Raw genomic sequence first — 288358 nt, forward strand, 5'->3', positions numbered from 1 at the left:
TTTGCGAATTCAAGCCTGAAAACAACAAAAATCAACGAGAAATCGTCGATTTGCATCGAAAAATGCGGTTTTCTGTAAGAATTTTGATGATTTCGTGCAGAATTCTGCGGTTTTCTTGCAATTCAGCCGTTGAATCTTAGTAAAAAGTCATGATTTTGTAGATTTCGTGCTCTTCTTTGCGAATTCAAGCCAGAAAACAACGAAAATCGGCGAGAAATCGTCGTTTTGCATCGAAATATGCGGTTTTCTGTAAGAATTTTGATGATTTTGTGCAGAATTCTGCTGTTTTCTTGCAATTCAGCCGTTGAATCTTGGTAAAAAGTCATGATTTTGTAGATTTCGTGCTCTTCTTTGCGAATTCAAGCCAGAAAACCACGAAAATCGGCGAGAAATCGTCGTTTTGCATCGAAATATGCGGTTTTCTCTAAGAATTTTGATGATTTCGTGCAGAATTCTGCTGTTTTCTTGCAATTCAGCCGATTGGTAAAAAGTCATGATTTTGTAGATTTCGTGCTTTTCTTTGCGAATTCAAGCCAGAAAACCACGAAAATCGGCGAGAAATCGTCGTTTTGCATCGAAATATGCGGTTTTCTCTAAGAATTTTGATGATTTCGTGCAGAATTCTGCTGTTTTCTTGCAATTCAGCCGTTGAATCTTGGTAAAAAGTGATGATTTTGTAGATTTCATGCTCTTCTTTGCGAATTCAAGCCAGAAAACAACGAAAATCGGCGAGAAATCGTCGTTTTGCATCGAAATATGCGGTTTTCTGTAAGAATTTTGATGATTTCGTGCAGAATTCTGCTGTTTTCTAGCAATTCAGCCGTTGAATCTTGGTAAAAAGTCATGATTTTGTAGATTTCGTGCTCTTCTTTGCGAATTCAAGCCAGAAAACAACGAAAATCGGCGAGAAATAATCGTTTTGCATCGAAATATGTGGTTTTCTGTAAGAATTTTGACGATTTCGTGCAGAATTCTGCTGTTTTCTTGCAATTCAGCCGTTGAATCTTGGTAAAAAGTCATGATTTTGTAGATTTCGTGCTCTTCTTTGCGAATTCAAGCCAGAAAACAACGAAAATCGGCGAGAAATAATCGTTTTGCATCGAAATATGCGGTTTTCTGTAAGAATTTTGACGATTTCGTGCAGAATTCTGCTGTTTTCTTGCAATTCAGCCGTTGAATCTTGGTAAAAAGTCATGATTTTGTAGATTTCGTGCTCTTCTTTGCGAATTCAAGCCAGAAAACAACGAAAATTGGCGAGAAATTGTCGTTTTGCATCGAAATATGCGGTTTTCTCTAAGAATTTTGACGATTTCGTGCAGAATTCTGCTGTTTACTTGCAATTCAGCCGTTGAATCTTGGTAAAAAGTGATGATTTTGTAGATTTTGTGCTCTTCTTTGCGAATTCAAGCCAGAAAACAACGAAAATCGGCGAGAAATCGTTGTTTTGCATCGAAATATGCGGTTTTCTGTAAAAGTTTTGATGATTTCGTGCAGAATTCTGCTGTTTTCTTGCAATTCAGCCGTTGAATCTTGGTAAAAAATCATGATTTTGTAGATTTCGTGTTCTTCTTTGCGAATTCAAGCCAGAAAAAAAACGAAAATCGGCGAGAAATCGTCGATTTGCATCGAAAAATGCGGTTTTCTGTAAGAATTTTGATGATTTCGTGCAGAATTCTGCGGTTTTCTTGCAATTCAGCCGTTGAATCTTAGTAAAAAGTCATGATTTTGTAGATTTCGTGCTCTTCTTTGCGAATTCAAGCCAGAAAACAACGAAAATCGGCGAGAAATCGTCGTTTTGCATCGAAATATGCGGTTTTCTGTAAGAATTTTGATGATTTTGTGCAGAATTCTGCTGTTTTCTTGCAATTCAGCCGTTGAATCTTGGTAAAAAGTCATGATTTTGTAGATTTCGTGCTCTTATTTGCGAATTCAAGCCAGAAAACCACGAAAATCGGCGAGAAATCGTCGTTTTGCATCGAAATATGCGGTTTTCTCTAAGAATTTTGATGATTTCGTGCAGAATTCTGCTGTTTTCTTGCAATTCAGCCGTTGAATCTTGGGAAAATGTGATGATTTTGTAGATTTCGTGCTCTTCTTTGCGAATTCGAGCCAGAAAACAACGAAAATCGGCGAGAAATCGTCGTTTTGCATCGAAATATGCGGTTTTCTGTAAGAATTTTGATGATTTCGTGCAGAATTCTGCTGTTTTCTTGCAATTCAGCCGTTGAATCTTGGTAAAAAGTCATGATTTTGTAGATTTCGTGCTCTTCTTTGCGAATTCTAGCCAGAAAACAACGAAAATCGGCGAGAAATCGTCGTTTGGCATCGAAATATGCGGTTTTCTGTAAGAATTTTGATGATTTCGTGCAGAATTCTGCTGTTTTCTTGCAATTCAGCCGTAGAATCTTGGTAAAAAGTGATGATTTTGTAGATTTCGTGCTCTTCTTTGCGAATTCAAGCCAGAAAACAACGAAAATCGGCGAGAAATCGTTGTTTTGCATCGAAATATGCGGTTTTCTGTAAGAATTTTGATGATTTCGTGCAGAATTCTGCTGTTTTCTTGCAATTCAGCCGTTGAATCTTGGTAAAAAGTCATGATTTTGTAGATTTCGTGCTCTTCTTTGCGAATTCAAGCCAGAAAACAACGAAAATCGGCGAGAAATCGTCGTTTTGCATCGAAAAATGCGGTTTTCTGTAAGAATTTTGATGATTTCGTGCAGAAAGTCATTATTTTGTAGATTTCGTGCTTTTCTTTGCGAATTTAAGCCAGAAAATCACGAAAATCGGCGAGAAATCGTCGTTTTGCATCGAAATATACGGTTTTCTCTAAGAATTTTGATGATTTTGTGCAGAATTCTGCTGTTTTCTTGCAATTCAGCCGTTGAATCTTGGTAAAAAGTGATGATTTTGTAGATTTCGTGCTCTTCTTTGCGAATTCAAGCCAGAAAACAACGAAAATCGGCGAGAAATCGTCGTTTTGCATCGAAATATGCGGTTTTCTCTGAGAATTTTGACAATTTCGTGCAAAATTCCGCTGTTTTCTTGCAATTCAGCCGTTGAATCTTGGTAAAAAGTCATGATTTTGTAGATTTTGTGCTCTTCTTTGCGAATTCAAGATAGAAAACAACGAAAATCAGCGAGAAATCGTCGTTTTGCATCGAAATATACGGTTTTCTCTAAGAATATTGATGATTTCGGGCAGAATTCTGCTGTTTTCTAGCAATTCAGCCGTTGAATCTTGGTAAAAAGTCATGATTTTGTAGATTTCGTGCTCTTCTTTGCGAATTCATGCCAGAAAACAACGAAAATTGGCGAGAAATCGTCGTTTAGCATCGAAATATGCGGTTTTCTGTAAGAATTTTGATGATTTCGTGCAGAATTCTGCTGTTTTCTTGCAATTCAGCCTTTGAATCTTGGTAAAAAGTCATGATTTTGTAGATCTCGTGCTCTTCTTTGCGAATTCAAGCCAGAAAACAACGAAAATCGGCGAGAAATCGTCGTTTTGCATCGAAATATGCGGTTTTCTGTAAGAATTTTGATGATTTCGTGCAGAATTCTGCTGTTTTCTTGCAATTCAGCCGTTGAATCTTGGTAAAAAGTCATGATTTTGTAGATTTCGTGCTCTTCTTTGCGAATTCAAGCCAGAAAACAACGAAAATCGGCGAGAAATCGTCGTTTTGCATCGAAATATGCGGTTTTCTCTAAGAATTTTGACGATTTCGTGCAGAATTCTGCTGTTTACTTGCAATTCAGCCGCTGAATCTTGGTAAAAAGTCATGATTTTGTAGATTTCGTGCTCTTCTTTGCGAATTCAAGATAGAAAACAACGAAAATCAGCGAAAAATCGTCGTTTTGCATCGAAATATGCGGTTTTCTCTAAGAATTTTGATGATTTCGTGCAGAATTCTGCTGTTTTCTTGCAATTCAGCCGTTGAATCTTGGCAAAAAGTCATGATTTTGTAGATTTCGTGCTCTTCTTTGCAAATTCATGCCAGAAAACAACGAAAATCGGCGAGAAATCGTCGTTTTGCATCGAAATATGCGGTTTTCTGTAAGAATTTTGATGATTTCGTGCAGAATTCTGCTGTTTTCTTGCAATTCAGCCGTTGAATCTTGGTAAATAGTCATGATTTTGTAGATCTCGAGCTCTTCTTTGCGAATTCAAGCGAGAAAACAACGAAAATCGGAGAGAAATCGTCGTTTTGCATCGAAATATGCGGTTTTCTGTAAGAATTTTGATGATTTCGTGCAGAATTCTGCTGTTTTCTTGCAATTCAGCCGTTGAATCTAGGTAAAAGGTCATGATTTTATAGATTTCGTGCTCTTCTTGGCAAATTCAAGATAGAAAACAACGAAAATCGGCGAGATATCGTTGTTTTGCATCGAAATATGCGGTTTTCTGTAAGAATTTTGATGGTATCGTGCAGAATTCTGCTGTTTTCTTGCAATTCAGCCGTTGAATCTAGGTAAAAAGTCATGATTTTGTAGATTTCGTGCTCTTCTTGGCGAATTCAAGATAGAAAACAACGAAAATCGGCGAGAAATCGTTGTTTTGCATCGAAATATGCAGTTTTCTCTAAGAATTTTGATGATTTCGTGCAGAATTCTGCTGTTTTCTTGCAATTCAGCTGTTGAATCTTGGTAAAAAGTCATGATTTTGTAGATTTCGTGCTCTTCTTTGCGAATTCAAGCGAGAAAACAACGAAAATCGGCGAGAAATCGTCGTTTTGCATCGAAATATGCGGTTTTCTGTAAGAATTTTGATGATTTCGTGCAGAATTCTGCTGTTTTCTTGCAATTCAGCCGTTGAATCTAGGTAAAAAGTCATGATTTTATAGATTTCGTGCTCTTCTTGGCAAATTCAAGATAGAAAACAACGAAAATCGGCGAGAAATCGTTGTTTTGCATCGAAATATGCGGTTTTCTGTAAGAATTTTGATGATTTCGTGCAGAATTCTGCTGTTTTCTTGCAATTCAGCCGTTGAATCTAGGTAAAAAGTCATGATTTTGTAGATTTCGTGCTCTTCTTGGCGAATTCAAGATAGAAAACAACGAAAATCGGCGAGAAATCGTTGTTTTGCATCGAAATATGCAGTTTTCTCTAAGAATTTTGATGATTTCGTGCAGAATTCTGCTGTTTTCTTGCAATTCAGCCGTTGAATCTTGGTAAAAAGTCATGATTTTGTAGATTTCGTGCTCTTCTTTGCGAATTCAAGCCAGAAAACAACGAAAATCGGCGAGAAATCGTCGTTTTGCATCGAAATATGCGGTTTTCTGTAAGAATTTTGATGATTTCGTGCAGAAAGTCATTATTTTGTAGATTTCGTGCTCTTCTTTGCGAATTCAAGCCAGAAAAACGAAAATCGGCGAGAAATCGTCGTTTGGCATCGAAATATGCGGTTTTCTGTAAGAATTTTGATGATTTCGTGCAGAATTCTGCTGTTTTCTTGCAATTCAGCCGTAGAATCTTGGTAAAAAGTGATGATTTTGTAGATTTCGTGCTCTTCTTTGCGAATTCAAGCCAGAAAACAACGAAAATCGGCAAGAAATCGTTGTTTTGCATCGAAATATGCGGTTTTCTGTAAGAATTTTGATGATTTCGTGCAGAATTCTGCTGTTTTCTTGCAATTCAGCCGTTGAATCTTGGTAAAAAGTCATGATTTTGTAGATTTCGTGCTCTTCTTTGCGAATTCAAGCCAGAAAACAACGAAAATCGGCGAGAAATCGTCGTTTTGCATCGAAAAATGCGGTTTTCTGTAAGAATTTTGATGATTTCGTGCAGAAAGTCATTATTTTGTAGATTTCGTGCTCTTCTTTGCGAATTTAAGCCAGAAAATCACAAAAATCGGCGAGAAATCGTCGTTTTGCATCGAAATATACGGTTTTCTCTAAGAATTTTGATGATTTTGTGCAGAATTCTGCTGTTTTCTTGCAATTCAGCCGTTGAATCTTGGTAAAAAGTGATGATTTTGTAGATTTCGTGCTCTTCTCTGCGAATTCAAGCCAGAAAACAACGAAAATCGGCGAGAAATCGTCGTTTTGCATCGAAATATGCGGTTTTCTCTGAGAATTTTGACAATTTCGTGCAGAATTCTGCTGTTTTCTTGCAATTCAGCCGTTGAATCTTGGTAAAAAGTCATGATTTTGTAGATTCTGTGCTCTTCTTTGCGAATTCAAGATAGAAAACAACGAAAATCAGCGAGAAATCGTCGTTTTGCATCGAAATATGCGGTTTTCTCTAAGAATATTGATGATTTCGGGCAGAATTCTGCTGTTTTCTTGCAATTCAGCCGTTGAATCTTGGTAAAAAGTCATGATTTTGTAGATTTCGTGCTCTTCTTTGCAAATTCAAGCCAGAAAACCACGAAAATCGGCGAGAAATCGTCGTTTTGCATCGAAATATGCGGTTTTCTCTAAGAATTTTGATGATTTCGTGCAGAATTCTGCTGTTTTCTTGCAATTCAGCCGTTGAATCTTGGTAAAATGTGATGATTTTGTAGATTTCGTGCTCTTCTTTGCGAATTCAAGCCAGAAAACAACAAAAATCGGCGAGAAATCGTCGTTTTGCATCGAAATATGCGGTTTTCTGTAAGAATTTTGATGATTTCGTGCAGAATTCTGCTGTTTTCTTGCAATTCAGCCGTTGAATCTTGGTAAAAAGTCATGATTTTGTAGATTTCGTGCTCTTCTTTGCAAATTCATGCCAGAAAACAACGAAAATCGGCGAGAAATCGTCGTTTTGCATCGAAATATGCGGTTTTCTGTAAGAATTTTGATGATTTCGTGCACAATTCTGCTGTTTTCTTGCAATTCAGCCGTTGAATCTTGGTAAAAAGTCATGATTTTGTAGATCTCGTGCTCTTCTTTGCGAATTCAAGCAACAAAACAACGAAAATCGGCGAGAAATCGTCGTTTTGCATCGAAATATGCGGTTTTCTGTAAGAATTCTGATGATTTCGTTCAGAATTCTGCTGTTTTCTTGCAATTCAGCCGTTGAATCTAGGTAAAAAGTCATGATTTTATAGATTTCGTGCTCTTCTTGGCGAATTCAAGATAGAAAACCACGAAAATCGGCGAAAAATCGTCGTTTTGCATCGAAATATGCGGTTTTCTCTAAGAATTTTGATGATTTCGTGCAGAATTCTGCTGTTTTCTTGCAATTCAGCCGTTGAATCTTGGGAAAATGTGATGATTTTGTAGATTTCGTGCTCTTCTTTGCGAATTCGAGCCAGAAAACAACGAAAATCGGCGAGAAATCGTCGTTTTGCATCGAAATATGCGGTTTTCTGTAAGAATTTTGATGATTTCGTGCAGAATTCTGCTGTTTTCTTGCAATTCAGCCGTTGAATCTTGGTAAAAAGTCATGATTTTGTAGATTTCGTGCTCTTCTTTGCGAATTCTAGCCAGAAAACAACGAAAATCGGCGAGAAATCGTCGTTTGGCATCGAAATATGCGGTTTTCTGTAAGAATTTTGATGATTTCGTGCAGAATTCTGCTGTTTTCTTGCAATTCAGCCGTAGAATCTTGGTAAAAAGTGATGATTTTGTAGATTTCGTGCTCTTCTTTGCGAATTCAAGCCAGAAAACAACGAAAATCGGCGAGAAATCGTTGTTTTGCATCGAAATATGCGGTTTTCTGTAAGAATTTTGATGATTTCGTGCAGAATTCTGCTGTTTTCTTGCAATTCAGCCGTTGAATCTTGGTAAAAAGTCATGATTTTGTAGATTTCGTGCTCTTCTTTGCGAATTCAAGCCAGAAAACAACGAAAATCGGCGAGAAATCGTCGTTTTGCATCGAAAAATGCGGTTTTCTGTAAGAATTTTGATGATTTCGTGCAGAAAGTCATTATTTTGTAGATTTCGTGCTTTTCTTTGCGAATTTAAGCCAGAAAATCACGAAAATCGGCGAGAAATCGTCGTTTTGCATCGAAATATACGGTTTTCTCTAAGAATTTTGATGATTTTGTGCAGAATTCTGCTGTTTTCTTGCAATTCAGCCGTTGAATCTTGGTAAAAAGTGATGATTTTGTAGATTTCGTGCTCTTCTTTGCGAATTCAAGCCAGAAAACAACGAAAATCGGCGAGAAATCGTCGTTTTGCATCGAAATATGCGGTTTTCTCTGAGAATTTTGACAATTTCGTGCAAAATTCCGCTGTTTTCTTGCAATTCAGCCGTTGAATCTTGGTAAAAAGTCATGATTTTGTAGATTTTGTGCTCTTCTTTGCGAATTCAAGATAGAAAACAACGAAAATCAGCGAGAAATCGTCGTTTTGCATCGAAATATACGGTTTTCTCTAAGAATATTGATGATTTCGGGCAGAATTCTGCTGTTTTCTAGCAATTCAGCCGTTGAATCTTGGTAAAAAGTCATGATTTTGTAGATTTCGTGCTCTTCTTTGCGAATTCATGCCAGAAAACAACGAAAATTGGCGAGAAATCGTCGTTTAGCATCGAAATATGCGGTTTTCTCTAAGAATATTGATGATTTCGGGCAGAATTCTGCTGTTTTCTAGCAATTCAGCCGTTGAATCTTGGTAAAAAGTCATGATTTTGTAGATCTCGTGCTCTTCTTTGCGAATTCAAGCCAGAAAACAACGAAAATCGGCGAGAAATCGTCGTTTTGCATCGAAATATGCGGTTTTCTGTAAGAATTTTGATGATTTCGTGCAGAATTCTGCTGTTTTCTTGCAATTCAGCCGTTGAATCTTGGTAAAAAGTCATGATTTTGTAGATTTCGTGCTCTTCTTTGCGAATTCAAGCCAGAAAACAACGAAAATCGGCGAGAAATCGTCGTTTTGCATCGAAATATGCGGTTTTCTCTAAGAATTTTGACGATTTCGTGCAGAATTCTGCTGTTTACTTGCAATTCAGCCGCTGAATCTTGGTAAAAAGTCATGATTTTGTAGATTTCGTGCTCTTCTTTGCGAATTCAAGATAGAAAACAACGAAAATCAGCGAAAAATCGTCGTTTTGCATCGAAATATGCGGTTTTCTCTAAGAATTTTGATGATTTCGTGCAGAATTCTGCTGTTTTCTTGCAATTCAGCCGTTGAATCTTGGCAAAAAGTCATGATTTTGTAGATTTCGTGCTCTTCTTTGCAAATTCATGCCAGAAAACAACGAAAATCGGCGAGAAATCGTCGTTTTGCATCGAAATATGCGGTTTTCTGTAAGAATTTTGATGATTTCGTGCAGAATTCTGCTGTTTTCTTGCAATTCAGCCGTTGAATCTTGGTAAATAGTCATGATTTTGTAGATCTCGAGCTCTTCTTTGCGAATTCAAGCGAGAAAACAACGAAAATCGGAGAGAAATCGTCGTTTTGCATCGAAATATGCGGTTTTCTGTAAGAATTTTGATGATTTCGTGCAGAATTCTGCTGTTTTCTTGCAATTCAGCCGTTGAATCTAGGTAAAAGGTCATGATTTTATAGATTTCGTGCTCTTCTTGGCAAATTCAAGATAGAAAACAACGAAAATCGGCGAGATATCGTTGTTTTGCATCGAAATATGCGGTTTTCTGTAAGAATTTTGATGGTATCGTGCAGAATTCTGCTGTTTTCTTGCAATTCAGCCGTTGAATCTAGGTAAAAAGTCATGATTTTGTAGATTTCGTGCTCTTCTTGGCGAATTCAAGATAGAAAACAACGAAAATCGGCGAGAAATCGTTGTTTTGCATCGAAATATGCAGTTTTCTCTAAGAATTTTGATGATTTCGTGCAGAATTCTGCTGTTTTCTTGCAATTCAGCTGTTGAATCTTGGTAAAAAGTCATGATTTTGTAGATTTCGTGCTCTTCTTTGCGAATTCAAGCGAGAAAACAACGAAAATCGGCGAGAAATCGTCGTTTTGCATCGAAATATGCGGTTTTCTGTAAGAATTTTGATGATTTCGTGCAGAATTCTGCTGTTTTCTTGCAATTCAGCCGTTGAATCTAGGTAAAAAGTCATGATTTTATAGATTTCGTGCTCTTCTTGGCAAATTCAAGATAGAAAACAACGAAAATCGGCGAGAAATCGTTGTTTTGCATCGAAATATGCGGTTTTCTGTAAGAATTTTGATGATTTCGTGCAGAATTCTGCTGTTTTCTTGCAATTCAGCCGTTGAATCTAGGTAAAAAGTCATGATTTTGTAGATTTCGTGCTCTTCTTGGCGAATTCAAGATAGAAAACAACGAAAATCGGCGAGAAATCGTTGTTTTGCATCGAAATATGCAGTTTTCTCTAAGAATTTTGATGATTTCGTGCAGAATTCTGCTGTTTTCTTGCAATTCAGCCGTTGAATCTTGGTAAAAAGTCATGATTTTGTAGATTTCGTGCTCTTCTTTGCGAATTCAAGCCAGAAAACAACGAAAATCGGCGAGAAATCGTCGTTTTGCATCGAAATATGCGGTTTTCTGTAAGAATTTTGATGATTTCGTGCAGAAAGTCATTATTTTGTAGATTTCGTGCTCTTCTTTGCGAATTCAAGCCAGAAAAACGAAAATCGGCGAGAAATCGTCGTTTGGCATCGAAATATGCGGTTTTCTGTAAGAATTTTGATGATTTCGTGCAGAATTCTGCTGTTTTCTTGCAATTCAGCCGTAGAATCTTGGTAAAAAGTGATGATTTTGTAGATTTCGTGCTCTTCTTTGCGAATTCAAGCCAGAAAACAACGAAAATCGGCAAGAAATCGTTGTTTTGCATCGAAATATGCGGTTTTCTGTAAGAATTTTGATGATTTCGTGCAGAATTCTGCTGTTTTCTTGCAATTCAGCCGTTGAATCTTGGTAAAAAGTCATGATTTTGTAGATTTCGTGCTCTTCTTTGCGAATTCAAGCCAGAAAACAACGAAAATCGGCGAGAAATCGTCGTTTTGCATCGAAAAATGCGGTTTTCTGTAAGAATTTTGATGATTTCGTGCAGAAAGTCATTATTTTGTAGATTTCGTGCTCTTCTTTGCGAATTTAAGCCAGAAAATCACAAAAATCGGCGAGAAATCGTCGTTTTGCATCGAAATATACGGTTTTCTCTAAGAATTTTGATGATTTTGTGCAGAATTCTGCTGTTTTCTTGCAATTCAGCCGTTGAATCTTGGTAAAAAGTGATGATTTTGTAGATTTCGTGCTCTTCTCTGCGAATTCAAGCCAGAAAACAACGAAAATCGGCGAGAAATCGTCGTTTTGCATCGAAATATGCGGTTTTCTCTGAGAATTTTGACAATTTCGTGCAGAATTCTGCTGTTTTCTTGCAATTCAGCCGTTGAATCTTGGTAAAAAGTCATGATTTTGTAGATTCTGTGCTCTTCTTTGCGAATTCAAGATAGAAAACAACGAAAATCAGCGAGAAATCGTCGTTTTGCATCGAAATATGCGGTTTTCTCTAAGAATATTGATGATTTCGGGCAGAATTCTGCTGTTTTCTTGCAATTCAGCCGTTGAATCTTGGTAAAAAGTCATGATTTTGTAGATTTCGTGCTCTTCTTTGCAAATTCAAGCCAGAAAACCACGAAAATCGGCGAGAAATCGTCGTTTTGCATCGAAATATGCGGTTTTCTCTAAGAATTTTGATGATTTCGTGCAGAATTCTGCTGTTTTCTTGCAATTCAGCCGTTGAATCTTGGTAAAATGTGATGATTTTGTAGATTTCGTGCTCTTCTTTGCGAATTCAAGCCAGAAAACAACAAAAATCGGCGAGAAATCGTCGTTTTGCATCGAAATATGCGGTTTTCTGTAAGAATTTTGATGATTTCGTGCAGAATTCTGCTGTTTTCTTGCAATTCAGCCGTTGAATCTTGGTAAAAAGTCATGATTTTGTAGATTTCGTGCTCTTCTTTGCAAATTCATGCCAGAAAACAACGAAAATCGGCGAGAAATCGTCGTTTTGCATCGAAATATGCGGTTTTCTGTAAGAATTTTGATGATTTCGTGCACAATTCTGCTGTTTTCTTGCAATTCAGCCGTTGAATCTTGGTAAAAAGTCATGATTTTGTAGATCTCGTGCTCTTCTTTGCGAATTCAAGCAACAAAACAACGAAAATCGGCGAGAAATCGTCGTTTTGCATCGAAATATGCGGTTTTCTGTAAGAATTCTGATGATTTCGTTCAGAATTCTGCTGTTTTCTTGCAATTCAGCCGTTGAATCTAGGTAAAAAGTCATGATTTTATAGATTTCGTGCTCTTCTTGGCGAATTCAAGATAGAAAACCACGAAAATCGGCGAAAAATCGTCGTTTTGCATCGAAATATGCGGTTTTCTCTAAGAATTTTGATGATTTCGTGCAGAATTCTGCTGTTTTCTTGCAATTCAGCCGTTGAATCTTGGGAAAATGTGATGATTTTGTAGATTTCGTGCTCTTCTTTGCGAATTCGAGCCAGAAAACAACGAAAATCGGCGAGAAATCGTCGTTTTGCATCGAAATATGCGGTTTTCTGTAAGAATTTTGATGATTTCGTGCAGAATTCTGCTGTTTTCTTGCAATTCAGCCGTTGAATCTTGGTAAAAAGTCATGATTTTGTAGATTTCGTGCTCTTCTTTGCGAATTCTAGCCAGAAAACAACGAAAATCGGCGAGAAATCGTCGTTTGGCATCGAAATATGCGGTTTTCTGTAAGAATTTTGATGATTTCGTGCAGAATTCTGCTGTTTTCTTGCAATTCAGCCGTAGAATCTTGGTAAAAAGTGATGATTTTGTAGATTTCGTGCTCTTCTTTGCGAATTCAAGCCAGAAAACAACGAAAATCGGCGAGAAATCGTTGTTTTGCATCGAAATATGCGGTTTTCTGTAAGAATTTTGATGATTTCGTGCAGAATTCTGCTGTTTTCTTGCAATTCAGCCGTTGAATCTTGGTAAAAAGTCATGATTTTGTAGATTTCGTGCTCTTCTTTGCGAATTCAAGCCAGAAAACAACGAAAATCGGCGAGAAATCGTCGTTTTGCATCGAAAAATGCGGTTTTCTGTAAGAATTTTGATGATTTCGTGCAGAAAGTCATTATTTTGTAGATTTCGTGCTTTCTTTGCGAATTTAAGCCAGAAAATCACGAAAATCGGCGAGAAATCGTCGTTTTGCATCGAAATATACGGTTTTCTCTAAGAATTTTGATGATTTTGTGCAGAATTCTGCTGTTTTCTTGCAATTCAGCCGTTGAATCTTGGTAAAAAGTGATGATTTTGTAGATTTCGTGCTCTTCTTTGCGAATTCAAGCCAGAAAACAACGAAAATCGGCGAGAAATCGTCGTTTTGCATCGAAATATGCGGTTTTCTCTGAGAATTTTGACAATTTCGTGCAAAATTCCGCTGTTTTCTTGCAATTCAGCCGTTGAATCTTGGTAAAAAGTCATGATTTTGTAGATTTTGTGCTCTTCTTTGCGAATTCAAGATAGAAAACAACGAAAATCAGCGAGAAATCGTCGTTTTGCATCGAAATATACGGTTTTCTCTAAGAATATTGATGATTTCGGGCAGAATTCTGCTGTTTTCTAGCAATTCAGCCGTTGAATCTTGGTAAAAAGTCATGATTTTGTAGATTTCGTGCTCTTCTTTGCGAATTCATGCCAGAAAACAACGAAAATTGGCGAGAAATCGTCGTTTAGCATCGAAATATGCGGTTTTCTGTAAGAATTTTGATGATTTCGTGCAGAATTCTGCTGTTTTCTTGCAATTCAGCCTTTGAATCTTGGTAAAAAGTCATGATTTTGTAGATCTCGTGCTCTTCTTTGCGAATTCAAGCCAGAAAACAACGAAAATCGGCGAGAAATCGTCGTTTTGCATCGAAATATGCGGTTTTCTGTAAGAATTTTGATGATTTCGTGCAGAATTCTGCTGTTTTCTTGCAATTCAGCCGTTGAATCTTGGTAAAAAGTCATGATTTTGTAGATTTCGTGCTCTTCTTTGCGAATTCAAGCCAGAAAACAACGAAAATCGGCGAGAAATCGTCGTTTTGCATCGAAATATGCGGTTTTCTCTAAGAATTTTGACGATTTCGTGCAGAATTCTGCTGTTTACTTGCAATTCAGCCGCTGAATCTTGGTAAAAAGTCATGATTTTGTAGATTTCGTGCTCTTCTTTGCGAATTCAAGATAGAAAACAACGAAAATCAGCGAAAAATCGTCGTTTTGCATCGAAATATGCGGTTTTCTCTAAGAATTTTGATGATTTCGTGCAGAATTCTGCTGTTTTCTTGCAATTCAGCCGTTGAATCTTGGTAAAAAGTCATGATTTTGTAGATTTCGTGCTCTTCTTTGCAAATTCATGCCAGAAAACAACGAAAATCGGCGAGAAATCGTCGTTTTGCATCGAAATATGCGGTTTTCTGTAAGAATTTTGATGATTTCGTGCAGAATTCTGCTGTTTTCTTGCAATTCAGCCGTTGAATCTTGGTAAACAGTCATGATTTTGTAGATCTCGTGCTCTTCTTTGCGAATTCAAGCGAGAAAACAACGAAAATCGGAGAGAAATCGTCGTTTTGCATCGAAATATGCGGTTTTCTGTAAGAATTTTGATGATTTCGTGCAGAATTCTGCTGTTTTCTTGCAATTCAGCCGTTGAATCTAGGTAAAAGGTCATGATTTTATAGATTTCGTGCTCTTCTTGGCAAATTCAAGATAGAAAACAACGAAAATCGGCGAGATATCGTTGTTTTGCATCGAAATATGCGGTTTTCTGTAAGAATTTTGATGGTATCGTGCAGAATTCTGCTGTTTTCTTGCAATTCAGCCGTTGAATCTAGGTAAAAAGTCATGATTTTGTAGATTTCGTGCTCTTCTTGGCGAATTCAAGATAGAAAACAACGAAAATCGGCGAGAAATCGTTGTTTTGCATCGAAATATGCAGTTTTCTCTAAGAATTTTGATGATTTCGTGCAGAATTCTGCTGTTTTCTTGCAATTCAGCTGTTGAATCTTGGTAAAAAGTCATGATTTTGTAGATTTCGTGCTCTTCTTTGCGAATTTAAGCGAGAAAACAACGAAAATCGGCGAGAAATCGTCGTTTTGTATCGAAATATGCGGTTTTCTGTAAGAATTTTGATGATTTCGTGCAGAATTCTGCTGTTTTCTTGCAATTCAGCCGTTGAATCTAGGTAAAAAGTCATGATTTTATAGATTTCGTGCTCTTCTTGGCAAATTCAAGATAGAAAACAACGAAAATCGGCGAGAAATCGTTGTTTTGCATCGAAATATGCGGTTTTCTGTAAGAATTTTGATGATTTCGTGCAGAATTCTGCTGTTTTCTTGCAATTCAGCCGTTGAATCTAGGTAAAAAGTCATGATTTTGTAGATTTCGTGCTCTTCTTGGCGAATTCAAGATAGAAAACAACGAAAATCGGCGAGAAATCGTTGTTTTGCATCGAAATATGCAGTTTTCTCTAAGAATTTTGATGATTTCGTGCAGAATTCTGCTGTTTTCTTGCAATTCAGCCGTTGAATCTTGGTAAAAAGTCATGATTTTGTAGATTTCGTGCTCTTCTTTGCGAATTCAAGCCAGAAAACAACGAAAATCGGCGAGAAATCGTCGTTTTGCATCGAAATATGCGGTTTTCTGTAAGAATTTTGATGATTTCGTGCAGAAAGTCATTATTTTGTAGATTTCGTGCTCTTCTTTGCGAATTCAAGCCAGAAAACAACGAAAATCGGCGAGAAATCGTCGTTTGGCATCGAAATATGCGGTTTTCTGTAAGAATTTTGATGATTTCGTGCAGAATTCTGCTGTTTTCTTGCAATTCAGCCGTAGAATCTTGGTAAAAAGTGATGATTTTGTAGATTTCGTGCTCTTCTTTGCGAATTCAAGCCAGAAAACAACGAAAATCGGCAAGAAATCGTTGTTTTGCATCGAAATATGCGGTTTTCTGTAAGAATTTTGATGATTTCGTGCAGAATTCTGCTGTTTTCTTGCAATTCAGCCGTTGAATCTTGGTAAAAAGTCATGATTTTGTAGATTTCGTGCTCTTCTTTGCGAATTCAAGCCAGAAAACAACGAAAATCGGCGAGAAATCGTCGTTTTGCATCGAAAAATGCGGTTTTCTGTAAGAATTTTGATGATTTCGTGCAGAAAGTCATTATTTTGTAGATTTCGTGCTCTTCTTTGCGAATTTAAGCCAGAAAATCACAAAAATCGGCGAGAAATCGTCGTTTTGCATCGAAATATACGGTTTTCTCTAAGAATTTTGATGATTTTGTGCAGAATTCTGCTGTTTTCTTGCAATTCAGCCGTTGAATCTTGGTAAAAAGTGATGATTTTGTAGATTTCGTGCTCTTCTTTGCGAATTCAAGCCAGAAAACAACGAAAATCGGCGAGAAATCGTCGTTTTGCATCGAAATATGCGGTTTTCTCTGAGAATTTTGACAATTTCGTGCAGAATTCTGCTGTTTTCTTGCAATTCAGCCGTTGAATCTTGGTAAAAAGTCATGATTTTGTAGATTCTGTGCTCTTCTTTGCGAATTCAAGATAGAAAACAACGAAAATCAGCGAGAAATCGTCGTTTTGCATCGAAATATGCGGTTTTCTCTAAGAATATTGATGATTTCGGGCAGAATTCTGCTGTTTTCTTGCAATTCAGCCGTTGAATCTTGGTAAAAAGTCATGATTTTGTAGATTTCGTGCTCTTCTTTGCGAATTCATGCCAGAAAATAACGAAAATTGGCGAGAAATCGTCGTTTAGCATCGAAATATGCGGTTTTCTGTAAGAATTTTGATGATTTCGTGCAGAATTCTGCTGTTTTCTTGCAATTCAGCCTTTGAATCTTGGTAAAAAGTCATGATTTTGTAGATCTCGTGCTCTTCTTTGCGAATTCAAGCCAGAAAACAACGAAAATCGGCGAGAAATCGTCGTTTTGCATCGAAATATGCGGTTTTCTGTAAGAATTTTGATGATTTCGTGTAGAATTCTGCTGTTTTCTTGCAATTCAGCCGTTGAATCTTGGTAAAAGTCAGGATTTTGTAGATTTCGTGCTCTTCTTAGCGAATTCAAGATAGAAAACAACGAAAATCAGCGAAAAATCGTCGTTTTGCATCGAAATATGCGGTTTTCTCTAAGAATTTTGATGATTTCGTGCAGAATTCTGCTGTTTTCTTGCAATTCAGCCGTTGAATCTTGGTAAATAGTCATGATTTTGTAGATCTCGTGCTCTTCTTTGCGAATTCAAGCGAGAAAACAACGAAAATCGGAGAGAAATCGTCGTTTTGCATCGAAATATGCGTAAGAATTTTGATGATTTCGTGCAGAATTCTGCTGTTTTCTTGCAATTCAGCCGTTGAATCTAGGTAAAAGATAATGATTTTATAGATTTCGTGCTCTTCTTGGCGAATTCAAGATAGAAAACAACGAAAATCGGCGAGATATCGTTGTTTTGCATCGAAATATGCGGTTTTCTGTAAGAATTTTGATGGTATCGTGCAGAATTCTGCTGTTTTCTTGCAATTCAGCCGTTGAATCTAGGTAAAAAGTCATGATTTTGTAGATTTCGTGCTCTTCTTGGCGAATTCAAGATAGAAAACAACGAAAATCGGCGAGAAATCGTTGTTTTGCATCGAAATATGCAGTTTTCTCTAAGAATTTTGATGATTTCGTGCAGAATTCTGCTGTTTTCTTGCAATTCAGCCGTTGAATCTTGGTAAAAAGTCATGATTTTGTAGATTTCGTGCTCTTCTTTGCGAATTCAAGCCAGAAAACAACGAAAATCGGCGAGAAATCGTCGTTTTGCATCGAAATATGCGGTTTTCTGTAAGAATTTTGATGATTTCGTGCAGAAAGTCATTATTTTGTAGATTTCGTGCTCTTCTTTGCGAATTCAAGCCAGAAAACAACGAAAATCGGCGAGAAATCGTCGTTTGGCATCGAAATATGCGGTTTTCTGTAAGAATTTTGATGATTTCGTGCAGAATTCTGCTGTTTTCTTGCAATTCAGCCGTAGAATCTTGGTAAAAAGTGATGATTTTGTAGATTTCGTGCTCTTCTTTGCGAATTCAAGCCAGAAAACAACGAAAATCGGCAAGAAATCGTTGTTTTGCATCGAAATATGCGGTTTTCTGTAAGAATTTTGATGATTTCGTGCAGAATTCTGCTGTTTTCTTGCAATTCAGCCGTAGAATCTTGGTAAAAAGTGATGATTTTGTAGATTTCGTGCTCTTCTTTGCGAATTCAAGCCAGAAAACAACGAAAATCGGCGAGAAATCGTCGTTTTGCATCGAAAAATGCGGTTTTCTGTAAGAATTTTGATGATTTCGTGCAGAAAGTCATTATTTTGTAGATTTCGTGCTCTTCTTTGCGAATTTAAGCCAGAAAATCACAAAAATCGGCGAGAAATCGTCGTTTTGCATCGAAATATACGGTTTTCTCTAAGAATTTTGATGATTTTGTGCAGAATTCTGCTGTTTTCTTGCAATTCAGCCGTTGAATCTTGGTAAAAAGTGATGATTTTGTAGATTTCGTGCTCTTCTTTGCGAATTCAAGCCAGAAAACAACGAAAATCGGCGAGAAATCGTCGTTTTGCATCGAAATATGCGGTTTTCTCTGAGAATTTTGACAATTTCGTGCAGAATTCTGCTGTTTTCTTGCAATTCAGCCGTTGAATCTTGGTAAAAAGTCATGATTTTGTAGATTTTGTGCTCTTCTTTGCGAATTCAAGATAGAAAACAACGAAAATCAGCGAGAAATCGTCGTTTTGCATCGAAATATGCGGTTTTCTCTAAGAATATTGATGATTTCGGGCAGAATTCTGCTGTTTTCTTGCAATTCAGCCGTTGAATCTTGGTAAAAAGTCATGATTTTGTAGATTTCGTGCTCTTCTTTGCGAATTCATGCCAGAAAACAACGAAAATTGGCGAGAAATCGTCGTTTAGCATCGAAATATGCGGTTTTCTGTAAGAATTTTGATGATTTCGTGCAGAATTCTGCTGTTTTCTTGCAATTCAGCCTTTGAATCTTGGTAAAAAGTCATGATTTTGTAGATCTCGTGCTCTTCTTTGCGAATTCAAGCCAGAAAACAACGAAAATCGGCGAGAAATCGTCGTTTTGCATCGAAATATGCGGTTTTCTGTAAGAATTTTGATGATTTCGTGTAGAATTCTGCTGTTTTCTTGCAATTCAGCCGTTGAATCTTGGTAAAAAGTCATGATTTTGTAGATTTCGTGCTCTTCTTAGCGAATTCAAGATAGAAAACAACGAAAATCAGCGAAAAATCGTCGTTTTGCATCGAAATATGCGGTTTTCTCTAAGAATTTTGATGATTTCGTGCAGAATTCTGCTGTTTTCTTGCAATTCAGCCGTTGAATCTTGGTAAAAAGTCATGATTTTGTAGATTTCGTGCTCTTCTTTGCAAATTCATGCCAGAAAACAACGAAAATCGGCGAGAAATCGTCGTTTTGCATCGAAATATGCGGTTTTCTGTAAGAATTTTGATGATTTCGTGCAGAATTCTGCTGTTTTCTTGCAATTCAGCCGTTGAATCTTGGTAAATAGTCATGATTTTGTAGATCTCGTGCTCTTCTTTGCGAATTCAAGCGAGAAAACAACGAAAATCGGCGAGAAATCGTCGTTTTGCATCAAAATATGCGGTTTTCTGTAAGAATTTTGATGATTTCGTGCAGAATTCTGCTGTTTTCTTGCAATTCAGCCGTTGAATCTAGGTAAAAGGTCATGATTTTATAGATTTCGTGCTCTTCTTGGCGAATTCAAGATAGAAAACAACGAAAATCGGCGAGATATCGTTGTTTTGCATCGAAATATGCGGTTTTCTGTAAGAATTTTGATGGTATCGTGCTGAATTCTGCTGTTTTCTTGCAATTCAGCCGTTGAATCTAGGTAAAAAGTCATGATTTTGTAGATTTCGTGCTCTTCTTGGCGAATTCAAGATAGAAAACAACGAAAATCGGCGAGAAATCGTTGTTTTGCATCGAAATATGCAGTTTTCTCTAAGAATTTTGATGATTTCGTGCAGAATTCTGCTGTTTTCTTGCAATTCAGCCGTTGAATCTTGGTAAAAAGTCATGATTTTGTAGATTTCGTGCTCTTCTTTGCGAATTCAAGCCAGAAAACAACGAAAATCGGCGAGAAATCGTCGTTTTGCATCGAAATATGCGGTTTTCTGTAAGAATTTTGATGATTTTGTGCAGAATTCTGCTGTTTTCTTGCAATTCAGCCGTTGAATCTTGGTAAAAAGTCATGATTTTGTAGATTTCGTGCTCTTCTTTGCAAATTCAAGCCAGAAAACCACGAAAATCGGCGAGAAATTGTCGTTTTGCATCGAAATATGCGGTTTTCTCTAAGAATTTTGATGATTTCGTGCAGAATTCTGCTGTTTTCTTGCAATTCAGCCGTTGAATCTTGGTAAAAAGTCATGATTTTGTAGATTTCGTGCTCTTCTTTGCGAATTCAAGCCAGAAAACCACGAAAATCGGCGAGAAATCGTCGTTTTGCATCGAAATATGCGGTTTTCTCTAAGAATTTTGATGATTTCGTGCAGAATTCTGCTGTTTTCTTGCAATTCAGCCGTTGAATCTTGGTAAAAAGTGATGATTTTGTAGATTTCGTGCTCTTCTTTGCGAATTCAAGCCAAAAAACAACGAAAATCGGCGAGAAATCGTCGTTTTGCATCGAAATATGCGGTTTTCTGTAAGAATTTTGATGATTTCGTGCAGAATTCTGCTGTTTTCTTGCAATTCAGCCGTTGAATCTTGGTAAAAAGTCATGATTTTGTAGATTTCCTGCTCTTCTTTGCGAATTCAAACCAGAAAACAACGAAAATCGGCGAGAAATAATCGTTTTGCATCGAAATATGCGGTTTTCTGTAAGAATTTTGACGATTTCGTGCAGAATTCTGCTGTTTTCTTGCAATTCAGCCGTTGAATCTTGGTAAAAAGTTATGATTTTGTAGATTTCGTGCTCTTCTTTGCAAATTCAAGCCAGAAAACAACGAAAATCGGCGAGAAATAATCGTTTTGCATCGAAATATGCGATTTTCTGTAAGAATTTTGACGATTTCGTGCAGAATTCTGCTGTTTTCTTGCAATTCAGCCGTTGAATCTTGGTAAAAAGTCATGATTTTGTAGATTTCGTGCTCTTCTTTGCGAATTCAAGCCAGAAAACAACGAAAATCGGCGAGAAATTGTCGTTTTGCATCGAAACATGCGGTTTTCTCTAAGAATTTTGACGATTTCGTGCAGAATTCTGCTGTTTACTTGCAATTCAGCCGTTGAATCTTGGTAAAAAGTGATGATTTTGTAGATTTTGTGCTTTTCTTTGCGAATTCAAGCCAGAAAACCACGAAAATCGGCGAGAAATTGTCGTTTTGCATCGAAATATGCGGTTTTCTCTAAGAATTTTGATGATTTCGTGCAGAATTCTGCTGTTTTCTTGCAATTCAGCCGTTGAATCTTGGTAAAAAGTCATGATTTTGTAGATTTCGTGCTCTTCTTTGCGAATTCAAGCCAGAAAACCACGAAAATCGGCGAGAAATCGTCGTTTTGCATCGAAATATGCGGTTTTCTCTAAGAATTTTGATGATTTCGTGCAGAATTCTGCTGTTTTCTTGCAATTCAGCCGTTGAATCTTGGTAAAAAGTGATGATTTTGTAGATTTCGTGCTCTTCTTTGCGAATTCAAGCCAAAAAACAACGAAAATCGGCGAGAAATCGTCGTTTTGCATCGAAATATGCGGTTTTCTGTAAGAATTTTGATGATTTCGTGCAGAATTCTGCTGTTTTCTTGCAATTCAGCCGTTGAATCTTGGTAAAAAGTCATGATTTTGTAGATTTCGTGCTCTTCTTTGCGAATTCAAACCAGAAAACAACGAAAATCGGCGAGAAATAATCGTTTTGCATCGAAATATGCGGTTTTCTGTAAGAATTTTGACGATTTCGTGCAGAATTCTGCTGTTTTCTTGCAATTCAGCCGTTGAATCTTGGTAAAAAGTCATGATTTTGTAGATTTCGTGCTCTTCTTTGCAAATTCAAGCCAGAAAACAACGAAAATCGGCGAGAAATAATCGTTTTGCATCGAAATATGCGATTTTCTGTAAGAATTTTGACGATTTCGTGCAGAATTCTGCTGTTTTCTTGCAATTCAGCCGTTGAATCTTGGTAAAAAGTCATGATTTTGTAGATTTCGTGCTCTTCTTTGCGAATTCAAGCCAGAAAACAACGAAAATCGGCGAGAAATTGTCGTTTTGCATCGAAACATGCGGTTTTCTCTAAGAATTTTGACGATTTCGTGCAGAATTCTGCTGTTTACTTGCAATTCAGCCGTTGAATCTTGGTAAAAAGTGATGATTTTGTAGATTTTGTGCTTTTCTTTGCGAATTCAAGCCAGAAAACAACGAAAATCGGCGAGAAATCGTTGTTTTGCATCGAAATATGCGGTTTTCTGTAAGAGTTTTGATGATTTCGTGCAGAATTCTGTTGTTTTCTTGCAATTCAGCCGTTGAATCTTGGTAAAAAGTCATGATTTTGTAGATTTCGTGCTCTTCTTTGCGAATTCAAGCCAGAAAACAACGAAAATCGGCGAGAAATCGTCGATTTGCATTGAAAAATGCGGTTTTCTGTAAGAATTTTGATGATTTCGTGCAGAATTCTGCGGTTTTCTTGCAATTCAGCCGTTGAATCTTAGTAAAAAGTCATGATTTTGTAGATTTCGTGCTCTTCTTTGCGAGTTCAAGCCAGAAAACAACGAAAATCGGCGAGAAATCGTCGTTTTGCATCGAAATATGCGGTTTTCTGTAAGAATTTTGATGATTTTGTGCAGAATTCTGCTGTTTTCTTGCAATTCAGCCGTTGAATCTTGGTAAAAAGTCATGATTTTGTAGATTTCGTGCTCTTCTTTGCAAATTCAAGCCAGAAAACCACGAAAATCGGCGAGAAATTGTCGTTTTGCATCGAAATATGCGGTTTTCTCTAAGAATTTTGATGATTTCGTGCAAAATTCTGCTGTTTTCTTGCAATTCGGCCGTTGAATCTTGGTAAAAAGTCATGATTTTGTAGATTTCGTGCTCTTCTTTGCGAATTCAAGCCAGAAAACAACGAAAATCGGCGAGAAATCGTCGATTTGCATCGAAAAATGCGGTTTTCTGTAAGAATTTTGATGATTTCGTGCAGAATTCTGCGGTTTTCTTGCAATTCAGCCGTTGAATCTTAGTAAAAAATCATGATTTTGTAGATTTCGTGCTCTTCTTTGCGAATTCAAGCCAGAAAACAACGAAAATCGGCGAGAAATCGTCGTTTTGCATCAAAATATGCGGTTTTCTGTAAGAATTTTGATGATTTCGTGCAGAATTCTGCTGTTTTCTTGCAATTCAGCCGTTGAATCTTGGTAAAAAGTCATGATTTTGTAGATTTCGTGCTCTTCTTTGCAAATTCAAGCCAGAAAACCACGAAAATCGGCGAGAAATCGTCGTTTTGCATCGAAATATGCGGTTTTCTCTAAGAATATTGATGATTTCGGGCAGAATTCTGCTGTTTTCTTGCAATTCAGCCGTTGAATCTTGGTAAAAAGTCATGATTTTGTAGATTTCGTGCTCTTCTTTGCGAATTCAAGCGAGAAAACAACGAAAATCGGCGAGAAATCGTCGTTTTGCATCGAAATATGCGGTTTTCTGTAAGAATTTTGATGATTTCGTGTAGAATTCTGCTGTTTTCTTGCAATTCAGCCGTTGAATCTTGGTAAAAAGTCATGATTTTGTAGATTTCGTGCTCTTCTTTGCGAATTCAAGCCAGAAAACAACGAAAATCGGCGAGAAATCGTCGTTTTGCATCGAAATATGCGGTTATCTCTAAGAATTTTGACGATTTCGTGCGGAATTCTGCTGTTTACTTGCAATTCAGCCGTTGAATCTTGGTAAAAAGTCATGATTTTGTAGATTTCGTGCTCTTCTTTGCGAATTCAAGATAGAAAACAACGAAAATCAGCGAAAAATCGTCGTTTTGCATCGAAATATGCGGTTTTCTCTAAGAATTTTGATGATTTCGTGCAGAATTCTGCTGTTTTCTTGCAATTCAGCCGTTGAATCTTGGTAAAAAGTCATGATTTTGTAGATTTCGTGCTCTTCTTTGCAAATTCATGACAGAAAACAACGAAAATCGGCGAGAAATCGTCGTTTTGCATCGAAATATGCGGTTTTCTGTAAGAATTTTGATGATTTCGTGCAAAATTCTGCTGTTTTCTTGCAATTCGGCCGTTGAATCTTGGTAAAAAGTCATGATTTTGTAGATTTCGTGCTCTTCTTTGCGAATTCAAGCCAGAAAACAACGAAAATCGGCGAGAAATCGTCGATTTGCATCGAAAAATGCGGTTTTCTGTAAGAATTTTGATGATTTCGTGCAGAATTCTGCGGTTTTCTTGCAATTCAGCCGTTGAATCTTAGTAAAAAATCATGATTTTGTAGATTTCGTGCTCTTCTTTGCGAATTCAAGCCAGAAAACAACGAAAATCGGCGAGAAATCGTCGTTTTGCATCAAAATATGCGGTTTTCTGTAAGAATTTTGATGATTTCGTGCAGAATTCTGCTGTTTTCTTGCAATTCAGCCGTTGAATCTTGGTAAAAAGTCATGATTTTGTAGATTTCGTGCTCTTCTTTGCAAATTCAAGCCAGAAAACCACGAAAATCGGCGAGAAATCGTCGTTTTGCATCGAAATATGCGGTTTTCTCTAAGAATATTGATGATTTCGGGCAGAATTCTGCTGTTTTCTTGCAATTCAGCCGTTGAATCTTGGTAAAAAGTCATGATTTTGTAGATTTCGTGCTCTTCTTTGCGAATTCAAGCGAGAAAACAACGAAAATCGGCGAGAAATCGTCGTTTTGCATCGAAATATGCGGTTTTCTGTAAGAATTTTGATGATTTCGTGTAGAATTCTGCTGTTTTCTTGCAATTCAGCCGTTGAATCTTGGTAAAAAGTCATGATTTTGTAGATTTCGTGCTCTTCTTTGCGAATTCAAGCCAGAAAACAACGAAAATCGGCGAGAAATCGTCGTTTTGCATCGAAATATGCGGTTATCTCTAAGAATTTTGACGATTTCGTGCGGAATTCTGCTGTTTACTTGCAATTCAGCCGTTGAATCTTGGTAAAAAGTCATGATTTTGTAGATTTCGTGCTCTTCTTTGCGAATTCAAGATAGAAAACAACGAAAATCAGCGAAAAATCGTCGTTTTGCATCGAAATATGCGGTTTTCTCTAAGAATTTTGATGATTTCGTGCAGAATTCTGCTGTTTTCTTGCAATTCAGCCGTTGAATCTTGGTAAAAAGTCATGATTTTGTAGATTTCGTGCTCTTCTTTGCAAATTCATGACAGAAAACAACGAAAATCGGCGAGAAATCGTCGTTTTGCATCGAAATATGCGGTTTTCTGTAAGAATTTTGATGATTTCGTGCAGAATTCTGCTGTTTTCTTGCAATTCAGCCGTTGAATCTTGGTAAATAGTCATGATTTTGTAGATCTCGTGCTCTTCTATGCGAATTCAAGCGAGAAAACAACGAAAATCGGCGAGAAATCGTCGTTTTGCATCGAAATATGCGGTTTTCTGTAAGAATTTTGATGATTTCGTGCAGAATTCTGCTGTTTTCTTGCAATTCAGCCGTTGAATCTAGGTAAAAGGTCATGATTTTATAGATTTCGTGCTCTTCTTGGCAAATTCAAGATAGAAAACAACGAAAATCGGCGAGATATCGTTGTTTTGCATCGTAATATGCGGTTTTCTGTAAGAATTTTGATGGTATCGTGCTGAATTCTGCTGTTTTCTTGCAATTCAGCCGTTGAATCTAGGTAAAAAGTCATGATTTTGTAGATTTCGTGCTCTTCTTGGCGAATTCAAGATAGAAAACAACGAAAATCGGCGAGAAATCGTTGTTTTGCATCGAAATATGCAGTTTTCTCTAAGAATTTTGATGATTTCGTGCAGAATTCTGCTGTTTTCTTGCAATTCAGCCGTTGAATCTTGGTAAAAAGTCATGATTTTGTAGATTTCGTGCTCTTCTTTGCGAATTCAAGCGAGAAAACAACGAAAATCGGCGAGAAATCGTCGTTTTGCATCGAAATATGCGGTTTTCTGTAAGAATTTTGATGATTTCGTGCAGAATTCTGCTGTTTTCTTGCAATTCAGCCGTTGAATCTAGGTAAAAAGTCATGATTTTATAGATTTCGTGCTCTTCTTGGCGAATTCAAGATAGAAAACAACGAAAATCGGCGAGAAATCGTTGTTTTGCATCGAAATATGCGGTTTTCTGTAAGAATTTTGATGATTTCGTGCAGAATTCTGCTGTTTTCTTGCAATTCAGCCGTTGAATCTAGGTAAAAAGTCATGATTTTGTAGATTTCGTGCTCTTCTTGGCGAATTCAAGATAGAAAACAACGAAAATCGGCGAGAAATCGTTGTTTTGCATCGAAATATGCAGTTTCCTCTAAGAATTTTGATGATTTCGTGCAGAATTCAGCTGTTTTCTTGCAATTCAGCCGTTGAATCTTGGTAAAAAGTCATGATTTTGTAGATTTCGTGCTCTTCTTTGCGAATTCAAGCCAGAAAACAACGAAAATCGGCGAGAAATCGTCGTTTTGCATCGAAATATGCGGTTTTCTGTAAGAATTTTGAAGATTTCGTGCAGAATTCTGCAGTTTTCTTGCAATTCAGCCGTAGAATCTTGGTAAAAAGTGATGATTTTGTAGATTTTGTGCTCTTCTTTGCGAATTCAAGCCAGAAAACAACGAAAATCGGCGAGAAATCGTTGTTTTGCATCGAAATATGCGGTTTTCTGTAAGAATTGTGATAATTTCGTGCAGAATTCTGCTGTTTTCTTGCAATTCAGCCGTTGAATCTTGGTAAAAAGTCATGATTTTGTAGATTTCGTGCTCTTTTTTGCGAATTCAAGCCAGAAAACAACGAAAATCGGCGAGAAATCGTCGTTTTGCATCGAAATATGCGGTTTTCTGTAAGAATTTTGATGATTTTGTGCAGAATTCTGCTGTTTTCTTGCAATTCAGCCGTTGAATCTTGGTAAAAAGTCATGATTTTGTAGATTTCGTGCTCTTCTTTGCAAATTCAAGCCAGAAAACCACGAAAATCGGCGAGAAATTGTCGTTTTGCATCGAAATATGCGGTTTTCTCTAAGAATTTTGATGATTTCGTGCAGAATTCTGCTGTTTTCTTGCAATTCAGCCGTTGAATCTTGGTAAAAAGTCATGATTTTGTAGATTTCGTGCTCTTCTTTGCGAATTCAAGCCAGAAAACCACGAAAATCGGCGAGAAATCGTCGTTTTGCATCGAAATATGCGGTTTTCTCTAAGAATTTTGATGATTTCGTGCAGAATTCTGCTGTTTTCTTGCAATTCAGCCGTTGAATCTTGGTAAAAAGTGATGATTTTGTAGATTTCGTGCTCTTCTTTGCGAATTCAAGCCAGAAAACAACGAAAATCGGCGAGAAATCGTCGTTTTGCATCGAAATATGCGGTTTTCTGTAAGAATTTTGATGATTTCGTGCAGAATTCTGCTGTTTTCTTGCAATTCAGCCGTTGAATCTTGGTAAAAAGTCATGATTTTGTAGATTTCGTGCTCTTCTTTGCGAATTCAAACCAGAAAACAACGAAAATCGGCGAGAAATAATCGTTTTGCATCGAAATATGCGGTTTTCTGTAAGAATTTTGACGATTTCGTGCAGAATTCTGCTGTTTTCTTGCAATTCAGCCTTTGAATCTTGGTAAAAAGTCATGATTTTGTAGATTTCGTGCTCTTCTTTGCAAATTCAAGCCAGAAAACAACGAAAATCGGCGAGAAATAATCGTTTTGCATCGAAATATGCGGTTTTCTGTAAGAATTTTGACGATTTCGTGCAGAATTCTGCTGTTTTCTTGCAATTCAGCCGTTGAATCTTGGTAAAAAGTCATGATTTTGTAGATTTCGTGCTCTTCTTTGCGAATTCAAGCCAGAAAACAACGAAAATCGGCGAGAAATTGTCGTTTTGCATCGAAATATGCGGTTTTCTCTAAGAATTTTGACGATTTCGTGCAGAATTCTGCTGTTTACTTGCAATTCAGCCGTTGAATCTTGGTAAAAAGTGATGATTTTGTAGATTTTGTGCTCTTCTTTGCAAATTCAAGCCAGAAAACAACGAAAATCGGCGAGAAATCGTTGTTTTGCATCGAAATATGCGGTTTTCTGTAAGAATTTTGATGATTTCGTGCAGAATTCTGCGGTTTTCTTGCAATTCAGCCGTTGAATCTTAGTAAAAAGTCATGATTTTGTAGATTTCGTGCTCTTCTTTGCGAGTTCAAGCCAGAAAACAACGAAAATCGGCGAGATATCGTCGTTTTGCATCGAAATATGCGGTTTTCTGTCAGAATTTTGATGATTTTGTGCAGAATTCTGCTGTTTTCTTGCAATTCAGCCGTTGAATCTTGGTAAAAAGTCATGATTTTGTAGATTTCGTGCTCTTCTTTGCGAATTCAAGCCAGAAAACAACGAAAATCGGCGAGAAATCGTCGATTTGCATCGAAAAATGCGGTTTTCTGTAAGAATTTTGATGATTTCGTGCAGAATTCTGCGGTTTTCTTGCAATTCAGCCGTTGAATCTTAGTAAAAAATCATGATTTTGTAGATTTCGTGCTCTTCTTTGCGAATTCAAGCCAGAAAACAACGAAAATCGGCGAGAAATCGTCGTTTTGCATCGAAATATGCGGTTTTCTGTAAGAATTTTGATGATTTCGTGCAGAATTCTGCTGTTTTCTTGCAATTCAGCCGTTGAATCTTGGTAAAAAGTCATGATTTTGTAGATTTCGTGCTCTTCTTTGCAAATTCAAGCCAGAAAACCACGAAAATCGGCGAGAAATCGTCGTTTTGCATCGAAATTTGCGGTTTTCTCTAAGAATATTGATGATTTCGGGCAGAATTCTGCTGTTTTCTTGCAATTCAGCCGTTGAATTTTGGTAAAAAGTCATGATTTTGTAGATTTCGTGCTCTTCTTTGCGAATTCATGCCAGAAAACAACGAAAATTGGCGAGAAATCGTCGTTTTGCATCGAAATATGCGGTTTTCTGTAAGAATTTTGATGATTTCGTGCAGAATTCTGCTGTTTTCTTGCAATTCAGCCTTTGAATCTTGGTAAAAAGTCATGATTTTGTAGATTTTGTGCTCTTCTTTGCGAATTCAAGCCAGAAAACAACGAAAATCGGCGAGAAATCGTCGTTTTGCATCGAAATATGCGGTTTTCTCTAAGAATTTTGACGATTTCGTGCAGAATTCTGCTGTTTACTTGCAATTCAGCCGTTGAATCTTGGTAAAAAGTCATGATTTTGTAGATTTCGTGCTCTTCTTTGCGAATTCAAGATAGAAAACAACGAAAATCAGCGAAAAATTGTCGTTTTGCATCGAAATATGCGGTTTTCTCTAAGAATTTTGATGATTTCGTGCAGAATTCTGCTGTTTTCTTGCAATTCAGCCGTTGAATCTTGGTAAAAAGTCATGATTTTGTAGATTTCGTCCTCTTCTTTGCAAATTCATGCCAGAAAACAACGAAAATCGGCGAGAAATCGTCGTTTTGCATCGAAATATGCGGTTTTCTGTAAGAATTTTGATGATTTCGTGCAGAATTCTGCTGTTTTCTTGCAATTCAGCCGTTGAATCTTAATAAATAGTCATGATTTTGTAGATCTCGTGCTCTTCTTTGCGAATTCAAGCGAGAAAACAACGAAAATCGGCGAGAAATCGTCGTTTTGCATCGAAATATGCGGTTTTCTGTAAGAATTTTGATGATTTCGTGCAGAATTCTGCTGTTTTCTTGCAATTCAGCCGTTGAATCTAGGTAAAAGGTCATGATTTTATAGATTTCGTGCTCTTCTTTGCGAATTCAAACCAGAAAACAACGAAAATCGGCGAGAAATCGACGTTTTGCATCGAAATATGCGGTTTTCTCTAAGAATTTTGATGATTTCGTGCAGAATTCTGCTGTTTTCTTGCAATTCAGCCGTTGAATCTTGGTAAAAAGTGATGATTGTGTAGATTTCGTGCTCTTCTTTGCGAATTCAAGCCAGAAAACACCGAAAATCGGCGAGAAATCGTCGTTTTGCATCGAAATATGCGGTTTTCTGTAAGAATTTTGATGATTTCGTGCAGAATTCTGCTGTTTTCTTGCAATTCAGCCGTTGAATCTTGGTAAAAAGTCATGATTTTGTAGATTTCGTGCTCTTCTTTGCGAATTCAAACCAGAAAACAACGAAAATCGGCGAGAAATAATCGTTTTGCATCGAAATATGCGGTTTTCTGTAAGAATTTTGACGATTTCGTGCAGAATTCTGCTGTTTTCTTGCAATTCAGCCGTTGAATCTTGGTAAAAAGTCATGATTTTGTAAATTTCGTGCTCTTCTTTGCAAATTCAAGCCAGAAAACAACGAAAATCGGCGAGAAATAATCGTTTTGCATCGAAATATGCGGTTTTCTGTAAGAATTTTGACGATTTCGTGCAGAATTCTGCTGTTTTCTTGCAATTCAGCCGTTGAATCTTGGTAAAAAGTCATGATTTTGTAGATTTCGTGCTCTTCTTTGCGAATTCAAGCCAGAAAACAACGAAAATCGGCGAGAAATTGTCGTTTTGCATCGAAATATGCGGTTTTCTCTAAGAATTTTGACGATTTCGTGCAGAATTCTGCTGTTTACTTGCAATTCAGCCGTTGAATCTTGGTAAAAAGTGATGATTTTGTAGATTTTGTGCTCTTCTTTGCGAATTCAAGCCAGAAAACAACGAAAATCGGCGAGAAATCGTTGTTTTGCATCGAAATATGCGGTTTTCTGTAAGAGTTTTGATGATTTCGTGCAAAATTCTGCTGTTTTCTTGCAATTCAGCCGTTGAATCTTGGTAAAAAGTCATGATTTTGTAGATTTCGTGCTCTTCTTTGCGAATTCAAGCCAGAAAACAACGAAAATCGGCGAGAAATCGTCGATTTGCATCGAAAAATGCGGTTTTCTGTAAGAATTTTGATGATTTCGTGCAGAATTCTGCGGTTTTCTTGCAATTCAGCCATTGAATCTTAGTAAAAAGTCATGATTTTGTAGATTTCGTGCTCTTCTTTGCGAGTTCAAGCCAGAAAACAACGAAAATCGGCGAGAAATCGTCGTTTTGCATCGAAATATGCGGTTTTCTGTAAGAATTTTGATGATTTTGTGCAGAATTCTGCTGTTTTCTTGCAATTCAGCCGTTGAATCTTGGCAGAAAGTCATGATTTTGTAGATTTCGTGCTCTTCTTTGCGAATTCAAGCCAGAAAACCACGAAAATCGGCGAGAAATCGTCGTTTTGCATCGAAATATGCGGTTTTCTCTAAGAATTTTGATGATTTTGTGCAGAATTCTGCGGTTTTCTTGCAATTCAGCCGTTGAATCTTAGTAAAAAATCATGATTTTGTAGATTTCGTGCTTTTCTTTGCGAATTCAAGCCAGAAAACAACGAAAATCGGCGAGAAATCGTCGTTTTGCATCGAAATATGCGGTTTTCTGTAAGAATTTTGATGATTTCGTGCAGAATTCTGCTGTTTTCTTGCAATTCAGCCGTTGAATCTTGGTAAAAAGTCATGATTTTGTAGATTTCGTGCTCTTCTTTGCAAATTCAAGCCAGAAAACCACGAAAATCGGCGAGAAATCGTCGTTTTGCATCGAAATATGCGGTTTTCTCTAAGAATATTGATGATTTCGGGCAGAATTCTGCTGTTTTCTTGCAATTCAGCCGTTGAATCTTGGTAAAAAGTCATGATTTTGTAGATTTCGTGCTCTTCTTTGCGAATTCATGCCAGAAAACAACGAAAATTGGCGAGAAATCGTCGTTTTGCATCGAAATATGCGGTTTTCTGTAAGAATTTTGATGATTTCGTGCAGAATTCTGCTGTTTTCTTGCAATTCAGCCTTTGAATCTTGGTAAAAAGTCATGATTTTGTAGATTTCGTGCTCTTCTTTGCGAATTCAAGCCAGAAAACAACGAAAATAGGCGAGAAATCGTCGTTTTGCATCGAAATATGCGGTTTTCTCTAAGAATTTTGACGATTTCGTGCAGAATTCTGCTGTTTACTTGCAATTCAGCCGTTGAATCTTGGTAAAAAGTCATGATTTTGTAGATTTCGTGCTCTTCTTTGCGAATTCAAGATAGAAAACAACGAAAATCAGCGAAAAATCGTCGTTTTGCATCGAAATATGCGGTTTTCTCTAAGAATTTTGATGATTTCGTGCAGAATTCTGCTGTTTTCTTGCAATTCAGCCGTTGAATCTTGGTAAAAAGTCATGATTTTGTAGATTTCGTCCTCTTCTTTGCAAATTCATGCCAGAAAACAACGAAAATCGGCGAGAAATCGTCGTTTTGCATCGAAATATGCGGTTTTCTGTAAGAATTTTGATGATTTCGTGCAGAATTCTGCTGTTTTCTTGCAATTCAGCCGTTGAATCTTGGTAAATAGTCATGATTTTGTAGATCTCGTGCTCTTCTTTGCGAATTCAAGCGAGAAAACAACGAAAATCGGCGAGAAATCGTCGTTTTGCATCGAAATATGCGGTTTTCTGTAAGAATTTTGATGATTTCGTGCAGAATTCTGCTGTTTTCTTGCAATTCAGCCGTTGAATCTAGATAAAAGGTCATGATTTTATAGATTTCGTGCTCTTCTTGGCGAATTCAAGATAGAAAACAACGAAAATCGGCGAGATATCGTTGTTTTGCATCGAAATATGCGGTTTTCTGTAAGAATTTTGATGGTATCGTGCAGAATTCTGCTGTTTTCTTGCAATTCAGCCGTTGAATCTAGGTAAAAAGTCATGATTTTGTAGATTTCGTGCTCTTCTTGGCGAATTCAAGATAGAAAACAACGAAAATCGGCGAGAAATCGTTATTTTGCATCGAAATATGCAGTTTTCTCTAAGAATTTTGATGATTTCGTGCAGAATTCTGCTGTTTTCTTGCAATTCAGCCGTTGAATCTTGGTAAAAAGTCATGATTTTGTAGATTTCGTGCTCTTCTTTGCGAATTCAAGCGAGAAAACAACGAAAATCGGCGAGAAATCGTCGTTTTGCATCGAAATATGCGGTTTTCTGTAAGAATTTTGATGATATCGTGCAGAATTCTGCTGTTTTCTTGCAATTCAGCCGTTGAATCTAGGTAAAAAGTCATGATTTTATAGATTTCGTGCTCTTCTTGGCGAATTCAAGATAGAAAACAACGAAAATCGGCGAGAAATCGTTGTTTTGCATCGAAATATGCGGTTTTCTGTAAGAATTTTGATGATTTCGTGCAGAATTCTGCTGTTTTCTTGCAATTCAGCCGTTGAATCTAGATAAAAAGTCATGATCTTGTAGATTTCGTGCTCTTCTTGGCGAATTCAAGATAGAAAACAACGAAAATCGGCGAGAAATCGTTGTTTTGCATCGAAATATGCAGTTTTCTCCAAGAATTTTGATGATTTCGTGCAGAATTCTGCTGTTTTCTTGCAATTCAGCCGTTGAATCTAGGTAAAAAGTCATGATTTTATAGATTTCGTGCTCTTCTTGGCGAATTCAAGATAGAAAACAACGAAAATCGGCGAGAAATCGTTGTTTTGCATCGAAATATGCGGTTTTCTGTAAGAATTTTGAAGATTTCGTGCAGAATTCTGCGGTTTTCTTGCAATTCAGCCGTTGAATCTTAGTAAAAAGTCATGATTTTGTAGATTTCGTGCTCTTTTTTGCGAATTCAAGCCAGAAAACAACGAAAATCGGCGAGAAATCGTCGTTTTGCATCGAAATATGCGGTTTTCTGTAAGAATTTTGATGATTTTGTGCAGAATTCTGCTGTTTTCTTGCAATTCAGCCGTTGAATCTTGGTAAAAAGTCATGATTTTGTAGATTTTGTGCTCTTCTTTGCGAATTCAAGCCAGAAAACTACGAAAATCGGCGAGAAATCGTCGTTTTGCATCGAAATATGCGGTTTTCTCTAAGAATTTTGATGATTTAGTGCAGAATTCTGCTGTTTTCTTGCAATTCAGCCGTTGAATCTTGGTAAAAAGTCATGATTTTGTAGATTTCGTGCTCTTCTTTGCGAATTCAAGCCAGAAAACCACGAAAATCGGCGAGAAATCGTCGTTTTGCATCGAAATATGCGGTTTTCTCTAAGAATTTTGATGATTTCGTGCAGAATTCTGCTGTTTTCTTGCAATTCAGCCGTTGAATCTTGGTAAAAAGTGATGATTTTGTAGATTTCGTGCTCTTCTTTGCGAATTCAAGCCAGAAAACAACGAAAATCGGCGAGAAATCGTCGATTTGCATCGAAATATGCGGTTTTCTGTAAGAATTTTGATGATTTCGTGCAGAATTCTGCTGTTTTCTTGCAATTCAGCCGTTGAATCTTGGTAAAAAGTCATGATTTTGTAGATTTCGTGCTCTTCTTTGCGAATTCAAGCCAGAAAACAACGAAAATCGGCGAGAAATAATCGTTTTGCATCGAAATATGCGGTTTTCTGTAAGAATTTTGACGATTTCGTGCAGAATTCTGCTGTTTTCTTGCAATTCAGCCGTTGAATCTTGGTAAAAAGTCATGATTTTGTAGATTTCGTGCTCTTCTTTGCGAATTCAAGCCAGAAAACGACGAAAATCGGCGAGAAATAATCGTTTTGCATCGAAATATGCGGTTTTCTGTAAGAATTTTGACGATTTCGTGCAGAATTCTGCTGTTTTCTTGCAATTCAGCCGTTGAATCTTGGTAAAAAGTCATGATTTTGTAGATTTCGTGCTCTTCTTTGCGAATTCAAGCCAGAAAACAACGAAAATCGGCGAGAAATTGTCGTTTTGCATCGAAATATGCGGTTTTCTCTAAGAATTTTGACGATTTCGTGCAGAATTCTGCTGTTTACTTGCAATTCAGCCGTTGAATCTTGGTAAAAAGTGATGATTTTGTAGATTTTGTGCTCTTCTTTGCGAATTCAAGCCAGAAAACAACGAAAATCGGCGAGAAATCGTCGTTTTGCATCGAAATATGCGGTTTTCTGTAAGAATTTTGAAGATTTCGTGCAGAATTCTGCGGTTTTCTTGCAATTCAGCCGTTGAATCTTAGTAAAAGTCATGATTTTGTAGATTTCGTGCTCTTTTTTGCGAATTCAAGCCAGAAAACAACGAAAATCGGCGAGAAATCGTCGTTTTGCATCGAAATATGCGGTTTTCTGTAAGAATTTTGATGATTTTGTGCAGAATTCTGCTGTTTTCTTGCAATTCAGCCGTTGAATCTTGGTAAAAAGTCATGATTTTGTAGATTTTGTGCTCTTCTTTGCGAATTCAAGCCAGAAAACCACGAAAATCGGCGAGAAATCGTCGTTTTGCATCGAAATATGCGGTTTTCTCTAAGAATTTTGATGATTTAGTGCAGAATTCTGCTGTTTTCTTGCAATTCAGCCGTTGAATCTTGGTAAAAAGTCATGATTTTGTAGATTTCGTGCTCTTCTTTGCGAATTCAAGCCAGAAAACCACGAAAATCGGCGAGAAATCGTCGTTTTGCATCGAAATATGCGGATTTCTCTAAGAATTTTGATGATTTCGTGCAGAATTCTGCTGTTTTCTTGCAATTCAGCCGTTGAATCTTGGTAAAAAGTGATGATTTTGTAGATTTCGTGCTCTTCTTTGCGAATTCAAGCCAGAAAACAACGAAAATCGGCGAGAAATCGTCGTTTTGCATCGAAATATGCGGTTTTCTGTAAGAATTTTGATGATTTCGTGCAGAATTCTGCTGTTTTCTTGCAATTCAGCCGTTGAATCTTGGTAAAAAGTCATAATTTTGTAGATTTCGTGCTCTTCTTTGCGAATTCAAGCCAGAAAACAACGAAAATCGGCGAGAAATAATCGTTTTGCATCGAAATATGCGGTTTTCTGTAAGAATTTTGACGATTTCGTGCAGAATTCTGCTGTTTTCTTGCAATTCAGCCGTTGAATCTTGGTAAAAAGTCATGATTTTGTAGATTTCGTGCTCTTCTTTGCAAATTCAAGCCAGAAAACAACGAAAATCGGCGAGAAATAATCGTTTTGCATCGAAATATGCGGTTTTCTGTAAGAATTTTGACGATTTCGTGCAGAATTCTGCTGTTTTCTTGCAATTCAGCCGTTGAATCTTGGTAAAAAGTCATGATTTTGTAGATTTCGTGCTCTTCTTTGCGAATTCAAGCCAGAAAACAACGAAAATCGGCGAGAAATTGTCGTTTTGCATCGAAATATGCGGTTTTCTCTAAGAATTTTGACGATTTCGTGCAGAATTCTGCTGTTTACTTGCAATTCAGCCGTTGAATCTTGGTAAAAAGTGATGATTTTGTAGATTTTGTGCTCTTCTTTGCGAATTCAAGCCAGAAAACAACGAAAATCGGCGAGAAATCGTTGTTTTGCATCGAAATATGCGGTTTTCTGTAAGAGTTTTGATGATTTCGTGCAGAATTCTGCTGTTTTCTTGCAATTCAGCCGTTGAATCTTGGTAAAAAGTCATGATTTTGTAGATTTCGTGCTCTTCTTTGCGAATTCAAGCCAGAAAACAACGAAAATCGGCGAGAAATCGTCGATTTGCATCGAAAAATGCGGTTTTCTGTAAGAATTTTGATGATTTCGTGCAGAATTCTGCTGTTTTCTTGCAATTCAGCCGTTGAATCTTGGTAAAAAGTCATGATTTTGTAGATTTCGTCCTCTTCTTTGCAAATTTATGCCAGAAAACAACGAAAATCGGCGAGAAATCGTCGTTTTGCATCGAAATATGCGGTTTTCTGTAAGAATTTTGATGATTTCGTGCAGAATTCTGCTGTTTTCTTGCAATTCAGCCGTTGAATCTTGGTAAATAGTCATGATTTTGTAGATCTCGTGCTCTTCTTTGCGAATTCAAGCGAGAAAACAACGAAAATCGGCGAGAAGTCGTCGTTTTGCATCGAAATATGCGGTTTTCTGTAAGAATTTTGAAGATTTCGTGCAGAATTCTGCTGTTTTCTTGCAATTCAGCCGTTGAATCTAGGTAAATGGTCATGATTTTATAGATTTCGTGCTCTTCTTGGCGAATTCAAGATAGAAAACAACGAAAATCGGCGAGAAATCGTCGTTTTGCATCGAAATATGCAGTTTTCTCTAAGAATTTTGATGATTTCGTGCAGAATTCTGCTGTTTTCTTGCAATTCAGCCGTTGAATCTTGGTAAAAAGTCATGATTTTGTAGATTTCGTGCTCTTCTTTGCGAATTCAAGCGAGAAAACAACGAAAATCGGCGAGAAATCGTCGTTTTGCATCGAAATATGCGGTTTTCTGTAAGAATTTCGATGATATCGTGCAGAATTCTGCTGTTTTCTTGCAATTCAGCCGTTGAATCTAGGTAAAAAGTCATGATTTTATAGATTTCTTGCTCTTCTTGGCGAATTCAAGATAGAAAACAACGAAAATCGGCGAGAAATCGTTGTTTTGCATCGAAATATGCGGTTTTCTGTAAGAATTTTGATGATTTCGTGCAGAATTCTGCTGTTTTCTTGCAATTCAGCCGTTGAATCTAGGTAAAAAGTCATGATTTTGTAGATTTCGTGCTCTTCTTGGCGAATTCAAGATAGAAAACAACGAAAATCGGCGAGAAATCGTTGTTTTGCATCGAAATATGCAGTTTTCTCTAAGAATTTTGATGATTTCGTGCAGAATTCTGCTGTTTTCTTGCAATTCAGCCGTTGAATCTAGGTAAAAAGTCATGATTTTGTAGATTTCGTGCTCTTCTTGGCGAATTCAAGATAGAAAACAACGAAAATCGGCGAGAAATCGTCGTTTTGCATCGAAATATGCGGTTTTCTGTAAGAATTTTGATGATTTTGTGCAGAATTCTGCTGTTTTCTTGCAATTCAGCCGTTGAATCTTGGTAAAAAGTTATGATTTTGTAGATTTTGTGCTCTTCTTTGCGAATTCAAGCCAGAAAACCACGAAAATCGGCGAGAAATCGTCGTTTTGCATCGAAATATGCGGTTTTCTCTAAGAATTTTGATGATTTAGTGCAGAATTCTGCTGTTTTCTTGCAATTCAGCCGTTGAATCTAGGTAAAAAGTCATGATTTTGTAGATTTCGTGCTTTTCTTGGCGAATTCAAGATAGAAAACAACGAAAATCGGCGAGAAATCGTTGTTTTGCATCGAAATATGCGGTTTTCTGTAAGAATTTTGATGATTTCGTGCAGAATTCTGCTGTTTTCTTGCAATTCAGCCGTTGAATCTAGGTAAAAAGTCATGATTTTGTAGATTTCGTGCTCTTCTTGGCGAATTCAAGATAGAAAACAACGAAAATCGGCGAGAAATCGTCGTTTTGCATCGAAATATGCGGTTTTCTGTAAGAATTTTGAAGATTTCGTGCAGAATTCTGCAGTTTTCTTGCAATTCAGCCGTAGAATCTTGGTAAAAAGTGATGATTTTGTAGATTTTGTGCTCTTCTTTGCGAATTCAAGCCAGAAAACAACGAAAATCGGCGAGAAATCGTTGTTTTGCATCGAAAAATGCGGTTTTCTGTAAGAATTTTGATGATTTCGTGCAGAATTCTGCGGTTTTCTTGCAATTCAGCCGTTGAATCTTAGTAAAAAGTCATGATTTTGTAGATTTCGTGCTCTTTTTTGCGAATTCAAGCCAGAAAACAACGAAAATCGGCGAGAAATCGTCGTTTTGCATCGAAATATGCGGTTTTCTGTAAGAATTTTGATGATTTTGTGCAGAATTCTGCTGTTTTCTTGCAATTCAGCCGTTGAATCTTGGTAAAAAGTTATGATTTTGTAGATTTTGTGCTCTTCTTTGCGAATTCAAGCCAGAAAACCACGAAAATCGGCGAGAAATCGTCGTTTTGCATCGAAATATGCGGTTTTCTCTAAGAATTTTGATGATTTAGTGCAGAATTCTGCTGTTTTCTTGCAATTCAGCCGTTGAATCTTGGTAAAAAGTCATGATTTTATAGATTTCGTGCTCTTCTTTGCGAATTTAAGCCAGAAAACCACGAAAATCGGCGAGAAATCGTCGTTTTGCATCGAAATATGCGGTTTTCTCTAAGAATTTTGATGATTTCGTGCAGAATTCTGCTGTTTTCTTGCAATTCAGCCGTTGAATCTTGGTAAAAAGTGATGATTTTGTAGATTTCGTGCTCTTCTTTGCGAATTCAAGCCAGAAAACAACGAAAATCGGCGAGAAATCGTCGTTTTGCATCGAAATATGCGGTTTTCTGTAAGAATTTTGATGATTTCGTGCAGAATTCTGCTGTTTTCTTGCAATTCAGCCGTTGAATCTTGGTAAAAAGTCATGATTTTGTAGATTTCGTGCTCTTCTTTGCGAATTCAAGCCAGAAAACAACGAAAATCGGCGAGAAATAATCGTTTTGCATCGAAATATGCGGTTTTCTGTAAGAATTTTGACGATTTCGTGCAGAATTCTGCTGTTTTCTTGCAATTCAGCCGTTGAATCTTGGTAAAAAGTCATGATTTTGTAGATTTCGTGCTCTTCTTTGCGAATTCAAGCCAGAAAACAACGAAAATCGGCGAGAAATAGTCGTTTTGCATCGAAATATGCGGTTTTCTGTAAGAATTTTGACGATTTCGTGCAGAATTCTGCTGTTTTCTTGCAATTCAGCCGTTGAATCTTGGTAAAAAGTCATGATTTTGTAGATTTCGTGCTCTTCTTTGCAAATTCAAGCCAGAAAACAACGAAAATCGGCGAGAAATTGTCGTTTTGCATCGAAATATGCGGTTTTCTCTAAAAATTTTGACGATTTCGTGCAGAATTCTGCTGTTTACTTGCAATTCAGCCGTTGAATCTTGGTAAAAAGTGATGATTTTGTAGATTTTGTGCTCTTCTTTGCGAATTCAAGCCAGAAAACAACGAAAATCGGCGAGAAATCGTTGTTTTGCATCGAAATATGCGGTTTTCTGTAAGAGTTTTGATGATTTCGTGCAGAATTCTGCTGTTTTCTTGCAATTCAGCCGTTGAATCTTGGTAAAAGGTCATGATTTTGTAGATTTCGTGCTCTTCTTTGCGAATTCAAGCCAAAAAACAACGAAAATCGGCGAGAAATCGTCGATTTGCATCGAAAAATGCGGTTTTCTGTGAGAATTTTGATGATTTCGTGCAGAATTCTGCGGTTTTCATGCAATTCAGCCGTTGAATCTTAGTAAAAAGTCATGATTTTGTAGATTTCGTGCTCTTCTTTGCGAATTCAAGCCAGAAAACAACGAAAATCGGCGAGAAATCGTCGTTTTGCATCAAAATATGCGGTTTTCTGTAAGAATTTTGATGATTTTGTGCAGAATTCTGCTGTTTTCTTGCAATTCAGCCATTGAATCTTGGTAAAAAGTCATGATTTTGTAAATTTCGTGCTCTTCTTTGCGAATTCAAGCCAGAAAACCACGAAAATCGGCGAGAAATCGTCGTTTTGCATCGAAATATGAGGTTTTCTCTAAGAATTTTGATGATTTCGTGCAGAATTCTGCTGTTTTCTTTCAATTCAGCCGTTGAATCTTGGTAAAAAGTCATGATTTTGTAGATCTCGTGCTCTTCTTTGCGAATTCAAGCAACAAAACAACGAAAATCGGCGAGAAATCGTCGTTTTGCATCGAAATATGCGGTTTTCTGTAAGAATTCTGATGATTTCGTGCAGAATTCTGCTGTTTTCTTGCAATTCAGCCGTTGAATCTAGGTAAAAAGTCATGATTTTATAGATTTCGTGCTCTTCTTGGCAAATTCAAGATAGAAAACAACGAAAATCGGCGAGAAATCGTTGTTTTGCATCGAAATATGCAGTTTTCTGTAAGAATTTTGATGATTTCGTGCAGAATTCGGCTGTTTTCTTGCAAATTCAGCCGTTGAATCTAGGTAAAAAGTCATGGTTTTGTAGATTTCGTGCTCTTCTTGGCGAATTCAAGATAGAAAACAACGAAAATCGGCGAGAAATCGTTGTTTTGCATCGAAATATGCATTTTTCTCTAAGAATTTTGATGATTTCGTGCAGAATTCTGCTGTTTTCTTGCAATTCAGCCGTTGAATCTTGGTAAAAAGTCATGATTTTGTAGATTTCGTGCTCTTCTTTGCGAATTCAAGCCAGAAAACAACGAAAATCGGCGAGAAATCGTCGTTTTGCATCGAAATATGCGGTTTTCTGTAAGAATTTTGATGATTTCGTGCAGAATTCTGCTGTTTTCTTGCAATTCAGCCGTAGAATCTTGGTAAAAAGTGATGATTTTGTAGATTTCGTGCTTTTCTTTGCGAATTCAAGCCAGAAAACAACGAAAATCGGCGAGATATCGTTGTTTTGCATCGAAATATGCGGTTTTCTGTAAGAATTTTGATGATTTCGTGCAGAATTCTGCTGTTTTCTTGCAATTCAGCCGTTGAATCTTGGTAAAAAGTCATGATTTTGTAGATTTCGTGCTCTTCTTTGCGAATTCAAGCCAGAAAACAACGAAAATCGGCGAGAAATCGTCGATTTGCATCGAAAAATGCGGTTTTCTGTAAGAATTTTGATGATTTTGTGCAGAATTCTGCGGTTTTCTTGCAATTCAGCCGTTGAATCTTAGTAAAAAGTCATGATTTTGTAGATTTCGTGCTCTTCTTTGCGAATTCAAGCCAGAAAACAACGAAAATCGGCGAGAAATCGTCGTTTTGCATCGAAATATGCGGTTTTCTGTAAGAATTTTGATGATTTCGTGCAGAATTCTGCTGTTTTCTTGCAATTCAGCCGTTGAATCTTGGTAAAAAGTCATGATTTTGTAGATTTCGTGCTCTTCTTTGCAAATTCATGCCAGAAAACAACGAAAATCGGCGAGAAATCGTCGTTTTGCATCGAAATATGCGGTTTTCTGTAAGAATTTTGATGATTTCGTGCACAATTCTGCTGTTTTCTTGCAATTCAGCCGTTGAATCTTGGTAAAAAGTCATGATTTTGTAGATCTCGTGCTCTTCTTTGCGAATTCAAGCAAGAAAACAACGAAAATCGGCGAGAAATCGTCGTTTTGCATCGAAATATGCGGTTTTCTGTAAGAATTCTGATGATTTCGTGCAGAATTCTGCTGTTTTCTTGCAATTCAGCCGTTGAATCTAGGTAAAAAGTCATGATTTTATAGATTTCGTGCTCTTCTTGGCGAATTCAAGATAGAAAACAACGAAAATCGGCGAGAAATCGTTGTTTTGCATCGAAATATGCGGTTTTCTGTAAGAATTTTGATGATTTCGTGCAGAATTCTGCTGTTTTCTTGCAATTCAGCTGTTTAATCTAGGTAAAAAGTCATGGTTTTGTAGATTTCGTGCTCTTCTTTGCGAATTCAAGCCAGAAAACAACGAAAATCGGCGAGAAATAATCGTTTTGCATCGAAATATGCGGTTTTCCGTAAGAATTTTGATGATTTTGTGCAGAATTCTGCTGTTTTCTTGCAATTCAGCCGTTGAATCTTGGTAAAAAGTCATGATTTTGTAGATTTCGTGCTCTTCTTTGCGAATTCAAGCCAGAAAACCACGAAAATCGGCGAGAAATCGTCGTTTTGCATCGAAATATGCGGTTTTCTGTAAGAATTTTGACGATTTCGTGCAGAATTCTGCTGTTTTCTTGCAATTCAGCCGTTGAATCTTGGTAAAAAGTCATGATTTTGTAGATTTCGTGCTCTTCTTTGCGAATTCAAGCCAGAAAACAACGAAAATCGGCGAGAAATAATCGTTTTGCATCGAAATATGCGGTTTTCTGTAAGAATTTTGACGATTTCGTGCAGAATTCTGCTGTTTTCTTGCAATTCAGCCGTTGAATCTTGGTAAAAAGTCATGATTTTGTAGATTTCGTGCTCTTCTTTGCAAATTCAAGCCAGAAAACAACGAAAATCGGCGAGAAATTGTCGTTTTGCATCGAAATATGCGGTTTTCTCTAAAAATTTTGACGATTTCGTGCAGAATTCTGCTGTTTACTTGCAATTCAGCCGTTGAATCTTGGTAAAAAGTGATGATTTTGTAGATTTTGTGCTCTTCTTTGCGAATTCAAGCCAGAAAACAACGAAATCGGCGAGAAATCGTTGTTTTGCATCGAAATATGCGGTTTTCTGTAAGAGTTTTGATGATTTCGTGCAGAATTCTGCTGTTTTCTTGCAATTCAGCCGTTGAATCTTGGTAAAAGGTCATGATTTTGTAGATTTCGTGCTCTTCTTTGCGAATTCAAGCCAAAAAACAACGAAAATCGGCGAGAAATCGTCGATTTGCATCGAAAAATGCGGTTTTCTGTGAGAATTTTGATGATTTCGTGCAGAATTCTGCGGTTTTCATGCAATTCAGCCGTTGAATCTTAGTAAAAAGTCATGATTTTGTAGATTTCGTGCTCTTCTTTGCGAATTCAAGCCAGAAAACAACGAAAATCGGCGAGAAATCGTCGTTTTGCATCAAAATATGCGGTTTTCTGTAAGAATTTTGATGATTTTGTGCAGAATTCTGCTGTTTTCTTGCAATTCAGCCGTTGAATCTTGGTAAAAAGTCATGATTTTGTAAATTTCGTGCTCTTCTTTGCGAATTCAAGCCAGAAAACCACGAAAATCGGCGAGAAATCGGCGTTTTGCATCGAAATATGCGGTTTTCTCTAAGAATTTTGATGATTTCGTGCAGAATTCTGCTGTTTTCTTTCAATTCAGCCGTTGAATCTTGGTAAAAAGTCATGATTTTGTAGATTTCGTGCTCTTCTTTGCGAATTCAAGCCAGAAAACAACGAAAATCGGCGAGAAATCGTCGATTTGCATCGAAAAATGCGGTTTTCTGTAAGAATTTTGATGATTTCGTGCAGAATTCTGCGGTTTTCTTGCAATTCAGCCGTTGAATCTTGGTAAAAAGTCATGATTTTGTAGATCTCGTGCTCTTCTTTGCGAATTCAAGCAACAAAACAACGAAAATCGGCGAGAAATCGTCGTTTTGCATCGAAATATGCGGTTTTCTGTAAGAATTCTGATGATTTCGTGCAGAATTCGGCTGTTTTCTTGCAAATTCAGCCGTTGAATCTAGGTAAAAAGTCATGGTTTTGTAGATTTCGTGCTCTTCTTGGCGAATTCAAGATAGAAAACAACGAAAATCGGCGAGAAATCGTTGTTTTGCATCGAAATATGCATTTTTCTCTAAGAATTTTGATGATTTCGTGCAGAATTCTGCTGTTTTCTTGCAATTCAGCCGTTGAATCTTGGTAAAAAGTCATGATTTTGTAGATTTCGTGCTCTTCTTTGCGAATTCAAGCCAGAAAACAACGAAAATCGGCGAGAAATCGTCGTTTTGCATCGAAATATGCGGTTTTCTGTAAGAATTTTGATGATTTCGTGCAGAATTCTGCTGTTTTCTTGCAATTCAGCCGTAGAATCTTGGTAAAAAGTGATGATTTTGTAGATTTCGTGCTTTTCTTTGCGAATTCAAGCCAGAAAACAACGAAAATCGGCGAGATATCGTTGTTTTGCATCGAAATATGCGGTTTTCTGTAAGAATTTTGATGATTTCGTGCAGAATTCTGCTGTTTTCTTGCAATTCAGCCGTTGAATCTTGGTAAAAAGTCATGATTTTGTAGATTTCGTGCTCTTCTTTGCGAATTCAAGCCAGAAAACAACGAAAATCGGCGAGAAATCGTCGATTTGCATCGAAAAATGCGGTTTTCTGTAAGAATTTTGATGATTTTGTGCAGAATTCTGCGGTTTTCTTGCAATTCAGCCGTTGAATCTTAGTAAAAAGTCATGATTTTGTAGATTTCGTGCTCTTCTTTGCGAATTCAAGCCAGAAAACAACGAAAATCGGCGAGAAATCGTCGTTTTGCATCGAAATATGCGGTTTTCTGTAAGAATTTTGATGATTTCGTGCAGAATTCTGCTGTTTTCTTGCAATTCAGCCGTTGAATCTTGGTAAAAAGTCATGATTTTGTAGATTTCGTGCTCTTCTTTGCAAATTCATGCCAGAAAACAACGAAAATCGGCGAGAAATCGTCGTTTTGCATCGAAATATGCGGTTTTCTGTAAGAATTTTGATGATTTCGTGCACAATTCTGCTGTTTTCTTGCAATTCAGCCGTTGAATCTTGGTAAAAAGTCATGATTTTGTAGATCTCGTGCTCTTCTTTGCGAATTCAAGCAAGAAAACAACGAAAATCGGCGAGAAATCGTCGTTTTGCATCGAAATATGCGGTTTTCTGTAAGAATTCTGATGATTTCGTGCAGAATTCTGCTGTTTTCTTGCAATTCAGCCGTTGAATCTAGGTAAAAAGTCATGATTTTATAGATTTCGTGCTCTTCTTGGCGAATTCAAGATAGAAAACAACGAAAATCGGCGAGAAATCGTTGTTTTGCATCGAAATATGCGGTTTTCTGTAAGAATTTTGATGATTTCGTGCAGAATTCTGCTGTTTTCTTGCAATTCAGCTGTTGAATCTAGGTAAAAAGTCATGGTTTTGTAGATTTCGTGCTCTTCTTTGCGAATTCAAGCCAGAAAACAACGAAAATCGGCGAGAAATAATCGTTTTGCATCGAAATATGCGGTTTTCCGTAAGAATTTTGATGATTTTGTGCAGAATTCTGCTGTTTTCTTGCAATTCAGCCGTTGAATCTTGGTAAAAAGTCATGATTTTGTAGATTTCGTGCTCTTCTTTGCGAATTCAAGCCAGAAAACCACGAAAATCGGCGAGAAATCGTCGTTTTGCATCGAAATATGCGGTTTTCTCTAAGAATTTTGATGATTTCGTGCAGAATTCTGCTGTTTTCTTGCAATTCAGCCGTTGAATCTTGGTAAAAAGTCATGATTTTGTAGATTTCGTGCTCTTCTTTGCGAATTCAAGCCAGAAAACAACGAAAATCGGCGAGAAATAATCGTTTTGCATCGAAATATGCGGTTTTCTGTAAGAATTGTGATGATTTTGTGCAGAATTCTGCTGTTTTCTTGCAATTCAGCCGTTGAATCTTGGTAAAAAGTCATGATTTTGTAGATTTCGTGCTCTTCTTTGCGAATTCAAGCCAGAATACAACGAAAATCGGCGAGAAATCGTCGTTTCGCATCGAAATATGCGGTTTTCTGTAAGAATTTTGATGATTTCGTGCAGAAGTCTGCTGTTTTCTTGCAATTCAGCCGTAGAATCTTGGTAAAAAGTGATGATTTTGTAGATTTCGTGCTCTTCTTTGCGAATTCAAGCCAGAAAACAACGAAAATCGGCGAGAAATCGTTGTTTTGCATCGAAATATGCGGTTTTCTGAAAGAATTTTGATCATTTCGTGCAGAATTCTGCGGTTTTCTTGCAATTCAGCTGTTGAATCTTGGTAAAAAGTGATGATTTTGTAGATTTTGTGCTCTTCTTTGCGAATTCAAGCCAGAAAACAACGAAAATCGGCGAGAAATCGTCGTTTTGCATCGAAATATGCGGTTTTCTGTAAGAATTTTGATGATTTCGTGCAGAATTCTGCTGTTTTCTTGCAATTCAGCTGTAGAATCTTGGTAAAAAGTGATGATTTTGTAGATTTCGTGCTCTTCTTTGCAAATTCAAGCCAGAACACAACGAAAATCGGCGAGAAATCGTCGTTTTGCATCGAAATATGCGGTTTTCTGTAAGAATTTTGATGATTTCGTGCAGAATTCTGCTGTTTTCTTGCAATTCAGCCGTTGAATCTTGGTAAAAAGTCATGATTTTGTAGATTTCGTGCTCTTCTTTGCGAATTCAAGCCAGAAAACAACGAAAATCGGCGAGAAATAATCGTTTTGCATCGAAATATGCGGTTTTCTGTAAGAATTGTGATGATTTTGTGCAGAATTCTGCTGTTTTCTTGCAATTCAGCCGTTGAATCTTGGTAAAAAGTCATGATTTTGTAGATTTCGTGCTCTTCTTTGCGAATTCAAGCCAGAAAACAACGAAAATCGGCGAGAAATCGTTGTTTTGCATCGAAATATGCGGTTTTCTGAAAAAATTTTGATCATTTCGTGCAGAATTCTGCGGTTTTCTTGCAATTCAGCTGTTGAATCTTGGTAAAAAGTGATGATTTTGTAGATTTTGTGCTCTTCTTTGCGAATTCAAGCCAGAAAACAACGAAAATCGGCGAGAAATCGTCGTTTTGCATCGAAATATGCGGTTTTCTGTAAGAATTTTGATGATTTCGTGCAGAATTCTGCTGTTTTCTTGCAATTCAGCTGTAGAATCTTGGTAAAAAGTGATGATTTTGTAGATTTCGTGCTCTTCTTTGCAAATTCAAGCCAGAACACAACGAAAATCGGCGAGAAATCGTCGTTTTGCATCGAAATATGCGGTTTTCTGTAAGAATTTTGATGATTTCGTGCAGAATTCTGCTGTTTTCTTGCAATTCAGCCGTAGAATCTTGGTAAAAAGTGATGATTTTGTAGATTTCGTGCTCTTCTTTGCGAATTCAAGCAAGAAAACAACAAAAATCGGCGAGAAATCGTCGTTTTGCATCGAAATATGCGGTTTTCTGTAAGAATTCTGATGATTTCGTGCAGAATTCTGCTGTTTTCTTGCAATTCAGCCGTAGAATCTTGGTAAAAAGTGATGATTTTGTAGATTTCGTGCTCTTCTTTGCGAATTCAAGCCAGAAAACAACGAAAATCGGCGAGAAATCGTTGTTTTGCATCGAAATATGCGGTTTTCTGTAAGAATTTTGATGATTTCGTGCACAATTCTGCTGTTTTCTTGCAATTCAGCCGTTGAATCTTGGTAAAAAGTCATGATTTTGTAGATTTTGTGCTCTTCTTTGCGAATTCAAGCCAGAAAACAACGAAAATCGGCGAGAAATCGTCGTTTTGCATCGAAATATGCGGTTTTCTGTAAGAATTTTGATGATTTCGTGCAGAATTCTGCTGTTTTCTTGCAATTCAGCTGTAGAATCTTGGTAAAAAGTGATGATTTTGTAGATTTCGTGCTCTTCTTTGCAAATTCAAGCCAGAACACAACGAAAATCGGCGAGAAATCGTCGTTTTGCATCGAAATATGCGGTTTTCTGTAAGAATTTTGATGATTTCGTGCAGAATTCTGCTGTTTTCTTGCAATTCAGCCGTAGAATCTTGGTAAAAAGTGATGATTTTGTAGATTTCGTGCTCTTCTTTGCGAATTCAAGCAAGAAAACAACAAAAATCGGCGAGAAATCGTCGTTTTGCATCGAAATATGCGGTTTTCTGTAAGAATTCTGATGATTTCGTGCAGAATTCTGCTGTTTTCTTGCAATTCAGCCGTAGAATCTTGGTAAAAAGTGATGATTTTGTAGATTTCGTGCTCTTCTTTGCGAATTCAAGCCAGAAAACAACGAAAATCGGCGAGAAATCGTTGTTTTGCATCGAAATATGCGGTTTTCTGTAAGAATTTTGATGATTTCGTGCACAATTCTGCTGTTTTCTTGCAATTCAGCCGTTGAATCTTGGTAAAAAGTCATGATTTTGTAGATCTCGTGCTCTTCTTTGCGAATTCAAGCAAGAAAACAACAAAAATCGGCGAGAAATCGTCGTTTTGCATCGAAAAATGCGGTTTTCTGTAAGAATTTTGATGATTTCGTGCAGAATTCTGCGGTTTTCTTGCAATTCAGCCGTTGAATCTTAGTAAAAATCATGATTTTGTAGATTTCGTGCTCTTCTTTGCGAATTCAAGATAGAAAACAACGAAAATCGGCGAGAAATCGTTGTTTTGCATCGAAATATGCGGTTTTCTGTAAGAATTTTGATGATTTCGTGCAGAATTCGGCTGTTTTCTTGCAATTCAGCCGTTGAATCTAGGTAAAAAGTCATGGTTTTGTAGATTTCGTGCTCTTCTTGGCGAATTCAAGATAGAAAACAACGAAAATCGGCGAGAAATCGTTGTTTTGCAACGAAATATGCATTTTTCTCTAAGAATTTTGATGATTTCGTGCAGAATTCTGCTGTTTTCTTGCAATTCAGCTGTTGAATCTTGGTAAAAAGTCATGATTTTGTAGATTTCGTGCTCTTCTTTGCGAATTCAAGCCAGAAAACAACGAAAATCGGCGAGAAATCGTCGTTTTGCATCGAAATATGCGGTTTTCTGTAAGAATTTTGATGATTTCGTGCAGAATTCTGCTGTTTTCTTGCAATTCAGCCGTAGAATCTTGGTAAAAAGTGATGATTTTGTAGATTTCGTGCTTTTCTTTGCGAATTCAAGCCAGAAAACAACGAAAATCGGCGAGATATCGTTGTTTTGCATCGAAATATGCGGTGTTCTGTAAGAATTTTGATGATTTCGTGCAGAATTCTGCTGTTTTCTTGCAATTCAGCCGTTGAATCTTGGTAAAAAGTCATGATTTTGTAGATTTCGTGCTCTTCTTTGCGAATTCAAGCCAGAAAACAACGAAAATCGGCGAGAAATCGTCGATTTGCATCGAAAAATGCGGTTTTCTGTAAGAATTTTGATGATTTTGTGCAGAATTCTGCGGTTTTCTTGCAATTCAGCCGTTGAATCTTAGTAAAAAGTCATGATATTGTAGATTTCGTGCTCTTCTTTGCGAATTCAAGCCAGAAAACAACGAAAATCGGCGAGAAATCGTCGTTTTGCATCGAAATTTGCGGTTTTCTGTAAGAATTTTGATGATTTCGTGCAGAATTCTGCTGTTTTCTTGCAATTCAGCCGTTGAATCTTGGTAAAAAGTCATGATTTTGTAGATTTCGTGCTCTTCTTTGCAAATTCATGCCAGAAAACAACGAAAATCGGCGAGAAATCGTCGTTTTGCATCGAAATATGCGGTTTTCTGTAAGAATTTTGATGATTTCGTGCACAATTCTGCTGTTTTCTTGCAATTCAGCCGTTGAATCTTGGTAAAAAGTCATGATTTTGTAGATCTCGTGCTCTTCTTTGCGAATTCAAGCAAGAAAACAACGAAAATCGGCGAGAAATCGTCGTTTTGCATCGAAATATGCGGTTTTCTGTAAGAATTCTGATGATTTCGTGCAGAATTCTGCTGTTTTCTTGCAATTCAGCCGTTGAATCTAGGTAAAAAGTCATGATTTTATAGATTTCGTGCTCTTCTTGGCGAATTCAAGATAGAAAACAACGAAAATCGGCGAGAAATCGTTGTTTTGCATCGAAATATGCGGTTTTCTGTAAGAATTTTGATGATTTCGTGCAGAATTCTGCTGTTTTCTTGCAATTCAGCTGTTGAATCTAGGTAAAAAGTCATGGTTTTGTAGATTTCGTGCTCTTCTTTGCGAATTCAAGCCAGAAAACAACGAAAATCGGCGAGAAATAATCGTTTTGCATCGAAATATGCGGTTTTCCGTAAGAATTTTGATGATTTTGTGCAGAATTCTGCTGTTTTCTTGCAATTCAGCCGTTGAATCTTGGTAAAAAGTCATGATTTTGTAGATTTCGTGCTCTTCTTTGCGAATTCAAGCCAGAAAACCACGAAAATCGGCGAGAAATCGTCGTTTTGCATCGAAATATGCGGTTTTCTCTAAGAATTTTGATAATTTCGTGCAGAATTCTGCTGTTTTCTTGCAATTCAGCCGTTGAATCTTGGTAAAAAGTCATGATTTTGTAGATTTCGTGCTCTTCTTTGCGAATTCAAGCCAGAAAACAACGAAAATCGGCGAGAAATAATCGTTTTGCATCGAACTATGCGGTTTTCTGTAAGAATTGTGATGATTTTGTGCAGAATTCTGCTGTTTTCTTGCAATTCAGCCGTTGAATCTTGGTAAAAAGTCATGATTTTGTAGATTTTGTGCTCTTCTTTGCGAATTCAAGCCAGAAAACCACGAAAATCGGCGAGAAATCGTCGTTTTGCATCGAAATATGCGGTTTTCTCTAAGAATTTTGACGATTTCGTGCAGAATTCTGCTGTTTTCTTGCAATTCAGCCGTTGAATCTTGGTAAAAAGTCATGATTTTGTAGATTTCGTGCTCTTCTTGGCGAATTCAAGATAGAAAACAACGAAAATCGGCGAGAAATCGTTGTTTTGCATCGAAATATGCAGTTTTCTCTAAGAATTTTGATGATTTCGTGCAGAATTCTGCTGTTTTCTTGCAATTCAGCCGTTGAATCTTGGTAAAAAGTCATGATTTTGTAGATTTTGTGCTCTTCTTTGCGAATTCAAGCCAGAAAACAACGAAAATCGGCGAGAAATCGTCGTTTCGCATCGAAATATGCGGTTTTCTGTAAGAATTTTGATGATTTCGTGCAGAAGTCTGCTGTTTTCTTGCAATTCAGCCGTAGAATCTTGGTAAAAAGTGATGATTTTGTAGATTTCGTGCTCTTCTTTGCGAATTCAAGCCAGAATACAACGAAAATCGGCGAGAAATCGTTGTTTTGCATCGAAATATGCGGTTTTCTGTAAGAATTTTGATGATTTCGTGCAGAATTTTGCTGTTTTCTTGCAATTCAGCCGTAGAATCTTGGTAAAAAGTGATGATTTTGTAGATTTCGTGCTCTTCTTTGCGAATTCAAGCCAGAAAACAACGAAAATCGGCGAGAAATCGTTGTTTTGCATCGAAATATGCGGTTTTCTGAAAGAATTTTGATCATTTCGTGCAGAATTCTGCGGTTTTCTTGCAATTCAGCTGTTGAATCTTGGTAAAAAGTGATGATTTTGTAGATTTCGTGCTCTTCTTTGCGAATTCAAGCCAGAAAACAACGAAAATCGGCGAGAAATCGTCGTTTTGCATCGAAATATGCGGTTTTCTGTAAGAATTTTGATGATTTCGTGCAAAATTCTGCTGTTTTCTTGCAATTCAGCTGTAGAATCTTGGTAAAAAGTGATGATTTTGTAGATTTCGTGCTCTTCTTTGCAAATTCAAGCCAGAACACAACAAAAATCGGCGAGAAATCGTCGTTTTGCATCGAAATATGCGGTTTTCTGTAAGAATTTTGATGATTTCGTGCAGAATTCTGCTGTTTTCTTGCAATTCAGCCGTAGAATCTTGGTAAAAAGTGATGATTTTGTAGATTTCGTGCTCTTCTTTGCGAATTCAAGCCAGAAAACAACGAAAATCGGCGAGAAATCGTTGTTTTGCATCGAAATATGCGGTTTTCTGTAAGAATTTTGATGATTTCGTGCAGAATTCTGCTGTTTTCTTGCAATTCAGCCGTTGAATCTTGGTAAAAAGTTATGATTTTGTAGATTTCGTGCTCTTCTTTGCGAATTCAAGCCAGAAAACAACGAAAATCGGCGAGAAATCGTCGTTTTGCATCGAAAAATGCTGTTTTCTGTAAGAATTTTGATGATTTCGTGCAGAATTCTGCTGTTTTCTTGCAATTCAGCCGTTGAATCTTGGTAAAAAGTCATGATTTTGTAGATTCCGTGCTCTTCTTTGCGAATTCAAGATAGAAAACAACGAAAATCGGCGAGAAATCGTCGTTTTGCATCGAAATATGCGGTTTTCTGTAAGAATTTTGATGATTTCGTGCAGAATTCTGCTGTTTTCTTGCAATTCAACTGTTGAATCTTGGTAAAAAGTCATGATTTTGTAGATTTCGTGCTCTTCTTTGCGAATTCAAGCGAGAAAACAACGAAAATCGGCGAGAAATCGTCGTTTTGCATCGAAATATGCGGTTTTCTGTAAGAATTTTGATGATTTCATGCAGAATTCTGCTGTTTTCTTGCAATTCAGCCGTTGAATCTAGGTAAAAAGTCATGATTTTATAGATTTCGTGCTCTTCTTGGCGAGTTCAAGATAGAAAACAACGAAAATCGGCGAGAAATCGTTGTTTTGCATCGAAATATGCGGTTTTCTGTAAGAATTTTGATGATTTCGTGCAGAATTCTGCTGTTTTCTTGCAATTCAGCCGTTGAATCTAGGTAAAAAGTCATGATTTTGTAGATTTCGTGCTCTTCTTGGCGAATTCAAGATAGAAAACAACGAAAATCGGCGAGAAATCGTTGTTTTGCATCGAAATATGCAGTTTCCTCTAAGAATTTTGATGATTTCGTGCAGAATTCTGCTGTTTTCTTGCAATTCAGCCGTTGAATCTCGGTAAAAAGTCATGATTTTGTAGATTTCGTGCTCTTCTTTGCGAATTCAAGCCAGAAAACAACGAAAATCGGCGAGAAATCGTCGTTTTGCATCGAAATATGCGGTTTTTTGTAAGAATTTTGATGATTTCGTGCAGAATTCTGCAGTTTTCTTGCAATTCAGCCGTAGAATCTTGGTAAAAAGTGATGATTTTGTAGATTTTGTGCTCTTCTTTGCGAATTCAAGCCAGAAAACAACGAAAATCGGCGAGAAATCGTTGTTTTGCATCGAAATATGCGGTTTTCTGTAAGAATTTTGATGATTTCGTGCAGAATTCTGCTGTTTTCTTGCAATTCAGCCGTTGAATCTTGGTAAAAAGTCATGATTTTGTAGATTTCGTGCTCTTCTTTGCGAATTCAAGCCAGAAAACAACGAAAATCAGCGAGAAATCGTCGATTTGCATCGAAAAATGCGGTTTTCTGTAAGAATTTTGATGATTTCGTGCAGAATTCTGCGGTTTTCTTGCAATTCAGCCGTTGAATCTTAGTAAAAAGTCATGATTTTGTAGATTTCGTGCTCTTCTTTGCGAATTCAAGCCAGAAAACAACGAAAATCGGCGAGAAATCGTCGTTTTGCATCGAAATATGCGGTTTTCTGTAAGAATTTTGATGATTTTGTGCAGAATTCTGCTGTTTTCTTGCAATTCAGCCGTTGAATCTTGGTAAAAAGTCATGATTTTGTAGATTTCGTGCTCTTCTTTGCGAATTCAAGCCAGAAAACCACGAAAATCGGCGAGAAATCGTCGTTTTGCATCGAAATATGCGGTTTTCTCTAAGAATTTTGATGATTTCGTGCAGAATTCTGCTGTTTTCTTGCAATTCAGCTGTTGAATCTTGGTAAAAAGTCATGATTTTGTAGATTTCGTGCTCTTCTTTGCGAATTCAAGCCAGAAAACCACGAAAATCGGCGAGAAATCGTCGTTTTGCATCGAAATATGCGGTTTTCTCTAAGAATTTTGATGATTTCGTGCAGAAATCTGCTGTTTTCTTGCAATTCAGCCGTTGAATCTTGGTAAAAAGTGATGATTTTGTAGATTTCGTGCTCTTCTTTGCGAATTCAAGCCAGAAAACAACGAAAATCGGCGAGAAATCGTCGTTTTGCATCGAAATATGCGGTTTTCTGTAAGAATTTTGATGATTTCGTGCCGAATTCTGCTGTTTTCTTGCAATTCAGCCGTTGAATCTTGGTAAAAAGTCATGATTTTGTAGATTTCGTGCTCTTCTTTGCGAATTCAAGCCAGAAAACAACGAAAATCGGCGAGAAATAATCGTTTTGCATCGAAATATGCGGTTTTCTGTAAGAATTTTGACGATTTCGTGCAGAATTCTGCTGTTTTCTTGCAATTCAGCCGTTGAATCTTGGTAAAAAGTCATGATTTTGTAGATTTCGTGCTCTTCTTTGCGAATTCAAGCCAGAAAACAACGAAAATCGGCGAGAAATAATCGTTTTGCATCGAAATATGCGGTTTTCTGTAAGAATTTTGACGATTTCGTGCAGAATTCTGCTGTTTTCTTGCAATTCAGCCGTTGAATCTTGGTAAAAAGTCATGATTTTGTAGATTTCGTGCTCTTCTTTGCGAATTCAAGCCAGAAAACAACGAAAATCGGCGAGAAATCGTCGTTTTGCATCGAAATATGCGGTTTTCTCCAAGAATTTTGACGATTTCGTGCAGAATTCTGCTGTTTACTTGCAATTCAGCCGTTGAATCTTGGTAAAAAGTGATGATTTTGTAGATTTTGTGCTCTTCTTTGCGAATTCAAGCCAGAAAACAACGAAAATCGGCGAGAAATCGTTGTTTTGCATCGAAATATGCGGTTTTCTGTAAGAATTTTGATGATTTCGTGCAGATTTCTGCTGTTTTCTTGCAATTCAGCTGTTGAATCTTGGTAAAAAGTCATGATTTTGTAGATTTCGTGCTCTTCTTTGCGAATTCAAGCCAGAAAACAACGAAAATCGGCGAGAAATCGTCGTTTTGCATCGAAATATGCGGTTTTCTGTAAGAATTTTGATGATTTCGTGCAGAATTCTGCTGTTTTCTTGCAATTCAACTGTTGAATCTTGGTAAAAAGTCATGATTTTGTAGATTTCGTGCTCTTCTTTGCGAATTCAAGCGAGAAAACAACGAAAATCGGCGAGAAATCGTCGTTTTGCATCGAAATATGCGGTTTTCTGTAAGAATTTTGATGATTTCATGCAGAATTCTGCTGTTTTCTTGCAATTCAGCCGTTGAATCTAGGTAAAAAGTCATGATTTTATAGATTTCGTGCTCTTCTTGGCGAGTTCAAGATAGAAAACAACGAAAATCGGCGAGAAATCGTTGTTTTGCATCGAAATATGCGGTTTTCTGTAAGAATTGTGATGATTTCGTGCAGAATTCTGCTGTTTTCTTGCAATTCAGCCGTTGAATCTAGGTAAAAAGTCATGATTTTGTAGATTTCGTGCTCTTCTTGGCGAATTCAAGATAGAAAACAACGAAAATCGGCGAGAAATCGTTGTTTTGCATCGAAATATGCAGTTTCCTCTAAGAATTTTGATGATTTCGTGCAGAATTCTGCTGTTTTCTTGCAATTCAGCCGTTGAATCTCGGTAAAAAGTCATGATTTTGTAGATTTCGTGCTCTTCTTTGCGAATTCAAGCCAGAAAACAACGAAAATCGGCGAGAAATCGTCGTTTTGCATCGAAATATGCGGTTTTTTGTAAGAATTTTGATGATTTCGTGCAGAATTCTGCAGTTTTCTTGCAATTCAGCCGTAGAATCTTGGTAAAAAGTGATGATTTTGTAGATTTTGTGCTCTTCTTTGCGAATTCAAGCCAGAAAACAACGAAAATCGGCGAGAAATCGTTGTTTTGCATCGAAATATGCGGTTTTCTGTAAGAATTTTGATGATTTCGTGCAGAATTCTGCTGTTTTCTTGCAATTCAGCCGTTGAATCTTGGTAAAAAGTCATGATTTTGTAGATTTCGTGCTCTTCTTTGCGAATTCAAGCCAGAAAACAACGAAAATCAGCGAGAAATCGTCGATTTGCATCGAAAAATGCGGTTTTCTGTAAGAATTTTGATGATTTCGTGCAGAATTCTGCGGTTTTCTTGCAATTCAGCCGTTGAATCTTAGTAAAAAGTCATGATTTTGTAGATTTCGTGCTCTTCTTTGCGAATTCAAGCCAGAAAACAACGAAAATCGGCGAGAAATCGTCGTTTTGCATCGAAATATGCGGTTTTCTGTAAGAATTTTGATGATTTTGTGCAGAATTCTGCTGTTTTCTTGCAATTCAGCCGTTGAATCTTGGTAAAAAGTCATGATTTTGTAGATTTCGTGCTCTTCTTTGCGAATTCAAGCCAGAAAACCACGAAAATCGGCGAGAAATCGTCGTTTTGCATCGAAATATGCGGTTTTCTCTAAGAATTTTGATGATTTCGTGCAGAATTCTGCTGTTTTCTTGCAATTCAGCTGTTGAATCTTGGTAAAAAGTCATGATTTTGTAGATTTCGTGCTCTTCTTTGCGAATTCAAGCCAGAAAACCACGAAAATCGGCGAGAAATCGTCGTTTTGCATCGAAATATGCGGTTTTCTCTAAGAATTTTGATGATTTCGTGCAGAAATCTGCTGTTTTCTTGCAATTCAGCCGTTGAATCTTGGTAAAAAGTGATGATTTTGTAGATTTCGTGCTCTTCTTTGCGAATTCAAGCCAGAAAACAACGAAAATCGGCGAGAAATCGTCGTTTTGCATCGAAATATGCGGTTTTCTGTAAGAATTTTGATGATTTCGTGCCGAATTCTGCTGTTTTCTTGCAATTCAGCCGTTGAATCTTGGTAAAAAGTCATGATTTTGTAGATTTCGTGCTCTTCTTTGCGAATTCAAGCCAGAAAACAACGAAAATCGGCGAGAAATAATCGTTTTGCATCGAAATATGCGGTTTTCTGTAAGAATTTTGACGATTTCGTGCAGAATTCTGCTGTTTTCTTGCAATTCAGCCGTTGAATCTTGGTAAAAAGTCATGATTTTGTAGATTTCGTGCTCTTCTTTGCGAATTCAAGCCAGAAAACAACGAAAATCGGCGAGAAATAATCGTTTTGCATCGAAATATGCGGTTTTCTGTAAGAATTTTGACGATTTCGTGCAGAATTCTGCTGTTTTCTTGCAATTCAGCCGTTGAATCTTGGTAAAAAGTCATGATTTTGTAGATTTCGTGCTCTTCTTTGCGAATTCAAGCCAGAAAACAACGAAAATCGGCGAGAAATCGTCGTTTTGCATCGAAATATGCGGTTTTCTCCAAGAATTTTGACGATTTCGTGCAGAATTCTGCTGTTTACTTGCAATTCAGCCGTTGAATCTTGGTAAAAAGTGATGATTTTGTAGATTTTGTGCTCTTCTTTGCGAATTCAAGCCAGAAAACAACGAAAATCGGCGAGAAATCGTTGTTTTGCATCGAAATATGCGGTTTTCTGTAAGAATTTTGATGATTTCGTGCAGAATTCTGCTGTTTTCTTGCAATTCAACTGTTGAATCTTGGTAAAAAGTCATGATTTTGTAGATTTCGTGCTCTTCTTTGCGAATTCAAGCCAGAAAACAACGAAAATCGGCGAGAAATCGTCGTTTTGCATCGAAATATGCGGTTTTCTGTAAGAATTTTGATGATTTCGTGCCGAATTCTGCTGTTTTCTTGCAATTCAGCCGTTGAATCTTGGTAAAAAGTCATGATTTTGTAGATTTCGTGCTCTTCTTTGCGAATTCAAGCCAGAAAACAACGAAAATCGGCGAGAAATAATCGTTTTGCATCGAAATATGCGGTTTTCTGTAAGAATTTTGACGATTTCGTGCAGAATTCTGCTGTTTTCTTGCAATTCAGCCGTTGAATCTTGGTAAAAAGTCATGATTTTGTAGATTTCGTGCTCTTCTTTGCGAATTCAAGCCAGAAAACAACGAAAATCGGCGAGAAATAATCGTTTTGCATCGAAATATGCGGTTTTCTGTAAGAATTTTGACGATTTCGTGCAGAATTCTGCTGTTTTCTTGCAATTCAGCCGTTGAATCTTGGTAAAAAGTCATGATTTTGTAGATTTCGTGCTCTTCTTTGCGAATTCAAGCCAGAAAACAACGAAAATCGGCGAGAAATCGTCGTTTTGCATCGAAATATGCGGTTTTCTCCAAGAATTTTGACGATTTCGTGCAGAATTCTGCTGTTTACTTGCAATTCAGCCGTTGAATCTTGGTAAAAAGTGATGATTTTGTAGATTTTGTGCTCTTCTTTGCGAATTCAAGCCAGAAAACAACGAAAATCGGCGAGAAATCGTTGTTTTGCATCGAAATATGCGGTTTTCTGTAAGAATTTTGATGATTTCGTGCAGATTTCTGCTGTTTTCTTGCAATTCAGCTGTTGAATCTTGGTAAAAAGTCATGATTTTGTAGATTTCGTGCTCTTCTTTGCGAATTCAAGCCAGAAAACAACGAAAATCGGCGAGAAATCGTCGTTTTGCATCGAAATATGCGGTTTTCTGTAAGAATTTTGATGATTTCGTGCAGAATTCTGCTGTTTTCTTGCAATTCAACTGTTGAATCTTGGTAAAAAGTCATGATTTTGTAGATTTCGTGCTCTTCTTTGCGAATTCAAGCGAGAAAACAACGAAAATCGGCGAGAAATCGTCGTTTTGCATCGAAATATGCGGTTTTCTGTAAGAATTTTGATGATTTCATGCAGAATTCTGCTGTTTTCTTGCAATTCAGCCGTTGAATCTAGGTAAAAAGTCATGATTTTATAGATTTCGTGCTCTTCTTGGCGAGTTCAAGATAGAAAACAACGAAAATCGGCGAGAAATCGTTGTTTTGCATCGAAATATGCGGTTTTCTGTAAGAATTTTGATGATTTCGTGCAGAATTCTGCTGTTTTCTTGCAATTCAGCCGTTGAATCTAGGTAAAAAGTCATGATTTTGTAGATTTCGTGCTCTTCTTGGCGAATTCAAGATAGAAAACAACGAAAATCGGCGAGAAATCGTTGTTTTGCATCGAAATATGCAGTTTCCTCTAAGAATTTTGATGATTTCGTGCAGAATTCTGCTGTTTTCTTGCAATTCAGCCGTTGAATCTCGGTAAAAAGTCATGATTTTGTAGATTTCGTGCTCTTCTTTGCGAATTCAAGCCAGAAAACAACGAAAATCGGCGAGAAATCGTCGTTTTGCATCGAAATATGCGGTTTTTTGTAAGAATTTTGATGATTTCGTGCAGAATTCTGCAGTTTTCTTGCAATTCAGCCGTAGAATCTTGGTAAAAAGTGATGATTTTGTAGATTTTGTGCTCTTCTTTGCGAATTCAAGCCAGAAAACAACGAAAATCGGCGAGAAATCGTTGTTTTGCATCGAAATATGCGGTTTTCTGTAAGAATTTTGATGATTTCGTGCAGAATTCTGCTGTTTTCTTGCAATTCAGCCGTTGAATCTTGGTAAAAAGTCATGATTTTGTAGATTTCGTGCTCTTCTTTGCGAATTCAAGCCAGAAAACAACGAAAATCAGCGAGAAATCGTCGATTTGCATCGAAAAATGCGGTTTTCTGTAAGAATTTTGATGATTTCGTGCAGAATTCTGCGGTTTTCTTGCAATTCAGCCGTTGAATCTTAGTAAAAAGTCATGATTTTGTAGATTTCGTGCTCTTCTTTGCGAATTCAAGCCAGAAAACAACGAAAATCGGCGAGAAATCGTCGTTTTGCATCGAAATATGCGGTTTTCTGTAAGAATTTTGATGATTTTGTGCAGAATTCTGCTGTTTTCTTGCAATTCAGCCGTTGAATCTTGGTAAAAAGTCATGATTTTGTAGATTTCGTGCTCTTCTTTGCGAATTCAAGCCAGAAAACCACGAAAATCGGCGAGAAATCGTCGTTTTGCATCGAAATATGCGGTTTTCTCTAAGAATTTTGATGATTTCGTGCAGAATTCTGCTGTTTTCTTGCAATTCAGCTGTTGAATCTTGGTAAAAAGTCATGATTTTGTAGATTTCGTGCTCTTCTTTGCGAATTCAAGCCAGAAAACCACGAAAATCGGCGAGAAATCGTCGTTTTGCATCGAAATATGCGGTTTTCTCTAAGAATTTTGATGATTTCGTGCAGAAATCTGCTGTTTTCTTGCAATTCAGCCGTTGAATCTTGGTAAAAAGTGATGATTTTGTAGATTTCGTGCTCTTCTTTGCGAATTCAAGCCAGAAAACAACGAAAATCGGCGAGAAATCGTCGTTTTGCATCGAAATATGCGGTTTTCTGTAAGAATTTTGATGATTTCGTGCCGAATTCTGCTGTTTTCTTGCAATTCAGCCGTTGAATCTTGGTAAAAAGTCATGATTTTGTAGATTTCGTGCTCTTCTTTGCGAATTCAAGCCAGAAAACAACGAAAATCGGCGAGAAATAATCGTTTTGCATCGAAATATGCGGTTTTCTGTAAGAATTTTGACGATTTCGTGCAGAATTCTGCTGTTTTCTTGCAATTCAGCCGTTGAATCTTGGTAAAAAGTCATGATTTTGTAGATTTCGTGCTCTTCTTTGCGAATTCAAGCCAGAAAACAACGAAAATCGGCGAGAAATAATCGTTTTGCATCGAAATATGCGGTTTTCTGTAAGAATTTTGACGATTTCGTGCAGAATTCTGCTGTTTTCTTGCAATTCAGCCGTTGAATCTTGGTAAAAAGTCATGATTTTGTAGATTTCGTGCTCTTCTTTGCGAATTCAAGCCAGAAAACAACGAAAATCGGCGAGAAATCGTCGTTTTGCATCGAAATATGCGGTTTTCTCCAAGAATTTTGACGATTTCGTGCAGAATTCTGCTGTTTACTTGCAATTCAGCCGTTGAATCTTGGTAAAAAGTGATGATTTTGTAGATTTTGTGCTCTTCTTTGCGAATTCAAGCCAGAAAACAACGAAAATCGGCGAGAAATCGTTGTTTTGCATCGAAATATGCGGTTTTCTGTAAGAATTTTGATGATTTCGTGCAGATTTCAGCTGTTTTCTTGCAATTCAGCTGTCGAATCTTGGTAAAAAGTCATGATTTTGTAGATTTTGTGCTCTTCTTTGCGAATTCAAGCCAGAAAACAACGAAAATCGGCGAGAAATCGTCGATTTGCATCGAAAAATGCGGTTTTCTGTAAGAATTTTGATGATTTTGTGCAGAATTCTGCTGTTTTCTTGCAATTCAGCCGTTGAATCTTGGTAAAAAGTCATGATTTTGTAGATTTCGTGCTCTTCTTTGCGAATTCAAGCCAGAAAACCACGAAAATCGGCGAGAAATCGTCGTTTTGCATCGAAATATGCGGTTTTCTCTAAGAATTTTGATGATTTCGTGCAGAATTCTGCTGTTTTCTTGCAATTCAGCCGTTGAATCTTGGTAAAAAGTCATGATTTTGTAGATTTCGTGCTCTTCTTTGCGAATTCAAGCCAGAAAACAACGAAAATCGGCGAGAAATCGTCGATTTGCATCGAAAAATGCGGTTTTCTGTAAGAATTTTGATGATTTCGTGCAGAATTCTGCTGTTTTCTTGCAATTCAGCCGTTGAATCTTGGTAAAAAGTCATGATTTTGTAGATTTCGTGCTCTTCTTTGCAAATTCATGCCAGAAAACAACGAAAATCGGCGAGAAATCGTCGTTTTGCATCGAAATATGCGGTTTTCTGTAAGAATTTTGATGATTTCGTGCACAATTCTGCTGTTTTCTTGCAATTCAGCTGTTGAATCTTGGTAAAAAGTCATGATTTTGTAGATCTCGTGCTCTTCTTTGCGAATTCAAGCAAGAAAACAACGAAAGTCGGCGAGAAATCGTCGTTTTGCATCGAAATATGCGGTTTTCTGTAAGAATTCTGATGATTTCGTGCAGAATTCTGCTGGTTTCTTGCAATTCAGCCGTTGAATCTAGGTAAAAAGTCATGATTTTATAGATTTCGTGCTCTTCTTGGCGAATTCAAGATAGAAAACAACGAAAATCGGCGAGAAATCGTTGTTTTGCATCGAAATATGCGGTTTTCTGTAAGAATTTTGATGATTTCGTGCAGAATTCGGCTGTTTTCTTGCAATTCAGCCGTTGAATCTAGGTAAAAAGTCATGGTTTTGTAGATTTCGTGCTCTTCTTGGCGAATTCAAAATAGAAAACAACGAAAATCGGCGAGAAATCGTTGTTTTGCATCGAAATATGCAGTTTTCTCTAAGAATTTTGATGATTTCGTGCAGAATTCTGCTGTTTTCTTGCAATTCAGCCGTTGAATCTAGGTAAAAAGTCATGATTTTGTAGATTTTGTGCTCTTCTTTGCGAATTCAAGCCAGAAAACAACGAAAATCGGCGAGAAATCGTTGTTTTGCATCGAAATATGCGGTTTTTTGTAAGAATTTTGATGATTTCGTGCAGAATTCTGCTGTTTTCTTGCAATTCAGCCGTAGAATCTTGGTAAAAAGTGATGATTTTGTAGATTTCGTGCTTTTCTTTGCGAATTCAAGCCAGAAAACAACGAAAATCGGCGAGAAATCGTTGTTTTGCATCGAAATATGCGGTTTTCTGTAAGAATTTTGATGATTTCGTGCAGAATTCTGCTGTTTTCTTGCAATTCAGCCGTTGAATCTTGGTAAAAAGTCATGATTTTGTAGATTTCGTGCTCTTCTTTGCGAATTCAAGCCAGAAAACAACGAAAATCGGCGAGAAATCGTCGATTTGCATCGAAAAATGCGGTTTTCTGTAAGAATTTTGATGATTTCGTGCAGAATTCTGCGGTTTTCTTGCAATTCAGCTGTTGAATCTTGGTAAAAAGTCATGATTTTGTAGATTTCGTGCTCTTCTTTGCAAATTCATGCCAGAAAACAACGAAAATCGGCGAGAAATCGTCGTTTTGCATCGAAATATGCGGTTTTCTGTAAGAATTTTGATGATTTCGTGCACAATTCTGCTGTTTTCTTGCAATTTAGCCGTTGAATCTTGGTAAAAAGTCATGATTTTGTAGATCTCGTGCTCTTCTTTGCGAATTCAAGCAAGAAAACAACGAAAATCGGCGAGAAATCGTCGTTTTGCATCGAAATATGCGGTTTTCTGTAAGAATTCTGAAGATTTCGTGCAGAATTCTGCTGTTTTCTTGCAATTCAGCCGTTGAATCTAGGTAAAAAGTCATGGTTTTGTAGATTTCGTGCTCTTCTTGGCGAATTCAAGATAGAAAACAACGAAAATCGGCGAGAAATCGTTGTTTTGCATCGAAATATGCAGTTTTCTCTAAAAATTTTGATGATTTCGTGCAGAATTCTGCTGTTTTCTTGCAATTCAGCCGTTGAATCTTGGTAAAAAGTCATGATTTTGTAGATTTCGTGCTCTTCTTTGCGAATTCAAGCCAGAAAACAACGAAAATCGGCGAGAAATCGTCGTTTTGCATCGAAATATGCGGTTTTCTGTAAGAATTTTGATGATTTTGTGCAGAATTCTGCTGTTTTCTTGCAATTCAGCCGTTGAATCTTGGTAAAAAGTCATGATTTTGTAGATTTCGTGCTCTTCTTTGCGAATTCAAGCCAGAAAACCACGAAAATCGGCGAGAAATCGTCGTTTTGCATCGAAATATGCGGTTTTCTCTAAGAATTTTGATGATTTCGTGCAGAATTCTGCTGTTTTCTTGCAATTCAGCCGTTGAATCTTGGTAAAAAGTCATGATTTTGTAGATTTCGTGCTCTTCTTTGCGAATTCAAGCCAGAAAACCACGAAAATCGGCGAGAAATCGTCGTTTTGCATCGAAATATGCGGTTTTCTCTAAGAATTTTGATGATTTCGTGCAGAATTCTGCTGTTTTCTTGCAATTCAGCCGTTGAATCTTGGTAAAAAGTGATGATTTTGTAGATTTCGTGCTCTTCTTTGCGAATTCAAGCCAGAAAACAACAAAAATCGGCGAGAAATCGTCGTTTTGCATCGAAATATGCGGTTTTCTGTAAGAATTTTGATGATTTCGTGCCGAATTCTGCTGTTTTCTTGCAATTCAGCCATTGAATCTTGGTAAAAAGTCATGATTTTGTAGATTTCGTGCTCTTCTTTGCGAATTCAAGCCAGAAAACAACGAAAATCGGCGAGAAATAATCGTTTTGCATCGAAATATGCGGTTTTCTGTAAGAATTTTGACGATTTCGTGCAGAATTCTGCTGTTTTCTTGCAATTCAGCCGTTGAATCTTGGTAAAAAGTCATGATTTTGTAGATTTCGTGCTCTTCTTTGCGAATTCAAGCCAGAAAACAACGAAAATCGGCGAGAAATAATCGTTTTGCATCGAAATATGCGGTTTTCTGTAAGAATTTTGACGATTTCGTGCAGAATTCTGCTGTTTTCTTGCAATTCAGCCGTTGAATCTTGGTAAAAAGTCATGATTTTGTAGATTTCGTGCTCTTCTTTGCGAATTCAAGCCAGAAAACAACGAAAATCGGCGAGAAATCGTCGTTTTGCATCGAAATATGCGGTTTTCTCCAAGAATTTTGACGATTTCGTGCAGAATTCTGCTGTTTACTTGCAATTCAGCCGTTGAATCTTGGTAAAAAGTGATGATTTTGTAGATTTTGTGCTCTTCTTTGCGAATTCAAGCCAGAAAACAACGAAAATCGGCGAGAAATCGTTGTTTTGCATCGAAATATGCGGTTTTCTGTAAGAATTTTGATGATTTCGTGCAGATTTCTGCTGTTTTCTTGCAATTCAGCTGTTGAATCTTGGTAAAAAGTCATGATTTTGTAGATTTCGTGCTCTTCTTTGCGAATTCAAGCCAGAAAACAACGAAAATCGGCGAGAAATCGTCGATTTGCATCGAAAAATGCGGTTTTCTGTAAGAATTTTGATGATTTTGTGCAGAATTCTGCTGTTTTCTTGCAATTCAGCCGTTGAATCTTGGTAAAAAGTCATGATTTTGTAGATTTCGTGCTCTTCTTTGCGAATTCAAGCCAGAAAAACACGAAAATCGGCGAGAAATCGTCGTTTTGCATCGAAATATGCGGTTTTCTCTAAGAATTTTGATGATTTCGTGCAGAATTCTGCTGTTTTCTTGCAATTCAGCCGTTGAATCTTGGTATAAAGTCATGATTTTGTAGATTTCGTGCTCTTCTTTGCGAATTCAAGCCAGAAAACAACGAAAATCGGCGAGAAATCGTCGATTTGCATCGAAAAATGCGGTTTTCTGTAAGAATTTTGATGATTTCGTGCAGAATTCTGCGGTTTTCTTGCAATTCAGCCGTTGAATCTTAGTAAAAAATCATGATTTTGTAGATTTCGTGCTCTTCTTTGCGAATTCAAGCCAGAAAACAACGAAAATCGGCGAGAAATCGTCGTTTTGCATCGAAATATGCGGTTTTCTGTAAGAATTTTGATGATTTCGTGCAGAATTCTGCTGTTTTCTTGCAATTCAGCCGTTGAATCTTGGTAAAAAGTCATGATTTTGTAGATTTCGTGCTCTTCTTTGCAAATTCATGCCAGAAAACAACGAAAATCGGCGAGAAATCGTCGTTTTGCATCGAAATATGCGGTTTTCTGTAAGAATTTTGATGATTTCGTGCACAATTCTGCTGTTTTCTTGCAATTCAGCTGTTGAATCTTGGTAAAAAGTCATGATTTTGTAGATCTCGTGCTCTTCTTTGCGAATTCAAGCAAGAAAACAACGAAAGTCGGCGAGAAATCGTCGTTTTGCATCGAAATATGCGGTTTTCTGTAAGAATTCTGATGATTTCATGCAGAATTCTGCTGGTTTCTTGCAATTCAGCCGTTGAATCTAGGTAAAAAGTCATGATTTTATAGATTTCGTGCTCTTCTTGGCGAATTCAAGATAGAAAACAACGAAAATCGGCGAGAAATCGTTGTTTTGCATCGAAATATGCGGTTTTCTGTAAGAATTTTGATGATTTCGTGCAGAATTCGGCTGTTTTCTTGCAATTCAGCCGTTGAATCTAGGTAAAAAGTCATGGTTTTGTAGATTTCGTGCTCTTCTTGGCGAATTCAAAATAGAAAACAACGAAAATCGGCGAGAAATCGTTGTTTTGCATCGAAATATGCAGTTTTCTCTAAGAATTTTGATGATTTCGTGCAGAATTCTGCTGTTTTCTTGCAATTCAGCCGTTGAATCTAGGTAAAAAGTCATGATTTTGTAAATTTCGTGCTCTTCTTTGCGAATTCAAGCCAGAAAACAACGAAAATCGGCGAGAAATCGTCGTTTTGCATCGAAATATGCGGTTTTCTGTAAGAATTTTGATGATTTCGTGCAGAATTCTGCTGTTTTCTTGCAATTCAGCCGTAGAATCTTGGTAAAAAGTGATGATTTTGTAGATTTCGTGCTTTTCTTTGCGAATTCAAGCCAGAAAACAACGAAAATCGGCGAGAAATCGTTGTTTTGCATCGAAATATGCGGTTTTCTGTAAGAATTTTGATGATTTCGTGCAGAATTCTGCTGTTTTCTTGCAATTCAGCCGTTGAATCTTGGTAAAAAGTCATGATTTTGTAGATTTCGTGCTCTTCTTTGCGAATTCAAGCCAGAAAACAACGAAAATCGGCGAGAAATCGTCGATTTGCATCGAAAAATGCGGTTTTCTGTAAGAATTTTGATGATTTCGTGCAGAATTCTGCGGTTTTCTTGTAATTCAGCCGTTGAATCTTAGTAAAAAGTCATGATTTTGTAGATTTCGTGCTCTTCTTTGCGAATTCAAGCCAGAAAACAACGAAAATCGGCGAGAAATCGTCGTTTTGCATCGAATTATGCGGTTTTCTGTTAGAATTTTGATGATTTCGTGCAGAATTCTCCTGTTTTCTTTCAATTCAGCCGTTGAATCTTGGTAAAAAGTCATGATTTTGTAGATTTCGTGCTCTTCTTTGCAAATTCATGCCAGAAAACAACGAAAATCGGCGAGAAATCGTCGTTTTGCATCGAAATATGCGGTTTTCTGTAAGAATTTTGATGATTTCGTGCACAATTCTGCTGTTTTCTTGCAATTTAGCCGTTGAATCTTGGTAAAAAGTCATGATTTTGTAGATCTCGTGCTCTTCTTTGCGAATTCAAGCAAGAAAACAACGAAAATCGGCAAGAAATCGTCGTTTTGCATCGAAATATGCAGTTTTCTCTAAAAATTTTGATGATTTCGTGCAGAATTCTGCTGTTTTCTTGCAATTCAGCCGTTGAATTTTGGTAAAAAGTCATGATTTTGTAGATTTCGTGCTCTTCTTTGCGGATTCAAGCCAGAAAACAACGAAAATCGGCGAGAAATCGTCGTTTTGCATCGAAATGTGCGGTTTTCTGTAAGAATTTTGATGATTTCGTGCAGAATTTTGCTGTTTTCTTGCAATTCAGCCGTAGAATCTTGGTAAAAAGTGATGATTTTGTAGATTTCGTGCTTTTCTTTGCGAATTCAAGCCAGAAAACAACGAAAATCGGCGAGAAATCGTTGTTTTGCATCGAAATATGCGGTTTTCTGTAAGAATTTTGATGATTTCGTGCAGAATTCTGCTGTTTTCTTGCAATTCAGCCGTTGAATCTTGGTAAAAAGTCATGATTTTGTAGATTTCGTGTTCTTCTTTGCGAATTCAAACCAGAAAACAACGAAAATCGGCGAGAAATCGTCGATTTGCATCGAAAAATGCGGTTTTCTGTAAGAATTTTGATGATTTCGTGCAGAATTCTGCGGTTTTCTTGCAATTCAGCCGTTGAATCTTAGTAAAAAGTCATGATTTTGTAGATTTCGTGCTCTTCTTTGCGAATTCAAGCCAGAAAACAACGAAAATAGGCGAGAAATCGTCGTTTTGCATCGAAATATGCGGTTTTCTGTAAGAATTTTGATGATTTCGTGCAGAATTCTGCTGTTTTCTTGCAATTCAGCTGTTGAATCTTGGTAAAAAGTCATGATTTTGTAGATTTCGTGCTCTTCTTTGCGAATTCAAGCCAGAAGACAACGAAAATCTTCGAGAAATAATCGTTTTGCATCGAAATATGCGGTTTTCTGTAAGAATTTTGATGATTTTGTGCAGAATTCTGCTGTTTTCTTGCAATTCAGCCGTTGAATCTTGGTAAAAAGTCATGATTTTGTAGATTTCGTGCTCTTCTTTGCGAATTCAAGCCAGAAAACCACGAAAATCGGCAAGAAATCGTCGTTTTGCATCGAAATATGCGGTTTTCTCTAAGAATTTTGATGATTTCGTGCAGAATTCTGCTGTTTTCTTGCAATTCAGCCGTTGAATCTTGGTAAAAAGTGATGATTTTGTAGATTTCGTGCTCTTCTTTGCGAATTCAAGCCAGAAAACAACGAAAATCGGCGAGAAATCGTCGTTTTGCATCCAAATATGCGGTTTTCTCTAAGAATTTTGACAATTTCGTGCAGAATTCTGCTGTTTTCTTGCAATTCAGCCGTTGAATCTTGGTAAAAAGTCATGATTTTGTAGATTTCGTGCTCTTCTTGGCGAATTCAAGATAGAAAACAACGAAAATCGGCGAGAAATCGTTGTTTTGCATCGAAATATGCAGTTTTCTCTAAGAATTTTGCTGATTTCGTGCAGAATTCTGCTGTTTTCTTGCAATTCAGCCGTTGAATTTTGGTAAAAAGTCATGATTTTGTAGATTTCGTGCTCTTCTTTGCGAATTCAAGCCAGAAAACCACGAAAATCGGCGAGAAATCGTCGTTTTGCATCGAAATATGCGGTTTTCTCTAAGAATTTTGATGATTTCGTGCAGAATTCTGCTGTTTTCTTGCAATTCAGCTGTTGAATCTTGGTAAAAAGTAATGATTTTGTTGATTTCGTGCTCTTCTTTGCGAATTCAAGCCAGAAAACAACGACAATCGGCGAGAAATCGTCGTTTTGCATCGAAATATGCGGTTTTCTCTAAGAATTTTGACGATTTCGTGCAGAATTCTGCTGTTTTCTTGCAATTCAGCCGTTGAATCTTGGTAAAAAGTCATGATTTTGTAGATTTCGTGCTCTTCTTGGCGAATTCAAGATAGAAAACAACGAAAATCGGCGAGAAATCGTTGTTTCGCATCGAAATATGCAGTTTTCTCTAAGAATTTTGATGATTTCGTGCAGAATTTTGCTGTTTTCTTGCAATTCAGCCGTTGAATCTTGGTAAAAAGTCATGATTTTGTAGATTTCGTGCTCTTCTTTGCGAATTCAAGCCAGAAAACAACGAAAATCGGCGAGAAATCGTCGATTTGCATCGAAAAATGCGGTTTTCTGTAAGAATTTTGATGATTTCGTGCAGAATTCTGCGGTTTTCTTGCAATTCAGCCGTTGAATCTTAGTAAAAAGTCATGATTTTGTAGATTTCGTGCTCTTCTTTGCGAATTCAAGCCAGAAAACAACGAAAATAGGCGAGAAATCGTCGTTTTGCATCGAAATATGCGGTTTTCTGTAAGAATTTTGATGATTTCGTGCAGAATTCTGCTGTTTTCTTGCAATTCAGCCGTTGAATCTTGGTAAAAAGTCATAATTTTGTAGATTTCGTGCTCTTCTTTGCAAATTCAAGCCAGAAGACAACGAAAATCTTCGAGAAATAATCGTTTTGCATCGAAATATGCGGTTTTCTGTAAGAATTTTGATGATTTTGTGCAGAATTCTGCTGTTTTCTTGCAATTCAGCCGTTGAATCTTGGTAAAATGTCATGATTTTGTAGATTTCGTGCTCTTCTTTGCGAATTCAAGCCAGAAAACCACGAAAATCGGCGAGAAATCGTCGTTTTGCATCGAAATATGCGGTTTTCTCTAAGAATTTTGATGATTTCGTGCAGAATTCTGCTGTTTTCTTGCAATTCAGCCGTTGAATCTTGGTAAAAAGTAATGATTTTGTTGATTTCGTGCTCTTCTTTGCGAATTCAAGCCAGAAAACAACGACAATCGGCGAGAAATCGTTGTTTCGCATCGAAATATGCAGTTTTCTCTAAGAATTTTGATGATTTCGTGCAGAATTTTGCTGTTTTCTTGCAATTCAGCCGTTGAATCTTGGTAAAAAGTCATGATTTTGTAGATTTCGTGCTCCTCTTTGCGAATTCAAGCCAGAAAACAACGAAAATCGGCGAGAAATCGTCGATTTGCATCGAAAAATGCGGTTTTCTGTAAGAATTTTGATGATTTCGTGCAGAATTCTGCTGTTTTCTTGCAATTCAGCCGTTGAATCTTGGTAAAAAGTCATGATTTTGTAGATTTCGTGCTCTTCTTTGCGAATTCAAGCCAGAAGACAACGAAAATCTTCGAGAAATAATCGTTTTGCATCGAAATATGCGGATTTCTGTAAGAATTTTGATGATTTTGAGCAGAATTCTGCTGTTTTCTTGCAATTCAGCCGTTGAATCTTGGTAAAAAGTCATGATTTTGTAGATTTCGTGCTCTTCTTTGCGAATTCAAGCCAGAAAACCACGAAAATCGGCGAGAACTCGTCGTTTTGCATCGAAATAAGCGGTTTTCTCTAAGAATTTTGATGATTTCGTGCAGAATTCTGCTGTTTTCTTGCAATTCAGCGGTTGAATCTTGGTAAAAAGTGATGATTTTGTAGATTTCGTGCTCTTCTTTGCGAATTCAAGCCAGAAAACAACAAAAATCGGCGAGAAATCGTCGTTTTGCATCGAAATATGCGGTTTTCTCTAAGAATTTTGACAATTTCGTGCAGGATTCTGCTGTTTTCTTGCAATTCAGCCGTTGAATCTTGGTAAAAAGTCATGATTTTGTAGATTTCGTGCTCTTCTTGGCGAATTCAAGATAGAAAACATCGAAAATCTGCGAGAAATCGTTGTTTTGCATCGAAATATGCAGTTTTCTCTAAGAATTTTGCTGATTTCGTGCAGAATTCTGCTGTTTTCTTGCAATTCAGCCGTTGAATCTTGGTAAAAAGTCATGATTTTGTAGATTTCGTGCTCTTCTTTGCGAATTCAAGCCAGAAAACAACGAAAATCGGCGAGAAATAATCGTTTTGCATCGAAATATGCGGTTTTCTGTAAGAATTTTGATGATTTCGTGCAGAATTCTGCTGTTTTCTTGCAATTCAGCCGTTGAATCTGGGTAAAATGTCATGATTTTGTAGATTTCGTGCTCTTCTTTGCGAATTCAAGCCAGAAAACCACGAAAATCGGCGAGAAATCGTCGTTTTGCATCGAAATATGCGGTTTTCTCTAAGAATTTTGATGATTTCGTGCAGAATTCTGCTGTTTTCTTGCAATTCAGCCGTTGAATCTTGGTAAAAAGTAATGATTTTGTTGATTTCGTGCTCTTCTTTGCGAATTCAAGCCAGAAAACAACGAAAATCGGCGAAAAATCGTCGTTTTGCATCGAAATATGCGGTTTTCTCTAAGAATTTTGACGATTTCGTGCAGAATTCTGCTGTTTTCTTGCAATTCTGCCGTTGAATCTTGGTAAAAAGTCATGATTTTGTAGATTTCGTGCTCTTCTTGGCGAATTCAAGATAGAAAACAACGAAAATCGGCGAGAAATCGTTGTTTCGCATCGAAATATGCAGTTTTCTCTAAGAATTTTGATGATTTCGTGCATAATTTTGCTGTTTTCTTGCAATTCAGCCGTTGAATCTTGGTAAAAAGTCATGATTTTGTAGATTTCGTGCTCTTCTTTGCGAACTCAAGCCAGAAAACAACGAAAATCGGCGAGAAATCGTCGTTTGGCATCGAAATATGCGGTTTTCTGTAAGAATTTTGATGATTTCGTGCAGAATTCTGCTGTTTTCTTGCAATTCAGCTGTAGAATCTTGGTAAAAAGTGATGATTTTGTAAATTTCGTGCTCTTCTTTGCGAATTCAAGCCAGAAAACAACGAAAATCGGCGAGAAATCGTTGTTTTGCATCGAAATATGCGGTTTTCTGTAAAAATTTTGATGATTTCGTGCAGAATTCTGCTGTTTTCTTGCAATTCAGCCGTTGAATCTTGGTAAAAAGTCATGATTTTGTAGATTTCGTGCTCTTCTTGGCGAATTCAAGATAGAAAACAACGAAAATCGGCGAGAAATCGTTGTTTCGCATCGAAATATGCAGTTTTCTCTAAGAATTTTGATGATTTCGTGCAGAATTTTGCTGTTTTCTTGCAATTCAGCCGTTGAATCTTGGTAAAAAGTCATGATTTTGTAGATTTCGTGCTCTTCTTTGCGAATTCAAGCCAGAAAACAACGAAAATCGGCGAGAAATCGTCGTTTGGCATCAAAATATGCGGTTTTCTGTAAGAATTTTGATGATTTCGTGCAGAATTCTGCTGTTTTCTTGCAATTCAGCCGTAGAATCTTGGTAAAAAGTGATGATTTTGTAGATTTCGTGCTCTTCTTTGCGAATTCAAGCCAGAAAACAACGAAAATCGGCGAGAAATCGTTGTTTTGCATCGAAATATGCGGTTTTCTGTAAGAATTTTGATGATTTCGTGCAGAATTCTGCTGTTTTCTTGCAATTCAGCCGTTGAATCTTGGTAAAAAGTCATGATTTTGTAGATTTCGTGCTCTTCTTTGCGAATTCAAGCCAGAAAACAACGAAAATCGGCGAGAAATCGTCGTTTTGCATCGAAAAATGCGGTTTTCTGTAAGAATTTTGATGATTTCGTGCAGAAAGTCATGATTTTGTAGATTTCGTGCTCTTCTTTGCGAATTTAAGCCAGAAAATCACGAAAATCGGCGAGAAATCGTCGTTTTGCATCGAAATATACGGTTTTCTCTAAGAATTTTGATGATTTTGTGCAGAATTCTGCTGTTTTCTTGCAATTCAGCCGTTGAATCTTGGTAAAAAGTGATGATTTTGAAGATTTCGTGCTCTTCTTTGCGAATTCAAGCCAGAAAACAACAAAAATCGGCGAGAAATCGTCGTTTTGCATCGAAATATGCGGTTTTCTCTAAGAATTTTGACAATTTCGTGCAGAATTCTGCTGTTTTCTTGCAATTCAGCTGTTGAATCTTGGTAAAAAGTCATGATTTTGTAGATTTTGTGCTCTTCTTTGCGAATTCAAGTTAGAAAACAACGAAAATCAGCGAGAAATCGTCGTTTTGCATCGAAATATGCGGTTTTCTCTAAGAATATTGATGATTTCGTGCAGAATTCTGCTGTTTTCTTGCAATTCAGCCGTTGAATCTTGGTAAAAAGTCATGATTTTGTAGATTTCGTGCTCTTCTTTGCGAATTCATGCCAGAAAACAACGAAAATTGGCGAGAAATCGTCGTTTTGCATCGAAATATGCGGTTTTCTGTAAGAATTTTGATGATTTCGTGCAGAATTCTGCTGTTTTCTTGCAATTCAGCCTTTGAATCTTGGTAAAAAGTCATGATTTTGTAGATCTCGTGCTCTTCTTTGCGAATTCAAGCCAGAAAACAACGAAAATCGGCGAGAAATCGTCGTTTTGCATCGAAATATGCGGTTTTCTGTAAGAATTTTGATGATTTCGTGCAGAATTCTGCTGTTTTCTTGCAATTCAGCCGTTGAATCTTGGTAAAAAGTCATGATTTTGTAGATTTCGTGCTCTTCTTTGCGAATTCAAGCCAGAAAACAACGAAAATCGGCGAGAAATCGTCGTTTTGCATCGAAATATGCGGTTTTCTCTAAGAATTTTGACGATTTCGTGCAGAATTCTGCTGTTTACTTGCAATTCAGCCGTTGAATCTTGGTAAAAAGTCATGATTTTGTAGATTTCGTGCTCTTGTTTGCGAATTCAAGATAGAAAACAACGAAAATCAGCGAGAAATCGTCGTTTTGCATCGAAATATGCGGTTTTCTCAAAGAATTTTGATGATTTCGTGCAGAATTCTGCTGTTTTCTTGCAATTCAGCCGTTGAATCTTGGTAAAAAGTCATGATTTTGTAGATTTCGTGCTCTTCTTGGCGAATTCAAGATAGAAAACAACGAAAATCGGCGAGAAATCGTTGTTTTGCATCGAAATACGCAGTTTTCTCTAAGAATTTTGCTGATTTCGTGCAGAATTCTGCTGTTTTCTTGCAATTCAGCCGTTGAATCTTGGTAAAAAGTCATGATTTTGTAGATTTCGTGCTCTTCTTTGCGAATTCAAGCCAGAAAACAACGAAAATCGGCGAGAAATAATCGTTTTGCATCGAAATATGCGGTTTTCTGTAAGAATTTTGATGATTTCGTGCAGAATTCTGCTGTTTTCTTGCAATTCAGCCGTTGAATCTTGGTAAAAAGTAATGATTTTGTTGATTTTGTGCTCTTCTTTGCGAATTCAAGCCAGAAAACAACGAAAATCGGCGAAAAATCGTCGTTTTGCATCGAAATATGCGATTTTCTCTAAGAATTTTGACGATTTCGTGCAGAATTCTGCTGTTTTCTTGCAATTCAGCCGTTGAATCTTGGTAAAAAGTCATGATTTTGTAGATTTCGTGCTCTTCTTGGCGAATTCAAGATAGAAAACAACGAAAATCGGCGAGAAATCGTTGTTTCGCATCGAAATATGCAGTTTTCTCTAAGAATTTTGATGATTTCGTGCAGAATTTTGCTGTTTTCTTGCAATTCAGCCGTTGAATCTTGGTAAAAAGTCATGATTTTGTAGATTTTGTGCTCTTCTTTGCGAATTCAAGCCAGAAAACAACGAAAATCGGCGAGAAATCGTCGTTTGGCATCGAAATATGCGGTTTTCTGTAAGAATTTTGATGATTTCGTGCAGAATTCTGCTGTTTTCTAGCAATTCAACCGTAGAATCTTGGTAAAAAGTGATGATTTTGTAGATTTCGTGCTCTTCTTTGCGAATTCAAGCCAGAAAACAACGAAAATCGGCGAGAAATCGTTGTTTTGCATCGAAATATGCGGTTTTCTGTAAGAATTTTGATGATTTCGTGCAGAATTCTGCTGTTTTCTTGCAATTCAGCCGTTGAATCTTGGTAAAAAGTCATGATTTTGTAGATTTCGTGCTCTTCTTTGCGAATTCAAGCCAGAAAACAACGAAAATCGGCGAGAAATCGTCGTTTTGCATCGAAAAATGCGGTTTTCTGTAAGAATTTTGATGATTTCGTGCAGAAAGTCATGATTTTATAGATTTCGTGCTCTTCTTTGCGAATTTAAGCCAGAAAATCACGAAAATCGGCGAGAAATCGTCGTTTTGCATCGAAAAATACGGTTTTCTCTAAGAATTTTTATGATTTTGTGCAGAATTCTGCTGTTTTCTTGCAATTCAGCCGTTGAATCTTGGTAAAAAGTGATGATTTTGTAGATTTCGTGCTCTTCTTTGCGAATTCAAGCCAGAAAACAACGAAAATCGGCGAGAAATCGTCGTTTTGCATCGAAATACGCGGTTTTCTCTAAGAATTTTGACAATTTCGTGCAGAATTCTGCTGTTTTCTTGCAATTCAGCCGTTGAATCTTGGTAAAAAGTCATGATTTTGTAGATTTTGTGCTCTTCTTTGCGAATTCAAGATAGAAAACAACGAAAATCAGCGAGAAATAGTCGTTTTGCATCGAAATATGCGGTTTTCTCTAAGAATATTGATGATTTCGTGCAGAATTCTGCTGTTTTCTTGCAATTCAGCCGTTGAATCTTAGTAAAAAGTCATGATTTTGTAGATTTCGTGCTCTTCTTTGCGAATTCATGCCAGAAAACAACGAAAATTGGCGAGAAATCGTCGTTTTGCATCGAAATATGCGGTTTTCTGTAAGAATTTTGATGATTTCGTGCAGAATTCTGCTGTTTTCTTGCAATTCAGCCTTTGAATCTTGGTAAAAAGTCATGATTTTGTAGATCTCGTGCTCTTCTTTGCGAATTCAAGCCAGAAAACAACGAAAATCGGCGAGAAATCGTCGTTTTGCATCGAAATATGCGGTTTTCTGTAAGAATTTTGATGATTTCGTGCAGAATTCTGCTGTTTTCTTGCAATTCAGCCGTTGAATCTTGGTAAAAAGTCATGATTTTGTAGATTTCGTGCTCTTCTTTGCGAATTCAAGCCAGAAAACAACGAAAATCGGCGAGAAATCGTCGTTTTGCATCGAAATATGCGGTTTTCTGTAAGAATTTTGATGATTTCGTGCAGAAGTCTGCTGTTTTCTTGCAATTCAGCCGTAGAATCTTGGTAAAAAGTAATGATTTTGTAGAATTTGTGCTCTTCTTTGCGAATTCAAACCAGAAAACAACGAAAATCGGCGAGAAATCGTTGTTTTGCATCGAAATATGCGGTTTTCTGTAAGAATTTTGATGATTTCGTGCAGAAGTCTGCTGTTTTCTTGCAATTCAGCCGTTGAATCTTGGTAAAAAGTCATGATTTTGTAGATTTCGTGCTCATCTTTGCGAATTCATGCCAGAAAACAACGAAAATTGGCGAGAAATCGTCGTTTTGCATCGAAATATGCGGTTTTCTGTAAGAATTTTGATGATTTCGTGCAGAATTCTGCTGTTTTCTTGCAATTCAGCCTTTGAATCTTGGTAAAAAGTCATGATTTTGTAGATTTCGTGCTCATCTTTGCGAATTCATGCCAGAAAACAACGAAAATTGGCGAGAAATCGTTGTTTTGCATCGAAATATGCGGTTTTCTGTAAGAATTTTGATGATTTCGTGCAGAAGTCTGCTGTTTTCTTGCAATTCAGCCGTTGAATCTTGGTAAAAAGTCATGATTTTGTAGATTTCGTGCTCTTCTTTGCGAATTCAAGCCAGAAAAGAACGAAAATCGGCGAGAAATCGTCGTTTTGCATCGAAATATGCGGTTTTCTGTAAGAATTTTGATGATTTCGTGCAGAATTCTGCTGTTTTCTTGCAATTCAGCCGTTGAATCTTGGTAAAAAGTCATGATTTTGTAGATTTCGTGCTCTTCTTTGCAAATTCAAGCCAGAAAACAACGAAAATCGGCGAGAAATCGTCGTTTTGCATCGAAATATGCGGTTTTCTCTAAGAATTTTGATGATTTCGTGCAGAATTCTGCTGTTTTCTTGCAATTCAGCCGTTGAATCTTGGTAAAAAGTAATGATTTTGTTGATTTCGTGCTCTTCTTTGCGAATTCAAGCCAGAAAACAACGAAAATCGGCGAGAAATCGTCGTTTTGCATCGAAATATGCGGTTTTCTCTAAGAATATTGATGATTTCGTGCAGAATTCTGCTGTTTTCTTGCAATTCAGCTGTTAAATCTTGGTATAAAGTCGAGATTTTGTAGATTTCGTGCTCTTCTTTGCGAATTCATGCCAGAAAACCACGAAAATTGGCGAGAAATCGTCGTTTTGCATCGAAATATGCGGTTTTCTCTAAGAATTTTGATGATTTCGTGCAGAATTCTGCTGTTTTCTTGCAATTCAGCTGTTGAATCTTGGTAAAAAGTAATGATTTTGTTGATTTCGTGCTCTTCTTTGCGAATTCAAGCCAGAAAACAACGAAAATCGGCGAGAAATCGTTGTTTTGCATCGAAATATGCGGTTTTCTGTAAGAATTTTGATGATTTCGTGCAGAATTCTGCTGTTTTCTTGCAATTCAGCCGTTGAATCTTGGTAAAAAGTCATGATTTTGTAGATTTCGTGCTCTTCTTTGCGAATTCAAGCCAGAAAAGAACGAAAATCTGCCAGAAATCGTCGTTTTGCATCGAAAAATGCGGTTTTCTGTAAGAATTTTGATGATTTCGTGCAGAAAGTCATGATTTTGTAGATTTCGGGCTCTTCTTTGCGAATTCAAGCCAGAAAACAACGAAAATCGGCGAGAAATCGTTGTTTTGCATCGAAATATGCGGTTTTCTGTAAGAATTTTGATGATTTCGTGCAGAATTCTGCTGTTTTCTTGCAATTCAGCCGTTGAATCTTGGTAAAAAGTCATGATTTTGTAGATTTCGTGCTCTTCTTTGCGAATTCAAGCCAGAAAACAACGAAAATCTGCCAGAAATCGTCGTTTTGCATCGAAAAATGCGGTTTTCTGTAAGAATTTTGATGATTTCGTGCAGAAAGTCATGATTTTGTAGATTTCGTGCTCTTCTTTGCGAATTCAAGCCAGAAAACCACGAAAATCGGCGAGAAATCGTCGTTTTGCATCGAAATATGCGGTTTTCTCTAAGAATTTTGATGATTTCGTGCAGAATTCTGCTGTTTTCTTGCAATTCAGCCGTTGAATCTTGGTAAAAAGTGATGATTTTGTAGATTTCGTGCTCTTTGCGAATTCAAGCCAGAAAACAACGAAAATCGGCGAGAGATCGTCGTTTTGCATCAAAATATGCGGTTTTCTCTAAGAATTTTGACAATTTCGTGCAGAATTCTGCTGTTTTCTTGCAATTCAGCCGTTGAATCTTGATAAAAAGTCATGATCTTGTAGATTTTGTGCTCTTTTTTGCGAATTCAAGATAGAAAACAACGAAAATCAGCGAGAAATCGTCGTTTTGCATCGAAATATGCGGTTTTCTCTAAGAATATTGATGATTTCGTGCAGAATTCTGCTGCTTTCTTGCAATTCAGCCGTTGAATCTTGGTAAAAAGTCAAGATTTTGTAGATTTCGTGCTCTTCTTTGCGAATTCATGCCAGAAAACCACGAAAATTGGCGAGAAATCGTCGTTTTGCATCGAAATATGCGGTTTTCTCTAAGAATTTTGATGATTTCGTGCAGAATTCTGCTGTTTTCTTGCAATTCAGCCGTTGAATCTTGGTAAAAAGTAATGATTTTGTTGATTTCGTGCTCTTCTTTGCGAATTCAAGCCAGAAAACAACGAAAATCGGCGAGAAATCGTCGTTTTGCATCGAAATATGCGGTTTTCTCTAAGAATTTTGACGATTTCGTGCAGAATTCTGCTGTTTTCTTGCAATTCAGCCGTTGAATCTTGGTAAAAAGTCATGATTTTGTAGATTTCGTGCTCTTCTTGGCGAATTCAAGATAGAAAACAACGAAAATCGGCGAGAAATCGTTGTTTCGCATCGAAATATGTAGTTTTCTCTAAGAATTTTGATGATTTCGTGCAGAATTTTGCTGTTTTCTTGCAATTCAGCCGTTGAATCTTGGTAAAAAGTCATGATTTTGTAGATTTCGTGCTCTTCTTTGCGAATTCAAGCCAGAAAACAACGAAAATCGGCGAGAAATCGTCGTTTGGCATCGAAATATGCGGTGTTCTGTAAGAATTTTGATGATTTCGTGCAGAATTCTGCTGTTTTCTTGCAATTCAGCCGTAGAATCTTGGTAAAAAGTGATGATTTTGTAGATTTCGTGCTCTTCTTTGCGAATTCAAGCCAGAAAACAACGAAAATCGGCGAGAAATCGTTGTTTTGCATCGAAATATGCGGTTTTCTGTAAGAATTTTGATGATTTCGTGCAGAATTCTGCTGTTTTCTTGCAATTCAGCCGTTGAATCTTGGTAAAAAGTCATGATTTTGTAGATTTCGTGCTCTTCTTTGCGAATTCAAGCCAGAAAACAACGAAAATCGGCGAGAAATCGTCGTTTTGCATCGAAAAATGCGGTTTTCTGTAAAAATTTTGATGATTTCGTGCAGAAAGTCATTATTTTGTAGATTTCGTGCTCTTCTTTGCGAATTCAAGCCAGAAAACAACGAAAATCGGCGAGAAATCGTTGTTTTGCATCGAAATATGCGGTTTTCTGTAAGAATTTTGATGATTTCGTGCAGAATTCTGCTGTTTTCTTGCAATTCAGCCGTTGAATCTTGGTAAAAAGTCATGATTTTGTAGATTTCGTGCTCTTCTTTGCAAATTCAAGCCAGAAAACAACGAAAATCTGCCAGAAATCGTCGTTTTGCATCGAAAAATGCGGTTTTCTGTAAAAATTTTGATGATTTCGTGCAGAATTCTGCTGTTTTCTTGCAATTCAGCCGTTGAATCTTGGTAAAAAGTCATGATTTAGTAGATTTCGTGCTCTTTTTTGCGAATTCAAGCCAGAAAACCACGAAAATCGGCGAGAAATCGTCGTTTTGCATCGAAATATGCGGTTTTCTCTAAGAATTTTGATGATTTCGTGCAGAATTCTGCTGTTTTCTTGCAATTCAGCCGTTGAATTTTGGTAAAAAGTGATGATTTTGTAGATTTCGTGCTCTTCTTTGCGAATTCAAGCCAGAAAACAACGAAAATCGGCGAGAGATCGTCGTTTTGCATCGAAATATGCGGTTTTCTCTAAGAATTTTGAAAATTTCGTGCAGAATTCTGCTGTTTTCTTGCAATTCAGCCGTTGAATCTTGATAAAAAGTCATGATTTTGTAGATTTTGTGCTCTTCTTTGCGAATTCAAGATAGAAAACAACGAAAATCAGCGAGAAATCGTCGTTTTGCATCGAAATATGCGGTTTTCTCTAAGAATATTGATGATTTCGTGCAGAATTCTGCTGTTTTCTTGCAATTCAGCCGTTGAATCTTGGTAAAAAGTCAAGATTTTGTAGATTTCGTGCTCTTCTTTGCGAATTCATGCCAGAAAACCACGAAAATTGGCGAGAAATCGTCGTTTTGCATCGAAATATGCGGTTTTCTCTAAGAATTTTGATGATTTCGTGCAGAATTCTGCTGTTTTCTTGCAATTCAGCCGTTGAATCTTGGTAAAAAGTAATGATTTTGTTGATTTCGTGCTCTTCTTTGCGAATTCAAGCCAGAAAACAACGAAAATCGGCGAGAAATCGTCGTTTTGCATCGAAATATGCGGTTTTCTCTAAGAATTTTGACGATTTCGTGCAGAATTCTGCTGTTTTCTTGCAATTCAGCTGTTGAATCTTGGTAAAAAGTCATGATTTTGTAGATTTCGTGCTCTTCTTGGCGAATTCAAGATAGAAAACAACGAAAATCGGCGAGAAATCGTTGTTTCGCATCGAAATATGCAGTTTTCTCTAAGAATTTTGATGATTTCGTGCAGAATTTTGCTGTTTTCTTGCAATTCAGCCGTTGAATCTTGGTAAAAAGTCATGATTTTGTAGATTTCGTGCTCTTCTTTGCGAATTCAAGCCAGAAAACAACGAAAATCGGCGAGAAATCGTCGTTTGGCATCGAAATATGCGGTTTTTTGTAAGAATTTTGATGATTTCGTGCAGAATTCTGCTGTTTTCTTGCAATTCAGCCGTAGAATCTTGGTAAAAAGTGATGATTTTGTAGATTTCGTGCTTTTCTTTGCGAATTCAAGCCAGAAAACAACGAAAATCGGCGAGAAATCGTTGTTTTGCATCGAAAAATGCGGTTTTCTGTAAGAATTTTGATGATTTCGTGCAGAATTCTGCTGTTTTCTTGCAATTCAACCGTTGAATCTTGGTAAAAAGTCATGATTTTGTAGATTTCGTGCTCTTCTTTGCGAATTCAAGCCAGAAAACAACGAAAATCGGCGAGAAATCGTCGTTTTGCATCGAAAAATGCGGTTTTCTGTAAGAATTTTGATGATTTCGTGCAGAAAGTCATTATTTTGTAGATTTCGTGCTCTTCTTTGCGAATTTAAGCCAGAAAACAACGAAAATCGGCGAGAAATCGTCGTTTTGCATCGAAATATGCGGTTTTCTCTGAGAATTTTGACAATTTCGTGCAGAATTCTGCTGTTTTCTTGCAATTCAGCCGTTGAATCTTGGTAAAAAGTCATGATTTTGTAGATTTTGTGCTATTCTTTGCGAATTCAAGATAGAAAACAACGAAAATCAGCGAGAAATCGTCGTTTTGCATTGAAATATGCGGTTTTCTCTAAGAATATTGATGATTTCGGGCAGAATTCTGCTGTTTTCTTGCAATTCAGCCGTTGAATCTTTGTAAAAAGTCATGATTTTGTAGATTTCGTGCTCTTCTTTGCGAATTCAAGCCAGAAAACAACGAAAATCGGCGAGAAATCGTCGTTTTGCATCGAAAAATGCGGTTTTCTGTAAGAATTTTGATGATTTCGTGCAGAAAGTCATTATTTTGTAGATTTCGTGCTCTTCTTTGCGAATTTAAGCCAGAAAACAACGAAAATCGGCGAAAAATCGTCGTTTTGCATCGAAATATGCGGTTTTCTCTGAGAATTTTGACAATTTCGTGCAGAATTCTGCTGTTTTCTTGCAATTCAGCCGTTGAATCTTGGTAAAAAGTCATGATTTTGTAGATTTTGTGCTATTCTTTGCGAATTCAAGATAGAAAACAACGAAAATCAGCGAGAAATCGTCGTTTTGCATTGAAATATGCGGTTTTCTCTAAGAATTTTGAAAATTTCGTGCAGAATTCTGCTGTTTTCTTGCAATTCAGCCGTTGAATCTTGATAAAAAGTCATGATTTTGTAGATTTTGTGCTCTTCTTTGCGAATTCAAGATAGAAAACAACGAAAATCAGCGAGAAATCGTCGTTTTGCATCGAAATATGCGGTTTTCTCTAAGAATATTGATGATTTCGTGCAGAATTCTGCTGTTTTCTTGCAATTCAGCCGTTGAATCTTGGTAAAAAGTCAAGATTTTGTAGATTTCGTGCTCTTCTTTGCGAATTCATGCCAGAAAACCACGAAAATTGGCGAGAAATCGTCGTTTTGCATCGAAATATGCGGTTTTCTCTAAGAATTTTGATGATTTCGTGCAGAATTCTGCTGTTTTCTTGCAATTCAGCCGTTGAATCTTGGTAAAAAGTAATGATTTTGTTGATTTCGTGCTCTTCTTTGCGAATTCAAGCCAGAAAACAACGAAAATCGGCGAGAAATCGTCGTTTTGCATCGAAATATGCGGTTTTCTCTAAGAATTTTGACGATTTCGTGCAGAATTCTGCTGTTTTCTTGCAATTCAGCTGTTGAATCTTGGTAAAAAGTCATGATTTTGTAGATTTCGTGCTCTTCTTGGCGAATTCAAGATAGAAAACAACGAAAATCGGCGAGAAATCGTTGTTTCGCATCGAAATATGCAGTTTTCTCTAAGAATTTTGATGATTTCGTGCAGAATTTTGCTGTTTTCTTGCAATTCAGCCGTTGAATCTTGGTAAAAAGTCATGATTTTGTAGATTTCGTGCTCTTCTTTGCGAATTCAAGCCAGAAAACAACGAAAATCGGCGAGAAATCGTCGTTTGGCATCGAAATATGCGGTTTTTTGTAAGAATTTTGATGATTTCGTGCAGAATTCTGCTGTTTTCTTGCAATTCAGCCGTAGAATCTTGGTAAAAAGTGATGATTTTGTAGATTTCGTGCTTTTCTTTGCGAATTCAAGCCAGAAAACAACGAAAATCGGCGAGAAATCGTTGTTTTGCATCGAAAAATGCGGTTTTCTGTAAGAATTTTGATGATTTCGTGCAGAATTCTGCTGTTTTCTTGCAATTCAACCGTTGAATCTTGGTAAAAAGTCATGATTTTGTAGATTTCGTGCTCTTCTTTGCGAATTCAAGCCAGAAAACAACGAAAATCGGCGAGAAATCGTCGTTTTGCATCGAAAAATGCGGTTTTCTGTAAGAATTTTGATGATTTCGTGCAGAAAGTCATTATTTTGTAGATTTCGTGCTCTTCTTTGCGAATTTAAGCCAGAAAACAACGAAAATCGGCGAGAAATCGTCGTTTTGCATCGAAATATGCGGTTTTCTCTGAGAATTTTGACAATTTCGTGCAGAATTCTGCTGTTTTCTTGCAATTCAGCCGTTGAATCTTGGTAAAAAGTCATGATTTTGTAGATTTTGTGCTATTCTTTGCGAATTCAAGATAGAAAACAACGAAAATCAGCGAGAAATCGTCGTTTTGCATTGAAATATGCGGTTTTCTCTAAGAATATTGATGATTTCGGGCAGAATTCTGCTGTTTTCTTGCAATTCAGCCGTTGAATCTTTGTAAAAAGTCATGATTTTGTAGATTTCGTGCTCTTCTTTGCGAATTCATGCCAGAAAACAACGAAAATTGGCGAGAAATCGTCGTTTTGCATCGAAATATGCGGTTTTCTGTGAGAATTTTGATGATTTCGTGCAGAATTCTGCTGTTTTCTTGCAATTCAGCCTTTGAATCTTGGTAAAAAGTCATGATTTTGTAGATCTCGTGCTTTTCTTTGCGAATTCAAGCCAGAAAACAACGAAAATCGGCGAGAAATCGTCGTTTTGCATCGAAATATGCGGTTTTCTGTAAGAATTTTGATGATTTCGTGCAGAATTCTGCTGTTTTCTTGCAATTCAGCCGTTGAATCTTGGTAAAAAGTCATGATTTTGTAGATTTCGTGCTCTTCTTTGCAAATTCAAGCCAGAAAACAACGAAAATCGGCGAGAAATCGTCGTTTTGCATCGAAATATGCGGTTTTCTCTAAGAATTTTGACGATTTCGTGCAGAATTCTGCTGTTTACTTGCAATTCAGCCGTTGAATCTTGGTAAAAAGTCATGATTTTGTAGATTTCGTGCTCTTCTTTGCGAATTCAAGATAGAAAACAACGAAAATCAGCGAGAAATCGTCGTTTTGCATCGAAATATGCGGTTTTCTCTAAGAATTTTGATGATTTCGTGCAGAATTCTGCTGTTTTCTTGCAATTCAGCCGTTGAATCTTGGTAAAAAGTCATGATTTTGTAGATTTCGTGCTCTTCTTTGCAAATTCATGCCAGAAAACAACGAAAATCGGCGAGAAATCGTCGTTTTGCATCGAAATATGCGGTTTTCTGTAAGAATTTTGATGATTTCGTGCAGAATTCTGCTGTTTTCTTGCAATTCAGCCGTTGAATCTTGGTAAAAAGTCATGATTTTGTAGATCTCGTGCTCTTCTTTGCGAATTCAAGCGAGAAAACAACGAAAATCGGCGAGAAATCGTCGTTTTGCATCGAAAAATGCGGTTTTCTGTAAGAATTTTGATGATTTCGTGCAGAATTCTGCTGTTTTCTTGCAATTCAGCCGTTGAATCTAGGTAAAAGGTCATGATTTTATAGATTTCGTGCTCTTCTTGGCAAATTCAAGATAGAAAACAACGAAAATCGGCGAGATATCGTTGTTTTGCATCGAAATATGCGGTTTTCTGTAAGAATTTTGATGGTTTCGTGCAGAATTCTGCTGTTTTCTTGCAATTCAGCCGTTGAATCTAGGTAAAAAGTCATGATTTTGTAGATTTCGTGCTCTTCTTGGCGAATTCAAGATAGAAAACAACGAAAATCGGCGAGAAATCGTTGTTTTGCATCGAAATATGCAGTTTTCTCTAAGAATTTTGATGATTTCGTGCAGAATTCTGCTGTTTTCTTGCAATTCAGCCGTTGAATCTTGGTAAAAAGTCATGATTTTGTAGATTTCGTGCTCTTCTTTGCGAATTCAAGCCAGAAAACAACGAAAATCGGCGAGAAATCGTCGTTTTGCATCGAAATATGCGGTTTTCTGTAAGAATTTTGATGATTTCGTGCAGAATTCTGCTGTTTTCTTGCAATTCAGCCGTAGAATCTTGGTAAAAAGTGATGATTTTGTAGATTTCGTGCTATTCTTTGCGAATTCAAGCCAGAAAACAACGAAAATTGGCGAGAAATCGTTGTTTTGCATCGAAATATGCGGTTTTCTGTAAGAATTTTGATGATTTCGTGCAGAATTCTGCTGTTTTCTTGCAATTCAGCCGTTGAATCTTGGTAAAAAGTCATTATTTTGTAGATTTCGTGCTCTTCTTTGCGAATTCAAGCCAGAAAACAACGAAAATCGGCGAGAAATCGTCGATTTGCATCGAAAAATGCGGTTTTCTGTAAGAATTTTGATGATTTCGTGCAGAATTCTGCGGTTTTCTTGCAATTCAGCCGTTGAATCTTAGTAAAAAGTCATGATTTTGTAGATTTCGTGCTCTTCTTTGCGAATTCAAGCCAGAAAACAACGAAAATCGGCGAGAAATCGTCGTTTTGCATCGAAATATGCGGTTTTCTGTAAGAATTTTGATGATTTCGTGCAGAATTCTGCTGTTTTCTTGCAATTCAGCCGTTGAATCTTGGTAAAAAGTCATGATTTTGTAGATTTCGTGCTCTTCTTTGCGAATTCAAGCCAGAAAACAACGAAAATCGGCGAGAAATAATCGTTTTGCATCGAAATATGCGGTTTTCTGTAAGAATTTTGATGATTTTGTGCAGAATTCTGCTGTTTTCTTGCAATTCAGCCGTTGAATCTTGGTAAAAAGTCATGATTTTGTAGATTTTGTGCTCTTCTTTGCGAATTCAAGCCAGAAAACCACGAAAATCGGCGAGAAATCGTTTTGCATCAAAATATGCGGTTTTCTCTAAGAATTTTGATGATTTCGTGCAGAATTCTGCTGTTTTCTTGCAATTCAGCCGTTGAATCTTGGCAAAAAGTGATGATTTTGTAGATTTTGTGCTCTTCTTTGCGAATTCAAGCCAGAAAACAACGAAAATCGGCGAGAAATCGTCGTTTTGCATCGAAATATGCGGTTTTCTCTAAGAATTTTGACGATTTCGTGCAGAATTCTGCTGTTTTCTTGCAATTCAGCCGTTGAATCTTGGTAAAAAGTCATGATTTTGTAGATTTCGTGCTCTTCTTTGCGAATTCAAGCCAGAAAACAACGAAAATCGGCGAGAAATCGTCGTTTTGCATCGAAATATGCGGTTTTCTGTAAGAATTTTGATGATTTCGTGCAGAATTCTGCTGTTTTCTTGCAATTCAGCCGTTGAATCTTGGTAAAAAGTCATGATTTTGTAGATTTCGTGCTCCTCTTTGCGAATTCAAGCCAGAAAACAACGAAAATCGGCGAGAAATAATCGTTTTGCATCGAAATATGCGGTTTTCTCTAAGAATTTTGATGATTTCGTGCAGAATTCTGCTGTTTTCTTGCAATTCAGCCGTTGAATCTTGGTAAAAAGTCATGATTTTGTAGATTTCGTGCTCTTCTTTGCGAATTCAAGCCAGAAAACAACGAAAATCGGCGAGAAATCGTCGATTTGCATCGAAAAATGCGGTTTTCTATAAGAAATTTGATGATTTCGTGCAGAATTCTGCGGTTTTCTTGCAATTCAGCCGTTGAATCTTAGTAAAAAGTCATGATTTTGTAGATTTCGTGCTCTTCTTTGCGAATTCAAGCCAGAAAACAACGAAAATCGGCGAGAAATCGTCGTTTTGCATCGAAATATGCGGTTTTCTGTAAGAATTTTGATGATTTCGTGCAGAATTCTGCTGTTTTCTTGCAATTCAGCCGTTGAATCTTGGTAAAAAGTCATGATTTTGTAGATTTCGTGCTCTTCTTTGCGAATTCAAGCCAGAAAACAACGAAAATCGGCGAGAAATAATCGTTTTGCATCGAAATATGCGGTTTTCTGTAAGAATTTTGATGATTTTGTGCAGAATTCTGCTGTTTTCTTGCAATTCAGCCGTTGAATCTTGGTAAAAAGTCATGATTTTGTAGATTTCGTGCTCTTCTTTGCAAATTCAAGCCAGAAAACCACGAAAATCGGCGAGAAATCGTCGTTTTGCATCGAAATATGCGGTTTTCTCTAAGAATTTTGATGATTTCGTGCAGAATTCTGCTGTTTTCTTGCAATTCAGCCGTTGAATCTTGGCAAAAAGTGATGATTTTGTAGATTTCGTGCTCTTCTTTGCGAATTCAAGCCAGAAAACAACGAAAATCGGCGAGAAATCGTCGTTTTGCATCGAAATATGCGGTTTTCTCTAAGAATTTTGACGATTTCGTGCAGAATTCTGCTGTTTTCTTGCAATTCAGCCGTTGAATCTTGGTAAAAAGTCATGATTTTGTAGATTTCGTGCTCTTCTTTGCGAATTCAAGCCAGAAAACAACGAAAATCGGCGAAAAATCGTCGTTTTGCATCGAAATATGCGGTTTTCTGTAAGAATTTTGATGATTTCGTGCAGAATTCTGCTGTTTTCTTGCAATTCAGCCGTTGAATCTTGGTAAAAAGTAATGATTTTGTTGATTTCGTGCTCTTCTTTGCGAATTCAAGCCAGAAAACAACGAAAATCGGCGAGAAATCGTCGTTTTGCATCGAAATATGCGGTTTTCTCTAAGAATTTTGACGATTTCGTGCAGAATTCTGCTGTTTTCTTGCAATTCAGCCGTTGAATCTTGGTAAAAAGTCATGATTTTGCAGATTTCGTGCTCTTCTTGGCAAATTCAAGATAGAAAACAACGAAAATCGGCGAGAAATCGTTGTTTTGCATCGAAATATGCAGTTTTCTCTAAGAATTTTGATGATTTCGTGCAGAATTCTGCTGTTTTCTTGCAATTCAGCCGTTGAATCTTAGTAAAAAGTGATGATTTTGTAGATTTCGTGCTCTTCTTTGCAAATTCAAGCCAGAAAACAACGAAAATCGGCGAGAGATCGTCGTTTTGCATCGAAATATGCGGTTTTCTCTAAGAATTTTGACAATTTCGTGCAGAATTCTGCTGTTTTCTTGCAATTCAACCGTTGAATCTTGATAAAAAGTCATGATTTTGTAGATTTTGTGCTTTTCTTTACGAATTCAAGATAGAAAACAACGAAAATCAGCGAGAAATCGTCGTTTTGCATCGAAATATGCGGTTTTCTCTAAGAATATTGATGATTTCGTGCAGAATTCTGCTGTTTTCTTGCAATTCAGCCGTAGAATCTTGGTAAAAAGTGATGATTTTGTTGATTTCGTGCTCTTCTTTGCGAATTCAAGCCAGAAAACAACGAAAATCGGCGAGAAATCGTTGTTTTGCATCGAAATATGCGTTTTTCTGTAAGAATTTTGATGATTTCGTGCAGAATTCTGCTGTTTTCTTGCAATTCAGCCGTTGAATCTTGGTAAAAAGTCATGATTTTGTAGATTTCGTGCTCTTCTTTGCGAATTCAAGCCAGAAAACAACGAAAATCGGCGAGAAATCGTCGTTTTGCATCGAAAAATGCGGTTTTCTGTAAGAATTTTGATGATTTCGTGCAGAAAGTCATGATTTTGTAGATTTCGTGCTCTTCTTTGCGAATTCAAGCCAGAAAACCACGAAAATCGGCGAGAAATCGTCGTTTTGCATCGAAATATGCGGTTTTCTCTAAGAATTTTGATGATTTCGTGCAGAATTCTGCTGTTTTCTTGCAATTCAACCGTTGAATCTTGGTAAAAAGTCATGATTTTGTAGATTTCGTGCTCTTCTTTGCGAATTCAAGCCAGAAAACCACGAAAATCGGCGAGAAATCGTCGTTTTGCATCGAAATATGCGGTTTTCTCTAAGAATTTTGATGATTTCGTGCAGAATTCTGCTGTTTTCTTGCAATTCAGCCGTTGAATCTTAGTAAAAAGTGATGATTTTGTAGATTTCGTGCTCTTCTTTGCAAATTCAAGCCAGAAAACAACGAAAATCGGCGAGAAATCGTTGTTTCGCATCGAAATATGCGGTTTTCTCTAAGAATTTTGATGATTTCGTGCAGAATTCTACTGTTTTCTTGCAATTCAGCCGTTGAATCTTGGTAAAAAGTCATGATTTTGTAGATTTCGTGCTCTTCTTTGCGAATTCAAGCCAGAAAACAACGAAAATCGGCGAGAAATCGTCGTTTTGCATCGAAATATGCGGTTTTCTCTAAGAATTTTGACGATTTCGTGCAGAATTCTGCTGTTTTCTTGCAATTCAGCCGTTGAATCTTGGTAAAAAGTCATGATTTTGTAGATTTCGTGCTCTTCTTGGCGAATTCAAGATAGAAAACAACGAAAATCGGCGAGAAATCGTTGTTTTGCATCGAAATATGCAGTTTTCTCTAAGAATTTTGATGATTTCGTGCAGAATTCTGCTGTTTTCTTGCAATTCAGCCGTTGAATCTTGGTAAAAAGTGATGATTTTGTAGATTTCGTGCTCTTCTTTGCAAATTCAAGCCAGAAAACAACGAAAATCGGCGAGAAATCGTCGTTTTGCATCGAAATATGCGGTTTTCTCTAAGAATTTTGACAATTTCGTGCAGAATTCTGCTGTTTTCTTGCAATTCAACCGTTGAATCTTGATAAAAAGTCATGATTTTGTAGATTTTGTGCTTTTCTTTACGAATTCAAGATAGAAAACAACGAAAATCAGCGAGAAATCGTCGTTTTGCATCGAAATATGCGGTTTTCTCTAAGAATATTGATGATTTCGTGCAGAATTCTGCTGTTTTCTTGCAATTCAGCCGTTGAATCTTGGTAAAAAGTCAAGATTTTGTAGATTTCGTGCTCTTCTTTGCGAATTCATGCCAGAAAACAACGAAAATTCGCGAGAAATTGTCGTTTTGCATCGAAATATGCGGTTTTCTGTAAGAATTTTGATGATTTCGTGCAGAATTCTGCTGTTTTCTTGCAATTCAGCCGTTGAATATTGGTAAAATGTCATGATTTTGTAGATTTCGTGCTCTTCTTTGCGAATTCAAGCCAGAAAACCACGAGAATCGGCGAGAAATCGTCGTTTTGCATCGAAATATGCGGTTTTCTCTAAGAATATTGATGATTTCGTGCAGAATTCTGCTGTTTTCTTGCAATTCAGCCGTTGAATCTTGGTAAAAAGTCATGATTTTGTAGATTTCGTGCTCTTCTTGGCGAATTCAAGAGAGAAAACAACGAAAATCGGCGAGAAATCGTTGTTTTGCATCGAAATATGCAGTTTTCTCTAAGAATTTTGATGATTTCGTGCAGAATTTTGCTGTTTTCTTGCAATTCAGCCGTTGAATCTTGGTAAAAAGTCATGATTTTGTAGATTTCGTGCTCTTCTTTGCGAATTCAAGCCAGAAAACAACGAAAATCGGCGAGAAATCGTCGTTTTGCATCGAAATATGCGGTTTTCTGTAAGAATTTTGATGATTTTGTGCAGAATTCTGCTGTTTTCTTGCAATTGAGCCGTAGAATCTTGGTAAAAAGTGATGATTTTGTTGATTTCGTGCTCTTCTTTGCGAATTCAAGCCAGAAAACAACGAAAATCGGCGAGAAATCGTTGTTTTGCATCGAAATATGCGTTTTTCTGTAAGAATTTTGATGATTTCGTGCAGAATTCTGCTGTTTTCTTGCAATTCAGCCGTTGAATCTTGGTAAAAAGTCATGATTTTGTAGATTTCGTGCTCTTCTTTGCGAATTCAAGCCAGAAAACAACGAAAATCGGCGAGAAATCGTCGTTTTGCATCGAAAAATGCGGTTTTCTGTAAGAATTTTGATGATTTCGTGCAGAAAGTCATGATTTTGTAGATTTCGTGCTCTTCTTTGCGAATTCAAGCCAGAAAACCACGAAAATCGGCGAGAAATCGTCGTTTTGCATCGAAATATGCGGTTTTCTCTAAGAATTTTGATGATTTCGTGCAGAATTCTGCTGTTTTCTTGCAATTCAGCCGTTGAATCTTAGTAAAAAGTGATGATTTTGTAGATTTCGTGCTCTTCTTTGCGAATTCAAGCCAGAAAACAACGAAAATCGGCGAGAAATCGTTGTTTCGCATCGAAATATGCGGTTTTCTCTAAGAATTTTGATGATTTCGTGCAGAATTCTACTGTTTTCTTGCAATTCAGCCGTTGAATCTTGGTAAAAAGTCATGATTTTGTAGATTTCGTGCTCTTCTTTGCGAATTCAAGCCAGAAAACAACGAAAATCGGCGAGAAATCGTCGTTTTGCATCGAAATATGCGGTTTTCTCTAAGAATTTTAATGATTTCGTGCAGAATTCTGCTGTTTTCTTGCAATTCAGCCGTTGAATCTTGGTAAAAAGTCATGATTTTGTAGATTTCGTGCTCTTCTTTGCGAATTCAAGCCAGAAAACAACGAAAATCGGCGAGAAATCGTCGTTTTGCATCGAAATATGCGGTTTTCTGTAAGAATTTTGATGATTTCGTGCAGAATTCTGCTGTTTTCTTGCAATTCAGCCGTTGAATCTTGGTAAAAAGTCATGATTTTGTAGATTCCGTGCTTTTCTTTGCGAATTCAAGATAGAAAACAACGAAAATCAGCGAGAAATCGTCGTTTTGCATCGAAATATGCGGTTTTCTCTAAGAATTTTGATGATTTCGTGCAGAATTCTGCTGTTTTCTTGCAATTCAGCCGTTGAATCTTGGTAAAAAGTCATGATTTTGTAGATCTCGTGCTCTTCTTTGCGAATTCAAGCGAGAAAACAACGAAAATCGGCGAGAAATCGTCGTTTTGCATCGAAAAATGCGGTTTTCTGTAAGAATTTTGATGATTTCGTGCAGAATTCTGCTGTTTTCTTGCAATTCAGCCGTTGAATCTAGGTAAAAGGTCATGATTTTATAGATTTCGTGCTCTTCTTGGCAAATTCAAGATAGAAAACAACGAAAATCGGCGAGATATCGTTGTTTTGCATCGAAATATGCGGTTTTCTGTAAGAATTTTGATGGTTTCGTGCAGAATTCTGCTGTTTTCTTGCAATTCAGCCGTTGAATCTAGGTAAAAAGTCATGATTTTGTAGATTTCGTGCTCTTCTTGGCGAATTCAAGATAGAAAACAACGAAAATCGGCGAGAAATCGTTGTTTTGCATCGAAATATGCAGTTTTCTCTAAGAATTTTGATGATTTCGTGCAGAATTCTGCTGTTTTCTTGCAATTCAGCCGTTGAATCTTGGTAAAAAGTCATGATTTTGTAGATTTCGTGCTCTTCTTTGCGAATTCAAGCCAGAAAACAACGAAAATCGGCGAGAAATCGTCGTTTTGCATCGAAATATGCGGTTTTCTGTAAGAATTTTGATGATTTCGTGCAGAATTCTGCTGTTTTCTTGCAATTCAGCCGTAGAATCTTGGTAAAAAGTGATGATTTTGTAGATTTCGTGCTATTCTTTGCGAATTCAAGCCAGAAAACAACGAAAATTGGCGAGAAATCGTTGTTTTGCATCGAAATATGCGGTTTTCTGTAAGAATTTTGATGATTTCGTGCAGAATTCTGCTGTTTTCTTGCAATTCAGCCGTTGAATCTTGGTAAAAAGTCATTATTTTGTAGATTTCGTGCTCTTCTTTGCGAATTCAAGCCAGAAAACAACGAAAATCGGCGAGAAATCGTCGATTTGCATCGAAAAATGCGGTTTTCTGTAAGAATTTTGATGATTTCGTGCAGAATTCTGCTGTTTTCTTGCAATTCAGCCGTTGAATCTTGGTAAAAAGTCATGATTTTGTAGATTTCGTGCTCTTCTTTGCGAATTCAAGCCAGAAAACAACGAAAATCGGCGAGAAATCGTCGTTTTGCATCGAAATATGCGGTTTTCTGTAAGAATTTTGATGATTTCGTGCAGAATTCTGCTGTTTTCTTGCAATTCAGCCGTTGAATCTTGGTAAAAAGTCATGATTTTGTAGATTTCGTGCTCCTCTTTGCGAATTCAAGCCATAAAACAACGAAAATCGGCGAGAAATAATCGTTTTGCATCGAAATATGCGGTTTTCTCTAAGAATTTTGATGATTTCGTGCAGAATTCTGCTGTTTTCTTGCAATTCAGCCGTTGAATCTTGGTAAAAAGTCATGATTTTGTAGATTTCGTGCTCTTCTTTGCGAATTCAAGCCAGAAAACAACGAAAATCGGCGAGAAATCGTCGATTTGCATCGAAAAATGCGGTTTTCTGTAAGAAATTTGATGATTTCGTGCAGAATTCTGCGGTTTTCTTGCAATTCAGCCGTTGAATCTTAGTAAAAAGTCATGATTTTGTAGATTTCGTGCTCTTCTTTGCGAATTCAAGCCAGAAAACAACGAAAATCGGCGAGAAATCGTCGTTTTGCATCGAAATATGCGGTTTTCTGTAAGAATTTTGATGATTTCGTGCAGAATTCTGCTGTTTTCTTGCAATTCAGCCGTTGAATCTTGGTAAAAAGTCATGATTTTGTAGATTTCGTGCTCTTCTTTGCGAATTCAAGCCAGAAAACAACGAAAATCGGCGAGAAATAATCGTTTTGCATCGAAATATGCGGTTTTCTGTAAGAATTTTGATGATTTTGTGCAGAATTCTGCTGTTTTCTTGCAATTCAGCCGTTGAATCTTGGTAAAAAGTCATGATTTTGTAGATTTCGTGCTCTTCTTTGCAAATTCAAGCCAGAAAACCACGAAAATCGGCGAGAAATCGTCGTTTTGCATCGAAATATGCGGTTTTCTCTAAGAATTTTGATGATTTCGTGCAGAATTCTGCTGTTTTCTTGCAATTCAGCCGTTGAATCTTGGCAAAAAGTGATGATTTTGTAGATTTCGTGCTCTTCTTTGCGAATTCAAGCCAGAAAACAACGAAAATCGGCGAGAAATTGTCGTTTTGCATCGAAATATGCGGTTTTCTCTAAGAATTTTGACGATTTCGTGCAGAATTCTGCTGTTTTCTTGCAATTCAGCCGTAGAATCTTGGTAAAAAGTGATGATTTTGTAGATTTCGTGCTCTTCTTGGCGAATTCAAGATAGAAAACAACGAAAATCGGCGAGAAATCGTTGTTTTGCATCGAAATATGCAGTTTTCTCTAAGAATTTTGATGATTTCGTGCAGAATTCTGCTGTTTTCTTGCAATTCAGCCGTTGAATCTTGGTAAAAAGTCATGATTTTGTAGATTTCGTGCTCTTCTTTGCGAATTCAAGCCAGAAAACAACGAAAATCGGCGAGAAATCGTCGTTTTGCATCGAAATATGCGGTTTTCTGTAAGAATTTTGATGATTTCGTGCAGAATTCTGCTGTTTTCTTGCAATTCAGCCGTAGAATCTTGGTAAAAAGTGATGATTTTGTAGATTTCGTGCTATTCTTTGCGAATTCAAGCCAGAAAACAACGAAAATTGGCGAGAAATCGTTGTTTTGCATCGAAATATGCGGTTTTCTGTAAGAATTTTGATGATTTCGTGCAGAATTCTGCTGTTTTCTTGCAATTCAGCCGTTGAATCTTGGTAAAAAGTCATTATTTTGTAGATTTCGTGCTCTTCTTTGCGAATTCAAGCCAGAAAACAACGAAAATCGGCGAGAAATCGTCGATTTGCATCGAAAAATGCGGTTTTCTGTAAGAATTTTGATGATTTCGTGCAGAATTCTGCTGTTTTCTTGCAATTCAGCCGTTGAATCTTGGTAAAAAGTCATGATTTTGTAGATTTCGTGCTCTTCTTTGCGAATTCAAGCCAGAAAACAACGAAAATCGGCGAGAAATCGTCGTTTTGCATCGAAATATGCGGTTTTCTGTAAGAATTTTGATGATTTCGTGCAGAATTCTGCTGTTTTCTTGCAATTCAGCCGTTGAATCTTGGTAAAAAGTCATGATTTTGTAGATTTCGTGCTCCTCTTTGCGAATTCAAGCCATAAAACAACGAAAATCGGCGAGAAATAATCGTTTTGCATCGAAATATGCGGTTTTCTCTAAGAATTTTGATGATTTCGTGCAGAATTCTGCTGTTTTCTTGCAATTCAGCCGTTGAATCTTGGTAAAAAGTCATGATTTTGTAGATTTCGTGCTCTTCTTTGCGAATTCAAGCCAGAAAACAACGAAAATCGGCGAGAAATCGTCGATTTGCATCGAAAAATGCGGTTTTCTGTAAGAAATTTGATGATTTCGTGCAGAATTCTGCGGTTTTCTTGCAATTCAGCCGTTGAATCTTAGTAAAAAGTCATGATTTTGTAGATTTCGTGCTCTTCTTTGCGAATTCAAGCCAGAAAACAACGAAAATCGGCGAGAAATCGTCGTTTTGCATCGAAATATGCGGTTTTCTGTAAGAATTTTGATGATTTCGTGCAGAATTCTGCTGTTTTCTTGCAATTCAGCCGTTGAATCTTGGTAAAAAGTCATGATTTTGTAGATTTCGTGCTCTTCTTTGCGAATTCAAGCCAGAAAACAACGAAAATCGGCGAGAAATAATCGTTTTGCATCGAAATATGCGGTTTTCTGTAAGAATTTTGATGATTTTGTGCAGAATTCTGCTGTTTTCTTGCAATTCAGCCGTTGAATCTTGGTAAAAAGTCATGATTTTGTAGATTTCGTGCTCTTCTTTGCAAATTCAAGCCAGAAAACCACGAAAATCGGCGAGAAATCGTCGTTTTGCATCGAAATATGCGGTTTTCTCTAAGAATTTTGATGATTTCGTGCAGAATTCTGCTGTTTTCTTGCAATTCAGCCGTTGAATCTTGGCAAAAAGTGATGATTTTGTAGATTTCGTGCTCTTCTTTGCGAATTCAAGCCAGAAAACAACGAAAATCGGCGAGAAATCGTCGTTTTGCATCGAAATATGCGGTTTTCTCTAAGAATTTTGACGATTTCGTGCAGAATTCTGCTGTTTTCTTGCAATTCAGCCGTTGAATCTTGGTAAAAAGTCATGATTTTGTAGATTTCGTGCTCTTCTTTGCGAATTCAAGCCAGAAAACAACGAAAATCGGCGAAAAATCGTCGTTTTGCATCGAAATATGCGGTTTTCTGTAAGAATTTTGATGATTTCGTGCAGAATTCTGCTGTTTTCTTGCAATTCAACCGTTGAATCTTGGTAAAAAGTCATGATTTTGTAGATTTTGTGCTCCTCTTTGCGAATTCAAGCCAGAAAACAACGAAAATCGGCGAGAAATAATCGTTTTGCATCGAAATATGCGGTTTTCTCTAAGAATTTTGATGATTTCGTGCAGAATTCTGCTGTTTTCCTGCAATTCAGCCGTTGAATCTTGGTAAAAAGTAATGATTTTGTTGATTTCGTGCTCTTCTTTGCGAATTCAAGCCAGAAAACAACGAAAATCGGCGAGAAATCGTCGTTTTGCATCGAAATATGCGGTTTTCTCTAAGAATTTTGACGATTTCGTGCAGAATTCTGCTGTTTTCTTGCAATTCAGCCGTTGAATCTTGGTAAAAAGTCATGATTTTGCAGATTTCGTGCTCTTCTTGGCGAATTCAAGATAGAAAACAACGAAAATCGGCGAGAAATCGTTGTTTTGCATCGAAATATGCAGTTTTCTCTAAGAATTTTGATGATTTCGTGCAGAATTCTGCTGTTTTCTTGCAATTCAGCCGTTGAATCTTAGTAAAAAGTGATGATTTTGTAGATTTCGTGCTCTTCTTTGCAAATTCAAGCCAAAAAACAACGAAAATCGGCGAGAGATCGTCGTTTTGCATCGAAATATGCGGTTTTCTCTAAGAATTTTGACAATTTCGTGCAGAATTCTGCTGTTTTCTTGCAATTCAACCGTTGAATCTTGATAAAAAGTCATGATTTTGTAGATTTTGTGCTTTTCTTTACGAATTCAAGATAGAAAACAACGAAAATCAGCGAGAAATCGTCGTTTTGCATCGAAATATGCGGTTTTCTCTAAGAATATTGATGATTTCGTGCAGAATTCTGCTGTTTTCTTGCAATTCAGCCGTTGAATCTTGGTAAAAAGTCAAGATTTTGTAGATTTCGTGCTCTTCTTTGCGAATTCATGCCAGAAAACAACGAAAATTGGCGAGAAATTGTCGTTTTGCATCGAAATATGCGGTTTTCTGTAAGAATTTTGATGATTTCGTGCAGAATTCTGCTGTTTTCTTGCAATTCAGCCGTTGAATATTGGTAAAATGTCATGATTTTGTAGATTTCGTGCTCTTCTTTGCGAATTCAAGCCAGAAAACCACGAGAATCGGCGAGAAATCGTCGTTTTGCATCGAAATATGCGGTTTTCTCTAAGAATATTGATGATTTCGTGCAGAATTCTGCTGTTTTCTTGCAATTCAGCCGTTGAATCTTGGTAAAAAGTCATGATTTTGTAGATTTCGTGCTCTTCTTGGCGAATTCAAGAGAGAAAACAACGAAAATCGGCGAGAAATCGTTGTTTTGCATCGAAATATGCAGTTTTCTCTAAGAATTTTGATGATTTCGTGCAGAATTTTGCTGTTTTCTTGCAATTCAGCCGTTGAATCTTGGTAAAAAGTCATGATTTTGTAGATTTCGTGCTCTTCTTTGCGAATTCAAGCCAGAAAACAACGAAAATCGGCGAGAAATCGTCGTTTTGCATCGAAATATGCGGTTTTCTGTAAGAATTTTGATGATTTCGTGCAGAATTCTGCTGTTTTCTTGCAATTCAGCCGTAGAATCTTGGTAAAAAGTGATGATTTTGTTGATTTCGTGCTCTTCTTTGCGAATTCAAGCCAGAAAACAACGAAAATCGGCGAGAAATCGTTGTTTTGCATCGAAATATGCGTTTTTCTGTAAGAATTTTGATGATTTCGTGCAGAATTCTGCTGTTTTCTTGCAATTCAGCCGTTGAATCTTGGTAAAAAGTCATGATTTTGTAGATTTCGTGCTCTTCTTTGCGAATTCAAGCCAGAAAACAACGAAAATCGGCGAGAAATCGTCGTTTTGCATCGAAAAATGCGGTTTTCTGTAAGAATTTTGATGATTTCGTGCAGAAAGTCATGATTTTGTAGATTTCGTGCTCTTCTTTGCGAATTCAAGCCAGAAAACCACGAAAATCGGCGAGAAATCGTCGTTTTGCATCGAAATATGCGGTTTTCTCTAAGAATTTTGATGATTTCGTGCAGAATTCTGCTGTTTTCTTGCAATTCAACCGTTGAATCTTGGTAAAAAGTCATGATTTTGTAGATTTCGTGCTCTTCTTTGCGAATTCAAGCCAGAAAACCACGAAAATCGGCGAGAAATCGTCGTTTTGCATCGAAATATGCGGTTTTCTCTAAGAATTTTGATGATTTCGTGCAGAATTCTGCTGTTTTCTTGCAATTCAGCCGTTGAATCTTAGTAAAAAGTGATGATTTTGTAGATTTCGTGCTCTTCTTTGCGAATTCAAGCCAGAAAACAACGAAAATCGGCGAGAAATCGTTGTTTCGCATCGAAATATGCGGTTTTCTCTAAGAATTTTGATGATTTCGTGCAGAATTCTACTGTTTTCTTGCAATTCAGCCGTTGAATCTTGGTAAAAAGTCATGATTTTGTAGATTTCGTGCTCTTCTTTGCGAATTCAAGCCAGAAAACAACGAAAATCGGCGAGAAATCGTCGTTTTGCATCGAAATATGCGGTTTTCTCTAAGAATTTTGACGATTTCGTGCAGAATTCTGCTGTTTTCTTGCAATTCAGCCGTTGAATCTTGGTAAAAAGTCATGATTTTGTAGATTTCGTGCTCTTCTTGGCGAATTCAAGATAGAAAACAACGAAAATCGGCGAGAAATCGTTGTTTTGCATCGAAATATGCAGTTTTCTCTAAGAATTTTGATGATTTCGTGCAGAATTCTGCTGTTTTCTTGCAATTCAGCCGTTGAATCTTGGTAAAAAGTGATGATTTTGTAGATTTCGTGCTCTTCTTTGCAAATTCAAGCCAGAAAACAACGAAAATCGGCGAGAGATCGTCGTTTTGCATCGAAATATGCGGTTTTCTCTAAGAATTTTGACAATTTCGTGCTGAATTCTGCTGTTTTCTTGCAATTCAACCGTTGAATCTTGATAAAAAGTCATGATTTTGTAGATTTTGTGCTTTTCTTTACGAATTCAAGATAGAAAACAACGAAAATCAGCGAGAAATCGTCGTTTTGCATCGAAATATGCGGTTTTCTCTAAGAATATTGATGATTTCGTGCAGAATTCTGCTGTTTTCTTGCAATTCAGCCGTTGAATCTTGGTAAAAAGTCAAGATTTTGTAGATTTCGTGCTCTTCTTTGCGAATTCATGCCAGAAAACAACGAAAATTCGCGAGAAATTGTCGTTTTGCATCGAAATATGCGGTTTTCTGTAAGAATTTTGATGATTTCGTGCAGAATTCTGCTGTTTTCTTGCAATTCAGCCGTTGAATATTGGTAAAATGTCATGATTTTGTAGATTTCGTGCTCTTCTTTGCGAATTCAAGCCAGAAAACCACGAGAATCGGCGAGAAATCGTCGTTTTGCATCGAAATATGCGGTTTTCTCTAAGAATATTGATGATTTCGTGCAGAATTCTGCTGTTTTCTTGCAATTCAGCCGTTGAATCTTGGTAAAAAGTCATGATTTTGTAGATTTCGTGCTCTTCTTGGCGAATTCAAGAGAGAAAACAACGAAAATCGGCGAGAAATCGTTGTTTTGCATCGAAATATGCAGTTTTCTCTAAGAATTTTGATGATTTCGTGCAGAATTTTGCTGTTTTCTTGCAATTCAGCCGTTGAATCTTGGTAAAAAGTCATGATTTTGTAGATTTCGTGCTCTTCTTTGCGAATTCAAGCCAGAAAACAACGAAAATCGGCGAGAAATCGTCGTTTTGCATCGAAATATGCGGTTTTCTGTAAGAATTTTGATGATTTCGTGCAGAATTCTGCTGTTTTCTTGCAATTCAGCCGTAGAATCTTGGTAAAAAGTGATGATTTTGTTGATTTCGTGCTCTTCTTTGCGAATTCAAGCCAGAAAACAACGAAAATCGGCGAGAAATCGTTGTTTTGCATCGAAATATGCGTTTTTCTGTAAGAATTTTGATGATTTCGTGCAGAATTCTGCTGTTTTCTTGCAATTCAGCCGTTGAATCTTGGTAAAAAGTCATGATTTTGTAGATTTCGTGCTCTTCTTTGCGAATTCAAGCCAGAAAACAACGAAAATCGGCGAGAAATCGTCGTTTTGCATCGAAAAATGCGGTTTTCTGTAAGAATTTTGATGATTTCGTGCAGAAAGTCATGATTTTGTAGATTTCGTGCTCTTCTTTGCGAATTCAAGCCAGAAAACCACGAAAATCGGCGAGAAATCGTCGTTTTGCATCGAAATATGCGGTTTTCTCTAAGAATTTTGATGATTTCGTGCAGAATTCTGCTGTTTTCTTGCAATTCAGCCGTTGAATCTTAGTAAAAAGTGATGATTTTGTAGATTTCGTGCTCTTCTTTGCGAATTCAAGCCAGAAAACAACGAAAATCGGCGAGAAATCGTTGTTTCGCATCGAAATATGCGGTTTTCTCTAAGAATTTTGATGATTTCGTGCAGAATTCTACTGTTTTCTTGCAATTCAGCCGTTGAATCTTGGTAAAAAGTCATGATTTTGTAGATTTCGTGCTCTTCTTTGCGAATTCAAGCCAGAAAACAACGAAAATCGGCGAGAAATCGTCGTTTTGCATCGAAATATGCGGTTTTCTCTAAGAATTTTGATGATTTCGTGCAGAATTCTGCTGTTTTCTTGCAATTCAGCCGTTGAATCTTGGTAAAAAGTCATGATTTTGTAGATTTCGTGCTCTTCTTTGCGAATTCAAGCCAGAAAACAACGAAAATCGGCGAGAAATCGTCGTTTTGCATCGAAAAACGCGGTTTTCTGTAAGAATTTTGATGATTTCGTGCAGAATTCTGCTGTTTTCTTGCAATTCAGCCGTTGAATCTTGGTAAAAAGTCATGGTTTTGTAGATTTCGTGCTCTTCTTGGCGAATTCAAGATAGAAAACAACGAAAATCGGCGAGAAATCGTTGTTTTGCATCGAAATATGCAGTTTTCTCTAAGAATGTTGATGATTTCGTGCAGAATTTTGCTGTTTTCTTGCAATTCAGCCGTTGAATCTTGGTAAAAAGTCATGATTTTGTAGATTTCGTGCTCTTCTTTGCGAATTCAAGCCAGAAAACAACGAAAATCGGCGAGAAATCGTCGTTTTGCATCGAAATATGCGGTTTTCTGTAAGAATTTTGATGATTTCGTGCAGAATTCTGCTGTTTTCTTGCAATTCAGCCGTAGAATCTTGGTAAAAAGTGATGATTTTGTAGATTTCGTGCTCTTCTTTGCGAATTCAAGCCAGAAAACAACGAAAATCGGCGAGAAATCGTTGTTTTGCATCGAAATATGCGTTTTTCTGTAAAAATTTTGATGATTTCGTGCAGAATTCTGCTGTTTTCTTGCAATTCAGCCGTTGAATCTTGGTAAAAAGTCATGATTTTGTAGATTTCGTGCTCTTCTTTGCGACTTCAAGCCAGAAAACAACGAAAATCGGCGAGAAATCGTCGTTTTGCATCGAAAAATGCGGTTTTCTGTAAGAATTTTGATGATTTCGTGCAGAAAGTCATGATTTTGTAGATTTCGTGCTCTTCTTTGCGAATTCAAGCCAGAAAACCACGAAAATCGGCGAGAAATCGTCGTTTTGCATCGAAATATGCGGATTTCTCTAAGAATTTTGATGATTTCGTGCAGAATTCTGCTGTTTTCTTGCAATTCAGCCGTTGAATCTTGGTAAAAAGTGATGATTTTGTAGATTTCGTGCTCTTCTTTGCGAATTCAAGCCAGAAAACAACGAAAATCGGCGAGAAATCGTCGTTTTGCATCGAAATATGCGGTTTTCTCTCAGAATTTTGACAATTTCGTGCAGAATTCTGCTGTTTTCTTGCAATTCAGCCGTTGAATATTGGTAAAAAGTCATGATTTTGTAGATTCCGTGCTTTTCTTTGCGAATTCAAGATAGAAAAGAACGAAAATCAGCGAGAAATCGTCGTTTTGCATCGAAATATGCGGTTTTCTCTAAGAACTTTGATGATTTCGTGCAAAATTCTGCTGTTTTCTTGCAATTCAGCCGTTGAATCTTGGTAAAAAGTCATGATTTTGTAGATTTCGTGCTCTTCTTGGCGAATTCAAGATAGAAAACAACGAAAATCGGCGAGAAATCGTTGTTTTGCATCGAAATATGCAGTTTTCTCTAAGAATGTTGATGATTTCGTGCAGAATTTTGCTGTTTTCTTGCAATTCAGCCGTTGAATCTTGGTAAAAAGTCATGATTTTGTAGATTTCGTGCTCTTCTTTGCGAATTCAAGCCAGAAAACAACGAAAATCGGCGAGAAATCGTCGTTTTGCATCGAAATATGCGGTTTTCTGTAAGAATTTTGATGATTTCGTGCAGAATTTTGCTGTTTTCTTGCAATTCAGCCGTAGAATCTTGGTAAAAAGTGATGATTTTGTAGATTTCGTGCTCTTCTTTGCGAATTCAAGCCAGAAAACAACGAAAATCGGCGAGAAATCGTTGTTTTGCATCGAAATATGCGTTTTTCTGTAAAAATTTTGATGATTTCGTGCAGAATTCTGCTGTTTTCTTGCAATTCAGCCGTTGAATCTTGGTAAAAAGTCATGATTTTGTAGATTTCGTGCTCTTCTTTGCGAATTCAAGCCAGAAAACAACGAAAATCGGCGAGAAATCGTCGTTTTGCATCAAAAAATGCGGTTTTCTGTAAGAATTTTGATGATTTCGTGCAGAAAGTCATGATTTTGTAGATTTCGTGCTCTTCTTTGCGAATTCAAGCCAGAAAACCACGAAAATCGGCGAGAAATCGTCGTTTTGCATCGAAATATGCGGTTTTCTCTAAGAATATTGATGATTTTGTGCAGATTTCTGCTGTTTTCTTGCAATTCAGCCGTTGAATCTTGGTAAAAAGTCATGATTTTGTAGATTTCGTGCTCTTCTTTGCGAATTCATGCCAGAAAACAACGAAAATTGGCGAGAAATCGTCGTTTTGCATCGAAATATGCGGTTTTCTGTAAGAATTTTGATGATTTCGTGCAGAATTCTGCTGTTTTCTTGCAATTCAGCCGTTGGTTCTTGGTAAAAAGTCATGATTTTGTAGATCTCGTGCTCTTCTTTGCGAATTCAAGCCAAAAAACAACGAAAATCGGCGAGAAATCGTCGTTTTGCATCGAAATATGCGGTTTTCTGTAAGAATTTTGATGATTTTGTAATCATGACTTTTTACCAAGATTCAACGGCTGAATTGCAAGAAAACAGCAGAATTCTGCACGAAATCATCAAAATTCTTAGAGAAAACCGCATATCTCGATGCAAAACAACGATTTCTCGCCGATTTTTGTTGTTTTCTGGCTTGAATTTGCAAAGAAGAGCACAAAATCTACAAGATCATCACTTTTTACCAAGATTCTACGGCTGAATTGCAAGAAAACAGCAGAATTCTGCACGAAATCATCAAAATTCTTACAGAAAACCGCATATTTCGATGGAAAACGACGATTTCTCGCCGATTTTCGTTGTTTTCTGGCTTGAATTCGCAAAGAAGAGCACGAAATCTACAAAATCATGATTTTTTACCAAGATTCAACGGCTGAATTGCAAGAAAACAGCAGAATTCTGCACGAAATCATCAAAATTCTTAGAGAAAACTGCATATTTCGATGCAAAACAACGATTTCTCGCCGATTTTTGTTGTTTTCTATCTTGAATTCGCCAAGAAGAGCACGAAATCTACAAAATCATGACTTTTTACATAGATTCAACGGCTGAATTGCAAGAAAACAGCAGAATTCTGCACGAAATCATCAAAATTCTTACAGAAAACCGCATATTTCGATGCAAAACAACGATTTCTCGCCGATTTTCGTTGTTTTCTATCTTGAATTCGACAAGAAGAGCACGAAATCTACAAAATCATGACTTTTTACCTAGATTCAACGGCTGAATGGCAAGAAAACAGCAGAATTCTTCACGAAATCATCAAAATTCTTACAGAAAACCGCATATTTCAATGCAAAACGACGATTTCTCGCCGATTTTCGTTGTTTTCTGGCTTGAATTCGCAAAGAAGAGAACGAAATCTACAAAATCATGACTTTTTACCAAGATTCAACGGCTGAACTGCAAGAAAACAGCAGAATTTTGCACGAAATCATCAAAATTCTTAGAGAAAACCGCATATTTCGATGCAAAACGACGATTTCTCGCCGATTTTCGTTGTTTTCTGGCTTGAATTCGCGAAGAAGAGCACGAAATCTACAAAATCATCACTTTTTACCAAGATTCAACGGCTGAATTGCAAGAAAACAGCAGAATTCTGCACGAAATCATCAAAGTTCTTAGAGAAAACCGCATATTTCGATGCAAAACGACGATTTCTCGCTGATTTTCGTTGTTTTCTATCTTGAATTCGCAAAGAAAAGCACGGAATCTACAAAATCATGACTTTTTACCAAGATTCAACGGCTGAATTGCAAGAAAACAGCAGAATTCTGCACGAAATCATCAAAATTCTTACAGAAAACCGCATATTTCGATGCAAAACGACGATTTCTCGCCGATTTTCGTTGTTTTCTGGCTTGAATTCGCAAAGAAGAGCACGAAATCTACAAAATCATGACTTTTTACCAAGATTCAACGGCTGAATTGCAAGAAAACAGCAGAATTCTGCACGAAATCATCAAAATTCTTAGAGAAAACCGCATATTTCGATGCAAAACGACGATTTCTCGCCGATTTTCGTTGTTTTCTGGCTTGAATTCGCAAAGAAGAGCACGAAATCTAAAAAATCATGACTTTTTACCAAGATTCAACGGCTGAATTGCAAGAAAACAGCAGAATTCTGCACGAAATCATCAAAATTCTTAGAGAAAACTGCATATTTCGATGCAAAACATCGATTTCTCGCCGATTTTCGTTGTTTTCTATCTTGAATTCGCCAAGAAGAGCACGAAATCTACAAAATCATGACTTTTTACCTAGATTCAACGGCTGAATTGCAAGAAAACAGCAGAATTCTGCACGAAATCATCAAAATTCTTACAGAAAACCGCATATTTCGATGCAAAACGACGATTTCTCGCCGATTTTCGTTGTTTTCTGGCATGAATTCGCAAAGAAGAGCACGAAATCTACAAAATCATGACTTTTTACCAAGATTCAACGGCTGAATTGCAAGAAAACAGCAGAATTCTGCACGAAATCATCAAAATTCTTAGAGAAAACCGCATATTTCGATGCAAAACGACGATTTCTCGCTGATTTTCGTTGTTTTCTATCTTGAATTCGCAAAGAAGAGCACGAAATCTACAAAATCATGACTTTTTACCAAGATTCAACGGCTGAATTGCAAGAAAACAGCAGAATTCTTCACGAAATCATCAAAATTCTTACAGAAAACCGCATATTTCAATGCAAAACGACGATTTCTCGCCGATTTTCGTTGTTTTCTGGCTTGAATTCGCAAAGAAGAGAACGAAATCTACAAAATCATGACTTTTTACCAAGATTCAACGGCTGAACTGCAAGAAAACAGCAGAATTCTGCACGAAATCATCAAAATTCTTACAGAAAACCGCATATTTCGATGCAAAACGACGATTTCTCGCCGATTTTCGTTGTTTTCTGGCTTTAATTCGCAAAGAAGAGCACGAAATCTACAAAATCATGACTTTTTATCAAGATTCAACGGCTGAATGCAAGAAAACAGCAGAATTCTGCACGAAATCATCAAAATTCTTACAGAAAACCGCATATTTCGATGCAAAACATCGATTTCTCGCCGATTTTCGTTGTTTTCTGGCTTGAATTCGCAAAGAAGACCACGAAATCTACAAAATCATCACATTTTACCAAGATTCTACGGCTGAATTGCAAGAAAACAGCAGAATTCTGCACGAAATCATCAAAATTCTTACAGAAAACCGCATATTTCGATGCAAAACGACCATTTCGCGCCGATTTTGTTGTTTTCTGGCTTGAATTCGCAAAGAAGAGCACGAAATCTACAAAATCATGACTTTTTACCAAGATTCAACGGCTGAATTGCAAGAAAACAGCAGAATTCTGCACGAAATCATCAAAATTCTTACAGAAAACCGCATATTTCGATGCAAAACGACGATTTCTCGCCGATTTTCGTTGTTTTCTGGCTTGAATTTGCAAAGAAGAGCACGAAATCTACAAAATCATGATTTTTTACCAAGATTCAACGGCTGAATTGCAAGAAAACAGCAGAATTCTGCACGAAATCATCAAAATTCTTAGAGAAAACTGCATATTTCGATGCAAAACAACGATTTCTCGCCGATTTTCGTTGTTTTCTATCTTGAATTCGCCAAGAAGAGCACGAAATCTACAAAATCATGACTTTATACCTAGATTCAACGGCTGAATTGCAAGAAAACAGCAGAATTCTGCACGAAATCATCAAAATTCTTAAAGAAAACCGCATATTTCGATGCAAAACGACGATTTCTCGCTGATTTTCGTTGTTTTCTATCTTGAATTCGCAAAGAAGAGCACGAAATCTACAAAATCATGACTTTTTACCAAGATTCAACGGCTGAATTGCAAGAAAACAGCAGATTTCTGCACGAAATCATCAAAATTCTTAGAGAAAACCGCATATTTCGATGCAAAACGACGATTTCTCGCCGATTTTCGTTGTTTTCTGGCTTGAAATCGCAAAGAAGAGCACGAAATCTACAAAATCATCACTTTTTACCAAGATTCAACGGCTGAATTGCAAGGAAACAGCAGAATTCTGCACGAAATCATCAAAATTCTTAGAGAAAACCGCATATTTCGATGCAAAACGACGATTTCTCGCTGATTTTCGATGTTTTCTATCTTGAATTCGCAAAGAAGAGCACGGAATCTACAAAATCATGACTTTTTACCAAGATTCAACAGCTGAATTGCAAGAAAACAGCAGAATTCTGCACGAAATCATCAAAATTCTTATAGAAAACCGCATATTTCGATGCAAAACGAAGATTTCTCGCCGATTTTCGTTGTTTTCTGGCTTGAATTTGCAAAGAAGAGCACGAAATCTACAAAATCATGACTTTTTACCAAGATTCAACGGCTGAATTGCAAGAAAACAGCAGAATTCTGCACGAAATCATCAAAATTCTTACAGAAAACCGCATTTTTCGATGCAAAACGACGATTTCTCGCCGATTTTCGTTGTTTTCTGGCTTGAATTCGCAAAGAAGAGCACGAAATCTACAAAATCATGACTTTTTATCAAGATTCAACAGCTGAATTGCAAGAAAACAGCAGAATTCTGCACGAAATCATCAAAATTCTTACAGAAAACCGCATATTTCGATGCAAAACATCGATTTCTCGCCGATTTTCGTTGTTTTCTGGCTTGAATTCGCAAAGAAGAGCACGAAATCTACAAAATCATCACATTTTACCAAGATTCTACGGCTGAATTGCAAGAAAACAGCAGAATTCTGCACGAAATCATCAAAATTCTTACAGAAAACCGCATATTTCGATGCAAAACGACCATTTCGCGCCGATTTTGTTGTTTTCTGGCTTGAATTCGCAAAGAAGAGCACGAAATCTACAAAGTCATGACTTTTTACCAAGATTCAACGGCTGAATTGCAAGAAAACAGCAGAATTCTGCACGAAATCATCAAAATTCTTACAGAAAACCGCATATTTCGATGCAAAACGACGATTTCTCGCCGATTTTCGTTGTTTTCTGGCTTGAATTCGCAAAGAAGAGCACGAAATTTACAAAATCATGACTTTTTACCAAGATTCAACGGCTGAATTGCAAGAAAACAGCAGAATTCTGCACGAAATCTACAAAATTCTTACAGAAAACCGCATTTTTCGATGCAAAACGACGATTTCTCGCCGATTTTCGTTGTTTTCTGGCTTGAATTCGCAAAGAAGAGCACGAAATCTACAAAATCATCACTTTTTACCAAGATTCTTCGGCTGAATTGCAAGAAAACAGCAGAATTCTGCACGAAATCATCAAAATTCTTACAGAAAACCGCATATTTTGATGCTAAACGACGATTTTTCGCCGATTTTCGTTGTTTTCTGGCTTAAATTCGCAAAGAAGAGCACGAAATCTACAAAATCATGACTTTTTACCTAGATTCAACGGCTGAATTGCAAGAAAACAGCAGAATTCTGCACGAAATCATCAAAATTCTTAGAGAAAACCGCATATTTTGATGCAAAACGACGATTTCTCGCTGTTTTTCGTTGTTTTCTATCTTGAATTTGCAAAGAAGAGCACGAAATCTACAAAATCATGACTTTTTACCAAGATTCAACGGCTCAATTGCAAGAAAACAGCAGAATTCTGCACGAAATCGTCAAAATTCTTAGTGAAAACCGCATATTTCGATGCAAAACGACGATTTCTCGCCGATTTTCGTTGTTTTCTGGCTTGAATTCGCAAAGAAGAGCACGAAATCTACAAAATCATCACTTTTTACCAAGATTCAAAGGCTGAATTGCAAGAAAACAGCAGAATTCTGCACGAAATCATCAAAATTCTTAGAGAAAACCGCATATTTCGATGCAAAACGACGATTTCTCGCCGATTTTCGTGGTTTTCTGGCTTGAATTTGCAAAGAAGAGCACAAAATCTACAAAATCATGACTTTTTACCAAGATTCAACGGCTGAATTGCAAGAAAACAGCAGAATTCTGCACGAAATCATCAAAATTCTTACAGAAAACCGCATATTTCGATGCAAAACGATTATTTCTCGCCGATTTTCGTTGTTTTCTGGCATGAATTCGCAAAGAAGAGCACGAAATCTACAAAATCATGACTTTTTACCAAGATTCAACGGCTGAATTACAAGAAGACAGCAGAATTCTGCACGAAATCATCAAAATTCTTACAGAAAACCTCATATTTCGATGCAAAACGACGATTTCTCGCCGATTTTCGTTGTTTTCTGGCATGAATTTGCAAAGAAGGGCACAAAATCTACAAAATCATGACTTTTTACCAAGATTCAACGGCTGAATTGCAAGAAAACAGCAGAATTCTGCACGAAATCATCAAAATTCTTAGAGAAAACCGCATATTTCGATGCAAAACGACGATTTCTCGCTGATTTTCGTTGTTTTCTATCTTGAATTCGCAAAGAAGAGCACGAAATCTACAAAATCATGACTTTTTACCATGATTCAACGGCTGAATTGCAAGAAAACAGCAGAATTCTGCACGAAATCATCAAAATTCTTAGAGAAAACAGCATATTTCGATGCAAAACGACGATTTCTCGCTGATTTTCGATGTTTTCTATCTTGAATTCGCAAAGAAGAGCACGGAATCTACAAAATCATGACTTTTTACCAAGATTCAACGGCTGAATTGCAAGAAAACAGCAGAATTCTGCACGAAATCATCAAAATTCTTATAGAAAACCGCATATTTCGATGCAAAACGAAGATTTCTCGCCGATTTTCGTTGTTTTTTGGCTTGAATTTGCAAAGAAGAGCACGAAATCTACAAAATCATGACTTTTTACCAAGATTCAACGGCTGAATTGCAAGAAAACAGCAGAATTCTGCACAAAATCATCAAAATTCTTACAGAAAACCGCATATTTCGATGTAAAACGACGATTTCTCGCCGATTTTCGTGGTTTTTTGGCTTGAATTTGCAAAGAAGAGCACGAAATCTACAAAATCATGACTTTTTACCAAGATTCAACGGCTGAATTGCAAGAAAACAGCAGAATTCTGCACGAAATCATCAAAATTCTTACAGAAAACCGCATATTTCGATGCAAAACGATTATTTCTCGCCGATTTTCGTTGTTTTCTGGCATGAATTCGCAAAGAAGAGCACGAAATCTACAAAATCATGACTTTTTACCACGATTCAACGGCTGAATTGCAAGAAAACAGCAGAAGTCTGCACGAAATCATCAAAATTCTTACAGAAAACCGCATATTTCGATGCAAAACAACGATTTCTCGCCGATTTTCGTTGTTGTCTATCTTGAATTCGCCAAGAAGAGCACGAAATCTACAAAATCATGACTTTTTACCTAGATTCAACGGCTGAATTGCAAGAAAACAGCAGAATTCTGCACGAAATCATCAAAATTCTTACAGAAAACCGCATATTTCGATGCAAAACGATTTCTCGCCGATTTTCGTTGTTTTCTGGCTTGAATTCGTAAAGAAGGGCACGAAATCTACAAAATCATGACTTTTTACCATGATTCAACGGCTGAATTGCAAGAAAACAGCAGAATTCTGCACGAAATCATCAAAATTCTTAGAGAAAACAGCATATTTCGATGCAAAACGACGATTTCTCGCTGATTTTCGATGTTTTCTATCTTGAATTCGCAAAGAAGAGCACGGAATCTACAAAATCATGACTTTTTACCAAGATTCAACGGCTGAATTGCAAGAAAACAGCAGAATTCTGCACGAAATCATCAAAATTCTTATAGAAAACCGCATATTTCGATGCAAAACGAAGATTTCTCGCCGATTTTCGTTGTTTTTTGGCTTGAATTTGCAAAGAAGAGCACAAAATCTACAAAATCATGACTTTTTACCAAGATTCAACGGCTGAATTGCAAGAAAACAGCAGAATTCTGCACAAAATCATCAAAATTCTTACAGAAAACCGCATATTTCGATGTAAAACGACGATTTCTCGCCGATTTTCGTGGTTTTCTGGCTTGAATTTGCAAAGAAGAGCACGAATTCTACAAAATCATGACTTTTTACCAAGATTCAACGGCTGAATTGCAAGAAAACAGCAGAATTCTGCACGAAATCATCAAAATTCTTACAGAAAACCGCATATTTCGATGCAAAACGATTATTTCTCGCCGATTTTCGTTGTTTTCTGGCATGAATTCGCAAAGAAGAGCACGAAATCTACAAAATCATGACTTTTTACCACGATTCAACGGCTGAATTGCAAGAAAACAGCAGAAGTCTGCACGAAATCATCAAAATTCTTACAGAAAACCGCATATTTCGATGCAAAACAACGATTTCTCGCCGATTTTCGTTGTTGTCTATCTTGAATTCGCCAAGAAGAGCACGAAATCTACAAAATCATGACTTTTTACCTAGATTCAACGGCTGAATTGCAAGAAAACACCAGAATTCTGCACGAAATCATCAAAATTCTTACAGAAAACCGCATATTTCGATGCAAAACGATTTCTCGCCGATTTTCGTTGTTTTCTGGCTTGAATTCGCAAAGAAGGGCACGAAATCTACAAAATCATGACTTTTTACCAAGATTCAACGGCTGAATTACAAGAAAACAGCAGAATTCTGCACGAAATCATCAAAATTCTTACAGAAAACCGCATATTTCGATGCAAAACGACGATTTCTCGCCGATTTTCGTTGTTTTCTGGCATGAATTTGCAAAGAAGAGCACGAAATCTACAAAATCATGACTTTTTACCAAGATTCAACGGCTGAATTGCAAGAAAACAGCAGAATTCTGCACGAAATCATCAAAATTCTTAGAGAAAACCGCATATTTCGATGCAAAACGACGATTTCTCGCTGATTTTCGTTGTTTTCTATCTTGAATTTGCAAAGAAGAGCACGAAATCTACAAAATCATGACTTTTTACCAAGATTCAACGGCTGAATTGCAAGAAAACAGCAGATTTCTGCACGAAATCATCAAAATTCTTAGAGAAAACCGCATATTTCGATGCAAAACGACGATTTCTCGCCGATTTTCGTTGTTTTCTGGCTTGAATTCGCAAAGAAGAGCACGAAATCTACAAAATCATCACTTTTTACCAAGATTCAACGGCTGAATTGCAAGAAAACAGCAGAATTCTGCACGAAATCATCAAAATTCTTAGAGAAAACCGCATATTTCGATGCAAAACGACGATTTCTCGCTGATTTTTGATGTTTTCTATCTTGAATTCGCAAAGAAGAGCACGGAATCTACAAAATCATGACTTTTTACCAAGATTCAACGGCTGAATTGCAAGAAAACAGCAGAATTCTGCACGAAATCATCAAAATTCTTATAGAAAACCGCATATTTCGATGCAAAACGAAGATTTCTCGCCGATTTTCGTTGTTTTCTGGCTTGAATTTGCAAAGAAGAGCACGAAATCTACAAAATCATGACTTTTTACCAAGATTCAACGGCTGAATTGCAAGAAAACAGCAGAATTCCGCACGAAATCATCAAAATTCTTACAGAAAACCGCATATTTCGATGCAAAACGACGATTTCTCGCCGATTTTCGTGGTTTTCTGGCTTGAATTTGCAAAGAAGAGCACGAAATCTACAAAATCATGACTTTTTACCAAGATTCAACGGCTGAATTGCAAGAAAACAGCAGAATTCTGCACGAAATCATCAAAATGCTTACAGAAAACCGCATATTTCGATGCAAAACGATTATTTCTCGCCGATTTTCGTTGTTTTCTGGCATGAATTCGCAAAGAAGAGCACGAAATCTACAAAATCATGACTTTTTACCACGATTCAACGGCTGAATTGCAAGAAAACAGCAGAATTCTGCACGAAATCATCAAAATTCTTACAGAAAACCGCATATTTCGATGCAAAACAACGATTTCTCGCCGATTTTCGTTGTTTTCTATCTTGAATTCGCCAAGAAGAGCACGAAATCTACAAAATCATGACTTTTGACCTAGATTCAACGGCTGAATTGCAAGAAAACAGCAGAATTCTGCACGAAATCATCAAAATTCTTACAGAAAACCGCATATTTCGATGCAAAACGATTTCTCGCCGATTTTCGTTGTTTTCTGGCTTGAGTTCGCAAAGAAGGGCACGAAATCTACAAAATCATGACTTTTTACCAAGATTCAACGGCTGAATTACAAGAAAACAGCAAAATTCTGCACGAAATCATCAAAATTCTTACAGAAAACCGCATATTTCGATGCAAAACGACGATTTCTCGCCGATTTTCGTTGTTTTCTGGCATGAATTTGCAAAGAAGAGCACGAAATCTACAAAATCATGACTTTTTACCAAGATTCAACGGCTGAATTGCAAGAAAACAGCAGAATTCTGCACGAAATCATCAAAATTCTTAGAGAAAACCGCATATTTCGATGCAAAACGACGATTTCTCGCTGATTTTCGTTGTTTTCTATCTTGAATTCGCAAAGAAGAGCACGAAATCTACAAAATCATGACTTTTTACCAAGATTCAACGGCTGAATTGCAAGGAAACAGCAGATTTCTGCACAAAATCATTAAAATTCTTAGAGAAAACCGCATATTTCGATGCAAAACGACGATTTCTCGCCGATTTTCGTTGTTTTCTGGCTTGAATTCGCAAAGAAGAGCACGAAATCTACAAAATCATCACTTTTTACCAAGATTCAACGGCTGAATTGCAAGAAAACAGCAGAATTCTGCACGAAATCATCAAAATTCTTAGAGAAAACCGCATATTTCGATGCAAAACGACGATTTCTCGCTGATTTTCGATGTTTTCTATCTTGAATTCGCAAAGAAGAGCACGGAATCTACAAAATCATGACTTTTTACCAAGATTCAACGGCTGAATTGCAAGAAAACAGCAGAATTCTGCACGAAATCATCAAAATTCTTATAGAAAACCGCATATTTCCATGCAAAACGAAGATTTCTCGCCGATTTTCGTTGTTTTCTGGCTTGAATTTGCAAAGAAGAGCACGAAATCTACAAAATCATGATTTTTACCAAGATTCAACGGCTGAATTGCAAGAAAACAGCAGAATTCTGCACGAAATCATCAAAATTCTTACAGAAAACCGCATTTTTCGATGCAAAACGACGACTTCTCGCCGATTTTCGTTGTCTTCTGGCTTGAATTCGCAAAGAAGAGCACGAAATCTACAAAATCATGACTTTTTATCAAGATTCAACGGCTGAATTGCAAGAAAACAGCAGAATTCTGCACGAAATCATCAAAATTCTTACAGAAAACCGCATATTTCGATGCAAAACAACGATTTCTCGCCGATTTTCGTTGTTTTCTGGCTTGAATTCGCAAAGAAGAGCACGAAATCTACAAAATCATCACATTTTACCAAGATTCTACGGCTGAATTGCAAGAAAACAGCAGAATTCTGCACGAAATCATCAAAATTCTTACAGAAAACCGCATATTTCGATGCAAAACGACGATTTCGCGCCGATTTTCGTTGTTTTCTGGCTTGAATTCGCAAAGAAGAGCACGAAATCTACAAAATCATGACTTTTTACCAAGATTCAACGGCTGAATTGCAAGAAAACAGCAGAATTCTGCACGAAATCATCAAAATTCTTAGAGAAAACCGCATATTTCGATGCAAAACGACGACTTCTCGCCGATTTTTGTGGTTTTCTGGCTTAAATTCGCAAAGAAGAGCACGAAATCTACAAAATCATGATTTTTTACCAAGATTCTACGGCTGAATTGCAAGAAAACAGCAGAATTCTGCACGAAATCATCAAAATTCTTACAGAAATCCGCATATTTCGATGCAAAACAACGATTTCTCGCCGATTTTTGTTGTTTTCTATCTTGAATTCGCCAAGAAGAGCACGAAATATACAAAATCATGACTTTTTACCTAGATTCAACGGCTGAATTGCAAGAAAACAGCAGAATTCTGCACGAAATCATCAAAATTCTTACAGAAAACCGCATATTTCGATGCAAAACGACGATTTCTCGCCGATTTTCGTTGTTTTCTGGCTTGAATTCGCAAAGAAGAGCACGAAATCTACAAAATCATGACTTTTTACCAAGATTCAACGGCTGAATTGCAAGAAAACAGCAGAATTCTGCACGAAATCATCAAAATTCTTACAGAAAACCGCATATTTCGTTGCAAAACGACGATTTCTCGCCGATTTTCGTTGTTTTCTGGCATGAATTTGCAAAGAAGAGCACGAAATCTACAAAATCATGACTTTTTACCAAGATTCAACGGCTGAATTGCAAGAAAACAGCAGAATTCTGCACGAAATCATCAAAATTCTTAGAGAAAACCGCATATTTCGATGCAAAACGACGATTTCTCGCTGATTTTCGTTGTTTTCTATCTTGAATTCGCAAAGGAGAGCACGAAATCTACAAAATCATGACTTTTTACCAAGATTCAACGGCTGAATTGCAAGAAAACAGCAGAATTCTGCACGAAATCATCAAAATTCTTACAGAAAACCGCATATTTCGATGCAAAACAACGATTTCTCGCCGATTTTCGTTGTTTTCTATCTTGAATTCGCCAAAAAGAGCACGAAATATACAAAATCATGACTTTTTACCTAGATTCAACGGCTGAATTGCAAGAAAACAGCAGAATTCTGCACGAAATCATCAAAATTCTTAGAGAAAACCGCATATTTCGATGCAAAACGACGATTTCTCGCCGATTTTCGTTGTTTTCTGGCTTGAATTCGCAAAGAAGAGCACGAAATCTACAAAATCATGACTTTTTACCAAGATTCAACGGCTGAATTGCAAGAAAACAACAGAATTCTGCACGAAATCATCAAAATTCTTACAGAAAACCGCATATTTCGTTGCAAAACGACGATTTCTCGCCGATTTTCGTTGTTTTCTGGCATGAATTTGCAAAGAAGAGCACGAAATCTACAAAATCATGACTTTTTACCAAGATTCAACGGCTGAATTGCAAGAAAACAGCAGAATTCTGCACGAAATCATCAAAATTCTTAGAGAAAACCGCATATTTCGATGCAAAACGACGATTTCTCGCTGATTTTCGTTGATTTCTATCTTGAATTCGCAAAGGAGAGCACGAAATCTACAAAATCATGACTTTTTACCAAGATTCAACGGCTGAATTGCAAGAAAACAGCAGAATTCTGCACGAAATCATCAAAATTCTTACAGAAAACCGCATATTTCGATGCAAAACGACGATTTCTCGCCGATTTTCGTTGTTTTCTGGCTTGAATTCGCAAAGAAGAGCACGAAATCTACAAAATCATGACTTTTTACCAAGATTCAACGGCTGAATTGCAAGAAAACAGCAGAATTCTGCACGAAATCATCAAAATTCTTAGAGAAAACCGCATATTTCGATGCAAAACGACGATTTCTCGCTGATTTTCGTTGTTTTCTATCTTGAATTCGCAAAGAAGAGCACAAAATCTACAAAATCATGACTTTTTACCAAGATTCAACGGCTGAATTGCAAGAAAACAGCAGAATTCTGCACGAAATCATCAAAATTCTTACAGAAAACCGCATATTTCGTTGCAAAACGACGATTTCTCGCCGATTTTCGTTGTTTTCTGGCATGAATTTGCAAAGAAGAGCACGAAATCTACAAAATCATGACTTTTTACCAAGATTCAACGGCTGAATTGCAAGAAAACAGCAGAATTCTGCACGAAATCATCAAAATTCTTAGAGAAAACCGCATATTTCGATGCAAAACGACGATTTCTCGCTGATTTTCGTTGTTTTCTATCTTGAATTCGCAAAGGAGAGCACGAAATCTACAAAATCATGACTTTTTACCAAGATTCAACGGCTGAATTGCAAGAAAACAGCAGAATTCTGCACGAAATCATCAAAATTCTTACAGAAAACCGCATATTTCGATGCAAAACAACGATTTCTCGCCGATTTTCGTTGTTTTCTATCTTGAATTCGCCAAGAAGAGCACGAAATATACAAAATCATGACTTTTTACCTAGATTCAACGGCTGAATTGCAAGAAAACAGCAGAATTCTGCACGAAATCATCAAAATTCTTAGAGAAAACCGCATATTTCGAAGCAAAACGACGATGTCTCGCCGATTTTCGTTGTTTTCTGGCATGAATTCGCAAAGAAGAGCACGAAATCTACAAAATCATGACTTTTTACCAAAATTCAACGGCTGAATTGCAAGAAAACAGCAGAATTCTGCACGAAATCATCAAAATTCTTAGAGAAAACCGCATATTTCGATGCAAAACGACGATTTCTCGCTGATTTTCGTTGTTTTCTATCTTGAATTCGCAAAGAAGAGCACAAAATCTACAAAATCATGACTTTTTACCAAGATTCAACTGCTGAATTGCAAGAAAACAGCAGAATTCTGCACGAAATCGTCAAATTTCTTAGAGAAAACCGCATATTTCGATGCAAAACGACGATTTCTCGCCGATTTTCGTTGTTTTCTGGCTTGAATTCGCAAAGAAGAGCACGAAATCAACAAAATCATCACTTTTTACCAAGATTCAACGGCTGAATTGCAAGAAAACAGCAGAATTCTGCACGAAATCATCAAAATTCTTAGAGAAAACTGCATATTTCGATGCAAAACAACGATTTCTCGCCGATTTTCGTTGTTTTCTATTTTGAATTCGCCAAGAAGAGCACGAAATCTACAAAATCATAACTTTTTACCTAGATTCAACGGCTGAATTGCAAGAAAACAGCAGAATTCTGCACGAAATCATCAAAATTCTTACAGAAAACCGCATATTTCGATGCAAAACAACGATTTCTAGCCGATTTTCGTTGTTTTCTATCTTGAATTCGCCAAGAAGAGCACGAAATCTACAAAATCATGACTTTTTACCTAGATTCAACGGCTGAATTGCAAGAAAACAGCAGAATTCTGCACGAAATCATCAAAATTCTTACAGAAAACCGCATATTTCGATGCAAAACGACGATTTCTCGCCGATTTTCGTTGTTTTCTGGCTTGAATTCGCAAAGAAGAGCACGAAATCTACAAAATCATGACTTTTTACCAAGATTCAACGGCTGAATTGCAAGAAAACAGCAGAATTCTGCACGAAATCATCAAAATTCTTAGAGAAAACCGCATATTTCGATGCAAAACGACGATTTCTCGCTGATTTTCGTTGTTTTCTATCTTGAATTCGCAAAGAAGAGCACAAAATCTACAAAATCATGACTTTTTACCAAGATTCAACGGCTGAATTGCAAGAAAACAGCAGAATTCTGCACGAAATCATCAAAATTCTTACAGAAAACCGCATATTTCGTTGCAAAACGACGATTTCTCGCCGATTTTCGTTGTTTTCTGGCATGAATTTGCAAAGAAGAGCACGAAATCTACAAAATCATGACTTTTTACCAAGATTCAACGGCTGAATTGCAAGAAAACAGCAGAATTCTGCACGAAATCATCAAAATTCTTAGAGAAAACCGCATATTTCGATGCAAAACGACGATTTCTCGCTGATTTTCGTTGTTTTCTATCTTGAATTCGCAAAGGAGAGCACGAAATCTACAAAATCATGACTTTTTACCAAGATTCAACGGCTGAATTGCAAGAAAACAGCAGAATTCTGCACGAAATCATCAAAATTCTTACAGAAAACCGCATATTTCGATGCAAAACAACGATTTCTCGCCGATTTTCGTTGTTTTCTATCTTGAATTCGCCAAGAAGAGCACGAAATATACAAAATCATGACTTTTTACCTAGATTCAACGGCTGAATTGCAAGAAAACAGCAGAATTCTGCACGAAATCATCAAAATTCTTAGAGAAAACCGCATATTTCGATGCAAAACGACGATTTCTCGCCGATTTTCGTTGTTTTCTGGCTTGAATTCGCAAAGAAGAGCACGAAATCTACAAAATCATGACTTTTTACCAAGATTCAACGGCTGAATTGCAAGAAAACAGCAGAATTCTGCACGAAATCATCAAAATTCTTACAGAAAACCGCATATTTCGTTGCAAAACGACGATTTCTCGCCGATTTTCGTTGTTTTCTGGCATGAATTTGCAAAGAAGAGCACGAAATCTACAAAATCATGACTTTTTACCAAGATTCAACGGCTGAATTGCAAGAAAACAGCAGAATTCTGCACGAAATCATCAAAATTCTTAGAGAAAACCGCATATTTCGATGCAAAACGACGATTTCTCGCTGATTTTCGTTGATTTCTATCTTGAATTCGCAAAGGAGAGCACGAAATCTACAAAATCATGACTTTTTACCAAGATTCAACGGCTGAATTGCAAGAAAACAGCAGAATTCTGCACGAAATCGTCAAAATTCTTAGAGAAAACCGCATATTTCGATGCAAAACGACGATTTCTTGCCGATTTTCGTTGTTTTCTGGCTTGAATTCGCAAAGAAGAGCACGAAATCTACAAAATCATCACTTTTTACCAAGATTCAACGGCTGAATTTCAAGAAAACAGCAGAATTCTGCACGAAATCATAAAAATTCTTAGAGAAAACCGCATATTTCGATGCAAAACGTCGATTTCTCGCCGATTTTCGTTGTTTTCTGGCTTGAATTCGCAAAGAAGAGCACGAAATCTACAAGATCATGACTTTTTACCAAGATTCAACGGCTGAATTGCAAGAAAACAGCAGAACTCTGCACGAAATCGTCAAAATTCTTAGAGAAAACCGCATATTTCGATGCAAAACGACGATTTCTCGCCGATTTTCGTTGTTTTCTGGCTTGAATTCGCAAAGAAGAGCACGAAATCTACAAAATTATCACTGTTTACCAAGATTCAACGGCTGAATTGCAAGAAAACAGCAGAATTCTGCACGAAATCATCAAAATTCTTAGAGAAAACCGCATATTTCGATGCAAAACGACGATTTCTCGCCGATTTTCGTGGTTTTCTGGCTTGAATTCGCAAAGAAGAGCACGAAATCTACAAAATCATGACTTTTTACCAAAATTCAACTCCTGAATTGCTAGAAAACAGCAGAATTCTGCACGAAATCATCAAAATTCTTACAGAAAACCGCATATTTCGATGCAAAACGACGATTTCTCGCCGATTTTCGTTGTTTTCTGGCTTGAATTCGCAAAGAAGAGCACGAAATCTACAAAATCATGACTATTTACCAAGATTCAACGGCTGAATTGCAAGAAAACAGCAGAATTCTGCACGAAATCATCAAAATTCTTACAGAAAACCGCATATTTCGATGCAAAACGACGATTTCTCGCCGATTTTCGTTGTTTTCTGGCTTGAATTCGCAAAGAAGAGCACGAAATCTACAAAATCATGACTTTTTACCAAGATTCAACGGCTGAATTGCAAGAAAACAGCTGAATTCTGCACGAAATCATCAAAATTCTTACAGAAAACCGCATATTTCGATGCAAAACGACGATTTCTCGCCGATTTTCGTTGTTTTCTGGCATGAATTCGCAAAGAAGAGCACGAAATCTACAAAATCATTACTTTTTACCAAGATTCGACGGCTGAATTGCAAGAAAACAGCAGAATTCTGCACGAAATCGTCAAAATTCTTAGAGAAAACCGCATATTTCGATGCAAAACGACGATTTCTCGCTGATTTTCGTTGTTTTCTGGCTTGAATTCGCAAAGAAGAGCACGAAATCTACAAAATCATGACTTTTTACCAAGATTCAACGGCTGAATTGCAAGAAAACAGCAGAATTCTGCACGAAATCATCAAAATTCTTACAGAAAACCGCATATTTCGATGCAAAACGACGATTTCTCGCCGATTTTCGTTGTTTTCTGGCTTGAATTCGCAAAGAAGAGCACGAAATCTACAAAATCATGACTTTTTACCAAGATTCAACGGCTGAATCGCAAGAAAACAGCAGAATTCTGCACGAAATCATCAAAATTCTTACAGAAAACCGCATTTTTCGATGCAAAACGTCGATTTCTCGCCGATTTTCGTTGTTTTCTGGCTTGAATTCGCAAAGAAGAGCACGAAATCTACAAAATCATGACTTTTTACCAAGATTCAACGGCTGAATTGCAAGAAAACAGCAGAATTCTGCACGAAATCATCAAAATTCTTACAGAAAACCGCATATTTCGATGCAAAGCAACGATTTCTCGCCGATTTTCGTTGTTTTCTGGCTTGAATTCGCAAAGAAGAGCACGAAATCTACAAAATCATCACTTTTTACCAAGATTCTACGGCTGAATTGCAAGAAAACAGCAGAATTCTGCACGAAATCATCAAAATTCTTACAGAAAACCGCATATTTCGATAGAAAACGACGATTTTTCGCCGATTTTCGTTGTTTTCTGGCTTGAATTCGCAAAGAAGAGCACGAAATCTACAAAATCATGACTTTTTACCAAGATTCAACGGCGGAATTGCAAGAAAACAGCAGAATTCTGCACGAAATCATCAAAATTCTTACAGAAAACCGCATATTTCGATACAAAACAACGATTTCTCGCCGATTTTCGTTGTTTTCTGGCTTGAATTCGCAAAGAAGAGCACGAAAACTACAAAATCATCACATTTTACCAAGATTCTACAGCTGAATTGCAAGAAAACAGCAGAATTCTGCACGAAATCATCAAAATTCTTACAGAAAACCGCATATTTCGATGCAAAACGACGATTTCTCGCCTATTTTCGTTGTTTTCTGGCTTGAATTCGCAAAGAAGAGCACGAAATCTACAAAATCATGACTTTTTACCAAGATTCAACGGCTGAATTGTAAGAAAACAGCAGAATTCTGCACGAAATCATCAAAATTCTTAGAGAAAACTGCATATTTCGATGCAAATCAACGATTTCTCGCCGATTTTCGTTGTTTTCTATCTTGAATTCGCCAAGAAGAGCACGAAATCTACAAAATCATGACTTTTTACCAAGATTCAACGGCTGAATTGCAAGAAAACAGCAGAATTCTGCACGAAATCGTCAAAATTCTTAGAGAAAACCGCATATTTCGATGCAAAACGACGATTTCTCGCCGATTTTCGTTGTTTTCTGGCTTGAATTCGCAAAGAAGAGCACGAAATCAACAAAATCATCACTTTTTACCAAGATTCAACGGCTGAATTGCAAGAAAACAGCAGAATTCTGCACGAAATCATCAAAATTTTTACAGAAAACCGCATATTTCGATGCAAAACGACGATTTCTCGCCGATTTTCGTTGTTTTCTGGCTTGAATTCGCAAAGAAGAGCACGAAATCTACAAAATCATGACTTTTTACCAAGATTCAACATCTGAGTTGCAAGAAAACCGCAGAATTCTGCACGAAATCATCAAAATTCTTACAGAAAACCGCATATTTCGATGCAAAACGACGATTTCTCGCCGATTTTCGTTGTTTTCTGGCTTGAATTCGCAAAGAAGAGCACGAAATCTACAAAATCATGACTTTTACCAAGATTCAACGGCTGAATCGCAAGAAAACAGCAGAATTCTGCACGAAATCATCAAAATTCTTACAGAAAACCGCATTTTTCGATGCAAAACAACGATTTCTCGCCGATTTTCGTTGTTTTCTGGCTTGAATTCGCAAAGAAGAGCACGAAATTTACAAAATCATCACTTTTTACCAAGATTCTACGGCTGAATTGCAAGAAAACAGCAGAATTCTGCACGAAATCATCAAAATTCTTACAGAAAACCGCATATTTCGATGCAAAACGACGATTTCTCGCCGATTTTCGTTGTTTTCTGGCTTGAATTCGCAAAGAAGAGCACGAAATCTACAAAATCATGACTTTTTACCAAGATTCAACGGCGGAATTGCAAGAAAACAGCAGAATTCTGCACGAAATCATCAAAATTTTTACAGAAAACCGCATCTTTCGATACAAAACAACGATTTCTCGCCGATTTTCGTTGTTTTCTGGCTTGAATTCGCAAAGAAGAGCACGAAATCTACAAAATCATCACTTTTTACCAAGATTCTACAGCTGAATTGCAAGAAAACAGCAGAATTCTGCACGAAATCATCAAAATTCTTACAGAAAACCGCATATTTCGATGCAAAACGACGATTTCTCGCCTATTTTCGTTGTTTTCTGGCTTGAATTCGCAAAGAAGAGCACGAAATCTACAAAATCATGACTTTTTACCAAGATTCAACGGCTGAATTGCAAGAAAACAGCAGAATTCTGCACGAAATCATCAAAATTCTTAGAGAAAACTGCATATTTCGATGCAAAACAACGATTTCTCGCCGATTTTCGTTGTTTTCTATCTTGAATTCGCCAAGAAGAGCACGAAATCTACAAAATCATGACTTTTTACCAAGATTCAACGGCTGAATCGCAAGAAAACAGCAGAATTCTGCACGAAATCATCAAAATTCTTACAGAAAACCGCATTTTTCGATGCAAAACGTCGATTTCTCGCCGATTTTCGTTGTTTTCTGGCTTGAATTCGCAAAGAAGAGCACGAAATCTACAAAATCATGACTTTTTATCAAGATTCAACGGCTGAATTGCAAGAAAACAGCAGAATTCTGCACGAAATCATCAAAATTCTTACAGAAAACCGCATATTTCGATGCAAAACAAAGATTTCTCGCCGATTTTCGTTGTTTTCTGGCTTGAATTCGCAAAGAAGAGCACGAAATCTACAAAATCATCACTTTTTACCAAGATTCTACGGCTGAATTGCAAGAAAACAGCAGAATTCTGCACGAAATCATCAAAATTCTTACAGAAAACCGCATATTTCGATGCAAAACGACGATTTCTCGCCGATTTTCGTTGTTTTCTGGCTGGAATTCGCAAAGAAGAGCACAAAATCTACAAAATCATGACTTTTTACCAAGATTCAACGGCGGAATTGCAAGAAAACAGCAGAATTCTGCACGAAATCATCAAAATTCTTACAGAAAACCGCATATTTCGATACAAAACAACGATTTCTCGCCGATTTTCGTTGTTTTCTGGCTTGAATTCGCAAAGAAGAGCACGAAATCTACAAAATCATCACTTTTTACCAAGATTCTACGGCTGAATTGCAAGAAAACAGCAGAATTCTGCACGAAATCATCAAAATTCTTACAGAAAACCGCATATTTCGATGCAAAACGACGATTTCTCGCCTATTCTCGTTGTTTTCTGGCTTGAATTCGCAAAGAAGAGCACGAAATCTACAAAATCATGACTTTTTACCAAGATTCAACGGCTGAATTGCAAGAAAACAGCAGAATTCTGCACGAAATCATCAAAATTCTTAGAGAAAACTGCATATTTCGATGCAAAACAACGATTTCTCGCCGATTTTCGTTGTTTTCTATTTTGAATTCGCCAAGAAGAGCACGAAATCTACAAATTCATGACTTTTTACCAAGATTCAACATCCGAATTGCAAGAAAACCGCAGAATTCTGCACGAAATCATCAGAATTCTTACAGAAAACCGCATATTTCGATGCAAAACGACGATTTCTCGCCGATTTTCGTTGTTTTCTGGCATGAATTTGCAAAGAAGAGCACGAAATCTACAAAATCATGACTTTTTACCAAGATTCAACGGCTGAATTGCAAGAAAACAGCAGAATTCTGCACGAAATCATCAAAATTTTTAGAGAAAACCGCATATTTCGATGCAAAACGACGATTTCTCGCTGATTTTCGTTGTTTTCTATCTTGAATTCGCAAAGAAGAGCACGAAATATACAAAATCATGACTTTTTACCAAGATTCAACGGCTGAATTGCAAGTAAACAGCAGAATTCTGCACGAAATCGTCAAAATTCTTAGAGAAAACCGCATATTTCGATGCAAAACGACGATTTCTCGCCGATTTTCGTTGTTTTCTGGCTTTAATTCGCAAAGAAGAGCACGAAATCTACAAAATCATCACTTTTTACCAAGATTCAACGGTTGAATTGCAAGAAAACAGCAGAATTCTGCACGAAATCATCAAAATTCTTAGAGAAAACCGCATATTTCGATGCAAAACGACGATTTCTCGCCGATTTTCGTTGTTTTCTGGCTTGAATTCGCAAATAAGAGCACGAAATCTACAAAATCATCACTTTTTACCAAGATTCAACGGCTGAATTGCAAGAAAACAGCAGAATTCTGCACGAAATCATCAAAATTCTTAGAGAAAACCGCATATTTCGATGCAAAACGACGATTTCTCGCTGATTTTCGTTGTTTTCTATCTTGAATTCGCAAAGAAGAGCACGGAATCTACAAAATCATGACTTTTTACCAAGATTCAACGGCTGAATTGCAATAAAACAGCAGAATTCTGCACGAAATCATCAAAATTCTTACAGAAAACCGCATATTTCGATGCAAAACGACGATTTCTCGCCGATTTTCGTTGTTTTCTGGCTTGAATTCGCAAAGAAGAGCACGAAATCTACAAAATCATGACTTTTTACCAAGATTCAACGGCTGAATTGCAAGAAAACAGCAGAAATCTGCACGAAATCATCAAAATTCTTAGAGAAAACTGCATATTTCGATGCAAAACAACGATTTCTCGCCGATTTTCGTTGTTTTCTATCTTGAATTCGCAAAGAAGAGCACGAAATCTACAAAATCATGACTTTTTACCAAGATTCTACGGCTGAATTGCAAGAAAACAGCAGAATTCTGCACGAAATCATCAAAATTCTTACAGAAAACCGCATATTTCGATGCAAAACGACGATTTCTCGCCTATTTTCGTTGTTTTCTGGCTTGAATTCGCAAAAAAGAGCACGAAATCTACAAAATCATGACTTTTTACCAAGATTCAACGGCTGAATTGTAAGAAAACAGCAGAATTCTGCACGAAATCATCAAAATTCTTAGAGAAAACTGCATATTTCGATGCAAAACAACGATTTCTCGCCGATTTTCGTTGTTTTCTATCTTGAATTCGCCAAGAAGAGCACGAAATCTACAAAATCATGACTTTTTACCAAGATTCAACGGCTGAATTGCAAGAAAACAGCAGAATTCTGCACGAAATCGTCAAAATTCTTAGAGAAAACCGCATATTTCGATGCAAAACGACGATTTCTCGCCGATTTTCGTTGTTTTCTGGCTTGAATTCGCAAAGAAGAGCACGAAATCAACAAAATCATCACTTTTTACCAAGATTCAACGGCGGAATTGCAAGAAAACAGCAGAATTCTGCACGAAATCATCAAAATTTTTACAAAAAACCGCATATTTCGATACAAAACAACGATTTCTCGCCGATTTTCGTTGTTTTCTGGCTTGAATTCGCAAAGAAGAGCACGAAATCTACAAAATCATGACTTTTTACCAAGATTCAACGGCTGAATTGCAAGAAAACAGCAGAATTCTGCACGAAATCATCAAAATTCTTAGAGAAAACTGCATATTTCGATGCAAAACAACGATTTCTCGCCGATTTTCGTTGTTTTCTATCTTGAATTCGCCAAGAAGAGCACGAAATCTACAAAATCATGACTTTTTACCAAGATTCAACGGCTGAATCGCAAGAAAACAGCAGAATTCTGCACGAAATCATCAAAATTCTTACAGAAAACCGCATTTTTCGATGCAAAACGTCGATTCCTCGCCGATTTTCGTTGTTTTCTGGCTTGAATTCGCAAAGAAGAGCACGAAATCTACAAAATCATGACTTTTTATCAAGATTCAACGGCTGAATTGCAAGAAAACAGCAGAATTCTGCACGAAATCATCAAAATTCTTACAGAAAACCGCATATTTCGATGCAAAACAAAGATTTCTCGCCGATTTTCGTTGTTTTCTGGCTTGAATTTGCAAAGAAGAGCACGAAATCTACAAAATCATCACTTTTTACCAAGATTCTACGGCTGAATTGCAAGAAAACAGCAGAATTCTGCACGAAATCATCAAAATTCTTACAGAAAACCGCATATTTCGATGCAAAACGACGATTTCTCGCCGATTTTCGTTGTTTTCTGGCTGGAATTCGCAAAGAAGAGCACAAAATCTACAAAATCATGACTTTTTACCAAGATTCAACGGCGGAATTGCAAGAAAACAGCAGAATTCTGCACGAAATCATCAAAATTCTTACAGAAAACCGCATATTTCGATACAAAACAACGATTTCTCGCCGATTTTCGTTGTTTTCTGGCTTGAATTCGCAAAGAAGAGCACGAAATCTACAAAATCATCACTTTTTACCAAGATTCTACGGCTGAATTGCAAGAAAACAGCAGAATTCTGCACGAAATCATCAAAATTCTTACTGAAAACTGCATATTTCGATGCAAAACGACGATTTCTCGCCTATTTTCGTTGTTTTCTGGCTTGAATTCGCAAAGAAGAGCACGAAATCTACAAAATCATGACTTTTTACCAAGATTCAACGGCTGAATTGCAAGAAAACAGCAGAATTCTGCACGAAATCATCAAAATTCTTAGAGAAAACTGCATATTTCGATGCAAAACAACGATTTCTCGCCGATTTTCGTTGTTTTCTATCTTGAATTCGCCAAGAAGAGCACGAAATCTACAAAATCATGACCTTTTACCAAGATTCAACGGCTGAATTGCAAGAAAACAGCAGAATTCTGCACGAAATCGTCAAAATTCTTAGAGAAAACCGCATATTTCGATGCAAAACGACGATTTCTCGCCGATTTTCGTTGTTTTCTGGCTTGAATTCGCAAAGAAGAGCACGAAATCAACAAAATCATCACTTTTTACCAAGATTCAACGGCTGAATTGCAAGAAAACAGCAGAATTCTGCACGAAATCATCAAAATTCTTAGAGAAAACCGCATATTTCGATGCAAAACGACGATTTCTCGCCGATTTTCGTGGTTTTCTGGCTTGAGTTCGCAAAGAAGAGCACGAAATCTACAAAATCATGACTTTTTATTAAGATTCAACGGCTGAATTGCAAGAAAACAGCAGAATTCTGCACGAAATCATCAAAATTTTTACAGAAAACCGCATATTTCGATGCAAAACGACGATTTCTCGCCGATTTTCGTTGTTTTTTGGCTTGAATTCGCAAAGAAGAGCACGAAATCTACAAAATCATGACTTTTTACCAAGATTCAACATCTGAATTGCAAGAAAACCGCAGAATTCTGCACGAAATCATCAAAATTCTTACAGAAAACCGCATATTTCGATGCAAAACGACGATTTCTCGCCGATTTTCGTTGTTTTCTGGCTTGAATTCGCAAAGAAGAGCACGAAATCTACAAAATCATGACTTTTTACCAAGATTCAACGGCTGAATCGCAAGAAATCAGCAGAATTCTGCACGAAATCATCAAAATCCTTACAGAAAACCGCATTTTTCGATGCAAAACAACGATTTCTCGCCGATTTTCGTTGTTTTCTGGCTTGAATTCGCAAAGAAGAGCACGAAATCTACAAAATCATCACTTTTTACCAAGATTCTACGGCTGAATTGCAAGAAAACAGCAGAATTCTGCACGAAATCATCAAAATTCTTACAGAAAACCGCATATTTCGATGCAAAACGACGATTTCTCGCCGATTTTCGTTGTTTTCTGGCTTGAATTCGCAAAGAAGAGCACGAAATCTACAAAATCATGACTTTTTACCAAGATTCAACGGCGGAATTGCAAGAAAACAGCAGAATTCTGCACGAAATCATCAAAATTCTTACAGAAAACCGCATATTTCGATACAAAACAACGATTTCTCGCCGATTTTCGTTGTTTTCTGGCTTGAATTCGCAAAGAAGAGCACGAAATCAACAAAATCATCACTTTTTACCAAGATTCAACGGCTGAATTGCAAGAAAACAGCAGAATTCTGCACGAAATCATCAAAATTCTTAGAGAAAACCGCATATTTCGATGCAAAACGACGATTTCTCGCCGATTTTCGTGGTTTTCTGGCTTGAGTTCGCAAAGAAGAGCACGAAATCTACAAAATCATGACTTTTTATTAAGATTCAACGGCTGAATTGCAAGAAAACAGCAGAATTCTGCACGAAATCATCAAAATTTTTACAGAAAACCGCATAATTCGATGCAAAACGACGATTTCTCGCCGATTTTCGTTGTTTTCTGGCTTGAATTCGCAAAGAAGAGCACGAAATCTACAAATTCATGACTTTTTACCAAGATTCAACATCTGAATTGCAAGAAAACCGCAGAATTCTGCACGAAATCATCAAAATTCTTACAGAAAACCGCATATTTCGATGCAAAACGACGATTTCTCGCCGATTTTCGTTGTTTTCTGGCATGAATTTGCAAAGAAGAGCACGAAATCTACAAAATCATGACTTTTTACCAAGATTCAACGGCTGAATTGCAAGAAAACAGCAGAATTCTGCACGAAATCATCAAAATTCTTAGAGAAAACCGCATATGATTTCTCGCTGATTTTCGTTGTTTTCTATCTTGAATTCGCAAATAAGAGCACGAAATCTACAAAATCATCACTTTTTACCAAGATTCAACGGTTGAATTGCAAGAAAACAGCAGAATTCTGCACGAAATCATCAAAATTCTTAGAGAAAACCGCATATTTCGATGCAAAACGACGATTTTTCGCCGATTTTCGTTGTTTTCTGGCATGAATTTGCAAAGAAGAGCACGAAATCTACAAAATCATGACTTTTTACCAAGATTCAACGGCTGAATTGCAAGAAAACAGCAGAATTCTGCACGAAATCATCAAAATTCTTAGAGAAAACCGCATATTTCGATGCAAAACGACGTTTTCTCGCTGATTTTCGTTGTTTTCTATCTTGAATTCGCAAAGAAGAGCACGAAATCTACAAAATCATCACTTTTTACCAAGATTCAACGGCTGAATTGCAAGAAAACAGCAGAATTCTGCACGAAATCATCAAAATTCTTAGAGAAAACCGCATATTTCGATGCAAAACGACGATTTCTCGCTGATTTTCGTTGTTTTCTATCTTGAATTTGCAAAGAAGAGCACGGAATCTACAAAATCATGACTTTTTACCAAGATTCAACGGCTGAATTGCAAGAAAACAGCAGAATTCTGCACGAAATCATCAAAATTCTTACAGAAAACCGCATATTTCGATGCAAAACGACGATTTCTCGCCGATTTTCGTTGTTTTCTGGCTTGAATTCGCAAAGAAGAGCACGAAATCAACAAAATCATCACTTTTTACCAAGATTCAACGGCTGAATTGCAAGAAAACAGCAGAAGTCTGCACGAAATCATCAAAATTCTTAGAGAAAACCGCATATTTCGATGCAAAACGACGATTTCTCGCCGATTTTCGTGGTTTTCTGGCTTGAGTTCGCAAAGAAGAGCACGAAATCTACAAAATCATGACTTTTTATTAAGATTCAACGGCTGAATTGCAAGAAAACAGCAGAATTCTGCACGAAATCATCAAAATTTTTACAGAAAACCGCATAATTCTATGCAAAACGACGATTTCTCGCCGATTTTCGTTGTTTTCTGGCTTGAATTCGCAAAGAAGAGCACGAAATCTACAAATTCATGACTTTTTACCAAGATTCAACATCTGAATTGCAAGAAAACCGCAGAATTCTGCACGAAATCATCAAAATTCTTACAGAAAACCGCATATTTCGATGCAAAACGACGATTTCTCGCCGATTTTCGTTGTTTTCTGGCATGAATTTGCAAAGAAGAGCACGAAATCTACAAAATCATGACTTTTTACCAAGATTCAACGGCTGAATTGCAAGAAAACAGCAGAATTCTGCACGAAATCATCAAAATTCTTAGAGAAAACCGCATATGATTTCTCGCTGATTTTCGTTGTTTTCTATCTTGAATTCGCAAAGAAGAGCACGAAATCTACAAAATCATCACTGTTTACCAAGATTCAACGGTTGAATTGCAAGAAAACAGCAGAATTCTGCACGAAATCATCAAAATTTTTAGAGAAAACCGCATATTTCGATGCAAAACGACGATTTCTCGCCGATTTTCGTTGTTTTCTGGCATGAATTTGCAAAGAAGAGCACGAAATCTACAAAATCATGACTTTTTACCAAGATTCAACGGCTGAATTGTAAGAAAACAGCAGAATTCTGCACGAAATCATCAAAATTCTTAGAGAAAACCGCATATTTCGATGCAAAACGACGTTTTCTCGCTGATTTTCGTTGTTTTCTATCTTGAATTCGCAAAGAAGAGCACGAAATCTACAAAATCATCACTTTTTACCAAGATTCAACGGCTGAATTGCAAGAAAACAGCAGAATTCTGCACGAAATCATCAAAATTCTTAGAGAAAACCGCATATTTCGATGCAAAACGACGATTTCTCGCCGATTTTCGTTGTTTTCTGGCTTGAATTCGCAAAGAAGAGCACGAAATCTACAAAATCATCACTTTTTACCAAGATTCAACGGCTGAATTGCAAGAAAACAGCAGAATTCTGCACGAAATCATCAAAATTCTTAGAGAAAACCGCATATTTCGATGCAAAACGACGATTTCTCGCTGATTTTCGTTGTTTTCTATCTTGAATTCGCAAAGAAGAGCACGGAATCTACAAAATCATGACTTTTTACCAAGATTCAACGGCTGAATTGCAATAAAACAGCAGAATTCTGCACGAAATCATCAAAATTCTTACAGAAAACCGCATATTTCGATGCAAAACGACGATTTCTCGCCGATTTTCGTTGTTTTCTGGCTTGAATTCGCAAAGAAGAGCACGAAATCTACAAAATCATGACTTTTTACCAAGATTCAACGGCTGAATTGCAAGAAAACAGCAGAACTCTGCACGAAATCATCAAAATTCTTAGAGAAAACTGCATATTTCGATGCAAAACAACGATTTCTCGCCGATTTTCGTTGTTTTCTATCTTGAATTCGCCAAGAAGAGCACGAAATCTACAAAATCATGACTTTTTACCTAGATTCAACAGCTGAATTGCAAGAAAACAGCAGAATTCTGCACAAAATCGTCAAAATTCTTAGAGAAAACCGCATATTTCGATGCAAAACGACGATTTCTCGCCGATTTTCGTTGTTTTCTGGCTTGAATTCGCAAAGAAGAGCACGAAATCTACAAAATTATCACTTTTTACCAAGATTCAACGGCTGAATTGCAAGAAAACAGCAGAATTCTGCACGAAATCATCAAAATTCTTAGAGAGAACCGCATATTTCGATGCAAAACGACGATTTCTCGCCGATTTTTGTTGTTTTCTGGCTTGAATTCGCGCAAAGAAGAGCACGAAATCTACAAAATCATGACTTTTTACCAAGATTTAACGGCTGAATTGCAAGAAAACAGCAGAATTCTGCACGAAATCATCAAAATTCTTAGAGAAAACCGCATATTTCGATGCAAAACGACGATTTCTCGCTGATTTTCGTTGTTTTCTATCTTGAATTCGCAAAGAAGAGCACGGAATCTACAAAATCATGACTTTTTACCAAGATTCAACGGCTGAATTGCAAGAAAACAGCAGAATTCTGCACGAAATCATCAAAATTCTTACAGAAAACCGCATATTTTGATGCAAAACGACGATTTCTCGCCGATTTTCGTTGTTTTCTGACTTGAATTCGCAAAGAAGAGCACGAAATCTACAAAATCATGACTTTTTACCAAGACTCAACGGCTGAATTGCTAGAAAACAGCAGAATTCTGCACGAAATCATCAAAATTCTTAGAGAAAACCGCATATTTCGATGCAAAACGACGATTTCTCGCCGATTTTCGTTGTTTTCTGGCTTGAATTCGCGCAAAGAAGAGCACGAAATCTACAAAATCATGACTTTTTACCTAGATTCAACAGCTGAATTGCAAGAAAACAGCAGAATTCTGCACGAAATCGTCAAAATTCTTAGAGAAAACCGCATATTTCGATGCAAAACGACGATTTCTCGCCGATTTTCGTTGTTTTCTGGCTTGAATTCGCAAAGAAGAGCACGAAATCTACAAAACTATCACTTTTTACCAAGATTCAACGGCTGAATTGGAAGAAAACAGCAGAATTCTGCACGAAATCATCAAAATTCTTAGAGAAAACCGCATATTTCGATGCAAAACGACGATTTCTCGCCGATTTTCGTTGTTTTCTGGCTTGAATTCGCGCAAAGAAGAGCACGAAATCTACAAAATCATGACTTTTTACCAAGATTCAACGGCTGAATTGCAAGAAAACAGCAGAATTCTGCACGAAATCATCAAAATTCTTAGAGAAAACTGCATATTTCGATGCAAATCAACGATTTCTCGCCGATTTTCGTTGTTTTCTATCTTGAATTCGCCAAGAAGAGCACCAAATCTACAAAATCATGACTTTTTACCAAGATTCAACGGCTGAATTGCAAGAAAACAGCAGAACTCTGCACGAAATCATCAAAATTCTTAGAGAAAACCGCATATTTCGATGCAAAACGACGATTTCTCGCCGATTTTCGTTGTTTTCTGGCTTGAATTCGCAAAGAAGAGCACGAAATCTACAAAATTATCACTTTTTACCAAGATTCAACGGCTGAATTGCAAGAAAACAGCAGAATTCTGCACGAAATCATCAAAATTCTTAGAGAAAACCGCATATTTCGATGCAAAACGACGATTTCTCGCCGATTTTCGTTGTTTTCTGGCTTGAATTCGCGCAAAGAAGAGCACGAAATCTACAAAATCATGACTTTTTACCAAGATTCAACGGCTGAATTGCAAGAAAACAGCAGAATTCTGCACGAAATCATCAAAATTCTTAGAGAAAACTGCATATTTCGATGCAAATCAACGATTTCTCGCTGATTTTCGTTGTTTTCTATCTTGAATTCGCCAAGAAGAGCACCAAATCTACAAAATCATGACTTTTTACCTAGATTCAACGGCTGAATTGCAAGAAAACAGCAGAATTCTGCACGAAATCATCAAAATTCTTAGAGAAAACCGCATATTTCGATGCAAAACGACGATTTCTCGCTGATTTTCGTTGTTTTCTATCTTGAATTCGCAAAGAAGAGCACGGAATCTACAAAATCATGACTTTTTACCAAGATTCAACGGCTGAATTGCAAGAAAACAGCAGAATTCTGCACGAAATCATCAAAATTCTTACAGAAAACCGCATATTTTGATGCAAAACGACGATTTCTCGCCGATTTTCGTTGTTTTCTGGCTTGAATTCGCAAAGAAGAGCACGAAATCTACAAAATCATGACTTTTTACCAAGACTCAACGGCTGAATTGCAAGAAAACAGCAGAATTCTGCACGAAATCATCAAAATTCTTACAGAAAACCGCATTTTTCGATGCAAAACGACGATTTCTCGCCGATTTTCGTTGTTTTCTGGCTTGAATTTGCAAAGAAGAGCACGAAATCTACAAAATCATGACTTTTTACCAAGATTCAACGGCTGAATTGCAAGAAAACAGCAGAATTCTGCACGAAATCATCAAAATTCTTACAGAAAACCGCATATTTCGATGCAAAACGACGATTTCTCGCCGATTTTCGTTGTTTTCTGGCTTGAATTTGCAAAGAAGAGCACGAAATCTACAAAATCATGACTTTTTACCAAGATTCAACGGCTGAATTGCAAGAAAACAGCAGAACTCTGCACGAAATCATCAAAATTCTTACAGAAAACCGCATATTTCGATGCAAAACGACGATTTCTCGCCGATTTTCGTTGTTTTCTATCTTGAATTCGCAAAGAAGAGCACGAAATATACAAAATCATAACTTTTTACCAAGATTCAACGGCTGAATTGCAAGTAAACAGCAGAATTCTGCACGAAATCGTCAAAATTCTTAGAGAAAACCGCATATTTCGATGCAAAACGACGATTTCTCGCCGATTTTCGTTGTTTTCTGGCTTTAATTCGCAAAGATGAGCACGAAATCTACAAAATCATCACTTTTTACCAAGATTCAACGGTTGAATTGCAAGAAAACAGCAGAATTCTGCACGAAATCATCAAAATTCTTAGAGAAAACCGCATATTTCGATGCAAAACGACGATTTCTCGCCGATTTTCGTTGTTTTCTGGCTTGAATTCGCAAAGAAGAGCACGAAATCTACAAAATCATCACTTTTTACCAAGATTCAACGGCTGAATTGCAAGAAAACAGCAGAATTCTGCACGAAATCATCAAAATTCTTAGAGAAAACCGCATATTTCGATGCAAAACGACGATTTCTCGCTGATTTTCGTTGTTTTCTATCTTGAATTCGCAAAGAAGAGCACGGAATCTACAAAATCATGACTTTTTACCAAGATTCAACGGCTGAATTGCAATAAAACAGCAGAATTCTGCACGAAATCATCAAAATTCTTACAGAAAACCGCATATTTCGATGCAAAACGACGATTTCTCGCCGATTTTCGTTGTTTTCTAGCTTGAATTCGCAAAGAAGAGCACGAAATCTACAAAATTATCACTTTTTACCAAGATTCAACGGCTGAATTGCAAGAAAACAGCAGAATTCTGCACGAAATCATCAAAATTCTTAGAGAAAACCGCATATTTCGATGCAAAACGACGATTTCTCGCCGATTTTCGTTGTTTTCTGGCTTGAATTCGCGCAAAGAAGAGCACGAAATCTACAAAATCATGACTTTTTACCAAGATTTAACGGCTGAATTGCAAGAAAACAGCAGAATTCTGCACGAAATCATCAAAATTCTTAGAGAAAACTGCATATTTCGATGCAAAACAACGATTTCTCGCCGATTTTCGTTGTTTTCTATCTTGAATTCGCCAAGAAGAGCACCAAATCTACAAAATCATGACTTTTTACCTAGATTCAACGGCTGAATTGCAAGAAAACAGCAGAATTCTGCACGAAATCATCAAAATTCTTAGAGAAAACCGCATATTTCGATGCAAAACGACGATTTCTCGCTGATTTTCGTTGTTTTCTATCTTGAATTCGCAAAGAAGAGCACGGAATCTACAAAATCATGACTTTTTACCAAGATTCAACGGCTGAATTGCAAGAAAACAGCAGAATTCTGCACGAAATCATCAAAATTCTTACAGAAAACCGCATATTTTGATGCAAAACGACGATTTCTCGCCGATTTTCGTTGTTTTCTGGCTTGAATTCGCAAAGAAGAGCACGAAATCTACAAAATCATGACTTTTTACCAAGACTCAACGGCTGAATTGCAAGAAAACAGCAGAATTCTGCACGAAATCATCAAAATTCTTACAGAAAACCGCATTTTTCGATGCAAAACGACGATTTTTCGCCGATTTTCGTTGTTTTCTGGCATGAATTTGCAAAGAAGAGCACGAAATCTACAAAATCATGACTTTTTACCAAGATTCATCGGCTGAATTGCAAGAAAACAGCAGAATTCTGCACGAAATCATCAAAATTCTTAGAGAAAACCGCATATTTCGATGCAAAACGACGATTTCTCGCTGATTTTCGTTGTTTTCTATCTTGAATTCGCAAAGACGAGCACGAAATATACAAAATCATGACTTTTTACCAAGATTCAACGGCTGAATTGCAAGTAAACAGCAGAATTCTGCACGAAATCGTCAAAATTCTTAGAGAAAACCGCATATTTCGATGCAAAACGACGATTTCTCGCCGATTTTCGTTGTTTTCTGGCTTTAATTCGCAAAGAAGAGCACGAAATCTACAAAATCATCACTTTTTACCAAGATTCAACGGTTGAATTGCAAGAAAACAGCAGAATTCTGCACGAAATCATCAAAATTCTTAGAGAAAACCGCATATTTCGATGCAAAACGACGATTTCTCGCCGATTTTCGTTGTTTTCTGGCTTGAATTTGCAAAGAAGAGCACGAAATCTACAAAATCATCACTTTTTACCAAGATTCAATGGCTGAATTGCAAGAAAACAGCAGAATTCTGCACGAAATCATCAAAATTCTTAGAGAAAACCGCATATTTCGATGCAAAACGACGATTTTTCGCCGATTTTCGTTGTTTTCTGGCTTGAATTTGCAAAGAAGAGCACGAAATCTACAAAATCATGACTTTTTACCAAGATTCAACGGCTGAATTGCAAGAAAACAGCAGAACTCTGCACGAAATCATCAAAATTCTTACAGAAAACCGCATATTTCGATGCAAAACGACGATTTCTCGCCGATTTTCGTTATTTTCTGGCATGAATTTGCAAAGAAGAGCACGAAATCTACAAAATCAAGACTTTTTACCAAGATTCAACGGCTGAATTGCAAGAAAACAGCAGAATTCTGCACGAAATCATCAAAATTCTTACAGAAAACCGCATATTTCGATGCAAAACGACGATTTCTCGCCGATTTTCGTTGTTTTCTGGCATGAATTTGCAAAGAAGAGCACGAAATCTACAAAATCATGACTTTTTACCAAGATTCAACGGCTGAATTGCAAGAAAACAGCAGAATTCTGCACGAAATCATCAAAATTCTTAGAGAAAACCGCATATTTCGATGCAAAACGACGTTTTCTCGCTAATTTTCGTTGTTTTCTATCTTGAATTCGCAAAGAAGAGCACGAAATCTACAAAATCATCATTTTTTACCAAGATTCAACGGCTGAATTGCAAGAAAACAGCAGAATTCTGCACGAAATCATCAAAATTCTTAGAGAAAACCGCATATTTCGATGCAAAACGACGATTTCTCGCCGATTTTCGTGGTTTTATGGCTTGAGTTCGCAAAGAAGAGCACGAAATCTACAAAATCATGACTTTTTATTAAGATTCAACGGCTGAATTGCAAGAAAACAGCAGAATTCTGCACGAAATCATCAAAATTTTTACAGAAAACCGCATAATTCGATGCAAAACGACGATTTCTCGCCGATTTTCATTGTTTTCTGGCTTGAATTCGCAAAGAAGAGCACGAAATCTACAAAATCATGACTTTTTACCAAGATTCAACATCTGAATTGCAAGAAAACCGCAGAATTCTGCACGAAATCATCAAAATTCTTACAGAAAACCGCATATTTCGATGCAAAACGACGATTCTCGCCGATTTTCGTTGTTTTCTGGCATGAATTTGCAAAGAAGAGCACGAAATCTACAAAATCATGACTTTTTACCAAGATTCAACGGCTGAATTGCAAGAAAACAGCAGAATTCTGCACGAAATCATCAAAATTCTTAGAGAAAACCGCATATTTCGATGCAAAACGACGATTTCTCGCTGATTTTCGTTGTTTTCTATCTTGAATTCGCAAAGAAGAGCACGAAATATACAAAATCATAACTTTTTACCAAGATTCAACGGCTGAATTGCAAGTAAACAGCAGAATTCTGCACGAAATCGTCAAAATTCTTAGAGAAAACCGCATATTTCGATGCAAAACGACGATTTCTCGCCGATTTTCGTTGTTTTCTGGCTTTAATTCGCAAAGATGAGCACGAAATCTACAAAATCATCACTTTTTACCAAGATTCAACGGTTGAATTGCAAGAAAACAGCAGAATTCTGCACGAAATCATCAAAATTCTTAGAGAAAACCGCATATTTCGATGCAAAACGACGATTTCTCGCCGATTTTCGTTGTTTTCTGGCTTGAATTCGCAAAGAAGAGCACGAAATCTACAAAATCATCACTTTTTACCAAGATTCAACGGCTGAATTGCAAGAAAACAGCAGAATTCTGCACGAAATCATCAAAATTCTTAGAGAAAACCGCATATTTCGATGCAAAACGACGATTTCTCGCTGATTTTCGTTGTTTTCTATCTTGAATTCGCAAAGAAGAGCACGGAATCTACAAAATCATGACTTTTTACCAAGATTCAACGGCTGAATTGCAATAAAACAGCAGAATTCTGCACGAAATCATCAAAATTCTTACAGAAAACCGCATATTTCGATGCAAAACGACGATTTCTCGCCGATTTTCGTTGTTTTCTGTCTTGAATTCGCAAAGAAGAGCACGAAATCTACAAAATCATGACTTTTTACCAAGATTCAACGGCTGAAGTGCAAGAAAACAGCAGAACTCTGCACGAAATCATCAAAATTCTTAGAGAAAACTGCATATTTCGATGCAAAACAACGATTTCTCGCCGATTTTCGTTGTTTTCTATCTTGAATTCGCCAAGAAGAGCACGAAATCTACAAAATCATGATTTTTTACCTAGATTCAACAGCTGAATTGCAAGAAAACAGCAGAATTCTGCACGAAATCGTCAAAATTCTTAGAGAAAACCGCATATTTCGATGCAAAACGACGATTTCTCGCCGATTTTCGTTGTTTTCTGGCTTGAATTCGCAAAGAAGAGCACGAAATCTACAAAATTATCACTTTTTACCAAGATTCAACGGCTGAATTGTAAGAAAACAGCAGAATTCTGCACGAAATCATCAAAATTCTTAGAGAAAACCGCATATTTCGATGCAAAACGACGATTTCTCGCCGATTTTCGTTGTTTTCTGGCTTGAATTCGCGCAAAGAAGAGCACGAAATCTACAAAATCATGACTTTTTACCAAGATTTAACGGCTGAATTGCAAGAAAACAGCAGAATTCTGCACGAAATCATCAAAATTCTTAGAGAAAACTGCATATTTCGATGCAAAACAACGATTTCTCGCCGATTTTCGTTGTTTTCTATCTTGAATTCGCCAAGAAGAGCACCAAATCTACAAAATCATGACTTTTTACCTAGATTCAACGGCTGAATTGCAAGAAAACAGCAGAATTCTGCACGAAATCATCAAAATTCTTAGAGAAAACCGCATATTTCGATGCAAAACGACGATTTCTCGCTGATTTTCGTTGTTTTCTATCTTGAATTCGCAAAGAAGAGCACGGAATCTACAAAATCATGACTTTTTACCAAGATTCAACGGCTGAATTGCAAGAAAACAGCAGAATTCTGCACGAAATCATCAAAATTCTTACAGAAAACCGCATATTTTGATGCAAAACGACGATTTCTCGCCGATTTTCGTTGTTTTCTGGCTTGAATTCGCAAAGAAGAGCACGAAATCTACAAAATCATGACTTTTTACCAAGACTCAACGGCTGAATTGCAAGAAAACAGCAGAATTCTGCACGAAATCATCAAAATTCTTACAGAAAACCGCATTTTTCGATGCAAAACGACGATTTTTCGCCGATTTTCGTTGTTTTCTGGCATGAATTTGCAAAGAAGAGCACGAAATCTACAAAATCATGACTTTTTACCAAGATTCATCGGCTGAATTGCAAGAAAACAGCAGAATTCTGCACGAAATCATCAAAATTCTTAGAGAAAACCGCATATTTCGATGCAAAACGACGATTTCTCGCTGATTTTCGTTGTTTTCTATCTTGAATTCGCAAAGACGAGCACGAAATATACAAAATCATGACTTTTTACCAAGATTCAACGGCTGAATTGCAAGTAAACAGCAGAATTCTGCACGAAATCGTCAAAATTCTTAGAGAAAACCGCATATTTCGATGCAAAACGACGATTTCTCGCCGATTTTCGTTGTTTTCTGGCTTTAATTCGCAAAGAAGAGCACGAAATCTACAAAATCATCACTTTTTACCAAGATTCAACGGTTGAAATTCTTAGAGAAAACCGCATATTTCGATGCAAAACGACGATTTCTCGCCGATTTTCGTTGTTTTCTGGCTTGAATTCGCAAAGAAGAGCACGAAATCTACAAAATCATCACTTTTTACCAAGATTCAATGGCTGAATTGCAAGAAAACAGCAGAATTCTGCACGAAATCATCAAAATTCTTAGCGAAAACCGCATATTTCGATGCAAAACGACGATTTCTCGCTGATTTTCGTTGTTTTCTATCTTGAATTCGCAAAGAAGAGCACGGAATCTACAAAATCATGACTTTTTACCAAGATTCAACGGCTGAATTGCAAGAAAACAGCAGAATTCTGCACGAAATCATCAAAATTCTTACAGAAAACCGCATATTTCGATGCAAAACGACGATTTCTCGCCGATTTTCGTTGTTTTCTGGCTTGAATTCGCAAAGAAGAGCACGAAATCTACAAAATCATCATTTTTTACCAAGATTCAACGGCTGAATTGCAAGAAAACAGCAGAATTCTGCACGAAATCATCAAAATTCTTAGAGAAAACCGCATATTTCGATGCAAAACGACGATTTCTCGCCGATTTTCGTGGTTTTATGGCTTGAGTTCGCAAAGAAGAGCACGAAATCTACAAAATCATGACTTTTTATTAAGATTCAACGGCTGAATTGCAAGAAAACAGCAGAATTCTGCACGAAATCATCAAAATTTTTACAGAAAACCGCATAATTCGATGCAAAACGACGATTTCTCGCCGATTTTCATTGTTTTCTGGCTTGAATTCGCAAAGAAGAGCACGAAATCTACAAAATCATGACTTTTTACCAAGATTCAACATCTGAATTGCAAGAAAACCGCAGAATTCTGCACGAAATCATCAAAATTCTTACAGAAAACCGCATATTTCGATGCAAAACGACGATTTCTCGCCGATTTTCGTTGTTTTCTGGCATGAATTTGCAAAGAAGAGCACGAAATCTACAAAATCATGACTTTTTACCAAGATTCAACGGCTGAATTGCAAGAAAACAGCAGAATTCTGCACGAAATCATCAAAATTCTTAGAGAAAACCGCATATTTCGATGCAAAACGACGATTTCTCGCTGATTTTCGTTGTTTTCTATCTTGAATTCGCAAAGAAGAGCACGAAATATACAAAATCATAACTTTTTACCAAGATTCAACGGCTGAATTGCAAGTAAACAGCAGAATTCTGCACGAAATCGTCAAAATTCTTAGAGAAAACCGCATATTTCGATGCAAAACGACGATTTCTCGCCGATTTTCGTTGTTTTCTGGCTTTAATTCGCAAAGATGAGCACGAAATCTACAAAATCATTACTTTTTACCAAGATTCAACGGTTGAATTGCAAGAAAACAGCAGAATTCTGCACGAAATCATCAAAATTCTTAGAGAAAACCGCATATTTCGATGCAAAACGACGATTTCTCGCCGATTTTCGTTGTTTTCTGGCTTGAATTCGCAAAGAAGAGCACGAAATCTACAAAATCATCACTTTTTACCAAGATTCAACGGCTGAATTGCAAGAAAACAGCAGAATTCTGCACGAAATCATCAAAATTCTTAGAGAAAACCGCATATTTCGATGCAAAACGACGATTTCTCGCTGATTTTCGTTGTTTTCTATCTTGAATTCGCAAAGAAGAGCACGGAATCTACAAAATCATGACTTTTTACCAAGATTCAACGGCTGAATTGCAATAAAACAGCAGAATTCTGCACGAAATCATCAAAATTCTTACAGAAAACCGCATATTTCGATGCAAAACGACGATTTCTCGCCGATTTTCGTTGTTTTCTGTCTTGAATTCGCAAAGAAGAGCACGAAATCTACAAAATCATGACTTTTTACCAAGATTCAACGGCTGAATTGCAAGAAAACAGCAGAATTCTGCACGAAATCATCAAAATTCTTAGAGAAAACTGCATATTTCGATGCAAAACAACGATTTCTCGCCGATTTTCGTTGTTTTCTATCTTGAATTCGCCAAGAAGAGCACGAAATCTACAAAATCATGATTTTTTACCTAGATTCAACAGCTGAATTGCAAGAAAACAGCAGAATTCTGCACGAAATCGTCAAAATTCTTAGAGAAAACCGCATATTTCGATGCAAAACGACGATTTCTCGCCGATTTTCGTTGTTTTCTGGCTTGAATTCGCAAAGAAGAGCACGAAATCTACAAAATTATCACTTTTTACCAAGATTCAACGGCTGAATTGCAAGAAAACAGCAGAATTCTGCACGAAATCATCAAAATTCTTAGAGAAAACCGCATATTTCGATGCAAAACGACGATTTCTCGCCGATTTTCGTTGTTTTCTGGCTTGAATTCGCGCAAAGAAGAGCACGAAATCTACAAAATCATGACTTTTTACCAAGATTTAACGGCTGAATTGCAAGAAAACAGCAGAATTCTGCACGAAATCATCAAAATTCTTAGAGAAAACTGCATATTTCGATGCAAAACAACGATTTCTCGCCGATTTTCGTTGTTTTCTATCTTGAATTCGCCAAGAAGAGCACCAAATCTACAAAATCATGACTTTTTACCTAGATTCAACGGCTGAATTGCAAGAAAACAGCAGAATTCTGCACGAAATCATCAAAATTCTTAGAGAAAACCGCATATTTCGATGCAAAACGACGATTTCTCGCTGATTTTCGTTGTTTTCTATCTTGAATTCGCAAAGAAGAGCACGGAATCTACAAAATCATGACTTTTTACCAAGATTCAACGGCTGAATTGCAAGAAAACAGCAGAATTCTGCACGAAATCATCAAAATTCTTACAGAAAACCGCATATTTTGATGCAAAACGACGATTTCTCGCCGATTTTCGTTGTTTTCTGGCTTGAATTCGCAAAGAAGAGCACGAAATCTACAAAATCATGACTTTTTACCAAGACTCAACGGCTGAATTGCAAGAAAACAGCAGAATTCTGCACGAAATCATCAAAATTCTTACAGAAAACCGCATTTTTCGATGCAAAACGACGATTTTTCGCCGATTTTCGTTGTTTTCTGGCATGAATTTGCAAAGAAGAGCACGAAATCTACAAAATCATGACTTTTTACCAAGATTCATCGGCTGAATTGCAAGAAAACAGCAGAATTCTGCACGAAATCATCAAAATTCTTAGAGAAAACCGCATATTTCGATGCAAAACGACGATTTCTCGCTGATTTTCGTTGTTTTCTATCTTGAATTCGCAAAGACGAGCACGAAATATACAAAATCATGACTTTTTACCAAGATTCAACGGCTGAATTGCAAGTAAACAGCAGAATTCTGCACGAAATCGTCAAAATTCTTAGAGAAAACCGCATATTTCGATGCAAAACGACGATTTCTCGCCGATTTTCGTTGTTTTCTGGCTTTAATTCGCAAAGAAGAGCACGAAATCTACAAAATCATCACTTTTTACCAAGATTCAACGGTTGAAATTCTTAGAGAAAACCGCATATTTCGATGCAAAACGACGATTTCTCGCCGATTTTCGTTGTTTTCTGGCTTGAATTCGCAAAGAAGAGCACGAAATCTACAAAATCATCACTTTTTACCAAGATTCAATGGCTGAATTGCAAGAAAACAGCAGAATTCTGCACGAAATCATCAAAATTCTTAGCGAAAACCGCATATTTCGATGCAAAACGACGATTTCTCGCTGATTTTCGTTGTTTTCTATCTTGAATTCGCAAAGAAGAGCACGGAATCTACAAAATCATGACTTTTTACCAAGATTCAACGGCTGAATTGCAATAAAACAGCAGAATTCTGCACGAAATCATCAAAATTCTTACAGAAAACCGCATATTTCGATGCAAAACGACGATTTCTCGCCGATTTTCGTTGTTTTCTGGCTTGAATTCGCAAAGAAGAGCACGAAATCTACAAAATCATGACTTTTTACCAAGATTCAACGGCTGAATTGCAAGAAAACAGCAGAACTCTGCACGAAATCATCAAAATTCTTAGAGAAAACCGCATATTTCGATGCAAAACGACGATTTCTCGCCGATTTTCGTTGTTTTCTGGCTTGAATTCGCGCAAAGAAGAGCACAAAATCTACAAAATCATGACTTTTTACCTAGATTCAACGGCTAAATTGCAAGAAAACAGCAGAATTCTGCACGAAATCATCAAAATTCTTAGAGAAAACCGCATATTTCGATGCAAAACGACGATTTCTCGCTGATTTTCGTTGTTTTCTATCTTGAATTCGCAAAGAAGAGCACGGAATCTACAAAATCATGACTTTTTACCAAGATTCAACGGCTGAATTGCAAGAAAACAGCAGAATTCTGCACGAAATCATCAAAATTCTTACAGAAAACCGCATATTTTGATGCAAAACGACGATTTCTCGCCGATTTTCGTTGTTTTCTGGCTTGAATTCGCAAAGAAGAGCACGAAATCTACAAAATCATGACTTTTTACCAAGACTCAACGGCTGAATTGCTGAATTGCAAGAAAACAGCAGAATTCTGCACGAAATCATCAAAATTCTTACAGAAAACCGCATTTTTCGATGCAAAACGACGATTTCTCGCCGATTTTCGTTGTTTTCTGGCTTGAATTTGCAAAGAAGAGCACGAAATCTACAAAATCATGACTTTTTACCAAGATTCAACGGCTGAATTGCAAGAAAACAGCAGAATTCTGCACGAAATCATCAAAATTCTTACTGAAAACCGCATATTTCGATGCAAAACGACGATTTCTCGCCGATTTTCGTTGTTTTCTGGCTTGAATTTGCAAAGAAGAGCACGAAATCTACAAAATCATGACTTTTTACCAAGATTCAACGGCTGAATTGCAAGAAAACAGCAGAACTCTGCACGAAATCATCAAAATTCTTACAGAAAACCGCATATTTCGATGCAAAACGACGATTTCTCGCCGATTTTCGTTGTTTTCTGGCATGAATTTGCAAAGAAGAGCACGAAATTTACAAAATCAAGACTTTTTACCAAGATTCAACGGCTGAACTGCAAGAAAACAGCAGAATTCTGCACGAAATCATCAAAATTCTTACAGAAAACCGCATATTTCGATGCAAAACGACGATTTCTCGCCGATTTTCGTTGTTTTCTGGCATGAATTTGCAAAGAAGAGCACGAAATCTACAAAATCATGACTTTTTACCAAGATTCAACGGCTGAATTGCAAGAAAACAGCAGAATTCTGCACGATATCATCAAAATTCTTAGAGAAAACCGCATATTTCGATGCAAAACGACGTTTTCTCGCTGATTTTCGTTGTTTTCTATCTTGAATTCGCAAAGAAGAGCACGAAATCTACAAAATCATGACTTTTTACCAAGATTCAACGGCTGAATTGCAAGAAAACAGCAGAATTCTGCACAAAATCATCAAAATTCTTAGAGAAAACTGCATATTTCGATGCAAAACAACGATTTCTCGCCGATTTTCGTTGTTTTCTATCTTGAATTCGCCAAGAAGAGCACGAAATCTACAAAATCATGACTTTTTACCTAGATTCAACGGCTGAATTGCAAGAAAACAGCAGAATTCTGCACGAAATCATCAAAATTCTTACAGAAAACCGCATATTTCGATGCAAAACAACGATTTCTCGCCGATTTTCGTTGTTTTCTGGCTTGAATTTGCAAAGAAGAGCACGAAATCTACAAAATCATGACTTTTTACCAAGATTCAACGGCTGAATTGCAAGAAAACAGCAGAACTCTGCACGAAATCATCAAAATTCTTACAGAAAACCGCATATTTCGATGCAAAACGACGATTTCTCGCCGATTTTCGTTGTTTTCTGGCATGAATTTGCAAAGAAGAGCACGAAATTTACAAAATCAAGACTTTTTACCAAGATTCAACGGCTGAACTGCAAGAAAACAGCAGAATTCTGCACGAAATCATCAAAATTCTTACAGAAAACCGCATATTTCGATGCAAAACGACGATTTCTCGCCGATTTTCGTTGTTTTCTGGCATGAATTTGCAAAGAAGAGCACGAAATCTACAAAATCATGACTTTTTACCAAGATTCAACGGCTGAATTGCAAGAAAACAGCAGAATTCTGCACGATATCATCAAAATTCTTAGAGAAAACCGCATATTTCGATGCAAAACGACGTTTTCTCGCTGATTTTCGTTGTTTTCTATCTTGAATTCGCAAAGAAGAGCACGAAATCTACAAAATCATGACTTTTTACCAAGATTCAACGGCTGAATTGCAAGAAAACAGCAGAATTCTGCACAAAATCATCAAAATTCTTAGAGAAAACTGCATATTTCGATGCAAAACAACGATTTCTCGCCGATTTTCGTTGTTTTCTATCTTGAATTCGCCAAGAAGAGCACGAAATCTACAAAATCATGACTTTTTACCTAGATTCAACGGCTGAATTGCAAGAAAACAGCAGAATTCTGCACGAAATCATCAAAATTCTTACAGAAAACCGCATATTTCGATGCAAAACAACGATTTCTCGCCGATTTTCGTTGTTTTCTGGCTTGAATTTGCAAAGAAGAGCACGAAATCTACAAAATCATGACTTTTTACCAAGATTCAACAGCTGAATTGCAAGAAAACAGCAGAATTCTGCACGAAATCATCAAAATTCTTAGAGAAAACCGCATATTTCGATGCAAAACGACGTTTTCTCGCTGATTTTCGTTGTTTTCTATCTTGAATTCGCAAAGAAGAGCACGAAATCTACAAAATCATGACTTTTTACCAAGATTCAACGGCTGAATTGCAAGAAAACAGCAGAATTCTGCACAAAATCATCAAAATTCTTAGAGAAAACTGCATATTTCGATGCAAAACAACGATTTCTCGCCGATTTTCGTTGTTTTCTATCTTGAATTCGCCAAGAAGAGCACGAAATCTACAAAATCATGACTTTTTACCTAGATTCAACGGCTGAATTGCAAGAAAACAGCAGAATTCTGCACGAAATCATCAAAATTCATACAGAAAACCGCATATTTCGATGCAAAACAACGATTTCTCGCCGATTTTCGTTGTTTTCTATCTTGAATTCGCCAAGAAGAGCACGAAATCTACAAAATCATGACTTTTTACCTAGACTCAACGGCTGAATTGCAAGAAAACAGCAGAATTCTGCACGAAATCATCAAAATTCTTACAGAAAACCGCATATTTCGATGCAAAACGACGATTTCTCGGCGATTTTCGTTGTTTTCTGGCTTGAATTCGCAAAGAAGAGCACGAAATCTACAAAATCATGACTTTTTACCAAGATTCAACGGCTGAATTGCAAGAAAACAGCAGAATTCTGCACGAAATCATCAAAATTCTTAGAGAAAACCGCATATTTCGATGCAAAACGACGATTTCTCGCTGATTTTCGTTGTTTTCTATCTTGAATTCGCAAAGAAGAGCACGGAATCTACAAAATCATGACTTTTTACCAAGATTCAACGGCTGAATTGCAAGAAAACAGCAGAATTTTGCACGAAATCATCAAAATTCTTACAGAAAACCGCATATTTCGATGCAAAACGACGATTTCTCGCCGATTTTCGTTGTTTTCTGGCTTGAATTTGCAAAGAAGAGCACGAAATCTACAAAATCATGACTTTTTACCAAGATTCAACGGCTGAATTGCAAGAAAACAGCAGAATTCTGCACGAAATCATCAAAATTCTTAGAGAAAACCGCATATTTCGATGCAAAACGACGATTTCTCGCCGATTTTCGTTGTTTTCTATCTTGAATTCGCCAAGAAGAGCACGAAATCTACAAAATCATGACTTTTTACCTAGATTCAACGGCTGAATTGCAAGAAAACAGCAGAATTCTGCACGAAATCATCAAAATTCTTACAGAAAACCGCATATTTCGATGCAAAACGACGATTTCTCGGCGATTTTCGTTGTTTTCTGGCTTGAATTCGCAAAGAAGAGCACGAAATCTACAAAATCATGACTTTTTATCAAGATTCAACGGCTGAATTGCAAGAAAACAGCAGAATTCTGCACGAAATCATCAAAATTCTTAGAGAAAACCGCATATTTCGATGCAAAACGACGATTTCTCGCTGATTTTCGTTGTTTTCTATCTTGAATTCGCAAAGAAGAGCACGGAATCTACAAAATCATGACTTTTTACCAAGATTCAACGGCTGAATTGCAAGAAAACAGCAGAATTCTGCACGAAATCATCAAAATTCTTACAGAAAACCGCATATTTCGATGCAAAACGACGATTTCTCGCCGATTTTCGTTGTTTTCTGGCTTGAATTTGCAAAGAAGAGCACGAAATCTACAAAATCATGACTTTTTACCAAGATTCAACGGCTAAATTGCAAGAAAACAGCAGAATTCTGCACGAAATCATCAAAATTCTTAGAGAAAACCGCATATTTCGATGCAAAACGACGATTTCTCGCCGATTTTCGTTGTTTTCTGGCTTGAATTCGCAAAGAAGAGCACGAAATCTACAAAATCGTGACTTTTTACCAAGATTCAACGACTGAATTGCAAGAAAACAGCAGAATTCTGCACGAAATCATCAAAATTCTTACAGAAAACCGCATTTTTCGATGCAAAACGACGATTTCTCGCCGATTTTCGTTGTTTTCTGGCTTGAATTCGCAAAGAAGAGCACGAAATCTACAAAATCATGACTTTTTACCAAGATTCAACGGCTGAATTGCAAGAAAACAGCAAAATTCTGCACGAAATCATCAAAATTCTTACAGAAAACCGCATATTTCGATGCAAAACAACGATTTCTCGCCGATTTTCGTTGTTTTCTGGCTTGAATTCGCAAAGAAGAGCACGAAATCTACAAAATCATCACTTTTTACCAAGATTCTACGGCTGAATTCCAAGAAAACAGCAGAATTCTGCACGAAATCATCAAAATTCTTAGAGAAAAACCGCATATTTTGATGCAAAACGACGATTTTTCGCCGATTTTCGTTGTTTTCTATCTTGAATTCGTCAAGAAGAGCACGAAATCTACAAAATCATGACTTTTTACCTAGATTCAACGGCTGAATTGCAAGAAAACAGCAGAATTCTGCACGAAATCATCAAAATTCTTACAGAAAACCGCATATTACGATGCAAAACGACGATTTCTCGGCGATTTTCGTTGTTTTCTGGCTTGAATTCGCAAAGAAGAGCACGAAATCTACAAAATCATGACTTTTTACCAAGATTCAACGGCTGAATTGCAAGAAAACAGCAGAATTCTGCACGAAATCATCAAAATTCTTACAGAAAACCGCATTTTTCGATGCAAAACGACGATTTCTCGCCGATTTTCGTTGTTTTCTGGCTTGAATTCGCAAAGAAGAGCACGAAATCTACAAAATCATGACTTTTTACCAAGATTCAACGGCTGAATTGCAAGAAAACAGCAGAATTCTGCACGAAATCATCAAAATTCTTACAGAAAACCGCATATTTCGATGCAAAACAACGATTTCTCGCCGATTTTCGTTGTTTTCTGGCTTGAATTCGCAAAGAAGAGCACGAAATCTACAAAATCATCACTTTTTACTAAGATTCTACGGCTGAATTCCAAGAAAACAGCAGAATTCTGCACGAAATCATCAAAATTCTTACAGAAAACCGCATATTTCGATGCAAAACGACGATTTCTCGCCGATTTTCGTTGTTTTCTGGCTTGAATTCGCAAAGAAGAGCACGAAATCTACAAAATCATGACTTTTTACCAAGATTCAACGGCTGAATTGCAAGAAAACAGCAGAATTCTGCACGAAATCATCAAAATTCTTAGAGAAAACTGCATATTTCGAGGCAAAACAACGATTTCTCGCCGATTTTCGTTGTTTTCTATCTTGAATTCGCCAAGAAGAGCACGAAATCTACAAAATCATGACTTTTTACCTAGATTCAACGGCTGAATTGCAAGAAAACAGCAGAATTCTGCACGAAATCGTCAAAATTTTTAGAGAGAACCGCATATTTCGATGCAAAACGACGATTTCTCGCCGATTTTCGTTGTTTTCTGGCTTGAATTCGCAAAGAAGAGCACGAAATCTACAAAATCATCACTTTTTACCAAGATTCAACGGCTGAATTGCAAGAGAACAGCAGAATTCTGCACGAAATCATCAAAATTCTTACAGAAAACCGCATATTTCGATGCAAAACGACGATTTCTCGCCGATCTTCGTTGTTTTCTGGCATGAATTTGCAAAGAAGACCACGAAATCTACAAAATCATGACTTTTTACCAAGATTCAACGGCTGAATTGCAAGAAAACAGCAGAATTCTGCACGAAATCATCAAAATTCTTAGAGAAAACCGCATATTTCGATGCAAAACGACGATTTCTCGCTGATTTTCGTTGTTTTCTATCTTGAATTCGCAAAGAAGAGCACGAAATCTACAAAATCATGACTTTTTACCAAGATTCAACGGCTGAATTGCAAGAAAACAGCAGAATTCTGCACGAAAACGTCAAAATTCTTAGAGAAAACCGCATATTTCGATGCAAAACGACGATTTCTCGCCGATTTTCGTTGTTTTCTGGCTTGAATTCGCAAAGAAGAGCACGAAATCTACAAAATCATCACTTTTTACCAAGATTCAACGGCTGAATTGCAAGAAAACAGCAAAATTCTGCACGAAATCATCAAAATTCTTAGAGAAAACCGCATATTTTGATGCAAAACGACGATTTCTCGCCGATTTTCGTTGTTTTCTGGCTTGAATTCGCAAAAGAGCACGAAATCTACAAAATCATCACTTTTTACCAAGATTCAACGGCTGAATTGCAAGAAAACAGCAGAATTCTGCACGAAATTATCAAAATTCTTAGAGAAAACTGCATATTTCGATGCAAAACAACGATTTCTCGCCGATTTTCGTTGTTTTCTATCTTGAATTCGCCAAGAAGAGCACGAAATCTACAAAATCATGACTTTTTACCTAGATTCAACGGCTGAATTGCAATAAAACAGCAGAATTCTGCACGAAATCATCAAAATTCTTACAGAAAACCGCATATTTCGATGCAAAACAACGATTTCTCGCCGATTTTCGTTGTTTTCTATCTTGAATTCGCCAAGAAGAGCACGAAATCTACAAAATCATGACTTTTTACCTAGATTCAACGGCTGAATTGCAGGAAAACAGCAGAATTCTCCACGAAATCATCAAAATTCTTACAGAAAACCGCATATTTCGATGCAAAACGACGATTTTTCGCCGATTTTCGTTGTTTTCTGGCTTGAATTCGCAAAGAAGAGCACGAAATCTACAAAATCATGACTTTTTATCAAGATTCAACGGCTGAATTGCAAGAAAACAGCAGAATTCTGCACGAAATCATCAAAATTCTTACAGAAAACCGCATATTTCGATGCAAAACGACGATTTTTCGCCGATTTTCGTTGTTTTCTGGCATGAATTTGCAAAGAAGAGCACGAAATCCACAAAATCATGACTTTTTACCAAGATTCAACGGCTGAATTGCAAGAAAACAGCAGAATTCTGAACGAAATCATCAAAATTCTTAGAGAAAACCGCATATTTCGATGCAAAACGACGATTTCTCGCTGATTTTCGTTGTTTTCTATATTGAATTCGCAAAGAAGAGCACAAAATCTACAAAATCATGACTTTTTACCAAGATTCAACGGCTGAATTGCAAGAAAACGGCAAAATTCTGCACGAAATCGTCAAAATTCTTAGAGAAAACCGCATATTTCGATGCAAAACGACGATTTCTCGCCGATTTTCGATGTTTTCTGGCTTGAATTCGCAAAGAAGAGCACGAAATCTACAAAATCATGACTTTTTACCAAGATTCAACGGCTGAATTGCAAGAAAACTGCAGAATTCTGCACGAAATCGTCAAAATTCTTAGAGAAAACCGCATATTTCGATGCAAAACGACGATTTCTCGCCGATTTTCGTTGTTTTCTGGTTTGAATTCGCAAAGAAGAGCACGAAATCTACAAAATCATCACTTTTTACCAAGATTCAACGGCTGAATTGCAAGAAAACAGCAGAATTCTGCACGAAATCATCAAAATTCTTAGAGAAAACCGCATATTTCGATGCAAAACGACGATTTCTCGCCGATTTTCGTTGTTTTCTGGCTTGAATTCGCAAAAGAGCACGAAATCTACAAAATCATCACTTTTTACCAAGATTCAACGGCTGAATTGCAAGAAAACAGCAGAATTCTGCACGAAATCATCAAAATTCTTAGAGAAAACTGCATATTTCGATGCAAAACAACGATTTCTCGCCGATTTTCGTTGTTTTCTATCTTGAATTCGCCAAGAAGAGCACGAAATCTACAAAATCATGACTTTTTACCTAGATTCAACGGCTAAATTGCAAGAAAACAGCAGAATTCTGCACGAAATCATCAAAATTCTTACAGAAAACCGCATATTTCGATGCAAAACAACGATTTCTCGCCGATTTTCGTTGTTTTCTATCTTGAATTCGCCAAGAAGAGCACGAAATCTACAAAATCATGACTTTTTACCTAGATTCAACGGCTGAATTGCAGGAAAACAGCAGAATTCTCCACGAAATCATCAAAATTCTTACAGAAAACCGCATTTTTCGATGCAAAACGACGATTTCTCGCCGATTTTCGTTGTTTTCTGGCTTGAATTCGCAAAGAAGAGCACGAAATCTACAAAATCATGACTTTTTACCAAGATTCAACGGCTGAATTGCAAGAAAACTGCAGAATTCTGCACGAAATCGTCAAAATTCTTAGAGAAAACCGCATATTTCGATGCAAAACGACGATTTCTCGCCGATTTTTGTTGTTTTCTGGCTTGAATTCGCAAAGAAGAGCACGAAATCTACAAAATCATCACTTTTTACCAAGATTCAACGGCTGAATTGCAAGAAAACAGCAGAATTCTGCACGAAATCATCAAAATTCTTAGAGAAAACCGCATATTTCGATGCAAAACAACGATTTCTCGCCGATTTTCGTTGTTTTCTATCTTGAATTCGCCAAGAAGAGCACGAAATCTACAAAATCATGACTTTTTACCTAGATTCAACGGCTAAATTGCAAGAAAACAGCAGAATTCTGCACGAAATCATCAAAATTCTTACAGAAAACCGCATATTTCGATGCAAAACAACGATTTCTCGCCGATTTTCGTTGTTTTCTATCTTGAATTCGCCAAGAAGAGCACGAAATCTACAAAATCATGACTTTTTACCTAGATTCAACGGCTGAATTGCAGGAAAACAGCAGAATTCTCCACGAAATCATCAAAATTCTTACAGAAAACCGCATTTTTCGATGCAAAACGACGATTTCTCGCCGATTTTCGTTGTTTTCTGGCTTGAATTCGCAAAGAAGAGCACGAAATCTACAAAATCATGACTTTTTACTAAGATTCAACGGCTGAATTGCAAGAAAACAGCAGAATTCTGCACGAAATCATCAAAATTCGTACAGAAAACCGCATATTTCGATGCTAAACGACGATTTCTCGCCGATTTTCGTTGTTTTCTGGCATGAATTTGCAAAGAAGAGCACGAAATCCACAAAATCATCACTTTTTCCCAAGATTCAACGGCTGAATTGCAAGAAAACAGCAGAATTCTGCACGAAATCATCAAAATTCTTAGAGAAAACCGCATATTTCGATGCAAAACGACGATTTCTCGCCGATTTTCGTTGTTTTCTGGCTTGAATTCGCAAAGAAGAGCACAAAATCTACAAAATCATCACTTTTTACCAAGATTCAACGGCTGAATTGCAAGAAAACAGCAGAATTCTGCACGAAATCATCAAAATTCTTAGAGAAAACTGCATATTTCGATGCAAAACAACGATTTCTCGCCGATTTTCGTTGTTTTCTATCTTGAATTCGCCAAGAAGAGCACGAAATCTACAAAATTATGACTTTTTACCAAGATTCAACGGCTGAATTGCAAGAAAACAGCAAAATTCTGCACGAAATCATCAAAATTCTTACAGAAAACCGCATATTTCGATGCAAAACAACGATTTCTCGCCGATTTTCGTTGTTTTCTGGCTTGAATTCGCAAAGAAGAGCACGAAATCTACAAAATCATCACTTTTTACCAAGATTCAACGGCTGAATTGCAAGAAAACAGCAGAATTCTGCACGAAATCATCAAAATTCTTAAAGAAAACCGCATATTTCGATGCAAAACGACGATTTCTCGCCGATTTTCGTTGTTTTCTGGCTTGAATTCGCAAAGAAGAGCACGAAATCTACAAAATCATGACTTTTTACCAAGATTCAACGGCTGAATTGCAAGAAAACAGCAGAATTCTGCACGAAATCATCAAAATTCTTAGAGAAAACTGCATATTTCGATGCAAAACAACGATTTCTCGCCGATTTTCGTTGTTTTCTATCTTGAATTCGCCAAGAAGAGCACGAAATCTACAAAATCATGACTTTTTACATAGATTCAACGGCTGAATTGCAAGAAAACAGCAGAATTCTGCACGAAATCATCAAAATTCTTACAGAAAACCGCATATTTCGATGCAAAACAACGATTTCTCGCCGATTTTCGTTGTTTTCTATCTTGAATTCGCCAAGAAGAGCACGAAATCTACAAAATCATGACTTTTTACCTAGATTTAACGGCTGAATTGCAAGAAAACAGCAGAATTCTGCACGAAATTATCAAAATTCTTACAGAAAACCGGATATTTCGATGCAAAACGACGATTTCTCGCCGATTTTCGTTGTTTTCTGGCTTGAATTCGCAAAGAAGAGCACGAAATCTACAAAATCATGACTTTTTACCAAGATTCATGGCTGAATTGCAAGAAAACAGCAGAATTCTGCACGAAATCATCAAAATTCTTACAGAAAACCGCATATTTCGATGCAAAACGACGATTTCTCGCCGATCTTCGTTGTTTTCTGGCATGAATTTGCAAAGAAGAGCACGAAATCTACAAAATCATGACTTTTTACCAAGATTCAACGGCTGAATTGCAAGAAAACAGCAGAATTCTGCACGAAATCATCAAAATTCTTAGAGAAAACCGCATATTTCGATGCAAAACGACGATTTCTCGCTGATTTTCGTTGTTTTCTATCTTGAATTCGCAAAGAAGAGCACGAAATCTACAAAGTCATGACTTTTTACCAAGATTCAACGGCTGAATTGCAAGAAAACAGCAGAATTCTGCACGAAATCGTCAAAATTCTTAGAGAAAACCGCATATTTCGATGCAAAACGACGATTTCTCGCCGATTTTTGTTTTCTGGCTTGAATTCGCAAAGAAGAGCACGAAATCTACAAAATCATCAGTTTTTACCAAGATTCAACGGCTGAATTGCAAGAAAACAGCGGAATTCTGCACGAAATCATCAAAATTCCTAGAGAAAACCGCATATTTCGATGCAAAACGACGATTTCTCGCCGATTTTCGTTGTTTTCTGGCTTGAATTCGCAAAAGAGCACGAAATCTACAAAATCATCACTTTTTACCAAGATTCAACGGCTGAATCGCAAGAAAACAGCAGAATTCTGCACGAAATCATCAAAATTCTTAGAGAAAACTGCATATTTCGATGCAAAACAACGATTTCTCGCCGATTTTCTTTGTTTTCTATCTTGAATTCGCCAAGAAGAGCACGAAATCTACAAAATCATGACTTTTTACCTAGATTCAACGGCTGAATTGCAAGAAAACAGCAGAATTCTGCACGAAATCATCAAAATTCTTACAGAAAACCGCATATTTCGATGCAAAACAACGATTTCTCGCCGATTTTCGATGTTTTCTATCTTGAATTCGCCAAGAAGAGCACGAAATCTACAAAATCATGACTTTTTACCTAGATTCAACGGCTGAATTGCAGGAAAACAGCAGAATTCTCCACGAAATTATCAAAATTCTTACAGAAAACCGCATATTTCGATGCAAAACGACGATTTTTCGCCGATTTTCGTTGTTTTCTGGCTTGAATTCGCAAAGAAGAGCACGAAATCTACAAAATCATGACTTTTTACCAAGATTCAACGGCTGAATTGCAAGAAAACAGCAGAATTCTGCACGAAATCATCAAAATTCTTAAAGAAAACCGCATATTTCGATGCAAAACGACGATTTCTCGCCGATTTTCGTTGTTTTCTGGCTTGAATTCGCAAAGAAGAGCACGAAATCTACAAAATCATGACTTTTTACCAAGATTCAACGGCTGAATTGCAAGAAAACAGCAAAATTCTGCACGAAATCATCAAAATTCTTACAGAAAACCGCATATTTCGATGCAAAACAACGATTTCTCGCCGATTTTCGTTGTTTTCTGGCTTGAATTCGCAAAGAAGAGCACGAAATCTACAAAATCATCACTTTTTACCAAGATTCAACGGCTGAATTGCAAGAAAACAGCAGAATTCTGCACGAAATCATCAAAATTCTTAAAGAAAACCGCATATTTCGATGCAAAACGACGATTTCTCGCCGATTTTCGTTGTTTTCTGGCTTGAATTCGCAAAGAAGAGCACGAAATCTACAAAATCATGACTTTTTACCAAGATTCAACGGCTGAATTGCAAGAAAACAGCAGAATTCTGCACGAAATCATCAAAATTCTTAGAGAAAACTGCATATTTCGATGCAAAACAACGATTTCTCGCCGATTTTCGTTGTTTTCTATCTTGAATTCGCCAAGAAGAGCACGAAATCTACAAAATCATGACTTTTTACATAGATTCAACGGCTGAATTGCAAGAAAACAGCAGAATTCTGCACGAAATCATCAAAATTCTTACAGAAAACCGCATATTTCGATGCAAAACAACGATTTCTCGCCGATTTTCGTTGTTTTCTATCTTGAATTCGCCAAGAAGAGCACGAAATCTACAAAATCATGACTTTTTACCTAGATTTAACGGCTGAATTGCAAGAAAACAGCAGAATTCTGCACGAAATTATCAAAATTCTTACAGAAAACCGGATATTTCGATGCAAAACGACGATTTCTCGCCGATTTTCGTTATTTTCTGGCTTGAATTCGCAAAGAAGAGCACGAAATCTACAAAATCATGACTTTTTACCAAGATTCATGGCTGAATTGCAAGAAAACAGCAGAATTCTGCACGAAATCATCAAAATTCTTACAGAAAACCGCATATTTCGATGCAAAACGACGATTTCTCGCCGATCTTCGTTGTTTTCTGGCATGAATTTGCAAAGAAGAGCACGAAATCTACAAAATCATGACTTTTTACCAAGATTCAACGGCTGAATTGCAAGAAAACAGCAGAATTCTGCACGAAATCATCAAAATTCTTAGAGAAAACCGCATATTTCGATGCAAAACGACGATTTCTCGCTGATTTTCGTTGTTTTCTATCTTGAATTCGCAAAGAAGAGCACGAAATCTACAAAGTCATGACTTTTTACCAAGATTCAACGGCTGAATTGCAAGAAAACAGCAGAATTCTGCACGAAATCGTCAAAATTCTTAGAGAAAACCGCATATTTCGATGCAAAACGACGATTTCTCGACGATTTTTGTTTTCTGGCTTGAATTCGCAAAGAAGAGCACGAAATCTACAAAATCATCAGTTTTTACCAAGATTCAACGGCTGAATTGCAAGAAAACAGCGGAATTCTGCACGAAATCATCAAAATTCCTAGAGAAAACCGCATATTTCGATGCAAAACGACGATTTCTCGCCGATTTTCGTTGTTTTCTGGCTTGAATTCGCAAAAGAGCACGAAATCTACAAAATCATCACTTTTTACCAAGATTCAACGGCTGAATCGCAAGAAAACAGCAGAATTCTGCACGAAATCATCAAAATTCTTAGAGAAAACTGCATATTTCGATGCAAAACAACGATTTCTCGCCGATTTTCTTTGTTTTCTATCTTGAATTCGCCAAGAAGAGCACGAAATCTACAAAATCATGACTTTTTACCTAGATTCAACGGCTGAATTGCAAGAAAACAGCAGAATTCTGCACGAAATCATCAAAATTCTTACAGAAAACCGCATATTTCGATGCAAAACAACGATTTCTCGCCGATTTTCGATGTTTTTTATCTTGAATTCGCCAAGAAGAGCACGAAATCTACAAAATCATGACTTTTTACCTAGATTCAACGGCTGAATTGCAGGAAAACAGCAGAATTCTCCACGAAATTATCAAAATTCTTACAGAAAACCGCATATTTCGATGCAAAACGACGATTTTTCGCCGATTTTCGTTGTTTTCTGGCTTGAATTCGCAAAGAAGAGCACGAAATCTACAAAATCATGACTTTTTACCAAGATTCAACGGCTGAATTGCAAGAAAACAGCAGAATTCTGCACGAAATCATCAAAATTCTTAAAGAAAACCGCATATTTCGATGCAAAACGACGATTTCTCGCCGATTTTCGTTGTTTTCTGGCTTGAATTCGCAAAGAAGAGCACGAAATCTACAAAATCATGACTTTTTACCAAGATTCAACGGCTGAATTGCAAGAAAACATTAGAATTCTGCACGAAATCATCAAAATTCTTAGAGAAAACTGCATATTTCGATGCAAAACAACGATTTCTCGCCGATTTTCGTTGTTTTCTATCTTGAATTTGCAAAGAAGAGCACGAAATCTACAAAGTCATGACTTTTTACCAAGATTCAACGGCTGAATTGCAAGAAAACAGCAGAATTCTGCACGAAATCATCAAAATTCTTAGAGAAAACTGCATATTTCGATGCAAAACAACGATTTCTCGCCGATTTTCGTTGTTTTCTATCTTGAATTCGCCAAGAAGAGCACGAAATCTACAAAATCATGACTTTTTACCAAGATTAAACGGCTGAATTGCAAGAAAACAGCAGAATTCTGCACGAAATCATCAAAATTCTTACAGAAAACCGCATATTTCGATGCAAAACAACGATTTCTCGCCGATTTTCGTTGTTTTCTGGCTTGAATTCGCAAAGAAGAGCACGAAATCTACAAAATCATCACTTTTTACCAAGATTCTACGGCTGAATTGCAAGAAAACAGCAGAATTCTGCACGAAATCATCAAAATTCTTAAAGAAAATTGCATATTTCGATGCAAAACGACGATTTCTCGTCGATTTTTGTTGTTTTCTGGCTTGAATTCGCAAAGAAGAGCACGAAATCTACAAAATCATGACTTTTTACCAAGATTCAACGGCTGAATTGCAAGAAAACAGCAGAATTCTGCACGAAATCATCAAAATTCTTAGAGAAAACTGCATATTTCGATGCAAAACAACAATTTCTCGCCGATTTTCGTTGTTTTCTATCTTGAATTCGCCAAGAAGAGCACGAAATCTACAAAATCATGACTTTTTACATAGATTCAACTGCTGAATTGCAAGAAAACAGCAGAATTCTGCACGAAATCATCAAAATTCTTACAGAAAACCGCATATTTCGATGCAAAACAACGATTTCTCGCCGATTTTTGTTGTTTTCTATCTTGAATTCGCCAAGAAGAACACGAAATCTACAAAATTATGACTTTTTACCTAGATTTAACGGCTGAATTGCAAGAAAACAGCAGAATTCTGCACGAAATCATCAAAATTCTTACTGAAAACCGGATATTTCGATGCAAAACGACGATTTCTCGCCGATTTTCGTTGTTTTCTGGCTTGAATTCGCAAAGAAGAGCACGAAATCTACAAAATCATGACTGTTTTCCAAGATTCATGGCTGAATTGCAAGAAAACAGCAGAATTCTGCACGAAATCATCAAAATTCTTACAGAAAACCGCATATTTCGATGCAAAACGACGATTTCTCGCCGATCTTCGTTGTTTTCTGGCATGAATTTGCAAAGAAGAGCACGAAATCTACAAAATCATGACTTTTTACCAAGATTCAACGGCTGAATTGCAAGAAAACAGCAGAATTCTGCACGAAATCATCAAAATTCTTAGAGAAAACCGCATATTTCGATGCAAAACGACGATTTCTCGCTGATTTTCGTTGTTTTCTATCTTGAATTCGCAAAGAAGAGCACGAAATCTACAAAGTCATGACTTTTTACCAAGATTCAACGGCTGAATTGCAAGAAAACAGCAGAATTCTGCACGAAATCGTCAAATTTCTTAGAGAAAACCGCATATTTCGATGCAAAACGACGATTTCTCGCCGATTTTTGTTTTCTGGCTTGAATTCGCAAAGAAGAGCACGAAATCTACAAAATCATCACTTTTTACCAAGATTCAACGGCTGAATCGCAAGAAAACAGCAGAATTCTGCACGAAATCATCAAAATTCTTAGAGAAAACTGCATATTTCGATGCAAAACAACGATTTCTCGCCGATTTTCGTTGTTTTCTATCTTGAATTCGCCAAGAAGAGCACGAAATCTACAAAATCATGACTTTTTACCTAGATTCAACGGCTGAATTGCAAGAAACCAGCAGAATTCTGCACGAAATCATCAAAATTCTTACAGAAAACCGCATATTTCGATGCAAAACAACGATTTCTCGCCGATTTTCGTTGTTTTCTATCTTGAATTCGCCAAGAAGAGCACAAAATCTACAAAATCATGACTTTTTACCTAGATTCAACGGCTGAATTGCAGGAAAACAGCAGAATTCTCCACGAAATCATCAAAATTCTTACAGAAAACCGCATATTTCGATGCAAAACGACGATTTTTCGCCGATTTTCGTTGTTTTCTGGCTTGAATTCGCAAAGAAGAGCACGAAATCTACAAAATCATGACTTTTTACCAAGATTCAACGGCTGAATTGCAAGAAAACAGCAGAATTCTGCACGAAATCATCAAAATTCTTACAGAAAACCGCATATTTCGATGCAAAACGACGATTTCTCGCCGATTTTCGTTGTTTTCTGGCATGAATTTGCAAAGAAGAGCACAAAATCCACAAAATCATGACTTTTTACCAAGATTCAACGGCTGAATTGCAAGAAAACAGCAGAATTCTGCACGAAATCATTAAAATTCTTACAGAAAACCGCATATTTCGATGCAAAACGACGATTTCTCGCCGATTTTCGTTGTTTTCTGGCATGAATTTGCAAAGAAGAGCACAAAATCCACAAAATCATGACTTTTTACCAAGATTCAACGGCTGAATTGCAAGAAAACAGCAGAATTCTGCACGAAATCATCAAAATTCTTAGAGAAAACCGCATATTTCGATGCAAAACAACGATTTCTCGCCGATTTTCGTTGTTTTCTATCTTGAATTCGCCAAGAAGAGCACGAAATCTACAAAATCATGACTTTTTACCTAGATTCAACGGCTGAATTGCAGGAAAACAGCAGAATTCTCCACGAAATCATCAAAATTCTTACAGAAAACCGCATATTTCGATGCAAAACGACGATTTTTCGCCGATTTTCGTTGTTTTCTGGCTTGAATTCGCAAAGAAGAGCACGAAATCTACAAAATCATGATTTTTTACCAAGATTCAACGGCTGAATTGCAAGAAAACAGCAGAATTCTGCACGAAATCATCAAAATTCTTACAGAAAACCGCATATTTCGATGCAAAACGACGATTTCTCGCCGATTTTCGTTGTTTTCTGGCATGAATTTGCAAAGAAGAGCACGAAATCCACAAAATCATGACTTTTTACCAAGATTCAACGGATGAATTGCAAGAAAACAGCAGAATTCTGCACGAAATCATCAAAATTCTTAGAGAAAACCGCATATTTCGATGCAAAACGACGATTTCTCGCTGATTTTCGTTGTTTTCTATCTTGAATTCGCAAAGAAGAGCACAAAATCTACAAAATCATGACTTTTTACCAAGATTCAACGGCTGAATTGCAAGAAAACAGCAGAATTCTGCACGAAATCGTCAAAATTCTTAGAGAAAACCGCATATTTCGATGCAAAACGACGATTTCTCGCCGATTTTCGATGTTTTCTGGCTTGAATTCGCAAAGAAGAGCACGAAATCTACAAAATCATGACTTTTTACCTAGATTCAACGGCTGAATTGCAAGAAAACAGCAGAATTCTGCACGAAATCATCAAAATTCTTAGAGAAAACCGCATATTTCGATGCAAAACGACGATTTCTCGCCGATTTTCGTTGTTTTCTGGCTTGAATTCGCAAAAGAGCACAAAATCTACAAAGTCATCACTTTTTACCAAGATTCAACGGCTGAATTGCAAGAAAACAGCAGAATTCTGCACGAAATCATCAAAATTCTTAGAGAAAACTGCATATTTCGATGCAAAACAACGATTTCTCGCCGATTTTCGTTGTTTTCTATCTTGAATTCGCCAAGAAGAGCACGAAATCTACAAAATCATGACTTTTTACCAAGATTCAACAGCTGAATTGCAAGAAAACAGCAGAATTCTGCACGAAATCATCAAAATTCTTACAGAAAACCGCATATTTCGATGCAAAACAACGATTTCTCGCCGATTTTCGTTGTTTTCTGGCTTGAATTCGCAAAGAAGAGCACGAAATCTACAAAATCATCACTTTTTACCAAGATTCTACGGCTGAATTGCAAGAAAACAGCAGAATTCTGCACGAAATCATCAAAATTCTTAAAGAAAACCGCATATTTCGATGCAAAACGACGATTTCTCGCCGATTTTCGTTGTTTTCTGGCTTGAATTCGCAAAGAAGAGCACGAAATCTACAAAATCATGACTTTTTACCAAGATTCAACGGCTGAATTGCAAGAAAACAGCAGAATTCTGCAAGAAATCATCAAAATTCTTAGAGAAAACTGCATATTTCGATGCAAAACAACGATTTCTCGCCGATTTTCGTTGTTTTCTATCTTAAATTCGCCAAGAAGAGCACGAAATCTACAAAATCATGACTTTTTACATAGATTCAACTGCTGAATTGCAAGAAAACAGCAGAATTCTGCACGAAATCATCAAAATTCTTACAGAAAACCGCATATTTCGATGCAAAACAACGATTTCTCGCCGATTTTCGTTGTTTTCTATCTTGAATTCGCCAAGAAGAGCACGAAATCTACAAAATTATGACTTTTTACCTAGATTTAACGGCTGAATTGCAAGAAAACAGCAGAATTCTGCACGAAATCATCAAAATTCTTACAGAAAACCGGATATTTCGATGCAAAACGACGATTTCTCGCCGATTTTCGTTGTTTTCTGGCTTGAATTCGCAAAGAAAAGCACGAAATCTACAAAATCATGATTGTTTACCAAGATTCATGGCTGAATTGCAAGAAAACAGCAGAATTCTGCACGAAATCATCAAAATTCTTACAGAAAACCGCATATTTCGATGCAAAACGACGATTTCTCGCCGATCTTCGTTGTTTTCTGGCATGAATTTGCAAAGAAGAGCACGAAATCTACAAAATCATGACTTTTTACCAAGATTCAACGGCTGAATTGCAAGAAAACAGCAGAATTCTGCACGAAATCATCAAAATTCTTAGAGAAAACCGCATATTTCGATGCAAAACGACGATTTCTCGCTGATTTTCGTTGTTTTCTATCTTGAATTCGCAAAGAAGAGCACGAAATCTACAAAGTCATGACTTTTTACCAAGATTCAACGGCTGAATTGCAAGAAAACAGCAGAATTCTGCACGAAATCGTCAAAATTCTTAGAGAAAACCGCAGATTTCGATGCAAAACGACGATTTCTCGCCGATTTTTGTTTTCTGGCTTAAATTCGCAAAGAAGAGCACGAAATCTACAAAATCATCAGTTTTTACCAAGATTCAACGGCTGAATTGCAAGAAAACAGCAGAATTCTGCACGAAATCATCAAAATTCTTACAGAAAACCGCATATTTCGATGCAAAACGACGATTTCTCGCCGATTTTCGTTGTTTTCTGGCATGAATTTGCAAAGAAAAGCACAAAATCCACAAAATCATGACTTTTTACCTAGATTCAACGGCTGAATTGCAGGAAAACAGCAGAATTCTCCACGAAATCATCAAAATTCTTACAGAAAACCGCATATTTCGATGCAAAACGACGATTTTTCGCCGATTTTCGTTGTTTTCTGGCTTGAATTCGCAAAGAAGAGCACGAAATCTACAAAATCATGACTTTTTATCAAGATTCAACGGCTGAATTGCAAGAAAACAGCAGAATTCTGCACGAAATCATCAAAATTCTTACAGAAAACCGCATATTTCGATGCAAAACAACGATTTCTCGCCGATTTTCGTTGTTTTCTATCTTGAATTCGCCAAGAAGAGCACGAAATCTACAAAATCATGACTTTTTACCTAGATTCAACGGCTGAATTGCAAGAAAACAGCAGAATTCTGCACGAAATCATCAAAATTCTTACAGAAAACCGCATATTTCGATGCAAAACAACGATTTCTCGCCGATTTTCGTTGTTTTCTATCTTGAATTCGCCAAGAAGAGCACGAAATCTACAAAATCATGACTTTTTACCTAGATTCAACGGCTGAATTGCAGGAAAACAGCAGAATTCTCCACGAAATCATCAAAATTCTTACAGAAAACCGCATATTTCGATGCAAAACGACGATTTTTCGCCGATTTTCGTTGTTTTCTGGCTTGAATTCGCAAAGAAGAGCACGAAATCTACAAAATCATGACTTTTTACCAAGATCCAACAGCTGAATTGCAAGAAAACAGCAGAATTCTGCACGAAATCATCAAAATTCTTACAGAAAACCGCATATTTCGATGCAAAACGACGATTTCTCGCCGATTTTCGTTGTTTTCTGGCATGAATTTGCAAAGAAGAGCACAAAATCCACAAAATCATGACTTTTTACCAAGATTCAAGGCTGAATTGCAAGAAAACAGCAGAATTCTGCACGAAATCATCAAAATTCTTACAGAAAACCGCATATTTCGATGCAAAACGACGATTTCTCGCCGATTTTCGTTGTTTTCTGGCATGAATTTGCAAAGAAGAGCACAAAATCCACAAAATCATGACTTTTTACCAAGATTCAACGGCTGAATTGCAAGAAAACAGCAGAATTCTGCACGAAATCATCAAAATTCTTAGAGAAAACCGCATATTTCGATGCAAAACAACGATTTCTCGCCGATTTTCGTTGTTTTCTATCTTGAATTCGCCAAGAAGAGCACGAAATCTACAAAATCATGACTTTTTACCTAGATTCAACGGCTGAATTGCAGGAAAACAGCAGAATTCTCCACGAAATCATCAAAATTCTTACAGAAAACCGCATATTTCGATGCAAAACGACGATTTTTCGCCGATTTTCGTTGTTTTCTGGCTTGAATTCGCAAAGAAGAGCACGAAATCTACAAAATCATGATTTTTTACCAAGATTCAACGGCTGAATTGCAAGAAAACAGCAGAATTCTGCACGAAATCATCAAAATTCTTACAGAAAACCGCATATTTCGATGCAAAACGACGATTTCTCGCCGATTTTCGTTGTTTTCTGGCATGAATTTGCAAAGAAGAGCACGAAATCCACAAAATCATGACTTTTTACCAAGATTCAACGGATGAATTGCAAGAAAACAGCAGAATTCTGCACGAAATCATCAAAATTCTTAGAGAAAACCGCATATTTCGATGCAAAACGACGATTTCTCGCTGATTTTCGTTGTTTTCTATCTTGAATTCGCAACGAAGAGCACAAAATCTACAAAATCATGACTTTTTACCAAGATTCAACGGTTGAATTGCAAGAAAACAGCAGAATTCTGCACGAAATCGTCAAAATTCTTAGAGAAAACCGCATATTTCGATGCAAAACGACGATTTCTCGCCGATTTTCGATGTTTTTTGGCTTGAATTCGCAAAGAAGAGCACGAAATCTACAAAATCATGACTTTTTACCTAGATTCAACGGCTGAATTGCAAGAAAACAGCAGAATTCTGCACGAAATCATCAAAATTCTTAGAGAAAACCGCATATTTCGATGCAAAACGACGATTTCTCGCCGATTTTCGTTGTTTTCTGGCTTGAATTCGCAAAAGAGCACAAAATCTACAAAATCATCACTTTTCACCAAGATTCAACGGCTGAATTGCAAGAAAACAGCAGAATTCTGCACGAAATCATCAAAATTCTTAGAGAAAACTGCATATTTCGATGCAAAACAACGATTTCTCGCCGATTTTCGTTGTTTTCTATCTTGAATTCGCCAAGAAGAGCACGAAATCTACAAAATCATGACTTTTTACCAAGATTCAACGGCTGAATTGCAAGAAAACAGCAGAATTCTGCACGAAATCATCAAAATTCTTACAGAAAACCGCATATTTCGATGCAAAACAACGATTTCTCGCGGATTTTCGTTGTTTTCTGGCTTGAATTCGCAAAGAAGAGCACGAAATCTACAAAATCATCACTTTTTACCAAGATTCTACGGCTGAATTGCAAGAAAACAGCAGAATTCTGCACGAAATCATCAAAATTCTTAAAGAAAACCGCATATTTCGATGCAAAACGACGATTTCTCGCCGATTTTCGTTGTTTTCTGGCTTGAATTTGCAAAGAAGAGCACGAAATTTACAAAATCATGACTTTTTACCAAGATTCAACGGCTGAATTGCAAAAAAACAGCAGAATTCTGCACGAAATCATCAAAATTCTTAGAGAAAACTGCATATTTCGATGCAAAACAACGATTTCTCGCCGATTTTCGTTGTTTTCTATCTTGAATTCGCCAAGAAGAGCACGAAATCTACAAAATCATGACTTTTTACATAGATTCAACTGCTGAATTGCAAGAAAACAGCAGAATTCTGCACGAAATCATCAAAATTCTTACAGAAAACCGCATATTTCGATGCAAAACAACGATTTCTCGCCGATTTTCGTTGTTTTCTATCTTGAATTCGCCAAGAAGAGCACGAAATCTACAAAATTATGACTTTTTACCTAGATTTAACGGCTGAATTGCAAGAAAACAGCAGAATTCTGCACGAAATCATCAAAATTCTTACAGAAAACCGGATATTTCGATGCAAAACGACGATTTTTCGCCGATTTTCGTTGTTTTCTGGCTTGAATTCGCAAAGAAAAGCACGAAATCTACAAAATCATGACTGTTTACCAAGATTCATGGCTGAATTGCAAGAAAACAGCAGAATTCTGCACGAAATCATCAAAATTCTTACAGAAAACCGCATATTTCGATGCAAAACGACGATTTCTCGCCGATCTTCGTTGTTTTCTGGCATGAATTTGCAAAGAAGAGCACGAAATCTACAAAATCATGACTTTTTACCAAGATTCAACGGCTGAATTGCAAGAAAACAGCAGAATTCTGCACGAAATCATCAAAATTCTTAGAGAAAACCGCATATTTCGATGCAAAACGACGATTTCTCGCTGATTTTCGTTGTTTTCTATCTTGAATTCGCAAAGAAGAGCACGAAATCTACAAAGTCATGACTTTTTACCAAGATTCAACGGCTGAATTGCAAGAAAACAGCAGAATTCTGCACGAAATCGTCAAAATTCTTAGAGAAAACCGCAGATTTCGATGCAAAACGACGATTTCTCGCCGATTTTTGTTTTCTGGCTTGAATTCGCAAAGAAGAGCACGAAATCTACAAAATCATCAGTTTTTACCAAAATTCAACGGCTGAATTGCAAAAAAACAGCGGAATTCTGCACGAAATCATCAAAATTCTTAGAGAAAACCGCATATTTCGATGCAAAACGACGATTTCTCGCCGATTTTCGTTGTTTTCTGGCTTGAATTCGCAAAAGAGCACGAAATCTACAAAATCATCACTTTTTACCAAGATTCAACGGCTGAATCGCAAGAAAACAGCAGAATTCTGCACGAAATCATCAAAATTCTTAGAGAAAACTGCATATTTCGATGCAAAACAACGATTTCTCGCCGATTTTCGTTGTTTTCTATCTTGAATTCGCCAAGAAGAGCACGAAATCTACAAAATCATGACTTTTTACCTAAATTCAACGGCTGAATTGCAAGAAAACAGCAGAATTCTGCACTAAATCATCAAAATTCTTACAGAAAACCGCATATTTCGATGCAAAACAACGATTTCTCGCCGATTTTCGTTGTTTTCTATCTTGAATTCGCCAAGAAGAGCACAAAATCTACAAAATCATGACTTTTTACCTAGATTCAACGGCTGAATTGCAAGAAAACAGCAGAATTCTGCACGAAATCATCAAAATTCTTACAGAAAACCGCATATTTCGATGCAAAACAACGATTTCTCGCCGATTTTCTTTGTTTTCTATCTTGAATTCGCCAAGAAGAGCACGAAATCTACAAAATTATGACTTTTTACCTAGATTCAACGGCTGAATTGCAGGAAAACAGCAGAATTCTTCACGAAATCATCAAAATTCTTACAGAAAACCGCATATTTCGATGCAAAACGACGATTTTTCGCCGATTTTCGTTGTTTTCTGGCTTGAATTCGCAAAGAAGAGCACGAAATCTACAAAATCATGACTTTTTACCAAGATTCAACGGCTGAATTGCAAGAAAACAGCAGAATTCTGCACGAAATCATCAAAATTCTTACAGAAAACCGCATATTTCGATGCAAAACGACGATTTCTCGCCGATTTTCGTTGTTTTCTGGCATGAATTTGCAAAGAAGAGCACAAAATCCAAAAAATCATGACTTTTTACCAAGATTCAACGGCTGAATTGCAAGAAAACAGCAGAATTCTGCACGAAATCATCAAAATTCTTAGAGAAAACCGCATATTTCGATGCAAAACGACGATTTCTCGCTGATTTTCGTTGTTTTCTATCTTAAATTCGCAAAGAAGAGCACAAAATCTACAAAATCATGACTTTTTACCAAGATTCAACGGCTGAATTGCAAGAAAACAGCGGAATTCTGCACGAAATCATCAAAATTCTTAGAGAAAACCGCATATTTCGATGCAAAACGACGATTTCTCGCCGATTTTCGTTGTTTTCTGGCTTGAATTCGCAAAAGAGCACGAAATCTACAAAATCATCACTTTTTACCAAGATTCAACGGCTGAATCGCAAGAAAACAGCAGAATTCTGCACGAAATCATCAAAATTCTTAGAGAAAACTGCATATTTCGATGCAAAACAACGATTTCTCGCCGATTTTCGTTGTTTTCTATCTTGAATTCGCCAAGAAGAGCACGAAATCTACAAAATCATGACTTTTTACCTAGATTCAACGGCTGAATTGCAAGAAAACAGCAGAATTCTGCACTAAATCATCAAAATTCTTACAGAAAACCGCATATTTCGATGCAAAACAACGATTTCTCGCCGATTTTCGTTGTTTTCTATCTTGAATTCGCCAAGAAGAGCACGAAATCTACAAAATCATGACTTTTTACCTAGATTCAACGGCTGAATTGCAAGAAAACAGCAGAATTCTGCACGAAATCATCAAAATTCTTACAGAAAACCGCATATTTCGATGCAAAACAACGATTTCTCGCCGATTTTCGTTGTTTTCTATCTTGAATTCGCCAAGAAGAGCACGAAATCTACAAAATTATGACTTTTTACCTAGATTCAACGGCTGAATTGCAGGAAAACAGCAGAATTCTTCACGAAATCATCAAAATTCTTACAGAAAACCGCATATTTCGATGCAAAACGACGATTTTTCGCCGATTTTCGTTGTTTTCTGGCTTGAATTCGCAAAGAAGAGCACGAAATCTACAAAATCATGACTTTTTACCAAGATTCAACGGCTGAATTGCAAGAAAACAGCAGAATTCTGCACGAAATCATCAAAATTCTTACAGAAAACCGCATATTTCGATGCAAAACGACGATTTCTCGCCGATTTTCGTTGTTTTCTGGCATGAATTTGCAAAGAAGAGCACAAAATCCACAAAATCATGACTTTTTACCAAGATTCAACGGCTGAATTGCAAGAAAACAGCAGAATTCTGCACGAAATCATCAAAATTCTTAGAGAAAACCGCATATTTCGATGCAAAACGACGATTTCTCGCTGATTTTCGTTGTTTTCTATCTTAAATTCGCAAAGAAGAGCACAAAATCTACAAAATCATGACTTTTTACCAAGATTCAACGGCTGAATTGCAAGAAAACAGCAGAATTCTGCACGAAATCGTCAAAATTCTTAGAGAAAACCGCATATTTCGATGCAAAACGACGATTTCTCGCCGATTTTCGATGTTTTCTGGCTTGAATTCGCAAAGAAGAGCAGGATATCTACAAAATCATGACTTTTTACCAAGATTCAACGGCTGAATTGCAAGAAAACAGCAGAATTCTGCACGAAATCGTCAAAATTCTTAGAGAAAACCGCATATTTCGATGCAAAACGACGATTTCTCGCCGATTTTCGTTGTTTTCTGGCTTGAATTCGCAAAGAAGAGCACGAAGTCTACAAAATCATCACTTTTTACCAAGATTCAACGGCTGAATTGCAAGAAAACAGCAGAATTCTGCACGAAATCATCAAAATTCTTAGAGAAAACCGCATATTTCGATGCAAAACGACGATTTCTCGCCCATTTTCGTTGTTTTCTGGCTTGAGTTCGCAAAAGAGCACGAAATCTACAAAATCATCACTTTTTACCAAGATTCAACGGCTGAATTGCAAGAAAACAGCAGAATTTTGTACGAAATCATCAAAATTCTTAGAGACAACTGCATATTTCGATGCAAAACAACGATTTCTCGCCGATTTTCGTTGTTTTCTATCTTGAATTCGCCAAGAAGAACACGAAATCTACAAAATCATGACTTTTTACCTAGATTCAACGGCCGAATTGCAAGAAAACAGCAGAATTCTGCACGAAATCATCAAGATTCTTACAGAAAACCGCATATTTCGATGCAAAACAACGATTTCTCGCCGATTTTCGTTGTTTTCTATCTTGAATTCGCCAAGAAGAGCACGAAATCTACAAAATCATGACTTTTTATTTAGATTCAACGGCTGAATTGCAGGAAAACAGCAGAATTCTGCACGAAATCATCAAAATTCTTACAGAAAACCGCATATTTCGATGCAAAACAACGATTTCTCGCCGATTTTCGTTGTTTTCTATCTTGAATTCGCCAAGAAGAGCACGAAATCTACAAAATTATGACTTTTTACCTAGATTTAACGGCTGAATTGCAAGAAAACAGCAGAATTCTGCACGAAATCATCAAAATTCTTACAGAAAACCGGATATTTCGATGCAAAACGACGATTTTTCGCCGATTTTCGTTGTTTTCTGGCTTGAATTCGCAAAGAAAAGCACGAAATCTACAAAGTCATGACTTTTTACCAAGATTCAACGGCTGAATTGCAAGAAAACAGCAGAATTCTGCACGAAATCGTCAAAATTCTTAGAGAAAACCGCAGATTTCGATGCAAAACGACGATTTCTCGCCGATTTTTGTTTTCTGGCTTAAATTCGCAAAGAAGAGCACGAAATCTACAAAATCATCAGTTTTTACCAAGATTCAACGGCTGAATTGCAAGAAAACAGCAGAATTCTGCACGAAATCATCAAAATTCTTACAGAAAACCGCATATTTCGATGCAAAACGACGATTTCTCGCCGATTTTCGTTGTTTTCTGGCATGAATTTGCAAAGAAAAGCACAAAATCCACAAAATCATGACTTTTTACCTAGATTCAACGGCTGAATTGCAGGAAAACAGCAGAATTCTCCACGAAATCATCAAAATTCTTACAGAAAACCGCATATTTCGATGCAAAACGACGATTTTTCGCCGATTTTCGTTGTTTTCTGGCTTGAATTCGCAAAGAAGAGCACGAAATCTACAAAATCATGACTTTTTATCAAGATTCAACGGCTGAATTGCAAGAAAACAGCAGAATTCTGCACGAAATCATCAAAATTCTTACAGAAAACCGCATATTTCGATGCAAAACAACGATTTCTCGCCGATTTTCGTTGTTTTCTATCTTGAATTCGCCAAGAAGAGCACGAAATCTACAAAATCATGACTTTTTACCTAGATTCAACGGCTGAATTGCAAGAAAACAGCAGAATTCTGCACGAAATCATCAAAATTCTTACAGAAAACCGCATATTTCGATGCAAAACAACGATTTCTCGCCGATTTTCGTTGTTTTCTATCTTGAATTCGCCAAGAAGAGCACGAAATCTACAAAATCATGACTTTTTACCTAGATTCAACGGCTGAATTGCAGGAAAACAGCAGAATTCTCCACGAAATCATCAAAATTCTTACAGAAAACCGCATATTTCGATGCAAAACGACGATTTTTCGCCGATTTTCGTTGTTTTCTGGCTTGAATTCGCAAAGAAGAGCACGAAATCTACAAAATCATGACTTTTTACCAAGATTCAACAGCTGAATTGCAAGAAAACAGCAGAATTCTGCACGAAATCATCAAAATTCTTACAGAAAACCGCATATTTCGATGCAAAACGACGATTTCTCGCCGATTTTCGTTGTTTTCTGGCATGAATTTGCAAAGAAGAGCACAAAATCCACAAAATCATGACTTTTTACCAAGATTCAACGGCTGAATTGCAAGAAAACAGCAGAATTCTGCACGAAATCATCAAAATTCTTACAGAAAACCGCATATTTCGATGCAAAACGACGATTTCTCGCCGATTTTCGTTGTTTTCTGGCATGAATTTGCAAAGAAGAGCACAAAATCCACAAAATCATGACTTTTTACCAAGATTCAACGGCTGAATTGCAAGAAAACAGCAGAATTCTGCACGAAATCATCAAAATTCTTAGAGAAAACCGCATATTTCGATGCAAAACAACGATTTCTCGCCGATTTTCGTTGTTTTCTATCTTGAATTCGCCAAGAAGAGCACGAAATCTACAAAATCATGACTTTTTACCTAGATTCAACGGCTGAATTGCAGGAAAACAGCAGAATTCTCCACGAAATCATCAAAATTCTTACAGAAAACCGCATATTTCGATGCAAAACGACGATTTTTCGCCGATTTTCGTTGTTTTCTGGCTTGAATTCGCAAAGAAGAGCACGAAATCTACAAAATCATGATTTTTTACCAAGATTCAACGGTTGAATTGCAAGAAAACAGCAGAATTCTGCACGAAATCGTCAAAATTCTTAGAGAAAACCGCATATTTCGATGCAAAACGACGATTTCTCGCCGATTTTCGATGTTTTTTGGCTTGAATTCGCAAAGAAGAGCACGAAATCTACAAAATCATGACTTTTTACCTAGATTCAACGGCTGAATTGCAAGAAAACAGCAGAATTCTGCACGAAATCATCAAAATTCTTAGAGAAAACCGCATATTTCGATGCAAAACGACGATTTCTCGCCGATTTTCGTTGTTTTCTGGCTTGAATTCGCAAAAGAGCACAAAATCTACAAAATCATCACTTTTCACCAAGATTCAACGGCTGAATTGCAAGAAAACAGCAGAATTCTGCACGAAATCATCAAAATTCTTAGAGAAAACTGCATATTTCGATGCAAAACAACGATTTCTCGCCGATTTTCGTTGTTTTCTATCTTGAATTCGCCAAGAAGAGCACGAAATCTACAAAATCATGACTTTTTACCAAGATTCAACGGCTGAATTGCAAGAAAACAGCAGAATTCTGCACGAAATCATCAAAATTCTTACAGAAAACCGCATATTTCGATGCAAAACAACGATTTCTCGCGGATTTTCGTTGTTTTCTGGCTTGAATTCGCAAAGAAGAGCACGAAATCTACAAAATCATCACTTTTTACCAAGATTCTACGGCTGAATTGCAAGAAAACAGCAGAATTCTGCACGAAATCATCAAAATTCTTAAAGAAAACCGCATATTTCGATGCAAAACGACGATTTCTCGCCGATTTTCGTTGTTTTCTGGCTTGAATTTGCAAAGAAGAGCACGAAATTTACAAAATCATGACTTTTTACCAAGATTCAACGGCTGAATTGCAAAAAAACAGCAGAATTCTGCACGAAATCATCAAAATTCTTAGAGAAAACTGCATATTTCGATGCAAAACAACGATTTCTCGCCGATTTTCGTTGTTTTCTATCTTGAATTCGCCAAGAAGAGCACGAAATCTACAAAATCATGACTTTTTACATAGATTCAACTGCTGAATTGCAAGAAAACAGCAGAATTCTGCACGAAATCATCAAAATTCTTACAGAAAACCGCATATTTCGATGCAAAACAACGATTTCTCGCCGATTTTCGTTGTTTTCTATCTTGAATTCGCCAAGAAGAGCACGAAATCTACAAAATTATGACTTTTTACCTAGATTTAACGGCTGAATTGCAAGAAAACAGCAGAATTCTGCACGAAATCATCAAAATTCTTACAGAAAACCGGATATTTCGATGCAAAACGACGATTTTTCGCCGATTTTCGTTGTTTTCTGGCTTGAATTCGCAAAGAAAAGCACGAAATCTACAAAATCATGACTGTTTACCAAGATTCATGGCTGAATTGCAAGAAAACAGCAGAATTCTGCACGAAATCATCAAAATTCTTACAGAAAACCGCATATTTCGATGCAAAACGACGATTTCTCGCCGATCTTCGTTGTTTTCTGGCATGAATTTGCAAAGAAGAGCACGAAATCTACAAAATCATGACTTTTTACCAAGATTCAACGGCTGAATTGCAAGAAAACAGCAGAATTCTGCACGAAATCATCAAAATTCTTAGAGAAAACCGCATATTTCGATGCAAAACGACGATTTCTCGCTGATTTTCGTTGTTTTCTATCTTGAATTCGCAAAGAAGAGCACGAAATCTACAAAGTCATGACTTTTTACCAAGATTCAACGGCTGAATTGCAAGAAAACAGCAGAATTCTGCACGAAATCGTCAAAATTCTTAGAGAAAACCGCAGATTTCGATGCAAAACGACGATTTCTCGCCGATTTTTGTTTTCTGGCTTGAATTCGCAAAGAAGAGCACGAAATCTACAAAATCATCAGTTTTTACCAAAATTCAACGGCTGAATTGCAAGAAAACAGCGGAATTCTGCACGAAATCATCAAAATTCTTAGAGAAAACCGCATATTTCGATGCAAAACGACGATTTCTCGCCGATTTTCGTTGTTTTCTGGCTTGAATTCGCAAAAGAGCACGAAATCTACAAAATCATCACTTTTTACCAAGATTCAACGGCTGAATCGCAAGAAAACAGCAGAATTCTGCACGAAATCATCAAAATTTTTAGAGAAAACTGCATATTTCGATGCCAAACAACGATTTCTCGCCGATTTTCGTTGTTTTCTATCTTGAATTCGCCAAGAAGAGCACGAAATCTACAAAATCATAACTTTTTACCTAGATTCAACGGCTGAATTGCAAGAAAACAGCAGAATTCTGCACTAAATCATCAAAATTCTTACAGAAAACCGCATATTTCGATGCAAAACAACGATTTCTCGCCGATTTTCGTTGTTTTCTATCTTGAATTTGCCAAGAAGAGCACGAAATCTACAAAATCATGACTTTTTACCTAGATTCAACGGCTGAATTGCAAGAAAACAGCAGAATTCTGCACGAAATCATCAAAATTCTTACAGAAAACCGCATATTTCGATGCAAAACAACGATTTCTCGCCGATTTTCGTTGTTTTCTATCTTGAATTCGCCAAGAAGAGCACGAAATCTACAAAATTATGACTTTTTACCTAGATTCAACGGCTGAATTGCAGGAAAACAGCAGAATTCTCCACGAAATCATCAAAATTCTTACAGAAAACCGCATATTTCGATGCAAAACGACGATTTTTCGCCGATTTTCGTTGTTTTCTGGCTTGAATTCGCAAAGAAGAGCACGAAATCTACAAAATCATGACTTTTTACCAAGATTCAACGGCTGAATTGCAAGAAAACAGCAGAATTCTGCACGAAATCATCAAAATTCTTACAGAAAACCGCATATTTCGATGCAAAACGACGATTTCTCGCTGATTTTCGTCGTTTTCTATCTTAAATTCGCAAAGAAGAGCACAAAATCTACAAAATCATGACTTTTTACCAAGATTCAACGGCTGAATTGCAAGAAAACAGCAGAATTCTGCACGAAATCGTCAAAATTCTTAGAGAAAACCGCATATTTCGATGCAAAACGACGATTTCTCGCCGATTTTCGATGTTTTCTGGCTTGAATTCGCAAAGAAGAGCAGGATATCTACAAAATCATGACTTTTTACCAAGATTCAACGGCTGAATTGCAAGAAAACAGCAGAATTCTGCACGAAATCGTCAAAATTCTTAGAGAAAACCGCATATTTCGATGCAAAACGACGATTTCTCGCCGATTTTCGTTGTTTTCTGGCTTGAATTTGCAAAGAAGAGCACGAAGTCTACAAAATCATCACTTTTTACCAAGATTCAACGGCTGAATTGCAAGAAAACAGCAGAATTCTGCACGAAATCATCAAAATTCTTAGAGAAAACCGCATATTTCGATGCAAAACGACGATTTCTCGCCCATTTTCGTTGTTTTCTGGCTTGAGTTCGCAAAAGAGCACGAAATCTACAAAATCATCACTTTTTACCAAGATTCAACGGCTGAATTGCAAGAAAACAGCAGAATTCTGTACGAAATCATCAAAATTCTTAGAGACAACTGCATATTTCGATGCAAAACAACGATTTCTCGCCGATTTTCGTTGTTTTCTATCTTGAATTCGCCAAGAAGAACACGAAATCTACAAAATCATGACTTTTTACCTAGATTCAACGGCCGAATTGCAAGAAAACAGCAGAATTCTGCACGAAATCATCAAGATTCTTACAGAAAACCGCATATTTCGATGCAAAACAACGATTTCTCGCCGATTTTCGTTGTTTTCTATCTTGAATTCGCCAAGAAGAGCACGAAATCTACAAAATCATGACTTTTTATTTAGATTCAACGGCTGAATTGCAGGAAAACAGCAGAATTCTCCACGAAATCATCAAAATTCTTACAGAAAACCGCATCTTTCGATGCAAAACGACGATTTCTCGCCGATTTTCGTTGTTTTCTGGCATAAATTTGCAAAGAAGAGCACGAAATCCACAAAATCATGACCTTTTACCAAGATTCAACGGCTGAATTGCCAGAAAACAGCAGAATTCTGCACGAAATCATCAAAATTCTTAGAGAAAACCGCATATTTCGATGCAAAACGACGATTTCTCGCTGATCTTCGTTGTTTTCTATCTTGAATTCGCAAAGAAGAGCACAAAATCTACAAAATCATGACTTTTTACCAAGATTCAACGGCTGAATTGCAAGAAAACAGCAGAATTCTGCACGAAATCATCAAAATTCTTAGAGAAAACCGCATATTTCGATGCAAAACGACGATTTCTCGCCGATTTTCGTTGTTTTCTGGCTTGAATTCGCAAAAGAGCACGAAATCTACAAAATCATCACTTTTTACCAAGATTCAACAGCTGAATTGCAAGAAAACAGCAGAATTTTGCACGAAATCATCAACATTCTTAGAGAAAACTGCATATTTCGATGCAAAACAACGATTTCTCGCCGATTTTCGTTGTTTTCTATCTTGAATTCGCCAAGAAGAGCACGAAATCTACAAAATCATGACTTTTTACTAGATTCAACGGCTGAATTGCAGGAAAACAGCAGAATTCTCCACGAAATCATCAAAATTCTTACAGAAAACCGCATATTTCGATGCAAAACGACGATTTTTCGCCGATTTTCGTTGTTTTCTGGCTTGAATTCGCAAAGAAGAGCACGAAATCTACAAAATCATGACTTTTTACCAAGATTCATGGCTGAATTGCAAGAAAACAGCAGAATTCTGCACGAAATCATCAAAATTCTTACAGAAAACCGCATATTTCGATGCAAAACGACGATTTCTCGCCGATCTTCGTTGTTTTCTGGCATGAATTTGCAAAGAAGAGCACGAAATCTACAAAATCATGACTTTTTACCAAGATTCAACGGCTGAATTGCAAGAAAACAGCAGAATTCTGCACGAAATCATCAAAATTCTTAGAGAAAACCGCATATTTCGATGCAAAACGACGATTTCTCGCTGATTTTCGTTGTTTTCTATCTTGAATTCGCAAAGAAGAGAACGAAATCTACAAAGTCATGTCTTTTTACCAAGATTCAACGGCTGAATTGCAAGAAAACAGCAGATTTCTGCACGAAATCGTCAAAATTCTTAGAGAAAACCGCATATTTCGATGCAAAACGACGATTTCTCGCCGATTTTTGTTTTCTGGCTTGAATTCGCAAAGAAGAGCACGAAATCTACAAAATCATCACTTTTTACCAAGATTCAACGGCTGAATTGCAAGAAAACAGCAGAATTTTGCACGAAATCATCAAAATTCTTACAGAAAACCGCATATTTCGATGCAAAACGACGATTTCTCGCCGATCTTCGTTGTTTTCTGGCATGAATTTGCAAAGAAGAGCACGAAATCTACAAAATCATGACTTTTTACCAAGATTCAACGGCTGAATTGCAAGAAAACAGCGGAATTCTGCACGAAATCATCAAAATTCTTAGAGAAAACCGCATATTTCGATGCAAAACGACGATTTCTCGCCGATTTTTGTTGTTTTCTGGCTTGAATTCGCAAAAGAGCACGAAATCTACAAAATCATCACTTTTTACCAAGATTCTACGGCTGAATCGCAAGAAAACAGCAGAATTCTGCACGAAATCATCAAAATTCTTAGAGAAAACTGCATATTTCGATGCAAAACAACGATTTCTCGCCGATTTTCGTTGTTTTCTATCTTGAATTCGCCAAGAAGAGCACGAAATCTACAAAATCATGACTTTTTACCTAGATTCAACGGCTGAATTGCAGGAAAACAGCAGAATTCTCCACGAAATCATCAAAATTCTTACAGAAAACCGCATATTTCGATGCAAAACGACGATTTTTCGCCGATTTTCGTTGTTTTCTGGCTTGAATTCGCAAAGAAGAGCACGAAATCTACAAAATCATGACTTTTTTACCAAGATTCAACGGCTGAATTGCAAGAAAACAGCAGAATTCTGCACGAAATCATCAAAATTTTTACAGAAAACCGCATATTTCGATGCAAAACGACGATTTCTCGCCGATTTTCGTTGTTTTCTGGCATGAATTTGCAAAGAAGAGCACAAAATCCACAAAATCATGACTTTTTACCAAGATTCAACGGCTGAATTGCAAGAAAACAGCAGAATTCTGCACGAAATCATCAAAATTCTTGGAGAAAACCGCATATTTCGATGCAAAACGACGATTTCTCGCTGATTTTCGTTGTTTTCTATCTTGAATTCGCAAAGAAGAGCACAAAATCTACAAAATCATGACTTTTTACCAAGATTCAACGGCTGAATTGCAAGAAAACAGCAGAATTCTGCACGAAATCGTCAAAATTCTTAGAGAAAACCGCATATTTCGATGCAAAACGACGATTTCTCGCCGATTTTCGATGTTTTCTGGTTTGAATTCGCAAAGAAGAGCAGGATATCTACAAAATCATGACTTTTTACCAAGATTCAACGGCTGAATTGCAAAAAAACAGCAGAATTCTGCACGAAATCGTCAAAATTCTTAGAGAAAACCGCATATTTCGATGCAAAACGACGATTTCTCGCCGATTTTCGTTGTTTTCTGGCTTGAATTCGCAAAAAAGAGCACGAAATCTACAAAATCATCACTTTTTACCAAGATTCAACGGCTGAATTGCAAGAAAACAGCAGAATTCTGCACGAAATCATCAAAATTCTTAGAGAAAACCGCATATTTCGATGCAAAACGACGATTTCTCGCCGATTTTCGTTGTTTTCTGGCTTGAATTCGCAAAGAAGAGCACGAAATCTACAAAATCATCACTTTTTACCAAGATTCAACGGCTGAATTGCAAGAAAACAGCAGAATTCTGCACGAAATCATCAAGATTCTTACAGAAAACCGCATATTTCGATGCAAAACAACGATTTCTCGCCGATTTTCGTTGTTTTCTATCTTGAATTCGCCAAGAAGAGCACGAAATCTACAAAATCATGACTTTTTATTTAGATTCAACGGCTGAATTGCAGGAAAACAGCAGAATTCTCCACGAAATCATCAAAATTCTTACAGAAAACCGCATCTTTCGATGCAAAACGACGATTTCTCGCTGATTTTCGTTGTTTTCTGGCATGAATTTGCAAAGAAGAGCACGAAATCCACAAAATCATGACTATTTACCAAGATTCAACGGCTGAATTGCCAGAAAACAGCAGAATTCTGCACGAAATCATCAAAATTCTTAGAGAAAACCGCATATTTCGATGCAAAACGACGATTTCTCGCTGATTTTCGTTGTTTTCTATCTTGAATTCGCAAAGAAGAGCACAAAATCTACAAAATCATGACTTTTTACCAAGATTCAACGGCTGAATTGCAAGAGAACAGCAGAATTCTGCACGAAATCATCAAAATTCTTAGAGAAAACCGCATATTTCGATGCAAAACGACGATTTCTTGCCGATTTTCTGGCTTGAATTCGCAAAAGAGCACGAAATCTACAAAATCATCACTTTTTACCAAGATTCAACGGCTGAATTGCAAGAAAACAGCAGAATTTTGCACGAAATCATCAAAATTCTTAGAGAAAACTGCATATTTCGATGCAAAACAACGATTTCTCGCCGATTTTCGTTGTTTTCTATCTTGAATTCGCCAAGAAGAGCACGAAATCTACAAAATCATGACTTTTTACTAGATTCAACGGCTGAATTGCAGGAAAACAGCAGAATTCTCCACGACATCATCAAAATTCTTACAGAAAACCGCATATTTCGATGCAAAACGACGATTTTTCGCCGATTTTCGTTGTTTTCTGGCTTGAATTCGCAAAGAAGAGCACGAAATCTACAAAATCATGACTTTTTACCAAGATTCAACGGCTGAATTGCAAGAAAACAGCAGAATTCTGCACGAAATCATCAAAATTCTTACAGAAAACCGCATATTTCGATGCAAAACGACGATTTCTCGCCGATTTTCGTTGTTTTCTGGCTTGAATTCGCAAAAGAGCACGAAATCTACAAAATCATCACTTTTTACCAAGATTCAACGGCTGAATTGCAAGAAAACAGCAGAATTCTGCACGAAATCAACAAAATTCTTAGAGAAAACGGCATATTTCGATGCAAAACAACGATTTCTCGCCGATTTTCGTTGTTTTCTATCTTGAATTCGCCAAGAAGAGCACGAAATCTACAAAATCATGACTTTTTACCTAGATTCAACGGCTGAATTGCAAGAAAACAGCAGAATTCTGCACGAAATCATCAAAATTCTTACAGAAAACCGCATATTTCGATGCAAAACGACGATTTTTCGCCGATTTTCGTTGTTTTCTGGCTTGAATTCGCAAAGAAGAGCACGGAATCTACAAAATCATGACTTTTTACCAAGATTCAACGGCTGAATTGCAAGAAAACAGCAGAATTCTGCACGAAATCATCAAAATTCTTAGAGAAAACCGCAGATTTTGATGCAAAACGACGATTTCTCGCCGATTTTCGTTGTTTTCTGGCTTGAATTCGCAAAAGAGCACGAAATCTACAAAATCATCACATTTTACCAAGATTCAACGGCTGAATTGCAAGAAAACAGCAGAATTCTGCACGAAATCATCAAAATTCTTAGAGAAAACTGCATATTTCGATGCAAAACAACGATTTCTCGCCGATTTTCGTTGTTTTCTATCTTGAATTCGCCAAGAAGAGCACGAAATCTACAAAATCATGACTTTTTACCTAGATTCAACGGCTGAATTGCAAGAAAACAGCAGAATTCTGCACGAAATCATCAAAATTCTTACAGAAAACCGCATATTTCGATGCAAAACAACGATTTCTCGCCGATTTTCGTTGTTTTCTGGCTTGAATTCGCAAAGAAGAGCACGAAATCTACAAAATCATGACTTTTTTACCAAGATTCAACGGCTGAATTGCAAGAAAACAGCAGAATTCTGCACGAAATCATCAAAATTCTTACAGAAAACCGCATATTTCGATGCAAAACGACGATTTTTCGCCGATTTTCGTTGTTTTCTGGCTTGAATTCGCAAAGAAGAGCACGAAATCTACAAAATCATGACTTTTTTACCAAGATTCAACGGCTGAATTGCAAGAAAACAGCAGAATTCTGCACGAAATCATCAAAATTTTTACAGAAAACCGCATATTTCGATGCAAAACGACGATTTCTCGCCGATTTTCGTTGTTTTCTGGCATGAATTTGCAAAGAAGAGCACAAAATCCACAAAATCATGACATTTTACCAAGATTCAACGGCTGAATTGCAAGAAAACAGCAGAATTCTGCACGAAATCATCAAAATTCTTAGAGAAAACCGCATATTTCGATGCAAAACGACGATTTCTCGCTGATTTTCGTTGTTTTCTATTTTGAATTCGCAAAGAAGAGCACAAAATCTACAAAATCATGACTTTTTACCAAGATTCAACGGCTGAATTGCAAGAAAACAGCAGAATTTTGCACGAAATCGTCAAAATTCTTAGAGAAAACCGCATATTTCGATGCAAAACGACGATTTCTCGCCGATTTTCGATGTTTTCTGGTTTGAATTCGCAAAGAAGAGCAGGATATCTACAAAATCATGACTTTTTACCAAGATTCAACGGCTGAATTGCAAGAAAACAGCAGAATTCTGCACGAAATCATCAAAATTCTTACAGAAAACCGCATATTTCGATGCAAAACAACGATTTCTCGCCGATTTTCGTTGTTTTCTGGCTTGAATTCGCAAAGAAGAGCACGAAATCTACAAAATCATGACTTTTTTACCAAGATTCAACGGCTGAATTGCAAGAAAACAGCAGAATTCTGCACGAAATCATCAAAATTCTTACAGAAAACCGCATATTTCGATGCAAAACGACGATTTCTCGCCGATTTTCGTTGTTTTCTGGCTTGAATTCGCAAAAGAGCACGAAATCTACAAAATCATCACTTTTTACCAAGATTCAACGGCTGAATTGCAAGAAAACAGCAGAATTCTGCACGAAATCATCAAAATTCTTAGAGAAAACCGCATATTTCGATGCAAAACGGCGATTTCTCGCTGATTTTCGTTGTTTTCTATCTTGAATTCGCAAAGAAGAGCACAAAATCTACAAAATCATGACTTTTTACCAAGATTCAACGGCTGAATTGCAAGAAAACAGCAGAATTCTGCACGAAATCGTCAAAATTCTTCGAGAAAACCGCATATTTCGATGCAAAACGACGATTTCTCGCCGATTTTCGATGTTTTCTGGTTTGAATTCGCAAAGAAGAGCAGGATATCTACAAAATCATGACTTTTTACCAAGATTCAACGGCTGAATTGCAAGAAAACAGCAGAATTCTGCACGAAATCGTCAAAATTCTTAGAGAAAACCGCATATTTCGATGCAAAACGACGATTTCTCGCCGATTTTCGTTGTTTTCTGGCTTGAATTCGCAAAAAAGAGCACGAAATCTACAAAATCATCACTTTTTACCAAGATTCAACGGCTGAATTGCAAGAAAACAGCAGAATTCTGCACGAAATCATCAAAATTCTTAGAGAAAACCGCATATTTCGATGCAAAACGACGATTTCTCGCCGATTTTCGTTGTTTTCTGGCTTGAATTCGCAAAGAAGAGCACGAAATCTACAAAATCATCACTTTTTACCAAGATTCAACGGCTGAATTGCAAGAAAACAGCAGAATTCTGCACGAAATCATCAAGATTCTTACAGAAAACCGCATATTTCGATGCAAAACAACGATTTCTCGCCGATTTTCGTTGTTTTCTATCTTGAATTCGCCAAGAAGAGCACGAAATCTACAAAATCATGACTTTTTATTTAGATTCAACGGCTGAATTGCAGGAAAACAGCAGAATTCTCCACGAAATCATCAAAATTCTTACAGAAAACCGCATCTTTCGATGCAAAACGACGATTTCTCGCCGATTTTCGTTGTTTTCTGGCATGAATTTGCAAAGAAGAGCACGAAATCCACAAAATCATGACTATTTACCAAGATTCAACGGCTGAATTGCCAGAAAACAGCAGAATTCTGCACGAAATCATCAAAATTCTTAGAGAAAACCGCATATTTCGATGCAAAACGACGATTTCTCGCTGATTTTCGTTGTTTTCTATCTTGAATTCGCAAAGAAGAGCACAAAATCTACAAAATCATGACTTTTTACCAAGATTCAACGGCTGAATTGCAAGAGAACAGCAGAATTCTGCACGAAAGCATCAAAATTCTTAGAGAAAACCGCATATTTCGATGCAAAACGACGATTTCTCGCCGATTTTCTGGCTTGAATTCGCAAAAGAGCACGAAATCTACAAAATCATCACTTTTTACCAAGATTCAACGGCTGAATTGCAAGAAAACAGCAGAATTTTGCACGAAATCATCAAAATTCTTAGAGAAAACTGCATATTTCGATGCAAAACAACGATTTCTCGCCGATTTTCGTTGTTTTCTATCTTGAATTCGCCAAGAAGAGCACGAAATCTACAAAATCATGACTTTTTACTAGATTCAACGGCTGAATTGCAGGAAAACAGCAGAATTCTCCACGACATCATCAAAATTCTTACAGAAAACCGCATATTTCGATGCAAAACGACAATTTTTCGCCGATTTTCGTTGTTTTCTGGCTTGAATTCGCAAAGAAGAGCACGAAATCTACAAAATCATGACTTTTTACCAAGATTCAACGGCTGAATTGCAAGAAAACAGCAGAATTCTGCACGAAATCATCAAAATTCTTACAGAAAACCGCATATTTCGATGCAAAACGACGATTTCTCGCCGATTTTCGTTGTTTTCTGGCTTGAATTCGCAAAAAAGAGCACGAAATCTACAAAATCATCACTTTTTACCAAGATTCAACGGCTGAATTGCAAGAAAACAGCAGAATTCTGCACGAAATCATCAAAATTCTTAGAGAAAACCGCATATTTCGATGCAAAACGACGATTTCTCGCCGATTTTCGTTGTTTTCTGGCTTGAATTCGCAAAGAAGAGCACGAAATCTACAAAATCATCACTTTTTACCAAGATTCAACGGCTGAATTGCAAGAAAACAGCAGAATTCTGCACGAAATCATCAAGATTCTTACAGAAAACCGCATATTTCGATGCAAAACAACGATTTCTCGCCGATTTTCGTTGTTTTCTATCTTGAATTCGCCAAGAAGAGCACGAAATCTACAAAATCATGACTTTTTATTTAGATTCAACGGCTGAATTGCAGGAAAACAGCAGAATTCTCCACGAAATCATCAAAATTCTTACAGAAAACCGCATCTTTCGATGCAAAACGACGATTTCTCGCCGATTTTCGTTGTTTTCTGGCATGAATTTGCAAAGAAGAGCACGAAATCCACAAAATTATGACTATTTACCAAGATTCAACGGCTGAATTGCCAGAAAACAGCAGAATTCTGCACGAAATCATCAAAATTCTTAGAGAAAACCGCATATTTTGATGCAAAACGACGATTTCTCGCTGATTTTCGTTGTTTTCTATCTTGAATTCGCAAAGAAGAGCACAAAATCTACAAAATCATGACTTTTTACCAAGATTCAACGGCTGAATTGCAAGAGAACAGCAGAATTCTGCACGAAATCATCAAAATTCTTAGAGAAAACCGCATATTTCGATGCAAAACGACGATTTCTCGCCGATTTTCTGGCTTGAATTCGCAAAAGAGCACGAAATCTACAAAATCATCACTTTTTACCAAGATTCAACGGCTGAATTGCAAGAAAACAGCAGAATTTTGCACGAAATCATCAAAATTCTTAGAGAAAACTGCATATTTCGATGCAAAACAACGATTTCTCGCCGATTTTCGTTGTTTTCTATCTTGAATTCGCCAAGAAGAGCACGAAATCTACAAAATCATGACTTTTTACTAGATTCAACGGCTGAATTGCAGGAAAACAGCAGAATTCTCCACGACATCATCAAAATTCTTACAGAAAACCGCATATTTCGATGCAAAACGACGATTTTTCGCCGATTTTCGTTGTTTTCTGGCTTGAATTCGCAAAGAAGAGCACGAAATCTACAAAATCATGACTTTTTACCAAGATTCAACGGCTGAATTGCAAGAAAACAGCAGAATTCTGCACGAAATCATCAAAATTCTTACAGAAAACCGCATATTTCGATGCAAAACGACGATTTCTCGCCGATTTTCGTTGTTTTCTGGCTTGAATTCGCAAAAGAGCACGAAATCTACAAAATCATCACTTTTTACCAAGATTCAACGGCTGAATTGCAAGAAAACAGCAGAATTCTGCACGAAATCATCAAAATTCTTAGAGAAAACTGCATATTTCGATGCAAAACAACGATTTCTCGCCGATTTTCGTTGTTTTCTATCTTGAATTCGCCAAGAAGAGCACGAAATCTACAAAATCATGACTTTTTACCTAGATTCAACGGCTGAATTGCAAGAAAACAGCAGAATTCTGCACGAAATCATCAAAATTCTTACAGAAAACCGCATATTTCGATGCAAAACGACGATTTTTCGCCGATTTTCGTTGTTTTCTGGCTTGAATTCGCAAAGAAGAGCACGAAATCTACAAAATCATGACTTTTTACCAAGATTCAACGGCTGAATTGCAAGAAAACAGCAGAATTCTGCACGAAATCATCAAAATTCTTAGAGAAAACCGCAGATTTTGATGCAAAACGACGATTTCTCGCCGATTTTCGTTGTTTTCTGGCTTGAATTCGCAAAAGAGCACGAAATCTACAAAATCATCACATTTTACCAAGATTCAACGGCTGAATTGCAAGAAAACAGCAGAATTCTGCACGAAATCATCAAAATTCTTAGAGAAAACTGCATATTTCGATGCAAAACAACGATTTCTCGCCGATTTTCGTTGTTTTCTATCTTGAATTCGCCAAGAAGAGCACGAAATCTACAAAATCATGACTTTTTACCTAGATTCAACGGCTGAATTGCAAGAAAACAGCAGAATTCTGCACGAAATCATCAAAATTCTTACAGAAAACCGCATATTTCGATGCAAAACAACGATTTCTCGCCGATTTTCGTTGTTTTCTGGCTTGAATTCGCAAAGAAGAGCACGAAATCTACAAAATCATGACTTTTTTACCAAGATTCAACGGATGAATTGCAAGAAAACAGCAGAATTCTGCACGAAATCATCAAAATTCTTACAGAAAACCGCATATTTCGATGCAAAACGACGATTTTTCGCCGATTTTCGTTGTTTTCTGGCTTGAATTCGCAAAGAAGAGCACGAAATCTACAAAATCATGACTTTTTTACCAAGATTCAACGGCTGAATTGCAAGAAAACAGCAGAATTCTGCACGAAATCATCAAAATTTTTACAGAAAACCGCATATTTCGATGCAAAACGACGATTTCTCGCCGATTTTCGTTGTTTTCTGGCATGAATTTGCAAAGAAGAGTACAAAATCCACAAAATCATGACTTTTTACCAAAATTCAACGGCTGAATTGCAAGAAAACAGCAGAATTCTGCACGAAATCATCAAAATTCTTAGAGAAAACCGCATATTTCGATGCAAAACGACGATTTCTCGCTGATTTTCGTTGTTTTCTATCTTGAATTCGCAAAGAAGAGCACAAAATCTACAAAATCATGACTTTTTACCAAGATTCAACGGCTGAATTGCAAGAAAACAGCAGAATTCTGCACGAAATCGTCAAAATTCTTAGAGAAAACCGCATATTTCGATGCAAAACGACGATTTCTCGCCGATTTTCGTTGTTTTCTGGCTTGAATTCGCAAAAAAGAGCACGAAATCTACAAAATCATCACTTTTTACCAAGATTCAACGGCTGAATTGCAAGAAAACAGCAGAATTCTGCACGAAATCATCAAAATTCTTAGAGAAAACCGCATATTTCGATGCAAAACGACGATTTCTCGCCGATTTTCGTTGTTTTCTGGCTTGAATTCGCAAAGAAGAGCACGAAATCTACAAAATCATCACTTTTTACCAAGATTCAACGGCTGAATTGCAAGTAAACAGCAGAATTCTGCACGAAATCATCAAGATTCTTACAGAAAACCGCATATTTCGATGCAAAACAACGATTTCTCGCCGATTTTCGTTGTTTTCTATCTTGAATTCGCCAAGAAGAGCACGAAATCTACAAAATCATGACTTTTTATTTAGATTCAACGGCTGAATTGCAGGAAAACAGCAGAATTCTCCACGAAATCATCAAAATTCTTACAGAAAACCGCATCTTTCGATGCAAAACGACGATTTCTCGCCGATTTTCGTTGTTTTCTGGCATGAATTTGCAAAGAAGAGCACGAAATCCACAAAATCATGACTATTTACCAAGATTCAACGGCTGAATTGCCAGAAAACAGCAGAATTCTGCACGAAATCATCAAAATTCTTAGAGAAAACCGCATATTTCGATGCAAAACGACGATTTCTCGCTGATTTTCGTTGTTTTCTATCTTGAATTCGCAAAGAAGAGCACAAAATCTACAAAATCATGACTTTTTACCAAGATTCAACGGCTGAATTGCAAGAGAACAGCAGAATTCTGCACGAAATCATCAAAATTCTTAGAGAAAACCGCATATTTTGATGCAAAACGACGATTTCTCGCCGATTTTCTGGCTTGAATTCGCAAAAGAGCACGAAATCTACAAAATCATCACTTTTTACCAAGATTCAACGGCTGAATTGCAAGAAAACAGCAGAATTTTGCACGAAATCATCAAAATTCTTAAAGAAAACTGCATATTTCGATGCAAAACAACGATTTCTCGCCGATTTTCGTTGTTTTCTATCTTGAATTCGCCAAGAAGAGCACGAAATCTACAAAATCATGACTTTTTACTAGATTCAACGGCTGAATTGCAGGAAAACAGCAGAATTCTCCACGACATCATCAAAATTCTTACAGAAAACCGCATATTTCGATGCAAAACGACGATTTTTCGCCGATTTTCGTTGTTTTCTGGCTTGAATTCGCAAAGAAGAGCACGAAATCTACAAAATCATGACTTTTTACCAAGATTCAACGGCTGAATTGCAAGAAAACAGCAGAATTCTGCACGAAATCATCAAAATTCTTACAGAAAACCGCATATTTCGATGCAAAACGACGATTTCTCGCCGATTTTCGTTGTTTTCTGGCTTGAATTCGCAAAAGAGCACGAAATCTACAAAATCATCACTTTTTACCAAGATTCAACGGCTGAATTGCAAGAAAACAGCAGAATTCTGCACGAAATCATCAAAATTCTTAGAGAAAACTGCATATTTCGATGCAAAACAACGATTTCTCGCCGATTTTCGTTGTTTTCTATCTTGAATTCGCCAAGAAGAGCACGAAATCTACAAAATCATGACTTTTTACCTAGATTCAACGGCTGAATTGCAAGAAAACAGCAGAATTCTGCACGAAATCATCAAAATTCTTACAGAAAACCGCATATTTCAATGCAAAACGACGATTTTTCGCCGATTTTCGTTGTTTTCTGGCTTGAATTCGCAAAGAAGAGCACGAAATCTACAAAATCATGACTTTTTACCAAGATTCAACGGCTGAATTGCAAGAAAACAGCAGAATTCTGCACGAAATCATCAAAATTCTTAGAGAAAACCGCAGATTTTGATGCAAAACGACGATTTCTCGCCGATTTTCGTTGTTTTCTGGCTTGAATTCGCAAAAGAGCACGAAATCTACAAAATCATCACATTTTACCAAGATTCAACGGCTGAATTGCAAGAAAACAGCAGAATTCTGCACGAAATCATCAAAATTCTTAGAGAAAACTGCATATTTCGATGCAAAACAACGATTTCTCGCCGATTTTCGTTGTTTTCTATCTTGAATTCGCCAAGAAGAGCACGAAATCTACAAAATCATGACTTTTTACCTAGATTCAACGGCTGAATTGCAAGAAAACAGCAGAATTCTGCACGAAATCATCAAAATTCTTACAGAAAACCGCATATTTCGATGCAAAACAACGATTTCTCGCCGATTTTCGTTGTTTTCTGGCTTGAATTCGCAAAGAAGAGCACGAAATCTACAAAATCATGACTTTTTTACCAAGATTCAACGGCTGAATTGCAAGAAAACAGCAGAATTCTGCACGAAATCATCAAAATTCTTACAGAAAACCGCATATTTCGATGCAAAACGACGATTTTTCGCCGATTTTCGTTGTTTTCTGGCTTGAATTCGCAAAGAAGAGCACGAAATCTACAAAATCATGACTTTTTTACCAAGATTCAACGGCTGAATTGCAAGAAAACAGCAGAATTCTGCACGAAATCATCAAAATTTTTACAGAAAACCGCATATTTCGATGCAAAACGACGATTTCTCGCCGATTTTCGTTGTTTTCTGGCATGAATTTGCAAAGAAGAGCACAAAATCCACAAAATCATGACTTTTTACCAAGATTCAACGGCTGAATTGCAAGAAAACAGCAGAATTCTGCACGAAATCATCAAAATTCTTAGAGAAAACCGCATATTTCGATGCAAAACGACGATTTCTCGCTGATTTTCGTTGTTTTCTATCTTGAATTCGCAAAGAAGAGCACAAAATCTACAAAATCATGACTTTTTACCAAGATTCAACGGCTGAATTGCAAGAAAACAGCAGAATTCTGCACGAAATCGTCAAAATTCTTAGAGAAAACCGCATATTTCGATGCAAAACGACGATTTCTCGCCGATTTTCGATGTTTTCTGGTTTGAATTCGCAAAGAAGAGCAGGATATCTACAAAATCATGACTTTTTACCAAGATTCAACGGCTGAATTGCAAGAAAACAGCAGAATTCTGCACGAAATCGTCAAAATTCTTACAGAAAACCGCATATTTCGATGCAAAACGACGATTTCTCGCCGATTTTCGTTGTTTTCTGGCTTGAATTCGCAAAAAAGAGCACGAAATCTACAAAATCATCACTTTTTACCAAGATTCAACGGCTGAATTGCAAGAAAACAGCAGAATTCTGCACGAAATCATCAAAATTCTTAGAGAAAACCGCATATTTCGATGCAAAACGACGATTTCTCGCCGATTTTCGTTGTTTTCTGGCTTGAATTCGCAAAGAAGAGCACGAAATCTACAAAATCATCACTTTTTACCAAGATTCAACGGCTGAATTGCAAGAAAACAGCAGAATTCTGCACGAAATCATCAAGATTCTTACAGAAAACCGCATATTTCGATGCAAAACAACGATTTCTCGCCGATTTTCGTTGTTTTCTATCTTGAATTCGCCAAGAAGAGCACGAAATCTACAAAATCATGACTTTTTATTTAGATTCAACGGCTGAATTGCAGGAAAACAGCAGAATTCTCCACGAAATCATCAAAATTCTTACAGAAAACCGCATCTTTCGATGCAAAACGACGATTTCTCGCCGATTTTCGTTGTTTTCTGGCATGAATTTGCAAAGAAGAGCACGAAATCCACAAAATCATGACTATTTACCAAGATTCAACGGCTGAATTGCCAGAAAACAGCAGAATTCTGCACGAAATCATCAAAATTCTTAGAGAAAACCGCATATTTCGATGCAAAACGACGATTTCTCGCTGATTTTCGTTGTTTTCTATCTTGAATTCGCAAAGAAGAGCACAAAATCTACAAAATCATGACTTTTTACCAAGATTCAACGGCTGAATTGCAAGAGAACAGCAGAATTCTGCACGAAATCATCAAAATTCTTAGAGAAAACCGCATATTTCGATGCAAAACGACGATTTCTCGCCGATTTTCTGGCTTGAATTCGCAAAAGAGCACGAAATCTACAAAATCATCACTTTTTACCAAGATTCAACGGCTGAATTGCAAGAAAACAGCAGAATTTTGCACGAAATCATCAAAATTCTTAGAGAAAACTGCATATTTCGATGCAAAACAACGATTTCTCGCCGATTTTCGTTGTTTTCTATCTTGAATTCGCCAAGAAGAGCACGAAATCTACAAAATCATGACTTTTTACTAGATTCAACGGCTGAATTGCAGGAAAACAGCAGAATTCTCCACGACATCATCAAAATTCTTACAGAAAACCGCATATTTCGATGCAAAACGACGATTTTTCGCCGATTTTCGTTGTTTTCTGGCTTGAATTCGCAAAGAAGAGCACGAAATCTACAAAATCATGACTTTTTACCAAGATTCAACGGCTGAATTGCAAGAAAACAGCAGAATTCTGCACGAAATCATCAAAATTCTTACAGAAAACCGCATATTTCGATGCAAAACGACGATTTCTCGCCGATTTTCGTTGTTTTCTGGCTTGAATTCGCAAAAGAGCACGAAATCTACAAAATCATCACTTTTTACCAAGATTCAACGGCTGAATTGCAAGAAAACAGCAGAATTCTGCACGAAATCATCAAAATTCTTAGAGAAAACTGCATATTTCGATGCAAAACAACGATTTCTCGCCGATTTTCGTTGTTTTCTATCTTGAATTCGCCAAGAAGAGCACGAAATCTACAAAATCATGACTTTTTACCTAGATTCAACGGCTGAATTGCAAGAAAACAGCAGAATTCTGCACGAAATCATCAAAATTCTTACAGAAAACCGCATATTTCGATGCAAAACGACGATTTTTCGCCGATTTTCGTTGTTTTCTGGCTTGAATTCGCAAAGAAGAGCACGAAATCTACAAAATCATGACTTTTTACCAAGATTCAACGGCTGAATTGCAAGAAAACAGCAGAATTCTGCACGAAATCATCAAAATTCTTAGAGAAAACCGCAGATTTTGATGCAAAACGACGATTTCTCGCCGATTTTCGTTGTTTTCTGGCTTGAATTCGCAAAAGAGCACGAAATCTACAAAATCATCACATTTTACCAAGATTCAACGGCTGAATTGCAAGAAAACAGCAGAATTCTGCACGAAATCATCAAAATTCTTAGAGAAAACTGCATATTTCGATGCAAAACAACGATTTCTCGCCGATTTTCGTTGTTTTCTATCTTGAATTCGCCAAGAAGAGCACGAAATCTACAAAATCATGACTTTTTACCTAGATTCAACGGCTGAATTGCAAGAAAACAGCAGAATTCTGCACGAAATCATCAAAATTCTTACAGAAAACCGCATATTTCGATGCAAAACAACGATTTCTCGCCGATTTTCGTTGTTTTCTATCTTGAATTCGCCAAGAAGAGCACGAAATCTACAAAATCATGACTTTTTACTAGATTCAACGGCTGAATTGCAGGAAAACAGCAGAATTCTCCACGAAATCATCAAAATTCTTACAGAAAACCGCATATTTCGATGCAAAACGACGATTTTTCGCCGATTTTCGTTGTTTTCTGGCTTGAATTTGCAAAGAAGAGCACGAAATCTACAAAATCATGACTTTTTACCAAGATTCAACGGCTGAATTGCAAGAAAACAGCAGAATTCTGCACGAAATCATCAAAATTCTTACAGAAAACCGCATATTTCGATGCAAAACGACGATTTCTCGCCGATTTTCGTTGTTTTCTGGCTTGAATTCGCAAAAGAGCACAAAATCTACAAAATCATCACTTTTTACCAAGATTCAACGGCTGAATTGCAAGAAAACAGCAGAATTCTGCACGAAATCATCAAAATTCTTAGAGAAAACTGCATATTTCGATGCAAAACAACGATTTCTCGCCGATTTTCGTTGTTTTCTATCTTGAATTCGCCAAGAAGAGCACGAAATCTACAAAATCATGACTTTTTACCTAGATTCAACAGCTGAATTGCAAGAAAACAGCAGAATTCTGCACGAAATCATCAAAATTCTTACAGAAAACCGCATATTTCGATGCAAAACGACGATTTTTCGCCGATTTTCGTTGTTTTCTGGCTTGAATTTGCAAAGAAGAGCACGAAATCTACAAAATCATGACTTTTTACCAAGATTCAACGGCTGAATTGCAAGAAAACAGCAGAATTCTGCACGAAATCATCAAAATTCTTAGAGAAAACCGCATATTTCGATGCAAAACGACGATTTCTCGCCGATTTTCGTTGTTTTCTGGCTTGAATTCGCAAAAGAGCACGAAATCTACAAAATCATCACTTTTTACCAAGATTCAACGGCTGAATTGCAAGAAAACAGCAGAATTCTGCACGAAATCATCAAAATTCTTAGAGAAAACTGCATATTTCGATGCAAAACAACGATTTCTCGCCGATTTTCGTTGTTTTCTATCTTGAATTCGCCAAGAAGAGCACGAAATCTACAAAATCATGACTTTTTACCTAGATTCAACGGCTGAATTGCAAGAAAACAGCAGAATTCTGCACGAAATCATCAAAATTCTTACAGAAAACCGCATATTTCGATGCAAAACAACGATTTCTCGCCGATTTTCGTTGTTTTCTATCTTGAATTCGCAAAGAAGAGCACGAAATCTACAAAATCATCACTTTTTATCAAGATTCAACATCTGAATTGCAAGAAAACAGCAGAATTCTGCACGAAATCATCAAAATTCTTACAGAAAACCGCATATTTCGAGGCAAAACGATTATTTCTCGCCGATTTTCGTTGTTTTCTGGCTTGAATTCGCAAAGAAGAGCACGAAATCTACAAAATCATGACTTTTTACCAAGATTCAACGGCTGAATTGCAAGATAACAGCAGAATTCTGCACGAAATCATCAAAATTCTTACAGAAAACCGCATATTTCGATGCAAAACGACGATTTCTCGCCGATTTTCGTTGTTTTCTGGCTTGAATTCGCAAAGAAGAGCACGAAATCTACAAAATCATGACTTTTTACCAAAATTCAACGGCTGAATTGCAAGAAAACCGCAGAATTCTGCACGAAATCATCAAAATTCTTACAGAAATCCGCATATTTCGATGCAAAACGACGATTTCTCGCCGATTTTCGTTGTTTTCTGGCTTGAATTCGCAAAGAAGAGCACGAAATCTACAAAATCATGACTTTTTACCAAGATTCAACGGCTGAATTGCAAGAAAACAGCAGAATTCTGCACGAAATCATCAAAATTCTTAGAGAAAACTGCATATTTCGATGCAAAACAACGATTTCTCGCCGATTTTCGTTGTTTTCTATCTTGAATTTGCCAAGAAGAGCACGAAATCTACAAAATCATGACTTTTTACCTAGATTCAACGGCTGAATTGCAAGAAAACAGCAGAATTCTGCACGAAATCATCAAAATTCTTAGAGAAAACCGCATATTTCGATGCAAAACAACGATTTCTCGCCGATTTTCGTTGTTTTCTATCTTGAATTCGCCAAGAAGAGCACGAAATCTATAAAATCATGACTTTTAACCTAGATTCAACGGCTGAATTGCAAGAAAACAGCAGAATTCTGCACGAAATCATCAAAATTCTTACAGAAAATCGCATATTTCGATGCAAAACGACGATTTCTCGCCGATTTTCGTTGTTTTCTGGCTTGAATTTGCAAAAAAGAGCACGAAATCTACAAAATCATGACTTTTTACCAATATTCAACGGCTGAATTGCAAGAAAACAGCAGAATTCTGCACGAAATCATCAAAATTCTTACAGAAAACCGCATATTTCGATGCAAAACGACGATTTCTCGGCGATTTTCGTTGTTTTCTGGCATGAATTTGCAAGGAAGAGCACGAAATCTACAAAATCATGACTTTTTACCAAGATTCAACTGCTGAATTGCAAGAAAACAGCAGAATTCTGCACGAAATCATCAAAATTCTTAGAGAAAACCGCATATTTCGATGCAAAACGACGATTTCTCGCTGATTTTCGTTGTTTTCTATCTTGAATTCGCAAAGAAGAGCACGAAATCTACAAAATCATGACTTTTTACCAAGATTCAACGGCTAAATTGCAAGAAAACAGCAGAATTCTGCACGAAATCATCAAAATTCTTAGAGAAAACTGCATATTTCGATGCAAAACAACGATTTCTCGCCGATTTTCGTTGTTTTCTATCTTGAATTCGCCAAGAAGAGCACGAAATCTACAAAATCATGACTTTTTACCTAGATTCAACGGCTGAATTGCAAGAAAACAGCAGAATTCTGCACGAAATCATCAAAATTCTTACAGAAAATCGCATATTTCGATGCAAAACGACGATTTCTCGCCGATTTTCGTTGTTTTCTGGCTTGAATTTGCAAAGAAGAGCACGAAATCAACAAAATCATGACTTTTTACCTAGATTCAACGGCTGAATTGCAAGAAAACAGCAGAATTCTGCACGAAATCATCAAAATTCTTACAGAAAACCGCATATTTCGAGGCAAAACGATTATTTCTCGCCGATTTTCGTTGTTTTCTGGCTTGAATTCGCAAAGAAGAGCACGAAATCTACAAAATCATGACTTTTTACCAAGATTCAACGGCTGAATTGCAAGATAACAGCAGAATTCTGCACGAAATCATCAAAATTCTTACAGAAAACCGCATATTTCGATGCAAAACGACGATTTCTCGCCGATTTTCGTTGTTTTCTGGCTTGAATTCGCAAAGAAGAGCACGAAATCTACAAAATCATGACTTTTTACCAAAATTCAACGGCTGAATTGCAAGAAAACCGCAGAATTCTGCACGAAATCATCAAAATTCTTACAGAAAACCGCATATTTCGATGCAAAACGACGATTTCTCGCCGATTTTCGTTGTTTTCTGGCTTGAATTCGCAAAGAAGAGCACGAAATCTACAAAATCATGACTTTTTACCAAGATTCAACGGCTGAATTGCAAGAAAACAGCAGAATTCTGCACGAAATCATCAAAATTCTTAGAGAAAACTGCATATTTCGATGCAAAACAACGATTTCTCGCCGATTTTCGTTGTTTTCTATCTTGAGTTCGCCAAGAAGAGCACGAAGTCTACAAAATCATGACTTTTTACCTAGATTCAACGGCTGAATTGCAAGAAAACAGCAGAAATCTGCACGAAATCATCAAAATTCTTAGAGAAAACCGCATATTTCGATGCAAAACAACGATTTCTCGCCGATTTTCGTTGTTTTCTATCTTGAATTCGCCAAGAAGAGCACGAAATCTATAAAATCATGACTTTTAACCTAGATTCAACGGCTGAATTGCAAGAAAACAGCAGAATTCTGCACGAAATCATCAAAATTCTTACAGAAAATCGCATATTTCGATGCAAAACGACGATTTCTCGCCGATTTTCGTTGTTTTCTGGCTTGAATTTGCAAAGAAGAGCACGAAATCTACAAAATCATGACTTTTTACCAATATTCAACGGCTGAATTGCAAGAAAACAGCAGAATTCTGCACGAAATCATCAAAATTCTTACAGAAAACCGCATATTTCGATGCAAAACGACGATTTCTCGGCGATTTTCGTTGTTTTCTGGCATGAATTTGCAAGGAAGAGCACGAAATCTACAAAATCATGACTTTTTACCAAGATTCAACTGCTGAATTGCAAGAAAACAGCAGAATTCTGCACGAAATCATCAAAATTCTTAGAGAAAACCGCATATTTCGATGCAAAACGACGATTTCTCGCTGATTTTCGTTGTTTTCTATCTTGAATTCGCAAAGAAGAGCACGAAATCTACAAAATCATGACTTTTTACCAAGATTCAACGGCTGAATTGCAAGAAAACAGCAGAATTCTGCACGAAATCATCAAAATTCTTAGAGAAAACTGCATATTTCGATGCAAAACAACGATTTCTCGCCGATTTTCGTTGTTTTCTATCTTGAATTCGCCAAGAAGAGCACGAAATCTACAAAATCATCACTTTTTACCTAGATTCAACGGCTGAATTGCAAGAAAACAGCAGAATTCTGCACGAAATCATCAAAATTCTAAGAGAAAACCGCATATTTCGATGCAAAACAACGATTTCTCGCCGATTTTCGTTGTTTTCTATCTTGAATTCGCCAAGAAGAGCACGAAATCTATAAAATCATGACTTTAAACCTAGATTCAACGGCTGAATTGCAAGAAAACAGCAGAATTCTGCACGAAATCATCAAAATTCTTACAGAAAATCGCATATTTCGATGCAAAACGACGATTTCTCGCCGATTTTGGTTGTTTTCTGGCTTGAATTTGCAAAGAAGAGCACGAAATCTACAAAATCATGACTTTTTACCAATATTCAACGGCTGAATTGCAAGAAAACAGCAGAATTCTGCACGAAATCATCAAAATTCTTACAGAAAACCGCATATTTCGATGCAAAACGACGATTTCTCGGCGATTTTCGTTGTTTTCTGGCATGAATTTGCAAGGAAGAGCACGAAATCTACAAAATCATGACTTTTTACCAAGATTCAACTGCTGAATTGCAAGAAAACCGCATATTTCGATGCAAAACGACGATTTCTCGCTGATTTTCGTTGTTTTCTATCTTGAATTCGCAAAGAAGAGCACGAAATCTACAAAATCATGACTTGTTACCAAGATTCAACGGCTGAATTGCAAGAAAACAGCAGAATTCTGCACGAAATCATCAAAATTCTTAGAGAAAACTGCATATTTCGATGCAAAACAACGATTTCTCGCCGATTTTCGTTGTTTTCTATCTTGAATTCGCCAAGAAGAGCACGAAATCTACAAAATCATGACTTTTTACCTAGATTCAACGGCTGAATTGCAAGAAAACAGCAGAATTCTGCACGAAATCATCAAAATTCTTACAGAAAATCGCATATATCGATGCAAAACGACGATTTCTCGCCGATTTTCGTTGTTTTCTGGCTTGAATTTGCAAAGAAGAGCACGAAATCAACAAAATCATGACTTTTTACCTAGATTCAACGGCTGAATTGCAAGAAAACAGCAGAATTCTGCACGAAATCGTCAAAATTCTTAGAGAAAACCGCATATTTCGATGCAAAACGACGATTTCTCGCCGATTTTCGTTGTTTTCTGGCTTGAATTCGCAAAGAAGAGCACGAAATCTACAAAATCATCACTTTTTACCAAGATTCAACGGCTGAATTGCAAGAAAACAGCAGAATTCTGCACGAAATCATCAAAATTCTTAGAGAAAACCGCATATTTCGATGCAAAACGACGATTTCTCGCCGATTTTCGTTGTTTTCGGGCTTGAATTCGCAAAGAAGAGCACGAAATCTACAAAATCATCACTTTTACCAAGATTCAACGGTTGAATTGCAAGTAAACAGCAGAATTCTGCACGAAATCGTCAAAATTCTTAGAGAAAACCGCATATTTCGATGCAAAACGACGATTTCTCGCCGATTTTCGTTGTTTTCTGGCTTGAATTCGCAAAGAAGAGCACGAAGTCTACAAAATCATCACTTTTTACCAAGATTCAACGGCTGAATTGCAAGAAAACAGCAGAAATCTGCACGAAATCATCAAAATTCTTAGAGAAAACCGCATATTTCGATGCAAAACGACGATTTCTCGCCGATTTTCGTTGTTTTCTGGCTTGAATTCGCAAAGAAGAGCACGAAATCTACAAAATCATGACTTTTTACCAAGATTCAACGGCTGAATTGCAAGAAAACAGCAGAATTCTGCACGAAATCATCAAAATTCTTACAGAAAACCGCATTTTTCGATGCAAAACGACGATTTCTCGCCGATTTTCGTTGTTTTCTGGCTTGAATTCGCAAAGAAGAGCACGAAATCTACAAAATCATGACTTTTTACCAAGATTCAACGGCTGAATTGCAAGAAAACAGCAGAATTCTGCACGAAATCATCACAATTCTTACAGAAAACCGCATATTTCGATGCAAAACAACGATTTCTCGCCGATTTTCGTTGTTTTCTGGCTTGAATTCGCAAAGAAGAGCACGAAATCTACAAAATCATCACTTTTTACCACGATTCAACGGCTGAATTGCAAGAAAACAGCAGAATTCTGCACGAAATCATCAAAATTCTTAGAGAAAACTGCATATTTCGATGCAAAACAACGATTTCTCGCCGATTTTCGTTGATTTCTATCTTGAATTCGCCAAGAAGAGCACGAAATCTACAAAATCATGACTTTTTACCCAGATTCAACGGCTGAATTGCAAGAAAACAGCAGAATTCTGCACGAAATCATCAAAATTCTTACAGGAAACCGCATATTTCGATGCAAAACGACGATTTCTCGCCGATTTTCGTTGTTTTCTGGCTTGAATTCGCAAAGAAGAGCACGAAATCTACAAAATCATGACTTTTTACCAAGATTCAACGGCTGAATTGCAAGAAAACAGCAGAATTCTGCACGAAATCATCAAAATTCTTAGAGAAAACCGCATATTTCGATGCAAAACAACGATTTCTCGCCGATTTTCGTTGTTTTCTATCTTGAATTCGCCAAGAAGAGCACGAAATCTATAAAATCATGACTTTTAACCTAGATTCAACGGCTGAATTGCAAGAAAACAGCAGAATTCTGCACGAAATCATCAAAATTCTTACAGAAAATCGCATATTTCGATGCAAAACGACGATTTCTCGCCGATTTTCGTTGTTTTCTGGCTTGAATTTGCAAAGAAGAGCACGAAATCTACAAAATCATGACTTTTTACCAATATTCAACGGCTGAATTGCAAGAAAACAGCAGAATTCTGCACGAAATCATCAAAATTCTTACAGAAAACCGCATATTTCGATGCAAAACGACGATTTCTCGGCGATTTTCGTTGTTTTCTGGCATGAATTTGCAAGGAAGAGCACGAAATCTACAAAATCATGACTTTTTACCAAGATTCAACTGCTGAATTGCAAGAAAACAGCAGAATTCTGCACGAAATCATCAAAATTCTTAGAGAAAACCGCATATTTCGATGCAAAACGACGATTTCTCGCTGATTTTCGTTGTTTTCTATCTTGAATTCGCAAAGAAGAGCACGAAATCTACAAAATCATGACTTTTTACCAAGATTCAACGGCTGAATTGCAAGTAAACAGCAGAATTCTGCACGAAATCGTCAAAATTCTTAGAGAAAACCGCATATTTCGATGCAAAACGACGATTTCTCGCCGATTTTCGTTGTTTTCTGGCTTGAATTCGCAAAGAAGAGCACGAAATCTACAAAATCATCACTTTTTACCAAGATTCAACGGCTGAATTGCAAGAAAACAGCAGAATTCTGCACGAAATCATCAAAATTCTTAGAGAAAACCGCATATTTCGATGCAAAACGACGATTTCTCGCCGATTTTCGTTGTTTTCGAGCTTGAATTCGCAAAGAAGAGCACGAAATCTACAAAATCATCACTTTTTACCAAGATTCAACGGCTGAATTGCAAGTAAACAGCAGAATTCTGCACGAAATCGTCAAAATTCTTAGAGAAAACCGCATATTTCGATGCAAAACGACGATTTCTCGCCGATTTTCGTTGTTTTCTGGCTTGAATTCGCAAAGAAGAGCACGAAGTCTACAAAATCATCACTTTTTACCAAGATTCAACGGCTGAATTGCAAGAAAACAGCAGAAATCTGCACGAAATCATCAAAATTCTTAGAGAAAACCGCATATTTCGATGCAAAACGACGATTTCTCGCCGATTTTCGTTGTTTTCTGGCTTGAATTCGCAAAGAAGAGCACGAAATCTACAAAATCATGACTTTTTACCAAGATTCAACGGCTGAATTGCAAGAAAACAGCAGAATTCTGCACGAAATCATCAAAATTCTTACAGAAAACCGCATTTCTCGATGCAAAACGACGATTTCTCGCCGATTTTCGTTGTTTTCTGGCTTGAATTCGCAAAGAAGAGCACGAAATCTACAAAATCATGACTTTTTACCAAGATTCAACGGCTGAATTGCAAGAAAACAGCAGAATTCTGCACGAAATCATCAAAATTCTTACAGAAAACCGCATATTTCGATGCAAAACAACGATTTCTCGCCGATTTTCGTTGTTTTCTGGCTTGAATTCGCAAAGAAGAGCACGAAATCTACAAAATCATCACTTTTTACCACGATTCAACGGCTGAATTGCAAGAAAACAGCAGAATTCTGCACGAAATCATCAAAATTCTTAGAGAAAACTGCATATTTCGATGCAAAACAACGATTTCTCGCCGATTTTCGTTGATTTCTATCTTGAATTCGCCAAGAAGAGCACGAAATCTACAAAATCATGACTTTTTACCCAGATTCAACGGCTGAATTGCAAGAAAACAGCAGAATTCTGCACGAAATCATCAAAATTCTTACAGGAAACCGCATATTTCGATGCAAAACGACGATTTCTCGCCGATTTTCGTTGTTTTCTGGCTTGAATTCGCAAAGAAGAGCACGAAATCTACAAAATCATGACTTTTTACCAAGATTCAACGGCTGAATTGCAAGAAAACAGCAGAATTCTGCACGAAATCATCAAAATTCTTACAGAAAACCGCATATTTCGATGCAAAACGACGATTTCTCGCCGATTTTCGTTGTTTTCTAGCATGAATTTGCAAAGAAGAGCACGAAATCTACAAAATCATGACTTTTTACCAAGATTCAACGGCTGAATTGCAAGTAAACAGCAGAATTCTGCACGAAATCGTCAAAATTCTTAGAGAAAACCGCATATTTCGATGCAAAACGACGATTTCTCGCCGATTTTCGTTGTTTTCTGGCTTGAATTCGCAAAGAAGAGCACGAAGTCTACAAAATCATCACTTTTTACCAAGATTCAACGGCTGAATTGCAAGAAAACAGCAGAAATCTGCACGAAATCATCAAAATTCTTAGAGAAAACCGCATATTTCGATGCAAAACGACGATTTCTCGCCGATTTTCGTTGTTTTCTGGCTTGAATTCGCAAAGAAGAGCACGAAATCTACAAAATCATGACTTTTTACCAAGATTCAACGGCTGAATTGCAAGAAAACAGCAGAATTCTGCACGAAATCATCAAAATTCTTACAGAAAACCGCATTTCTCGATGCAAAACGACGATTTCTCGCCGATTTTCGTTGTTTTCTGGCTTGAATTCGCAAAGAAGAGCACGAAATCTACAAAATCATGACTTTTTACCAAGATTCAACGGCTGAATTGCAAGAAAACAGCAGAATTCTGCACGAAATCATCAAAATTCTTACAGAAAACCGCATATTTCGATGCAAAACAACGATTTCTCGCCGATTTTCGTTGTTTTCTGGCTTGAATTCGCAAAGAAGAGCACGAAATCTACAAAATCATCACTTTTTACCACGATTCAACGGCTGAATTGCAAGAAAACAGCAGAATTCTGCACGAAATCATCAAAATTCTTAGAGAAAACTGCATATTTCGATGCAAAACAACGATTTCTCGCCGATTTTCGTTGATTTCTATCTTGAATTCGCCAAGAAGAGCACGAAATCTACAAAATCATGACTTTTTACCCAGATTCAACGGCTGAATTGCAAGAAAACAGCAGAATTCTGCACGAAATCATCAAAATTCTTACAGGAAACCGCATATTTCGATGCAAAACGACGATTTCTCGCCGATTTTCGTTGTTTTCTGGCTTGAATTCGCAAAGAAGAGCACGAAATCTACAAAATCATGACTTTTTACCAAGATTCAACGGCTGAATTGCAAGAAAACAGCAGAATTCTGCAAGAAATCATCAAAATTCTTACAGAAAACCGCATATTTCGATGCAAAACGACGATTTCTCGCCGATTTTCGTTGTTTTCTGGCTTGAATTTGCAAAGAAGAGCACAAAATCTACAAAATCATAACTTTTTACCAAGATTCAACAGCTGAATTGCAAGAAAACAGCAGAATTCTGCACGAAATCATCAAAATTCTTTCAGAAAACCGCATATTTTGATGCAAAACGACGATTTCTCGCGATCTTCGTTGTTTTCTGGCATGAATTTGCAAAGAAGAGCACAAAATTTACAAAATCATGACTTTTTACCAAGATTCAACGGCTGAATTGCAAGAAAACAGCAGAATTCTGCACGAAATCATCAAAATTCTTAGAGAAAACCGCATATTTCGATGCAAAACGACGATTTCTCGCCGATTTTCGTTGTTTTCGGGCTTGAATTCGCAAAGAAGAGCACGAAATCTACAAAATCATCACTTTTTACCAAGATTCAACGGCTGAATTGCAAGTAAACAGCAGAATTCTGCACGAAATCGTCAAAATTCTTAGAGAAAACCGCATATTTCGATGCAAAACGACGATTTCTCGCCGATTTTCGTTGTTTTCTGGCTTGAATTCGCAAAAAAGAGCACGAAGTCTACAAAATCATCACTTTTTACCAAGATTCAACGGCTGAATTGCAAGAAAACAGCAGAATTCTGCACGAAATCATCAAAATTCTTAGAGAAAACCGCATATTTCGATGCAAAACGACGATTTCTCGCCGATTTTCGTTGTTTTCTGGCTTGAATTCGCAAAGAAGAGCACGAAATCTACAAAATCATCACTTTTTACCAAGATTCAACAGCTGAATTGCAAGAAAACAGCAGAATTCTGCACGAAATCATCAAAATTCTTACAGAAAACCGCATATTTCGAGGCAAAACGATTATTTTTCGCCGATTTTCGTTGTTTTCTGGCTTGAATTCGCAAAGAAGAGCACGAAATCTACAAAATCATGACTTTTTACCAAGATTCAACGGCTGAATTGCAAGATAACAGCAGAATTCTGCACGAAATCATCAAAATTCTTACAGAAAACCGCATATTTCGATGCAAAACGACGATTTCTCGCCGATTTTCGTTGTTTTCTGGCTTGAATTCGCAAAGAAGAGCACGAAATCTACAAAATCATGACTTTTTACCAAAATTCAACGGCTGAATTGCAAGAAAACCGCAGAATTCTGCACGAAATCATCAAAATTCTTAGAGAAAACCGCATATTTCGATGCAAAACGACGATTTCTCGCCGATTTTCGTTGTTTTCGGGCTTGAATTCGCAAAGAAGAGCACGAAATCTACAAAATCATCACTTTTTACCAAGATTCAACGGCTGAATTGCAAGTAAACAGCAGAATTCTGCACGAAATCGTCAAAATTCTTAGAGAAAACCGCATATTTCGATGCAAAACGACGATTTCTCGCCGATTTTCGTTGTTTTCTGGCTTGAATTCGCAAAAAAGAGCACGAAGTCTACAAAATCATCACTTTTTACCAAGATTCAACGGCTGAATTGCAAGAAAACAGCAGAATTCTGCACGAAATCATCAAAATTCTTAGAGAAAACCGCATATTTCGATGCAAAACGACGATTTCTCGCCGATTTTCGTTGTTTTCTGGCTTGAATTCGCAAAGAAGAGCACGAAATCTACAAAATCATCACTTTTTACCAAGATTCAACAGCTGAATTGCAAGAAAACAGCAGAATTCTGCACGAAATCATCAAAATTCTTACAGAAAACCGCATATTTCGAGGCAAAACGATTATTTTTCGCCGATTTTCGTTGTTTTCTGGCTTGAATTCGCAAAGAAGAGCACGAAATCTACAAAATCATGACTTTTTACCAAGATTCAACGGCTGAATTGCAAGATAACAGCAGAATTCTGCACGAAATCATCAAAATTCTTACAGAAAACCGCATATTTCGATGCAAAACGACGATTTCTCGCCGATTTTCGTTGTTTTCTGGCTTGAATTCGCAAAGAAGAGCACGAAATCTACAAAATCATGACTTTTTACCAAAATTCAACGGCTGAATTGCAAGAAAACCGCAGAATTCTGCACGAAATCATCAAAATTCTTACAGAAAACCGCATATTTCGATGCAAAACGACGATTTCTCGCCGATTTTCGTTGTTTTCTGGCTTGAATTCGCAAAGAAGAGCACGAAATCTACAAAATCATGACTTTTTACCAAGATTCAACGGCTGAATTGCAAGAAAACAGCAGAATTCTGCACGAAATCATCAAAATTCTTAGAGAAAACTGCATATTTCGATGCAAAACAACGATTTCTCGCCAATTTTCGTTGTTTTCTATCTTGAATTCGCCAAGAAGAGCACGAAATCTACAAAATCATGACTTTTTACCTAGATTCAACGGCTGAATTGCAAGAAAACAGCAGAATTGTGCACGAAATCATCAAAATTCTTAGAGAAAACCGCATATTTCGATGCAAAACAACGATTTCTCGCCGATTTTCGTTGTTTTCTATCTTAAATTCGCCAAGAAGAGCACGAAATCTATAAAATCATGACTTTTTACCTAGATTCAACGGCTGAATTGCAAGAAAACAGCAGAATTCTGCACGAAATCATCAAAATTCTTACAGAAAATCGCATATTTCGATGCAAAACGACGCACAGTGGGCAACTTGCATGCTTCTGATTGAACGAAAATCATAGCGCTTAAACGGCTTAAGATATTTAGTTGAAATTTTTAGGATTGATATAATTTAACCTGCTTTATTTTATTATGTAAAAAAAAAATTTTTAGAGTATCAGAACAAAAACATAGAAAAATAATATGTTAAAATAAACGCAATTCTCAGATATTTTTTTATTTGTGACTAAAATATTCTCTAAAAACAATATAAAGATATACAGGATGTTTGGTAAGTAAAGCACCAAAACTGTAACAGCAATGTTATAAAGTTATCTGTCAACGTGTGCTGAACAATTTCGCAATGGTCATGAGATTAGAATAAATCATTCCTTGTAGCGGCGTTTATATCTTGGTTTAGGTCGGAACAAAGAACAATTTTATTGTTTTTATATTTTTGTATACGATTTATTTTTCGAATTATTATTCAGTTTTCAAGTACATTTGTGCCGACACTGACTAATCATGTCAAATGTGACAGTTTGGCACTCTCGTTTTTGTCAAAACCAAACTACTCTGTTTTCAGTCAGATCTTTAAATTATTTTTCGAGTCCTGATTGGTCAACTTTACAACATTATAACTTTTACAAGAAAAGGAAAAGAAAGAAACTTTTCACTCAGACCTCTTTCTGTATGCTCCCTGATTCTCCAGGTAAGAGTAAGTGCTTTACTTACCAAACACTCTGTATATATAAAATTTTATATGAACAGTAGGCAGGAAATATTAAAATAAAAAAATAACAAGTAATATTATGAATGGTGTTCATCTTCGTCATCGTCATCATTTTCATCATTGTTATTATTTTCGTCATCGTCATTGTCATCGTCGTCATTGTCGTCATCGTCGTTATCCTCCTTATCGTCGTCATTGTCATCATCGTCAGTTTCGGCATCAGTATCCTCTTCTTTTTCTTCTTCGCTGGTGTTCTCTATTAAATCTAAAACACTTGGATCCGTAATTTTTCATACAGGGGCACTTTTTCCTTTAAAATCACTAATATAATTTATGGTGGTCAACTGCAGGTAGTAAGAAATTGTCTCCAAATAATTATTTACTTACAGCAAAAACAAATTGTACTTATTTACACTTATTTACATTAGAAATAAATATATTTAAGTGCACCAGTGGTATTTGTGGTAAAAAAGGATGTATATATAAAAAGAAAAAATCTTTAATATCGGAAGACAACAAGTATTCGCTTAGACACTGGCAATGCGCGCCTCCGAGCGCACAGCATATCAGCACATCGAGACAGTTTTTTTCGATTTTCAGGAAGACGGGCAAATATGTGCACCCAAATTTAATTACTTTGTATACTAGAAACCCTAAGGAACGGTTTGGTATAAATATCTTGATGTAGACTCGTGTAGATCAAAACGTAAATTTGACATAAAATTTAAAAATATCTAAAAAAAAAGTGCATTTTTAAAATATTTTTTACGGCTTTTGTATCCAAGGTTTTATAAATATTTTTTTATGAAATGAAAGCCCAGATTATAAGTTTTCCAACGATGTATATGTTGTCATGTATGTGTCAACTTATCAGCAAAAAACAAGCGGCGAAACTATCCGCAATTTACAGCATAAACTGCGTGATTAAAATGTATGCGATTTTAGCGAATTTAACGGCCTATAATTTTTAAACGGCTTTGTGAATAATTCTAAAATTAAGACAACATCTGGTGCCCATTTAGAACTTGCACTTGTGTTGATTGTAGCTCGAAACAAAAATGTCGATTTTTTGATTTTCGTTCAACCAGAAGCATGCAAGTTGCCCACTGTGCGACGATTTCTCGCCGATTTTCGTTGTTTTCTGGCTTGAATTTGCAAAGAAGAGCACGAAATCTACAAAATCATGACTTTTTACCAATATTCAACGGCTGAATTGCAAGAAAACAGCAGAATTCTGCACGAAATCATCAAAATTCTTACAGAAAACCGCATATTTCGATGCAAAACGACGATTTCTCGGCGATTTTCGTTGTTTTCTGGCATGAATTTGCAAGGAAGAGCACGAAATCTACAAAATCATGACTTTTTACCAAGATTCAACTGCTGAATTGCAAGAAAACAGCAGAATTCTGCACGAAATCATCAAAATTCTTAGAGAAAACCGCATATTTCGATGCAAAACGACGATTTCTCGCTGATTTTCGTTGTTTTCTATCTTGAATTCGCAAAGAAGAGCACGAAATCTACAAAATCATGACTTTTTACCAAGATTCAACGGCTGAATTGCAAGTAAACAGCAGAATTCTGCACGAAATCGTCAAAATTCTTAGAGAAAACCGCATATTTCGATGCAAAACGACGATTTCTCGCCGATTTTCGTTGTTTTCTGGCTTGAATTCGCAAAGAAGAGCACGAAATCTACAAAATCATCACTTTTTACCAAGATTCAACGGCTGAATTGCAAGAAAACAGCAGAATTCTGCACGAAATCATCAAAATTCTCAGAGAAAACCGCATATTTCGATGCAAAACGACGATTTCTCGCCGATTTTCGTTGTTTTCGGGCTTGAATTCGCAAAGAAGAGCACGAAATCTACAAAATCATCACTTTTTACCAAGATTCAACGGCTGAATTGCAAGTAAACAGCAGAATTCTGCACGAAATTATCAAAATTCTTAGAGAAAACCGCATATTTCGATGCAAAACGACGATTTCTCGCCGATTTTCGTTGTTTTCTGGCTTGAATTCGCAAAGAAGAGCACGAAATCTACAAAATCATGACTTTTTACCAAGATTCAACGGCTGAATTGCAAGAAAACAGCAGAATTCTGCACGAAATCATCAAAATTCTTACAGAAAACCGCATTTTTCGATGCAAAACGACGATTTCTCGCCGATTTTCGTTGTTTTCTGGCTTGAATTCGCAAAGAAGAGCACGAAATCTACAAAATCATGACTTTTTACCAAGATTCAACGGCTGAATTGCAAGAAAACAGCAGAATTCTGCACGAAATCATCAAAATTCTTACAGAAAACCGCATATTTCGATGCAAAACAACGATTTCTCGCCGATTTTCGTTGTTTTCTGGCTTGAATTCGCAAAGAAGAGCACGAAATCTACAAAATCATCACTTTTTACCACGATTCAACGGCTGAATTGCAAGAAAACAGCAGAATTCTGCACGAAATCATCAAAATTCTTAGAGAAAACTGCATATTTCGATGCAAAACAACGATTTCTCGCCGATTTTCGTTGTTTTCTATCTTGAATTCGCCAAGAAGAGCACGAAATCTACAAAATCATGACTTTTTACCCAGATTCAACGGCTGAATTGCAAGAAAACAGCAGAATTCTGCACGAAATCATCAAAATTCTTACAGAAAACCGCATATTTCGATGCAAAACGACGATTTCTCGCCGATTTTCGTTGTTTTCTGGCTTGAATTCGCAAAGAAAAGCACGAAATCTACAAAATCATGACTTTTTACCAAGATTCAACGGCTGAATTGCAAGAAAACAGCAGAATTCTGCACGAAATCATCAAAATTCTTACAGAAAACCGCATATTTCGATGCAAAACGACGATTTCTCGCCGATTTTCGTTGTTTTCTAGCATGAATTTGCAAAGAAGAGCACGAAATCTACAAAGGCATGACTTTTTACCAAGATTTAACGGCTGAATTGCAAGAAATCAGCAGAATTCTGCACGAAATCATCAAAATTCTTAGAGAAAACCGCATATTTCGATGCAAAACGACGATTTCTCGCTGATTTTCGTTGTTTTCTATCTTGAATTCGCAAAGAAGAGCACAAAATCTACAAAATCATGACTTTTTACCAAGATTCAACGGCTTAATTGCAAGAAAACAGCAGAATTCTGCACGAAATCGTCAAAATTCTTAGAGAAAACCGCATATTTCGATGCAAAACGACGATTTCTCGCCGATTTTCGTTGTTTTCTGGCTTGAATTCGCAAAGAAGAGCACGAAATCTACAAAATCATTACTTTTTACCAAGATTCAACGGCTGAATTGCAAGAAAACAGCAGAATTCTGCACGAAATCATCAAAATTCTTAGAGAAAACCGCATATTACGATGCAAAACGACGATTTCTCGCTGATTTTCGTTGTTTTCTATCTTGAATTCGCAAAGAAGAGCACGGAATCTACAAAATCATCACTTTTTACCAAGATTCTACGGCTGAATTGCAAGAAAACAGCAGAATTCTGCAAGAAATCATCAAAATTCTTACAGAAAACCGCATATTTCGATGCAAAACGACGATTTCTCGCCGATTTTCGTTGTTTTCTGGCTTGAATTTGCAAAGAAGAGCACAAAATCTACAAAATCATAACTTTTTACCAAGATTCAACGGCTGAATTGGAAGAAAACAGCAGAATTCTGCACGAAATCATCAAAATTCTTTCAGAAAACCGCATATTTTGATGCAAAACGACGATTTCTCGCGATCTTCGTTGTTTTCTGGCATGAATTTGCAAAGAAGAGCACATAATCTACAAAATCATGACTTTTTACCAAGATTCAACGGCTGAATTGCAAGAAAACAGCAGAATTCTGCACGAAATCATCAAAATTCTTAGAGAAAACCGCATATTTCGATGCAAAACGACGATTTCTCGCTGATTTTCGTTGTTTTCTATCTTGAATTCGCAAAGAAGAGCACGAAATTTACAAAATCATGACTTTTTACCAAGATTCAACGGCTGAATTGCAAGAAAACAGCAGAATTCTGCACGAAATCGTCAAAATTCTTAGAGAAAACCGCATATTTCGATGCAAAACGACGATTTCTCGCCGATTTTCGTTGTTTTCTGGCTTGAATTCGCAAAGAAGAGCACGAAATCTACAAAATCATCACTTTTTACCAAGATTCAACGGCTGAATTGCAAGAAAACAGCAGAATTCTGCACGAAATCATCAAAATTCTTAGAGAAAACCGCATATTTCGATGCAAAACGACGATTTCTCGCCGATTTTCGTTGTTTTCTGGCTTGAATTTGCAAAGAAGAGCACGAAATCTACAAAATCATCACTTTTTACCAAGATTCAACGGCTGAATTGCATGAAAACAGCAGAATTCTGCACGAAATCATCAAAATTCTTAGAGAAAACTGCATATTTCGATGCAAAACAACGATTTCTCGCCGATTTTCGTTGTTTTCTATCTTGAATTCGCCAAGAAGAGCACGAAATCAACAAAATCATGACTTTTTACCTAGATTCAACGGCTGAATTGCAAGAAAACAGCAGAATTCTGCACGAAATCATCAAAATTCTTAGAGAAAACTGCATATTTCGATGCAAAACAACGATTTCTCGCCGATTTTCGTTGTTTTCTATCTTGAATTCGCAAAGAAGAGCACAAAATCTACAAAATCATGACTTTTTACCAAGATTCAACGGCTGAATTGCAAGAAAACAGCAGAATTCTGCACGAAATCGTCAAAATTCTTAGAGAAAACCGCATATTTCGATGCAAAACGACGATTTCTCGCCGATTTTCGTTGTTTTCTGGCTTGAATTCGCAAAGAAGAGCACGAAATCTACAAAATCATTACTTTTTACCAAGATTCAACGGCTGAATTGCAAGAAAACAGCAGAATTCTGCACGAAATCATCAAAATTCTTAGAGAAAACCGCATATTTCGATGCAAAACGACGATTTCTCGCTGATTTTCGTTGTTTTCTATCTTGAATTCGCAAAGAAGAGCACGGAATCTACAAAATCATCACTTTTTACCAAGATTCTACGGCTGAATTGCAAGAAAACAGCAGAATTCTGCAAGAAATCATCAAAATTCTTACAGAAAACCGCATATTTCGATGCAAAACGACGATTTCTCGCTGATTTTCGTTGTTTTCTATCTTGAATTCGCAAAGAAGAGCACGGAATCTACAAAATCATGACTTTTTACCAAGATTCAACAGCTGAATTGCAAGAAAACAACAGAATTCTGCACGAAATCATCAAAATTCTTACAGAAAACCGCATATTTCGATGCAAAACGACGATTTCTCGCCGATTTTCGTTGTTTTCTGGCTTGAATTTGCAAAGAAGAGCACGAAATCTACAAAATCATGACTTTTTACCAAGATTCAACGGCTGAATTGCAAGAAAACAGCAGAATTCTGCACGAAATCATCAAAATTCTTAGAGAAAACCGCATATTTCGATGAAAAACGACGATTTCTCGCTGATTTTCGTTGTTTTCTATCTTGAATTCGCAAAGAAGAGCACGAAATCTACAAAATCATAACTTTTTACCAAGATTCAACGGCAGAATTGCAAGAAAACAGCAGAATTCTGCACGAAATCGTCAAAATTCTTAGAGAAAACCGCATATTTCGATGCAAAACGACGATTTCTCGCCGATTTTCGTTGTTTTCTGGCTTGAATTCGCAAAGAAGAGCACGAAATCTACAAAATCAGCACTTTTTACCAAGATTCAACGGCTGAATTGCATGAAAACAGCAGAATTCTGCACGAAATCATCAAAATTCTTAGAGAAAACTGCATATTTCGATGCAAAACAACGATTTCTCGCCGATTTTCGTTGTTTTCTATCTTGAATTCGCCAAGAAGAGCACGAAATCAACAAAATCATGACTTTTTACCTAGATTCAACGGCTGAATTGCAAGAAAACAGCAGAATTCTGCACGAAATCATCAAAATTCTTACAGAAAACCGCATATTTCGATGCAAAACGACGATTTCTCGCCGATTTTCGTTGTTTTCTGGCTTGAATTCGCAAAGAAGAGCACGAAATCTACAAAATCATGACTTTTTACCAAGATTCAACGGCTGAATTGCAAGAGAACAGCAGAATTCTGCACGAAATCATCAAAATTCTTACAGAAAACCGCATATTTCGATGCAAAACGACGATTTCTCGCCGATTTTCGTTGTTTTCTGGCTTGAATTCGCAAAGAAGAGCACGAAATCTACAAAATCATGACTTTTTACCAAGATTCAACGGCTAAATTGCAAGAAAACAGCAGAATTCTGCACGAAATCATCAAAATTCTTAGAGAAAACTGCATATTTCGATGCAAAACAACGATTTCTCGCCGATTTTCGTTGTTTTCTATCTTGAATTCGCAAAGAAGAGCACAAAATCTACAAAATCATGACTTTTTACCAAGATTCAACAGCTGAATTGCAAGAAAACAGCAGAATTCTGCACGAAATCGTCAAAATTCTTAGAGAAAACCGCATATTTCGATGCAAAACGACGATTTCTCGCCGATTTTCGTTGTTTTCTGGCTTGAATTCGCAAAGAAGAGCACGAAATCTACAAAATCATTACTTTTTACCAAGATTCAACGGCTGAATTGCAAGAAAACAGCAGAATTCTGCACGAAATCATCAAAATTCTTAGAGAAAACCGCATATTTCGATGCAAAACGACGATTTCTCGCTGATTTTCGTTGTTTTCTATCTTGAATTCGCAAAGAAGAGCACGGAATCTACAAAATCATCACTTTTTACCAAGATTCTACGGCTGAATTGCAAGAAAACAGCAGAATTCTGCAAGAAATCATCAAAATTCTTACAGAAAACCGCATATTTCGATGCAAAACGACGATTTCTCGCTGATTTTCGTTGTTTTCTATCTTGAATTCGCAAAGAAGAGCACGGAATCTACAAAATCATCACTTTTTACCAAGATTCTACGGCTGAATTGCAAGAAAACAGCAGAATTCTGCAAGAAATCATCAAAATTCTTACAGAAAACCGCATATTTCGATGCAAAACGACGATTTCTCGCTGATTTTCGTTGTTTTCTATCTTGAATTCGCAAAGAAGAGCACGGAATCTACAAAATCATGACTTTTTACCAAGATTCAACAGCTGAATTGCAAGAAAACAACAGAATTCTGCACGAAATCATCAAAATTCTTACAGAAAACCGCATATTTCGATGCAAAACGACGATTTCTCGCCGATTTTCGTTGTTTTCTGGCTTGAATTTGCAAAGAAGAGCACGAAATCTACAAAATCATGACTTTTTACCAAGATTCAACGGCTGAATTGCAAGAAAACAGCAGAATTCTGCACGAAATCATCAAAATTCTTAGAGAAAACCGCATATTTCGATGAAAAACGACGATTTCTCGCTGATTTTCGTTGTTTTCTATCTTGAATTCGCAAAGAAGAGCACGAAATCTACAAAATCATAACTTTTTACCAAGATTCAACGGCAGAATTGCAAGAAAACAGCAGAATTCTGCACGAAATCGTCAAAATTCTTAGAGAAAACCGCATATTTCGATGCAAAACGACGATTTCTCGCCGATTTTCGTTGTTTTCTGGCTTGAATTCGCAAAGAAGAGCACGAAATCTACAAAATCATCACTTTTTACCAAGATTCAACGGCTGAATTGCATGAAAACAGCAGAATTCTGCACGAAATCATCAAAATTCTTAGAGAAAACTGCATATTTCGATGCAAAACAACGATTTCTCGCCGATTTTCGTTGTTTTCTATCTTGAATTCGCCAAGAAGAGCACGAAATCAACAAAATCATGACTTTTTACCTAGATTCAACGGCTGAATTGCAAGAAAACAGCAGAATTCTGCACGAAATCATCAAAATTCTTAGAGAAAACCGCATATTTCGATGCAAAACGACGATTTCTCGCCGATTTTCGTTGTTTTCTGGCTTGAATTTGCAAAGAAGAGCACGAAATCTACAAAATCATCACTTTTTACCAAGATTCAACGGCTGAATTGCATGAAAACAGCAGAATTCTGCACGAAATCATCAAAATTCTTAGAGAAAACTGCATATTTCGATGCAAAACAACGATTTCTCGCCGATTTTCGTTGTTTTCTATCTTGAATTCGCCAAGAAGAGCACGAAATCAACAAAATCATGACTTTTTACCTAGATTCAACGGCTGAATTGCAAGAAAACAGCAGAATTCTGCACGAAATCATCAAAATTCTTAGAGAAAACTGCATATTTCGATGCAAAACAACGATTTCTCGCCGATTTTCGTTGTTTTCTATCTTGAATTCGCAAAGAAGAGCACAAAATCTACAAAATCATGACTTTTTACCAAGATTCAACGGCTGAATTGCAAGAAAACAGCAGAATTCTGCACGAAATCGTCAAAATTCTTAGAGAAAACCGCATATTTCGATGCAAAACGACGATTTCTCGCCGATTTTCGTTGTTTTCTGGCTTGAATTCGCAAAGAAGAGCACGAAATCTACAAAATCATTACTTTTTACCAAGATTCAACGGCTGAATTGCAAGAAAACAGCAGAATTCTGCACGAAATCATCAAAATTCTTAGAGAAAACCGCATATTTCGATGCAAAACGACGATTTCTCGCTGATTTTCGTTGTTTTCTATCTTGAATTCGCAAAGAAGAGCACGGAATCTACAAAATCATCACTTTTTACCAAGATTCTACGGCTGAATTGCAAGAAAACAGCAGAATTCTGCAAGAAATCATCAAAATTCTTACAGAAAACCGCATATTTCGATGCAAAACGACGATTTCTCGCTGATTTTCGTTGTTTTCTATCTTGAATTCGCAAAGAAGAGCACGGAATCTACAAAATCATGACTTTTTACCAAGATTCAACAGCTGAATTGCAAGAAAACAACAGAATTCTGCACGAAATCATCAAAATTCTTACAGAAAACCGCATATTTCGATGCAAAACGACGATTTCTCGCCGATTTTCGTTGTTTTCTGGCTTGAATTTGCAAAGAAGAGCACGAAATCTACAAAATCATGACTTTTTACCAAGATTCAACGGCTGAATTGCAAGAAAACAGCAGAATTCTGCACGAAATCATCAAAATTCTTAGAGAAAACCGCATATTTCGATGAAAAACGACGATTTCTCGCTGATTTTCGTTGTTTTCTATCTTGAATTCGCAAAGAAGAGCACGAAATCTACAAAATCATAACTTTTTACCAAGATTCAACGGCAGAATTGCAAGAAAACAGCAGAATTCTGCACGAAATCGTCAAAATTCTTAGAGAAAACCGCATATTTCGATGCAAAACGACGATTTCTCGCCGATTTTCGTTGTTTTCTGGCTTGAATTCGCAAAGAAGAGCACGAAATCTACAAAATCAGCACTTTTTACCAAGATTCAACGGCTGAATTGCATGAAAACAGCAGAATTCTGCACGAAATCATCAAAATTCTTAGAGAAAACTGCATATTTCGATGCAAAACAACGATTTCTCGCCGATTTTCGTTGTTTTCTATCTTGAATTCGCCAAGAAGAGCACGAAATCAACAAAATCATGACTTTTTACCTAGATTCAACGGCTGAATTGCAAGAAAACAGCAGAATTCTGCACGAAATCATCAAAATTCTTACAGAAAACCGCATATTTCGATGCAAAACGACGATTTCTCGCCGATTTTCGTTGTTTTCTGGCTTGAATTCGCAAAGAAGAGCACGAAATCTACAAAATCATGACTTTTTACCAAGATTCAACGGCTGAATTGCAAGAGAACAGCAGAATTCTGCACGAAATCATCAAAATTCTTACAGAAAACCGCATATTTCGATGCAAAACGACGATTTCTCGCCGATTTTCGTTGTTTTCTGGCTTGAATTCGCAAAGAAGAGCACGAAATCTACAAAATCATGACTTTTTACCAAGATTCAACGGCTAAATTGCAAGAAAACAGCAGAATTCTGCACGAAATCATCAAAATTCTTAGAGAAAACTGCATATTTCGATGCAAAACAACGATTTCTCGCCGATTTTCGTTGTTTTCTATCTTGAATTCGCAAAGAAGAGCACAAAATCTACAAAATCATGACTTTTTACCAAGATTCAACAGCTGAATTGCAAGAAAACAGCAGAATTCTGCACGAAATCGTCAAAATTCTTAGAGAAAACCGCATATTTCGATGCAAAACGACGATTTCTCGCCGATTTTCGTTGTTTTCTGGCTTGAATTCGCAAAGAAGAGCACGAAATCTACAAAATCATTACTTTTTACCAAGATTCAACGGCTGAATTGCAAGAAAACAGCAGAATTCTGCACGAAATCATCAAAATTCTTAGAGAAAACCGCATATTTCGATGCAAAACGACGATTTCTCGCTGATTTTCGTTGTTTTCTATCTTGAATTCGCAAAGAAGAGCACGGAATCTACAAAATCATCACTTTTTACCAAGATTCTACGGCTGAATTGCAAGAAAACAGCAGAATTCTGCAAGAAATCATCAAAATTCTTACAGAAAACCGCATATTTCGATGCAAAACGACGATTTCTCGCTGATTTTCGTTGTTTTCTATCTTGAATTCGCAAAGAAGAGCACGGAATCTACAAAATCATCACTTTTTACCAAGATTCTACGGCTGAATTGCAAGAAAACAGCAGAATTCTGCAAGAAATCATCAAAATTCTTACAGAAAACCGCATATTTCGATGCAAAACGACGATTTCTCGCTGATTTTCGTTGTTTTCTATCTTGAATTCGCAAAGAAGAGCACGGAATCTACAAAATCATGACTTTTTACCAAGATTCAACAGCTGAATTGCAAGAAAACAACAGAATTCTGCACGAAATCATCAAAATTCTTACAGAAAACCGCATATTTCGATGCAAAACGACGATTTCTCGCCGATTTTCGTTGTTTTCTGGCTTGAATTTGCAAAGAAGAGCACGAAATCTACAAAATCATGACTTTTTACCAAGATTCAACGGCTGAATTGCAAGAAAACAGCAGAATTCTGCACGAAATCATCAAAATTCTTAGAGAAAACCGCATATTTCGATGAAAAACGACGATTTCTCGCTGATTTTCGTTGTTTTCTATCTTGAATTCGCAAAGAAGAGCACGAAATCTACAAAATCATAACTTTTTACCAAGATTCAACGGCAGAATTGCAAGAAAACAGCAGAATTCTGCACGAAATCGTCAAAATTCTTAGAGAAAACCGCATATTTCGATGCAAAACGACGATTTCTCGCCGATTTTCGTTGTTTTCTGGCTTGAATTCGCAAAGAAGAGCACGAAATCTACAAAATCATCACTTTTTACCAAGATTCAACGGCTGAATTGCATGAAAACAGCAGAATTCTGCACGAAATCATCAAAATTCTTAGAGAAAACTGCATATTTCGATGCAAAACAACGATTTCTCGCCGATTTTCGTTGTTTTCTATCTTGAATTCGCCAAGAAGAGCACGAAATCAACAAAATCATGACTTTTTACCTAGATTCAACGGCTGAATTGCAAGAAAACAGCAGAATTCTGCACGAAATCATCAAAATTCTTACAGAAAACCGCATATTTCGATGCAAAACGACGATTTCTCGCCGATTTTCGTTGTTTTCTGGCTTGAATTCGCAAAGAAGAGCACGAAATCTACAAAATCATGACTTTTTACCAAGATTCAACGGCTGAATTGCAAGAGAACAGCAGAATTCTGCACGAAATCATCAAAATTCTTACAGAAAACCGCATATTTCGATGCAAAACGACAATTTCTCGCCGATTTTCGTTGTTTTCTATCTTGAATTCGCAAAGAAGAGCACGAAATCTACAAAATCATGACTTTTTACCAAGATTCAACGGCTAAATTGCAAGAAAACAGCAGAATTCTGCACGAAATCATCAAAATTCTTAGAGAAAACTGCATATTTCGATGCAAAACAACGATTTCTCGCCGATTTTCGTTGTTTTCTATCTTGAATTCGCAAAGAAGAGCACAAAATCTACAAAATCATGACTTTTTACCAAGATTCAACGGCTGAATTGCAAGAAAACAGCAGAATTCTGCACGAAATCGTCAAAATTCTTAGAGAAAACCGCATATTTCGATGCAAAACGACGATTTCTCGCCGATTTTCGTTGTTTTCTGGCTTGAAGTCGCAAAGAAGAGCACGAAATCTACAAAATCATTACTTTTTACCAAGATTCAACGGCTGAATTGCAAGAAAACAGCAGAATTCTGCACGAAATCATCAAAATTCTTAGAGAAAACCGCATATTTCGATGCAAAACGACGATTTCTCGATGATTTTCGTTGTTTTCTATCTTGAATTCGCAAAGAAGAGCACGGAATCTACAAAATCATCACTTTTTACCAAGATTCTACGGCTGAATTGCAAGAAAACAGCAGAATTCTGCAAGAAATCATCAAAATTCTTACAGAAAACCGCATATTTCGATGCAAAACGACGATTTCTCGCTGATTTTCGTTGTTTTCTATCTTGAATTCGCAAAGAAGAGCACCGAATCTACAAAATCATGACTTTTTACCAAGATTCAACAGCTGAATTGCAAGAAAACAACAGAATTCTGCACGAAATCATCAAAATTCTTACAGAAAACCGCATATTTCGATGCAAAACGACGATTTCTCGCCGATTTTCGTTGTTTTCTGGCTTGAATTTGCAAAGAAGAGCACAAATCTACAAAATCATGACTTTTTACCAAGATTCAACGGCTGAATTGCAAGAAAACAGCAGAATTCTGCACGAAATCATCAAAATTCTTAGAGAAAACCGCATATTTCGATGAAAAACGACGATTTCTCGCTGATTTTCGTTGTTTTCTATCTTGAATTCGCAAAGAAGAGCACGAAATCTACAAAATCATGACTTTTTACCAAGATTCAACGGCAGAATTGCAAGAAAACAGCAGAATTCTGCACGAAATCGTCAAAATTCTTAGAGAAAACCGCATATTTCGATGCAAAACGACGATTTCTCGCCGATTTTCGTTGTTTTCTGGCTTGAATTCGCAAAGAAGAGCACGAAATCTACAAAATCATCACTTTTTACCAAGATTCAACGGCTGAATTGCATGAAAACAGCAGAATTCTGCACGAAATCATCAAAATTCTTAGAGAAAACTGCATATTTCGATGCAAAACAACGATTTCTCGCCGATTTTCGTTGTTTTCTATCTTGAATTCGCCAAGAAGAGCACGAAATCTACAAAATCATGACTTTTTACCTAGATTCAACGGCTGAATTGCAAGAAAACAGCAGAATTCTGCACGAAATCATCAAAATTCTTACAGAAAACCGCATATTTCGATGCAAAACGACGATTTCTCGCCGATTTTCGTTGTTTTCTGGCTTGAATTCGCAAAGAAGAGCACGAAATCTACAAAATCATGACTTTTTACCAAGATTCAACGGCTGAATTGCAAGAAAACAGCAGAATTCTGCACGAAATCTTCAAAATTCTTACAGAAAACCGCATATTTCGATGCAAAACGACGATTTCTCGCCGATTTTCGTTGTTTTCTGGCTTGAATTCGCAAAGAAGAGCACGAAATCTACAAAATCATGACTTTTTACCAAGATTCAACGGCTAAATTGCAAGAAAACAGCAGAATTCTGCACGAAATCATCAAAATTCCTAGAGATAACTGCATATTTCGATGCAAAACAACGATTTCTCGCCGATTTTCGTTGTTTTCTATCTTGAATTTGCCAAGATGAGCTCAAAATCTACAAAATCATGACTTTTTACATAGATTCAACGGCTGAATTGCAAAAAAACAGCAGAATTCTGCACGAAATCATCAAAATTCTTACAGAAAACCGCATATTTCGATGCAAAACAACGATTTCTCGCCGATTTTCGTTGTTTTCTATCTTGAATTCTCCAAGAAGAGCACGAAATCTACAAAATCATCACTTTTTATCTAGATTCAACGGCTGAATTGCAAGAAAACAGCAGAATTCTGCACGAAATCATCAAAATTCTTACAGAAAACCGCATATTTCGATGCAAAACGACGATTTCTCGCCGATTTTCGTTGTTTTCTGGCTTGAATTTGCAAAGAAGAGAACGAAATCTACAAAATCATGACTTTTTACCAAGATTCAACGGCTGAATTGCAAGAAAACAGCAGAATTCTGCACGAAATCATCAAAATTCTTAGAGAAAACCGCATATTTCGATGCAAAACGACGATTTCTCGCTGATTTTCGTTGTTTTCTATCTTGAATTCGCAAAGAAGAGCACGGAATCTACAAAATCATGACTTTTTACCAAGATTCAACGGCTGAATTGCAAGAAAACAGCAGAATTCTGCACGAAATCATCAAAATTCTTACAGAAAACCGCATATTTCGATGCAAAACGACGATTTCTCGCCGATTTTCGTTGTTTTCAGGCTTGAATTCGCAAAGAAGAACACGAAATCTACAAAATCATGACTTTTTACCAAGATTCAACGGCTGAATTGCAAGAAAACAGCAGAATTCTGCACGAAATCATCAAAATTCATAGAGAAAACTGCATATTTCGATGCAAAACAACGATTTCTCGCCGATTTTCGTTGTTTTCTATCTTGAATTCGCCAAGAAGAGCACGAAATCTACAAAATCATGACTTTTTACATAGATTCAACGGCTGAATCGCAAGAAAACAGCAGAATTCTGCACGAAATCATCAAAATTCTTACAGAAAACCGCATATTTCGATGCAAAACAACGATTTCTCGCCGATTTTCGTTGTTTTCTATCTTGAATTCTCCAAGAAGAGCACAAAATCTACAAAATCATCACTTTTTATCTAGATTCAACGGCTGAATTGCAAGAAAACAGCAGAATTCTGCACGAAATCATCAAAATTCTTACAGAAAACCGCATATTTCGATGCAAAACGACGATTTCTCGCCGATTTTCGTTGTTTTCTGGCTTGAATTCGCAAAGAAGAGCACGAAATCTACAAAATCATGACTTTTTACCTAGATTCAACGGCTGAATTGCAAGAAAACAGCAGAATTCTGCACGAAATCATCAAAATTCTTACAGAAAACCGCATATCTCGATGCAAAACGACGATTTCTCGCCGATTTTCGTTGTTTTCTGGCTTGAATTCGCAAAGAAGAGCACAAAATCTACAAAATCATGACTTTTTACCAAGATTCAACGGCTGAATTGCAAGAAAACAGCAGAATTCTGCACGAAATCATCAAAATTCTTACAGAAAACCGCATATTTCAATGCAAAACGACGATTTCTCGCCGATTTTCGCTGTTTTCTGGCATGAATTTGCAAAGAAGAGCACGAAATCTACAAAATCATGACTTTTTACCAAGATTCAACGGCTGAATTGCAAGAAAACAGCAGGATTCTGCACGAAATCATCAAAATTCTTAGAGAAAACCGCATATTTCGATGCAAAACGACGATTTCTCGCTGATTTTCGTTGTTTTCTATCTTGAATTCGCAAAGAAGAGCACGAAATCTACAAAATCATGACTTTTTACCAAGATTCAACGGCTGAATTGCAAGAAAACAGCAGAATTCTGCACGAAATCGTCAAAATTTTTAGAGAAAACCGCATATTTCGATGCAAAACGACGATTTCTCGCCGATTTTCGTTGTTTTCTGGCTTGAATTCGCAAAGAAGAGCACGAAATCTACAAAATCATCACTTTTTACCAAGATTCAACGGCTGAATTGCAAGAAAACAGCAGAATTCTGCACGAAATCATCAAAATTCTTAGAGAAAACCGCATATTTCGATGCAAAACGACGATTTCTCGCCGATTTTCGTTGTTTTCTGGCTTGAATTCGCAAAGAAGAGCACGAAATCTACAAAATCATGACTTTTTACCTAGATTCAACGGCTAAATTGCAAGAAAACAGCAGAATTCTGCACGAAATCATCAAAATTCTTACAGAAAACCGCATATTTCGATGCAAAACGACGATTTCTCGCCGATTTTCGTTGTTTTCTGGCTTGAATTCGCAAAGAAGAGCACGAAATCTACAAAATCATGACTTTTTACCAAGATTCAACGGCTGAATTGCAATAAAACAGCAGAATTCTGCACGAAATCATCAAAATTCTTACAGAAAACCGCATATTTTGATGCAAAACGACGATTTCTCGCCGATTTTCGTTGTTTTCTTTCATGAATTTGCAAAGAAGAGCACGAAATCTACAAAATCATGACTTATTACCAAGATTCAACGGCTGAATTGCCAGAAAACAGCAGAATTCTGCACGAAATCATCAAAATTCTTAGAGAAAACCGCATATTTCGATGCAAAACGACGATTTCTCGCTGATTTTCGTTGTTTTCTATCTTGAATTCGCAAAGAAGAGCACAAAATCTACAAAATCATGACTTTTTACCAAGATTCAACGGCTGAATTGCAAGAAAACAGCAGAATTCTGCACGAAATCGTCAAAATTCTTAGAGAAAACCGCATATTTCGATGCAAAACGACGATTTCTCGCCGATTTTCGTTGTTTTCTGGCTTGAATTCGCAAAGAAGAGCACGAAATCTACAAAATCATTACTTTTTACCAAGATTCAACGGCTGAATTGCAAGAAAACAGCAGAATTCTGCACGAAATCATCAAAATTCTTACAGAAAACCGCATTTTTCGATGCAAAACGACGATTTCTCGCCGATTTTCGTTGTTTTCTGGCTTGAATTCGCAAAGAAGAGCACGAAATCTAGAAAATCATGACTTTTTACCAAGATTCAACGGCTGAATTGCAAGAAAACAGCAGAATTCTGCACGAAATCGTCAAAATTCTTAGAGAAAACCGCATTTTTCGATGCAAAACGACGATTTCTCGCCGATTTTCGTTGTTTTCTGGCTTGAATTCGCAAAGAAGAGCACGAAATCTACAAAATCATGACTTTTTACCAAGATTCAACGGCTGAATTGCAAGAAAACAGCAGAATTCTGCACGAAATCATCAAAATTCTTACAGAAAACATTTTTCGATGCAAAACGACGATTTCTCGCCGATTTTCGTTGTTTTCTGGCTTGAATTCGCAAAGAAGAGCACGAAATCTACAAAATCATCACTTTTTACCAAGATTCTACGGCTGAATTGCAAGAAAACAGCAGAATTCTCCACGAAATGATCAAAATTCTTACAGAAAACCGCATATTTCGATGCAAAACGACGATTTCTCGCCGATTTTCGTTGTTTTCTGGCTTGAATTCGCAAAGAAGAGCACAAAATCTACAAAATCATGACTTTATACCAAGATTCAACGGCTGAATTGCAAGGAAACAGCAGAATTCTGCACGAAGTCATCAAAATTCTTAGAGAAAAGTGCATATTTCGATGCAAAACAACGATTTCTCGCCGATTTTCGTTGTTTTCTATCTTGAATTTGCCAAGAAGAGCACGAAATCTACAAAATCATGACTTTTTACATAGATTTAACAGCTGAATTGCAAGAAAACAGCAGAATTCTCCACGAAATGATCAAAATTCTTACAGAAAACCGCATATTTCGATGCAAAACGACGATTTCTCGCCGATTTTCGTTGTTTTCTGGCTTGAATTCGCAAAGAAGAGCACAAAATCTACAAAATCATGACTTTATACCAAGATTCAACGGCTGAATTGCAAGGAAACAGCAGAATTCTGCACGAAGTCATCAAAATTCTTAGAGAAAAGTGCATATTTCGATGCAAAACAACGATTTCTCGCCGATTTTCGTTGTTTTCTATCTTGAATTTGCCAAGAAGAGCACGAAATCTACAAAATCATGACTTTTTACATAGATTTAACAGCTGAATTGCAAGAAAACAGCAGAATTTTGCACGAAATCATCAAAATTCTCACAGAAAACCGCATTTTTCGATGCAAAACGACGATTTCTCGCCGATTTTCGTTGTTTTCTGGCTTGAATTCGCAAAGAAGAGCACGAAATCTACAAAATCATGACTTTTTACCAAGATTCAACGGCTGAATTGCAAGAAAACAGCAGAATTCTGCACGAAATCATCAAAATTCTTACAGAAAACATTTTTCGATGCAAAACGACGATTTCTCGCCGATTTTCGTTGTTTTCTGGCTTGAATTCGCAAAGAAGAGCACGAAATCTACAAAATCATCACTTTTTACCAAGATTCTACGGCTGAATTGCAAGAAAACAGCAGAATTCTCCACGAAATGATCAAAATTCTTACAGAAAACCGCATATTTCGATGCAAAACGACGATTTCTCGCCGATTTTCGTTGTTTTCTGGCTTGAATTCGCAAAGAAGAGCACAAAATCTACAAAATCATGACTTTATACCAAGATTCAACGGCTGAATTGCAAGAAAACAGCAGAATTCTGCACGAAATCATCAAAATTCTCACAGAAAACCGCATATTTCGATGCAAAACGACGATTTCTCGCCGATTTTCGTTGTTTTCTGGCTTGAATTCGCAAAGAAGAAAACGAAATCTACAAAATCATGACTTTTTACCAAGATTCAACGGCTGAATTGCAAGAAAACAGCAGAATTCTGCACAAAATCATCAAAATTCTTACAGAAAACCGCATATTTCGATGCAAAACGACGATTTCTCGCCGATCTTCGTTGTTTTCTGGCATGAATTTGCAAAGAAGAGCACGAAATCTACAAAATCATGACTTTTTACCAAGATTCAACGGCTGAATTGCAAGAAAACAGCAGAATTCTGCACGAAATCATCAAAATTCTTAGAGAAAACCGCACATTTCGATGCAAAACGACGATTTCTCGCTGATTTTCGTTGTTTTCTATCTTGAATTCGCAAAGAGCACGAAATCTACAAAATCATGACTTTTTACCTAGATTCAACGGCTGAATTGCAAGAAAACAGCAGAATTCTGCACGAAATCGTCAAAATTCTTAGAGAAAACCGCATATTTCGATGCAAAACGACGATTTCTCGCCGATTTTCGTTGTTTTCTGGCTTGAATTCGCAAAGAAGAGCACGAAATCTACAAAATCATCACTTTTTACCAAGATTCAACGGCTGAATTTCAAGAAAACAGCAGAATTCTGCACGAAATCATCAAAATTCTTAGAGAAAACCGCATATTTCGATGCAAAACGACAATTTCTCGCCGATTTTCGTTGTTTTCTGGTTTGAATTCGCAAAGAAGAGCACGAAATCTACAAATTCATCACTTTTTACCAAGAATCAACGGCTGAATTGCATGAAAACAGCAGAATTCTGCACGAAATCATCAAAATTCTTAGAGAAAACTGCATATTTCGAAGCAAAACAACGATTTCTCGCCGATTTTCGTTGTTTTCTATCTTGAATTCGCCAAGAAGAGCACGAAATCTACAAAATCATGACTTTTTACCTAGATTCAACGGCTGAATTGCAAGAAAACAGCAGAATTCTGCACGAAATCGTCAAAATTCTTAGAGAAAACCGCATATTTCAATGCAAAACGACGATTTCTCGCCGATTTTCGTTGTTTTCTGGCTTGAATTCGCAAAGAAGAAAACGAAATCTACAAAATCATGACTTTTTACCAAAATTCAACGGCTGAATTGCAAGAAAACAGCAGAATTCTGCACAAAATCATCAAAATTCTTACAGAAAACCGCATATTTCGATGCAAAACGACGATTTCTCGCCGATCTTCGTTGTTTTCTGGCATGAATTTGCAAAGAAGAGCACGAAATCTACAAAATCATGACTTTTTACCAAGATTCAACGGCTGAATTGCAAGAAAACAGCAGAATTCTGCACGAAATCTTCAAAATTCTTAGAGAAAACCGCACATTTCGATGCAAAACGACGATTTCTCGCTGATTTTCGTTGTTTTCTATCTTGAATTCGCAAAGAGCACGAAATCTACAAAATCATGACTTTTTACCTAGATTCAACGGCTGAATTGCAAGAAAACAGCAGAATTCTGCACGAAATCGTCAAAATTCTTAGAGAAAACCGCATATTTCGATGCAAAACGACGATTTCTCGCCGATTTTCGTTGTTTTCTGGCTTGAATTCGCAAAGAAGAGCACGAAATCTACAAAATCATCACTTTTTACCAAGATTCAACAGCTGAATTTCAAGAAAACAGCAGAATTCTGCACGAAATCATCAAAATTCTTAGAGAAAACCGCATATTTCGATGCAAAACGACAATTTCTCGCCGATTTTCGTTGTTTTCTGGTTTGAATTCGCAAAGAAGAGCACGAAATCTACAAATTCATCACTTTTTACCAAGAATCAACGGCTGAATTGCATGAAAACAGCAGAATTCTGCACGAAATCATCAAAATTCTTAGAGAAAACTGCATATTTCGAAGCAAAACAACGATTTCTCGCCGATTTTCGTTGTTTTCTATCTTGAATTCGCCAAGAAGAGCACGAAATCTACAAAATCATGACTTTTTACCTAGATTCAACGGCTGAATTGCAAGAAAACAGCAGAATTCTGCACGAAATCGTCAAAATTCTTAGAGAAAACCGCATATTTCGATGCAAAACGACGATTTCTCGCCGATTTTCGTTGTTTTCTGGCTTGAATTCGCAAAGAAGAGCACGAAATCTACAAAATCATCACTTTTTACCAAGATTCAACGGCTGAATTGCAAGAAAACAGCAGAATTCTGCACGAAATCATCAAAATTCTTAGAGAAAACCGCATATTTCGATGCAAAACGACAATTTTTCGCCGATTTTCGTTGTTTTCTGGCTTGAATTCGCAAAGAAGAGCACGAAATCTACAAATTCATCACTTTTTACCAAGATTCAACGGCTGAATTGCATGAAAACAACAGAATTCTGCACGAAATCGTCAAAATTCTTAGAGAAAACCGCATATTTCGATGCAAAACGACGATTTCTCGCCGATTTTCGTTGTATTCTGGCTTGAATTCGCAAAGAAGAGCACGAAATCTACAAAATCATGACTTTTTACCAAGATTCAACAGCTGAATTGCAAGAAAACAGCAGAATTCTGCACGAAATCATCAAAATTCTTACAGAAAACCGCATTTTTCGATGCAAAACGAGGATTTCTCGCCGATTTTCGTTGTTTTCTGGCTTGAATTCGCAAAGAAGAGCACGAAATCTACAAAATCATGACTTTTTACATAGATTCAACGGCTGAATTGCAAGAAAACAGCAGAATTCTGCACGAAATCATCAAAATTCTTACAGAAAACCGCATATTTCGATGCAAAACAACGATTTCTCGCCGATTTTCGTTGTTTTCTATCTTGAATTCGCCAAGAAGAGCACGAAATCTACAAAATCATGACTTTTTACCTAGATTCAACGGCTGAATTGCAAGAAAACAGCAGAATTCTGCACGAAATCATCAAAATTCTTACAGAAAACCGCATATTTCGATGCAAAACGACGATTTCTCGCCGACTTTCGTTGTTTTCTGGCTTGAATTCGCAAAGAAGAGAACGAAATCTACAAAATCATGACTTTTTACCAAGATTCAACTGCTGAATTGCAAGAAAACAGCAGAATTCTGCACAAAATCATCAAAATTCTTACAGAAAACCGCATATTTCGATGCAAAACGGCGATTTCTCGCCGATCTTCGTTGTTTTCTGGCATGAATTTGCAAAGAAGAGCACGAAATCTACAAAATCATGACTTTTTACCAAGATTCAACGGCTGAATTGCAAGAAAACAGCAGAATTCTGCACGAAATCATCAAAATTCTTAGAGAAAACCGCATATTTCGATGCAAAACGACGATTTCTCGCCGATTTTCGTTGTTTTCTGGCTTGAATTCGCAAAGAAGAGCACGAAATCTACAAAATTATTACTTTTTACCAAGATTCAACGGCTGAATTGCAAGAAAACAGCAGAATTCTGCACGAAATCATCAAAATTCTTACAGAAAACCTCATTTTTCGATGCAAAACGACGATTTCTCGCCGATTTTCGTTGTTTTCTGGCTTGAATTCGCAAAGAAGAGCACGAAATCTACAAAATCATGACTTCTTACCAAGATTCAACGGCTGAATTGCAAGAAAACAGCAGAATTCTGCACGAAATCATCAAAATTCTTACAGAATACCGCATATTTCGATGCAAAACAACGATTTCTCGCCGATTTTCGTTGTTTTCTGGCTTGAATTCGCAAAGAAGAGCACGAACTCTACAAAATCATCACTTTTTACCAAGATTCTACGGCTGAATTGCAAGAAAACAGCAGAATTCTGCACGAAATCATCAAAATTCTTACAGAAAACCGCATATTTCGATGCAAAACGACGATTTCTCGCCGATTTTCGTTGTTTTCTGGCTTGAATTCGCAAAGAAGAGCACGAAATCTACAAAATCATGACTTTTTACCAAGATTCAACTGCTGAATTGCAAGAAAACAGCAGAATTCTGCACGAAATCATCAAAATTCTTAGAGAAAACTGCATATTTCGATGCAAAACAACAATTTCTCGCCGATTTTCGTTGTTTTCTATCTTGAATTTGCCAAGAAGAGCACAAAATCTACAAAATCATGACTTTTTACATAGATTCAACGGCTGAATTGCAAGAAAACAGCAGAATTCTGCACGAAATCATCAAAATTCTTACAGAAAACCGCATATTTCGATGCAAAACAACGATTTCTCGCCGATTTTCGTTGTTTTCTATCTTGAATTCGCCAAGAAGAGCACGAAATCTACAAAATCATGACTTTTTACCTAGATTCAACGGCTGAATTGCAAGAAAACAGCAGAATTCTGCACGAAATCATCAAAATTCTTACAGAAAACCGCATATTTCGATGCAAAACGACGATTTCTCGCCGATTTTCGTTGTTTTCTGCTTGAATTCGCAAAGAAGAGAACGAAATCTACAAAATCATGACTTTTTACCAAGATTCAACGGCTGAATTGCAAGAAAACAGCAGAATTCTGCACAAAATCATCAAAATTCTTACAGAAAACCGCATATTTCGATGCAAAACGGCGATTTCTCGCCGATCTTCGTTTTTTTCTGGCATGAATTTGCAAAGAAGAGCACGAAATCTACAAAATCATGACTTTTTACCAAGATTCAACGGCTGAATTGCAAGAAAACAGCAGAATTCTGCACGAAATCATCAAAATTCTTAGAGAAAACCGCATATTTCGATGCAAAACGACGATTTCTCGCTGATTTTCGTTGTTTTCTATCTTGAATTCGCAAAGAGCACGAAATCCACAAAATTATGACTTTTTACCAAGATTCAACGGCTGAATTGCAAGAAAACAGCAGAATTCTGCACGAAATCGTCAAAATTCTTAGAGAAAACCGCATATTTCGATGCAAAACAACAATTTCTCGCCGATTTTCGTTGTTTTCTGGCTTGAATTCGCAAAGAAGAGCACGAAATCTACAAAATCATCACTTTTTACCAAGATTCAACGGCTGAATTGCAAGAAAACAGCAGAATTCTGCACGAAATCATCAAAATTCTTACAGAAAACCACATATTTCGATGCAAAACGACGATTTCTCGCCGATTTTCGTTGTTTTCTATCTTGAATTCGCCAAGAAGAGCACGAAATCTACAAAATCATGACTTTTTACCTAGATTCAACGGCTGAATTGCAAGAAAACAGCAGAATTCTGCACGAAATCATCAAAATTCTTACAGAAAACCGCATATTTCGATGCAAAACGACGATTTCTCGCCGATTTTCGTTGTTTTCTGGGTTGAATTCGCAAAGAAGAGCACGAAATCTACAAAATCATGACTTTTTACCAAGATTCAACGGCTGAATTGCAAAAAAACAGCAGAATTCTGCACGAAATCATCAAAATTCTTAGAGAAAACTGCATATTTCGATGCAAAACAACGATTTCTCGCCGATTTTCGTTGTTTTCTATCTTGAATTCGCCAAGAAGAGCACGAAATCTACAAAATCATGACTTTTTACATAGATTCAACAGCTGAATTGCAAGAAAACAGCAGAATTCTGCACGAAATCATCAAAATTCTTACAGAAAACCGCATATTTCGATGCAAAACGGCGATTTCTCGCCGATCTTCGTTGTTTTCTGGCATGAATTTGCAAAGAAGAGCACGAAATCTACAAAATCATGACTTTTTACCAAGATTCAACGGCTGAATTGCAAGAAAACAGCAGAATTCTGCACGAAATCATGAAAATTCTTAGAGAAAACCGCATATTTCGATGCAAAACGACGATTTCTCGCTGATTTTCTTTGTTTTCTATCTTGAATTCGCAAAGAGCACGAAATCTACAAAATCATGACTTTTTACCAAGATTCAACTGCTGAATTGCAAGAAAACAGCAGAATTCTGGACGAAATCATCAAAATTCTTAGAGAAAACCGCATATTTCGATGCAAAACGACGATTTCTCGCCGATTTTCGTTGTTTTCTGGCTTGAATTCGCAAAGAAGAGCACGAAATCTACAAAATCATCACTTTTTACCAAGATTCAACGGCTGAATTGCAAGAAAACAGCAGAATTCTGCACGAAATCATCAAAATTCTTACAGAAAACCGCATATTTCGATGCAAAACGACGATTTCTCGCCGATTTTCGTTGTTATCTGGCTTGAATTCGCAAAGAAGAGCACGAAATCTACAAAATCATGACTTTTTACCAAGATTCAACGGCTGAATTGCAAGAAAACAGCGGAATTCTGGACGAAATCATCAAAATTCTTACAGAAAACCGAATTTTTCGATGCAAAACGACGATTTCTCGCCGATTTTCGTTGTTTTCTGGCTTGAATTCGCAAAGAAGAGCACGAAATCTACAAAATCATGACTTTTTACCTAGATTTAACAGCTGAATTGCAAGAAAACAGCAGAATTATGAACGAAATCATCAAAATTCTTACAGAAAACCGCATATTTCGATGCAAAACAACGATTTCTCGCCGATTTTCGTTGTTTTCTGGCTTGAATTCGCAAAGAAGAGCACGAAATCTACAAAATCATCACTTTTTACCAAGATTCTACGGCTGAATTGCAAGAAAACAGCAGAATTCTGCACGAATTCATCAAAATTCTTACAGAAAACCGCATATTTCGATGCAAAACGACGATTTCTCGCCGATTTTCGTTGTTTTCTGGCTTGAATTCGCAAAGAAGAGCACGAAATCTACAAAATCATAACTTTTTACCAAGATTCAACGGCTGAATTGCAAGAAAACAGCAGAATTCTGCACGAAATCATCAAAATTCTTAGAGAAAACTGCATATTTCGATGCAAAACAACGATTTCTCGCCGATTTTCGTTGTTTCTAGCTTGAATTCGCCAAGAAGAGCACGAAATCTACAAAATCATGACTTTTTACATAGATTCAACGGCTGAATTGCAAGAAAACAGCAGAATTCTGCACGAAATCATCAAAATTCTTACAGAAAACCGCATATTTCGATGCAAAACAACGATTTCTCGCCGATTTTCGTTGTTTTCTATCTTGAATTCGCCAAGAAGAGCACGAAATCTACAAAATCATGATTTTTTACCTAGATTCAACGGCTGAATTGCAAGAAAACAGCAGAATTCTGCACGAAATCATCAAAATTCTTACAGAAAACCGCATTTTTCGATGCAAAACGACGATTTCTCGCCGATTTTCGTTGTTTTCTGGCTTGAATTCGCAAAGAAGAGCACGAAATCTACAAAATCATGACTTTTTACCAAGATTCAACAGCTGAATTGCAAGAAAACAGCAGAATTCTGCACGAAATCATCAAAATTCTTACAGAAAGCCGCATATTTCGATGCAAAACGACGATTTCTCGCCGATTTTCGTTGTTTTCTGGCTTGAATTCGCTAAGAAGAGCACGAAATCTACAAAATCATCAATTTTTACCAAGATTCTACAGCTGAATTGCAAGAAAACAGCAGAATTCTGCACGAAATCATCAAAATTCTTACAGAAAACCGCATATTTCGATGCAAAACGACGATTTCTCGCCGATCTTCGTTGTTTTCTGGCATGAATTTGCAAAGAAGAGCACGAAATCTACAAAATCATGACTTTTTACCAAGATTTAACGGCTGAATTGCAAGAAAACAGCACAATTCTGCACGAAATCATCAAAATTCTTAGAGAAAACTGCATATTTTGATGCAAAACGACGATTTCTCGCTGATTTTCGTTGTTTTCTATCTTGAATTTACAAAGAAGAGCACGAAATCTACAAAATCATGACTTTTTACCAAGATTCAACGGCTGAATTGCAAGAAAACAGCAGAATTCTGCACGAAATCGTCAAAATTCTTAGAGAAAACCGCATATTTCGATGCAAAACGACGATTTCTCGCCGATTTTCGTTGTTTTCTGGCTTGAATTCGCAAAGAAGAGCACGAAATCTACAAAATCATCACTTTTTACCGAGATTCAACGGCTGAATTGCAAGAAAACAGCAGAATTCTGCACGAAATCATCAAAATACTTACAGAAAACCGCATATTTCGATGCAAAACGACGATTTCTCGCCGATTTTCGTTGTTTTCTGGCTTGAATTCGCAAAGAAGAGCACGAAATCTACAAAATCATGACTTTTTACCAAGATTCAACGGCTGAATTGCAAGAAAACAGCAGAATTCTGCACGAAATCATCAAAATTCTTACAGAAAACCGCATATTTCGATGCAAAACAACGATTTCTCGCCGATTTTCGTTGTTTTCTGGCTTGAATTCGCAAAGAAGAGCACGAAATCTACAAAATCATGACTTTTTACCAAGATTCAACGGCTGAATTGCAAGAAAACAGCAGAATCTGCACGAAATCATCAAAATTCTTAGAGAAAACTGCATATTTCGATGCAAAACGACGATTTCTCGCCGATTTTCGTTGTTTTCTGGCTTGAATTCGCAAAGAAGAGCACGAACTCTACAAAATCATCACTTTTTACCAAGATTCTACGGCTGAATTGCAAGAAAACAGCAGAATTCTGCACGAAATCATCAAAATTCTTACAGAAAACCGCATATTTCGATGCAAAACGACGATTTCTCGCCGATTTTCGTTGTTTTCTGGCTTGAATTCGCAAAGAAGAGCACGAAATCTACAAAATCATGACTTTTTACCAAGATTCAACGGCTGAATTGCAAGAAAACAGCAGAATCTGCACGAAATCATCAAAATTCTTAGAGAAAACTGCATATTTCGATGCAAAACAACGATTTCTCGCCGATTTTCGTTGTTTTCTATCTTGAATTTGCCAAGAAGAGCACGAAATCTACAAAATCATGACTTTTTACATAGATTCAACGGCTGAATTGCAAGAAAACAGCAGAATTCTGCACGAAATCATCAAAATTCTTAGAGAAAACCGCACATTTCGATGCAAAACGACGATTTCTCGCTGATTTTCGTTGTTTTCTATCTTGAATTCGCAAAGAGCACGAAATCTACAAAATCATGACTTTTTACCTAGATTCAACAGCTGAATTGCAAGAAAACAGCAGAATTCTGCACGAAATCGTCAAAATTCTTAGAGAAAACCGCATATTTCGATGCAAAACGACGATTTCTCGCCGATTTTCGTTGTTTTCTGGCTTGAATTCGCAAAGAAGAGCACGAAATCTACAAAATCATCACTTTTTACCAAGATTCAACGGCTGAATTTCAAGAAAACAGCAGAATTCTGCACGAAATCATCAAAATTCTTAGAGAAAACCGCATATTTCGATGCAAAACGACAATTTCTCGCCGATTTTCGTTGTTTTCTGGTTTGAATTCGCAAAGAAGAGCACGAAATCTACAAATTCATCACTTTTTACCAAGAATCAACGGCTGAATTGCATGAAAACAGCAGAATTCTGCACGAAATCATCAAAATTCTTAGAGAAAACTGCATATTTCGAAGCAAAACAACGATTTCTCGCCGATTTTCGTTGTTTTCTATCTTGAATTCGCCAAGAAGAGCACGAAATCTACAAAATCATGACTTTTTACCTAGATTCAACGGCTGAATTGCAAGAAAACAGCAGAATTCTGCACGAAATCGTCAAAATTCTTAGAGAAAACCGCATATTTCAATGCAAAACGACGATTTCTCGCCGATTTTCGTTGTTTTCTGGCTTGAATTCGCAAAGAAGAAAACGAAATCTACAAAATCATGACTTTTTACCAAAATTCAACGGCTGAATTGCAAGAAAACAGCAGAATTCTGCACAAAATCATCAAAATTCTTACAGAAAACCGCATATTTCGATGCAAAACGACGATTTCTCGCCGATCTTCGTTGTTTTCTGGCATGAATTTGCAAAGAAGAGCACGAAATCTACAAAATCATGACTTTTTACCAAGATTCAACGGCTGAATTGCAAGAAAACAGCAGAATTCTGCACGAAATCTTCAAAATTCTTAGAGAAAACCGCACATTTCGATGCAAAACGACGATTTCTCGCTGATTTTCGTTGTTTTCTATCTTGAATTCGCAAAGAGCACGAAATCTACAAAATCATGACTTTTTACCTAGATTCAACGGCTGAATTGCAAGAAAACAGCAGAATTCTGCACGAAATCGTCAAAATTCTTAGAGAAAACCGCATATTTCGATGCAAAACGACGATTTCTCGCCGATTTTCGTTGTTTTCTGGCTTGAATTCGCAAAGAAGAGCACGAAATCTACAAAATCATCACTTTTTACCAAGATTCAACAGCTGAATTTCAAGAAAACAGCAGAATTCTGCACGAAATCATCAAAATTCTTAGAGAAAACCGCATATTTCGATGCAAAACGACAATTTCTCGCCGATTTTCGTTGTTTTCTGGTTTGAATTCGCAAAGAAGAGCACGAAATCTACAAATTCATCACTTTTTACCAAGAATCAACGGCTGAATTGCATGAAAACAGCAGAATTCTGCACGAAATCATCAAAATTCTTAGAGAAAACTGCATATTTCGAAGCAAAACAACGATTTCTCGCCGATTTTCGTTGTTTTCTATCTTGAATTCGCCAAGAAGAGCACGAAATCTACAAAATCATGACTTTTTACCTAGATTCAACGGCTGAATTGCAAGAAAACAGCAGAATTCTGCACGAAATCGTCAAAATTCTTAGAGAAAACCGCATATTTCGATGCAAAACGACGATTTCTCGCCGATTTTCGTTGTTTTCTGGCTTGAATTCGCAAAGAAGAGCACGAAATCTACAAAATCATCACTTTTTACCAAGATTCAACGGCTGAATTGCAAGAAAACAGCAGAATTCTGCACGAAATCATCAAAATTCTTAGAGAAAACCGCATATTTCGATGCAAAACGACAATTTTTCGCCGATTTTCGTTGTTTTCTGGCTTGAATTCGCAAAGAAGAGCACGAAATCTACAAATTCATCACTTTTTACCAAGATTCAACGGCTGAATTGCATGAAAACAACAGAATTCTGCACGAAATCGTCAAAATTCTTAGAGAAAACCGCATATTTCGATGCAAAACGACGATTTCTCGCCGATTTTCGTTGTATTCTGGCTTGAATTCGCAAAGAAGAGCACGAAATCTACAAAATCATGACTTTTTACCAAGATTCAACAGCTGAATTGCAAGAAAACAGCAGAATTCTGCACGAAATCATCAAAATTCTTACAGAAAACCGCATTTTTCGATGCAAAACGAGGATTTCTCGCCGATTTTCGTTGTTTTCTGGCTTGAATTCGCAAAGAAGAGCACGAAATCTACAAAATCATGACTTTTTACATAGATTCAACGGCTGAATTGCAAGAAAACAGCAGAATTCTGCACGAAATCATCAAAATTCTTACAGAAAACCGCATATTTCGATGCAAAACAACGATTTCTCGCCGATTTTCGTTGTTTTCTATCTTGAATTCGCCAAGAAGAGCACGAAATCTACAAAATCATGACTTTTTACCTAGATTCAACGGCTGAATTGCAAGAAAACAGCAGAATTCTGCACGAAATCATCAAAATTCTTACAGAAAACCGCATATTTCGATGCAAAACGACGATTTCTCGCCGACTTTCGTTGTTTTCTGGCTTGAATTCGCAAAGAAGAGAACGAAATCTACAAAATCATGACTTTTTACCAAGATTCAACTGCTGAATTGCAAGAAAACAGCAGAATTCTGCACAAAATCATCAAAATTCTTACAGAAAACCGCATATTTCGATGCAAAACGGCGATTTCTCGCCGATCTTCGTTGTTTTCTGGCATGAATTTGCAAAGAAGAGCACGAAATCTACAAAATCATGACTTTTTACCAAGATTCAACACTGAATTGCAAGAAAACAGCAGAATTCTGCACGAAATCATCAAAATTCTTAGAGAAAACCGCATATTTCGATGCAAAACGACGATTTCTCGCCGATTTTCGTTGTTTTCTGGCTTGAATTCGCAAAGAAGAGCACGAAATCTACAAAATTATTACTTTTTACCAAGATTCAACGGCTGAATTGCAAGAAAACAGCAGAATTCTGCACGAAATCATCAAAATTCTTACAGAAAACCTCATTTTTCGATGCAAAACGACGATTTCTCGCCGATTTTCGTTGTTTTCTGGCTTGAATTCGCAAAGAAGAGCACGAAATCTACAAAATCATGACTTCTTACCAAGATTCAACGGCTGAATTGCAAGAAAACAGCAGAATTCTGCACGAAATCATCAAAATTCTTACAGAATACCGCATATTTCGATGCAAAACAACGATTTCTCGCCGATTTTCGTTGTTTTCTGGCTTGAATTCGCAAAGAAGAGCACGAACTCTACAAAATCATCACTTTTTACCAAGATTCTACGGCTGAATTGCAAGAAAACAGCAGAATTCTGCACGAAATCATCAAAATTCTTACAGAAAACCGCATATTTCGATGCAAAACGACGATTTCTCGCCGATTTTCGTTGTTTTCTGGCTTGAATTCGCAAAGAAGAGCACGAAATCTACAAAATCATGACTTTTTACCAAGATTCAACTGCTGAATTGCAAGAAAACAGCAGAATTCTGCACGAGATCATCAAAATTCTTAGAGAAAACTGCATATTTCGATGCAAAACAACAATTTCTCGCCGATTTTCGTTGTTTTCTATCTTGAATTTGCCAAGAAGAGCACAAAATCTACAAAATCATGACTTTTTACATAGATTCAACGGCTGAATTGCAAGAAAACAGCAGAATTCTGCACGAAATCATCAAAATTCTTACAGAAAACCGCATATTTCGATGCAAAACAACGATTTCTCGCCGATTTTCGTTGTTTTCTATCTTGAATTCGCCAAGAAGAGCACGAAATCTACAAAATCATGACTTTTTACCTAGATTCAACGGCTGAATTGCAAGAAAACAGCAGAATTCTGCACGAAATCATCAAAATTCTTACAGAAAACCGCATATTTCGATGCAAAACGACGATTTCTCGCCGATTTTCGTTGTTTTCTGCTTGAATTCGCAAAGAAGAGAACGAAATCTACAAAATCATGACTTTTTACCAAGATTCAACGGCTGAATTGCAAGAAAACAGCAGAATTCTGCACAAAATCATCAAAATTCTTACAGAAAACCGCATATTTCGATGCAAAACGGCGATTTCTCGCCGATCTTCGTTTTTTTCTGGCATGAATTTGCAAAGAAGAGCACGAAATCTACAAAATCATGACTTTTTACCAAGATTCAACGGCTGAATTGCAAGAAAACAGCAGAATTCTGCACGAAATCATCAAAATTCTTAGAGAAAACCGCATATTTCGATGCAAAACGACGATTTCTCGCTGATTTTCGTTGTTTTCTATCTTGAATTCGCAAAGAGCACGAAATCCACAAAATTATGACTTTTTACCAAGATTCAACGGCTGAATTGCAAGAAAACAGCAGAATTCTGCACGAAATCGTCAAAATTCTTAGAGAAAACCGCATATTTCGATGCAAAACAACAATTTCTCGCCGATTTTCGTTGTTTTCTGGCTTGAATTCGCAAAGAAGAGCACGAAATCTACAAAATCATCACTTTTTACCAAGATTCAACGGCTGAATTGGAAGAAAACAGCAGAATTCTGCACGAAATCATCAAAATTCTTACAGAAAACCACATATTTCGATGCAAAACGACGATTTCTCGCCGATTTTCGTTGTTTTCTATCTTGAATTCGCCAAGAAGAGCACGAAATCTACAAAATCATGACTTTTTACCTAGATTCAACGGCTGAATTGCAAGAAAACAGCAGAATTCTGCACGAAATCATCAAAATTCTTACAGAAAACCGCATATTTCGATGCAAAACGACGATTTCTCGCCGATTTTCGTTGTTTTCTGGGTTGAATTCGCAAAGAAGAGCACGAAATGTACAAAATCATGACTTTTTACCAAGATTCAACGGCTGAATTGCAAAAAAACAGCAGAATTCTGCACGAAATCATCAAAATTCTTAGAGAAAACTGCATATTTCGATGCAAAACAACGATTTCTCGCCGATTTTCGTTGTTTTCTATCTTGAATTCGCCAAGAAGAGCACGAAATCTACAAAATCATGACTTTTTACATAGATTCAACAGCTGAATTGCAAGAAAACAGCAGAATTCTGCACGAAATCATCAAAATTCTTAGAGAAAACCGCATATTTCGATGCAAAACGACGATTTCTCGCTGATTTTCGTTGTTTTCTATCTTGAATTCGCAAAGAGCACGAAATCCACAAAATTATGACTTTTTACCAAGATTCAACGGCTGAATTGCAAGAAAACAGCAGAATTCTGCACGAAATCGTCAAAATTCTTAGAGAAAACCGCATATTTCGATGCAAAACGACGATTTCTCGCTGATTTTCTTTGTTTTCTATCTTGAATTCGCAAAGAGCACGAAATCTACAAAATCATGACTTTTTACCAAGATTCAACTGCTGAATTGCAAGAAAACAGCAGAATTCTGGACGAAATCATCAAAATTCTTAGAGAAAACCGCATATTTCGATGCAAAACGACGATTTCTCGCCGATTTTCGTTGTTTTCTGGCTTGAATTCGCAAAGAAGAGCACGAAATCTACAAAATCATCACTTTTTACCAAGATTCAACGGCTGAATTGCAAGAAAACAGCAGAATTCTGCACGAAATCATCAAAATTCTTACAGAAAACCGCATATTTCGATGCAAAACGACGATTTCTCGCCGATTTTCGTTGTTATCTGGCTTGAATTCGCAAAGAAGAGCACGAAATCTACAAAATCATGACTTTTTACCAAGATTCAACGGCTGAATTGCAAGAAAACAGCGGAATTCTGGACGAAATCATCAAAATTCTTACAGAAAACCGAATTTTTCGATGCAAAACGACGATTTCTCGCCGATTTTCGTTGTTTTCTGGCTTGAATTCGCAAAGAAGAGCACGAAATCTACAAAATCATGACTTTTTACCTAGATTTAACAGCTGAATTGCAAGAAAACAGCAGAATTATGAACGAAATCATCAAAATTCTTACAGAAAACCGCATATTTCGATGCAAAACAACGATTTCTCGCCGATTTTCGTTGTTTTCTGGCTTGAATTCGCAAAGAAGAGCACGAAATCTACAAAATCATCACTTTTTACCAAGATTCTACGGCTGAATTGCAAGAAAACAGCAGAATTCTGCACGAATTCATCAAAATTCTTACAGAAAACCGCATATTTCGATGCAAAACGACGATTTCTCGCCGATTTTCGTTGTTTTCTGGCTTGAATTCGCAAAGAAGAGCACGAAATCTACAAAATCATAACTTTTTACCAAGATTCAACGGCTGAATTGCAAGAAAACAGCAGAATTCTGCACGAAATCATCAAAATTCTTAGAGAAAACTGCATATTTCGATGCAAAACAACGATTTCTCGCCGATTTTCGTTGTTTCTAGCTTGAATTCGCCAAGAAGAGCACGAAATCTACAAAATCATGACTTTTTACATAGATTCAACGGCTGAATTGCAAGAAAACAGCAGAATTCTGCACGAAATCATCAAAATTCTTACAGAAAACCGCATATTTCGATGCAAAACAACGATTTCTCGCCGATTTTCGTTGTTTTCTATCTTGAATTCGCCAAGAAGAGCACGAAATCTACAAAATCATGATTTTTTACCTAGATTCAACGGCTGAATTGCAAGAAAACAGCAGAATTCTGCACGAAATCATCAAAATTCTTACAGAAAACCGCATTTTTCGATGCAAAACGACGATTTCTCGCCGATTTTCGTTGTTTTCTGGCTTGAATTCGCAAAGAAGAGCACGAAATCTACAAAATCATGACTTTTTACCAAGATTCAACAGCTGAATTGCAAGAAAACAGCAGAATTCTGCACGAAATCATCAAAATTCTTACAGAAAGCCGCATATTTCGATGCAAAACGACGATTTCTCGCCGATTTTCGTTGTTTTCTGGCTTGAATTCGCTAAGAAGAGCACGAAATCTACAAAATCATCAATTTTTACCAAGATTCTACAGCTGAATTGCAAGAAAACAGCAGAATTCTGCACGAAATCATCAAAATTCTTACAGAAAACCGCATATTTCGATGCAAAACGACGATTTCTCGCCGATCTTCGTTGTTTTCTGGCATGAATTTGCAAAGAAGAGCACGAAATCTACAAAATCATGACTTTTTACCAAGATTTAACGGCTGAATTGCAAGAAAACAGCACAATTCTGCACGAAATCATCAAAATTCTTAGAGAAAACTGCATATTTTGATGCAAAACGACGATTTCTCGCTGATTTTCGTTGTTTTCTATCTTGAATTTACAAAGAAGAGCACGAAATCTACAAAATCATGACTTTTTACCAAGATTCAACGGCTGAATTGCAAGAAAACAGCAGAATTCTGCACGAAATCGTCAAAATTCTTAGAGAAAACCGCATATTTCGATGCAAAACGACGATTTCTCGCCGATTTTCGTTGTTTTCTGGCTTGAATTCGCAAAGAAGAGCACGAAATCTACAAAATCATCACTTTTTACCAAGATTCAACGGCTGAATTGCAAGAAAACAGCAGAATTCTGCACGAAATCATCAAAATACTTACAGAAAACCGCATATTTCGATGCAAAACGACGATTTCTCGCCGATTTTCGTTGTTTTCTGGCTTGAATTCGCAAAGAAGAGCACGAAATCTACAAAATCATGACTTTTTACCAAGATTCAACGGCTGAATTGCAAGAAAACAGCAGAATTCTGCACGAAATCATCAAAATTCTTACAGAAAACCGCATATTTCGATGCAAAACAACGATTTCTCGCCGATTTTCGTTGTTTTCTGGCTTGAATTCGCAAAGAAGAGCACGAAATCTACAAAATCATGACTTTTTACCAAGATTCAACGGCTGAATTGCAAGAAAACAGCAGAATCTGCACGAAATCATCAAAATTCTTAGAGAAAACTGCATATTTCGATGCAAAACGACGATTTCTCGCCGATTTTCGTTGTTTTCTGGCTTGAATTCGCAAAGAAGAGCACGAACTCTACAAAATCATCACTTTTTACCAAGATTCTACGGCTGAATTGCAAGAAAACAGCAGAATTCTGCACGAAATCATCAAAATTCTTACAGAAAACCGCATATTTCGATGCAAAACGACGATTTCTCGCCGATTTTCGTTGTTTTCTGGCTTGAATTCGCAAAGAAGAGCACGAAATCTACAAAATCATGACTTTTTACCAAGATTCAACGGCTGAATTGCAAGAAAACAGCAGAATCTGCACGAAATCATCAAAATTCTTAGAGAAAACTGCATATTTCGATGCAAAACAACGATTTCTCGCCGATTTTCGTTGTTTTCTATCTTGAATTTGCCAAGAAGAGCACGAAATCTACAAAATCATGACTTTTTACATAGATTCAACGGCTGAATTGCAAGAAAACAGCAGAATTCTGCACGAAATCATCAAAATTCTTACAGAAAACCGCATATTTCGATGCAAAACAACGATTTCTCGCCGATTTTCGTTGTTTTCTATCTTGAATTCGCCAAGAAGAGCACGAAATCTACAAAATCATGACTTTTTACCTAGATTCAACGGCTGAATTGCAAGAAAACAGCAGAATTCTGCACGAAATCATCAAAATTCTTACAGAAAACCGCATATTTCGATGCAAAACGACGATTTCTCGCCGATTTTCGTTGTTTTCTGGCTTGAATTCGCAAAGAAGAGAACGAAATCTACAAAATCATGACTTTTTACCAAGATTCAACGGCTGAATTACAAGAAAACAGCAGAATTCTGCACAAAATCATCAAAATTCTTGCAGAAAACCGCATATTTCGATGCAAAACGGCGATTTCTCGCCGATCTTCGTTGTTTTCTGGCATGAATTTGCAAAGAAGAGCACGAAATCTACAAAATCATGACTTTTTACCAAGATTCAACGGCTGAATTGCAAGAAAACAGCAGAATTCTGCACGAAATCATCAAAATACTTAGAGAAAACCGCATATTTCGATGCAAAACGACGATTTCTCGCTGATTTTCGTTGTTTTCTATCTTGAATTCACAAAGAAGAGCACGAAATCTACAAAATCATGACTTTTTACCAAGATTCAACGGCTGAATTGCAAGAAAACAGCAGAATTCTGCACGAAATCGTCAAAATTCTTAGAGAAAACCGCATATTTCGATGCAAAACGACGATTTCTCGCCGATTTTCGTTGTTTTCTGGCTTGAATTCGCAAAGAAGAGCACGAAATCTACAAAATCATCACTTTTTACCAAGATTCAACGGCTGAATTGCAAGAAAACAGCAGAATTCTGCACGAAATCATCAAAATACTTACAGAAAACCGCATATTTCGATGCAAAACGACGATTTCTCGCCGATTTTCGTTGTTTTCTGGCTTGAATTCGCAAAGAAGAGCACGAAATCTACAAAATCATGACTTTTTACCAAGATTCAACGGCTGAATTGCAAGAAAACAGCAGAATTCTGCACGAAATCATCAAAATTCTTAGAGAAAACCGCATATTTCGATGCAAAACGACGATTTCTCGCCGATTTTCGTTGTTTTCTGGCTTGAATTCGCAAAGAAGAGCACGAAATCTACAAAATCATAACTTTTTACCAAGATTCAACGGCTGAATTGCAAGAAAACAGCAGAATTCTGCACGAAATCATCAAAATTCTTAGAGAAAACTGCATATTTCGATGCAAAACAACGATTTCTCGCCGATTTTCGTTGTTTCTAGCTTGAATTCGCCAAGAAGAGCACGAAATCTACAAAATCATGACTTTTTACATAGATTCAACGGCTGAATTGCAAGAAAACAGCAGAATTCTGCACGAAATCATCAAAATTCTTACAGAAAACCGCATATTTCGATGCAAAACAACGATTTCTCGCCGATTTTCGTTGTTTTCTGGCTTGAATTCGCAAAGAAGAGCACGAAATCTACAAAATCATGACTTTTTACCAAGATTCAACGGCTGAATTGCAAGAAAACAGCAGAATCTGCACGAAATCATCAAAATTCTTAGAGAAAACTGCATATTTCGATGCAAAACGACGATTTCTCGCCGATTTTCGTTGTTTTCTGGCTTGAATTCGCAAAGAAGAGCACGAACTCTACAAAATCATCACTTTTTACCAAGATTCTACGGCTGAATTGCAAGAAAACAGCAGAATTCTGCACGAAATCATCAAAATTCTTACAGAAAACCGCATATTTCGATGCAAAACAACGATTTCTCGCCGATTTTCGTTGTTTTCTGGCTTGAATTCGCAAAGAAGAGCACGAAATCTACAAAATCATGACTTTTTACCAAGATTCAACGGCTGAATTGCAAGAAAACAGCAGAATCTGCACGAAATCATCAAAATTCTTAGAGAAAACTGCATATTTCGATGCAAAACAACGATTTCTCGCCGATTTTCGTTGTTTTCTATCTTGAATTTGCCAAGAAGAGCACGAAATCTACAAAATCATGACTTTTTACATAGATTCAACGGCTGAATTGCAAGAAAACAGCAGAATTCTGCACGAAATCATCAAAATTCTTACAGAAAACCGCATATTTCGATGCAAAACAACGATTTCTCGCCGATTTTCGTTGTTTTCTATCTTGAATTCGCCAAGAAAAGCACGAAATCTACAAAATCATGACTTTTTACCTAGATTCAACGGCTGAATTGCAAGAAAACAGCAGAATTCTGCACGAAATCATCAAAATTCTTACAGAAAACCGCATATTTCGATGCAAAACGACGATTTCTCGCCGATTTTCGTTGTTTTCTGGCTTGAATTCGCAAAGAAGAGAACGAAATCTACAAAATCATGACTTTTTACCAAGATTCAACGGCTGAATTACAAGAAAACAGCAGAATTCTGCACAAAATCATCAAAATTCTTGCAGAAAACCGCATATTTCGATGCAAAACGGCGATTTCTCGCCGATCTTCGTTGTTTTCTGGCATGAATTTGCAAAGAAGAGCACGAAATCTACAAAATCATGACTTTTTACCAAGATTCAACGGCTGAATTGCAAGAAAACAGCAGAATTCTGCACGAAATCATCAAAATACTTAGAGAAAACCGCATATTTCGATGCAAAACGACGATTTCTCGCTGATTTTCGTTGTTTTCTATCTTGAATTCACAAAGAAGAGCACGAAATCTACAAAATCATGACTTTTTACCAAGATTCAACGGCTGAATTGCAAGAAAACAGCAGAATTCTGCACGAAATCGTCAAAATTCTTAGAGAAAACCGCATATTTCGATGCAAAACGACGATTTCTCGCCGATTTTCGTTGTTTTCTGGCTTGAATTCGCAAAGAAGAGCACGAAATCTACAAAATCATCACTTTTTACCAAGATTCAACGGCTGAATTGCAAGAAAACAGCAGAATTCTGCACGAAATCATCAAAATACTTACAGAAAACCGCATATTTCGATGCAAAACGACGATTTCTCGCCGATTTTCGTTGTTTTCTGGCTTGAATTCGCAAAGAAGAGCACGAAATCTACAAAATCATGACTTTTTACCAAGATTCAACGGCTGAATTGCAAGAAAACAGCAGAATTCTGCACGAAATCATCAAAATTCTTAGAGAAAACCGCATATTTCGATGCAAAACGACGATTTCTCGCCGATTTTCGTTGTTTTCTGGCTTGAATTCGCAAAGAAGAGCACGAAATCTACAAAATCATAACTTTTTACCAAGATTCAACGGCTGAATTGCAAGAAAACAGCAGAATTCTGCACGAAATCATCAAAATACTTACAGAAAACCGCATATTTCGATGCAAAACGACGATTTCTCGCCGATTTTCGTTGTTTTCTGGCTTGAATTCGCAAAGAAGAGCACGAAATCTACAAAATCATGACTTTTTACCAAGATTCAACAGCTGAATTGCAAGAAAACAGCAGAATTCTGCACGAAATCATCAAAATTCTTACAGAAAACCGCATATTTCGATGCAAAACAACGATTTCTCGCCGATTTTCGTTGTTTTCTATCTTGAATTCGCCAAGAAGAGCACGAAATCTACAAAATCATGATTTTTTACCTAGATTCAACGGCTGAATTGCAAGAAAACAGCAGAATTCTGCACGAAATCATCAAAATTCTTACAGAAAACCGCATTTTTCGATGCAAAACGACGATTTCTCGCCGATTTTCGTTGTTTTCTGGCTTGAATTCGCAAAGAAGAGCACGAAATCTACAAAATCATGACTTTTTACCAAGATTCAACAGCTGAATTGCAAGAAAACAGCAGAATTCTGCACGAAATCATCAAAATTCTTACAGAAAGCCGCATATTTCGATGCAAAACGACGATTTCTCGCCGATTTTCGTTGTTTTCTGGCTTGAATTCGCTAAGAAGAGCACGAAATCTACAAAATCATCAATTTTTACCAAGATTCTACAGCTGAATTGCAAGAAAACAGCAGAATTCTGCACGAAATCATCAAAATTCTTACAGAAAACCGCATATTTCGATGCAAAACGACGATTTCTCGCCGATCTTCGTTGTTTTCTGGCATGAATTTGCAAAGAAGAGCACGAAATCTACAAAATCATGACTTTTTACCAAGATTTAACGGCTGAATTGCAAGAAAACAGCACAATTCTGCACGAAATCATCAAAATTCTTAGAGAAAACCGCATATTTTGATGCAAAACGACGATTTCTCGCTGATTTTCGTTGTTTTCTATCTTGAATTTACAAAGAAGAGCACGAAATCTACAAAATCATGACTTTTTACCAAGATGCAACGGCTGAATTGCAAGAAAACAGCAGAATTCTGCACGAAATCGTCAAAATTCTTAGAGAAAACCGCATATTTCGATGCAAAACGACGATTTCTCGCCGATTTTCGTTGTTTTCTGGCTTGAATTCGCAAAGAAGAGCACGAAATCTACAAAATCATCACTTTTTACCAAGATTCAACGGCTGAATTGCAAGAAAACAGCAGAATTCTGCACGAAATCATCAAAATACTTACAGAAAACCGCATATTTCGATGCAAAACGACGATTTCTCGCCGATTTTCGTTGTTTTCTGGCTTGAATTCGCAAAGAAGAGCACGAAATCTACAAAATCATGACTTTTTACCAAGATTCAACAGCTGAATTGCAAGAAAACAGCAGAATTCTGCACGAAATCATCAAAATTCTTACAGAAAACCGCATATTTCGATGCAAAACAACGATTTCTCGCCGATTTTCGTTGTTTTCTATCTTGAATTCGCCAAGAAGAGCACGAAATCTACAAAATCATGATTTTTTACCTAGATTCAACGGCTGAATTGCAAGAAAACAGCAGAATTCTGCACGAAATCATCAAAATTCTTACAGAAAACCGCATTTTTCGATGCAAAACGACGATTTCTCGCCGATTTTCGTTGTTTTCTGGCTTGAATTCGCAAAGAAGAGCACGAAATCTACAAAATCATGACTTTTTACCAAGATTCAACAGCTGAATTGCAAGAAAACAGCAGAATTCTGCACGAAATCATCAAAATTCTTACAGAAAGCCGCATATTTCGATGCAAAACGACGATTTCTCGCCGATTTTCGTTGTTTTCTGGCTTGAATTCGCTAAGAAGAGCACGAAATCTACAAAATCATCAATTTTTACCAAGATTCTACAGCTGAATTGCAAGAAAACAGCAGAATTCTGCACGAAATCATCAAAATTCTTACAGAAAACCGCATATTTCGATGCAAAACGACGATTTCTCGCCGATCTTCGTTGTTTTCTGGCATGAATTTGCAAAGAAGAGCACGAAATCTACAAAATCATGACTTTTTACCAAGATTTAACGGCTGAATTGCAAGAAAACAGCACAATTCTGCACGAAATCTTCAAAATTCTTAGAGAAAACCGCATATTTTGATGCAAAACGACGATTTCTCGCTGATTTTCGTTGTTTTCTATCTTGAATTTACAAAGAAGAGCACGAAATCTACAAAATCATGACTTTTTACCAAGATTCAACGGCTGAATTGCAAGAAAACAGCAGAATTCTGCACGAAATCGTCAAAATTCTTAGAGAAAACCGCATATTTCGATGCAAAACGACGATTTCTCGCCGATTTTCGTTGTTTTCTGGCTTGAATTCGCAAAGAAGAGCACGAAATCTACAAAATCATCACTTTTTACCAAGATTCAACGGCTGAATTGCAAGAAAACAGCAGAATTCTGCACGAAATCATCAAAATACTTACAGAAAACCGCATATTTCGATGCAAAACGACGATTTCTCGCCGATTTTCGTTGTTTTCTGGCTTGAATTCGCAAAGAAGAGCACGAAATCTACAAAATCATGACTTTTTACCAAGATTCAACGGCTGAATTGCAAGAAAACAGCAGAATTCTGCACGAAATCATCAAAATTCTTACAGAAAACCGCATATTTCGATGCAAAACAACGATTTCTCGCCGATTTTCGTTGTTTTCTGGCTTGAATTCGCAAAGAAGAGCACGAAATCTACAAAATCATGACTTTTTACCAAGATTCAACGGCTGAATTGCAAGAAAACAGCAGAATCTGCACGAAATCATCAAAATTCTTAGAGAAAACTGCATATTTCGATGCAAAACGACGATTTCTCGCCGATTTTCGTTGTTTTCTGGCTTGAATTCGCAAAGAAGAGCACGAACTCTACAAAATCATCACTTTTTACCAAGATTCTACGGCTGAATTGCAAGAAAACAGCAGAATTCTGCACGAAATCATCAAAATTCTTACAGAAAACCGCATATTTCGATGCAAAACGACGATTTCTCGCCGATTTTCGTTGTTTTCTGGCTTGAATTCGCAAAGAAGAGCACGAAATCTACAAAATCATAACTTTTTACCAAGATTCAACGGCTGAATTGCAAGAAAACAGCAGAATCTGCACGAAATCATCAAAATTCTTAGAGAAAACTGCATATTTCGATGCAAAACAACGATTTCTCGCCGATTTTCGTTGTTTTCTATCTTGAATTTGCCAAGAAGAGCACGAAATCTACAAAATCATGACTTTTTACATAGATTCAACGGCTGAATTGCAAGAAAACAGCAGAATTCTGCACGAAATCATCAAAATTCTTACAGAAAACCGCATATTTCGATGCAAAACAACGATTTCTCGCCGATTTTCGTTGTTTTCTATCTTGAATTCGCCAAGAAGAGCACGAAATCTACAAAATCATGACTTTTTACCTAGATTCAACGGCTGAATTGCAAGAAAACAGCAGAATTCTGCACGAAATCATCAAAATTCTTACAGAAAACCGCATATTTCGATGCAAAACGACGATTTCTCGCCGATTTTCGTTGTTTTCTGGCTTGAATTCGCAAAGAAGAGAACGAAATCTACAAAATCATGACTTTTTACCAAGATTCAACGGCTGAATTACAAGAAAACAGCAGAATTCTGCACAAAATCATCAAAATTCTTGCAGAAAACCGCATATTTCGATGCAAAACGGCGATTTCTCGCCGATCTTCGTTGTTTTCTGGCATGAATTTGCAAAGAAGAGCACGAAATCTACAAAATCATGACTTTTTACCAAGATTCAACGGCTGAATTGCAAGAAAACAGCAGAATTCTGCACGAAATCATCAAAATACTTAGAGAAAACCGCATATTTCGATGCAAAACGACGATTTCTCGCTGATTTTCGTTGTTTTCTATCTTGAATTCACAAAGAAGAGCACGAAATCTACAAAATCATGACTTTTTACCAAGATTCAACGGCTGAATTGCAAGAAAACAGCAGAATTCTGCACGAAATCGTCAAAATTCTTAGAGAAAACCGCATATTTCGATGCAAAACGACGATTTCTCGCCGATTTTCGTTGTTTTCTGGCTTGAATTCGCAAAGAAGAGCACGAAATCTACAAAATCATCACTTTTTACCAAGATTCAACGGCTGAATTGCAAGAAAACAGCAGAATTCTGCACGAAATCATCAAAATACTCACAGAAAACCGCATATTTCGATGCAAAACGACGATTTCTCGCCGATTTTCGTTGTTTTCTGGCATGAATTCGCAAAGAAGAGCACGAACTCTACAAAATCATCACTTTTTACCAAGATTCTACGGCTCAATTGCAAGAAAACAGCAGAATTCTGCACGAAATCATCAAAATTCTTACAGAAAACCGCATATTTCGATGCAAAACGACGATTTCTCGCCGATTTTCGTTGTTTTCTGGCTTGAATTCGCAAAGAAGAGCACGAAATCTACAAAATCATGACTTTTTACCAAGATTCAACGGCTGAATTGCAAGTAAACAGCAGAATCTGCACGAAATCATCAAAATTCTTAGAGAAAACTGCATATTTCGATGCAAAACAACGATTTCTCGCCGATTTTCGTTGTTTTCTATCTTGAGTTTGCCAAGAAGAGCTCGAAATCTACAAAATCATGACTTTTTACATAGATTCAACAGCTGAATTGCAAGAAAACAGCAGAATTCTGCACGAAATCATCAAAATTCTTACAGAAAACCGCATATTTCGATGCAAAACAACGATTTCTCGCCGATTTTCGTTGTTTTCTATCTTGAATTCGCCAAGAAGAGCACGAAATCTACAAAATCATGACTTTTTACCAAGATTCAACGGCTGAATTGCAAGAAAACAGCAGAATTCTGCACGAAATCATCAAAATTCTTACAGAAAACCGCATATTTCGATGCAAAACGACGATTTCTCGCCGATTTTCGTTGTTTTCTGGCATGAATTCGCAAAGAAGAGCACGAACTCTACAAAATCATCACTTTTTACCAAGATTCTACGGCTCAATTGCAAGAAAACAGCAGAATTCTGCACGAAATCATCAAAATTCTTACAGAAAACCGCATATTTCGATGCAAAACGACGATTTCTCGCCGATTTTCGTTGTATTCTGGCTTGAGTTCGCAAAGAAGAGCACGAAATCTACAAAATCATGACTTTTTACCAAGATTCAACGGCTGAATTGCAAGAAAACAGCAGAATTCTGCACGAAATCATCAAAATTCTTACAGAAAACCGCATTTTTCGATGCAAAACGAGGATTTCTCGCCGATTTTCGTTGTTTTCTGGCTTGAATTCGCAAAGAAGAGCACGAAATCTACAAAATCATGACTTTTTACCAAGATTCAACGGCTGAATTGCAAGAAAACAGCAGAATTATGCACGAAATCATCAAAATTCTTACAGAAAACCGCACATTTCGATGCAAAACAACGATTTCTCGCCGATTTTCGTTGTTTTCTGGCTTGAATTCGCAAAGAAGAGCACGAAATCTACAAAATCATCACTTTTTACCAAGATTCTACGGCTGAATTGCAAGAAAACAGCAGAATTCTGCACGAAATCATCAAAATTCTTACAGAAAACCGCATATTTCGATGCAAAACAACGATTTCTCGCCGATTTTCGTTGTTTTCTATCTTGAATTCGCCAAGAAGAGCACGAAATCTACAAAATCATGACTTTTTACCTAGATTCAACGGCTGAATTGCAAGAAAACAGCAGAATTCTGCACGAAATCATCAAAATTCTTACAGAAAACCGCATATTTCGATGCAAAACGACGATTTCTCGCCGATTTTCGTTGTTTTCTGGGTTGAATTCGCAAAGAAGAGCACGAAATCTACAAAATCATGACTTTTTACCAAGATTCAACGGCTGAATTGCAAGAAAACAGCAGAATTCTGCACGAAATCATCAAAATTCTTAGAGAAAACTGCATATTTCGATGCAAAACAACGATTTCTCGCCGATTTTCGTTGTTTTCTATCTTGAATTCGCCAAGAAGAGCACGAAATCTACAAAATCATGACTTTTTACATAGATTCAACGGCTGAATTGCAAGAAAACAGCAGAATTCTGCACGAAATCATCAAAATTCTTACAGAAAACCGCATATTTCGATGCAAAACGGCGATTTCTCGCCGATCTTCGTTGTTTTCTGGCATGAATTTTCAAAGAAGAGCACGAAATCTACAAAATCATGACTTTTTACCAAGATTCAACGGCTGAATTGCAAGAAAACAGCAGAATTCTGCACGAAATCATGAAAATTCTTAGAGAAAACCGCATATTTCGATGCAAAACGACGATTTCTCGCTGATTTTTGTTGTTTTCTATCTTGAATTCGCAAAGAGCACGAAATCTACAAAATCATGACTTTTTACCAAGATTCAACGGCTGAATTGCAAGAAAACAGCAGAATTCTGCACGAAATCGTCAAAATTCTTAGAGAAAACCGCATATTTCGATGCAAAACGACGATTTCTCGCCGATTTTCGTTGTTTTCTGGCTTGAATTCGCAAAGAAGAGCACGAAATCTACAAAATCATCACTTTTTACCAAGATTCAACGGCTGAATTGCAAGAAAACAGCAGAATTCTGCACGAAATCATCAAAATTCTTACAGAAAACCGCATATTTCGATGCAAAACGACGATTTCTCGCCGATTTTCGTTGTATTCTGGCTTGAATTCGCAAAGAAGAGCACGAAATCTACAAAATCATGACTTTTTACCAAGATTCAACGGCTGAATTGCAAGAAAACAGCAGAATTCTGCACGAAATCATCAAAATTCTTACAGAAAACCGAATTTTTCGATGCAAAACGACGATTTCTCGCCGATTTTCGTTGTTTTCTGGCTTGAATTTGCAAAGAAGAGCACGAAATCTACAAAATCATGACTTTTTACCTAGATTTAACAGCTGAATTGCAAGAAAACAGCAGAATTATGCACGAAATCATCAAAATTCTTACAGAAAACCGCATATTTCGATGCAAAACAACGATTTCTCGCCGATTTTCGTTGTTTTCTGGCTTGAATTCGCAAAGAAGAGCACGAAATCTACAAAATCATCACTTTTTACCAAGATTCTACGGCTGAACTGCAAGAAAACAGCAGAATTCTGCACGAAATCATCAAAATTCTTACAGAAAACCGCATATTTCGATGCAAAACGACGATTTCTCGCCGATTTTCGTTGTTTTCTGGCTTGAATTCGCAAAGAAGAGCACGAAATCTACAAAATCATAACTTTTTACCAAGATTCAACGGCTGAATTGCAAGAAAACAGCAAAATTCTGCACGAAATCATCAAAATTCTTAGATAAAACTGCATATTTCGATGCAAAACAACGATTTCTCGCCGATTTTCGTTGTTTTCTATCTTGAATTCGCCAAGAAGAGCACGAAATCTACAAAATCATGACTTTTTACATAGATTCAACGGCTGAATTGCAAGAAAACAGCAGAAATCTGCACGAAATCATCAAAATTCTTACAGAAAACCGCATATTTCGATGCAAAACAACGATTTCTCGCCGATTTTCGTTGTTTTCTATCTTGAATTCGCCAAGAAGAGCACGAAATCTACAAAATCATGACTTTTTACCTAGATTCAACGGCTGAATTGCAAGAAAACAGCAGAATTCTGCACGAAATCATCAAAATTCTTACAGAAAACCGCATTTTTCGAGATGCAAAACGACGATTTCTCGCCGATTTTCGTTGTTTTCTGGCTTGAATTTGCAAAGAAGAGCACGAAATCTACAAAATCATGACTTTTTACCAAGATTCAACGGCTGAATTGCAAGAAAACAGCAGAATTCTGCACGAAATCATCAAAATTCTTACAGAAAGCCGCATATTTCGATGCAAAACGACGATTTCTCGCCGATTTTCGTTGTTTTCTGGCTTGAATTCGCTAAGAAGAGCACGAAATCTACAAAATCATCAATTTTTACCAAGATTCTACAGCTGAATTGCAAGAAAACAGCAGAATTCTGCACGAAATCATCAAAATTCTTACAGAAAACCGCATATTTCGATGCAAAACGACGATTTCTCGCCGATCTTCGTTGTTTTCTGGCATGAATTTGCAAAGAAGAGCACGAAATCTACAAAATCATGACTTTTTACCAAGATTCAACGGCTGAATTGCAAGAAAACAGCAGAATTCTGCACGAAATCATCAAAATTCTTAGAGAAAACCGCATATTTCGATGCAAAACAACGATTTCTCGCCGATTTTCGTTGTTTTCTATCTTGAATTCGCCAAGAAGAGCACGAAATCTACAAAATCATGACTTTTTACATAGATTCAACGGCTGAATTGCAAGAAAACAGCAGAATTCTGCACGAAATCATCAAAATTCTTACAGAAAACCGCATATTTCGATGCAAAACAACGATTTCTCGCCGATTTTCGTTGTTTTCTATCTTGAATTCGCCAAGAAGAGCACGAAATCTACAAAATCATGACTTTTTACCTAGATTCAACGGCTGAATTGCAAGAAAACTGCAGAATTCTGCACGAAATCATCAAAATTCTTACAGAAAACCGCATTTTTCGATGCAAAACGACGATTTCTCGCCGATTTTCGTTGTTTTCTGGCTTGAATTCGCAAAGAAGAGCACGAAATCTACAAAATCATAACTTTTTACCAAGATTCAACGGCTGAATTGCAAGAAAACAGCAGAATTCTGCACGAAATCATCAAAATTCTTACAGAAAGCCGCATATTTCGATGCAAAACGACGATTTCTCGCCGATTTTCGTTGTTTTCTGGCTTGAATTCGCTAAGAAGAGCACGAAGTCTACAAAATCATCAATTTTTACCAAGATTCTACAGCTGAATTGCAAGAAAACAGCAGAATTCTGCACGAAATCATCAAAATTCTTACAGAAAACCGCATATTTCGATGCAAAACGACGATTTCTCGCCGATCTTCGTTGTTTTCTGGCATGAATTTGCAAAGAAGAGCACGAAATCTACAAAATCATGACTTTTTACCAAGATTCAACGGCTGAATTGCAAAAAAACAGCAGAATTCTGCACGAAATCATCAAAATTCTTAGAGAAAACCGCATATTTCGATGCAAAACGACGATTTCTCGCTGATTTTCGTTGTTTTCTATCTTGAATTCACAAAGAAGAGCACGAAATCTACAAAATCATGACTTTTTACCAAGATTCAACGGCTGAATTGCAAGAAAACAGCAGAATTCTGCACGAAATCGTCAAAATTCTTAGAGAAAACCGCATATTTCGATGCAAAACGACGATTTCTCGCCGATTTTCGTTGTTTTCTGGCTTGAATTCGCAAAGAAGAGCACGAAATCTACAAAATCATCACTCTTTACCAAGATTCAACGGCTGAATTGCAAGAAAACAGCAGAATTCTGCACGAAATCATCAAAATACTTACAGAAAACCGCATATTTCGATGCAAAACGACGATTTCTCGCCGATTTTCGTTGTTTTCTGGCTTGAATTCGCAAAGAAGAGCACGAAATCTACAAAATCATGACTTTTTACCAAGATTCAACAGCTGAATTGCAAGAAAACAGCAGAATTCTGCACGAAATCATCAAAATTCTTAGAGAAAACCGCATATTTCGATGCAAAACGACGATTTCTCGCTGATTTTCGTTGTTTTCTATCTTGAATTCGCAAAGAAGAGCACGAAATCTACAAAATCATGACTTTTTACCAAGATTCAACGGCTGAATTGCAAGAAAACAGCAGAATTCTGCACGAAATCGTCAAAATTCTTAGAGAAAACCGCATATTTTGATGCAAAACGACGATTTCTCGCCGATTTTCGCTGTTTTCTGGCTTGAATTCGCAAAGAAGAGCACGAAATCTACAAAATCATCACTTTTTACCAAGATTCAACGGCTGAATTGCAAGAAAACAGCAGAATTCCGCACGAAATCATCAAAATTCTTACAGAAAACCGCATATTTCGATGCAAAACAACGATTTCTCGCCGATTTTCGTAGTTTTCTGGCTTGAATTCGCAAAGAAGAGCACGAAATCTACAAAATCATGACTTTTTACCAAGATTCTACGGCTGAATTGCAAGAAAACAGCAGAATTCTGCACGAAATCATCAAAATTCTTAGAGAAAACTGCATATTTCGATGCAAAACAACGATTTCTCGCCGATTTTCGTTGTTTTCTATCTTGAATTCGCCAAGAAGAGCACGAAATCTACAAAATCATGACTTTTTACCAAGATTCAACGGCTGAATTGCAAGAAAACAGCAGAATTTTGCACGAAATCATCAAAATACTTACAGAAAACCGCATATTTCGATGCAAAACGACGATTTCTCGCCGATTTTCGTTGTTTTCTGGCTTGAATTTGCAAAGAAGAGCACGAAATCTACAAAATCATGACTTTTTACCAAGATTCAACGGCTGAGTTGCAAGAAAACAGCAGAATTCTGCACGAAATCCTCAAAATTCTTACAGAAAGCCGCATATTTCGATGCAAAACGACGATTTCTCGCCGATTTTCGTTGTTTTCTGGCTTGAATTCGCTAAGAAGAGCACAAAATCTACAAAATCATCAATTTTTACCAAGATTCTACAGCTGAATTGCAAGAAAACAGCAGAATTCTGCATAAAATCATCAAAATTCTTACAGAAAACCGCATATTTCGATGCAAAACGACGATTTCTCGCCGATCTTCGTTGTTTTCTGGCATGAATTTGCAAAGAAGAGCACGAAATCTACAAAATTATGACTTTTTACCAAGATTTAACGGCTAAATTGCAAGAAAACAGCAGAATTCTGCACGAAATTATCAAAATTCTTAGAGAAAACCGCATATTTCGATCCAAACGACGATTTCTCGCTGATTTTCGTTGTTTTCCTATCTTGAATTCACAAAGAAGAGCACGAAATCTACAAAATCATGACTTTTTACCAAGATTCAACGGCTGAATTGCAAGAAAACAGCAGAATTCTGCACGAAATCGTCAAAATTCTCAGAGAAAACCGCATATTTCGATGCAAAACGACGATTTCTCGCCGATTTTCGTTGTTTTCTGGCTTAAATTCGCAAAGAAGAGCACGAAATCTACAAAATCATCACTTTTTACCAAGATTCAACGGCTGAATTGCAAGAAAACAGCAGAATTTTGCACGAAATCATCAAAATACTTACAGAAAACCGCATATTTCGATGCAAAACGACGATTTCTCGCCGATTTTCGTTGTTTTCTGGCTTGTATTCGCAAAGAAGAGCACGAAATCTACAAAATCATGACTTTTTACCAAGATTCAACGGCTGAATTGCAAGAAAACAGCAGAATTCTGCACGAAATCATCAAAATTCTTACAGAAAACCGCATATTTCGATGCAAAACGACGATTTCTCGCCGATTTTCGTTGTTTTCTGGCATGAATTCGCAAAGAAGAGCACGAAATCTACAAAATCATGACTTTTTACCAAGATTCAACGGCTGAATTGCAAGAAAACAGCAGAATTCTGCACGAAATCATCAAAATTTTTAGAGACAACTGCATATTTCGATGCAAAACAACGATTTCTCGCCGATTTTCGTTGTTTTCTGGCTTGAATTCGCAAAGAAGAGCACGAAATCTACAAAATCATGACTTTTTACCTAGATTCAACGGCTGAATTGCAAGAAAACAGCAGAATTCTGCACGAAATCATCAAAATTCTTACAGAAAACCGCATATTTCGATGCAAAACAACGATTTCTCGCCGATTTTCGTTGTTTTCTATCTTGAATTTGCCAAGAAGAGCACGAAATCTACAAAATCATGACTTTTTACCTAGATTCAACGGCTGAATTGCAAGAAAACAGCAGAATTCTGCACGAAATCATCAAAATTCTTATAGAAAACCGCATATTTCGATGCAAAACGACGATTTCTCGCCGATTTTCGTTGTTTTCTGGCTTGAATTCGCAAAGAAGAGCACGAAATCTATAAAATCATGACTTTTTACCAAGATTCAACGGCTGAATTGCAAGAAAACAGCAGAATTCTGCACGAAATCATCAAAATTCTTACAGAAAACCGCATATTTCGATGCAAAACGACGATTTCTCGCCGATTTTCGTTGTTTTCAGGCATGAGTTTGCAAAGAAGAGCACGAAATCTACAAAATCATGACTTTTTACCAAGGTTCAACAGCTGAATTGCAAGAAAATAGCAGAATTCTGCACGAGATCGTCAAAATTCTTAGAGAAAACCGCATATTTCGATGCAAAACGACGATTTCTCGCCGATTTCCGTTGTTTTCTGGCTTGAATTCGCAAAGAAGAGCACGAAATCTAAAAAATCATCACTTTTTACCAAGATTCAACGGCTGAATTGCAAGAAAACAGCAGAATTCTGCACGAAATCATCAAACTTCTTAGAGAAAACCGCATATTTCGATGCAAAACGACGATTTCTCGCCGATTTTCGTTGTTTTCTGGCTTTAATTCGCAAAGAAGAGCACGAAATCTACAAAATCATGACTTTTTACCAAGATTCAACGGCTGAATTGCAAGAAAACAGCAGAATTCTGCACGAAATCATCAAAATTCTTAGAGAAAACCGCATATTTCGATGCAAAACGATGATTTCTCGCTGATTTTCGTTGTTTTCTATCTTGAATTCGCAAAGAAGAGCACGAAATCTACAAAATCATGTCTTTTTACCAAGATTCAACGGCCGAATTGCAAGAAAACAGCAGAATTCTGCACGAAATCATCAAAATTCTTAAAGAAAACCGCATATTTCGATGCGAAACGACGATTTCTCGCTGATTTTCGTTGTTTTCTATCTTGAATTCGCAAAGAAAAGCACGAAATCTACAAAATCATGACTTTTTACCAAGATTCAACGGCTGAATTGCAAGAAAACAGCAGAATTCTGCACGAAATCATCAAAATTCTTACAGAAAACCGCATATTTCGATGCAAAACGACGATTTCTTGCCGATTTTCGTTGTTTTCTGGCTTGAATTCTTAAAGAAGAGCACGAAATCTACAAAATCATGACTTTTTACCAAGATTCAACGGCTGAATTGCAAGAAAACAGCAGAATTCTGCACGAAATCATCAAAATTCTTACAGAAAACCGCATTTTTCGATGCAAAACGACGATTTCTCGCCGATTTTCGTTGTTTTCTGGCTTGAATTCGCAAAGAAGAGCACGAAATCTACTAAATCATGACTTTTTACCAAGATTCAACGGCTGAGTTGCAAGAAAACAGCAGAATTCTGCACGAAATCATCAAAATTCTTACAGAAAATCGCATATTTCGATGCAAAACGACGATTTCTCGCCGATTTTCGTTGTTTTCTGGCTTGAATTCGCAAAGAAGAGCACGAAATCTACAAAATCATGACTTATTACCAAGATTCAACGGCTGAATTGCAAGAAAACAGCAGAATTCTGCACGAAATCATCAAAATTCTTTCAGAAAATCGCATATTTCGATGCAAAACGACGATTTCTCGCCGATTTTCGTTGTTTTCTGGCTTGAATTCGCAAAGAAGAGCACGAAATCTACAAAATCATGACTTTTTACCAAGATTCAACGGCTGAATTGCAAGAAAACAGCAGAATTCTGCACGAAATCATCAAAATTCTTACAGAAAACCGCATATTTCGATGCAAAACAACGATTTCTCGTCGATTTTTGTTGTTTTCTGGCTTGAATTCGCAAAGAAGAGCACGAAATCTACAAAATCATCACTTTTTACCAAGATTCAACGGCTGAATTGCAAGAAAACAGCAGAATTCTGCACGAAATCATCAAAATTCTTAGAGAAAACCGCATATTTCGATGCAAAACGACGATTTCTCGCCGATTTTCGTTGTTTTCTGGCTTGAATTCGCAAAGAAGAGCACGAAATCTACAAAATCTTGACTTTTTACCAAGATTCAACGGCTGAATTGCAAGAAAACAGCAGAATTCTGCACGAAATCATCAAAATTCTTACAGAAAACCGCATTTTTCGATGCAAAACGACGATTTCTCGCCGATTTTCGTTGTTTACTGGCTTGAATTCGCAAAGAAGAGCACGAAATCTACAAAATCATGACATTTTACCAAGATTCAACGGCTGAATTGCAAGAAAACAGCAGAATTCTGCACAAAATCATCAAAATTCTTACAGAAAACCGCATATTTCGATGCAAAACGACGATTTCTCGCCGATTTTCGTTGTTTTCTGGCTTGAATTCGCAAAGAAGAGCACGAAATCTACAAAATCATGACTTTTTTCCAAGATTCAACATCTGAATTGCAAGAAAACAGCAGAATTCTGCACGAAATCATCAAAATTCTTAGAGAAAACTGCATATTTCGATGCAAAACAACGATTTCTCGCCGATTTTCGTTGTTTTCTATTTTGAATTCGCCAAGAAGAGCACGAAATCTACAAAATCATGACTTTTTACCTAGATTCAACGGCTGAATTGCAAGAAAACAGCAGAATTCTGCACGAAATCATCAAAATTCTTACAGAAAACCGCATATTTCGATGCAAAACAACGATTTCTCGCCGATTTTCGTTGTTTTCTATCTTGAATTTGCCAAGAAGAGCACGAAATCTACAAAATCATGACTTTTTACCTAGATTCAACGGCTGAATTGCAAGAAAACAGCAGAATTCTGCACGAAATCATCAAAATTCTTACAGAAAACCGCATATTTCGATGAAAAACGACGATTTTTCGCCGATTTTCGTTGTTTTCTGGCTTGAATTCGCAAAGAAGAGCACGAAATCTACAAAATCATGACTTTTTACCAAGATTCAACGGCTGAATTGCAAGAAAACAGCAGAATTCTGCACGAAATCATCAAAATTCTTACAGAAAACCGCATATTTCGATGCAAAACGACGATTTCTCGCCGATTTTCGTTGTTTTCAGGCATGAATTTGCAAAGAAGAGCACGAAATCTACAAAATCATGACTTTTTACCAAGGTTCAACAGCTGAATTGCAAGAAAACAGCAGAATTCTGCACGAAATCATCAAAATTCTTAGAGAAAACCGCATATTTCGATGCAAAACGATGATTTCTCGCTGATTTTCGTTGTTTTCTATCTTGAATTCGCAAAGAAGAGCACGGAATCTACAAAATCATGACTTTTTACCAAGATTCAACGGCTGAATTGCAAGAAAACAGCAGAATTCTGCACGAAATCATCAAAATTCTTACAGAAAACCGCATATTTCGATGAAAAACGACGATTTTTCGCCGATTTTCGTTGTTTTCTGGCTTGAATTCGCAAAGAAGAGCACGAAATCTACAAAATCATGACTTTTTACCAAGATTCAACGGCTGAATTGCAAGAAAATAGCAGAATTCTGCACGAGATCGTCAAAATTCTTAGAGAAAACCGCATATTTCGATGCAAAACGACGATTTCTCGCTGATTTTCGTTGTTTTCTATCTTGAATTCGCAAAGAAGAGCACGGAATCTACAAAATCATGACTTTTTACCAAGATTCAACGGCTGAATTGCAAGAAAACAGCAGAATTCTGCACGAAATCATCAAAATTCTTACAGAAAACCGCATATTTCGATGCAAAACGACGATTTCTTGCCGATTTTCGTTGTTTTCTGGCTTGAATTCTTAAAGAAGAGCACGAAATCTACAAAATCATGACTTTTTACCAAGATTCAACAGCTGAATTGCAAAAAAACAGCAGAATTCTGCACGAAATCATCAAAATTCTTACAGAAAACCGCATTTTTCGATGCAAAACGACGATTTCTCGCCGATTTTCGTTGTTTTCTGGCTTGAATTCGCAAAGAAGAGCACAAAATCTACTAAATCATGACTTTTTACCAAGATTCAACGGCTGAGTTGCAAGAAAACAGCAGAATTCTGCACGAAATCATCAAAATTCTTACCGAAAACCGCATATTTCGATGCAAAACAACGATTTCTCGCCGATTTTCGTTGTTTTCTATTTTGAATTCGCCAAGAAGAGCACGAAATCTACAAAATCATGACTTTTTACCAAGATTCAACGGCTGAATTGCAAGAAAACAGCAGAATTCTGCACGAAATCATCAAAATTCTTACAGAAAACCGCATATTTCGATGCAAAACGACGATTTCTCGCCGATTTTCGTTGTTTTCAGGCATGAATTTGCAAAGAAGAGCACAAAATCTACAAAATCATGACTTTTTACCAAGGTTCAACAGCTGAATTGCAAGAAAACAGCAGAATTCTGCACGAAATCATCAAAATTCTTAGAGAAAACCGCATATTTCGATGCAAAACGATGATTTCTCGCTGATTTACGTTGTTTTCTATCTTGAATTCGCAAAGAAGAGCACGAAATCTACAAAATCATGACTTTTTACCAAGATTCAACGGCTGAATTGCAAGAAAATAGCAGAATTCTGCACGAGATCGTCAAAATTCTTAGAGAAAACCGCATATTTCGATGCAAAACGACGATTTCTCGCCGATTTCCGTTGTTTTCTGGCTTGAATTCGCAAAGAAGAGCACGAAATCTACAAAATCATCACTTTTTACCAAGATTCAACGGCTGAATTGCAAGAAAACAGCAGAATTCTGCACGAAATCATCAAAATTCTTAGAGAAAACCGCATATTTCGATGCAAAACGACGATTTCTCGCTGATTTTCGTTGTTTTCTATCTTGAATTCGCAAAGAAGAGCACGGAATCTACAAAATCATGACTTTTTACCAAGATTCAACGGCTGAATTGCAAGAAAACAGCAGAATTCTGCACGAAATCATCAAAATTCTTACAGAAAACCGCATATTTCGATGCAAAACGACGATTTCTTGCCGATTTTCGTTGTTTTCTGGCTTGAATTCTTAAAGAAGAGCACGAAATCTACAAAATCATGACTTTTTACCAAGATTCAACGGCTGAATTGCAAGAAAACAGCAGAATTCTGCACGAAATCATCAAAATTCTTACAGAAAACCGCATATTTCGATGCAAAACGACGATTTCTTGCCGATTTTCGTTGTTTTCTGGCTTGAATTCTTAAAAAAGAGCACGAAATCTACAAAATCATGACTTTTTACCAAGATTCAACAGCTGAATTGCAAGAAAACAGCAGAATTCTGCACGAAATCATCAAAATTCTTACAGAAAACCGCATTTTTCGATGCAAAACGACGATTTCTCGCCGATTTTCGTTGTTTTCTGGCTTGAATTCGCAAAGAAGAGCACAAAATCTACTAAATCATGACTTTTTACCAAGATTCAACGGCTGAGTTGCAAGAAAACAGCAGAATTCTGCACGAAATCATCAAAATTCTTACAAAAAACCGCATATTTCGATGCAAAACAACGATTTCTCGCCGATTTTTGTTGTTTTCTGGCTTGAATTCGCAAAGAAGAGCACGAAATCTACAAAATCATCACTTTTTACCAAGATTCTACGGCTGAATTGCAAGAAAACAGCAGAATTCTGCACGAAATCATCAAAATTCTTACAGAAAACCGCATATTTCGATGCAAAACGACGATTTCTCGCCGATTTTCGTTGTTTTCTGGCTTGAATTCGCAAAGAAGAGCACGAAATCTACAAAATCATGACTTTTTATCAAGATTCAACGGCTGAATTGCAAGAAAACAGCAGATATCTGCACGAAATCATCAAAATTCTTAGAGAAAACTGCATATTTCGATGCAAAACAACGATTTCTCGCCGATTTTCGTTGTTTTCTATCTTGAATTTGCCAAGAAGAGCACGAAATCTACAAAATCATGACTTTTTACCTAGATTCAACGGCTGAATTGCAAGAAAACAGCAGAATTCTGCACGCAATCATCAAAATTCTTACAGAAAACCGCATATTTCGATGCAAAACGACGATTTCTCGCCGATTTTCGTTGATTTCTGGCATGAATTCGCAAAGAAGAGCACAAAATCTACTAAATCATGACTTTTTACCAAGATTCAACGGCTGAATTGCAAGAAAACAGCAGAATTCTGCACGAAATCATCAAAATTCTTAGAGAAAACCGCATATTTCGATGCAAAACGACGATTTCTCGCTGATTTTCGTTGTTTTCTATCTTGAATTCGCAAAGAAGAGCACGAAATCTACAAAATCATGACTTTTTACCAAGATTCAACGGCTGAATTGCAAGAAAACAGCAGAATTCTGCACGAAATCATCAAAATTCTTACAGAAAACCGCATATTTCGATGCAAAACAACGATTTCTCGTCGATTTTTGTTGTTTTCTGGCTTAAATTCGCAAAGAAGAGCACGAAATCTACAAAATCATGACTTTTTACCAAGATTCAACGGCTGAATTGCAAGAAAACAGCAGAATTCTGCACGAAATCATCAAAATTCTTACAGAAAATCGCATATTTCGATGCAAAACGACGATTTCTCGCCGATTTTCGTTGTTTTCTGGCTTGAATTCGCAAAGAAGAGCACGAAATCTACAAAATCTTGACTTTTTACCAAGATTCAACGGCATAATTGCAAGAAAACAGCAGAATTCTGCACGAAATCATCAAAATTTTTACAGAAAACCGCATATTTCGATGCAAAACGACGATTTCTCGAAGATTTTCGTTGTTTTCTGGCATGAATTTGCAAAGAAGAGCACAAAATCTACTAAATCATGACTTTTTACCAAGATTCAACGGCTGAATTGCAAGAAAACAGCAGAATTCTGCACGAAATCATCAAAATTCTTAGAGAAAACCGCATATTTCGATGCAAAACGACGATTTCTCGCTGATTTTCGTTGTTTTCTATCTTGAATTCGCAAAGAAGAGCACGAAATCTACAAAATCATGACATTTTACCAAGATTCAACGGCTGAATTGCAAGAAAACAGCCGAATTCTGCACGAAATCGTCAAAATTCTTAGAGAAAACCGCATGTTTCGATGCAAAACGACGATTTCTCGCCGATTTTCGTTGTTTTCTGGCTTGAATTCGCAAAGAAGAGCACGAAATCTACAAAATCATCACTTTTTACAAAGATTCAACGGCTGAATTGCAAGAAAACAGCAGAATTCTGCACGAAATCATCAAAATTCTTAGAGAAAACCGCATATTTCGATGCAAAACGACGATTTCTCGCCGATTTTCGTGGTTTTCTGGCTTAAATTCGCAAAGAAGAGCACGAAATCTACAAAATCATGACTTTTTACCAAGATTCAACGGCTGAATTGCAAGAAAACAGCAGAATTCTGCACGAAATCATCAAAATTCTTACAGAAAATCGCATATTTCGATGCAAAACGACGATTTCTCGCCGATTTTCGTTGTTTTCTTGCTTGAATTCGCAAAGAAGAGCACGAAATCTACAAAATCATGATTTTTAACAAGATTCAACGGCTGCATTGCAAGAAAACAGCAGAATTCTGCACGAAATCATCAAAATTCTTACAGAAAACCGCATATTTCGATGCAAAACGATTATTTCTCGCCGATTTTCGTTGTTTTCTGGCTTGAATTCGCAAAGAAGAGCACGAAGTCTACAAAATCATGACTTATTACCAAGATTCAACGGCTGAATTGCAAGAAAACAGCAGAATTCTGCACGAAATCATCAAAATTCTTACAGAAAATCGCATATTTCGACGCAAAACGACGATCTCTCGCCGATTTTCGTTGTTTTCTGGCTTGAATTCGCAAAGAAGAGCACGAAATCTACAAAATCATGACTTTTTACCAAGATTCAACGGCTGAATTGCAAGAAAACAGCAGAATTCTGCACGAAATCATCAAAATTCTTACAGAAAACCGCATATTTCGATGCAAAACAACGATTTCTCGCCGATTTTTGTTGTTTTCTGGCTTGAATTCGCAAAGAATAGCACGAAATCTACAAAATCATGACTTATTACCAAGATTCAACGGCTGAATTGCAAGAAAACAGCAGAATTCTGCACGAAATCATCAAAATTCTTTCAGAAAATCGCATATTTCGATGCAAAACGACGATTTCTCGTCGATTTTTGTTGTTTTCTGGCTTGAATTCGCAAAGAAGAGCACGAAATCTACAAAATCATCACTTTTTACCAAGATTCAACGGCTGAATTGCAAGAAAACAGCAGAATTCTGCACGAAATCATCAAAATTCTTAGAGAAAACCGCATATTTCGATGCAAAACGACGATTTCTCGCCGATTTTCGTGGTTTTCTGGCTTAAATTCGCAAAGAAGAGCACGAAATCTACAAAATCATGACTTTTTACCAAGATTCAACGGCTGAATTGCAAGAAAACAGCAGAATTCTGCACGAAATCATCAAAATTCTTACAGAAAATCGCATATTTCGATGCAAAACGACGATTTCTCGCCGATTTTCGTTGTTTTCTGGCTTGAATTCGCAAAGAAGAGCACGAAATCTACAAAATCTTGACTTTTTACCAAGATTCAACGGCTGAATTGCAAGAAAACAGCAGAATTCTGCACGAAATCATCAAAATTCTTACAGAAAACCGCATTTTTCGATGCAAAACGACGATTTCTCGCCGATTTTCGTTGTTTTCTGGCTTGAATTCGCAAAGAAGAGCACGAAATCTACAAAATCATGACATTTTACCAAGATTCAACGGCTGAATTGCAAGAAAACAGCAGAATTCTGCACAAAATCATCAAAATTCTTACAGAAAACCGCATATTTCGATGCAAAACGACGATTTCTCGCCGATCTTCGTTGTTTTCTGGCTTGAATTCGCAAAGAAGAGCACGAAATCTACAAAATCATGACTTTTTACCAAGATTCAACATCTGAATTGCAAGAAAACAGCAGAATTCTGCACGAAATCATCAAAATTCTTAGAGAAAACTGCATATTTCGATGCAAAACAACGATTTCTCGCCGATTTTCGTTGTTTTCTATTTTGAATTCGCCAAGAAGAGCACGAAATCTACAAAATCATGACTTTTTACCTAGATTCAACGGCTGAATTGCAAGAAAACAGCAGAATTCTGCACGAAATCATCAAAATTCTTACAGAAAACCGCATATTTCGATGCCAAACAACGATTTCTCGCCGAGTTTAGTTGTTTTCTATTATAAATTCGCCAAAAAGAGCACGAAATCTACAAAATCATGACATTTTACCTAGATTCAACGGCTGAATTGCAAGAAAACAGCAGAATTCTGCACGAAATCATCAAAATTCTTACAGAAAACCGCATATTTCGATGCAAAACGACGATTTCTCGCCGATTTTCGTTGTTTTCTGGCTTGAATTTGCAAAGAAGAGCACGAAATCTACAAAATCATGACCTTTTACCAAGATCCAACGGCTGAATTGCAAGAAAACAGCAGAATTCTGCACGAAATCATCAAAATTCTTACAGAAAACCGCTTATTTCGATGCAAAACAACGATTTCTCGCCGATTTTCGTTGTTTTCTGGCTTGAATTCGCAAAAAAGAGCACGAAATCTACAAAATCATCACTTTTTACCAAGATTCTACGGCTGCATTGCAAGAAAACAGCAGAATTCTGCACAAAATCATCAAAATTCTTACAGAAAACCGCATATTTCGATGCAAAACGACGATTTCTCGCCGATTTTCGTTGTTTTCTGGCTTGAATTCGCAAAGAAGAGCACGAAATCTACAAAATCATGACTTTTTACCAAGATTCAACGGCTGAATTGCAAGAAAACAGCAGAATTCTGCACGAAATCATCAAAATTCTTAGAGAAAACTGCATATTTCGATGCAAAACAACGATTTCTCGCCGATTTTCGTTGTTTTCTATTTTGAATTCGCCAAGAAGAGCACGAAATCTACAAAATCATGACTTTTTACCTAGATTCAACGGCTGAATTGCAAGAAAACAGCAGAATTCTGCACGAAATCATCAAAATTCTTACAGAAAACCGCATATTTCGATGCAAAACGACGATTTCTCGCCGATTTTCGTTGTTTTCTGGCTTGAATTCGCAAAGAAGAGCACGAAATCTACAAAATCATGACTTTTTACCAAGATTCAACGGCTGAATTGCAAGAAAACAGCAGAATTCTGCACGAAATCATCAAAATTCTTACAGAAAACCTCATATTTCGATGCAAAACGACGATTTATCGCCGATTTTCGTTGTTTTCTGGCATGAATTTGCAAAGAAGAGCACGAAATCTACAAAATCATGACTTTTTACCAATATTCAACGGCTGAATTGCAAGAAAACAGCAGAATTCTGCATGAAATCATCAAAATTCTTAGAGAATACCGCATATTTCGATGCAAAACGACGATTTCTCGCTGATTTTCGTTGTTTTCTATCTTGAATTTGCAAAGAAGAGCACGAAATCTACAAAATCATGACTTTTTACCAAGATTCAACGGCTGAATTGCAAGAAAACAGCAGAATTCTGCATGAAATCGTCAAAATTCTTAGAGAAAACCGCATATTTCGATGCAAAACGACGATTTCTCGCCGATTTTCGTTGTTTTCTGGCTTGAATTCGCAAAAAAGAGCACGAAATCTACAAAATCATGACTTTTTACCAAGGTTCAACGGCTGAATTGCAAGAAAACAGCAGAATTCTGCACGACATCATCAAAAATCTTACAGAAAACCGCATATTTCGATGCAAGACGACGATTTCTCGCCGATTTTCGTTGTTTTCTGGCTTGGATTCGCAAAGAAGAGCACGAAATCTACAAAATCATGACTTTTTACCAAGATTCAACGGCTGAATTGCAAGAAAACAGCAGAATTCTGCACGAAATCATCAAAATTCTTAGAGACAACTGCATATTACGATGCAAAACAACGATTTCTCGCCGATTTTCGTTGTTTTCTGGCTTGAATTTGCAAAGAAGAGCACGAAATCTACAAAATCATGACTTTTTACCAAGATTCAACAGCTGAATTGCAAGAAAACAGCAGAATTCTGCACGAAATCATCAAAATTCTTAGAGAAAACTGCATATTTCGATGCAAAACAACGATTTCTCGCCGATTTTCGTTGTTTTCTATTTTGAATTCGCCAAGAAGAGCACGAAATCTACAAAATCATGACTTTTTACCTAGATTCAACGGCTGAATTGCAAGAAAACAGCAGAATTCTGCACGAAATCATCAAAATTCTTACAGAAAACCGCATATTTCGATGCCAAACAACGATTTCTCGCCGAGTTTCGTTGTTTTCTATTATAAATTCGCCAAAAAGAGCACGAAATCTACAAAATCATGACATTTTACCTAGATTCAACGGCTGAATTGCAAGAAAACAGCAGAATTCTGCACGAAATCATCAAAATTCTTACAGAAAACCGCATATTTCGATGCAAAACGACGATTTCTCGCCGATTTTCGTTGTTTTCTGGCTTGAATTTGCAAAGAAGAGCACGAAATCTACAAAATCATGACCTTTTACCAAGATCCAACGGCTGAATTGCAAGAAAACAGCAGAATTCTGCACGAAATCATCAAAATTCTTACAGAAAACCGCTTATTTCGATGCAAAACAACGATTTCTCGCCGATTTTCGTTGTTTTCTGGCTTGAATTCGCAAAAAAGAGCACGAAATCTACAAAATCATCACTTTTTACCAAGATTCTACGGCTGCATTGCAAGAAAACAGCAGAATTCTGCACAAAATCATCAAAATTCTTACAGAAAACCGCATATTTCGATGCAAAACGACGATTTCTCGCCGATTTTCGTTGTTTTCTGGCTTGAATTCGCAAAGAAGAGCACGAAATCTACAAAATCATGACTTTTTACCAAGATTCAACGGCTGAATTGCAAGAAAACAGCAGAATTCTGCACGAAATCATCAAAATTCTTAGAGAAAACTGCATATTTCGATGCAAAACAACGATTTCTCGCCGATTTTCGTTGTTTTCTATTTTGAATTCGCCAAGAAGAGCACGAAATCTACAAAATCATGACTTTTTACCTAGATTCAACGGCTGAATTGCAAGAAAACAGCAGAATTCTGCACGAAATCATCAAAATTCTTACAGAAAACCGCATATTTCGATGCAAAACGACGATTTCTCGCCGATTTTCGTTGTTTTCTGGCTTGAATTCGCAAAGAAGAGCACGAAATCTACAAAATCATGACTTTTTACCAAGATTCAACGGCTGAATTGCAAGAAAACAGCAGAATTCTGCACGAAATCATCAAAATTCTTACAGAAAACCTCATATTTCGATGCAAAACGACGATTTATCGCCGATTTTCGTTGTTTTCTGGCATGAATTTGCAAAGAAGAGCACGAAATCTACAAAATCATGACTTTTTACCAATATTCAACGGCTGAATTGCAAGAAAACAGCAGAATTCTGCATGAAATCATCAAAATTCTTAGAGAATACCGCATATTTCGATGCAAAACGACGATTTCTCGCTGATTTTCGTTGTTTTCTATCTTGAATTTGCAAAGAAGAGCACGAAATCTACAAAATCATGACTTTTTACCAAGATTCAACGGCTGAATTGCAAGAAAACAGCAGAATTCTGCATGAAATCGTCAAAATTCTTAGAGAAAACCGCATATTTCGATGCAAAACGACGATTTCTCGCCGATTTTCGTTGTTTTCTGGCTTGAATTCGCAAAAAAGGGCACGAAATCTACAAAATCATGACTTTTTACCAAGGTTCAACGGCTGAATTGCAAGAAAACAGCAGAATTCTGCACGACATCATCAAAAATCTTACAGAAAACCGCATATTTCGATGCAAGACGACGATTTCTCGCCGATTTTCGTTGTTTTCTGGCTTGGATTCGCAAAGAAGAGCACGAAATCTACAAAATCATGACTTTTTACCAAGATTCAACGGCTGAATTGCAAGAAAACAGCAGAATTCTGCACGAAATCATCAAAATTCTTAGAGACAACTGCATATTACGATGCAAAACAACGATTTCTCGCCGATTTTCGTTGTTTTCTGGCTTGAATTTGCAAAGAAGAGCACGAAATCTACAAAATCATGACTTTTTACCAAGATTCAACAGCTGAATTGCAAGAAAACAGCAGAATTCTGCACGAAATCATCAAAATTCTTAGAGAAAACCGCATATTACGATGCAAAACAACGATTTCTCGCCGATTTTCGTTGTTTTCTGGCTTGAATTCGCAAAGAAGAGCACGAAATCTACTAAATAATCACTTTTTACCAAGATTCAACGGCTGAATTGCAAGAAAACAGCAGAATTCTGCACGAAATCATCAAAATTCTTAGAGAAAACCGCATATTACGATGCAAAACAAAGATTTCTCGCCGATTTTCGTTGTTTTCTGGTTTGAATTCGCAAAGAAGAGCACGAAATCTACAAAATAATCACTTTTTACCAAGATTCAACAGCTGAATTGCAAGAAAACAGCAGAATTCTGCACGAAATCATCAAAATTCTTAGAGAAAACTGCATATTTCGATGCAAAACAACGATTTCTCGCCGATTTTCGTTGTTTTCTATTTTGAATTCGCCAAGAAGAGCACGAAATCAACAAAATCATGACTTTTTACCTAGATTCAACGGCTGAATTGCAAGAAAACAGCAGAATTCTGCACGAAATCATCAAAATTCTTACAGAAAACCGCATATTTCGATGCAAAACGACGATTTCTCGCCGATTTTCGTTGTTTTCTGGCTTGAATTCGCAAAGAAGAGCACGAAATCTACAAAATCATGACTTTTTACCAAGATTCAACGGCTGAATTGCAAGAAAACAGCAGAATTCTGCACCGAAATCATCAAAATTCTTACAGAAAACCGCATATTTCGATGCAAAACGACGTCATGATTTTGTAGATTTCGAGCTCTTCTTTGCGAATTCAAGCCAGAAAACAACGAAAATCGGCGAGAAATCGTCGTTTTGCATCGAAATATGCGGTTTACTGTAAGAATTTTGATGATTTCGTGCAGAATTCTGCTGTTTTCTTGCAATTCAGCCGTTGAATCTTGGTAAAAAGTCATGATTTTGTAGATTTCGTGCTCTTCTTTGCGAATTCAAGCCAGAAAACAACGAAAATCGGCGAGAAATCGTCGTTTTGCATCGAAATATGCGGTTTACTGTAAGAATTTTGATGATTTCGTGCAGAATTCTGCTGTTTTCTTGCAATTCAGCCGTTGAATCTTGGTAAAAAGTCATGATTTTGTAGATTTCGTGCTCTTCTTTGCGAATTCAAGCCAGAAAACAACGAAAATCGGCGAGAAATAATCGTTTTGCATCGAAATATGCGGTTTTCTGTAAGAATTTTGATGATTTCGCGCAGAATTCTGCTGTTTTCTTGCAATTCAGCTGTTGAATCTTGGTAAAAAGTCATGATTTTGTAGATTTCGTGCTCTTCTTTGCGAATTCAAGCCAGAAAACCACGAAAATCGGCGAGAAATCGTCGTTTTGCATCGAAATATGCGGTTTTCTCTAAGAATTTTGATGATTTCGTGCAGAATTCTGCTGTTTTCTTGCTATTCAGCCGTTGAGTCTTGGTAAAAAGTGATGATTTTGTAGATTTCGTGCTCTTCTTTGCGAATTCAAGCCAGAAAACATCGAAAATCGGCGAGAAATCGTCGTTTTGCATCGAAATATGCGGTTTTCTCTAAGAATTTTGACGATTTTGTGCAGAATTCTGCTGTTTTCTTGCAATTCAGCCGTTGAATCTTGGTAAAAAGTCATGATTTTGTAGATTTCGTGCTCTTCATTGCGAATTCAAGATAGAAAACAACGAAAATCGGCGAGAAATCGTCGTTTTGCATCGAAATATGCGGTTTTCTGTAAAACTTTTGATGATTTCGTGCAAAATTCTGCTGTTTTCTTGCAATTCAGCCGTTGAATCTTGGTAAAAAGTCATGATTTTGTAGATTTCGTGCTCTTCTTTGCGAATTCAAGCCAGAAAACAACGAAAATCGGCGAGAAATCGTCGTTTTGCATCGAAATATGCGGTTTTCTGTAAGAATATTGATGATTTCGTGCAGAATTCTGCTGTTTTCTTGCAATTCAGCCGTTGAATCTAGGTAAAAAGTCATGATTTTGTAGATTTCGTGCTCTCCTTGGCGAATTCAAGATAGAAAACAACGAAAATCGGCGAGAAATCGTTGTTTTGCATCGAAATATGCAGTATTCTTTAAGAATTTTGATGATTTCGTGCAGAATTCTGCTGTTTTCTTGCAATTCAGCCGTTGAATCTTGGTAAAAAGTCATGGTTTTGTAGATTTCGTGCTCTTCTATGCGAATTCAAGCCAGAAAACAACGAAAATCGGCGAGAAATCGTCGTTTTGCATCGAAATATGCGGTTTTCTGTAAGAATTTTGATGATTTCGTGCAGAATTCTGCTGTTTTCTTGCAATTCAGCCGTTGAATCTTGGTAAAAAGTCATGATTTTGTAGATTTCGTGCTCTTCCTTGCGAATTCAAGATAGAAAACAAGGAAAATCAGCGAGAAATCGTCGTTTTGCATCGAAATATGCGGTTTTCTCTAAGAATTTTGATGATTTCGTGCAGAATTCTGCTGTTTTCTTGCAATTCAGCCGTTGAATCTTGGTAAAAAGTGATGATTTTGTAGATTTTGTGCTCTTCTTTGCGAATTCAAGCCAGAAAACAACGAAAATCGGCGAGAAATCGTCGTTTTGCATCGAAATATGCGGTTTTCTCTAAGAATTTTGATGATTTCGTGCAGAATTCTGCTGTTTTCTTGCAATTCAGCCGTTGAATCTAGGTAAAAAGTCATGATTTTGTAGATTTCGTGCTCTTCCTTGCGAATTCAAGATAGAAAACAAGGAAAATCAGCGAGAAATCGTCGTTTTGCATCGAAATATGCGGTTTTCTGTAAGAATTTTGATGATTTCGTGCAGAATTCTGCTGTTTTCTTGCAATTCAGCCGTAGAATCTTGGTAAAAAGTGATGATTTTGTAGATTTCGTGCTCTTCTTTGCGAATTCAAGCCAGAAAACAACGAAAGTCGGCGAGAAATCGTTGTTTTGCATCGAAATATGCGGTTTTCTGTAAGAATTTTGATGATTTTATGCAGAATTCTGCTGTTTTCTTGCAATTCAGCCGTTGAATCTAGGTAAAAAGTCATGATTTTGTAGATTTCGTGCTCTTCTTGGCGAATTCAAAATAGAAAACAACGAAAATCGGCGAGAAATCGTTGTTTTGCATCGAAATATGCGGTTTTATGTGAGGATTTTGATGATTTCGTGCAGAATTCTGCTGTTTTCTTGCAACTCAGCCGTTGAATCTAGGTAAAAAGTCATGATTTTGTAGATTTCGTGCTCTTCTTGGCGAATTCAAGATAGAAAACAACGAAAATCGGCGAGAAATCGTTGTTTTGCATCGAAATATGCAGTTTTCTCTAAGAATTTTGATGATTTCGTGGAGAATTCTGCTGTTTTCTTGCAATTCAGCCGTTGAATCTTGGTAAAAAGTCATGATTTTGTAGATTTTGTGCTCTTCTTTGCGAATTCAAGCCAGAAAACAAAGAAAATCGGCGAGAAATCGTCGTTTTGCATCGAAATATGCGGTTTTCTGTAAGAATTTTGATGATTTCGTGCAGAATTCTGCTGTTTTCTTGCAATTCAGCTGTAGAATCTTGGTAAAAAGTGATGATTTTGTAGATTTCGTGCTCTTCTTTGCGAATTCAAGCCAGAAAACAACGAAAGTCGGCGAGAAATCGTTGTTTTGCATCGAAATATGCGGTTTTCTGTAAGAATTTTGATGATTTCATGCAGAATTCTGCTGTTTTCTTGCAATTCAGCCGTTGAATCTTGGTAAAAAGTCATGATTTTGTAGATTTCGTGCTGTTCATTGCGAATTCAAGCCAGAAAACAACGAAAATAGGCGAGAAATCGTCGTTTTGCATCGAAAAATGCGGTTTTCTGTAAGAATTTTGATGATTTCGTGCAGAATTCTGCTGTTTTCTTGCAATTCAGCCGTTGAATCTTGGTAAAAAGTCATGATTTTGTAGATTTCGTGCTCTTCTTTGCGAATTCAAGCCAGAAAACAACGAAAATCGGCGAGAAATCGTCGTTTTGCATCGAAATATGCGGTTTTCTGTAAGAATTTTGATGATTTCGTGCAGAATTCTGCTGTTTTCTTGCAATTCAGCCGTTGAATCTTGGTAAAAAGTCATGATTTTGTAGATTTCGTGCTCTTCCTTGCAAATTCAAGATAGAAAACAACGAAAATCAGCGAGAAATCGTCGTTTTGCATCGAAATATGCGGTTTTCTCTAAGAATTTTGATGATTTCGTGCAGAATTCTGCTGTTTTCTTGCAATTCAGCCGTTGAATCTTGGTAAAAAGTGATGATTTTGTAGATTTCGTGCTCTTCTTTGCGAATTCAAGCCAGAAAACAACGAAAATCGGCGAGAAATCGTCGTTTTGCATCGAAATATGCGGTTTTCTCTAAGAATTTTGATGATTTCGTGCAGAATTCTGCTGTTTTCTTGCAATTCAGCAGTTGAATCTTGGTAAAAAGTCATGATTTTGTAGATTTCGTGCTCTTCTTTGCGAATTCAAGCCAGAAAAAAACGAAAATCGGCGAGAAATCGTCGTTTTGCATCGAAATATGCGGTTTTCTGTAAGAATTTTAATGATTTCGTGCAGAATTCTGCTGTTTTCTTGCAATTCAGCCGTTGAATCTTGGTAAAAAGTCATGATTTTGTAGATTCCGTGCTCTTCTTTGCGAATTCAAGATAGAAAACAACGAAAATCGGCGAGAAATCGTTGTTTTGCATCGAAATATGCAGTTTTCTCTAAGAATTTTGATGATTTCGTGGAGAATTCTGCTGTTTTCTTGCAATTCAGCCGTTGAATCTTGGTAAAAAGTCATGATTTTGTAGATTTCGTGCTCTTCTTTGCAAATTCAAGCCAGAAAACAACAAAAATCGGCGAGAAATCGTCGTTTTGCATCGAAATATGCGGTTTTCTGTAAGAATTTTGATGATTTCGTGCAGAATTCTGCTGTTTTCTTGCAATTCAGCCGTAGAATCTTGGTAAAAAGTGATGATTTTGTAGATTTCGTGCTCTTCTTTGCGAATTCAAGCCAGAAAACAACGAAAGTCGGCGAGAAATCGTTGTTTTGCATCGAAATATGCGGTTTTCTGTAAGAATTTTGATGATTTCGTGCAGAATTCTGCTGTTTTCTTGCAATTCAGCCGTTGAATCTTGGTAAAAAGTCATGATTTTGTAGATTTCGTGCTGTTCTTTGCGAATTCAAGCCAGAAAACAACGAAAATCGGCGAGAAATCGTCGTTTTGCATCGAAAAATGCGGTTTTCTGTAAGAATTTTGATGATTTCGTGCAGAACTCTGCTGTTTTCTTGCAATTCAGCCGTTGAATCTTGGTAAAAAGTCATGATTTTGTAGATTTCGTGCTCTTCTTTGCGAATTCAAGCCAGAAAACAACGAAAATCGGCGAGAAATCGTCGTTTTGCATCGAAATATGCGGTTTTCTGTAAGAATTTTGATGATTTCGTGCAGAATTCTGCTGTTTTCTTGCAATTCAGCCGTTGAATCTTGGTAAAAAGTCATGATTTTGTAGATTTCGTGCTCTTCCTTGCGAATTCAAGATAGAAAACAACGAAAATCAGCGAGAAATCGTCGTTTTGCATCGAAATATGCGGTTTTCTCTAAGAATTTTGATGATTTCGTGCAGAATTCTGCTGTTTTCTTGCAATTCAGCCGTTGAATCTTGGTAAAAAGTGATGATTTTGTAGATTTCGTGCTCTTCTTTGCGAATTCAAGCCAGAAAACAACGAAAATCGGCGAGAAATCGTCGTTTTGCATCGAAATATGCGGTTTTCTCTAAGAATTTTGATGATTTCGTGCAGAATTCTGCTGTTTTCTTGCAATTCAGCTGATGAATCTTGGTAAAAAGTCATGATTTTGTAGATTTCGTGCTCTTCTTTGCGAATTCAAGCCAGAAAACAACGAAAATCGGCGAGAAATCGTCGTTTTGCATCGAAATATGCGGTTTTCTGTAAAAATTTTGATGATTTCGTGCAGAATTCTGCTGTTTTCTTGCAATTCAGCCGTTGAATCTTGGTAAAAAGTCATGATTTTGTAGATTCCGTGCTCTTCTTTGCGAATTCAAGATAGAAAACAACGAAAATCAGAGAGAAATCGTCGTTTTGCATCGAAATATGCGGTTTTCTCTAAGAATTTTGATGATTTTGTGCAGAATTCTGCTGTTTTCTTGCAATTCAGCCGTTGAATCTAGGTAAAAAGTCATGATTTTGTAGATTTCGTGCTCTTCTTGGCGAATTCAAGATAGAAAACAACGAAAATCGGCGAGAAATCGTTGTTTTGCATCGAAATATGCGGTTTTATGTGAGGATTTTGATGATTTCGTGCAGAATTCTGCTGTTTTCTTGCAATTCAGCCGTTGAATCTAGGTAAAAAGTCATGATTTTGTAGATTTCGTGCTCTTCTTTGCGAATTCAAGCCAGAAAACAACGAAAATCGGCGAGAAATCGTCGTTTTGCATCGAAATATGCGGTTTTCTGTAAAAATTTTGATGATTTCGTGCAGAATTCTGCTGTTTTCTTGCAATTCAGCCGTTGAATCTAGGTAAAAAGTCATGATTTTGTAGATTTCGTGCTCTTCTTGGCGAATTCAAGATAGAAAACAACGAAAATCGGCGAGAAATCGTTGTTTTGCATCGAAATATGCAGTTTTCTCTAAGAATTTTGATGATTTCGTGGAGAATTCTGCCGTTTTCTTGCAATTCAGCCGTTGAAACTTGGTAAAAAGTCATGATTTTGTAGATTTCGTGCTCTTCTTTGCGAATTCAAGCCAGAAAACAACGAAAATCGGCGAGAAATCGTCGTTTTGCATCGAAATATGCGGTTTTCTCTAAGAATTTTGATGATTTCGTGCAAAATTCTGCTGTTTTCTTGCAATTCAGCCGTTGAATCTTGGTAAAAAGTCATGATTTTGTAGATTTCGTGCTCTTCTTTGCGAATTCAAGCCAGAAAACAACGAAAATCGGCGAGAAATCGTCGTTTTGCATCGAAATATGCGGTTTTCTCTAAGAATTTTGATGATTTCGTGCAAAATTCTGCTGTTTTCTTGCAATTCAGCCGTTGAATCTTGGTAAAAAGTCATGATTTTGTAGATTTCGTGCTCTTCTTTGCGAATTCAAGCCAGAAAACAACGAAAATCGGCGAGAAATCGTCGTTTTGCATCGAAATATGCGGTTTTCTGTAAGAATTTTGATGATTTCGTGCAGAATTCTGCTGTTTTCTTGCAATTCAGCCGTTGAATCTTGGTAAAAAGTCATGATTTTGTAGATGTCGTGCTCTTCTTTGCGAATTCTAGCCAGAAAACAACGAAAATCGGCGAGAAATCGTCGTTTTGCATCGAAATATGCGGTTTTCTGTAAGAATTTTGATGATTTCGTGCAGAATTCTGCTTCTTGCAATTCAGCCGTTGAATCTTGGTAAAAAGTCATGATTTTGTAGATTTCGTGCTCTTCTTTGCGAATTCAAGCCAGAAAACCACGAAAATCGGCGAGAAATCGTCGTTTTGCATCGAAATATGCGGTTTTCTCTAAGAATTTTGATGATTTCGTGCAGAATTCTGCTGTTTTCTTGCAATTCAGCCGTTGAATCTTGGTAAAAAGTCATGATTTTGTAGATTTCGTGCTCTTCTTTGCGAATTCAAGCCAGAAAACAACGAAAATCGGCGAGAAATCGTCGTTTTGCATCGAAATATGCGGTTTTCTCTAAGAATTTTGATGATTTCGTGCAGAATTCTGCTGTTTTCTTGCAATTCAGCCGTAGAATCTTGGTAAAAAGTGATGATTTTGTAGATTTCGTGCTCTTCTTTGCGAATTCAAGCCAGAAAACAACGAAAATCGGCGAAAAATCGTTGTTTTGCATCGAAATATGCGGTTTTCTGTAAGAATTTTGATGATTTCGTGCAGAATTCTGCTGTTTTCTTGCAATTCAGCCGTTGAATCTTGGTAAAAAGTCATGATTTTGTAGATTTCGTGCTCTTCTTTGCGAATTCAAGCCAGAAAACAACGAAAATCGGCGAGAAATCGTCGTTTTGCATCGAAAAATGCGGTTTTCTGTAAGAATTTTCATGATTTCGTGCAGAATTCTGCTGTTTTCTCGCAATTCAGCCGTTGAATCTTGGTAAAAAGTCATGATTTTGTAGATTTCGTGCTCTTCTTTGCGAATTCAAGCCAGAAAACCACGAAAATCGGCGAGAAATCGTCGTTTTGCATCGAAATATGCGGTTTTCTCTAAGAATTTTGTGGATTTCGTGCAGAATTCTGCTGTTTTCTTGCAATTCAGATGTTGAATCTTGGTAAAAAGTCATGATTTTGTAGATTTCGTGCTCTTCTTTGCGAATTCAAGCCAGAAAACAACGAAAATCGGCGAGAAATCGTCGTTTTGCATCGAAATATGCGGTTTTCTGTAAGAATTTTGATGATTTCGTGCAGAATTCTGCTGTTTTCTTGCAATTCAGCCGTTGAATCTAGGTAAAAAGTCATGATTTTGTAGATTTCGTGCTCTTCTTGGCGAATTCAAGACAGAAAACAACGAAAATCGGCGAGAAATCGTTGTTTTGCATCGAAATATCCAGTTTTCTCTAAGAATTTTGATGATTTCGTGCAGAATTCTGCTGTTTCCTTGCAATTCAGCCGTTGAATCTTGGTAAAAAGTCATGATTTTGTAGATTTCGTGCTCTTCTTTGCGAATTCAAGCCAGAAAACAACGAAAATCGGCGAGAAATCGTCGTTTTGCATCGAAATATGCGGTTTTCTGTAAGAATTTTGATGATTTCGTGCAAAATTCTGCTGTTTTCTTGCAATTCAGCCGTAGAATCTTGGTAAAAAGTGATGATTTTATAGATTTCGTGCTCTTCTTTGCGAATTCAAGCCAGAAAACAACGAAAATCGGCGAGAAATCGTTGTTTTGCATCGAAATATGCGGTTTTCTGTAAGAATTTTGATGAGTTCGTGCAGAATTCTGCTGTGTTCTTGCAATTCAGCCGTTGAATCTTGGTAAAAAGTCATGATTTTGTAGATTCCGTGCTCTTCTTTGCGAATTCAAGCCAGAAAACAACGAAAATCGGCGAGAAATCGTAGTTTTGCATCGAAATATGCGGTTTTCTGTAAGAATTTTGATGATTTCGTGCAGAATTCTGCTGTTTTCTTGCAATTCAGCCGTTGAATCTTGGTAAAAAGTCATGATTTTGTAGATTTTGTGCTCTTCTTTGCGAATTCAAGCCAGAAAACAACGAAAATCGGCGAGAAATCGTCGTTTTGCATCGAAATATGCGGTTTTCTGTAAGAATTTTGATGATTTCGTGCAGAATTCTGCTGTTTTCTTGCAATTCAGCCGTTGAATCTTGGTAAAAAGTCATGATTTTGTAGATTTTGTGCTCTTCTTTGCGAATTCAAGCCAGAAAACAACGAAAATCGGCGAGAAATCGTCGTTTTGCATCGAAATATGCGATTTCTGTAAGAATTTTGATGATTTCGTGCAGAATTCTGCTGTTTTCTTGCAATTCAGCCGTTGAATCTTGGTAAAAAGTCATGATTTTGTAGATTTCGTGCTCTTCTTTGCGAATTCATGCCAGAAAACAACGAAAATCGGCGAGAAATCGTCGTTTTGCATCGAAATATGCGGTTTTCTTTAAGAATTTTGATGATTTCGTGCAGAATTCTGCTGTTTTCTTGCAATTCAGCCGTTGAATCTTGGTAAAAAGTCATGATTTTGTAGATTTCGTGCTCTTCTTTGCGAATTCAAGATAGAAAACAACGAAAATCAGCGAGAAATCGTCGTTTTGCATCGAAATATGCGGTTTTCTCTAAGAATTTTGATGATTTCGTGCAGAATTCTGCTGTTTTCTTGCAATTCAGCCGTTGAATCTTGGTAAAAAGTCATGATTTTGTAGATTTCGTGCTCTTCTTTGCGAATTCATGCCAGAAAACAACGAAAATCGGCGAGAAATCGTCGTTTTGCATCGAAATATGCGGTTTTCTGTAAGAATTTTGATGATTTCGTGCAGAATTCTGCTGTTTTCTTGCAATTCAGCCGTAGAATCTTGGTAAAAAGTGATGATTTTGTAGATTTCGTGCTCTTCTTTGCGAATTCAAGCCAGAAAACAACGAAACTCGGCGAGAAATCGTTGTTTTGCATCGAAATATGCGGTTTTCTGTAAGAATTTTGATGATTTCGTGCAAAATTCTGCTGTTTTCTTGCAATTCAGTCGTAGAATCTTGGTAAAAAGTGATGATTTTGTAGATTTCGTGCTCTTCTTTGCAAATTCAAGCCAGAAAACAACGAAAATCGGCGAGAAATCGTTGTTTTGCATCGAAATATGCGGTTTTCTGTAAGAATTTTGATGAGTTCGTGCAGAATTCTGCTGTGTTCTTGCAATTCAGCTGTTGAATCTTGGTAAAAAGTCATGATTTTGTAGATTCCGTGCTCTTCTTTGCGAATTCAAGATAGAAAACAACGAAAATCAGCGAGAAATCGTCGTTTTGCATCGAAATATGCGGTTTTCTCTAAGAATTTTGATGATTTCGTGCAGAATTCTGCTGTTTTCTTGCAATTCAGCCGTTGAATCTTGGTAAAAAGTGATGATTTTGTAGATTTCGTGCTCTTCTTTGCGAATTCAAGTCAGAAAACAACGAAAATCGGCGAGAAATCGTCGTTTTGCATCGAAATATGCGGTTTTCTCTAATAATTTTGAAGATTTCGTGCAGAATTCTGCTGTTTTCTTGCAATTCAGCCGTTGAATCTTGGTAAAAAGTGAAGATTTTGTAGATTTCGTGCACTTCTTTGCGAATTCAAGCCAGAAAACAACGAAAATCAGCGAGAAATCGTCGTTTTGCATCGAAATATGCGGTTTTCTGTAAGAATTTTGATGATTTCGTGCAGAATTCTGCTGTTTTCTTGCAATTCAGCCGTTGAATCTTGGTAAAAAGTCATGATTTTGTAGATTTCGTGCTCTTCTTTGCGAATTCATGCCAGAAAACAACGAAAATCGGCGAGAAATCGTCGTTTTGCATCGAAATATGCGGTTTTCTGTAAGAATTTTGATGATTTCGTGCAGAATTCTGCTGTTTTCTTGCAATTCAGCTGTTGAATCTTGGTAAAAACTCATGATTTTGTAGATGTCGTGCTCTTCTTTGCGAATTCAAGCCAGAAAACAACGAAAATCTGCGAGAAATCGTCGTTTTGCATCGAAATATGCGGTTTTCTGTAAGAATTTTGATGATTTCGTGCAGAATTCTGCTTCTTGCAATTCAGCCGTTGAATCTTGGTAAAAAGTCATGATTTTGTAGATTTCGTGCTCTTCTTTGCGAATTCAAGCCAGAAAACCACGAAAATCGGCGAGAAATCGTCGTTTTGCATCGAAATATGCGGTTTTCTCTAAGAATTTTGATGATTTCGTGCAGAATTCTGCTGTTTTCTTGCAATTCAGCCGTTGAATCTTGGTAAAAAGTGATGATTTTGTAGATTTCGTGCTCTTCTTTGCGAATTCAAGCCAGAAAACAACGAAAATTGGCGAGAAATCGTCGTTTTGCATCGAAATATGCGGTTTTCTCTAAGAATTTTGTCGATTTCGTGCGGAATTCTGCTGTTTTCTTGCAATTCAGCCGTAGAATCTTGGTAAAAAGTGATGATTTTGTAGATTTCGTGCTCTTCTTTGCGAATTCAAGCCAGAAAACAACGAAACTCGGCGAGAAATCGTTGTTTTGCATCGAAATATGCGGTTTTCTGCAAGAATTTTGAAGATTTCGTGCAGAATTCTGCTTCTTGCAATTCAGCCGTTGAATCTTGGTAAAAAGTCATGATTTTGTAGATTTCGTGCTCTTCTTTGCGAATTCAAGCCAGAAAACAACGAAAATCGGCGAGAAATCGTCGTTTTGCATCGAAATATGCGGTTTTCTGTAAGAATTTTGATGATTTCGTGCAGAATTCTGCTGTTTTCTTGCAACTCAGCCGTTGAATCTAGGTAAAAAGTCATGATTTTGTAGATTTCGTGCTCTTCTTGGCGAATTCAAGATAGAAAACAACAAAAATCGGCGAAAAATCGTCGTTTTGCATCAAAATATGCGGTTTTCTCTAAGAATTTTGACGATTTCGTGCAGAATTCTGCTGTTTTCTTGCAATTCAGCCGTTGAATCTTGGTAAAAAGTCATGATTTTGTAGATTTCGTGCTCTTCTTTGCAAATTCAAGATAGAAAACAACGAAAATCAGCGAGAAATCGTCGTTTTGCATCGAAATATGCGGTTTTCTCTAAGAATTTTGATGATTTCGTACAGAATTCTGCTGTTTTCTTGCAATTCAGCCGTTGAATCTTGGTAAAAAATCATGATTTTGTAGATTTCGTGCTCTTCTTTGCGAATTCATGCCAGAAAACAACGAAAATCGGCGAGAAATCGTCGTTTTGCATCGAAATATGCGGTTTTCTGTAAGAATTTTGATGATTTCGTGCAGAATTCTGCTGTTTTCTTGCAATTCAGCCGTTGAATATTGGTAAAAAGTCATGATTTTGTAGATTTCGTGCTCTTTTTTGCAAATTCAAGATAGAAAACAACGAAAATCAACGAGAAATCGTCGTTTTGCATCGAAATATGCGGTTTTCTCTAAGAATTTTGATGATTTCGTGCAGAATTCTGCTGTTTTCTTGCAATTCAGCCGTTGAATCTTGGTAAAAACTCATGATTTTGTAGATGTCGTGCTCTTCTTTGCGAATTCAAGCCAGAAAACAACGAAAATCTGCGAGAAATCGTCGTTTTGCATCGAAATATGCGGTTTTCTGTAAGAATTTTGATAATTTCGTGCAGAATTCTGCTTCTTGCAATTCAGCCGTTGAATCTTGGTAAAAAGTCATGATTTTGTAGATTTCGTGCTCTTCTTTGCGAATTCAAGCCAGAAAACCACGAAAATCGGCGAGAAATCGTCGTTTTGCATCGAAATATGCGGTTTTCTCTAAGAATTTTGATGATTTCGTGCAGAATTCTGCTGTTTTCTTGCAATTCAGCCGTTGAATCTTGGTAAAAAGTGATGATTTTGTAGATTTCGTGCTCTTCTTTGCGAATTCAAGCCAGAAAACAACGAAAATCGGCGAGAAATCGTCGTTTTGCATCGAAATATGCGGTTTTCTCTAAGAATTTTGACGATTTCGTGCAGAATTCTGCTGTTTTCTTGCAATTCAGCCGTTGAATCTTGGAAAAAAGTCATGATTTTGTAGATTTAGTGCTCTTCTTTGCAAATTCAAGATAGAAAACAACGAAAATCAGCGAGAAATCGTCGTTTTGCATCGAAATATGTGGTTTTCTCTAAGAATTTTGATGATTTCGTGCAGAATTCTGCTGTTTTCTTGCAATTCAGCCGTTGAATCTTGGTAAAAAGTCATGATTTTGTAGATTTCGTGCTCTTCTTTGCGAATTCATGCCAGAAAACAACGAAAATCGGCGAGAAATCGTCGTTTTACATCGAAATATGCGGTTTTCTGTAAGAATTTTGATGATTTCGTGCAAAATTCTACTGTTTTCTTGCAATTCAGCCGTTGAATCTTGGTAAAAAGTCATGATTTTGTAGATTTCGTGCTCTTCTTTGCGAATTCAAGATAGAAAACAACGAAAATCAGCGAGAAATCGTCGTTTTGCATCGAAATATGCGGTTTTCTGTAAGAATTTTGATGATTTCGTGCAGAATTCTGCTGTTTTCTTGCAATTCAGCCGTTGAATCTTGGTAAAAAGTCATGATTTTGTAGATTTCGTGCTCTTCTTTGCGAATTCAAGCCAGAAAACAACGAAAATCGGCGAGAAATCGTCGTTTTGCATCGAAATATGCGGTTTTCTCTAAGAATTTTGATGATTTCGTGCAGAATTCTGCTGTTTTCTTGCAATTCAGCCGTAGAATCTTGGTAAAAAGTGATGATTTTGTAGATTTCGTGCTCTTCTTTGCGAATTCAAGCCAGAAAACAACGAAACTCGGCGAGAAATCGTTGTTTTGCATCGAAATATGCGGTTTTCTGCAAGAATTTTGAAGATTTCGTGCAGAATTCTGCTTCTTGCAATTCAGCCGTTGAATCTTGGTAAAAAGTCATGATTTTGTAGATTTCGTGCTCTTCTTTGCGAATTCAAGCCAGAAAACAACGAAAATTGGCGAGAAATCGTCGTTTTGCATCGAAATATGCGGTTTTCTTTAAGAATTTTGATGATTTCGTGCAGAATTCTGCTGTTTTCTTGCAATTCAGCCGTTGAATCTTGGTAAAAAATGATGATTTTGTAGATTTCGTGCTCTTCTTTGCGAATTCAAGCCAGAAAACAACGAAAATCGGCGAGAAATCGTCGTTTTGCATCAAAATATGCGGTTTTCTCTAAGAATTTTGACGATTTCGTGCGGAATTCTGCTGTTTACTTGCAATTCAGCTGTAGAATCTTGGTAAAAAGTCATGATTTTGTAGATTTCGTGCTCTTCTTTGCGAACTCAAGATAGAAAACAACGAAAATCAGCGAGAAATCGTCGTTTTGCATCAAAATATGCGGTTTTCTCTAAGAATTTTGATGATTTCGTGCAGAATTCTGCTGTTTTCTTGCAATTCAGCCGTTGAATCTTGGTAAAAAGTCATGATTTTGTAGATTTCGTGCTCTTCTTTGCAAATTCATGCCAGAAAACAACGAAAATCGGCGAGAAATCGTCGTTTTGCATCGAAATATGCGGTTTTCTGTAAGAATTTTGATGATTTCGTGCAGAATTCTGCTGTTTTCTTGCAATTCAGCCGTTGAATCTTGGTAAAAAGCCATGATTTTGTAGATTTCGTGCTCTTCTTTGCGAATTCAAGCCAGAAAACAACGAAAATCGGCGAGAAATCGTCGTTTTGCATCGAAATATGCGGTTTTCTGTAAGAATTTTGATGATTTCGTGCAGAATTCTGCTGTTTTCTTGCAATTCAGCCGTTGAATCTAGGTAAAAAGTCATGATTTTATAGATTTCGTGCTCTTCTTGGCGAATTCAAGATAGAAAACAACGAAAATCGGCGAGAAATCGTTGTTTTGCATCGAAATATGCGGTTTTCTGTAAGAATTTTGATGATTTCGTGCAGAATTCTGCTGTTTTCTTGCAATTCAGCCGTTGAATCTAGGTAAAAAGTCATGATTTTGTAGATTTCGTGCTCTTCTTGGCGAATTCAAGATAGAAAACAACGAAAATCGGCGAGAAATCGTTGTTTTGCATCGAAATATGCAGTTTTCTCTAAGAATTTTGATGATTTCGTGCAGAATTCTGCGGTTTTCTTGCAATTCAGCTGTTGAATCTTGGTAAAAAGTCATGATTTTGTAGATTTCGTGCTCTTCTTTGCGAATTCAAGCCAGAAAACAACGAAAATTGGCGAGAAATCGTCGTTTTGCATCGAAATATGCGGTTTTCTGTAAGAATTTTGATGATATCGTGCAGAATTCTGCTTCTTGCAATTCAGCCGTTGAATCTTGGTAAAAAGTCATGATTTTGTAGATTTCGTGCTCTTCTTTGCGAATTCAAGCCAGAAAACCACGAAAATCGGCGAGAAATCGTCGTTTTGCATCGAAATATGCGGTTTTCTCTAAGAATTTTGATGATTTCGTGCAGAATTCTGCTGTTTTCTTGCAATTCAGCCGTTGAATCTTGGTAAAAAGTCATGATTTTGTAGATTTCGTGCTCTTCTTTGCGATTTCATGCCAGAAAACAACGAAAATCGGCGAGAAATCGTCGTTTTGCATCGAAATATGCGGTTTTCTGTAAGAATTTTGATGATTTCGTGCAGAATTCTGCTGTTTTCTTGCAATTCAGCCGTAGAATCTTGGTAAAAAGTGATGATTTTGTAGATTTCGTGCTCTTCTTTGCGAATTCAAGCCAGAAAACAACGAAACTCGGCGAGAAATCGTTGTTTTGCATCGAAATATGCGGTTTTCTGTAAGAATTTTGATGAGTTCGTGCAGAATTCTGCTGTGTTCTTGCAATTCAGCCGTTGAATCTTGGTAAAAAGTCATGATTTTGTAGATTCCGTGCTCTTCTTTGCGAATTCAAGATAGAAAACAACGAAAATCAGCGAGAAATCGTCGTTTTGCATCGAAATATGCGGTTTTCTCTAAGAATTTTGATGATTTCGTGCAGAATTCTGCTGTTTTCTTGCAATTCAGCCGTTGAATCTTGGTAAAAAGTGATGATTTTGTAGATTTCGTGCTCTTCTTTGCGAATTCAAGTCAGAAAACAACGAAAATCGGCGAGAAATCGTCGTTTTGTATCGAAATATGCGGTTTACTCTAAGAATTTTGAAGATTTCGTGCAGAATTCTGCTGTTTTCTTGCAATTCAGCCGTTGAATCTTGGTAAAAAGTGAAGATTTTGTAGATTTCGTGCACTTCTCTGCGAATTCAAGCCAGAAAACAACGAAAATCGGCGAAAAATCGTCGTTTTGCATCGAAATATGCGGTTTTCTCTAAGAATTTTGACGATTTCGTGCAGAATTCTGCTGTTTTCTTGCAATTCAGCCGTTGAAACTTGGTAAAAAGTCATGATTTTGTTGATTTCGTGCTCTTCTTGGTGAATTCAAGATAGAAAACAACGAAAATCGGCGAGAAATCGTTGTTTTGCATCGAAATATGCAGTTTTCTCTAAGAATTTTGATGATTTCGTGCAGAATTCTGCTGTTTTCTTGCAATTCAGCCGTTGAATCTTGGTAAAAAGTCATGATTTTGTAGATTTCGTGCTCGTCTTTGCAAATTCAAGATAGAAAACAACGAAAATCAGCGAGAAATCGTCGTTTTGCATCGAAATATGCGGTTTTCTCTAAGAATTTTGATGATTTCGTGCAGAATTCTGCTGTTTTCTTGCAATTCAGCCGTTGAATCTTGGTAAAAAGTCATGATTTTGTAGATTTCGTGCTCTTCTTTGCGAATTCATGCCAGAAAACAACGAAAATCGGCGAGAAATCGTCGTTTTAAATCGAAATATGCGGTTTTCTGTAAGAATTTTGATGATTTCGTGCAGAATTCTGCTGTTTTCTTGCAATTCAGCCGTTGAATCTTGGTAAAATGTCATGATTTTGTAGATTTCGTGCTCTTCTTTGCGAATTCAAGATAGAAAACAACGAAAATCAGCGAGAAATCGTCGTTTTGCATCGAAATATGCGGTTTTCTGTAAGAATTTTGATGATTTCGTGCAGAATTCTGCTGTTTTCTTGCAATTCAGCCGTTGAATCTTGGTAAAAAGTCATGATTTTGTAGATTTTGTGCTCTTCTTTGCGAATTCATGCCAGAAAACAACGAAAATCGGCGAGAAATCGTCGTTTTGCATCGAAATATGCGGT

This window comes from Gnatocerus cornutus, unplaced genomic scaffold (assembly GCF_029298725.1).
Source record: "Gnatocerus cornutus isolate USDA-ARS CGAHR unplaced genomic scaffold, icGnaCorn1.1 ctg00000022.1, whole genome shotgun sequence".
Classification (NCBI taxonomy): Eukaryota; Metazoa; Arthropoda; class Insecta; order Coleoptera; family Tenebrionidae; genus Gnatocerus; species Gnatocerus cornutus.